The sequence below is a fragment of the Pygocentrus nattereri genome, chromosome 22, assembly GCF_015220715.1.
Source record: "Pygocentrus nattereri isolate fPygNat1 chromosome 22, fPygNat1.pri, whole genome shotgun sequence".
In the NCBI taxonomy this organism is placed as follows: Eukaryota; Metazoa; Chordata; class Actinopteri; order Characiformes; family Serrasalmidae; genus Pygocentrus; species Pygocentrus nattereri.
In genome coordinates, this window is record NC_051232.1 from 26,373,248 (window position 1) to 26,577,938 (window position 204,691).

Here is a 204,691-nt window from a genome sequence, read left to right on the forward strand (position 1 = left end):
ACACCTACCATATAGGGGCCTATTCCAACTAATTGTGATTTAGAAAGCTAGGAGTAATATATGAAATGCGAGGTTCATTAATATTACGTGTGTGTGTGTGTGTGTGTGTGTGTGTGTGTGTGTGTGTGTGTGTATATATATATATATATATATATATATATATACACACACACACACACACACACACATACATACATACATACATACATACATACATACATACATACATGCTATAGCAGGGTTTGAGTGTCATCTGTCATAAAATAGCATTTTCAAATCCTGAAAACTTTGACTTCTGTTTTGCTGCATGTAAGTGAGTATCATCTTACATATTATGAAAAGGTGGACTCAACCACACAGGCTCTAGTGTTCAAAAGAGAATATCAGTCCGTCAGTGTGTCTGGTGGGAGTTTTGTGGCTGCTTTATTTCTTCTCTTTATTTGATTCCAAGCAGTTTTTCTAACACATAACAATCTTTTCTCTTCTTTTAACAGGAGAAACCAATAAAAGCCCTTGACTGTCCTCTGACCATTGTGATTTACTACTCTATTAAATATGATTAAGAAATCAGTGGTAACGATATGTATTATTTTCATGGGATCCTGAAATGCTCATCAGATGTCACGTTCAAGAGAGTGTCTCAAAGCTGTATACTGTAGTAATAACATCTTGTACGGTCTGACACATTAAAGATTCTTCTTATTAAACATTCTTCTTATTTAGGGGTCTTATTCATCCAAGTGTGAGTAGAACATATTCTAAATCCCAGCCCAATCCCACTCCATGTCCTGCAGTCCTCATAATGCACGTGCATGTGAGGACCACAAGCCTGTAGAGCAGGGATGCTTAGCTCGTTAAAATTGGATATAACAATGTAAAAAGTACAAGTGTATAGATACAGCCTCACACGAGTGCCCCAAATGCACGTGCAGCAATCGCCCTCGAGGTGTCTTGCCCTATTAGTTCAACACGCTGCTGACTTTGAAGTGGGCTTAGAGCGCCATTGAGGACACGCGGAACAGCAAGAAATCAGCAGCGCTGGAGAGACTGCCGGGTGGGCGTGAAGGTGGGCGGCGCTCTCTGATAGCCTCCCCAGTGCTTTACGATCCAGATCCTGGAGGCCCAACGAACTGCACGTCTTGGTGCTTTGCGCGCCGCTTTAATGTAATGCTGGGCTGCTGCTGAGCTGCTAGTGGGATCAGGCGCGTTACCGTTGGAACTTTGTGGCCCTGCGCATCTGCTGCGCCGCACTGTGTTTTCCGTCGCGTGTTCCAGTGAAAATGAGCTTGAAAGCGCAGCGGAGAAGTTGCGTCACAAGGCGGCGTCTTTTTGCGCAACGCGCTCAGTTTGGGGGGAAAAGTTGTTGAAACGGTCAAGCAGTTGATGGATGGATGGATGGATAGATAGATAGATAGATAGATAGATAGATAGATAGATAGATAGATAGATAGATAGATAAGCAAAATCAGTCACTACATTAGCAATATACGCGTACAAAAAAAAGAGAAAAAGTAAGGAAAAAGTGCAAAAACTACGCAAAAGCTCGAGCTACTGGAAATGCTGCCACTTCAGGCGCCGGAAGACTCGGATCTTGAATTTTAAGGCAGCAGATTTTTGGACATAGTAACTGAAATATTCTCGTTTACTTTCCTGCAGAGTCTTTCAGATAACAGACCCAGGCGTTTACCCAACGGTCAGACAACTGTCCAGGGCACTGATTTGAATATAATAGTGTTTCTAACAGAATTGTGCCCTTCATGAATTACCGTAATGACTGTAGAACCACGTCCCTAATCTCCCCTTAACTATTCCAAGGCACTAAATTCTCCCTGCAGTGAGTGAAGCTGCAGGTCATTGTAACTGAATATACAGTAAAAGGGAGAAGTCCGCTATCAGAGTGCGTGTGCTTGAACAGAGAGCATGGCGTGGTCTGTGACATCTGATGTCTGCTCTGTTGGGTGGGATCGTCAGTAACCGGGTCTTTTGTGCTGTCAGCGTCTGTATATGCATGCCCTACATCCTTAATGACACCACAGACACATTAAAACTGTTTGTCGGTGCAGTTTCTGCGCCAGTAGCTGTAGAAGGACAGTTAATGGAACCAGTCATTTCCTCTCTTACTGCTGGGGCCGGTTCACCCGGAGTGCCAGGCTAAAAGCAGATTACATGACATGCATTACATGCACGGAGATGGGGTGGTGGTGGTGGTGGTGGTGGTGGGGGGGGGGGGGGCAGTACTGCTCTTTTCCGTGTCTCAGTCTTGAGAACATTAAGGAAAGGGCTTGGCGCATGGAGGAGAGAAGAGCATGCACAGAAAAGCCTGAGATTTGCACAGTATCATGAAAAGGAGGGAACTAATGTGGATGTCTTCTTCGTTTAATGGCTGCTTCTCTAGGATCCACTTCTTTCTCCTGCTTCATCTCGTCGTCGTTAATGGTGAGTGAGTTTTCAACAATGGGTTCCACGCCAACCAGAACCTGCACGCGCTGCCTAAATGTCCCAAGCAATGTCGCTTATGTTTATTGTTTTTATTGTGAAAAGTAGAAAGAAACATCAGAGACATCCATGCGGAGTCATAAGGGAGATCAATGTAGTAAAATACTGCACAGTAATGAAATCTGATCCGTTTACAGTTCAGTGGATTTTCTGTAAGGCTGGTGACCAGGAAAGCAATCAGAGCGGTTATTGATAATGATATTAATGGCTTATGGCTTATTGTTAAAATAAGGCTGGTAGTGCTTATAAAGTACTTTTTCAGTCTCCTTTCACTACATGATTTCACCATGTGGCATATTTTTGTCTGACTCCAATGTAGAAGTCAGATTTTATACCCATGAAATACTTTTTTACCTTCCTCTCTGAACTTTTTTCCATACACTACATCATCAAATTATGTGTAGGATTCAATATTTATACATTTATACGCACCAGATTTTAAATTCTAAAAGTATATATATATTGATAAATAGATGTGTGTATTACAGTGTATTATTATACCTATTATATAGGTATAATAATATATATCACTTGCACAAAGGAACTGCAGTAACAGTAAACAACTACCAGTAAACAAGTAAAGCAAATAATGTACCAGCATCGGACGCTGACAGCCAACAGCTTGAAACATTAATGCATACGGCCATTGTGTTTTCTATGCCAGAATTATGGCTGTGTTTGTGTCCTATAGCAGCGAGTAAGCTTGTTTTTGCTTGTTTTATATGTGCAGTTTAACTATTTCATTAGTAAAATTAACTCTTTGCTTTTGCAAGACGTTAAACGCCCTTAAGACAATGGTGTAGATGCAAAACCCCTTTGACTATGAAACATCAGCCATAACAAAGTGTAATGTCTTCTGTCGGCCACTAACATAGACCACATAGGTTTGGCTGAGGCAGGCCCAGCTCACATAACCTTCTGTGAAGTTGAGAATACAGATGTTTAGGACTGAAAACAGATGTGAACTTTGCTGTACTGTATGTCTGTATGTTGAATGTCACTGAGCCTCTTAACACCCTGCTCACTCGTCCACGCCCCAGCTGAGGATCTCCAGATGTTGTTGACTGAGGCTATAGATGCTGGTCGTGAGGGTGTCATGACTGAGGACTGTAGAGGGTGGCTGAGACGAGGCGGGATGTTTTTTTTCCCCCATGTCTTTGAAGTGTTGTGAGCAGAGAAGAAAGCTGGATGGCCTGTGGTGAACGTGGGGATTTCCACACTTGTTTCTTCCTTGTGCTTTGGACATGAGACTATGAATCATGTTGCTTTCATGACTGACACCAGGCTTGTCTCTTGTTTTATTATCGAGTCATATGTGAAAACTGTAATACACGCGTCTTTTCTTTACTTCCGTCTGTGCAGAACAATCGACAAGCTTTTTTTCACAGTCCAGTTTTTATACAAATATTAATTATTAAATATTAGCACAGTACATGTTTACTCCCTGACGGAGAAGCGGCTTAGAACATGGATGGATGGATGGATGTTTACACAATGATAAAAGATCACTTTTCCATTTGACGGGATTCACTGACGTGTTGTGATGTAGCTTATAGTTTGGATGGTTTAGGTTCGTTTGTGCAGGTAGAACAGTGCTGGCAGAACACTTTTTAGTGTTGATTTTATTGTTTTTTGCAGTTAGTTACACATATTTCTCAATACTGAGTTGAGTTTTTAAAACTCGTCAAATATTTAGCTAGAGCAGTTTGTGTAGGTAAGCTAAACTTTAGATGTTTTTCATTACTTTGACACAAAATAACCTGAAAAAAAAACAAATTCTTTTCACACTAAAACTCAAACAGCAGTAAAACTCTACATCTATAGCAGATTTTACACATTAATACACTCTTTAAGTTTTTAATTTAGCAAAATGCCATCCTCTCCAGACAAGACACGGGCATATTCTGCTATTTTTAGAGCACATTGTCTGTATTTGCAGATTTTACATATTGCACTATAAGTAAAACTTATTTGAAAGTAATATAAATCATAAAACAAAAAAAAATGCACAGTAACTTTTGCACGGACCAAGTTTTTTATTATTTTTTTTTATTTTGAAATTTAATGTGTTAAAAACAGACATGTGCATTAAATGTGTAGAAGTGTGTTCTCTGTAAAGGATGTTTATCACTTACCCTTAACAAAACATGTAACTTGACCAGGGGCACCCAAACTTTCCCATATGACTTTAGCATTACATTTGATGTCTAAAAATAGATATAAAAATATCATTTTATACTGTATTGCATTTCAGTTGTTTTCCATTACATTTTCATCTGTAGATAATGGGACAGAAGCAGTGGAGAGAGAAAAAAGAATATTTAGGAGACAAGAGCGAGAGCTGTAGTCTGAAATGAGGCTAGATATGTGAAATAAGCAAAGTTGAAGGTAGTTAACAAATGTCTAAATAAGGTTGCTTATACAGTAACATACAGGAAAAATTACAACGGAAGTGAGATGACTAAGCTTGAGCTTAAATGGAAAAACCCACCACTGTATTACTTCAGTTATTATGTTTTTGTTATCGCAAGACATGTACTTCAGTGCATTTCTGTTTACTTCTGTGGTTTGTTAGACCTTATATTGATAGTGTTGGCCTCTGGGTGACCCAGCAAAAAGACGTTTGACTATGGCAAAAGTGTCAATATATTACGCATGCAGAAAGGGGCTCATGGGAGGCATGCGCCCTTGTTAAAAGGGACGTTTGAACTTCTTAATGTTGTTATTCATTAGTTAAAGGGTGTGTGTATGTATGTATGTTGTTTGCTGTGTCGGGCTGCTGTTTTTTTTGTGTGTGTGGGGTTATGGTCACAGTGGAGTGGGGCAAGAGGTGGCCTCCTTCACTGTTTTCGGTGTAGGGTATGCCTTTTTTGTTTGGTTGTTTATTAAAGAGCATTTTCTCATAGCAGAAATATGGCTTCACTCTTCAGCACAGCATCACAAGATGTTCTACTCCTTGAACTTGAATTACTGCAGTAGTGAAATATTTTTAGTAAAAAGATATAAACTAGATAAAGATATAAACTTTAGTAAAGTTTACCTGTTTTCCTAATTTTAATATATATATATATATATATATATATATATATATATATATATCGTTGCTGTCAGAAGAAAACCTTGTATCTCCATTTTTGGCATTTTTCAGTTTTTGACATAATTTGAAAGTATCTGTTACTCTTTACATTGTTTGTAAATTTTATGATGAAAGGCCTAAAAGAAATTATCCAAAATGACATGGGAAAAATTCTGGTTCCATTGACTTACATTGAAAGTAAAGTTTTTTATATATATATTCACAATTAGACTATTATCATATTCTCAGTAAATGAGCACTAAGACAGGTGACCAATAAAAGGAAAAATCTGAAGAAATGCATGGAGAAACATAGCATGGAAAAATGGGGCAATCATGGGCTGGAGGTTAGGGAACTGGCCCTTGCCGGTTCAATCCCCAGCGCCAACAGTACAGGGCTGAGGTGTCCCTGAGCAAGACACCTAACCCCAACTGCTCCCCCGGCGCCATGGATAGGGCTGCCCACCACTCCGGGCAAGTGTGCTCACTGCCCCCTAGTGTGTGTGTGTGTGTGTGTGTGCTCACTAATGTGTATGTGGTGTTTCACTTCACGGATGGGTTAAATGCAGAAGTGAAATTTCCCCGTTGTGGGACTAATAAGGGTCTCTTAAACTTAAGAAGTGCAGATGCTTGTGTACTATATAAAATTGAAACAATTAAGAGCCTAGCATTCTCTGTGGCATGTATGAAAATCCCGAGCAGGCCAAATTGACCTTTATTTTACATAAATAAGAGGAAAAAGTGGAAAAGATCTAGTCATTTACACTGGTCGGAAGGAAGGATATGTCAGTCTCTTGATGTACTTCGTCATCTAAACCATGTGGATTGCTAACAGAAGAAAAAAGCACATAAAAGAGGATGACTGCTGTGACACAGCTGATTTTGGTAACAAATGATTGAACTAATAGTATGCTAGTAAGGATAAGGAGTTGCCTTGTAAATTTAAAATTTGTTTAAAATCAAGGGTGAGAGACTTCACTTTCACAGCATAGCAAAAATAGACATTGCAAAGCATTCATTTATGCTGTGAAATCAAGCTTCTACATAGATGACCGTCTACACCTATTAATATTGAGTTTTTAATCATGTTTAAAATTCATCCTAATGATTTTTTCTGCTATTTACCATTAATGGTATGTTGCTGATTTTGAGATTTTGATTACACATGCAATTTCACAATTTTAGGAACTCTTAAAATGAAAAGCAGAAACCTATAGCTATAATTTTTTTAATAGAAACAACTTGAACTGTTAAGATTTGGATATTTTCATAGTTTTGGTTAGATCTTTTTGGAAGGGTGTTTACACACACATTGCTTATTTCGCATGTCTCTGAATGATTGTGTGTTTTCCAGATGTGAGAGCATCTGTAAAGGATGAAGTGGAGACAGTAGAAGTTACAGAGGGAACAACTGTAACTCTGAGGACTCATCTGACTGGAATAAAGAGTGATGATATGATACGGTGGACATTTGGAACTACAGACACTCGTATAGCACAGCTAGTTAACAGTGGCACTTTGACTGATTATGAGGAGAGATTCGGAGACCGACTGCAGCTGGACACACAGACTGGATCTCTGACCATCAGCAACATTAGAAGCACTGATTCTGGAGTTTATAAAGTACAGATTATCAGTAAAGAGATCTCAAGCAAACATTTCAGTGTCACTGTTTATGGTAAGTTCCTAATTTTCTTTCTCAAATTGTTAAAAGTGCTGTTTAAGCCAGATTTGTCCAAATGAAACTAAAGATTTTTATAATCAGTGCAGTGGTCTTGACAACCAAGTGTAACAAATGTAATCATTCTGTCATTCTCAAGCAAGTTGGTCCCTTTAGGTTGAAACAAAATGCTGCTGATGAAGCCTTAAGGATGGAGATATACTCTGTCCTGCAAACACAATGTCTAATCACTTATATTTAAAAGTCTTCAAATGTCTTGTTTGAAAGAGGCATAAAGAGTCGCTCTTCTTTGTTTTCCAGCTACAGTGCCTGTGCCTTCGATTACACCGAGATCTTCAGAAAGCCGAACAGACTTGAAGTCATCAAGTCGAAGATGTTCTGTGGTGTGTTCTGTGAGGAATGCATATAAGGTGACTCTCTCCTGGCACAACGGGAGTGATTTACACTCTATCAGTGATTCTGGTAACAGCACCCTCTCTCTACCTCTGGATTTTGAACATGGTGATAATAACACCTACAGCTGTGTGGCAGCCAATCCTGTCAGCAACCAGACGGTATACCTCAATACAACCTGTACACAGTTCTATTCTTCCAAAGGTACAACACATCACAAGCATTAATGTCTTTTATCTGCACATTTGCTCATTCATTTTGATAAGATACTACTTCCTATATAAACTTCCGAATACTGTAGCAGCCTCTAGACATGAAATGTATCATTTACCTCTCTGTTTGATCGTCAGTTTAATAAAATATGCTGTATTGGAAAAAACTTTTTTTTTTAGGTTGAACAGACAAACTGTATATATAAACTGATTCTGTGTAAAGAATTTTAATATTTATAAAGCAAAATATGAAAAAATGATGCACTGAAATAATTCTGACCAAAATACAATGCGGGTGGCAAAAAGCTGGTGCTGGCTTGAAGCAAAAGATATATGATCTTTCAGAAAAGATATATGACCTTATTTTTCCACTGCTTAGGGCTCCGGTCAGTTTCCATTCAGCATCTGTACCATCAATTCCAGCTTAGTCTTACTAGCCTAATCTTCGTTTATAGGTGTTCTTTAGTACATTTTATACTAAGCAATTTTGTACATATGCTGTAGTACATTTCAAAACCAATGTTTTGTCATGTTTATCAGTTAGCTTGCATTAATCTACCTGTTGGTGAGTGATATTTTTGCAGTTTGGAATACTTTTGGTGTATTCTTTTCATATTTGGCATGTTATTATTACCAGAGTCATTTGTAAACAATACATTATGGAGAATACATTTTGCCAGTATACAGTGTACCTCTGCCCTGCATATTTCAGCATTCTCCCTGCTCTACCATACCTGATCCAAATAATTAATAAGGTCTGCCTAAGTTGAAGGGAGTGGAACAAGATTAGGGGTACTGCATGAAATTCCTAGTTCCTAAAATGAATTCCTAGTTCTAGGTCTCTTTCAAATTTTTATTCACCCTCTAGAATGGCATCAGATATCAGGGTCCTACCCAGAATTAAAAAAAAATAATAATAAAGTGCTAAAGTTAATTAAAGGTAATAAAACTGAACCATTGTTATAATCCTCTCTGCTTGAAAAGTTACTGCCTTTTTGCTTTCGCTGTCATTGAATCATGTGCTTGCACAGGGTCAGTACGACCAACTGGTCAAAACAAGCTCAAAATAAAGTGCGTGCTGTGCCCTGATTGGTGTTCTTGCTTTGCGCTTCATTCGTGTTGACAGGTTATGTTTTTATGCAAATATAAACCAAAAGGAACGACAGATGTCTCAAAATGTAGTGGAGTAAAAAGTAAGATATTTGACTTTGAATTGCAATGGAGTGAAAGTAAAAAGTCGCAAAAAAAATGGAAATACTTCAGTAAAGTACAAATAAACAAAAAAACTACTTAAGTACAGTAACAAATTACATTTACTTAGTTATAGTCCACCATTGCAATGAATTAATATAGATAACTACCGGTTTAATAAATAAAACATGTTTGTATGCTATAAATATATGTTGTAGCCCTTTGCCAGACCATGTGTAGCATATAGCACCATATAACTGGTCTCGCTTTACTTCAGTGACTTTTTGTGAATTTAGTACAGAGTTTTGTGAATACACCGACAAAGTTTATGTTCTTTTCCTGAATATTTTGTGTTTGTTGTGGAGTATTTAAGAAACACCCCAGTGAAGACTAATTGATTTTGTCTTTGTCTATTACAGGAGGTTATCGATTTGTTTTGTGGCTGATACCTGTGCTGATATTACTGCTGCTGGTATTAGTTGCTACGTACCTGCTATGCAGAAAGAAAAAAGTCCCTAAAAACAGACAAGAAGGCATGTATCTTCAAACTTCCACAATCTCTATTTTCAAAGTGATATTCTCTTTAAAGTATGTCTTCCTTGGTGTTCAGGAAATAACACTAAAATAACAAAACCTTCCAACACTATATTTTCAGTCAGCTTTATGAAAAGCAAGCTTTGATATTCAACAAAACGGTTTGTTTTTACACAGCTGTTATTCACTGTCAAACAGTTCAGAGTCCCGAAGAAGAAGTATATTATGCTGAAACAATGTTTAATGCAAAAACAGTGCAAAATATGGTAAGATACTGTATGTTGCAATGTGCACTGCATCTGTGTGTCTGCCTCACTGCAATAATGTTTCCGTTTCAGGAACATTATTAGCTTGCTTATAGCTTGCTTTTGTAATAACTGTTGCCTGTCAGAGTTTACAGATTGCTCATGTAAGTGTGCACTGTATAAGCTTTGAGCAATTTGTGTTAGTTGTTTGATGTCGTGTTGAACAAAGACTTTAAAGGCTTTAAAAGCTTTAAAGGAGTCAAATCCTAAATTTTTCTCGCTATTTTTTACTGCAGTGCCTTTATATGACATGTGCAGTGCTTGAATGTTCCTCTTCAGTGTGCAGCCCATGTGTTTGCATTCTTTTTGTTATTCTTGGTTATTCTACCCTTTTACATTTATGGCATTTAGGACCGTAGCACCTCTCCCTAAGGTGATCAGATTTCTGAAATCTAAACCAGAGACGTTTCCAGTTTAGCAGTCAATGCATCACTAAGACGTCCAATGTCTTAATTTCTATGAAACAAAAAAGGGGACACAGGTCTAGTTTAATGGTGAAGACCGACTGATATAAAAGCGATGAGGCAGAGGTATGTTTATAACAAAAGATTCATAGTAAATATTTTGGCAGTAAAAAGAGACCCATGGCTACAACTCAAAAGGATGACCCTTAACACACCCTGGACAGCTCCGGTTCTGGAGAGACAGAGACTCAGCAGTATTGACACTTTAACATTTAGTAGGAGCGATGATAAGAGCTTACAAAGGAAGAAAGCATCCACAATGTTTTAGTGATGAAAAACATATATACCGCAGTCGGGGGGAAAAACAAAGTAACATTTTTTTAGTAGTTAGTACGATAAAGTAGTAACTTTACAGAAAAATTACAGAAAAAAGTAACTTTACAGAAAAAGGGTCTATAGAAAAAAAAAGTTACTGTAGAAAATTTCTATTCCAGGTAACTAGACTGGTTTTATTGGTTGAGATAATATAAAGAGTAACTGGTATTTTCAAATTATGCCCTAAAAAGGTGAAAAGGTTTAATTCAAGGTTTTGTCGTGACGGTTTTTTAAGTTTTTAGACACTGTTTTTAGACAGTATGTGTATAAGCAAAAATAATATTTGACTTAGTAGTGAGCTGGAACTAACACTTGTTTGCTGTTCCCTCCATCCTGCTAAACAGGTTGTGCCTCCACGTTGTCAAACGTGTGCATGTAGAATGTCATAGAATTTTATAATTTTATAATTCACTCCACCTTGGTGCTAGTTACTTTAAGACAGCCCTCAGTGAGGTAAACCCTGAATGTTAACATGCAGACTAAGACTAAGTGGATAGACAGGAAGGGTGCAGAAAGACAAGGAGATTCAGTTTCTGCTGTTATGAGTGAATGGCTAGAATTCCAGAATTCTGCTTGTCTAATGAGTAAAACGTGTGGCCACCTAGTGCAACAGAGTAAAGTTCAAGTTGAGATCTAAACCACTGAACAACAGTGTACTTCATATAGCATAGCATGCACCACAAATCTGCCTCACGGTTGAAATTTGACCTTGTTTCTGCATGGGTATGCCAACATTTTGGACAAATTTATTTAAATATAATTTCATGCGAAGTACAGTTTCACCCTGAAGAGTTTTGATTGTGAGTAACTGTGTACTCTAATATTTTTTTTCTTAATGCTTTTTACAGAAACCTGAGGGGCCAGAAGACACAGTTTACTCGGCTATCATGTCATTATGATTGTAAATGCATGTGTCAGCTATATTTTCATCAATCTTTGATTACATTGCAGCTGCATTTGTGTATGCTGTGGTTTTACGTTCTTCTTTTAGGTTTAATCTTCATCATTACATTGAATTTTATTTGCGAAGCATCTTTCAGGCACAGCAACAAATAGTGGGATTCAGAGGAAAGAGAGTTGGGAGAAGTCTGTGATAGGAACAGGAATATAGCTGAACACATGCCTTAGCAAGTCCAGGCTTGCGCCAAAAAACGAAAGAAAACTGTCACATACCGATATAAACCCTTTCATTTTCCAAATCAAACAGTAATCCAGTACAGAATCTTAGGCTCTTTCTAGATTGCAGGATATCAAGACATTTTCTGATATCATTTTAAAATTGCCCAGATACCTGGGTTAAAACATCAGCACAGTCCAAAAAGGAAATGAGCAAAAATTTGTGGACATGTTCATAAGTTTGCTCATCCAGTGTTTTATTTTCTAAAATCAAGGGTATTAGTAGGAAGTTTGTCCCTCTTTGCTGCAGTAACAGCCTCTGCTCTTCTGGGAAGGCTTCACTAAATGCTGGAACATTGCTGTGAGGATTTGATTACATTCAGACACAAGAGCATTAGTGAGGTCAGGTACTTTTGTTGGATGTTCAGTTCTGGATCACTCCCAACTCATCCCAGAGATATTGGATGGAGCTCCATCACTCAAGAAAACATCTCCACCGCTCCACAGCTCAGTGATGGGGAGCTTAATACCCCTCTAGCTAATACTTGGCATTAGGCAAGGTGACCTTAGGCTTATGTGTGGCTGCCCCTGAGAGTCCCATTCTATTATCAAAGCTTTCCTATAGAGATGACACAAGCTGTGAGTGTCCAGTTGAATGCCTGTTAGCAGTGGGTGTACCTTAACGTGTGTAAATTCTCAAGAAGGGCTGCGTTTTAGATGGTGTTTTGTTTTGTACATTTTCTTCCGCAGAACAACTTGCTTGCCTTGCACAACCAGAAACGTGTTCAGACATGCTGTTCTGTAACAGTAGGAAGCATCTGGGTCTTGATAAGACAGAACTGGATTTTATGATTTCTGTATTGTTTGTACAGTAGTTGATCATTTTTCTTTAAAGGTATCAGGTACACAGTATATTTAAGAACCAAGAAGCTGGGGAGAACTCAATTCCAGTCACTTTTTGCTGGACCACCAAGCAGACCGCCTAGAAGAGACATTTTCACACACTGACTGATTGACTGAGCAGTTTTATTAAAACGCTCATGTGTGTGGAGTATAGATAGACACATTTCAATGTGAAGTTAATGTACTTAATCGTTCTGGTATCTTCAAACTTCCTAATGTCATTTATCCCTGGTGTCACTTTGACTCCCACAATTGCAACCTCCAGGAAATATCAAAGTTCTGGTGGGAATTATGTTTTCCCCTCTTGCTGTGTCAGCTATCAGCAGTCCTCGCACCACTACAGGTGTGGTTTACGTTTAGGGCCCAAAGCAGAGGAAAGGATGTTTGAAGATAATATTGTGTTGTAGTGGCATCAATATCATCAGAAACAACCAAAACAAAGACAATAGGAGTTGATGATACAGTTTACAGTGTCATTTTTGTTGAATTATCTTTCAGTTACAGGTGATGTAAATGTGGTTTCGTGCAGTGTTTACCAGTGTTTAGGAATATTAAATTTGCAGTTTCATTTATTTGTGATTTCACTTTGTCATTGAAAACCATCACGCCTTATCATTACTATTCTTTTAATACTTTTTATATTCATTGTATTATTTATGTATTATGATAAAAATATTTTTGCATTTGTTTGTCTCTGTATATAATTTTACTTCATGGTTTAGATGGTGTCTGTGTACAACAGCGACTCCTTGTGTTGGCATAAGGGAACTGACTAACAATGACATCATTTTCTTGATTTTTTTGTACTTGTATGTAATTTATTTCTGTTTACATATTGTATGAATATGAGCGCAGTTACGATGGAGGAATTACTGGATTTTAAACCGCTTCTTTTAAGTAAGAAAGTGGGTATCAGTTTGTGAGGAACTGTTTAATTCATGTGGGTTCCTTTTGTGTTCAGTGCTCTGATTCATGTTTATACTGAGAACTTGACAATAAATGTATGTGTCTTGCTGTGTTTATGGAGCAGACCTGTTTACTTCTTTAAGAAACCAAAAACAGTTTTTCTATGGCTTTGCTTTAAACGGCCTAAATCTAAAGGTATTGTAGTAACAGACATAAAAAGGAAGGAAAGGCCCCCAGATCAGAGTCATAAAGTCCAGCAGGTGGCAGCAGACTGGCCTTTTAGACATGGAACTTTTTTCATTCATAAACAAAATTGTCACTGGATTTAAACATAAAACGTTTGTGTGAATATCAGTTCTGCGTTTTGCATTATTATTATAAGGGATGAATTTGAGCTAAGATGAGCACAAGTTGTTCAAATTCCAACAACGCTGGTTTCAAAATCTTTGCAGCAGCCCTGTGAAAACTTCATGTAGCTTCTTGTTGGCAGATCTCTGTAACGGCGAGTTTGGTTGAGTAGTTGCTGACAGGGTTATAGAGGTCCTGATCTTCATCATTCAAGAGAAACGAGCTTCAAACTCATCTCAACTTCAGGTTAAGTTTACATTTTCTAATATACTGTGCTCAAAGGTTTAATGAATAACACTTTTCTGAGCATCCTTTAGTGAATTTAACACGTTTGGTATCACATTTGGGCTGTATTTCCAGTCTACAGGTGTAATGACTCATTACTAATCTTTTGGATGCAATCCCATTGTCACCCATGTGCTATTTCGATGGTCAGAAATGATAGCAACTGCAACATTGTGGGTGAAGTGGTGTAACAGGGGTGTGACATTACAAATCTGCTGATGCAAGGAAAATGTTTATACCCCTTTTGATCGAAAGGGGGCACAATGGGATTTTCCTGACTTCAAACACAGTATAAAGACATGCAATTGCTTACAGCTTGTGGACCAATTCTGTGGACCTATGCTATTTCTATAACCCCCTATTAAATATAACTTCACCCACATTACTAATGAAGTGCACACACACACACAGACACATTTTCTAAGCTGCTTCTCCCTCAGGCTCGCGCAGGGGTGGGTGGGTGCCATACACATACACAATTAATGAAGTGCAACTCATTTCATTATTGTTCCTTAACAAATAAGGAAAAACAACTGACTGTGGTTACTAAACGTGACCCAGAAGGCTGGTATATCATTAAAAACAAGAATATTAGTTTGTTCTTACAATGAACAAACCCAGAATTTTGCCAGACTGTTGGAAGACTGTTCAGGATGCTAATTAAATTGTTAGGTGGTTGTGATATAATTTAATTTAAAATAATTCAAAATTTTTACTCTGTCCATTAATTAATGTACTAAAGTGGTGGCCAGATCTTTCAGGGGACAGTTATGCCTGTTGCTATTTGGCATGAACACAGGTTTTTCTTTAAGCTACATACTGTACAGTATTTGTAAATATCTTCTCGTTAACATCATTTTGGCTCTACAGCGACTGAACAATCAACTGTTGTGGTGAACAGTTAGTTTCCCCTCACAAGTACCTTTGAACATGAAGAAAGACCAGCTTAGTAAAGTCTTCACTCTCAAAATAATTTGATTCGGTCTTCGTAATATAACATGTTACTTAAGGTGCAGCAAATCTACAAAATGTATTGTGCAGCTAGTCATGTTCTACGGATGTAATGGTAAAACAGATGTAGGCATAGCCTAGTATTCCTTACTACAGTTACAATGCACATACTAAGCACTGGGTGACACTAGACCACTAGCTGCCCAGTTAGCCCTACACCAGTGGCACATTCAATCCAAAATCATTGTTTTGCTTCCCCATATGGATTAAAAATATTCCAAATGTATCAAATATATTTTTGCAATGTATAAAAATGGGCAAAAATGTATTTGTTAATAAATAGTAATGTGTAGTATATTTTGAAATAGATGTTCATGTTTGGAAAGCATTTCTGTTTCTATATATATATTTTCCCATATGGGTCAGTTTCTGGGTCGAATGACAAATGCAATCCCCCCAAAATGCAGCCGATGCAGCCTGCTGTTTGTAACAACTGATGGCATTGAAAGGCATTGAAAACGGGTTTAATCCCATTTCATGAGGCTCCAAAAATTCTTCGAAAACAATGGCAAAAATGGACTTCTCAGCTGCCGTAGTTGCGATGCTTCTGTAACACAACAGAGTGTCAAACTTCCCCCACCTGTTCCATTTTAAATACATTTTTATGATGTTTTGCTGGGGCTGACAGCAGCCCAGGTCACATATGATGAAAGCACGCACACATAGTACTTGCACTGCAGCAGAGCCAGTCTCAGTACTTCATTATATAAAAAACATCCAGAGGACGCCAGAGAGTTAGTCCTAAATGAATGGGGGCGAAAGAAGTTAAATGGCTAATATTGAAAAGTAAAATAGTTCTAACCAATTTGACCAGGATTTTTTTTGTAATATTGGAAAGTAGAAATATGTATTTCACTTAAAAATCATTATTATTATTGTTTATAAAGGTATGACAATCATTGTAACTGCTGGAGGAATCAAAGAAAGAGGTTCAGTTTTGGAGGGTGGGACTGCATCAACAATGTCTATCCTGGTCAGACAGTGGGGGTGGACCACACCTTCTATGGTATTCTTCTCTTTTTTTGGACCTCTTATAAAGGTTACATGTGCATTAATATTGATTAGCTACTGTAAATCAGGATTAACATAATAACGTAAATTGCTAGCTTTAATAGACATACACAAGTTATTTCACTTGCTGACCAAAATCCGATTCATACAGCCTGACAGTAGAATGTTAGAGATGCAGACTGTTACATATCAACAGATATTTTCTGATATCTTTTTGTTCTGTTTGTGCCAGATACCCGGGTTAAAATATCACCCCAGCTAAAATATAATACAGATAAAAAAGTTTGTGGACACCTGCTTATCCAACACTTCTTCTGAAATTAAGAGCATAAATAGGACGTTTGTTCCTCTTTGCTGCAGTAATAACCTATACTCCTCTGCGAAGATTTCACTAGATGTTGGAACATTGCTGTGAGGATTTGATTGCAGTCAGCAACAAGAGGTACTGATGTTGGATGATCAGTTCTGGATCAAAATGCCACTACAACTCATCTCAAATATATTGAATGGAGCTCCAAAGAACACAGTTCCAGTGCTCCACAGCCCCGTGCTGAGGGGGCTGTAGCAGACTCTTTGCTTTGGGAATAGTGACCTCTGATGTGTGGCTGCTTTTAGCAATACTTGCTTTTCTGTGGAGATAATACAAGCTCTGTGTGTGAAATTCATCATCAATCAATTGATGATCAAGGTGGCTGAATTTTCAAGAAGGCGTGTGTTTTTTAGTGTTTTTTTTTGTACATTTCTTCCTAACTGTATAACAACCAACTGCCTACCCTGCCTTACCAGAACACGTTCACACATGCTGTTCTGTAACAGCAGGTGGTCTATGGGACTCTGGGTTTACAGTGAAACCCATTCTGTGATTACAGAAATGTAATTATTTTCATTTTTATATTATTTTTATTTTCATTTTACTTTATTTGATTTTCTTTAAAGTGCTGGTATGCAGTATATTTAAAGAGTAAGTTAAGCTAATTAAAACCCAGGCCACCTAAGCCAGACTAACACTCATTTTATTCAAACGCTGTGTATATCTGACTTGTGTGCAATTACTTTTGGCTTAATTCTGTGGACCAACACTATTTATATAACTAGTCTTAAACATCAAGAGTTAACTTTCCGAATTATTAATGAAGTACTGATTTCTTAATTTCCAAATAAGGATAAACAACTGCTAAACATGACTACTAAGCGTGCCGGTCAGCACATCATTACGCACAGAACATTATATGATTAACAGAATCATTAGAATATCCAACAAAACTGAAACTGATTCAGCCATATTTTAAGCCCATATAAAATACTGCCTTTTTTTTCTTTCTGTTCGTCTGTTTCGCAGGAAAATGGTAAGAAATATAGGGGCAGGAAATCTAAGGTTTGATGTGTACAGATGTTTGCATCTGTTTGATCCAAACAAACATTCAGGGGAGATTAAGGAAATCTGCCTGCAATCTTCCCACAACATGCAGTGCATTCCGTAAATGCAGCAAGAATAGCTCACAGACACGTACTCACAAATGTACGTTAGCACAAGGAAGCAGGTTTTATTAATTGTAGTTAGTAAGTGAAATATACACTCAGCAGCCACTTTATTAGGTCCATTGCTTGTTAACACAAATAGCCAATCAGCCAATCGCAAGGCCACAACTCAATACATTTAGGCACGTAGAGGTGGTCAAGACAACTTGCTGAAGTGCAGACTGAGCATCAGAACGGGGAAGAAAGGGGATTTAAAAGACTTTGAACGTGGCGTGGTTGTTGGTGCCAGACGGGCTGGTCTGAGTATTTCAGAAACTACTGATCTACTGGGATTTTCACGCACAACCGTCTCTAGGGTTTACAGAGAACGGTCCAAAAAAGAGGAAACATCCAGTGAGCGGCAGTTGTGTGGACGAAAATGCCTTGTTGATGTGAGAGGTCAGAGGAGAATGGGCAGACTGGTTTGAGATGATAGAAAGGCAACAGGAACTCAAATAACCACTTGTTACAACCAAGGAATGCAGAATACCATCTCTGAACGCACAACATATCGAACCTTGAAGAAGATGGGCTACAGCAGCAGAAGACCACACTGGGTGCCACTCAGATAAAAACAGGACACTGAGACTACAATCCACACGGGCTCACCGAAATTGGACAACAGAAGATTGGAAAAATGTCGCCTGGTCTGACGAGTCTCGATTTCAGCTGCAACATTCAGATGGTCGGGTCAGAATTTGGCTTAAACAACGTGAAAGCATGGATCCATCCTGCGTTCTATCAGCGGTTCAGGCTGGTGGTGGTGGTGGTGTAATGGTGTGGGGGATATTTTCTTGGCACACGTTGGGCCCCTTAGTAGCAATTGAGCATTGTTTAAATGCCGCAGCCTACCTGAGGATTGTTGCTGATGTCCATCTCTTTATGACCTCAGAGTACCCATCTTCTGACCCATCTTCCAACAGGATAATGCACCATGTCACAAAGCTCATATCATCTCAAACTAGTTTCCTGAACATGACGATGAGTTCACTGTACTCCAGTGGCCTCCACAGTCACCAGATCTCAATCCAGTAGAGCACCTTTGGATGTGGTGGAACGGGAGATTCGCATCATAGATGTGCAGCCAACAAATCTGCAGCAACCGCGTGATGCTATCATGTCAATACGGACCAAAATCTCTGAGGAATGTTTCCAACACCTTGTTGAAAGTAAGCCACGAAGAATTAAGGCAGTTCTGAAGGCAAAAGGGGGTCCAACCTTTTACTACCTAATAAAGTGGCCGGTGAGTGTACATATACACCTTTCTGTAGTGCCTTTAAAACAATAGGCCTTTAGCCATGCAGGCCTTTTCTGGATATAATTGGTGACACCAGAATTATGTAATACCCACAAAGCTGCATCCCCAGTCTTCCCATAACGAGTGCAAGGCTCCAGATTGTGAGTGATGCTTTTGTTTATTATAGGTGAAAATATAATAAAACCACCCTATTCAATCCTTCAGTTTACCAAACTGTCTCTGAGTCTCTATGAATTCAGCCATAATTTGTAATATATCACTGCTGTCTAAACAAAGCCTTATATATCCATTTTTGTTGTTTTTCAGTTTTTTACAGAATTTGAAAAGGCCTGTGTGTAATTTTAATGGTGAATGAACCAGTAGAACTAGTCCAAAATGACTTTGGAAAAATTCTGGTTCCATTGATGAAAGCAAGATAAGCTTTTTGCTTCTCTTATAAAGTTATCTTTTTGGAGATACAAGGTTTTGTTCTGACAGCAGCGATATAATGAATAAAATCTGATCTGTTGAATGGGAATAATTTATTGTCACTGGCTGGATTCGTGTGCTGCCAGTGTGCACATACATGCACATTAACACTGTTTGCATACGGTTGCTGTCCAAAGAAACCAACTTTCTGGTACACCATTTGAACATGAGCAGCTTCCTGACAATTTCTTGATGAATGGACCAATAGAAATGCCCCAAATGGCTTGGAATGAAACCTCTTTACATTAACTTACATTACAGGTTATGAATGTTTTTGCCTCCTCCTGTAAAATTTTTTCTTTGGAGAGGAACAGTTTGTTTTTTGTGTGGTCTCTATACTCAGTAATTGTAAATTAGCAGTTAATTTAGCAAGCCTCAAAATCTCTTACTTTTTGGAGCTGGTGCATACGTGTTAAGTGCAAGACTAATACAAGATTATGATATGCCACACATACTTTTGTGCACTGAAATATGAATGAGCAAAAAACGTTAGAAGGATTGTGAAAGACAGGCTAAAACTGTGTCATGACTTATAACGGTTCTAGACAAAGTGCCTTCAGGCAGAGAACTTTTAACTGTAGTTTGTGCGTCTAATGGAAGGTGTACAGGGGTTCATGCCTCACTACTCTTTCCCACTTTCTCTTTCTGGGCGGAGAAATCCCAGAGAAAGTCTCCGGAGAAAGAAAGCGTTAGGAAGAAGACTTGACACACAGAGTGAAAGAAACACATGCAAACAAAGGCCTCAACTTCCCAGAGCATCATGAGCAGAAGGGAGCGATTTTGGATTTATTCTTCGTTAAGTAACTGCTTCTTCATGATTCTCTTCGTTCTTTTGATCCATCTCATCATCGTTAATGGTATGTGATTAAATGCACCCCAGATCTGTTAAATGTGCTGGATGTTTTAGGTGTTAGATTTTGTTAAATGACATAAACTATGAGAGCACTTTCTTTCATCTGTCGCTATATCGCTGCTGCTAGAATAAAACCTTGTATCTCCATTTTTGTCGTTTTCCAATTTTTTACACCATTCGAAAAGACCTTTTGTCCTTTATATTGTGTCAAATTTTCATGATGAATGCGCCAAAAGAAACAGCCCAAAATTGCTTAGAAATATGTCTGGTTCCATTGACTTACATTAAAAGTAAAGTACATTTTTCCTTCTCCTGTAAAGTTACTATTTTCGAGATATGAGGTTTTGTTCCGACAACAGCAATATTTTCCTTTAGGTTTACAGTTATCCAGTAAATGTTTGTGTTGTACTGTGAGTGATGTTACTATGTTAACTCTGTTGTGTGTGTGTGTATGCATAATATACAGCGGGTAAAATAAGTATTGAACACGTCACCAATTTTCTAAGTAAATATATTTCTAAAGGTGCTATTGACATGAAATTCTCACCAGATGTTCATAATAACCCATCCAATCCACACATGCAAAGAAATCAAACCATAGATGTCCATAAATTAACTTATGTGTAATGATGAGAAATGACACAGGGAAAAAGTATCGAACACATGAAGAAAGCGAGGTGCAAAAAGCCATGGAAAGTCATGACACCAGCTGAAATCTATCAGTAATTGGAAAGCATTCCTGACATTTAGTGCAAATTAATATCAGCTGGTTCAACTGATGGCATACAAAAAGGTGTCTCATTACCAAGGTGCCACCTGGAACAAGCAGACCTGGAACCAACAGGTACAATTGTTTCAAAGAAAACAATAAGTAATGCACTCAACCACCATGGCTTATCCGCACAATCACCACACAAGACTCCATTGCTGAAGAAAAAGCATGTTATAGCATGTTTAAAGTTTGCTCAACAACATTTAGACAAGCCTGTGAACATAGTCAGTCAGATGAGACCAAAACTTAACTCTTTGGATGTCATAATACACAACATGTTTGGAGGTCAAAAGGCACTGCATATCACCCAAAAACACCATACCAACAGTAAAGTTTGGAGGTGGGAACATCATGGTGTGGGGCTGCTTTTCAGTATATGGCACTGGCACGCTTCATATTCTTAATAAAAATCTGCTGCCATCTACCAGGATGATGAAGATGAAACAAGGGTGGACGTTTCAGCAAGACAATGATCCCAAACACACAGCCAAGGAAGCTCTCAATTGATTTCAGAGAAAGAAAATAAAGCTGCTAGAATGGCCCAGCCACTCACCGGACCTGAATCCAGTTGAAAATATATGGAAGGAACTAAGGCTCAGAGTTCATAGAAGGAGCCCACAGAACCTTGAGGATTTGAAGACTGTTTGTGTGGAGGAATGGGCCAAAATCACACCTGAGCAAAAGTGATCACCAACAAAGGCTTTTGTACGAAGTATTAAATACATTTCAGTAAGTGTGTTCAATACTTTTTCCCTGTGTCATTTCCCATTATTACACAATCTATGGACATCTATGGTTTGATTTCTTTGCATGTGTGGATTGGATGGGTTGTTACTGACATCTGGTGAGAATTTCATGTCAATAGCACCTTTAGAAATATAGTTACTTAGAAAATTGGTGACATGTTCAGTACACATTTCACCTGCTGCACATACACATGTTTCTGAAACATTACTGGACTTTTAAATTCAAAGTTAGAATTTTAGATGTCTGCAGAAATGGCAACAAATAAATCACATTGAAACATAATGCAGCTTTAATATATGCTACAATACAGCCTGTCAGGCCTCTATTATGGTCTTGCAAGACCATGGACAGCAGTATTGTAAGACCCTCCATAAAAAAAACAACAGTTAATATTCATGTTCCTGTGCATTATCAGCAAACATCAATCTTTCTGTTTTGAGAATATTAATAATAGTAATCATATTACAAAACTAGCTTTGTTAATGGTTGATGTGCAATAATTTATTGGGTGACAGTTTATGCTTTGTGTAAGATTTGCGCACCTAAAGAAAAACGTGAATCTTGAGTCGTAATGCAATCGTCAGAACATCCCATTTAAATGGCAGCAACAAAATCAGTGACACATTATAAAAATGCCTCGTCAGATCAACCTAAAAACATGCTGTAACAAGCATTTGAGCTAGTTTATTTAACTCACATTACATAGAGTGAAAGATTCTTTCACTCAAATATTAATTTACGTTGAATAAAACTAGTTAATTTACTTTTACATGAAGTCATTTTTAGGTTGATCCGACAAGCCATTTTTTACAGTGCGAAGTATTTAAGCCCCATTGAGGGGCGAAGCCCCCCTGAGTCTCCTAGCTCCTAAGCTTAGAAAGAGCTGATTTTGAAGCGTGTATGAAGTGCTTTAGTGGTTTGTCTGTTTTAAGATGCACAATGAATGGCTTTGCTTCAGAAAAATGTAACTCAAAATATTAACTTTGCTCAAACACTGCTGTCAAACACACAACTGTGTTGAATTCATAGACACTGCTTCTTTAACACCTAGTAAAATCAATCAAAAGATGAATTAGTAACAATATCACGAAGGCAAAAAGTATGAAGTATAAAAGTATATCTTTTATAAAAGTATAACAATCCTCCTAATGAACTGCTGGATCAAATAAAGTGAGTTGGTTTAGGAGTGGAGCTTCATCTACATCAACAATATCTGTCCTGGTCAAACAGTGGGGGGTCATCCACACTGTAAATGGCATTCTCCTGAATGTATGATAAGATGGGTGATAAGATGGTCTACCTCCATAAGTTGGCTGGCTGTCTTACAGTTCAGTAACGAGACTAGGCAAGCCTAGTTTTACTGGCTCAGCACCAGCTGCATGCCATTTGTCATGCAAATGCCTATGATAGAGGACATAGGACAGGATACAGGATGGGAAATATTATGATGTTGTTTGCAATTTTTTGCAACACTTTGTAAAATGTTCAGGTTAATAAACATAAGTAAAGGTACTTTATTTCATCAGTACAGTGATAATAGCTGTGGTGTGTGATGCAATCACCATCCAGTCAGAGTCAGGTTTTGTTTGATAATTCATCTCATAAAACTATGCTAGATGTAGCTAGCTCTCCAGCTAAGCCTTAATTACAATAACAGACTACTGTCTAAAGATTTGCCAAAACTGATTCCAAGGCTTAGGGACTTTTGCTTAAATTTATTTGTGTTAGCAACTGAAAAAAGTAAATCAGTGCCAAATGAATCAGGTGGTCACAAAGGATGGAAAAAGTCATGCTCAATGAGACAGGAAATGTCACAGGAAGGTTTTGCCAAAAAAAGAAGGTATTAGGCAGATGGGATGCTAATAAGGAGCGAATATGGAAGTATTTAAAATGGACTGTTTAAGTTTAAATTTCACAAAACCTCAAACTGTGAAACATTCATCTGGGCAATGAAAGCAAGCCTGTCTTCACAACACTTCTTAGCCTATTAGGACTGTTTTTATCATTCCTGACTTTACTGATATTGACATTTTTCCCCAGTTTCCTTCCCAATTTTAGTCCAATTCTACCTATTAATTAGGTCTCCCCCATTCACACAGTATTCCCAGTGCTAGGAGGGTGAAGGCTAGCATGTGCTTTGTCTGAGTCACTGAAGCCAGCCACCACAACTGCTGCTAATGCAATATCATAGGGCAGCTCAGCATGCTTAGTGGAGAATGCTCTCTGGCAAGTCTGTTATATTACCTCACAGATATATATGCCCACACTGGCTAACATCACAATGAGTGAGCTAGGAAGGGCCTGCCCACCAAGATAGGGAGTGAGACCAATTGTACTCTCTTGGACTCCCATCCACAAGGAATGTAGCATCTCTAGAGAATCGAACTCGACTCTATTCACCACCGATGGTATATTGCTGTTTTTGAGCCCAGTTACTCATGCAGTGTCACAATTTTAGAAACCATGAGATTGAAGTGCATTATTTAGAGTAGTAACCTGGAGCCATCAGTATTTAATGTAATAATATGCCAATTTAATCAAACTTCACTTCATTCAATAAGTCATTAGGATTCATATATTTTTCATCGTTTTGGTGAACTCTTTGTGGAGGTTTCAGACGTACACTGCCTATTTCACATCTCCCCGAATGATTGCCTGTTTTCCAGATGTGAGAGCGGCTGGACAGGATAAAGTGGAGACCATAGAAGTGAAAGAGGGAGTGAACGTAACTCTGAGGACTAATCTGACTGGAATAAAGGGTGATGATATTGTACTGTGGTCATTTGAAGGCACTCGTATAGCACAACAAATTAACAAAGACATTGTCAGGTATTTTAAAGAGACATTCAAGACCGGACTGAAGTTGGACAATCAGACTGGCTCTCTCACCATCAGCAACATCAGAACCACTGACTCTGGAGCTTATGTACAACAGCTCATCAGTGAAAAGCCGTCAATCAAGAAATTCAGTGTCACTGTGTACGGTAAGCCAATTTCTTTCTGCTTACTCAGATGATGGTTAAAAAGGCTTTATGTCATGTCAGGTGTTGCAGTATCAGCAGATGGTAAGAATATCTCACAGTGACTTATTCCATTTATTTCACTTTCAGTATCTAATCAGCCATAATTGAACGTATTCAACAGCATCTTGTTTGAAAGACACAGTCTTGTTCTGTTTTCCAGCTCCAGTGCCTGTACCCGCCATTGAATATGGGTTTCGACAAAACCAGTCAGGAACCAAAATACAATCAAATCCAAATTGTTCTATGGTGTGTTCAGTGAGGAATGCGCTTAAGGTGACTCTCTCCTGGTTCAGAGGCAGCCAACTACTGTCCAACATCACCAATTCCTCTAACAGCTCCCTCTCTCTAACTCTGGAAATTAAACATGGTGATAATGACACTTACATCTGTGTGGCAGCCAATCCCATCAGCAACCAGACAGCACTAGTCAAGAGAACCTGTACACAGAACTCTTCTACCATAGGTACAACACATACTTGAGCATTAACGTGCTTAACTGCACTGATGTCTCCTTCATTACCTCGTTCATTCTGAACATTCTAGCAGCCTCTATTAATTTCAGAAATCTTGTATTTACCTCCTCAGTTTGTTCAAATGGTGTGGGTCATTTATTAGTGCTCTTCTATATGTTTATTACTTTGATTTACTTACTACACTGTAAAAACATGTATACCTGTATTGCTTAGTGATGCTCATCTTAATATAACTCATCTGTGTATCTGCCTTTGTAACGTGATGTAGGTCCTATACTTGTTTTGTGTTATATCATAGTAGCATGACACTGTTTAACTTGGAGCCATGTAGAGATGGCCTAGTAGGGGTGGAAATCACAGGTCTCACGACATGATATTATGATACTTCAGCCATAATACGATTCGAGTCATAATTTTTGAAGTTTGTTAAGCTTATTGAAGAAAAATAAAATTGTTAATTGTACACATTAACATTACAAAAAACATGGTTCTTACATTTACATATTTGGAATATGCTATTAATTGTGAAGTAGACAAAGCAACATTCAAGACAGGCTTTTTCTCTTACATATTTAACAAATTCTTTCATCCAGAGCAGTTTACAATGGCAGGGGAACGTGTTAAGGTGTCAGACATCTCATCCAGTGACTGTTCTAGGTATATGACTAATGTTTCTTTTGTGCCCGAACAGGCAAAGCAACACCATCCCCCCATGCAGAGAGTGAGTATTTTTATCCGTTACGCTATCAGACATTAACTCCACCGACAAAAACTTTGATCTCACCAGAAAGAAACAGTGCCATTGTGAGTTCAGACAAAAATGAATTTAGATAATTCATAATATAATAATAAAATATCAATATTTGTGCCTTTAGGTTTTAAACTATTTTATTTATGCCCAAAAAACTTTATGGCCTGGTACAGACAAAACCTGTGATGGGCTGGAAGGGAGGAGAAATGTGCGACAGAAAGTTTGTGAGTTCAGACCAAGCCTTCAGCATGGTGGTCGCAGTTTTACAGAAGACTGAGTAAGGGACAGGAAGAGCTCTGAGAGCTTGGGCTGGAGTTCTGGGCAGCTTCTGTCTGTAGCTAAAAGGCCAGACCTCCTCATAGCTGTAGCAGGATTGATGTAGGACTGAGGAACAGGGAGGAGGGTGGTGGTGGGTATTGCGAGCACTTTGTCGCAGAAATGGAAGGTGAGGATATGAATTTATAGGGTGTTAGACGGGGAAGAAGGAGGTGTTTCAGCCATGCTCCTCCCCCCAAACTTCAGTTATAACATAACTACATTTGTGTTGCATGTTGGCCATCATATCGTTGTACAATAAACAATTCTCCATTTGTGTTGATTTTTATTTTACTATATAATTTGAGCTCAATGGCTGAGCTTTACATAGTGTGGAGATTTCATGATGAATGGACCAGTAGAAATACTCCAAAATTACTTGCAATTAAACATCTTTTACGTTAACTTACATTTAATGTTGCGTGCGTTTTTGCCTTCTCCTGTAAAGTTACTATTTTCAAGATATGTTTTCTCTTTTGGACAGCGACAATATATTGTTTTCATTTTGGCAATATGAAATACTGTATTTATAAATCCTACATTATTAGAAATTTAAATATGACTTTCTCCCATCTTTTTTTTTTTTTATTATTTGCTATTTTTCTGTCTCTTTTGTGCTGCTTTGGGACAGAATTTAGTAAATACAATGACATCATTTTCTTTTCCTTAAAATTTTGATTTGCTGTGCCATTTTATAAGACAGACCCAGGTAACGACTAATTGATTTTGTATTTTGCCATTACAGAACGCCCCCAGCACCTGTGGCTGATACCTGTGCTGCTAGTATTGTTCATAGTATCTGTTGTTATGTACGTGGTACACGAAAAATTCTATAAAGGCAAACAAAAAGGCATGTATCTTTAAACTACCCTTATAATCTTTGCTTTCTAAGTGATATGCTTGTAAACTGTCCACCACTGTGTTCTCAATCAGCATTATAAAAAGCAAACTTTTGCATTGAACAACATTATTTGTTTTCTGTCATTCAGGGCCAAGCAATGCAGAAAGCTGAAGAAGAAGTACATTATGTTGATAAAATATTTTGTGCAAAAGGAGTACAAAATATGGTAAGATGTGTAAATCTATGTGCAATATTATTTCCATTCCAGAAATGATGTTACCTTTCTCAAAATAGTGGGGAAAACTTGTTTTTTATATGGCTTGAATATAGGTATCCCAATGTTTTTGCATCCAGATTCTCAGCAGAGGCTCCAAACACAAGCTGAAAATTATTGGCACTTCTGGAACACTAAATTTATTATACATTATCATTCATAGTACATTACAAATCCATTAGAGTGATGTGCAATTGTTTAAGAAGGATTGTTGAAGTTGCTGAACTTGTTTCATTCAACTTAGCATTTTTAAATCTCCATACTTTCAGTACTGGAAAAAACTCTACTGGCTGTAGTGTCCAGAAGCTCCATATGCAAGTATAAAAGCTAGCCATATTCCCTTTATTATACTTTACTGCCTCAGGTTTTACAAGAAATAACTATGAGATAATGATGAGATAATAACGATGGGCTTGGAGGGTTAATGTCTGCTGTTGCGAGTCAATGGCTAGACTTCTTCTCATCAAGTGAAAGAAGCCTAATATCTTGAAGTTCATGCCTATGGAAAAAAAACGGTTCTTCGATTGTTATTTGGTAAAGAAATGGTTCTATGTACAACCTTGAACACTCAAAGAACCCTTTGTATGTTTGAAGGGTACATCATAAAAGCCTTCTTCAGGTTGATGGAGAACGTGCTGTAGACACTTCTACTTAAAAGCTTTTTGAAATGTATTCTATTTAGCACCAAAAAGGTTCTACTGTTGTTACAAGCTTGACACTATAACAATAGCAGAACCCTTTTTGGTGCTTTGTAGAACGCTTTGTAAAAGGGTTCATCAACCTGAATCCTTTTACGATGCAAAGCATTCTTTAATTATGCAAAGGCTTCTTTGAGTGTTCAAGGTTCTACACGGTTCTTTGTAGCTAATAGTCGTTTGAGAAACAGAGCAGCATTATAATTGTATCAGAAATGCCTCAATTTTTTAAAGATTTTCATCTTATCATTCATGTCTTTACAGTACTATACCACACAAATGCACTATACTGCATATCGCTGTTGCTGGAACAAAACCTTGTATCTCAGTTTTTTGTCATTTTTCAGTTTTTGACCTAATTATAAAGTACGTGTTGTCCTTTATGTTGTATATAAATTTCATGTTGGATGGACTAAAAGAAACAGCCCAAAATGACTTGGAAACATTTCTGGTTCCATTGACTTACATTAATAGTAAAGTAGTTTTTTCCTTCTCCTGTAAATTTACCATTTTGGAGATACAAGTTTTGCTCCGACAGCAGCGGTATAGACAATGTACACCACTGAACCATCGCATAACCACCACACCAATCTGCTTCATTGAAATGTAACCTCGTTTCCATGGCAACTGCATATATACCAAGTTTATTTCGACAAATTAAGTAAATATTTTAAGCTAAGAAGTATGAAGTTCGCCCTGAAGAGTTCACACGGGTTCCGACTGTGAGAGCAGCTTTGACCCTAATGATTTTTTTCTCTATGCTTTTTTACAGAAGCCTGGTGGCCAGAGGACCCAGTGTTCAGCTGTCATTACATGATGGTTGTAAATGCATGTGTCAGATAACTTTCATTAATCTCTCTGTTTACATTTCTGCTGTGTATTCGAGCGTGCTGCGGTTTTTCATCCATATTTTGATTTCCATCTTCACTGTTCCAAACAGTTCATTCAATTTTGCACCAGATGTCTTCCTCTGGGCTGTGATTGGAATAAACAGTGGAATTCAGAGGAAAGATTATGTGGATAAGTCAGTGATAGTAAAAAATCTTAACGCATGCCTCAGCCAGTCCACGCTTGCAAAGAAAAATGAAATGAATCCATCACAGTCTGAAACACGTACTTTCAGTTTTTTAATCAACCTAAAATGTATCATAGAACCTTAAAGCTGTTTCTGCACTAAGGGGATCATGCAGCGTTTGTGAACGTGACCCATTCTCTTTACCAAAAAAGCTTAATGGGGAAAAACTGTTGTGTACATTTTTTAAAACAAGATTAAAACATTGCCATTTAAAAAATATGGTTCCTATCATGTGTCACTCAGGTGATCATTCTCACTTGTTTGCTTATAAAAATGATGTCACTGGGGAAACATTGTAACATACAGAGAAAAAACAAACAAGGTGCTATGTTTCTTTTTTTATATAAAAAAGCCATTTCTTTATTCATTTATATGTATAGTTTCTGGATATATACACTATTTCCTTTTTTGTTTGGGACAAGCTAATGCACAGCTGAACTGCTGAAGGGAGCAGAATGGAGGACGTCCTCCTTCTGCACATCTTTTTTTATTTAATTAAAGTTTTTTATTGTTATTCTTTGAAGTACAAAGATCAAACATCTGCTTGCCATGCCTAATTCTCTATTCTGTAATCGTATGACTTTACTGTATGTACTGTTATACACAGACACAGCTTTTTAAGGACAAAACTTTGACTATTTTCTTATTGTTTTATATGTGTAGCATCTTTTCTGTTTTGTCTGCAAAGTATTGATTATTTTCCTTAAAGATTAATCAGGTATTTAACATACGTAATAACTTCGCAGGTGGTAGGAATACACGTTCGGCCTGTTTTTTATGTCACTGAGAATTGACCTGCCTAACATAGTCTATGAGCCCTCATTACTTAATGCTTGCAATTATTACATCACTTCACTGGCTCTGTACCTGTAATCTGACAAAGTTGCATTTGATCTATTAATCTAATGTAATCTAATGAGTTGTGTTGTGCCTTTGTCTCATTAACTGTATAGTAATGCCTCTTTGTGTGCTAATAAAGGAAATAAATGAACCGTTGACTAACCATGACGCTGTTGATGCTGACGTCATTTGCTTGGTATTTCTGGCATTCTTGTATATGTGCATGTTTTATTAGTAGTTAAATATGTATGAAGTTACAATGCTGTAACTGATGAATGTTGAATGGCTTGTCCTTTATTTCATTAAATAAGGGGCAGATTTATTAAAAGAGGTGTTTTGCACTGGGCAGGTTTGCCAATGGACAAAAGCACAACAACCAATCTACCCAAGGACATGCGCAATGTAAACCTCTGTTTGCCTCACGATCATTTTGTAAGCTTTTATCTTCCAGACACAATACTGAAGAATGTGTTAGTGATTATTTTAAGATGATACATAAGACTTTTAAAAATGATGACATTGTTTTATACGTTAATTATTTTCACCTACTGTTTTGAAACATGTTCATTTTTGGCTTGAGAACTCGTGCAGAGGTCATTTGGAAACCGTGTTTTACTATGTCATTTCTGAACAGTATGAAAGGGTTATGTTCGAACCTGGGAATGATGAGGGCCATGTGCTTTGTATATTGAAATAATTCAATGTTAGTTTTGAGATGTTTTAGATCTTAAGTTTCTTCTTAAGTGTGTTTCTGAGGAAGGTTCTAAGAAAAAGTCTACATCAAATTCCTGCAACATTTATTCTACCACCCTGCCAAACAACCCTAAAGCAAAATAAATCCGCCCCCGTGCTTAACAGATGGCACGATGTTCTTTGGTTTGAATTTTTCTCCTTTTTTTCCTCCAAACATACCTTTGATGATTGCAGTCAGAGTTCAATTTTTCCAAAACAGATCCTGAAATCGCTGATCTAAATGTTGTTTTGCATATTTCATATGTTGACATTTGTGATATGACAGTTATGGTTTCCTTCTGAAGACTCTCCTATGGAGATGACGTTGGTACAAAAACATTGTAGAGTGGGCCGGTGCATCGCTATGCCAGCGCCAGCCAAATCTCCAAGTAAGCCTTTGGCTGTGAGGGGGGTGGTTTGTTTTGCATATCTGACCATTTTATAAGCAATTATTTTGCAGAAACCTTTCTTGGTCTTTCAGGTCATGTGTTGAATTGCAAGAGTTCTCCTTAACTTCTAGTTCTTCATGACTTTTTAGCCAGTAGAGATTATAAGCAAATGTTTAGATATCTTTTAAAGTCCTCTCTTGCTTTTGTAAGAGCCAATTATCTTTAGCTTAAGATCCTCATCCAGCTGCTTGAGGGGCCTGAAAGTGCTCTGTACAGAGATGTACATTTTATTCTATGACAGTTTTGTATATTGTTTAGACTTTACATAACCTTTCCACTTCTCTGTTGTTGCACTGAAAGTTTTGTTGTGCAAAGACAGGAAAAGGAATTGATGTAAATTGAAGCTAACAAGTATTGCTTCCACCCCACTCCCCATGTACTAGTCAGAGGTGGACAATATAATGATGCGTTCAATCCCCATCCAAGCAGCACTTCCATGTAGAAATGAACGTCCTTGGATAAGTCTGTAAAAGCTGTGCTCGTCCACTACTGTAACTTTTTTACACACACACACACACACACACACACACACACACACACACACGCACACACACACATATTTTCTAAGTCACTTATCCTTCTGGGTCATGGGAGGTGCTGGAGCCTATGCCTATAATTAAAGTAAAGCTATTTATATTTTCTAAACACTGCACTGAATTTACTGCGATGGACTGGTGACCTGTCCAGGGTGTATCCTGCCTTCCGCCTAATAACCGCTGCAATAGGCTCCAGCAGCCCCTCCCCTGCAACCCAGAAGGATAAGTGGCTTAGAAAATGTGTGTCATAAACATTTGTTTCAGCATTAAATCAACATTGTATTAACATATAACACATATTGCCGGTTCGATCCCCAGCACCGACAATCCATGATTGAGGTGTACTTGATCCTTGCTCTCCGCTCCAGGCAAGTGTGCTCACTGCCCCCTAGTGTGTGTGTATTCAGTAGTGTGCATGTGGTGTTTCACTTCATGGATGGGTAAAATGCAGAGGTGGGATTAAAAAAGTATTAGTACTTAAAGTACTTAAAAAAGTACTTAACTTAAATCATGTATAGTTAATGGTCAGTTACCATAGACTGTAATAGCAGGGCGCGACCTGGAGGAGGCGCTGCTACTGCTCTGATGAGATTGAATAACGTAACGTTCAGCCAATCAGATTATCCCTCACACGCGGTAAGCCAATCAGCTCAGACCTGGGGGAGGGACTCTGTTAATGCAACCCAAAGTAACCGGTGACCGAGCTGAATACTGGATTTTAGCTTTGACCTCAGTAGAATAAACATTACTCAAAATCTCTACTGCACAGAGTGAAACAGTGTTAAATCGTGAATATGTCCACCTGCCATAAGGATTTGTGGCCAATTATGGTCAGTATAGCTGGATATCTGTTTTTTTTTACTTGCTTAACTTTGGGTTAAAGTGAGGTATAGATCAGAGGTCAGGCTAACACTGATTAGCTGACAAGCTAACGCTAACTAGTTTAACCCACAGACTCTCTGGTTTAACTCCGCAGTGAACGAACAAGAGAGAGCGAAATAACGTTACTGACAGCTCTTTATATTCTTTATTTTTAGATTTCTCTTCAGTCTTTGTAAACAGTGACACCAGTATTCGCTGTTTGTGGTTGTTTACAGTGTGAGTTAATGTCAGTGAAGGACGGGTCTCAGTTTCTCTTCCTGTTCTCCAGATTCTTGTGTTAAATTTCCTTGAATTTTCTGAGGTGCCAGAATGAAACTGCTGCACTTTTAAGGTGGACAATTCAAACAGAAAGCTGACCTCACCTCAGCGAAAAGATCATCATAACAGTTTCATATCCCTCAATTCCTCAACCTGTAGATGGAAATGAAGAGGCTGCAGCTCCTTCAAAGGCCAGTGAGATGAGATTTTTACCAGTTAAAAAGAGAAAAAGAAGGAGCAGATCTGATGGAGGTGAGTGATCTTGAAGAAAGCGAGGGAGAGTTGTTTAAGCTTTTGGTTCAAATTAAAACAGAATTTAATCAGAGTTAACTGAGACAATATAATATTTGATACAATTACCATGAAATTCTGTCACCTGGCTTATTAAACATGTCTCCAAAGCAAAATCACACTCTTGGCACCCACCGAGACTGAACTGACCTATAATCTATGTGTTTGAATACTATATTTAGGACCTTGCAGCTTATCTAAGAGAAAGAAGAGAGCATTGTTTGACTTCAGTACCTTTGTTGATCTGTGCCTGTTGTAAGTGGATGGACAGTGTTTGGTACATCAGCTCTGCACTTAATGCAAACTGAAGAGACAGATCTACTGTGTGTCAATGTGACCAAATAACCTTTTTGATCTACTGAACACGGCTGATGTACTTCGCATTTTCTGTCTGTTGTTATTCTAAAAGTGCATCATGAACGTTTCTGAGCTGTTAAAAGAGTCTCTTTGGGAGCTATGCCCCCCGAACCAGGTAGTACAGACTTAGCCCCCCCATCCATGAACCTCTTAAGATTCCCTTGACCCAACTATTTGTAATCTGCATAGAAGCATGAACTAAGAGAACAGCAGTAAGCAGTGTTTACGCTACTGCAGCAAAACTCTGAGCGTGTCTTGGCCATTTACTTGTAATGGAGCTGATGTTCCCTGCTTAGATCTACATGAAGTCTGTATTTCAGGTTTTATTTTATCATAAATTAATCAGTTAAAACGTGTGCTTGGGATATTTGGTTTCAGGCTTCAGCACTGAAGCATGTCGATCTTGCTGCTGTGCTACTGATACAGATAGGCTGGTGTCTGGTGTGTGTGGTTATTCCACCCATGTCTGTTTCTTCCCACTGACAAAACCTGTGAAATGGCATCATCTTGTGGATTAAGAATGCAGTGCCTTTTGGTCATTTATAAGGCCAACGGTGGGCTAAACACAAATAATAATAATCTATTAGTATTTGTACCAAGACATCATTTCACATAATCATAAGTGGTCAGAGCCCCTATTTGCAGGCTCTGGCCACCAAGAAGTTTCCCCATTTGAGTTACTATTTGGGCTGAAACCCAGGGAGATGTTGAATGTTAAATAAGGAAAGCTGGGAGTCCAACTCTGTGAATTTAAAAACAGGTGAGGGTGTTTATATCGTTATCAACAGGTTACATGGCCAGGTAAACTTTCAGAATCTGTGAAGAATAAGTATCAAAGCTCATGCAGTGGCTCAGCATAGCAGCATTTGTAGGAATAACAATAATAGCTCATAATACTAACCAAGTAAATTTCGCTTTCATGTCAGTGAGAGTTGATGTGTGTTTAACTGAGGGAGAACGACACGACTACAGCCGCCGGCAGATCAACATCTAGGCTTATGTGGGCTGAAGCTCTGGGGCCTCCGACCTCGAAGGGGCCCCAACAGTACAACCTCAATTTCAAACACCGATATGCATGAACAAATTCAGACAGTCAAAAGTAGTGTTCAGTTAAAATATGTCAGTCTCCTCCTCCATAATTCTTTGGCTGTCTAATGCAGTAATTCCTTATGTTTTGGGAAGCGAACAACCTGCCTCTCAGTTCAGGCCTGGACATTTTCACACATGCTGACTATGAAGTGCAGCGTAGAACATACCGAACGTGCATATTGGACATGATCCGGTCGTTATTTAAACGTTAATTTAAATTTTAACATTCTGTCACATGTTGAGGTCTTTGTACAAACAAGGTCAGATTTACTTCAGATTGTCTTGTATTGAGGCTCATGTTCAGATGACACATATTTAAAATTATATTTAAAAAGTTAACCGCCACACACTAACCACCAAGTCAGCTTCCTGTTTACTGAGAACAAGACATGATGAGTAGCAGATGTTTGCTTACACTCAACCACATGCCTACACATCTAGAGAAAGGCCAGCTCACAGAAAGTGGAAAAAAAAAGAATTAAGATTCTAAAAATAGAACAAAAAGAGTGAAGAATCTAAAACAGAGTGCACTCTTACTTTTTTGGGAACAACATAATTCCATATGTGATATGAGATGAAAGCTTGACGTGCATTATTTTGGAATCTTGTGTTTACTTGTTGTCCATTGACTGTCCTCCCTGGGGATTATCTAATCTCCTCAGAAACACAGTATCTCCTGGAAAAAGAAGATCTTGTACTAAACAGGCATTTTAACTGGAAATTAAATAGAGAAAGGATGATCTTTGACTTTTGCCCAGTCTGTGGTTGGAGCACTCTAACCACAGTGGCAGCAGTCAGCGGCCCCCCTAGACTCGCACATTAAAACGGAAGTGGTGGGTTTCACCTTAAAATGAGGCCTCAGTGTATCGCATCGAAATCTTTTATATCAGGTCAGTGAAAGTGGCGAATACACTGAAAGAGATTTTCGTCCCTGATCTCATGAAGTTCAACTAATCGAGGGAAACGTTTTGTTTATTCTGGAGTCTAATTTGTGACAGTGGGGTGGGGGGTTTGACTGAGCGCACGTGCTAGTAACATCCTCCTGGTTGCTCTGGAGTTTTTTGCTCTGGAAGTGTGCACACAGCATGTTAGGCTGAAACATCACGGCATTTCAAACATGTAGACTTTTTTTACTCCTGTTTTTTATTTTTACAAGTTATTTGATTCATTGCATTTCTATGTGTTTCATAAGAAATTTTACTGTTGTTCTCCTACTGCTTTTATTTGTATATGCTATTTTACTACTTTCATCATAAAGTATTGTACATTTTTGTTGAACATTCACATAAGAAGTGTAACCTTTTTGGAAAGTTGATTATTAAAAAAAATCTGCATACGACATTCATATAATATACATACACAGTGTACTGTTCAAAGTCTCACCCAGCCATGAAAATTGTTTAACACTATTTATTGTGGCAATGACTGTATTTTTGCTTGTGAAAATACTATAAATCCCTAGAATAGATAGAAACATAAATAAGTGCAGCAAGCAGTAAGAATGCAGTTATTTATTAAATTCCATCACAAGCCTACCTGATTTAATGTAATGAGGAACTGATTACAGATAATATTCAATATTGGAAAAAATAAAGCATGGACAAGCCACATTTAATGTTCTTTCCCCTCCAATATGTAAAAAAAAAATCAACAGTAATTATGCATGAAAATATGCAAACGTGTTCTCTGTCAAGGATCTCGCAATATCACTTAGAAAATCAATAAAACATTTGTTTGATCATTCTATTTGTTTTGTAAGATGGTGAAACAGCCATTCTAACTTCATCACAGCTGTTTTAACACAACGCTTCATGCAGTGTGTCATGCCCAGCCCAGCACAAGCTCATCAGCTCTGTTCTTTTCTATGAATCTGAGAAGAAACTGACGATGGAGTTGAAGAGTTAGTAGATGAAGCTGGTTGATTAGAAAGGCTGGTTAAGATGTTCTCAGAATACAGGATTCATCCAGCTCTGCGTCTCCTGCTTTACTGTAAGTCTGTTTTCCTCAAACTATTGCAGGAAACGAGGAGCTCTGGACTGACAGAGTGGTCAGTCCGGTCTGATCACTGACAGAGATCGTCTTTACAGTTACTGCTCTGGGTTTAATAGAAAACAGTGTGACTGTGAGTGTTGATGTGTTTATGCAGTAGAGCTGAGCAGAAAGTTGGTGTATCTGTATTAGATGATGATCTATCAGTGTGAAATACAGTCACATTAATGATGGATCTAGTACATAAAGTGTGTGGATGAAGCTTTAAGCAGTAGTGAGGTCACTAAGCTTGTGCAGAGTGATAGAAAGATGAAAGAAGGAATAGCAGGACCAGGTAGACGAGTGCTTAAACGAAGTGCCACAGTACTGAGTCAGCAGTTGAGTGTTTACAGCAGGGCTGATGGCTTTAATTTGAAAATGAAAATGAGCATGTTAGCTATGGTCATTTACATATATGTAAAGTATGAAATATATTTCAAATCGTGAGACATGACATGCAAAAAAGTGATGTGGTATTAGATGCTGTTCACCAGTGAATATAGTGACTTAGTGCACATATGCAATATGTTTTATCATATGACCTCAAAAAAATATATATTTTTTTTTCTTTTAATAATAGTTTAATTACATTAGTTTTTACATTAGGAGTCTCATTTTCGGTACGTCTTTTGCAGGTTTTATTAACGTTTGAATATTGCCTTAAAGGACATGGCTGCTCATTTTAATAAGTAGAGCAGTGGTCTTCCTTCATAGCAGAAACACAGCAAGCAGTCTGCTGAGCTTGTATCTAATGTGGACTAAATTCAGTAAGAGTGTTGTACAACAGGCCTGTTGTAGTCCAAGTTCAGTCACTGTTTAATTCATCTGAGAAAGTGGCTTCAGAGATGAATTCATGTGAAATATCTTCTGGATGTGAGTCTTTAGACTAATATTATCTACTTACACTGTTTCAGGTCTGCTGTGCTCAGCTGGAGAAGAGGTTGTCAGACTGCAGGAGCTGGAGGGAAACACTGTAACCATCCATACTGGATTAACTGGAGTTCAGAGTGATGCTCACATACTGTGGTACTATAGACCTGAGAGTGTAGATATAAAGATAGTGAACAGTCAGATCATTAGAGGAGAGATTATCACAGACTATTACAGTGAGAGATTCAGAGACAGACTGCAGCTGAACAGAACCAGTGGATCTTTAACCATCAGGAACATCAGCAGAGAAGATTCTGGAGTTTATAAATTAAATATCATTACTGGAGTATCCTCAGTCTGGAGTTTCAGTGTTGATGTTTATAGTGAGTATATATTATATTTTTACCTGTAAAATGAGTTAGTGAATGATGAAGAAGAACTGGGCTCAAACTGTAGACAGAACTCTGGCTGCAGTTGGAAAGGCTGCATTACATATTTAAGTTAGATATTTAGCTCCATGTTCCTCACTCAGTAGAGATGAGAGAGAGAGCAGAGATTTGATGCTGTTATAGAGAAGGCAAGGAGAGCATCTACAAAGCATCTACAGTGGACTCTTAAAATAAAGTGTAACAGATTTTTTATTTTCTTTTTTTTTTTTTTAATTAATTTTCATAATTTTATTCCAGATCAAATTGGTATTATTTATTTATTTATTTAATCAGTATTGTCGTGTGACCACTACACTAGATTTACTATGATGAATGAAGTGATAAAGTTTGTACCAATACAGTTTGATTGATTTCAGATTTGGGCTTAATCAAGCTCAGAGAACAGCCTAAAAATGTACAGTTTGAGATGTGGACAATGATCGGTTCACTGTGTGTTTACAACCTTTTTCCAATATTTTGAAAGTCTCTATACTCTTTATACCTTAAACGTGCTGTTTAGAAATGATCCTAATACAGATGTTAAGCTGAAGGATGCGACATCATGCACAAATAGCCTGAGTAGAATTGAATTTGAGGAAACAGTAAGTCGGTGTATAATGAATAGAGATTTAACACACAGCTCAGATGTGAACTACAGTAGATATCAGACATGCTAAAACCTGAGTTTTGCAAAAAAAAAAACTACTGCAGCATGAGATCAGACACAGAATCTTACCACAGCAGGAAAACAGGGCAGACAAATACAACACAGTGATTTGAAATGAACTGATAGTAATAAATATTAATCTTTCATATTGTTGTTGGTGGTGGTGGTGGTTGTAGTGCAGTACATAACTTTCTAAATTATCTCTTATGTTTTATTATTTGATTTTGTATTTCACAGCTTCAGTATTAAAGCCAGTCATAAGAAATCAAGCTGAAAAGCGCTCAGTGAGTCTCAGAGAGTCGTGCTCTCCTCTGTGCTCTGTGGAGAACGGGAAGGATGTGAGTTTGTCCTGGTATGAAGAGAAAGAGAGAATCTCCAGCATCAGCAGCTCAGATTCCAGTGAACGTCTTTATCTTCCTCTGAATAAGACCAACCCAAACAACTCTACTTACACCTGTGTAGCTGCTAATCCAGTCAGCGCTCAGACAGCCCAGCTCAACATTACAAACATCTGCATTAAGTCAGGTAGGTAATAAAATCATTATTACTTTGATTTAATTAGCTGTTTATTGACAGCTGAACAGTGAATTTTCTTGTCAGAGTTGGTTACACAAAGAAGCAACTAAGAAAACTTCATTAGTCCCTCTGATGCTTCACTGATGCAAATAAACCTGCTAATTACTGAGGATTAACACTGATGTTTGTGCCATTTGGTAATGTGAGTTATTTTAATTTGAATTAATTATTTGACCAAGTTACTGCAGCAGATATTTTTTAACAGTCTCAGGTCAGAAGGTTAAGAGAGATCTCTCCAAATCACTGGCTGCTGTTCTGACACCTGCTGGACTGATTGCTGCTCTATCAATATTAAGTGTGTGGTTCTGGAAAAAGAAGTCAAATCAACAAGGCAAGAAATACATAAATTTGAGTCGCTACACCAACTTTGTAACGACTTTCAGTACTCGTGATTTTGTATGTGATAGTTTGCTGCACTTCTGTAATGTATTGTTGTGTTTTTTGTGTCCAGTTTATCAGTATGTTAAGCTGAGTTATGCTGAAGTGAAAGGCACGTCTCAGTATTCAGATGAGGATCATAAGGTAAGTTTAAGTACATTACAGATTTAATAGTTAAACCTTATTGAAGTTACTGTTCTGTGATTATAAGCACTTTATGAGCATTGAAATATTCTTTTATTGCACTGCAAACTGGACATTGGTGTCTTTTGTTGGAATGAAATTTGAGCTAAATAAATGTAGTAAACTGGTTGTTCACGTTGTATTTATATCTATTTATTCCGACTGATATCACAGAGTGAAGCTTTAAAGCATTATTTTGTGTGTACCAGTGTTGGCATGATGTTCTCTTGACTTTTTCTACTGCATTAAGTTGCACTAATACCAAAATGCACTAGTAATTGAGCAGTGCACTGTTGTTCTTTTTCATATGTGGAATTTTTAGACTATTATGTAGCACATTTTGCATTTTTTAAATACATAAAACACTTTTTTTAAAATTCAACAGTTCTGAATGTGTCTGAACTTGTGGGCAGCCATTTAAAATACCAGCCATACGGTTTGCTGTAGCGAAGCGGCCACAAAGGCCTGATGTGGCAACCAGTCTGGCTGGTTTAACAGTCAGTGGAAAATAAACCTCTTTAGATCTTTTTTTCTCCACATTTGAACAACAGAATGCAGTTGCACTATGATGTAGCTTGTTTTTCTTATTATTATTTTTTTATTTTTTTTAGAGTTCTGGTTCTAGACATTTTATAGTAGAGCTCAACAAGTATTCCCTGACTTCAGTACAGATATTTCATTGACAACATCAATAAGAAGAGATATTTAATATTTTACATTATTAACTTTATTGCTCTTATTTATCATTTTTGTAAATATATGCTGATTTCTAAATTCCAAAAAAATGGACTAGGGTCAGTGTAAGTCTAGGAAATGATCATGATTAGATATAAAAGGAGCTTTCATGAACGGCTCAGTCACCACTTTGCAAACAAATTCCACTCCAACAATGTGTCCTCACTTCCCAAGCCATTACTGAACATTGTTAATAGGAAAGATGATGTAAAACAGTAGTAAACATCTCCCACCTTATTTGGTACATGTTGCTGCCATCAAGTTTAAAACAAACATATATATATAAACAAAAAGTAATAAAGAATATGTAATATTTTGTCTTTTATACCGTTTTCAATGGAATACAGGTTAAAAACAGATTTCCAAATCATTGCTGTCTGTTTTTATTTACATTTTTCTTACTACTGTCGCTTTTTTAAAAATTGGGTTTGTATGTATTATATTAGTAACTTTTTTTTTTTTTTTTTTTTTTTTAAAGATTCAGGTTTTACTTAAGACGTTTTGACTGGAGATTCAGGCTCAGATTAGTCACAGTGCATCACCTAATATCATATATTCACATATCTGTCTGTAGTAAACTAGGGCTGACTAGCTTTCAAAATGTTTTAGAACACAAAGTATGCAAGGGATGTAAATAAAATATGCAAGAATTTCAAAATAGCAAAATAAAAAAATCAGTTCTACAAGTAGAAAACCATATCAAAGGTACTTTTTTTAATTGTATTGAGAATTGTAGACATGTAGACATTTTATTACACACTTCTATAACCTAAGAATATCTCAGCTCTATATTTACTGAACAATAAGCCTTAATATGTAATAAGCCTACGATTTTAAGGGGTTAATAAGCGCTGACATTAATAACAAGCTTATGGGACGTAATTAAGACAGCCAAATATATCTAGATTCAGGAACAAGTTTGCTTATTGCCTCAGCAATGCTGAACAGACGACTACAGTACACCACTATGTTTTACAGAAAGTTGGTGTTGGAGTGGCAGAAGACCAGCGCACATTGGTGGTGTATTCAACTAAAAGGATGTAACTCTGTATTTTACCATTAGTTTATCTAATGACTCGTTTCTTTAGATGCTTTGTGTTGATTCCTTTGTTCAGTAACTTTTAACAGTGAACTGTTGCTTAGAACATTTACTCCATTTCTGTACTGCTGTATCCATTTTGTGTTTCTGAATGTAGTGAAGACTTTGTGATGCTGTAAATGAAAGTAAATGTAAGACCTCTGTCCAACATGTGTTTGTGTAAAGATGTGTTCATTCTGCTTTTACTGATGTAGGTACTGTAAGAGGTGAAACTGTAGAAGAACCTGCAAAAAGTCGTGATTGGAGATTTATCTACTTAGACTTATTGGGAACTCTCTTAACTCAAGCACTGACGTCTGCACATCTTTATTATTTCCTTACACCAGCGACGTTAAAGTCAGTTACGACAGACAAAATCATGAAAATAAACAGTGACATTGAGAACCACTCAGACCTTCTGTGCATTCATTCTGTTCCCTTCATTGTTCATGCAGAGCAGCAGAGAGAGCCACTGTGATTTTCACAGCACTGTACAAGCTCATATTATTGTCAAATGCATGCAAACATTCTGTGACTTCACATATCGCAGGTGAAAGGGAAGTGGTGGGGGACTCGTGGGTATCGTGTGAATACATTAAGAGAAAGTGTGAAAGGATACAGACATTTTTTCTTTTTGAGGTCAGAGAAATATTTGTAAGGGCTCTTGTGTTCGTCATGATGCTCCTTTGAACAGAGACGGTCAAAGTAAAGAGCAGAACAGAGGACATGAAGATAAGTGATCTGCTTGAAACTGTTTTTTGAAATAAAGTTTAACACATGCACATGTATGCACACTAAGAGAGCCACATGGGTGTAGGAGGAAGCAGTGGTGGTTTGTTGGAGGAAAGCAAGGAGGCCTATACACCTCAAACCTTTGCTGTAAATAAACTAAACCGCATAATGAAAGTACATATAAACATATTTTAGCAATTCCTAACTAACATATACACACACACACACACACGTTCTAAGCCGCTTATCCTTCTGGGTCACTGGGAATCCCGACTCTCACATGCCAAATTGTTTATTTCCTTTTCAGTAATCACTTTTTAACAGTCGCACATCCTTTCAGACTCAGTTTTCACAATTACCTGTTGTTTTTTTTTGTTTTTTTTAAGAATGAGTGGAACTCCGTTTTCTCTCTCTCAAAGATGAAAGCTTTATGTGCTGTTTATTTGATGGGCACATTTACATTTACATTTATGGCATTTAGCAGACGCTCTTATCCAGAGCGACTTACAAAAGTGCTTGTCATTACTTCAGAATATCTCATGTTAATAAAGGTCGACATAATTTTAAAGAGCTTTGCTCTAAATTGCTACCTGAAGTTATCTATGCATTGAGACCTAAACAAATACAACAAGTAGAAAAATACCTACAACTCAACACAGAGTCTACACAACACTAAACCTGCTGAAAAAAAAAGTTTGTAATACAGTGAACAATAAAAGAGGTGAAGATCTTTAATAGACAGTGTTAGTGATTAGATAAGTGTAGTGTAAAGAGATGGGTCTTCAGACGTTGTTTAAAGACAGCAAGTGATTCTGCTGTTCGGACACTTAGGGGAAGTTCATGGTGGTTCATGGTGGTCATAGCACAGTTTTGGTGGTCTACCAGGTCTTTCTAAAAGACCCATTTTCTCTACTTTTTCTTTTTTGAACAGTTTTGGAAATTCCTATTTTTTTATTCTTCCACTTGCCCCTTCACCCCTTCTTTATATAAGTGGATTATCTGATGTCTAATCTCCTCAGAATTATCTCCTGAAATGTGAATAACATGTACTTAATGGTTGTTTTGACTAGTAGTTAAATACATGAAGGGTGGTCTTTTACTTTTGTACAGTGCTTTATGTCTGTGGTTGGTGCCCTTTAGACACAGTGGCAGCAGTGAGCTGGGTTCAGCTTAAAATGAGGCCCCAGTGTATATAAAACCTCTTAATCCGGTCAATCAAACTGAAGTTCTTCAGAATACATTAGAGATTAGAGATTATCTTCACTTTGATGACTTTAATGGTGAATAATTCATTAAAAAATACAATAATAGTCTGATAAAATACATAATTAGCCAAAGTGAGCACAGTGTGCTGAATTAATTTGTAAATGAATTACTTAATACCGGAGGAAGTCCAGTATTTACAGTTACCATTCAATACCTGCTTCAGTTGATCAATCCTTCACTACATTAAATCAGGTGATGATGATGGAACTGATTAAATCCTTACAAATAAATCCTTTATTTGTATGGATAAAGTGTGGATAAAGAGTTTAAAACAATGTACATATGTACAGGGAATTAAGAGAGTTTGCTGTGCAATTAGAAAAATGGAATGCAATTGTTTTCTGATAAATATGAGAAATTTAAACTCAGTACAAAACTATATTTGATTATTAATTCTCCTCACTGTAATCCAGCTGTATTGTCAGTGGTTTTGGTATAAAAACAGCAGCTGGAACTGAACCTGTATCTAATAATCACTGTTTATTATCAAACAAAAACTAGTCTTACCTTATATTGTTAGAATTCTAGCTGAGTGTAAGACGGATGCCCAGCCCAGCACGAGCGCATCAGAATTAATCTGAGAAGAAACTGACGACGGAGTTGAAGAGTTAGTAGATGAAGCTGGTTGATTAGAGTGGCTGGTTAAGATGTTCTCAGAATACAGGATTCATCCAGCTCTGCTTCTCCTGCTTTACTGTAAGTCTGTTTTCCTCAAACTATTGCAGGAACACAAGGAGCTCTGAATTTACAGTTAGTGGCCTGAACACAAATCAACTTTGTTCATTCAGTTCTGTATTTTATATTAGTATGCTTTATACAGCACAGCAGAACTGAAAGTAGGTGTTTCTGTATTAGATGATGATCTATCAGTGTGAAATACAGTCATAATAATATTTCAGAAAAGGCCGGATTTCCAATTTAAGCGCTGTTTTCAACCACCTGTGATAGTGGATTCAGAAATGAACTGATAGTAAATATCTTGTGTATGTGAGTCTTTAGACTAATATTATCTACTTACACTGTTTCAGGTCTGCTGTGCTCAGCTGGAGAAGAGGTTGTCAGACTGCAGGAGCTGGAGGGAAACACTGTAACCATCCATACTGGATTAACTGGAGTTCAGAGTGATGCTCACATACTGTGGTTTTATGGACCTGAGAATGCAGATATAAAGATAGTGAACAGTCAGATCATTAGAGGAGAGATTATTACAGACTATTACAGTGAGAGATTCAGAGACAGACTGCAGCTGAACAGAACCAGTGGATCTTTAACCATCAGGAACATCAGCAGAGAAGATTCTGGAGTTTATAAACTACACATCATTACTGGAATATCCTCAGTCTGGAGTTTCAGTGTTGATGTCTATGGTGAGTAAATATATTTTTTTATAGTTTTGTAGACCAAGTGATCATCTACAAAGCATCTAGTGTGGACCTAAAATGAACAGGATACCAGCCTTTTTATTAATATGCATGCTTTTATTTATAGTGAGATTTGTATTTTTTAATTGATTCTTCTTAATCAGTTGTGCCATGTGAATAACAGACTGTTTATTATGATAGATAAAGTAGTCTTTTTAAAGTTATACATTTTCCAATATTCTTATGTTTTCTTATTTCATTTTGTATTTTATAGCTCCAGTATCAAAGCCAGTCATAAGAAATCAAGCTGAAAAGCGCTCAGTGAGTCTCAGAGAGTCGTGTTCTCCTCTGTGCTCTGTGGAGAACGGGAAGGATGTGAGTTTGTCCTGGTATGAAGAGAAAGAGAGAATCTCCAGCATCAGCAGCTCAGATTCCAGTGAACGTCTTTATCTTCCTCTGAATAAAACCAACCCAGACTGTTCTACCTACACCTGTGTAGCTGCTAATCCAGTTAGCACCCAGACAGCCCAGCTCAACATTACAAACATCTGCTGTAAATCAGGTAGGTGACAAAATCATTATTACTTTGATTTTCTATCTTGCTTGTTGCTTATTAAAAAGTGAATATTCTAGTCAGAGTTGGTTACACAAAGAAGCAACTAAGGAAAGTTCACTTCTTTCTTTGATGCCGTTAGGATGCAGACACACTTGCTGATTGCAAATATTTAATGCTGAAAACTTTATCTTTGCTATTTTGTAAAGTCATTTAGCAGCTGGCAGTACATTAAAATGTATTGTTTACTTATTGGAATAATTTAGTACAACAAATACTATTTTAACAGTCTCAGGTACGAAAGGTCCTAGAGATCTCTCCAAATCACTTGCTGCTGTTCTGACACCTGTCGGACTGATTGTTGCTCTATCACTGATATTACTGGTGTATAAGCAGCAAGGTAAGACATACATCTTGATTTGCTACATCAGTTGTTGTTCATCATTAGTGATGCACTTTTCACATTGGCTGCATGTCTCTGATAGGATTATTCTGTTTTTTTGTGTCTAGTTTATAAGCATGATAAGCTGAATTATGCTGTGAAAAGTACATCTCCAGATTCAAATGAAGCTCACAAGGTAGGTTTAGTGGCATTACGGATTTATTATATAATCCATGTAAAGTTATTGTGGTGTGAACATGCACACTTTATGAGCTGCAAGCACTTTTGCACTGGAAGCTGAACATTAGTGTCTTGAGATGGAGTGGAATTTGAGTTAAATATATGCTATAAACAGGTTGTTCGTGTTGAAATGATCACACCATATATATCTATTCTGACCACATATCACAGAAAAACGCATTAATGCACAATGTATTCATTTAGAAGCAAACTTTGGCCTTGACTTTTTATATACTGCTGAAAGAAATACCAGCCTTTAAGGTAAAATCTTGGTCTTATAACATATCAAGTGGTGCATGGAGATAAACCAGAATGTATTTCTGACTTGTTTGTACTGTATTCTAATGCTGGGCCCACCAGCCAAGGGTTCTTAGTAGTCCCTAGGACTCAGTAGAAATGAAAGGGTGACTTTGCTTTTATGCTTTGTGCTCCTAAGCTATGGAATAGTTTGCCCTTAGATATTAGACATGCTGGGTCTAAGGAGCTGTTTAAAAAAGGCTTAAGCTACATCTGCATGCATGAGCCTTTGTGGATAGACACATCTACTTTTTGTGTTTTTGTGGGTGATGATGTGTTTATTTGTATTATGTTTTTATTAAACATTTAGTAAACAGTCCTCAATATGTCTGCACTTGTGGGGGAGGGTGTTCATTTCAAATGCAAGCCGAACATTTTGTTTTAATGAAACGATGATGTTGCAATCAGTCTGGGTGGTTTAACAGGCACTGGAACACAAACTGCTTTAGATCTTTTCTCTCCTCACTTGAACAAGAGTGCAGAAGCACTTTGATGTAGTTTGTTCTGCTTCATGAAGTTGAATCAGGCAAAATCACCACCAAAAATGCAGCGCTACAGTTTAATAAAGTAAGGAAAAACTATAAGTACAGTGATTTTTATCACTATATTATACAAACCCCAGTGAAATGTAAACAGAAACAGACAGCAGTGATTTGTAAACTGTTTTTTATTCAGGTATTTCATTGATAACAGCACAAAGAGGAGATTTAAATATTTACATTATCATTCTTGTTGACTTATTTAAATATACACTTGTCCCAAATTGGTAACATGATTGCAAGCAGTTTAGGTATTTCACCATCTACAGTCCATAACATTATTAAAAGATTCAGAGAATCAAGAGAACTCTCTGCGCATAGAGGGTTGGGTTGAAAACCAGTACTGAATGCCTGTGACCTTCAGTCCCTCAGATAGCACTGCATTAAAAACGGGCATGCTTTTGTAATGAATATAACCACATGGGCTCGAAACATCCTTTTCAGTTGCTGTATTTACAAATGCAAGTTAAAACTTGGGCTCTGCATAATGCAGAAGCCATTAATCAATATCCACAAATTCAAAAAGCCTTTTCTGGGCTAAAGCTTATCTAAGATGGACTGGCACAAAGTAGAAACGTGCTGTGGTCTGAATTCGACCTTTCAGATTTTTTTGGAAACAACAGACGTCATGTTCTCCAGGCCAAAAAGAAAAAGGATCTCAATTCTTATCGACAAATAATTGAAAAGCCGGCGTCTGTCATAATATAGAGATGTGATAGTGTATAACTTGTACACTGATAATGTTGAGGGGTACATTACATTACATACTGCCAGTTAAATGACATCTGTTTCAGGGACCTACTTGTCTCAGCAAGACAGCGCTGAGCCATTTTCCATTTGATAGAACAGCGTGACTTCATAGTAAGAGCCTGCAGGTGGTAGACCCATAAAATAATACAGTGGAGACCCTGGACTGTTGAGCAACAATTGGTAATGAAAAATTGAAATACTGCTTCTTTCATTTGTACTTACAAATGTTGCACTACAAAATAATTTGTAGAAGCAATCTGTGTGCAGTGCTGACAGTGGGTACATTTACACACAATAACGGATACCAGAGTAATCCAATGAGCACTGTAATTTAATAGGTGCTGACAGTAATAACAATCTTACAGAATGTAATTACCCACCAGTCTAGATTTTGAGACAAACATGCTTATTGCCTCACCAATAGTGAAAAGACTTAGTGCTTGTGTTTTGAGTCTTTCGTTGATAGCGGTAGTGAAAGTATTGAATTTATATGCTTAAGATTTTTACCCAAAAGCCACATTAAAATTTTTTGCAATTTTAAAGCAAAAGGTATAAAAGCAAAATTAAGTAAATTTTGTCTTATTGATATATTTTTTTTTTATTTTTACTGAAATTAATTTTTTTATGTTTTACAGAAAAGTAACATCGGACTGACAGGAGACCAGTACACCTTAGTGGTGTACTCGGCTATAAGGATGTAACTCTGTATTTTATCCGTTTTCATGTTTTTCAGTTATTTTTGTTGACTGCTTTATTGAGTAACGTGTAACGTGACCTGTTGTTGAGAATGTTTAGTCCATTTCTGTATTTACCCCTAATATATCCATTATGAATTTTTAATAAAAAGACTTTGTGATGTGTAAATGATGTAAATGTAAGACCTGTTTCTGACTCGTGTTTAATGATCTGATCATTCTTCCTTTTCTGCTGTAGATATAATGATAGGTGAAACAGTATTAGTACCAGCAAAAATCCCACAAAAAATGGTTATTTTACTTTAAAAGCTGATGATATGTGATGGTATCTCTCTAAGCTTTGTCCCACTTGCATTTTTCATTATACCAATGACTTTTGAAAACTATCTAAGCCTTAGGCAAAGATGTATCTAGTTAGACTTGTTGGAAATTCTCTTAACTTAAGCCTCAATATCTGCACTTCTTTATAGTTATTTGGACTTGCAACATTGAGGAATAAAGAGTCAATAAAAAGAATAAATGACAGCAACAATATCGAGAACCACTGAACACTTCTCTGGCTCATTTCAATGGAGAAGAAAGATTCAGTAGATAAGATTAATCAAGACAGAGGTTTTTTGGTTGATTTCATTCATTTTAATACACAGAGATCTGCTTGTATTATTTTTGTGGGCTAATGAACCTTCATTTTTTTACATTTATAGTTATACAACACCTCCCTCTGCTGTTCACAATAAGTTTCGATCAATATCATAAATACTCAAAAGATGAAAGGATAAAGTGCACACTCAGTAAGGATGTGTGAGCTCACACTGCCCCTATACAGCCTGTCTTCTAAGAAACCGTCTGAAAAGGGGTATTTAAAAAATAAAGCGTGTAGCTCTGCCCTGGCTTACAATTTGTAAAAATATAATTAGGAACAGGCAGTAGATGGCACTATTGACATTAAAACGGAAGTGGTGGGTCGGGACACAAATGAGGCCTAAAGCATTTACATCAGGACAATGAAAGTGAGGTCAGAAATATAATGTATATTCTTCTAACTGTGTTCTATTTAATTAATTGACCCTTATTAGACCCAGAACGGGGAAATTACACCTTCACATTTAATCCAACCATGAAGTGAAACACCACATACACACTAGTGAGCACACACACACACACACTAGGGGGCAGTAAGCACACTTGCCAGGTGTGGTGGGCATCCGCAGCGCCTGGGGAGCAGTTGGGGGTTAGGTGTCTTGCTCAAGGCCGGTTCCCTAACCTCCAGCCCATGACAGCCTCCACATCAATTAATTAATGTTAATCCAGATGTTAATAACCTTAGAAATAGGTAAAAGTCCAAGGCCCTCTTCATTCAATTATTTCTTTTCTCATTATAACTATAAAAATATGCTCGTATTGTGAAAATAGATACATATGATTACAGGAGATCATTTATAAACCTTCACTATAATGGAGCTGTGCTGTCAGTGCTGTCAGTATAAGGTTACTGTGTTTACTGCCTGTTTATTACCAGTTAAAAGTCACCTTAGCTAATATTGTTATAAATGCTGTTGATTTTAAGACGGCGAACAGGTAGTTAAACTCCCACGCTGGTTGATGTTCTCAGAATAAAGGATTCATCCAGCTCTGCTTCACCTGCTTTACTGTAAGTCTGTTTTCCTCTAATTACTCCAGGACAACGAGGAGCTCTGGACTGACAGAGCGGTCAGTGCCGAATTCCGACTTCCCTCGCGTGCACGCGCCTCACGTGAACATGTGGACGTTACGGACTGCAGTCTGGATTTCTCGGGTTATTTCTGTGTGTAAATAACGCTTTATCTTTAATTTTCTATCAGGATCTAAAACCAAACAAAACTCTCACCGTAGAAACGATTGTTGCTACTTGAGAACTGCTGGGAGTGAATGGCTTTCAGTTATAACGATAAGTATTAGGACACATTAAACACAGCTTTAAACCTGTCTGGAGCAATAAAGCTCACATCTGATGACCTCACCTTGCATTACTAGCTGACTTTCTCTTTTTTATTTAGTTTTATTTTTTAATTATTTAGCAACAAGACTTTCGTTGCTTTCATAGCAGGACAAATTAACACATTAGTTTACATTACTGCATAAAAGAGTCACCTATAACCTTATATACCTTACTGTAGTAAGTACAGTTGTAATGGTAGTCATTTAAGATTAATTTTGATTGAAAAGCCAGTAGTTTTTACATGGTCAGAAGGTGTGAACCTTTCAAAATGATGCCCCCTCTTATCTCTGGGGATGCTGTAAGGGTCCAGCATGCACTGCCTACTGCCAGCAGAGGGCGACGGCGGCAAGGAGCCGTGGACTAATCAGGCTAACCTGGTACACCTGTGAGATCACCTTTTCAAGGCGGCAGCAAAGGCCAGTGTTTGTCACGCCTTCGTAAAGGGGTGATCAGTGTGAGGTGAGGTGAGGTGAGGTGAGGTGACGTGAGGTGACGCGACGCGACGCCCAGCCCCGCCCCGCCCGCCCCGCCCCAAAACTACTAGAAGCTCACAAAAAGTGGTAGTTTTGGCAGTGTAATTTTTAACACCTGCTGAAATTATACTCCCCCTATGATCTCAGCACTGCAAGGTCAGAATGACATCTCCATTATTTTGTCAGCATGCCCTGGGCTGTAGATTGTGTCCTGAAGTGCATTTTATTATAGGTTCTAGTATAGAATAGCATTTCATTATTTATTATTGTTATTATAAATTTACTCAGATAACCATGAAAAATATAATTTAGTAATGTTACAGCCTAATACATATGTATAAGTTTAGTTTGCATACTCTTTCAGTGTTTTCATATTGTTTAGCTTCACACAGGGCTTTGAAACATCATGATCATCATCAATGATGGAATTTTACGAAGTTAAGACGTGTAACATTTAAAAAAAAGTGACATTGAATTAGTCTATTAGTCAATCTATCTGTGTGTCTATATCAAAATTATAGCAGCTCTTTTACGTACTGTCATCTTACATGTGTTTTATGTATTATGTATGTATATATGTATATGTTGGTGTGTGTGTGTATGTAGATTTTCCAGGACAGGTTCCACTCGAAATTGGCCTCATCAGGGTCAACCAAAGAAGTTGAGTCCATGTGTTCAGCGTCATATCTAGAGGTTGGCTTCAAAAATAGAGGCATGAGTGCTGCTAGCGGTATCCGCTTGTCCAGGGTGTATCCCACCTTCTGCCCGATGACAGCTGGGATAGCTGTACAAAGCTTGTACTTACTACAATTTTTTATTATAGGTCTTTTATGCAGTAATGTAAACTAATGTGTTAATTTGTCCAGCTGTGAAAGTAACAAAAGTCTTGTTGCTAAATAATGAGGTGAAAAAGATGTGAACTTTATTGCTCCAGACAGGTTTAAAGCTGTCATAATATGTCCTAATGCTTATCGTTGTAACTGAAAGCCATACAGTCCCAGAAGTTCTCATATACTGCAACAACAACATCGTTTCTAAACCATCACAGTGAGAGTCTGTTTTTGGCTTTAGATTCTGCTGTGTTGTTTGCTGTCGAGGGAAATTTAAGATAAAGTGGTATTTACACACAGAGATGACCTGAGAAATCCAGAGTGCAGTCCGTAACGTCCACATGTTCACGTGATGCGCGTGCACGTAACGGGGTGTCTGAATTTGAGTTCGACTTTTTTGTTTAGTGTTTCTGTAAATACGTATGTGTTTATACAGTAGAGCTGAACTGAAAGTTGGTGTATCTGTATTAGATGATGATCTCTCAGTGTGAAATACAGGCACATTAATGATGGATCTGTATATAAAGTGTGCTGGATGAGGCTTGAACATTGGAGCAGTAGTGAGATCAGTGGGGTTGTTCAGGATGATGGAGGAATGAAAGAACAGCAAGATCAGGCAAATGAGAGCTGAACTGAAGTGTAGTTACCAGCTCTGAGTCAGTTGAGTCTTTATAGCAGGTTTACTGGCTTTGGCTTCAGCTCTGTTACAGTGTCTGTATCTTCTGAGAGGAATTCATAAAAAACACGAGGAACTTCAGGATCATAAAATTCAGACTGTATTTCATGCACATCTGTTATGAAGAGTATACAGTATAATTTAAATAGGGGACAAAATTATTAAGTGCATGTAGTGAATACAAAGAAAACTGAATATGATGAAATGCTAGATTAGAATATGATAACCTACATTTTACACAGTTTAATATTGATCAGTTTTGGCATCAGGGCCTCATTGTGGGCATTTGTTCTTAATGTTTGAGTATTACCAGTAAAGTAAACAGTTGCTAGATTTGATAAGGAAACTGTGGAACAGTCAGTGCTCTTCCTTCATTATTCATTATTTGTAGTTTTGTGTGTGACTTCAATATTCGTCTCTTATCTGTTTTGTTATTTTGTATTTCACAGCTCCAGTATCAAAGCCAGTCATAAGAAATCAAGCTGAAATGCACTCAGTGAGTCTCAGAGTCTTGGTCTCCTCTGTGCTCTTTGGAGAAAGGGAAGGATGTGGCTTGTGGTTTGTAAAACTTGTCTGATTGGTTTTAACGGACTTATTGAGACTTTGTCACTTAAGTACACAGTGGATTGAATTTATGTTCTTCCAGGAACAACAAGGAACAAAGTGCGAACGTGCAGACATAGTGTGCAAAAAAAAAAGACAGACACAATATAATAAATACAATAAATTAGACATTTGACACAGTAAACACAGGACAGTGCAGCACCGACACGGCACACATTTCTAGACATGGGTGGTGAGAACAAGGTGCAGAAATACAACCCCAATTCCAATGAAGTTGGGATGTTGTGTAAATCATAAATAAAAACAGAATATGATCATTTGCAAATCATTTTCAACATATATTCAATTGAATAAACTAGAAAGACAAGATATTTAATGTTCAAACAGATAAACTTTATTGTTTTTTGCAAATATTCACTCATTTTGAATTCTGAACACAGTTGAAGTACCTAGAGTCTAGGGCTTCCTATTCTGTGATCACAGTACCCTCAGACAGTTTACTGCACATTGATGTCACTGATGTTGTTGGCCCTGGTTAAACTTTAAGCTCCTCTTTAAGGCACATCTTTTTATTCTTGTCCACCCGTAAATAGGCCACCATTGACTTTAAAGACATGTTCAACTCTTCGCCTGACCTCTCCAACTGACACTGGGTATGTTTTTTTTTTGGTAAAGATATTAGATTAAACAACATACAGCATTAAAACTTTAAGAGTCATTTTATATACTCCTACACCGTTAATATGAACTATTAATTTACTTGTTTGGTATTTATTTATCAAAAGGCCCAAATCCCCAAATAATTTGGTTTGCAAATACATACCTTCTTTTTCTTATGCCCAAAACTGAATGGAAGGATACTTTCCACCTCTTTAAAAACACAGGTAGGGTCCTTTGGGGCAGAGTTGATGTTTGTGTTGGTAGGGAGTGCATTTGTGTCTGTTGACATTCTAGTGTCAGAATTAAAGTGTACATTTGTGTCAGTTGTGTTTGTACATGTGGGAATGTCCACTGAAATCTAAGCAGTATGGCATGTTTTTGTGCAATCAGTAGAAACAACATTTGTATCTGTGAGTGTATCTGTTCTACTCTCAGAAAAGGGCCATGGATTTGTGTTTGAGGTGTGGTCCTTGTTTGTACTGATGCTTGTTCGTACTTTGCCTTGGACAGGTCAACTTCATGTGTGCTAATGTGGTCCTGAAGACTGGAAACTAAATATAAAAGAGAAACAAAATAAGAAAAATTCAGTTGCTACTCCAAATGTGTTCTAATTTCAGATGTCTCAGACAATTCATGTGTGCAATGATTGTGTGCAATGAACTTTTTTGGTGACAATACCTACCAATCTTTTTACCTTTTCTTTTTCTGGGAGCCATTGTTCTGTTTAAGGAAAAGAAAGCACAGTAAAGATTATTTAAATTAACCTTTTGTATTTTGTATTCATTAAATTTATTGTTTTACAAATTATGCTGCGCTAAATACAATTATATAGGACTAATTAGTTAATACAACTAATAGTTGGCAAGTGTTTTCTTAAACACTGGCACTACACATGATATCCTTAGAAAAACATATTTCAACGTACTGTAAACTAATTTATCATATTTTAACAGTTTCTAAGCCATTAACAGTTGTAATATCTTCCTTATCTAAATGAGAACTTTTACTACTTGTCTGCCTTATAGGCTTCTACTGTTAACGGCCTCAGAGGCAAATATTGCCACATATCTTCTTTAACTAGATGAGTGCATTCACTAATTAACTGTCTGACAGGCATCTAGAATTAGTTAACAGCCTCTGAGGCATTGAACAGTAATATAGCGAAACATCTTTATCTAGGAAATGGCTAGCTATACTCAACAACATATGAGGGAGCATTCAACACCGCTTTTATGTTTTGTAGGAACCCTGTAATAAATTCGAGCCTACTAAATACATTACCTGAGCTCTTATCTAGAATGGTTGACCAGTTGTAATTAGCTCCCAGTCACAACTTTGCCTCCATTTATTCACCATTATTTGCTTATTTCTCAACACACTTGATATTTGATTAGTGTTAAGGTCTAGCTGGCTAGCTAAGCCAGCTAGTAATGCTAATTGAGGTATAACACTGGTGCAGCTCATGACTAACAGAGCAAATCCATGCTCAAGGATATGATTTATAAACCATATCAGTGACATAAAAACGCTATTTTCTGTTCAATGTTTGAAAGGCTGCATTACATAGAGCTGCTCAGGTCGATTGTGGTTGGCTGTGGAGTCCGTCAGCGGGGCGGTAGCTGCGCTGCCTTGCAGGAAGCCTGCCTCTCAGTCTTGGCAGAGGGCCGAAAACACCTGTGGGTCAGAATGCAAGATGGGCATGTCCAGCCATGCCCAGCCAAGCCCAGCGCAGCACAAGTCTGTATTGTTCTTTTCTATGAATCTCAGTAGAAACTGACGATGGAGTTGAAGATGAAGCTGGTTAGATTAGATTAGAATGGCTGGTTAAGATGTTCTCAGAATACAGGATTCATCCAGCTCTGCTTCTCCTGCTTTACTGTAAGTCTGTTTTCCTCAAACTATTTTTCACGGGAGCGCGCGCGCTAAGTCTTTTCTCGAAAGCGGAGATAATTCGCTTTTACTTTACATATCAACAACACAATAAATGGCTGTTTTACAGAACAGAAACACCCCAGATGTTCTTATAAAGTAAATAGTAATACAGAAGTCTAGCCTACATACACCAATGCTTAAAAGTCTGCATTGAGCAGAACAATGGGCGGGCCAGTCCATAGCTTCAATGCTTTCATCTTGCAGGGACTGCTGACACACTCCAGCCACATGAGGTCTAGCATTGTCCTGTATTAGGAGGAACCCAGGGCCAACCGCACCAGCACATCGTCTCACAAGGGGTCTGAGGATCTCATCTCAGTACCTAATGGCAGTCAGGCTACCTCTGGCGAGCACATGGAGGGCTGTGCAGCCCTCCAGAGAAATGCCACCCCACACCATTACTGACCCACTGCCAAACTGGTCATGCTGAAGGACGTTGCAGGCAGCAGATCACTCTCCACAGCGTCTCCAGACTCTGTCACGTCTGTCACATGTGCTCAGTGTGAACCTGCTTTCATCTGTGAAGAGCACAGGGCACCAGTGGTGAATTTGCCAATCCTTTTGTTCTCTGGCAAATGCCAAGCGTCCTGCACGGTGTTGGGCTGTGAGCACAACCCCCACCTGTGGACGTCAGGCCCTCATACCATCCTCATGGAGTCGGTTTCTAACCGTTTGTGCAGACACATGCACATTTGTGGCCTGCTGGAGGTCATTTTGCAGGGCTCTGGCAGTGCTCCTCCTGTTCCTCCTTGCACAAAGGCAGAGGTAGCGGTCCTGCTGCTGGGTTGTTGCCCTCCTCCAAGTCTCCTGGTGTACTGGCCTGTCTCCTGGTAGCTCCTCCAGCCTCTGGACACTACGCTGACAGACGCAGCAAACCTTCTTGCCACAGCTCGCATTGATGTCCCATCCTGGATGAGCTGCACTACCTGAGCCACTTATGTGGGTTGTAGAGTCCGTCTCATGCTACCACGAGTGTGAAAGCACCACCAACATCCAAAACATCAGCCAGAAAGCAGAAAGGTACTGAGAAGTGGTCTGTGGTCCCCACCTGCAGAACCACTCCTTTATTGAGTGTGTCTTGCTAATTGCCAATAATTTCCACCTGTTGTCTGTTCCATTTGCACAACAGCTGTGAAATTGATTGTCAGTCAGTGTTGCTTCCTAAGTGGATGGTTTGATTTCACAGAAGTTTAATTTACTTGGAGTTATATTGTGTTGTTTAAGTGTTCCCTTTATTTTTTTGAGCAGTGTGTATGTATGTATATATATATATATATATATATATATATATATATATGTACACATATATATATACTGCTATATATATATATATATATATATATATATATATATATATATATATATATATATATATATACAACACTGACAAAATGACACTTTAACACAATGAAAAGTAGTCTCTGTGCAGCTAAATTTATTCTTCCCTCAAAATAACTCAATATACAGCCATTAATGTCTAAACCACCGGCAACAAAAGTGAGTACACCCCTAAGAGACTACACCCCTAAGTGTCCAAATTGAGCACTGCTTCTCATTTTCCTTCTAAAATGTCACGTGTCTCGTTAGTGTTACTAGGTCTCAGGTGTGCAGAGGGAGCAGGTGTGTTCAGATTTGTAGTACAGCTCTCACACTCTCTCATACTGGTCACTGAAAGTTCCAACATGGCACATCATGGCAAACAACTCTCTGAGGATCTTAAAAGACGAATTGTTGCGCTACATGAAGATGGTCAAGGCTAGAAGAAGATTGCCAACACCCTGAAACTGAGCTGCAGCACAGTGGCCAAGATCATCTAGCGTTTTAAAAGAGCAGGGTCCACTCAGAACAGACCTCGTGTTGGTTGTCCAAAGAAGCCGAGTGCACGTGCTGTGTAACTATCATTACAACAACTGTTATTACAGTTTTTAATGATAGGCTTTTATGCAGTAATGTAAACTAATGTGTTAATTTTCTTTAGCTATGAAAGCAACGAAAGTCTGGGTTGCTGAAGAATGACAAGAAAAAGGTCAGGTAATGCTGTAAGGTGAAGTCATCAGATGTGAACTTTATTGCTCCAGACAGGTTTAAAGCTGTCATAATATGTCCTAATACTTATCGTTATAACTGAAAGCCATTCAGTCCCAGCAGTTCTCAGGTAACAACAATAGTTTCTAAACCATCACAGTGAGAGTCTGTTTTTGGCTTTAGATTCTGCTGTGTTGTTTGCTGTGGAGGGAAATGTAAGATAAAGCGGTATTTACACACAGAGATGACCTGAGAAATCCGGAGTGCAGTCAAGATATGAAGCGCGTGCACGTGAGGGGAGTCAGATTCTGCCGGGGAATTCGACTTTGTTGTTTCAGCTCCTTTTTTTAAACTAAAAAACAGTGTGACTGTGAGTGTTGATGTGTTTATACAGTAGAGCTGAACTGAAAGTTGGTGTATCTGTATTAGATGACAATCTATCAGTGTGAAATACAGGCACATTAATGATGATCTGTATATAAAGTGTGCTGGATGAGGCTTGAGCATTGGAACAGTAGTAACATCAGTGGGGTTGTTCAGGATGATGGAGGAATGAAAGAACAGCAGGATCAGGTGAGATGAACTGAGATGCTGAACTGAAGTGTAGTTACCAGCTCTGAGCCAGTTGAGTCTTTCTAGCAGTTTTACTGATTTTAAACAGAATTTGTTTAAGCAATATAAAGCAGTGAATGCAAGATGAATTTGTTCACAAAGATGAACATGCTGAAACTCTGGTAACTGCATTTTTACATTACATTTTTATAATACATTATTTTTTAGCCTTAGGGGCACATTATGGGCACTTTTCATTAATGTGCAAGTTTTTCTTGTAAAGTACAAGGCTGATAATTAAATTTAACGTTTCAAATGAATAACATCACAGTATTGCCGGAAAGACATTTGTAAATATAAAATGTGTTTAGACTAATATTAATCTACTTACACTGTTTCTGGTCTGCTGTGCTCAGCTGGAGAAGAGGCTGTCCGACTGCAGGAGCTGGAGGGAAACACTGTAACCATCCATACTGGATTAACTGGAGTTCAGAGTGATGCTCACATACTGTGGTACTATAGATCTGAGAGTGTAGATATAAAGATAGTGAACAGTCAGATCATTAGAGGAAAGATTATTACAGACTATGACAGTGAGAGATTCAGAGACCGACTGCAGCTGAACAGAACCAGTGGATCTTTAACCATCAGGAACATCAGCAGAGAAGATTCTGGAGTTTATAAACTACACATCATTACTGGACATCAGTCAGTCTGGAGTTTCAGTGTTGATGTCTATGGTAAGTAAATATTATGACAAAGTTGGTTAATTTATATGTTGCAACAAATATCTAACGCTACACATTTTTGTTAAAACTTTGTTTTGATGTCCCCTTAGCTATTATTTGTAGACACTGTCTTGTCAGCAAACTGTCTGAAAATGAATTGATTGAAACCATGTATTAGATTTAGTTGAATAAATTATATTCAACTAAAAGTTCATGACTAATATTCAAAATACCTCTGCTAGCAGCCCAGCATTGTTGCACTGTTATGATGTCATGAGGTTGTGCTGGACTCTTCTTATTTTATATCTCTCTTATTTTTGAGAGCGATTAACCAGAGATCGATGTTGTAACAGTTATGGCAACTTATTAGTAGAGGAATTTTGTTTTCATAATAAATAATCCAGTACATTAGACTGAAAGATGTGATCTAATTAATAATCATCATGAACAGGAGTTGATCACAGGCAGATATAAGTGAGTGTATAATGAATACAGATTTAAAACACAGCTCATGTGTGCTGTTTATGAACTACAGTAGATATCAGACGTGCTGAAACCTGTCTGAGTTTGGCAAAGTGAATCTACTCTATAGCAGTCAAACACATTTAAGTGAATGCTAGCAGTCTTTCATATATTTGAACTGTAAATTACTGTTAGTAATCAGTAATTACTTTTACTAGTTAATAGTATGTTTTACATATTTGTGTTGGTGGTTGTGACATATATGTTTTTTCACATTTCACAGCTCCAGTATTAAAGCCAGTCATAAGAAATCAAGCTGAAAAGCGCTCAGTGAGTCTCAGAGAGTCGTGCTCCTCTGTGCTCTGTGGAGAAAGGGAAGGATGTGAGTTTGTCCTGGTATGAAGAGAAAGAGAGAATCTCCAGCATCAGCAGCTCAGATTCCAGTGAACGTCTTTATCTTCCTCTGAATAAAACCAACCCAGACTGTTCTACTTGCACCTGTGTAGCTGCTAATCCAGTTAGCGCTCAGACAACCCAGCTCAACATTACAGAACTCTGCTATAACAGCACAGGTAGATTAAAATTAGTATTAGTGCATTAGTATTAGCATTAGTACTGTGCTTTTGTGTGTTTGTTGCTCAGTGAAAGATGAATACTCTAAACAGAGCTAAATACACAAAAAAGCAACTAAGACAACTTCGCTAGTTTCTCTGATGCTTTTCTGTAAAGTTTCTGTAAATGTATTGTTTACTTATTTGACTAATTTGCTGTAGCAAATACTTTTTTAACACTCTCAGGTACGAAAGGTCCTAGAGATCTCTCCAAATCACTGGCTGCTGTTCTGACACCTGTTGGTCTGATTGTTGCTCTATTAATTTTATTTGTGTGGATCTGGAAAAAGAAGACAAAGCAACAAGGCAAGACATACAGCTGGTTTTACAACATAAATGAGATTTTATTATTTGTTTCATTCACTAGTTTTTCATTTGTTTGTTTGCTTGTTTGTTCTGTGTGATGCACCTTTTACAGATGACACACTTGCACCATATACTGTTCTGTCTTTTTATGTCTGTAGTTTCTAAAGATGCTGAGCTGAATTATGCTGAAGTGAAAATGAATTCACAATTCAAATGAAGCTCATGAGGTAAGATTACCACATATTTAGTACTTGAGTGTTTTTGAAGATATTGTGCTGTGATCATGTACTTTATTATGGTGATCATTTTTCTTCCATCTATTGCACTTCAAACCTGAACATCAGAATCCTGAGCTGGAGTGGAATGAGACCAGTTTATGTCAATGATCAACCTCTCCTTGGATCACCACCTTACCGTGGTGGAGAGGTTGGTGTGCCTACATGATCCTAGGAGCTATGTTGTCAGGGGCGAAAGGCAAGCAGGTCCTAGGTGATGGACCAGACAAATATATGGCAAAAACAGTACATATGTCACTATATTTATCTGTTTTCTGGAGTGTGCGAACAAGATGAAATCTTAACATGAATTTCTTATTGTTCGCCCCCCCTTTTGCTATAATGACAGTATACTGCATGAATTCCACAATTTTGCCTTTTGTCAGTAGATCAAATCCACTTGAGAGTTGTCTGAACATGAGAGACATTTAGGGTATAAACCCTTAAAGTATTCAAATTGTCTTAAATTTATTAATATTTGTTAATTTAACCCCAATTCCAAAAAACGTTGGGACACTGTAAAATGTAAATAAGTGTGAATAAAAACAGAATGCAGTGATTCGCAAAACTCTTCTTTTTTATTAAACTTTTATTTGATTCGGATGCTATCTAGCCCGCGTCACTACCAGCGCTCGCAGTCTCCTGATTACTGATCAGACGCACCTGTACAGGTTGACCTACTTTGGCACTATTTAAGACTGGTCCAAAGTAAGGTCCAAAGCGAGGTATTGCGTCTCCACCATAAGAACGTACTGAGCGATTTCTAGATATCATATGACTGCATGTTATCACCATTTCTCTCGTTCCTACCAACTTCGTCTTTTGGTTTCACCCTTTTGTACTTTAGCTGGCGGTTTTTGGCTTTTTCGTGTTTTGACTTGCTGGTTTTGTGGATTTTGAATTCTGTCTATCCCTGGTATATTGTTAGCTTCATCCGCGTTCATCTCTCCCCTGTCAAACGTTACAAGTTTCCATATGTTTGGATTTGTTTTTAAATAGATGTTTCAGTCTAAAGTTGTTCAGCACTTCACTAATCAGGGTTTTATTATGCATCATCTTGCAGGATTTCTCACTTATCCAGCTAACACAAATGTTCAGTCTATCCTTGGATTTTCTGTCAACAATAGATCATACTAGGGTACATAGATATTAGTGTACATTACTATGGCCACTTATACTGCACATCTAAGTTTCTCCAGGGCCGGTTGAGTTCAGGTTTTCCAGTTTTGGACAAATCAGTCAAACATCTGAGCTGTAGACCATTTAGGGACCGACAGAGGTGGACCTTTCTGTTTTTTTTCCCTTCAAATGACATTATTAATATTGCTTTTTAGCAGAGGAAACTAATCATACTACACAGATACAAAAAAATGTAAAGCAGTCAATACATTAATCAGTGACACGTGTCAACGTGTGTCCAGAGTATTTAGTGCTATGTATCTTCAGTAAAAGTCCAGTCAAAGCTTAAATACATCACTACCTATTTAATGCTGTAGAAATAATCTAATGTCAAATAGGTATTAAAGTTATTTTACACCTAGAAAAACCTTTAGAATAACTAAGGCTGTAGTTACCAGAGCACTCAAACCTTTTCGGACTCTTTTCAGTGAAGAAGGAATTGCACATATAGTTGATATCAGTCACGTTAGACTTCTTATTTGATCTTTTATTATTAGCTTTGATGTTCAGTTTAGCTGACAGATATCTGGAGGTATTTCGCGAAGCAGGATTTCTCAGTTAGCCTAATAATTTAGAAGAAGAGCTAAGGAACATAACATGCCTACTGGAAAATCTTCAAGTTTTGTATCAAATATTGATCTTGCTGTTTAAAATGTTTGTTTTTCACTATGAGCTGTTTTACCACAATAGAGAAAACATTACTTTCTACTCATGTGCTTCTCAGGTGACCAGTACAGCTCTTTCAGTTCTACCTTAAATCATACATTCATACATTTTTCGAAAATTGTCCATCAAAGCAATGCAGGAATAGATCAGCAGTGTTAGCAGAACATTTAATAAGCAGTATTAACACTGCATGCAACACAATGAAACACAAGGTTATTTGTTATCCTGTATTTACCAGCTCTGTGCACTGATCACAGCACCATCAATGTATACAATTATTATTTTATTTTCCCCAAATGTCTGAAATAGCATACAGTGTATAGGGAACTATTTGAAACACTGAACTATGGTAACTGTTCCCTCCTCTCTCACTCGCAGTAAGGATTAGGCATTAAGTAATAAGTAAGCTTTTTATTTTCGTTTTATTTTGCACGTGGATTTATTATTAGTTCATTATTAATTTCATATTTCAATATTATTTCATTATTACTCAAATGGCGTTTTCCACTACACGTGTAACATAAAACACAATATGGACAAAAAATAACATGACTTCATAACACGATTATCAGTTTAAAAAAAACAAAAGCACCCCAAATAAATAAATAAGTCATCTCATTAAAAATCTGACAGAATGAGCTCTAGAATATCTGGAGTTACTGTAACAGCTTCATCTGCTTTTTAAATCTGTTTATTTAACCTGTTTCTGTCTTTCCTCCAACAGAGCACAGCATTAAAGACAACAGACACTAAAATACCCTGATGAACAACTAATAATCCATCAATACTCCCATCAAACAACCTTCACTCCCTAATGAAATAACCTGCACTGAGTCTTCAGCAATAAAGTCAGTTTTACTTTTCCAGCTCAGGCCACTTTTATTGTTATTGTGAAAAAGGAATTGCAGGAAGGAACTTGATTATGTGAAGTAAAAAAAATAATTGGATTTGAAAACTTTCACCAACTGACACTGAGCTCCTGTCAGCTCCTACCAGATCACTAAACAAGGACATCATCAAACCAGATCGATTTTTTTTTTTTCTAACCAATGAAGGATTTGCAGTCATACACAAGCTGTTCATTAGTATTTTTTTCATTCTTTCATCTATTGAGATTATATACAGTACAGCAGACCAGCCCTCTGCTTAAACCAGAACATCATTCTCTCCATCTGTAGAAAGGAGTTTAAGTCAATCAGATTAAAACCACTCTGTATTTATTTGCTCTCTTCTACAGTAAATTCAGGATGAAGGTGTAAGCATCACTAATGGCTGAACAGTTCTGTGCATGTATATCTTTACCTTCATATTACATTCTATAGTTGTTTTTTTAAATAAAGCTTTTAATATAAAGTTAATAAGTTGTGTTTTACCTACCTCTCTTTGATAAGCTTGTGTGTCAAGCTGGTCTGAAGGAAGAAGGATTCTGACACATTTGTTCTAATTTATTTATAAAATGATGTTTAAAATGTTCATGAAGAATGAAAGGCTAGTCAAGAACTGTTCCACTCATTTCGCTGAGAGACTATTTACAGTATGTAAAGTAGACAAGCCTGTTAATTTATGCATTTCAGATTTCTGTAGTAAAGCATACTCTGTAGAGCCAGAAATTGAATTGGAAAATACTACAACTTAACATGTTAACAACTCATAAATTGCATTAACTAATTAGATCCAATTTATATCATATCCTTTCCCATCTCTTTACACCTAACTCAAATGCACTTACAAAGGCTTACAAAGTCAAAGACTTCAGAATTGACAGATTGTTGAAGTAGGAAATTTAACAGACTGAAATAATGTAAACTTAACCATGAAAGATGGTTTTTAGCATAATCATTTTTAGTGGTGCACAAAATGATAAATCATAAAGTAATGCAACACAGGCCCCTGAGTTATTGTTCCTGTAAACCAGCTTTTGCAACCAGCCTTTGTAACTTAGAAGAACATGAAAGGCCTGCGCAGAATTGGCCAAAACATAAATTAGATAACAATTTATAAAAATATGAAAAACACCTATTCATAATTTCTGTGATACAATATATCTCATAAAAATAAAGTGAACACCACGCACTGAATGTCAAAAGCAAAATAGATTATAAAATTCAATAAGAAAAAAAAAATCAGTATTACAGGAATATTGAAAAAGGGAACATAATAAAAAGGATGGATAAAAATCATCTTTGATAGGACTATAGTAATTTATTTCCATGCATGCTGAATTTTTTTTAGTTTACCATAGCTTCTCTCACTGTGCTAGGACTACTATATGATTTTCTTTACAAAGTTATTTAGTTAGTACCCAATTTTAGCAGCCGGTCTGCACCAGTTTATTGTAGTACAATGGTTAGTCAATGTACAAAACTGGAACTGCCCGCCCCCCCTCCCCCACTGTTCATTTCATAGATAAAAACATGGTATTTTAATTATATATTGACCGCCGAATTGAAAATGTCCCTGGTTTTCATTTCATAAATCTACTCACCATATTTTAGGTTAGATTATGTAAGGTTAACTAAATTTGAGAGTAAAAGACAAAGCAAATTGTTGCCAATGATGACACAATAAAGTTTTAAAAACTCATTCCCTTTGTTAAAAACGCATCTATTTCATATAAGTTTTCAAGTTTAGCCACACCCCCTCTAAAACATTCAGATGTCAGATTTTGCAGGTTTAATACAGTCTAAGCTGTAACTCTGACATCCTACTACAGTGTGAGGGAGCTGTCTTTCTTTGGGATTGACTTTTACCTTTAAGGTGTTACTAAGTCCTAATGTATATACAATACAAGTGATTTTACAGATACAGTGCTGTGAAATATAAGTATTTGCTGATCCGATTCTTATGTGTTTGCAAATTTGTCACATGTAAATGTATCAGATCATACAGCTATTTTTAATATACATTAAAGACAACATGAGTAAACACAAAATGCAGCTTTAAAGGATTACTCCATTAATTGAAGATGAGTCTTTTTTGGCTCACTCTTCCTTCCAGAATTATTTTAATTTGGTTACATTGGTGATTCAGCATTTAAATGGGATTCAAGTCAGGACTTTGACTCGGCCGCTCCAAAGCCTTAATTTTGTTTCCTATGAGCCGTTCAAAGATGGACTTGATTGTGTGCTTTAGATCATTGTCCTGCTGTATAATCCCACTTCCCTTGAGCTTTAGTTCACAATCTGATGGGTGAACACTCTCCAGGATTTTCTGATCAGAGCAGAATTCATGGTTCCATCAATTATAATAAGTCATGCAGGTCTTGCAGAAGCAAAGCAGTCCTAGACCATCACAATACAACCACTGTGTTTGACTCTTGGTTTCAAGTCAAGTCAAAGTTTATTTATATAGCATTTTTTACAACAGCCTTGAAACAAAGCAGCTTTACCGAAGCCCCCATGAGTGAGTCAATGGCGACATCTTATGGTGGAATGTGGTGTGATCTTTATTTCAGATGTAATGGAACCCATGTCTTCCAAAAAGCTCCACTTTTGACTACTCAGTCCACAGAATATTATCCCAAAATCATTCTACATTCAATAAGTAAGGTACATTCAGTAAAAGCAACATTTAAATATGCGCAAATAGCGTCTGACCAAAGCTGTTAGCCTCAGCAGCTCTCAAAAGCCATCACCATCCACCACCATGACGAGTAATATATCCTTTTCATTTTACGCAACCATTATGACATGCTTTCAGACTCATAGCACTGAAATGACTTCTCAAGTGGAGCTTGATTTTCTCCTCTCTCTTAAAGATGAAAGTTTTAGGTGCTGTTAATCTGAAACTTTTTTTTTTTCATTGACTTTCCCCTTATTATGCAAGTGGATTATCTTTTATCAAGTCTCCTCAGAAATATTCCTCAATAAATTAGTAACTTTTACTTAATGGTCAATAAATGAAGGGTGGTCTTTGACTTTTGCACAGTGTATTATGTCTGTGGTTGGTGTACTCTAACCTCAGTGGCAGCAGTCAGCAGCCCCCCAGACTCACACATTAAAATGGAAGTGGTGGGTTTCAGCTTAAAATGAGGCCTCACTCTATCACATCAGTCACAGACAGTGGTTTAAGTTGTTGGTCTAAAAAAAAACAATGTACATTCATGCGTCTTATGCTGAAACATTTTAAACATTCACTTAATTTTTTAACATTTTATGTATATTTTGCACTTGCTTGTACTTTATTACTTGCATTTGTTTTTTTATATGTACAGAGATTTATTTTACTGTTTTGCTCCTACTGTTTTTATTTGTGTGCTATTTTATTACTTGCATTGCCCTATAATTCACTGATGGTGAATCTTTGGGTCTACATGGCATTGAATATGACTGGACATGACACCAGCACATGTAAACAAAAAGCAAAGAGGTAAACACAACAGAAAATACACAGAAAATATAAATACATAAATATAGCCATTTGTCTTAAGAGCAAACATTTAGGTGTCCAAAAATACACTAGTATTATAACAAACACAAAATGAACAAGTGATCAAAGTTATCACAATGTGCAAGTTTAACTAAGTCTAAATCTCTCCTGAAGGAAGTCCAGTATTTAGTTACCATCCAAAACCTGCTTCAGCTAATCAATCTTTCATTACAAATCAGGTGATAATGATGGGATTAAACAAATCTGTATAATGACTAGAGTTTAGTGAGAAGTCAGCAACTAAGCCTGTGCTATTCTAAATGTAATTTAATAAATCTATTAATAACATAAGAGAAAAATGAAAAACATAGCACTCTTCATTGAGTTCAAAATCCATCATTATACGTTTACATATGCATTATGCGAACTCTTGGAACACCTTAACAGTATTATTTATTTTCTTACCAGCAGCGCTCTATGTCTGTATTTTTAAACTTTATTAGTATTTATTTTAACATTTTACTGGTTTTTACTGGTAAAACACAACATACTGCCAAGATAAAGTTGTGAAGAACGTTACACAATATAAATACAAGCAGTGCATTCAGAGAGTGCTCATAAAGTGTACAGTACATTTGTTGTCTTATCATAAACATAAATATAGAAACTTATGAGAATAAATTACATGAGATCATTCAAAACTTGTATCTTGTACTTGTAACTGTAATCTAGCTGTCAGTGTTTTCAGTGTAAAAAAAGGCAGCTGAAAGTGAGTCTATGTTTAATAAAAGCCATTTATTATCAGTTAAAATAGTAATCTAAACTAAAATGATTTTAATGCCAACCCATTTTAATACGGCAGCTTTTCCCGCAATGCATGATGGGCATGCCCAGCCTAGCCCAGCCTAGCCCAGCCTCTATCACATCAGCTCCGTGTTTCTTTTGTTTTCTATGAATCTGAGAAGAAACTGACGATGGAGTTGAAGAGTTAGTAGATGAAGCTGGTTGATTAGAATGGCTGGTTAAGATGTTCTCAGAATACAGGATTCATCCAGCTCTGCTTCACCTGCTTTACTGTAAGTCTGTTTTCCTCAATCGATCACTGACAGAGATAGTCTTTACAGTTACTGCTCTGGGTTTAATAGAAAACAGTGTAATGTGAGTGTTGATGTGTTTATACAGTAGAGCTGAGCTGAAAGTTGGTGTATCTGGTTAAAAGGTATCACTTTTTCTGAGGTAGTGGCTTCAGAAATGAACTGATAGTAAATATCTTCTGTATGTGAGTCTTTAGACTAATATTATCTACTTACACTGTTTCAGGTCTGCTGTGCTCAGCTGGAGAAGAGGTTGTCAGACTTCAGGAGCTGGAGGGAAACACTGTGACCATCCATACTGGATTAACTGAAGCTCAGAGTGATGCTCACATACTGTGGTTTTATGGACCTGAGAACGCAGATATAAAGATAGTGAACAGTCTGGTGTTTAAAGGGGAGACTAATACAGACTATCCCAGTGAGAGATTCAGAGACAGACTGCAGCTGAACAGAACCAGTGGATCTTTAACCATCAGGAACATCAGCAGAGAAGATTCTGGACTTTATAAACTACACATCATTACTGGAAGTATCTCAGGCTGGAGTTTCAGTATTGATGTCTATGGTGAGTAAATATTACATTTACCATTTTTATAGTTGCTGTAGAAACAAGCAGAACATGAATAAGCAGAACTGGGCTCAGCCTGAAGACCAACAGCGTGAACTACATCAGTCATAAACCAGTTCACTTCTGGCAACTTGAACTAGAGACCTTGCATCTGTTCTTTGCTGCAAGTTCATTAAGTCTTGGACTCAGTTTCTGGTGGTGGAACTGCAGCTGAAATGCATTTGGGTGATATGGCTGGTGTGGAGCTGCACAGAAGTGTGTAGAATTGAGGTGTAGCTGTTGTCCCATAGACTGTTGTTGGGGTAGGAGAGTTGGAGGACACCACATTGCATGCTGGGGACTGTAATGCAGCACATTGTGAAACGGACTAATATTAATAGAAAATTATTTTGCGGGCCGGATAGGATTGTGTGGCGGGCCGTGTTGACCGTGGACCTTGTGTTTGACACATGGGGTCTAGGGTGATGAGATTTTGTTCAGAGTTAAATCTTGGATGAACATCTAATGATACAGATTTGAATAATTTTTATTCTGGTTGTCCTGTGTGTTTTAATATTTACCTCCTATACTTTATTTTGATTTTCCCCTCTATATCATGTGTAGACGCTCAAATTGTTTGCAAACTGTGTGGTTAAAATGAATTGATTATCAGCAGTGTCAGGGTTAATATTAGGTTTAGGCTTGGTATTAAAGTTCAGGTTAGGATTAGATTTAGTTTTAGGGTTTGATTTACTTGATTCTGTTACATTTACAGTTGCATTTAATAGGCCATATTAATTATTTATTTTATTGTTATTATGAATAAAGTGTTTTGCTTGGTTTATAGAACGTATTTTAGCAGTATTTAATATGTGCATCATATTGAGATTTACCATTCTTAACATGTAAGGTTTCCTAAACCTTGAAGACCAAGTGAGCATCTACGGTGAATGCAAAATAAAGTGTTACCAGTTGTTTTTTTGTTAATTAGCTCCACTTTTATTCACAGTCAGATCTACATGTTTCTATTTTTTGTCAGTCATGCTATGTGACCAAAAGACCAGACGTAAACATGACTGAGGAAGATTTTTACTGGCAAATTCAGAGAACATATAGACCAAATGTAAAAATTCAAACAAAAAAGAAAACGTTTATATATGGTTTATAGATTATTTATAGTTTCCAAATACTATAAAATAATATGCAAGATCTACCAAAACTATATACCTGTTATTTATACATCACCTAATACAATACACAGTATGTTATGCTGAAAGCTGAAAGATGAGATCTCGTACATAAACAGCAGAAGTTGATCAGAGGCAGTTATAAGTCCGTGTATAATGACTAGAGATTTAACACACAGCCCAAATGTGCTGTTTATGAGCCACAGCAGATATCAGACGCGCTGAAACCTGCCTGAGTTTGGCAAACAGAATCACAGCATAAAATCAGACATGGAACCTTCTCTAGCAGCCAAACAGGCCAAACAAATGTCAGTGATTTGACGTATGAACTATAATTAATAGTATTTTTGCATAGTTGTATTGTTGTAGGTGGTTCAAGTGCTGTATGTAACTTTTTCAATGTCTCTTATCTGTTTTATTGTTTTATTTTGTATTTTATAGCTCCAGTATCAAAGCCAGTCATAAGAAATCAGACAGAAAAGCGCTCAGTGAGTCTCAGAGAGTCGTGTTCTCCTCTGTGCTCTGTGGAGAACGGGAAGGATGTGAGTTTGTCCTGGTATGAAGAGAAAGAGAGAATCTCCAGCATCAGCAGCTCAGATTCCAGTGAACGTCTTTATCTTCCTCTGAATAAAACCAACCCAGACTGTTCTACTTACACCTGTGTAGCTGCTAATCCAGTTAGTAATCAGACAACCCAGCTCAACATTACAGAACTCTGCATTAAATCAGGTAGGTGACAAAATCATTATTACTTTGATTTTGTGTGTTAGTTGCTCAGCCAAAGATGAATATTCTAGTCAGAGTTAGTCTAGTCAAAAAGCAAAACTTCGCTAGTTTCTCTGATGTTTTTCTGTAAAGTTTCTGTAAATGTATTGTTTACTTATTTGACTAATTTACTGCAGCAAATGCTTTTTTAACAGTCTCAGGTACGAAAGGTCCTAGAGATCTCTCCAAATCACTGGCTGCTGTTCTGACACCTGTTGGTCTGATTGCTCTATTAATTTTATTTGTGTGGATCTGGAAAAAGAAGACAAAGCAACAAGGCAAGAGATACAGCTGGTTTTACAACATCAATGAGATTTTATTATTTGTTTCATTCACTTGTTTTTCATTTGTTTGCTTGTTTGTTCTGTGTGATGCACCTTTTACAGATGACACACTTGCACCATATACTGTTCTGTCTTTTTATGTCTGTAGTTTCTAAAGATGCTGAGCTGAATTATGCTGAAGTGAAAACTAAACCTCACAATTCAAATCAAGCTCATGAAGTAAGTTTGTAACATATTTAATAAGTTACCATTTTTAAGGTTATTGTGCTGTGATTACACACTTTATTATAACAGCATGGACATTTGTGTTGTTGCTGTTCAAAGAAAAATGTGTTTCTCCAAAATAGTTACTTTGCAAAATACGGCAAACATTTTCTTTGCAGTCAATAAAAAGACACTTTTATATGGGTCCATTTATGATGAATCTCTCACGCAATGTAAAGGACAGCCAGGATGTTCAAATGATTTTGAAACATAAAAATCAACAAAAATGGAGATTTTTTTTGGACAGCAATAATTAGCATGTGTGCGCACAAAGAACTGACTCGTTAACCTCATAAAATCATTATAGTTTTCAAACATGCTTCATTGTAATAATTAACAAGTGTACTGTCTTAGTTGTTTTACATAAGTACTCTGAGGACTTGAGTTCAGCATAAAGACGTTATATTCTTTTATATTCTCTTTACGTCTTCTGGTTAGGTACTTAGTCTGCCCGTATAGGGGAGTCTGCCCGTATAGGGGAGGGTGCCATTTCAACTTTAAGCCAAGTATGCTGTTTTGGTGAAACAAATGGCCACACTGACATGATGACCTTGTAACAACTCATGAAATATAATAAACATTTGACCTTTTCTCATCATAATTACACCCCGACTATGCACTCTCATGTACTTTCATTATTATTAAAGATTGTCCATGCACTGTAATTTAACTCTTATTTCCTCTCATGTTCTGTTTTAGTCATTTTAGAACTATTATTTTAAATAGTGTGAAATGCTGTTTAAGGAGGAGCAGAATGGCAAAGACCATAGAAGACATATTCAGGATTCACAGAACATATTACTATATTTAATTTTTCTTAAATTAGAAATTGTGCAGAATTTCAAATATTTTTTTTTCTTCATTTTGCATTTCTTTGTTGTAATATCTCAAATTCTAAATCTTTCTGTTGTTTATTTCTCAGATGTTCAGTGTGGTGTCATATGTGTGAACCCCACTCTACGTCTGAACAGTTTTATCCTGTAGTCCATGTGTTTTTACTGCAATGTTCTGCTGTGCTTACAGGTAAATGGAGCTGGAGTGACAGAAGTTCAAGACCAGACTGAATCAGTGGTGTACTCAGCTATTAGGACGTAACTCTGTATTTCAGCAGAAATTATAGTTAATTATGTTTTTACATTCTTTGCCGTTTACTCCCTTTAGTCAGTATTCAACCTGCCTGCTGTTTAACACTGTGTTACCTGTGTGTGAGCCTTCATACAATCTGTGATGAGGCAGATGCGTTGCCCATCACCAGAGATTGTGTGTGTGTGCAATACTTACCTGAACACCTACCTGTGATACTCACCTGTTGACAGTTACCTTGCAGAGGCAGCAAAAGGGAGGCTAAGCAGATAGAGCTCACTCATGAATGTGCCGAAGGACCCACGGCTAGCTCATGAGAGGGGTGATGTCTGTAGCCTATGTCACAGAAAGTGGAGTAAGACAGCGTAGCAAATGTGTATATTGCAGCTTGACACTTTTATCGGTAATGGGATCTTGAGACCTTGTAATATCGGTTGTGCTTTTATTTATCCTTGTTTTTAATGCACTCTTGTGGGACAGCAACACCCCTGCTGCGGAGAATGGCAGAGCTCAGGTAATGCAGGGGCGGGGCTAACCCTATAAGAAGTGAGGGAAAGGTTCTGGGAGGAGGCTAGCTCAGATACTCACCTCAGATTGTGAGGAGATTGAGGCGTAGAGCAAAGCTAGACAATTTAGTCTCATAGCCTTGCGGCTTAAGACTACTTATGTGCTGCTATTGAGTCAGGTCAACATTTTAACCATCGTTTATTTTGTGTTTGTACAGTTTTCTTTTGTGTTTTCACTTTTGTAAATAAATCACACCAGTGTTTGCAAAGAATCATTCCGAGTCAGTCCATCTTCAGCATGCATCTCCATTCCTCAAACCCATTCAGCTACAACCTACCCGGTGACTTCGTGTCTCCTCACGGAGTTCGGCGAAGCATCGTCACACAATCCATATCTAGTTTCAGGATTTCAGATCAGCTTTTGGACAAATCAGCATGCACTTCAGTTCAATCAGGGACTGACAGAGGTCATTTATTCATCAATAACGTGAAGAATATTGCTGTCATTGCTCCACTAATAACTAACACAGTAACAGTGTTGCACTTTACTGAGAGAAATACTGCATATTTATGTAGTGCCATTTCTTTTTTCTTCTTTGAGAAGTAATCCACTCGACTCCACATGTTTCACCTGATTGGCTGTTCATTATAAATATTATACAAGCATTAATCTTCATCCAACGGTCTAAAACAACATTTCACTGCCATGATAAAAGGAGTTAAGTGTGATTCCATTTGTTAGGTTTTGTGGAGCTGTAAAGTCAGGATTCCTGTTTAAACTGAAGCTGCTTTTTATGTATTTTAATCAATCACACACAGAACTGTTGATGCAGCTGTTTCAAGCGAAAGTTACCCAACATTGATTGATACATATGCAAAACTGACTGTAGTGAAAAAACAACCAATGAGTTTTGTTTTTCTGTAATGGATAATAAATCTTTGGTTTTTATAGGCTTGTGTTTGTATTAAGTTTATTTGATGAAGAGATTATCCTGCTGCACATTATAAGAGGTGAAACACCACTTACAGGTAGCATCTGTAAGAGCAAACAAATGTTGTCTTTATTTCACTTAGTAATCTCATGGCTTTTTTCTTTTCCTATGTAAATGACTCACTGACTAAGCCTTTGGGTAGTTTACTTCACTGGAAGCTCTGTAGACTCCAGCATCTGCATACCCTTAAATAATTAGACAAGCAATGTTACATTTGACTAGGAAAATAAAGAAAAAAACAAAAGAAGCGAGTGAGGTCATCAAGGAACTAGACCTGCTATCAACAACCACCAATAGAGCAACTTCAGGGTTCAGTCTGCAGCTCAGCTTCTCAAATTTCAAGTCAAGTGTGTCCAGAGTATTTAGTGCTCTGCATCGCCAGTAAAAGTCTAAAGCTTAAACACATGACTGCCTATTTAATGCCTAATTGTCTGTCAATAGGAGAAGAACCCTGCTCTTCCTTGTTATCACCGTTGGTGCTGGCTGCTTTACTGACTCTGGGCACTGATCACAGCACCATAAATGTATGTAAATAATAAATGTACTCTAAATTAGCATGTAGTGCACCCAGAACACTTCCAGATCAGACAACTTATACAACTCTTTCGCAGTCGAAAGTGCTGCAGGCGTTTCCAGCATCTGTACAAACTGAAACACTAGAGATTTAAGGTTAAGGCAGCTAAGCTTTGACTAAGGGGGTCAGGGGGCATGCTTCCCCAGGAGGACATGGTAATGGCCCCAAAATCTGAATCAGAATCAAAATACTTTATTGATCCCAGAGGGAAATTGCAGTTGTTACAGTTGCAACCGTTTATTTAAAAGAATGAACACTTTAATAATTGAATTAATTTAAATGTTGTTATGAAAATGTCTGTTCCTCATAAACTTCGATTTGTAATAGGTGGAAAATATACCAAAAAATAGCTATTTGGTCATGTTGGCTCAAAGTTTCTTCATAGTGCATTAAGCACAGATCTTTTACAGCTTAAATACAATGTCCGTCCACCTACACAGCCTACAGACCTAAAGCAATAATATACCCTTTCTTAGCTCAGCTGTAAGTCCTAAATATGTTATTTAAATACATAGATTGTGGCATGGTCATCGTGACATTTTCGGCATAAATATCATATCAATTATTTTGTAGTTTTATTATTTAGCCTTGCAAATGAGGAAATATTAAAGGACTAACTATTCTACAAAATCAGTGTTAATTTTACCTGAAAGCTTAAATAACAGTTGTTCTTTCTTTATGATCACTATCAGACCTGCTGCTTCAACTTCTTTCTCTCCTTCTCCTTACAAATATATCGTTATCATTATTGTTAAGCTCAGATTTACAAAGGTCAAGGATTAGTCAGTCCATGTTTTTGGTTTAAACTGGCAAAAATCTTACCTGACTGGCCTTCTGTGGAGCTGCCACCTCTTAATGACCATCTGCAGAGAAGAAATTCAGGGATACAAAACTGTGTTACAATCAACACTACACCAGTATTAGCAATAGCAATTACCCATATTATATATTAAAAACTATATACAGCTAATACTAAAAACTGGCGGGATTGTTTTGAAATATTTCATAGTAATATGAAATCAAATATGTAAAATTACTGAAAATTCCTGAAATTGTTGGCTTCTCAGCAAACGCTTGAACTTTATGGCAGATCCTCTTTGCTTTACCTCATGTGAACTGAAGATTTAGCGAACTAGCTAACAAGCAATCAGCTAAAACTCGATATACAGCCTTAGAGACCACAATTTGCACAAATCAATATAATGCCAAAAACCCATTTGCTGTAGAAAAAAATATATACAGATGCTTTTCAGTGAACTATATCCTAAAGTCTAAGAATTAGTGTGCTGTACCAGCTTTGACCACAAGGAGGGGGCAATATAACACAACAGATTGCTACTGCAGAGGGGTGCACAGGAGTAACGCAGTTATTCAGCCACACGTCCAACAGGCAGTTCAGTGGTTGTTTCCTAAAAATGTTGATTGTAACAGGCCTGGAAGAAAAGTAGCTTATTAAATTTACATTTACATTTACAGCATTTAGCAGACGCTCTTATCCAGAGCGACTTACAAGACTTAAATGACAGCAGGAGATCATGTATGATAGATTCATGCTATCCAAGCCCGTACAGGTCATCTTACTTAGTTAAAGTAGACCAGCTTGTTCAGCCAGAATAACTAACTAGAACAAATGGTGTTTCTAAATGTATAAATAAACAGAAATCAAGCTTTGCAAACTAACAGTTCATTTGTAGTCAAACTACTTGTTTATTATTCTGTTGACTCAAGTCAGAAAACTGAACATGAGGTCATTGTAGGTGGATTAAAAGAAGGATTGCATTTGAAGGGCCACTGTTTTACTGTGGAAACAGGATCAACTGTAGTGCATAAACGGACGCTGTTGCACTGTGGGTTATTATATGCATTGTGTGTTTATGGGATTTATATTCAATTAAAACTTTTAGAAGAGCTTTTAACCACAAAAACCAGTTGTCATACACCTAATTTCCTTAATTAAATATCTGCCTATCTACCTACATCAGGGTACTGGGACTGCCCAGTCCTATACCACCACAGAGAGTTCAGATATAACCCCTAAAGGCCTTCCCTAGCTCCTGCCCCTGAAGGAGCTTCCCTAACCCCTGCCCCTGAAGGCCTTCCCTAACTCCTGCCCCTGAAGGAGCTTCCCTAACCCCTGCCCCTGAAGGAGCTTCCCTAACCCCTGCCCCTGAAGGAGCTTCCCTAACCCCTGCCCCTGAAGGCTTTCCCTAACCCCTGCCCCTGAAGGCCTTCCCTAATCCCTGCCCCTGAAGGAGCTTCCCTAACCCCTGCCCCTGATGGAGCTTCCCTAACCCCTGCCCCTGAAGGCTTTCCCTAACTCCTGCCCCTGAAGGAGCTTCCCTAACCCCTGCCCCTGAAGGAGCTTCCCTAACCCCTGCCCCTGAAGGAGCTTCCCTAACCCCTGCCCCTGAAGGCTTTCCCTAACCCCTGCCCCTGAAGGCCTTCCCTAATCCCTGCCCCTGAAGGAGCTTCCCTAACCCCTGCCCCTGATGGAGCTTCCCTAACCCCTGCCCCTGAAGGCTTTCCCTAACCCCTGCCCCTGAAGGCTTTCCCTATCCCCTGCCCCTGAAGGCCTTCCCTAATCCCCGGCACCTGAAGGCCTTCCCTAACCCCTGCCCCTGTAGGAGCTTCCCTAACCCCTGCCCCTGAAGGAGCTTTCCCTAACCCCTGCCCCTGAAGGCTTTCCCTATCCCCTGCCCCTGAAGGCATTCCCTAACCCCTGCCCCTGAAGGCATTCCCTAACCCCTGCAGCTGAAGGCCTTCCCTAACCCCTGCCCCTGAAGGCCTTCCCTAACCCCTGCCCCTGAAGGCTTTCCCTAACCCCTGCCCCTGAAGGCCTTTCCTAATCCCTGCCCCTGAAGGAGCTTCCGTAATCCCTGCCCCTGAAGGAGCTTCCCTAATCCCTGCCCCTGAAGGAGCTTCCATAATCCCTGCCCCTGAAGGAGCTTCCCTAACCCCTGCCCCTGAAGGCTTTCCCTAACCCCTGCACCTGAAGGCTTTCCCTAACCCCTGCCCCTGAAGGAGCTTCCCTAACCCCTGCCCCTGAAGGCTTTCCCTATCCCCTGCACCTGAAGGCCTTCCCTAATCCCTACCCCTGAAGGAGCTTCCCTAATCCCAGCCCCTGAAGGAGCTTCCCTAATCCCTGCCCCTGAAGGAGCTTCCGTAACACCTGCCCCTGAAGACTTTCCCTAACCCCTGCCCCTGAAGGCTTTCCCTAACCCCTGCCCCTGAAGGCCTTTCCTAATCCCTGCCCCTGAAGGAGCTTCCCTAATCCCTGCCCCTGAAGGATCTTCCGTAATCCCTGCCCCTGAAGGAGCTTCCGTAACCCCTGCCCCTGAAGACTTTCCCTAACCCCTGCCCCTGAAGGATCTTCCCTAACCCCTGCCCCTGAAGGAGCTTCCCTAATCCCTGCCCCTGAAGGAGCTTCCCTAATCCCTGCCCCTGAAGGATCTTCCGTAATCCCTGCCCCTGAAGGAGCTTCCGTAACCCCTGCCCCTGAAGACTTTCCCTAACCCCTGCCCCTGAAGGATCTTCCCTAACCCCTGCCCCTGAAGGAGCTTCCCTAATCCCTGCCCCTGAAGGAGCTTCCCTAATCCCTGCCCCTGAAGGCCTTTCCTAATCCCTGCCCCTGAAGGAGCTTCCCTAATCCAAGCCCCTGAAGGAGCTTCCCTAATCCCTGCCCCTGAAGGAGCTTCCCTAATCCCTGCCCCTGAAGGATCTTCCCTAATCCCTGCCCCTGAAGGAGCTGCCGTAACCCCTGCCCCTGAAGACTTTCCCTAACCCCTGCCCCTGAAGGAGCTTCCGTAACCCCTGCCCCTGAAGACTTTCCCTAACCCCTGCCCCTGAAGGATCTTCCCTAACCCCTGCCCCTGAAGGAGCTTCCCTAATCCCTGCCCCTGAAGGAGCTGCCGTAACCCCTGCCCGTGAAGACTTTCCCTAACCCCTGCCCCTGACGGCCTTCCCTAATCTCTGCCCCTGAAGGAGCTTCCCTAACCCCTGCACCTGAAGGCCTTCCCTAATCCCTGCCCCTGAAGGATCTTCCCTAATCCCTGCCCCTGAAGGAGCTTCCCTAATCCCTGCCCCTGAAGGAGCTTCCGTAAACCCTGCCCCTGAAGGCCTTCCCTAATCCCTGCCCCTGAAGGTCCTTCCCTAACCCAAAGTCTTTCCCAAGGACTTTTTTTTTCTCTCTTTTTTTTTATTTCACAGCTCCAGTATCAAAGCCAGTCATAAGACATCAAGCTGACAAGTGCTCAGTGAGTCTCAGAGAGTCGTGTTCCCCTCTGTGCTCTGTGGAGAATGGGAAGGATGTGAGTTTGTCCTGGTATGAAGAGAAAGAGAGAATCTCCAGCATCAGCAGCTCAGATTCCAGTGAACGTCTTTATCTTCCTCTAAATAAAACCAACCCAGACTGTTTTACTTACACCTGTGTAGCTGCTAATCCAGTCAGCACTCAGACAGCCCAGCTCGACATTACAGAACTCTGCTATGAACCATGTAGGTCACCATCACTGATTCTATTTTGTACATTAATTGTTACTTCCAAGATGAATATTATTGTCAGAGCTGTTTACACAAACTTCCTCTGATGCTCTACTGATACAGATCCACTTGATAATTACAGTCTCAGATCTGAAAGCTGAGGAAATCTGCTGTTCTGATACCTGCTGGACTGATTGTTGCTCTATCAGTATTATTTTTGCTTTACTGGACAAAGACGTGCAAGCAACAAGGTAAGAAATATATTTTGTAGGTTTTCTACATTAGTTGCCTTTTATTATTTGAGATTTTGAGATATAATTCTGTCTTTTTGTGTTTAGTTTATCAGTATGTTAAGCTGAATTATACTGAAGTGAAAAGCACATCTCAGTATTCAGAGGAGGCTCATAAGGTAAGTTTATATGCGATGCAGATTTAGTAGCTAAACCATTTTGAAGTCGCTGTGCTGTGATTATACACACCTCATGAGAATGGAAATGTTCATGCTCTTTAACTGCAAACTGAACATTGGTATCTTCAGCTGGGAGTGGGATGAAAGTTGTAAACAGGTTGTTCATGTTGAAATGATTACACCATATTTATCAGTTCTGACTGATATCACTGCCAGAACCTGTTTTTTCTGCACTGCATTATGTTGCACCAATACCAAAATGCACTTACACTATAACATATGTGGAAGTGGGCCTTAGTTACACTGTCTTGTAGCACTTTGAGGATGAATATGCATAATGAGATTTATTTTTTTGTTGACTAAACAGTAATATATGTCTGCACGTTTGGTTCAGTGTTTGCTTCACATACAAGCTAAACATGATGTGGCAACCAGTCCTGGTGGTTTAACTGACACTGGAACACAAACCACTTTAGACCTTTTCTCTCCACATTTAAACAACAGAGCGCAGATACACTTTACTACAGTACATTGTTTTGAGTTGGACTATTGCAGTATTGAAATAACAATCATTTCCATAATGGTATAGTATTTAAGTACTCAAGAGTTTTACCTAGAAGCCACATTTTATGTGTTTATTTGTAGTATTAGTATTAACCCATGAGGTTTTCACCCAAATATCCTGCTGTGTTTTACAGAAAGGCAGTGCTGGAGTGACAGAAGACCAGCGCACACCGGTGGTGTACTCTGCTATAAGGACGTAACTCTGTATTTTACCATCAGCTTATCTGTTTTCACATTTTGAAATGATTTTTGTTGACCGCTTTATTCCATATCCTGTATCAGTGGCCTGATGTTTAGAGCTTGAACATTGACTCATTTTCTGTACTTGTGCTACGTCTATTAAGCTTTAAATATTATTAAACATTTTATTTCTACTGATTGTAGTGGGAAAAGATAAACACAGCATAGACTTTTGTGAGCATGTAAATGATAATAAATATTTGACCTCTTTCTGTCTTTGTTTAATGATCTGATCAGCCTGCTTTTACTGATGTAGATATTGCGAGAGGTAAAACAGTAGTACTACCTATAGGAAATAAGAAAAAGTATGTATGGTATGTGAGGAGCTTTGTCTTCTCTCGTATTTTGGTTATAACAGTGACTTTCACCTTTGGGCAAAGATTTATTTACCTCTAATTGTCTGAAACCTTTTGAACTCCACCACCAGTGTTAAAAAAACAAAAAAACTGAGCTATTCAGAACCACTCAAACCCTCTGTGGCTCATATTAATCGAGAAAGAAGATGTTGTTGGTGAGATTAGTCAAAACAGACTTTTTTTTGTTTATTTCATTCATTTAGTTTAGCACATGGCTTGTTATTATTGTAGTTTTGGCTGATGTGCCAGTCAGCACAACAGCAACATCGCCCCCTTCTGTTTAAAGTATGTTTTACAGTGAGCTGTTTCAGTATTTAAATCCATAGCTTAAATACTAAAAGGCACACATTGCATAAGGGTACAATGCATATTACATTTCTAACCAATTTTCTACTTATTAACCAAAATGGAAGGAGTGTCCAGTCTATTCTGCAAAGTGCCAGTGACGCTGCAGGTCTTCACTCAAACAAGCAGGAGCTCACCTGACTCTACTTGTTCAATCAGCTAGTCTCAGTCTTCAAAAAGTTCTTGTGTGCTCTTGCTTTGTTTAAACCCAGCGGCCCTACTGGCCCTTTGTAAATAAAACTGGACACCCCTGCCGTGCTGCATAGTCCACAGACTAATAAGAAGTGGGATTTTCCTATAGACTGGTCTGTTGGCCTGAAGAGATGTATGTCAGATCTTTCTAGAGAGCCAAGGTGGCCCATCATAGGACTCTAAATACACCAGAAATAAGGTACTGTATTAATATATTCATTATATAATATCAATGTTTGAGTGTGTCCATAAAAATGCTGCAGGAATGTTCATTGTTTATTTGACTTTTATTTTATTTTCCAGGAGCAAGTTTTCTTCTTCAGAAGTGCTAGAATGAGCCAAACAGTCAGTAACAAGAACATAAAGTATGTCAGGTGCACTGTAGGGTTTTAATGCAGCTATTAAATGATCCAAAACGTTCAGCAGGCTCACATGTATCCCCACTTGAACTTCTCTGGTAACTGAAAGTGCGTCAGCAGATGGCACTGTTCCCATTTTGTGCTGATATTTTAGAGCTGACATTCAGGGCTCACTTTAATGTTTAGAATACACGGATGGACATTTTACAATAATGAAAACATTTCCAGTAAGTTGTAAATTGTAATCCACAGTGTTATTAAACTTATTTTGTGGTGTACTCAATATAACTGCTTTGTACTGATTTCTTTCAGCTTTATTTACTACATAATTTTGAACAGAGAAGACAAACTTTCCATTGAGTGAAAATGTCATGATTAACGCTTATATTGACCTACTGGTTGGTTATTGAGGTCATATAGTCCAGCTTATTGTGTGACTGGTCTCAAAGACTCATGTTGTTTCTCATTAGGCAGTATTATGCTGTAGAAGAGTCGTGTGTGTGTGTGTGTGTGTGTGTGTGTGTGTGTGTGTGTACGTACACATAGTTATTAAGGTACATGTTCGTGTGAACAGCTCCTTGGGGGAGCCAGGCCTCCAGGCCTATAATAAACAGGGTGGATCATGAGGGATAAACACAGTGTGGGCAGAAGAGAATCTCTCCCTGGACACTGTTTCATAACAAAGCAGTGTTGAGTTAGCCACTACAACTGAGCTTGAGGCTTATTGTTTACAGAGAAAGAACATTAAACTGAAATTTCTATGGTGCCATTTCGTATCAGAAATTCTGTACAGGTACAGTAAGTACTGAATACTTCAGACCAGCTGCCCACGCCCTAGCTACCGCGACCTGCCTTGGACTAGCTGCCTGGAAAACTATATTGAAGTTTTCATAGACTCCTAGCTATTACTACTACTAATACTACTGCTATTAATTTCAGTAGTATAATCATTTGTAAGTAGTTTAACCAGAGTAGGATGGGTCCCCCCCCTTGGGAGTCTTGGTTCCTCCCAAGGTTTCTTCCTCAGGGAGGGAGTTTTTCCTTGCCACAGTCGCCCCTGGCTTCCTCAACTGGGTTTTTTTTACATTCTTGTTAAAACTTTTGTCTTTTCTGGAATTCTGTGAAGCTGTTTTGTGACATCAGTGGTAAAAAGCGCTACAAATAAATTTGATTTGAATAAAAGGCACGTCACCTTACATTTATTTAATTTCCAGCCAAAAAGAAGAGTTAGTCATTTTTCAGATGTTGCTGAGGAGATTAGACATAAAATAATCCACTTGGATGAGGAAGGAAAACATCAAAGGAAAATAAGTGAAAAAAGGAGATCTCTAGAAAAAAGGCACTTTACAGATCCCACAGAAATGCTGCTGGTGTTCTCAGAACAATTGACTGACCACCCCAGAGTCCAGACCTCAAGATCACTGAATGTTTTTATTATTTGAATTGTGAGGAGCAGAAAAGAGAAGCAGCCAGCTGAAGACTGAACTTTGGAGGTGTGGAAAACTATCCCTGAATTTCAGTCTCCTGAAAAGAAAGGAGGGGAAAAAAGGAGTTTAGAAAAAAATAAACAAGCTGAGAAAATGGGACCCAGTGTGCATTCACTAGTGTGTATGTGGCGTTTCACTGCACGGCTGGGTTAAAATGTACAGGTAAAATTACCCCACTGTGGGATTAATAAGAGTCTTTTAACTTAAAAGTGTGCAGAAGATTTGAAGAAAAAACTCATAATTAAGTGTGATTTCTGTGGAGGGTGTGTTCACTTCTTTTCAATTAGAAAATCAACAAAACATCATTTAATAAGGGTGCCTAAACTTGTACATGTGAGTGAGTGTGTGTGCGTGTGAGTGTGACTGCACGCGTGAGTGTGTGTGTGGGTGTGAGTGACTGTGTGTGTGTGTGGGTGTGAAGGACTGTGTGTGAGTGACTGTGTGTGCGTGTGGGAGAGAGAACATTGGTGAGAACATTCACAGATGTGAAAATGCTGTCATCTTTTATTGAGAACTTGGGTGTTGACCCACACTGACCAACTGCACTGAGAACGAGACATGATGGTCAGGCTAATTTAAATGTGTAACAAGTGTTTACAGAGAGGGGAAGAAGCAGAGCGAAGAATCTAAAAGATATTTTGACTTGTTTAACGCTTTTGGTCACTGCAATTCCATGTGTAATATTATTTTATTTCATTTTCACCTTTTTCATCTTGTGAAAAAGGTTAAAAATAAGGAATATTCTGAGGGAATGTCTTCAAAGACTTTGGAAATAACTAAAGATTTTATTATAATTCCTTGTGGAGCTGAAATGGGGAAGTCATTGCAGTCTACTAACATCCCAGTTAAGTTATTTTGGCTTCTTCTGACATGTTCTTTCAAAATGAAGCAGCACTAACCTTTTGTCTGGATGTCATAACCATTACAGTGCACTGAGCAGATGAACAGATAACAGGGAATTTCTAAAGGTCTCAGAATTCAGTTCCCATACCTCCACACCATACCTATGAAAATAAGGGGAGGAAAATTCCAAACTGACAGCACGGTTCATTTACCATGAAGTAAACTGAGCCTGTTCACGGCTTAGGCCTGTTTCACAGATTCTAGCTTTACTGTTTCAGACCTAAAGTCAGTTTTCTTTGTTGAGCTGATTTAAACGACTACAGTCCAGAATGAACATGTTTCCAGAGAACAAAAGCCAAAGACATTATAAGAGGAAACAGTTCACTGGCTGTAGAATGAATGGAAACACTTAAAACACTTAACATGGCATCTGTTTATGGGAAAGTCCCACCCTTTGATGAAATCAGCTTTCTGGGAAAGCCCCCCTCACAGTGAAGATGTAGCCAGAAGAACCAATGTGAAAATAGTGACTGCTGTGTTCACTGAGACACAAAGAAAAACTACTCAAACCTTTTTCAAAACGACTTTATTTATAAACGTATCATTTCGACCCTTTTACAATAAACATGCAATAGACAGTTGTAGTATGTGGGGGTGGTTTAGTGAATGTGGGGGCTGCTGTAAGGACTTCCCTTACCCATTAAGACCTCCCACCCTCTGAGAACATGACACTGAAGCGGGTCGTGAAGTAAGGAGGGTCAAGTTAGTGGAGAATCCCGCGGAGGGAAAACTTTAATCGTTTAACAAAAACGAAACTTAACTCGCTTCACCACAACAACTGAACTACTACCAACTAGTCCCCCCCCTCGAGTCTCTTAAAGGGCTAGACCCCGTTGAGTGACTTAAAGCCTTGTCCGTTGCGGATTCGCTCCAGTCGCGAGTAGTAGCCCCTACAACACTTCCTGTCTGAGAAGCTGGGAACCTCTATTCTGTTGGTCTCTGTTTAGTTCTGTTTTTCTGAATTCCTGAGTCTGCTGGATCTTTCTGGTGTTTCCCTGAAACTGATGACGAGTCAGAAAACCAAGCCACAAAACAGAGAAGTAAAATGTCTGACAACAGTTTAAAAAAAGGAACTAAACAATAAAACAGCTGGAGAAGCATGACTGACCTGCAAATAAAACAAAGAACAGCGGGTTAAAATCCCCCTGACTGTATGCAGTTAGTTTCAATATAACCTATAATATTCATATATCTCATCTAAGATCTAATCAACCACAAAAACAGCTAAATTAGTAAGAATTTGATCGGCTACAAAGAACATATATGAGTACAGCACTAATTTTCACTCAAGAGAATCCAGCGTAGCTTCATGTAACTGCAGCTCTTGTTTAATTGCTGGTTATTCCTTTCAGTTTTTCCAGCTCACTCACCTGTTCATTTCATACAGCAGACGGCTGAACTCACTCTGTGGAAAGAACAACAGATACTGAATAAGTGATGATGGATGGATAAACAAACCACATTATCCATTATGGTTCTCAGTGCATCAGCTCATTAGATCACAGGAGCATGTGATAATGTATTGATGTGTGGATGATGGTAAATGGAGGGAGGATGCATTAAACCCTCCAACACACCGAGAAAAAACTCCAGTGAAATTCTGCTGCTCTAGTGTTCAGTGTATATTTAGGTTTTACATATATGTATATTTTGCTTCCAGGTCAGTTGCAGGCGTCTCCCTAATCACATGATAGCGCCGTCATAAGTCACTGATAATGATGGTTCATTTGAATGCCCAAATGAAGAGCTGCAGGTATATGTGGACTCTTCTTTATCCAATTGGATTATTTCAAATTTAATATTCTCAGAATTATCTCCTGAAGGGTGGTCTGTGACATTTGTTCAGTACTATATGTCTGTGGTTGGTGCACTCTAACCAGAGTGGCAGCAGTCAGCAGCCCCCCAGACTCGCACATTAAAATGGAAGTGGTGGGTTTCAGCTTAAAATGAGGCCCTAATGTATCTAAAACTTTTACACCAGGACAATGAATGTGACGTTCTTTAGGACACATTTCAGATTTACGTTAGAAATCATCTTCTCTGATTGTTTTAGTTTTAGATTGATTGCTTTGTAAATTCCACTTTAGGCTACATTGGAAAACATTGTTCATGACACTGTGGGAAAAAGTAGTAACAGTTAAATTAATATTCCTCTTTATGCAGAGCTTTTAACATATTCCGGCAATGCCTTCAGCATGAATTATAATGACTGCCTCAGCTTGGCTGAACATGTGTTGAAAAACTCTGAAACTGCAGCCACAGTTATAAGCTATGAATCAGCTGTGCCACTCACAGCCATTCATGCTCTATTTAAAAAGACGGTTCTTTAATACCAGAAACAGGAATTCTATATCATTAACCATTTCATGCTTAAACGGTTCTTTGCGTGATGGAATGGTTTTCCAGATTGATGAGAATGTGAAATGTTTCAAGATTTTTTATTGTAATTGCACAAGGTACAATGACATTGGGTAGCAATCCTAATGGTGTGTAAACCAAAAAAAAAAGATATAAAGCAAACATATAGGCTAATGTAACATATAAAAGATATTAAAAGAAAGAAACACTGTATAATTCATAATTATAAAAAAGGATGCGAGGGAATTGCACCTATGTGAATGGGAGTGTTTCTCTTATTTTCAGTGCAGTTTAATAATAAATAATGGCTCTATAGAGCACCAGTGAGGGTGGTTCTAGTGTTCCAAGCTTGATTATAAGAATAGAAGAACCAATAGTGGTTGGACATAGAAATTTTTTCAAATATATTCTATTGTTTGTTTTTTCTTATTTGTATATGTGGTTTTATAATTTACTTTTTATATGCAAATTTGTACAGTCTTGATGTTTTTTCTCATACCAATTATTTGGTATTTTACTTTTACTTTTATATTAGTGTTGTAAAATGTGCTTGAATCTGTAACAGGCGCTCTATAAATAAAGCTTCCTTTTCTTCCTATAACAATAATAATAATAATTGTTGTTGTTGTTATTGTTGTTGTTGTTGTTGTTCACCATAGCTCACCACACAGAACCCAACAGCGCTGTGGTCTGAAGTCTCAGTATGGGAGTGCATGGGATCAGCTTATGTAAGCAAAATGTAAACAGAGAAACACAACAGAGTAAAATTACACAGAAAATATGGCAGAACTGTGACCTAATAAGGAGGTCTTAGTCTGAGGAAATGATGCGTAGATTTATCTGAATAGTAAACATGTATTTGTTCAGAAATATGAACTGATCACAGTTAAATCATTTCTACATCTCCTCTGGAGGAAGTCCAGTATGTACAGTTTCCATCCAGTACCTGCTTCAGCTGATCAGTCCTTCATCACATTAGGGCAGGTTCTGCTGATGGGACTGGAGAGAAGATATAAAGAACCTTACTGTATTTATACCAATGATATTTATCTAGAACCCTTCACTGTACTCTAGCTGTACTGTCAGTGCTTTTAGTATCAAAACAGGCAGCTAAAAGTTCCTCTATGTGATACTGGCTGTTTATTATCAGTTAAAATAGTAATCTAAACTAAAATGATTTTAATGCCAACCCATTTTAAAACGGCGGCTTTTACCGCAATGCATGATGGGCATGCCCAGCCTAGCCCAGCCTCTATCACATCAGCTCCGTGTTTCTTTTGTTTTCTATGAATCTGAGAAGACACTGACGATGGAGTTGAAGAGTTAGTAGATGAAGCTGGTTGATCAGAATGGCTGGTTAAGATGTTCTCAGAATACAGGATTCATCCAGCTCTGCTTCACCTGCTTTACTGTAAGTCTGTTTTCCTCAAACTATTGCAGGAACACGAGGAGCTCTGGACTGACAGAGCGGTCAGTCCGGACTGATCACTGACAGAGATCGTCTTTACTGTTACTGCTCTGGGTTTAATAGAAAACAGTGTGACTGTGAGTGTTGATGTGTTTATACAGTAGAGCTGAACTGAAAGTTGAATATATTTTGAATATGAAGTGAAAATGAGCACAGAACTGAACAAAAGCTTAAATGCTGGATTTTGTACACAATGGAACACTTGTAATAAAAGATCACAGTGAATAGCCTGGAGTGGCAGCACTAAATGTAGATAAAATTACATTGTCATGTTGCAGAAAAGGCATTTATACAGGCATTAGACGTTATCTGAGATATGATCTGAGGTAGTGGATTCAGAAATGAACTGATAGTAAATATCTTCTATATGTGAGTCTTTAGACTAATATTACCTACTTACACTGTTTCAGGTCTGCTGTGCTCAGCTGGAGAAGAGGTTGTCAGACTGCAGGAGCTGGAGGGAAACACTGTAACCATCCATACTGGATTAACTGGAGTTCAGAGTGATGCTCAGATACTGGGGTTTTATGGACCTGAGAACGCAGATATAAAGATAGTGAATAGTCTGGTGTTTAAAGGGGAGACTAATACAGATTATCCCAGTGAGAGATTCAGAGACAGACTGCAGCTGAACAGAACCAGTGGATCTTTAACCATCAGGAACATCAGCAGAGAAGATTCTGGAGTTTATAAACTACAGATCATTACTGAGAGAACTTCAGTCTGGAGTTTCAGTGTTGATGTCTATGGTGAGTTAATATTACATTTTCCATTTTTATAGTTGCTGTAGAAAAAGGCAGAACATGAATAAGCAGAACTGGGCTCAGCCTGAAGACCAACAGCTTGAACTACATCAATCATAAACCAGTTCACTTCTGCCAACAAAGTTTAGCATGATAAAGAAATATTCTACAGAACATGATCTGGTTGGTCTAGGGCACGGGTGTCAATCAACCAGTACAAGGGCCAAATTAAAAATCTCATCAAATCTGTGGGCCAGAGAAAAAACTGTTATTTTATTTTTAATTAATGTTGTGCTGTAACCCAAACTTATGGCTCTTGTTTATTCAAAAATATACAAAGACTTCAACAGTAAAATACAGCCACTTGTAGTAGAACTTGACTTATTACATGTAAACGTCTCCAGGTGGTCTTTTAACCCTACCTATTGACCTGCTTGAACTAGAGACCTTGCATCTATACTTTGCTGCAAGTTCAGTAAGACTTGGACTCAGTTTCCGGTGGTGGAACTGCAGCTGAAATGCATTTTTGTGATATAACTGTTGTGGAGCTGCACAGAAGTGTGTAGAATTGAGGTGTAACTGCTGTCCCATAGACTGTTATTGGGGTAGGAGAGTTGGAGCACACCACATTGCAGTGCATGCTGGGTAGACTGTAATGTAGCACATTGTAAAACAAACTAATTTTAATAGAAAATTATTTTGCGGGCGGATAGGATTGTGTGGTGGGCCTGTTGTTGACCGTGGACCTTGTGTTTGACACATGGGGTCTAGGCTGATGAGATTTTGTTCAGAGTTAAATCTTGGATGAACATCTAATGATACAGATTTGAATGATTTTTATTCTGGTTGTCCTCTGTGTTTTAATATTTACCTCCTATACTTTATTTTGGTTTCCCCCCTTTATATCATCTGTAGACACTCAAATTGTTTGCAAACTGTGTAGTTAAAATGAATTGATTATCAGCAGTGTCAGGGTTAATATTAGGTTTAGGCTTGGTGTTAAAGTTCAGGTTAGGATTAGATTTAGTTTTAGGGTTTGATTTACTTGATTCTGTTACATTTACCTTTGCATTTAATAGATAATTAGTTTTGTGTTAGAGGGAAGCCTGTCTGTTGGATATGTATGGCTTGAAATAATTTCAGAAAAAGGGTCTGTTTATTATCAACAACATGGTTGATATGCAGAATTACCTCTACTAGTATTGTTGCATTTTGATGATGTCATGAGCTTGTGCTGGTCTGTGGAAATTATAACAGTTAAAAGTTTCTCTCAGGTAATGTCACACTGTAGCTAAAGTCTAAAGGAAATAATATATTTGATTGATGCAGCAGTTATGAAAACATATTTGTAAAGGGATTTATTTTATTGTTATCATGAATAAAGTGTTTTGCTTGGTTTATAGAACATATTTTAGCAGTATTTAACATGTGCATCATATTGAGATTTACCATTCTTAACATTTAAGGTTTCCTAAACCTTGAAGACCAAGTGAGCATCTACGGTGAATGCAAAATCATGTTTCTATTTTTTGTCAGTCATGCTATGTGACCAAAAGACCAGATGTAAACATGATTGAGGAAGATTTTTACTGGCAAATTCAGAGAACATATAGACCAAATGTAAAAATTTAAACAAAAAAGAAAAAACGTTTATGGTTTATAGATTTTTATAGGGTTTATTATACAGGCTCATTTTTGTGTTTTGTTTCCAAATATTATAAAATAATATGGAAGATCTAACAAAACTATATACCTGTTGTTATACATACATCACCGAACACAATATAGAGTGTTATGCTGAAAGATGAGATCTCGTACATTAACAGCAGAAGTTGATCAGAGGCCGTTATAAGTCCGTGTATAATGACTAGAGATTTAACACACAGCCCAAATGTGCTGTTTATGAGCCACAGCAGATATCAGACACGCTGAAACCTGCCTGAGTTTGGCAAACAACAATCACAGCATAAAATCAGACATGGAACCTCCTCTAGCAGCCAAACAGGCCAAACAAATGTCAGTGATTTGACATGTTTGAACTATAATTAATAGTATTTTTGCATAGTTGTATTGTTGTAGGTGGTTCAAGTGCTGTATGTAAGTTTTTCAATGTCTCTTATCTGTTTTATTGTTTTATTTTGTATTTTATAGCTCCAGTATTAAAGCCAGTCATAAGAAATCAAGCTGAAAAGCGCTCAGTGAGTCTCAGAGAGTCGTGTTCTCCTCTATGCTCTGTGGAGAACGGGAAGGATGTGAGTTTGTCCTGGTATGAAGAGAAAGAGAGAATCTCCAGCATCAGCAGCTCAGATTCCAGTGAACATCTTTATCTTCCTCTGAATAAAACCAACCCAGACTGTTCTACTTACACCTGTGTAGCTGCTAATCCAGTTAGCACCCAGACAACCCAGCTTGATATTACAAACATCTGCTGTAAGTCAGGTAGGTGACAAAATTATTACTTTTATTTTGGGTTTTGGTTTTTGTTTTTTTTTTTGGTTTTTTTGCCATTTCAAGGCAATTATTTATGTCAGAGTTGGTTACACAAACTTCACTCGCTGCTCTGATGCTCTACTGATGCAGATCCACCTGATAATTACAGTCTCCGTTAAGAAAGCTGAGGAACTTCCCAAATCACTGGCTGCTCTTCTGACATCTGCTGGACTGATTGCTGCTCTATCAATATTATTTGTGCTGTACTGGACAAAGACGTCAAAGCAGCAAGGCAAGAAATACGTTTTCTAGTTTTTTCTACATCAGTTGCTTTTCATCACTCATGATTTTGTATGTGATACGGTCTGCTGCACTTCTGTAATGTATTCTGTGTTTTGTGTTCAGTTTATCAGTATGTTAAGCTGAATTATGCTGAAGTGAAAAGCACATCTCCGTATTCAGACGACGATCATAAGGTAAGTTTATAAGCATTACAGATTCAATAGCTAAACCATTTTGAAGTCACTGTACTGTGATTATATACACTTTATAAGCATGGCATCAGGTATGTTCTATTGCATTGCAAACTGAACATTAGTATCTTCATGTGGAGTGGAATATGAGTTAAATGAATGTTGTGAATTGGTTGTTTATGTTGTAATTATCACAGCATATTTATCTATTCTTAATGATATCATAGAGAAAATGTGTAAAAGCAATATCTTGTGTCCCAATATTAGCATAATGTGCTCTTGGCTTTTTCTATGCATCATTAAGTTGCAGTAAAACCAAAATGCTCCAATACAATAACTGAGCAGTGCACTGGTGTTCTGTTTCATATGTGGAAATGTGCTGTAGTTACACTATTTTGTAGCACTTTGACGATTGTTTTAATGCATGATGAGATTAATTGTTGTTGATTAAACAGTTCTGAATGCGTCTGCACATGTGTTGGAGGGTGTGGAGGGTGTTCATTTAAATACAAGCCAAACATTTTGTTGTAGTGAAACAACCTTAAACGCATTAAGTGGCAACCAGTCTGGGTGGTTTAACGGACACTGGAGCACAAACCACTTTTCTCACCACATTTGAACAACAGAGTGCAGAAGCACTTTGATGTAGTTTCTACTTATCACAGTTCTGAATCAGGACATTTTGGAGCCCAACAAATGTTCCATGACTTCACTACAGTGAACAAGTGGACAAGTTGAACTGTTGCAGTATTGAAGTGACTCAGTCATTTCCATAAAAGTATTAAACTTAATTACTCAAGCTTTTCAGCTAGAAGCCACATTTTCTGTCTTATTATACATATTAGTAATAACTCATGAGTTTTAAATCAAAATATACTGCTGTGTTTTGCAGAAAGGCAGTGTTGGAGTGACAGAGGACGAGCGCACTTTGGTGGTGTACTCAGCTATAAGGATGTAACCCTGCATAGGATTTTTGTTGACTGCTTTATTCAGTATCTTGTAACAGTGACCTGATGTTTAGATAATTTACTCCGTTTCTGTATCATACTATGTCAAGTAAGCTACAAAATGTTATAAAAAATTACATTTCTATTAATTTTATAATAACCAGTATAGACTTTTGTGTACATGATAGTAAATGTATGATGTGAATGTATGAGATTAAACAGTCGTGCAAGGTATAAGAAAAAGAAATATATGGTTTGTGATGTTAAGCTTGGTCTTCTCTTGTAGTTTTGTTATACTATTGACTTTTACCTTTGGGCAGAGATTGATCTGCTTAAATAGTTTGAAACCTTCTGAAAGTAAGCACCAGTTTTAAATCTAGCCAGGAAAACAGAGACAAAATCATGAGAATAAACAGCGCTATTGAGAACCACTCAGACATTCTGTGGCTCATTTCAGTAGGAAAGGAAGATGTAGTTAATGGAGCAGAACTTTTTGTTCATTTCATTAACTTAGTTTAGCATATAGCTTGGTATTATTGTGGGTTTTGGTTGCTGTGCCAGTCAGCAAATGAACCTGAACAATTTTATTCATTTACAGTTTCACAACAGCAAGCTGTTCAAAATGTTTTATAGTGAGCTGTTTTAGTATTCATGATTAAATCAATATATATCTTAAATACTAAAAAGACCCACACTGCATATGTGCACAGCACTTTGAACTACATTCAGCTTTTTTGTGATAAATGTATTTATTTATTCCTAAATATTTTAATCGTATTACCCAAACCAAGCTTACTTAACAGAAAGTGAAGGAGGAGGTCAGCATCATTTGCAGTAATACAAGGACTTTGTGTTCCAGTACAAGGTCTGATACAGAGCCACTGCTGCTGTTCCTGTTCCACAGCAAATTCTCACAAGATAAATGGTTGAGCTGGAGGAAATGTGCTGTCAGGTCCAGGATGTAATGAACCTTATTTTTAAATAGAGCTGGCCTTCCAGCACCTACAGACTAATCAGGGATCGATTCATCAGCTTACATGTTTGTATGTGACCTTATGAATCGTGGTTTGAAAGTTTCATTAATCTCTCAGTGTGTTGGTGGTAAACACTTGTCTGAATATGATGGGTGCGTGACAGATATTGTGCTTTGATCAGTTAGGACCTCGTTGGGGAGGTCAGCTCCCTTGGCCATGCTCTTGACACAGCTTGTTCACAGAGGCTTGTTCACACAGCCACGCTGGCCCTTTGTGAATAAAACTAGTCACCTCTGGTGTGCTGCATAGTCCACAGACTGTCCCAGACTAACAATAAGTGGAATATCCCTGTTGACTGCTCTGATGGACTGAAGACATCCATGCAGGTCTTTCTAAAGATCCTGGGTGGCCATCATAGGCTCCTTAATACACCCGAAAAAAGGTACTGTATAATCTATTTAACAATATATCCATGATATCACATATGATTGTCTGGTTCCATGTTTTCTCCTTCCAAACTATTAAAATGAGTTAATCAGAAACAGTAACACCAAGTTTATGAGCTGCACTGTAAGTTTTTTTGTTTTTTTTTAGACGGAGGAAAAATAGTTATTAAATTCTCCAATAGGATTTACAGGCTCACATATATGGCCACTACAACTACAATCTGGTAATTGAAAATGTGTCACCAGATGGCACTGTTCCCATTTTGTGCAGATATTTTACAATGGTGGTTTGTGTAGTGTAGTGGGTAACTCCTCTGCCTTGCACACTGTAGACTGGGGTTCAGTCTACAGTGCCTGGGTAAGAACCCTACACTATACCAATAAGAGTCCTTGGGCAAGACTCCTAACAATACCTTCACCTACCTGTGTAAAATTATCCAATTGTAAGTCGCTCTGGATAAGAGTGTCTGCCAAATGTAAATGAGGATTTCACGTTCATATTGACTGGTTGGTTAATTCATACAGTCATACAGTCCAGCTTATTGTTTAACTGGGGTCACAGATTTGTGCCTTGTTTTTCATTAGGCAGTGATATGCTGTAGGAGAGTCGTGTGTGTGTATTTGTTTTTTACATATTTATCTTCACCACTGCTCTGTTTACCTACTGTGTGATGTGTGTGATATCATTACAGTACAGTGATCAAGTTAATCCATCCGTGACTACAGCAGTGTCCATGTGCTCAACAAGGTCAATGACAACAACCAACAGCAGCATGTAGAGCGACGTGTGGACCATAAAATGTGATAGGAAATAAGCAGGTATGACATCATTCTGTATATACAGAGAAAACTAGGAAATGTGTGTGTTTGTGTTTGTGTATGTACATATAGTTCATAAAGTATATCGCTGTTGTCGGAGGAAAACCATACTGTACTGTTAATGTGAGTCAGTGGAACCAGATGTATTTCCATGTCATAAGCTGAAAAATGACAAACACAGATATTTCTTCTGACAGCAGTGATATGTTCGTGAGGAGAGCTCCTTGGGTGAGCTAGGCCTCCAGGTCTATAATAAACAGGGTGGATCATGAGGGATAAACACAGTGTGGGCAGAAGAGAATCTCTCCCCAGACACTTCTTCTGTTTCATAATAAACCAGGGCTGAATGAGCAAATGACAGCTGAAGTCGAGGTGTATTATTCATTAGAAAGAAATTGTTATGAAACTGTTATGAAATGTGGTACAATCCAGTAATCATATCAGTAATTCTGTACAGGTACAGTACAGAGTAAAAGTCAGATCACCCCACATTTACTTAATTTCCAGTCAAAACGAGAAGTTATTTTTCAGATGTTTCTGAGGAGATTAGACATAATAATTTATTGGGAATAATCCACTTGCATGAGGAAGGGGAATATCAAATGAAAATAAGTAGAAAACGGAGACCCTATTGATAGTGTATTTAGTTTTTAAGACTTCTGTGTGAATTTCTGTTAAATATATTTTTTATGCTGAAAATCAACAACAGCAAATTTGGACATTAAATGAATGAATGGTGGTCTCTGTCTGTTGCCTAGTACTCTATGAGCTCATATTATTGTAAAATGCATTCAAAAATATGATGACTTCACATATCACAGGTGAAAGGGAAGTGGTGGGGGCTCTTGGGTAACGTGTGAATAAATTAAAAGAAAGTGTGAAAGAAAACAAACCTTTGATTCAGGTTCATCCTTTTATGATATTTTTCAGCTTGAGGAAGTTTTTGTGATAAGTTGACAAAGAGCCCTAGACACCCCAAACTTTTACTCTAAATAAACTAAACCAGCATGCCTAATTTTATGAATGCTCATATCCATAATTTGTTAGCAAATCCAAACACTCTTATGGGTAATTTTAGAAAAGTAATAATGTTAATGTTTCTTCTCTATGCAGTATGCAAGCACTGAGAAAGTAAAACGGCTGCTCAAATCGGAAACAAGATGACCACCTTTAAACTAATCAGAATCAATATATATGCAAAATAAGCAAATTCAGTTTTGTCCAAAACAGCCACAATAAATACAGTAGAGAGCTTTAATCACTGTAAGATTTATGAGTTTGTGACTGTCTGTGTCTATCTGTCTGTCCTGCAATGGACTGGCGACCTGTCCAGGGTGTATCCTGCCTTCCGCCCGATGACTGCTGGGATAGGCTCCAGCATTCCCCCGAACCCCCCCGCAACCCTGACGGAGAAGCGGCTTGGAAAATGGATGGATGGATGGATGGATGGATGGATGGATGGATGGATGGATGGATGGATGGATGGATGGATGGATGGATGGATTTATGAGTTTGTCTCAACTGGATTCAGCCCCTCAGTGGCTCTGCATTCACAGTCAGTGCAGAGCCTGCATGCAGCTCTGAAACTCATAATGGAGTCTGTGGGTTTCTGTATCTGGGGCAGGACACTGATCTGTACAGTGGTGAGCTTTGTTCAGTAGTACAGCTACGCGAGAGCATGTCTGTGGTTCTTTGTGTGTAAATGTGGTCTTTATAGACAGATTCTCTGCTTCTTTACACTTTCACTAAACTACTAACTGTCCTTAGTATTTCACATCATTGAAGTGAGTATGTATTTATATTTAATGTTTTCACATTTCCTCCTTTCATTTCATTTAATGTCATGTGTCGTTACATCCATGATAAAGTATATATATGTATAAAGCTAACTCACACAGACATTTTAAACTGTAACGGGTAAAGCTGCTGTATATTAGTGAACATTGTCTGTATAAAGCGCTCTTATCCCAGTCAGTTCATCGATATTATTCAGTTACTGTGTTGCTGATTCATAACAGTCTTTCTCCAGGATGGTTTGCTGTTGCTGACACACTGTGTTGCCTGTAACATCACAAGCATCAGATAACTGTTTTGTTAATATAACATCTGGTTATCATTAGTTTTGCTTCTTGTTCTACAGAGCCGAAGGAACAGACATATAAATCAGCTCACAGCTTGTATTTGATTCACTAAAAGAAGGCAGTCACTTGATGAGGGACGTCTGGTGGAGAAACACCTCCAGCTTTTTTGTTTTATTCTGTCTAACTGTTCTTTCAAAGGATAATCATCCACAGTTCGTAAATAGTTTTGGAGTATTAGAGCTGTAACCCTTTTAAACCAAGTGAACCCTGAGTGCTGTAATATAAACAAAACTGTATGTAACACTGTGTGGTAGCTCATCTTGAGTGATGGAGTCTCAACTCTCAAACATGCATCTTTATTTAACATGACTGTTATCAGAGGATAAAGATCACCACTGTGATAACATGATGATCTGATAACATTAAAACCTTAAAGCTGTAACTGATGCAGGTTCAGGGCTCATCACTGTTCACTCATTCACGTGATGGGAGTTCAGTGTGTGATGATGAGAACTGAAAGACATGCTCTTTCACAATTAGTCACATAGGAAGTGGTATTATAATAATGGTTGGAGGGGGGAATCTAATGAACATAAATGAATAAAAACAATGCTGAAAACAAGCTGAGAAAATGGGACCCAAACAACTGTGCAAGAGCTGGTAGACCACAAACCTTCCCGCTTCAGATAAACAGCATTAAAAAGTCTCATCTTTCAGAGAGACCTAAACACCAAAACTCCACACACACAGACACACGCATAGTCATATGCAGTTTTTTGTGGGTACCCCGAATACATTTCTGCACTTTAAAGCACAATTACTGTTTATCCACTGATTTTAATATAGCAGCAAAAAACATGTGGATTGTGAAAAAGTCATGGCACTCTCTATATTTGATCATTTTTTTCAAAATATTTTGTACAGAAATTGTGCAGAAAAATATCATATTTAAGTGTGATCTCTGTGGAGGGTGTGTTAACATCTTTTATTTAGAAAATCAACAAAACATCATTTAACAAGGGTCTAAACCTTTACATGCGACTGCATGCATGTGTGTGTGGGTGTGTGTGTGTGTGTGAGAGAGAAAGAGAGAGAGAGAGAGAGAGAGAGAGAGAGAGAGAGAGAGCGAGCGCATTGGTTTTCACAGATGTGAAATTGCTGTCATCTTTTATTGAGAACTTGGGTGTTGACACACACTGACCAACTGCACTGAGAACAAGACATGATGGTCAGGCTAATTTAAATGTTTGTGGCTAGCATTAGCATTTCCCCAACCACAGCTACATGAGAAACACCAGCTCATACAGGATGTGCACAACATCACACAAAGTGTTTACAGAGAGGGGGAGAAGCAGCGTGAAGAATCTAAAATAGAAGTTATTTTGACTTATTTAACGCTTTTGCTCACTGCAATTCCATGTGTAATATTATTTTATTTCATTTTCACCTTTATCATCTTGTAGATGTTAAAAATAAGGAATATTCTTAAGGAATGTCTTCAAGGAAGCTGGAAATGTTTAAGCTCTTTAACGTTTCAGTCAGGATTCAGTCTGGACTGATTTTAAGAAAGATTTTATTATAATCTCCTGTGGAGCTGGATGAAGTCATTGCAGTCTGCTGTCATAAACAACCCAATTAAGGAGATTTGAAGACAGTATTTTGGCTTATTCTGACTTGTTCTTTCAAAATGAAGCAGCACTAATGTCTTAACCATTACAGTGCACTGAGAAGATGGACAGATAAAGAATTTCTAAAGAAGGTCAGAATTCAGTTCATACACCATACCTGAGAAAATAAGGGCAGGAATATTCCAGACTGACAGCATGGTACATTTACCACAAAGTAAACTGAACCTGTTCACTGCTCTTGTGTGTTTCACTGATTCTGGCTTTACTGTTTCAGACCTAAAGTCAGTTTTCTTTCTTGAGCTGGTTTAAATATCATGCTTCCTCCAGAGAACAAAAAGCCAAACACATTATGAATTTTAAGTGAATGGGAAAGCTTAACGTGATCAACGTGGCATTTGTTTGTGGGAAAGTCCCGCCCTTCAATAAAAATAAACTTGCTGGTAAGCAAGCAGGAAGAGAGCAGGAAGAGTGAGCAGGAAGTTCCCCTCACACACCCACCCCACCCCCAGCCATTATTTGGCTCAAATAATGTACATGTACATTAATACTGTCCATTAAGCAGATTTTGCCATTGAAAAATGTATTTTGAAACAATAACGTGTGTTTCGATTTTGTAGCTCTCTCCCCATTAAAAGAGACAATCTGATCTTGGTTGACTGGAAATAACTCGGTGGCGTTCCCAAGAGTAAAAAAGACTTTCATATAAGGACTCTATAAAATGTTCCATCTATTTAAACACTACTGCAGTGGTGTACAATTGTTTGAAAATAAGACGTAATGTAAACATTGAGTCTGTTTGAGTTTTGATGAACACAGTGCAGTAAGAGACGCTGAGCCAGAAACAGAAATAAACCCTGAATGTCTTTACATGTTCAATGAATAGTTCTAATATTACATCAGTAAACAGTGTAGGGTCCGTGAGTGGCTTATCAGTTTCTTGTTTGATCAAAGCTGTTTTTGTATGTTATTGTTTATACCCCCTTTGTTGTTTATTCTCGGAGGTTCATTATCTCACTGTGAAGTGAATCATGTGGAGGTGAGTAACAGTGTGGACATCTAGAGGACTGCTGATCATGAATGTTTTTCCCCTTTTTCATGAAAGACAGAATGTGAAAATAGTGATTCACTGTTGTGCTCACTGAGACACAAAGAAAATCTACTTAAACCTTTTTCAAAACGCTTTTATTTCATAATATATCATTATTATCATTTTGACCCCTTTACAATAAACATGCAATAGACAGTTGTAGCACACATTGGTGTGTTGTTCAGGACTTCTCTTAAGTCGAACGATCCTCTGACAACATGACACTTTATCTGAGAACCTGAGAACCTCTATTCAGCTGTTTATTTCTGCTTTTTTCACTTGCTGAGTCTGTTGTTATTGTTTGTGGTGCTTCCCTGAAGCTGATGACAACAGCCAGACCACAAAGTGGAGAAGTAGAATATCTGACAGCAGTTAAAAAAAAAAGGAATTAAACAGTTGAACAGCTGAAGAAGCTTTAATATTTTTTTCTGAGTTGTGCTGGAGGACTAAATGCAACTGATTACTGCCCTGCAAATAAAACAATGAACATAAAGGTAACACCACCCTCACTATGTGTAGTCATATTCAAAATGATGTGCAACTAAAATGACTATACATATAAGAACTAATTGCAAAAACAGTATAAATAAGTATTTCAGTGGTGACAAAAGAAATAAATAGAAGTATACAAATGCTGCATTTATTTATCACTTTTAAGAGAATCCAGACTAGTTTTATTTACAGAATGATTTTAAGGGAGTAGGTTCATGTGAATGCAGCTCTTGTTTACAGACTGAATATATTTCTTTTTCTATATTGGTTTTGTAGCTCACTCACCTCCTTCATATGTCAGATGGCTGAACTCACACTGTAGAAAGAACAACAGATGAATAAGTGATGATGGATAAATAATCAAACCAACACGATGTTCATTTTCCATCATGGCTCTCAGAGAATCAGATTATGAGATCACTGAAGCACGTGATGATGTATAATGCATGTGATTGTATAATGCAGGCTTCGGTGAAATTCACCACAGCAGCTCTAGTGTTCAGTGTATACTTAGGTTTTACATATATGTATATTTTGTTTCAGGTCAGTTACAGGCGTCTCCCTAATCACATGATAGTGTTGTCATAAGTCACTGATAATGATGGTAAATTTGAATGCCCAAATGAAGAGCTGCAGGTTCTGAGTGGGTCTTACTTCTTGCAAAGGAATCATCTTATATCCTCAAAATTATTTCCTGAAAAATAATCACTTGTTTTGACTGGAAATTAAATGAATGCTCTTTAACTTTTGGTTAGCAACGTTTGTCTGTGGTTTGTGCACTTTAGTCATGGTGGCAGCAGTCAGTAGCGCCCCCCCCCCCCCCGACTCACACATTCAAACGGAAGTGGTGGGTTTCAGCTTAAAATTAGGCCTCAGTGTATCTAGAACCCTTACACCAGGGCAATGAAAGTGACGTTATAATTTAAAGTATAGTAGGATATATTTCAGATATACATTACAGATGATCTACTTTCATCTCATCTAGGATTGTTTTAGTTGTTATTAGTTGAGGGAACATTTTGTAGATTCCACTTTTTCAGTCTGTATTGGAATATATCTTGTGAGAGTGTGAGAAAAAAAGAAATAACCAGCTAAACAAAGGTTCTCCTTTATACAGAGCCTCCAATGTATTCCAGCAATGCCTTCAGCATGAAATAATATGACTGCCTGAGTTTGACTGAACACGTGCTGAAAACAACCTCAGGGTTACTCTCAGTAACTGCAGCCATAGATACAGGCAGCTGTGCCACTCACAGCCAGTCTTGCGCTATTTAAAAAAGACGGGTCTTTAATAAAGGGAACAGATCTATTTACAACCATAAATTCTATATCAAACCATTTCAGGCTTATATGGTTCTTTTCATGGTGGCATGTTCTCCAGATTGATGGAGAATGTGAAATGGTTCTATATAGCATCAGTGGGTGTGGTTCTAGTGTTCCAAGCTTTATCATAACAATAGAAGAACCCTTTTTGGTGCTATATAGAACTGTTTTCAAAAATATTCTTTATAGAACCATGTACAACACACTTTTAATCAATCTGAAATCTGAAAGAACATTTTACGCATGAACTGATTCCATATAGAGCTCATGGATCTAAATAGAAACATTCCCTTTCTTAAAGAACCTTTGAAGAACCTTCATTTTAGGAGTTTTTTTTTAACCATTTCTAAATCTCCTCTGGAGGAAGTCCAGTATTTACAGTTACCACCCAACACCTGCTTCAGCTGATCAATCCTTCATTACATTAGGTCAGGTGATGATGATGGGATTGAATAAGTCCATACAATGACTGGAGATCAGCAAGAAGTCGGGAACAAAACCTGTGTTCTTGTTTTCTTCTAACTTTATATATAACTTTATTTGTATTTATTATGTTGTTTAGCGTTTTTACATACTGCATGGACAGTTTTACATATCATAAATATAAAAATATCAACTTGTAATATAAAACAGATCAATTTGATTGATTTGATTGAGATCATTTGTAACCCATCACTGTGATCTAGCTGTACTGTCAGTGCTTTTATAAAAGAGAAAGGTAGAAGTAAATCTGTATTTAATACTGACTGTTTATTATCAGTTCAAATCTTCACTAACATCGTTTAAAAACCAGCTGACTATGAGGCACTCCATGTCAGCTTTTACCGCAATGCATGATGGGCATGCCCAGCCTAGCCCAGCCCCTAGAGCACATCAGCTCCGTGTTTCTTTTGTTTTCTATGAATCTGAGAAAAAACTGACGATGGAGTTGAAGAGTTGGTAGATGAAGCTGGTTGATTAGAATGGCTGGTTAAGATGTTCTCAGAATACAGGATTCATCCAGCTCTGCTTCTCCTGCTTTACCGTAAGTCTGTTTTCCTCAAACTATTCCAGGAACACGAGGAGCTCTGGACTGACAGAGCGGTCAGTCCGGTCTGATCACTGACAGAGATCGTCTTTACAGTTACTGCTCTGGGTTTAATAGAAAACAGTGTGATGTGAGTGTTGATGTGTTTATACAGTAGAGCTGAGCTGAAAGTTGGTGTATCTGTATTAGATGATGATCTATCAGTGTAAAATACAGTCACATTAATGATGATCTGTAATAAAGTGTGCTGGATGAAGCTTTAAGCAGTAGTGAGATCAGTGTGTGTGTGTGTAGAATGAAGAAAGGATGAAGAATAGAACAGCAGGATCAGGTAGACGAGAGCTGAACTGAAGTGTAGTTACTCAGTCAGTAGTAGAGTCTGTTGCTGCTTTGCTGGCTTCAGTAAGGAATGAGCTCTGTCACAGTATTTAGTAGTTATTAAGTAATACTTGATGTGACAAAGGCTTTGCAAATGTGTCAGTTTAATGCAGTGAATATATTTTGAATATGAAGTGAAAATGAGCTCAGAACTGAACAAAAGCTTAAATGCTGGATTTTTTACACAATGGAACACTTGTAATAAAAGATCACAGCGAGTAGCCTGGAGTGGCAGCACTAAATGTAGATAAAATTACATTGTCATGTTGCAGAAAAGGCATTTATACATGCATTAGACATTATCTGAGATATGATCTGAGGTAGTGGATTCAGAAATGAACTGATAGTAAATATCTTCTGTATGTGAGTCTTTAGACTAATATTATCTACTTACACTGTTTCAGGTCTGCTGTGCTCAGCTGGAGAAGAGGTTGTCAGACTGCAGGAGCTGGAGGGAAACACTGTGACCATCCATACTGGATTAACTGGAGTTCAGAGTGATGCTCACATACTGTGGTTCTATAGATCTGAGAATGCAGATATAAAGATAGTGATCAGTCTGATCATTAGAGGAGAGATTATTACAGACTATGACAGTGAGAGATTCAGAGACAGACTGCAGCTGAACAGAACCAGTGGATCTTTAACCATCAGGAACATCAGCAGAGAAGATTCTGGAGTTTATAAACTACACATCATTACTGGAAGTATCTCAGTCTGGAGTTTCAGTGTTGATGTCTATGGTGAGTAAATATTACATTTACCATTTTTATAGTTGCTGTAGAAAAAGGCAGAACATGAATAAGCAGAACTGGGCTCAGCCTGAAGACCAACAGCGTGAACTACATCAGTCATAAACCAGTTCACTTCTGCCAACAAAGTTTAGCATGATAAAGAAATATTCTACAGAACGTAATCTGGTTGGTCTAGGGCACGGGTGTCAATCAACCAGTACAAGGGCCAAATTAAAAATCTCATCAAATCTGTGGGTCAGAGAAAAAACTGTTATTTTATTTTTAATTAATGTTGTGCTGTAACCCAAACTTATGGCTCTTGTTTATTCAAAAATATGCAAAGACTTCAACAATAAAATACAGGCACTTGTAGTAGAACTTGACTTATTACATGTAAATGTCCCCAGGTGGTCTTTTAACCCTACCTATTGACCTGCTTGAACTAGAGACCTTGCATCTATACTTTGCTGCAAGTTCATTAAGACTTGGACTCAGTTTCTGGTGGTGGAACTGCAGCTGAAATGCATTCGGGTGATATGGCTGGTGTGGAGCTGCACAGAAGTGTGTAGAAATGAGGTGTAACTGCTGTCCCATAGACTGTTATTGGGGTAGGAGAGTTGGAGCACACCACATTGCAGTGCATGCTGGGTAGACTGTAATGTAGCACATTGTAAAACAAACTAATTTTAATAGAAAATTCGGGCCGGATAGGATTGTGTGGTGGACCTGTTGTTGCCCATGGACCTTGTGTTTGACACATGGGGTCTAGGCTGATGAGATTTTGTTCAGAGTTAAATCTTGGATGAACATCTAATGATACAGATTTGAATGATTTTTATTCTGGTTGTCCTCTGTGTTTTAATATTTACCTCCTATACTTTATTTTGGTTTCCCCCCTTTATATCATCTGTAGACACTCAAATTGTTTGCAAACTGTGTGGTTAAAATGAATTGATTATCAGCAATGTCAGGGTTAATATTAGGTTTAGGCTTGGTGTTAAAGTTCAGGTTAGGATTAGATTTAGTTTTAGGGTTAGATTTTCTTGATTCTGTTACATTTACAGTTGTATTTAATAGATATTTAGTTTTATGTTAGAGGGAAGCCTGTCTGTTGGATATGTATGGCTTGAAATAATTTCAGAAAAAGGGTCTGTTTATTATCAAAAACATGGTTGATATGCAAAATTACCTCTACTAGTATTGTTGCATTGTGATGATGTCATGAGGTTGTGCTGGTCTGTGGAAATTACAACAGTTAAAAGTTTCTCTCAGGTAATGTCACACTGTAGCTAAAGTCTGAAAGAAATGAAAAGTTGAATTAGATATTTAACGCACCTGTCCTCACTCAGAGGGCGAGAGAGAGTAACCATGTGATGCAGCAGTTATGAAAACATATTTGTAAAGGGATTTATTTTATTGTTATTATGAATAAAGTGTTTTGCTTGGTTTATAGAACGTATTTTAGCAGTATTTAATATGTGCATCATATTGAGATTTACAATTCTTAACATTTAAGGTTTCCTAAACCTTGAAGACCAAGTGAGCATCTACGGTGAATGCAAAATAAAGTGTTACCAGTTGTTTTTGTTTTTTTGTTAATTAGCTCCACTTTTATTCACAGTCAGATCTACGTGTTTCTATTTTTTGTCAGTCATGCTATGTGACCAAAAGACCAGATGTAAACATGACTGAGGAAGATTTTTACTGGCAAATTCAGAGAACATATAGACCAAATGTAAAAATTTAAACACAAAAGAAAAAATGTATATATGGTTTATAGATTTTTATAGGGTTTATTATACAGGCTCATTTTTGTGTTTTGTTTCCAAATATTATAAAATAATATGGAAGATCTACCAAAACTATATGCCTGTTGTTATACATACATCACCGAACACAATATAGAGTGTTATGCTGAAAGATGTAATCTCGTACATAAACAACAGGAGTTGATCAGAGGCCGTTATAAGTCCGTGTATAATGACTAGAGATTTAACACACAGCCCAAATGTGCTGTTTATGAGACACAGCAGATATCAGATGTGCTGAAACCTGCCTGAGTTTGGCAAACAACAATTACAGCATAAAATCAGACATGGAACCTCCTCTAGCAGCCAAACAGGCCAAACAAATGTCAGTGATTTGATAATTTATAGTATTTTTGCATATTTATACTGTTGGTGGTGGTTATAGGGTTGTATATAATGTTTCAATGTCTCTTATCTGTTTTATTGTTTTATTCTGTATTTTGTAGCTCCAGTATTAAAGCCAGTCATAAGAAATCAAGCTGAAAAGCGCTCAGTGAGTCTCAGAGAGTCGTGCTCTCCTCTGTGCTCTGTGGAGAATGGGAAGGATGTGAGTTTATCCTGGTATGAAGAGAAAGAGAGAATCTCCAGCATCAGCAGCTCAAATTCCAGTGAACGTCTTTATCTTCCTCTGAATAAAACCAACCCAGACTGTTCTACTTACACCTGTGTAGCTGCTAATCCAGTTAGCACTCAGACAACCCAGCTCGACATTACAAACATCTGCTGTAAGTCAGGTAGGTAATAAAACCACAAAGCTCAGTGAAAGGTAAATATTTTTGTCAAACAAAAAGAAGCAACTAAGAAAACTTCACTAGTTTCTCTGATGCTCTACTGATGCAGATCCACATGCTAATTACTGAGATTTAACACAGAAATGTTTGTCTTTGCCATTTCCTGAAGTAAATGTAAAAGTATTGTTTACTTATTTGACTAATTTACTGCAGCAAATGCTTTTTTAACACTCTCAGGTACGAAAGGTCCTAGAGATCTCTCCAAATCACTGGCTGCTGTTCTGACACCTGTTGGTCTGATTGTTGCTCTATTAATTTTATTTTTGTGGATCTGGAAAAAGAAGACAAAGCAACAAGGCAAGAGATGCAGCTGGTTTTACAACATCAGTTGTCTTTCATTATTTTATTATCATTATTTGTTTTTTGTTTGTTTGCTATTTTGTTTTATACATAGCACAATATACTGTCCTGTCTTTTGTCTGCAGCTTGTGAAGACGCTGAGCTGAATTATGCTGAAGTGAAAACTAAACCTCACAGTTCAAATGAAGCTCATGAGGTGAGTTTACTACAGATTTAATAAATAGAGTAAATTATACACTTTATTATGAAATGTGAATATTTGTGTTTAATCTATTGCACTTCAGTCCTGAACATTAGAGCCATCTGCTGGACTGGAGTGAGACCAGGTCTCTTTAAATGAGCCGTTTCTAAAATATCAACTTTATTTCAAATTTAATTCAAAGAGATTTTCCTCTAACTTCTATTAGTCCATTCACCATGAAACTTTCACACAGCGTAAAGGAGAGCCACCAACATTTCAGAATATCTTAATATTTGCTCCCTCTTTTGTCTTAATGACAGTGTGAACTTGATCTGTATGAACTACACAAGTTTGTGCAAAAGCCTCTGATCAGTAGATCAAATCCACCTGAGAGTCACATGAACACGAGACAAGATTTACAAAAAAGCCTTGAGTCACAGATTTGCTTAAATTTGGGTAGTACCTCTTAAATTAGAAATCTAAAAATGTTTCTCTTTATTTTGCATTGCTTTGTTTTAATGTTTTCAAAATTCTAAAACTTTCTCGTGTTTATTTTCCAGATGTTCAGTGTGTTCTCAGATGCATGTCTGAACAGTTTTATCCTGCAGTCCATGTGTTTTTACTGAAACGTTCTGCTGTGTTTACAGGTAAACAGAGCTGGAGGGACAGAAGTTCAAGACCAGACTGAGCAGGTGGTGTACTGTCCTATCAGGACGTAACTCTGTATTTCAGAGTCAGAATATCCTTTTTAATTATATTTTACATTTTTAGCTCATTACTGCCTTCTTTTACTCAGTATTCAACCTGCTAGCTGTATAAAACTAGTCACAAGCATTAACTGTATTTGTGTATTTGTGCTGTGTTCCTTGTTTAGGGTATGAATTTCATGAAAACATTTCATTCTGAACAACTATAAACTGGCATTTCAGTATTTTGTACTCAGCATTTTGGTTTTGTTATTTACTGTCTTGAACACTGTCTGTCTCACCAAGCTGAATTCCTGCTTATAAAGTTAATATAAGCCTATAAACAGCACAACACACTTTAGTTTTGTTTGACCTTTTTTGTCCTTCAGTAACAGTAGCTGACTTTAGCCGCCTGCGTAACTAGCTTGATTATTTTGATAACGTGGTTACGTGCACGTAGGGTCTGTTGCTAGGTAACAGCCATAAGTCTTCTTAACCTGAGATAAGATGCTGTAAGATAAAATTCCCAAATCAAGTAAGATTTGCTTCTGTAATATAAATATATGAAAAATCTTAACTTGACCTGTCAGATCTTAAATTAAGAAAAAAGATAGGAAGTCTCAGTAATGCGGTCCCTGGATTTCACATCATGAACGGCTTTTGGACAAATCAGCACTGAGCTGGAGATTAATCAGGGGCTTGTGGAGGTGGACAGTTCTGGTCACTTATTTTTTGTGGCATCAGTAATATGATTTTTTTTTAGCAGAGGAAACAAATGATACTACATAATTATAAAGAACAGAAATTATTACTCCACTAATCACCAACATGGTGGCAGTGTCCACTTTAATATCTACGTATTTGTGCTGTGATTTCTTTATTCCTCTTTAAGAAATATTCGTTTTGACTCATTGTGTTTCACATGATTAGCGGTTCATTATAAATGCCACATTTTATGGGTGTGATGTGCACAAGGATTAGTCTAAAACGTGGTTAACAGAGGAAGTGGTTACGAATTAACTGCCACTCTGTTTGTTAGATTTTGTGAAGCTGTAAAGTCAGGAATCCCATCTCAGCTGAACTTGCTTTGTGAGACAGACCCTGATGATGAATTTACTAAAGCCGCTCTGTACTTTTCTGTATTTTAATCGAGGACACACACAGCTGGTGATGTGAAGCTCAGCGCTTATGAAGCACTAAAAGCTATTTGACTGCTAAAAGCGCCCCCTTCTGGAGAATTTTCAGTCTGCTAAACTAGTGATGCATCCATCCAGTACACTGGACTGACCTTTCGCCACCGATACTTTAGCACAAAATAAAATAAGTGTAAATAGATCAGAGTAGGTGTTTCTTTGCAAGCTTTAAAAGTCTACATAAAGGGCTACAGTGTGTCAAAATAAAAGCCCCTCTTAACTTAACAAACGTACTTAAAGTATGATGTCAGAATAAAAGCCCTGTGCAGCAAGACCTTTCTGATTCTTTTGTACCTCACATCAGTTTCATCAGCAAATGACTAATTCAGACCTTTACACTTTACTAATTTAAAATAAGCTTAAGAATTTATGTTGGCAGACTTTAAATTGCTTTTGAAGTAACAAGGTTGTAGTTAGGATGCTTACATTGATCAGTTTGACTTGGTAGCCCTAAAACAAATTAGAATAATATGGTTCATTATGAAGTTCTTGTCCAGTGTGCCTCATTTTCAAAAAATCAAATTTTTTCAGATAAATATGTTTTGGAATGACCTTTTCAATTACAACGGCACATTATCTAAGGTATACAGATTTTAAATTGAGAGAGAAGGAATATCTGATTGGTGCACAGTATTGGCTGATGTCCTGAGTTCTGGTATGAGAGAAAAAGTTGGAGTGAGTGAGTGACTGAATGAGTTGGTTATAAGATACATGAGGGGCTTTCCATAAAATAACAGAGATTTTAAGGCTATTTCAGGTAAAACTACCCAACATTAACTTATACATACATATATGTAAAGAAGGTCTATCATTAAATATTACAGATCAAAGTTAACGTATTATTAATGAACTATTATTAATAATAATAACAATAAGAAGAATAATCAGAAGAAGGATACTCATCATAAAATACTGAAATAATAATAACTAATAATACGGACCAAAACAGACTGAAATGAAAAAACATCCAGTGTAGAGTTTTGTGTTCCCGTTATGGATAATAAATCTTTAATTCTTATAGACTTATGATTATGTTAGGCTTGTTTAATGATGATCCTACCTTTACTGACACACACATGGTGAGAGATGAAACACAGGTCTAGTACCTGTAAAGGAGCAAACTGTAGTGGTTATTTCACTTTATAAGCATATTATGTGATGGTGGTGCTGCTTGCCCCAACCTGCTTTGTTTTGGTTTTTTAACTATGTAAATGACTCATTGGCACTGTGGGTAGTTTTGACTCACTGGAAACTCTCTGGACACTCACTGGACACAAAAAACCTGCACTCCTTTAAATATTTAGACTAGAAACGTTAAAGTTGGCTTGGAAAAGTAAGAATGAAACAGAAAGAAGTAAGATCATCAAGAAACTAGATCTACTGGCAAGCATCGACAATAAACCAACTTCAGGTTTCAGCCTGAAGCTCAGCCTCTCAAATTTCAGGGTGTGTCCAGAGTCTTCAGTTTACAGAGTCAAGCCTAAACACATCTGCCTATTTAATGCTGCAGAAATAATCTAATGTCAAATAATTATAGTCATTCTACAACTAGCAAAATCTTCAGAATAACCTTAATAAAGCTGTACTAGAGCACTCAAACCTTCTCTGACTTCTCTGAAGAAGTAAGAAGCATATATAGTTGATATCCGTCATGTTAGACCTTTATTTGTTTCGTTTAGCTGACAGAGATCTGGGGGTGTTTCATGAAGCAGGACAGCCTTTTAGCTTAGCCCAAAAATAGCCTTTCCAGACTAAGAAGAGCTGATGAACATTTGTAGTGGAAAATCGACAACTTCGGCTTAAATTACTGATCTTACTGGGAAGTCCTGCTTGGTGAAATAACCCCCTGTGTTATTACTGTGGGCGTTGGCTGCTGTGCTATTCATTACATGAACAACATCGCCGCCTGCTGTTTAGAGACATTACCTTCTGCTCCATTCAGCTTTTCAAGTGACCTATATAACTCTTTCAGTTCTGCCTTAAATCACGCGTTTGTCCATTTTAATAATTATCAGGCAAAGCAGTGCAGGAGCAGATCAGCAGCATGAGCAGCATCCAGTAAACACTATTTACACTGCATGCAACACAATTTACACTATAATAATGTGTTAAAGCCTTAAAGTTAGAAACTCTTTGTCCTTTATAGACTTGAAAAATGAACAACTTGCCCCACTAAACTACAGTTCAGTCATTTCTGGAAATGTGTGCCCTGTCCTTGAACAGGCTGCGTCTCTTTATCACAGAAGTTTACCAGCTGGTTGATTTAGCTTCTCCCTCCTCCCTCACTCTCAGCACATTTTATTTATTTAATTTTTCTCTTTATTACTTTTGATTTACACATTGATTTACATATTTATGATCAGTTCATTATCAAGTTTATATTTCATTATTAACTCATATGGCATTTTACACTAGACTTATAACACAAAATACAGTACAGACAGACAGTAACCAGACTTTTCATAACATGATTATCAGTAGAAAAGCACCACAAATAAGTCAATAAATAAATAAATACTCAAGCAACTAAATAAAGGATTGGCTGCTGTTGGACTAAAGGACTTCAGTCACTGTACAGTGGATATTTTTCTAACTTCTAGACATCCTGCCGTTTCTTAATTGCTCTCCAGAATGAGCTCCAGAATATCTGGAGTTACTGTAACAGCTTCATCTACATTTTCAATCAGTTTATTCATCCTGTTTCTGCCTTTCCTCCAACATAGCACAGCATTAAACACAACAGTCACTAAAATACCCTGATAAACAACTAATAATCCATCAATACTCCCATCAAACAACCTTCACTCCCTAATGAAATAACCTGCACTGAGTCTTCAGTAATAAAGTCAGTTTTACTTTTCCAGCTCAGTTTTCCTTCCTAAAGGACACCAACTGGAGTTCCTTCCTGCTTAATTATCATTTGTAATCTGAAATGCCATTTTAAAGTGAATCTGTACTCTGTAGTACAATAATACTGTAAATAAATCAGTATAAATGTATATAATCTCAGTAAAATGATGAGCTGCTCATTCTTTAGTCTCTAATCTTCATTCTTTAATCTGAGTGAATGTGTTGTCCTACCGTCCTTCGTCGACCTCCTCGCAGCTCCGTCACCCTTCAGTTTAGACAACAAGAGCAGCCAGTCAGCCACATCCATCAGACAGTGTCCAGGTCTTTAGTGGAAGAAGGAACTGCAGGCATTTCCAGCAGCAGTTTGTCAGCAATCTTTTCATTCTTTATGAACTGAAAGTATGTTGAGTCCAGCAGATCAGCTCTGAGCTCCGACCGATGACTGTCTGCGCTTCTTCGAAATGGCGATAAACATACAGCGAGTCTCCTCCTACATGGTGACGTAGCATCACAGCGTCACTCACAGTGTAACAAACCTTCGTCTGATGTCTTCCACTCCGAAACCTCTGTTTCTACACTAATCTGAGACCATTTTCACTCATTCTTTCATCTACTTGTATGCAGCACAGCAGACCAGCCCTCTACTTAAAACAATATGTCCATATCTCCATCTGTCAAATAGAGTTTGTGTCTCCTCCTTCATGGTGTTGGAGGATGAACCTGTCAGTCAAATTAAATTCAGCCTTTATTTATTTCCTCTCTTCCACACTGCAGTATCAGGATTAAAGTGTAAGAATCTGTTTCTACAGTGAAACGCCATTAAGTTTAACTCACACTACACCACAGACGTCTGCTTATCTGCATATTGACATAATACACCAAATAACCTGCATGTCATAGATCAAAATCAACTGGACTCACATTAATTATTATCACCAATGACCAAACAGTTCTGTGCATGTATACATTCATCTTCATCATTGTAACTGATTTATTAGTAAAGCTTTCAGTGAAGTTAGTAAGTTCTGTGTCACTTACCTCTCTCTGAGGAGTTTGTATGTCAGACTGGTCAGAAGGAAGAAGGAAGAAGGATTCTGACACATTTGCTTTAACTTTGTTTATCAAATAATGTTTAAAATGTTTGTTCTGGAACGAAGGTTGGACCTGTTTGCATTTCTGAAATCTAGTTGGACAGGAACTGTTTCATTCTTTTTCCTCTGAGACTATGTACAGTATGATGACGATTGACACACCTATTAGACACACATGAATAGATAGTCACCCAGATTCTTACCTTACTAGCCTCTCAAACTGCTTTACACTCGTCAGATTCCTCACGGAAAAACTTGCTAAAACTCAAATCTTCATTTGTATATAAATGATTATTATAATGACGGATTCATTGGTATCATGATTTTCACTGTTCATCAGTGCAGTCAGCATTATTAGTGTGATACGTTTCAGGAGTTACTATTAGATGCTTGAGGCTACAGTGGTGGGGATAAAAATCAGGGGTCATTATGTCTACAATGCAAATATAGCCAATTTATTTGTCATTTAAATGGATCTTCTGAGTTTTTAGATGTAATACTAATAACAGTACAATCATGGTAAATCTGAAAAGATTGGGACTGTTTTGCTCTGCATATACCTCTCCACCAAGGACAAATGTAAAAAATATGATTTATATCCAGATCTTACCTCAACACTATAGTGATACAGTATCAGGCATCATATTCATAACCATTTCATATAATAACTTCCTGCAAGAAAGCTTTTCAGGGCATTAAACTCTTCAGACATCTGGTTCCTATCACCACCACTGTGAACAGTTCTTGGTTAGTTTTGAACTTGCCCTTTAAAGTTAGGCTAAACATTTGACTTTGTATAATAAATAAGCCAGTCAGTCCACTGTTATATAAAAATATATCAAATCTATACTAGTCTATATAAAAAATAAGCTTCTTTTGCAACCTTTCTTTAGTAATGGCTTTTTTATGCTACCCTGGTTAGTTGTGTAGTTCTTCATATAGTGGGCTGGTGCACTTTTGCTCTACAGAGTTTGCACCACTGAGCTCTGTAGCTCCTTCAGAGTCGCTGGTCTGTCAGTGGTTTCCCTCAGACAACATCTTGCTCGGATGATGAATTTTGATGGGTGATGATTGCCTGGGTTTGATGCAGCTTCCACCTCATTACTGGCCTGACAGTGTTCACTCAGAGATCCATTCAGCTTGGTTTCATTTTTATACCATTTTCCTGCATTAACTAACTCCTGTAGAATGTTTTTAGTCCTAAATATTGCTCATCCTGAAAAACAGCAATCAGGCATAACATTCTGACCACCTCCTTGTTTCTACACTCACTGTCCATTTTATCAGCTCCACTTACTGTATAGGAGCACTTTATAGTTCTACAGTTGCAGACTGTTTCTATGATACTTTGTTAGCCCCCCTTTTACTCTGTTCTTCAGTGGTCAGGACCCCCATGGACCCTTCACAGAGCAGGCACTATTTGGGTGGTGGATCATTCTCAGCACTGCAGTAACACTGACGTGGTGGTGGTGTGTTAGTGTGTGTTGTGCTAGTCTGAGTGGATCAGTCACAGCAGTGCTGGTGGAGTTTTTAAACACCTCAGTGTCACTGCTGGACTGAGAATAGTCCACCAACCAAAAATATCCAGCCAACAGCGTCCTGTGACCACTGATGAAGGACTAGAGGATGACCAGCACAAACTGCAGCAGCAGATGAGCTATCGTCTCTGACTTTACATCTACAAGGTGGACTGACAAGGTAGGAGTGTCTAACAGAGTGGACAGTGAGTGGACACAGTGTTTAAAACCTCCAGCAGCACTGCTGAGCCTGATCCACTCTTACCAGCACAACACACACTAACACACCACGTCAGTGTTACTGCAGGGCTGAGAATGATCCACCACACAAATAATACCTACTCTGTGAGGGTCCATGGGGGTCTTGACCACTGAAGAACAGGGTAAAAGGGGGTAACAGAGTATCAGAGAAACAGATGGACTACAGTCTGTAACTGTAGAACTACAAAGTGCAAAGTAAGTGGAGCTGATAAAATGGACAGTGAGTGTCTGAGTGTCTGATTGGTTTATGTACTCTCAGTGGACACTCTGTCAGGTCCAACTACCACTTTATAGCCCATCTGCTTATATTTAGGTGGTGGATCAATCTCAGCACAGCGGTGATTATGACACTGACATTGCAAAGCAGTGTGAGTTCTGATGGCACAAGTATATCAGGAACAGAGGCGTTTCTGGAGTTTTAAAGCATCTTAATTTTAACCCACAGTCATCATCCAGCAGTAAGCAAGCCACGTTTATTTATACAGCATATTTCATAGACAAAGACAATTCAGTGTGCTTTATGTAAAGCAAAAGGACCATGTAATGGAAAAATAGACAAAGTGCTTAAGAGTGAAAAATCTTTAAAAAATAATAATTAAAAAGAAGTACAAAGTGCGTAATGTAGAATAAAAACATATAAGAGAATTAAAACAAAAGATTTGTGTTATTAAAAAGAGCTTGTTAAAGGTAAAGTGCAGTAAGAATAGAGTGCAATCAGCTCAATCAAAAGAGAAATGGTTTTAACCAGGATTAAACATTTCTACATTTGAGGCACATCTAAGTTCTTCTGGGAGTTTGTTCCAGTTGTATGCAGGATAACTGTTAAATGCTGCTTCGTGATGTTTAGTCTGGACTCTGAGCTCTACTAGCTGACCTGTGTCCAGGGATCCAAGAGACCTGCTTGGTTTATATTGTTTAAACATATCAGAGATGCAATCTGGGCCTAAACTGTTCAGTGATTTATAGACTAGTAGCAGCACTTTCAGATCCATTCTGTAAGCCAGTGTAAAGATTTTAGATTAGATTAATGTGCTCTGCTCACTTAGTTCTGGTTAAAGCTCTAGCAGCTGCATTCTGAATGAGCTGTGTCTGTGTAAAGGTTTTTTTGGGAAGCCAAGTTAAGAGACTATTACAGTAGTCCATCTTGCTGGGGATAAAGGCATGGATGAGCTTCTCTTAGTCTTTTTGGGACACCAAACCCTTCATTCTGGTTTTAATTTCAAGATGATCGAAGGTTGTTTTGGTGATTTGCTTTGTTAAGGTCATGTGAAGGTCAGATCTGAGTCTGTTAGAACTGCAAGATTTTGAACTTTGTCTTTGCTTTTTAGAGCCAGAGAATCGAGGTGTCCACTAATACTAACTCTCTTCTCTAATACTAGCTTCTAATAATCTCTTCTTTTTTCTTATTTAATTGAAGGAAGTTTTGGCTCATCCAGTTATTTATACGCTCCAAACAGTGACACGGTCTACTGGGCTGTAGTCATTTGGTGATTTGTATATCAAATGCATAACTATGGAAATCAGCACCATTGTCCTGTCTAATTTGGCCCAAGGGCAGAACAGAAGAGGTCAGAGAACTGAACCATGAGGGACTCCGCATGTCATAGCTGCCCTATCAGATTCATAACTGCCAATGGTAACATAATGACTCCGGCCTTCTAAACAAGACCTGACCAAATGAAGGACTGTTTTGGAAAGTTCTACCCAATTTTCCAACCTGTAAAGCAGTATTTTATGATCGACAGCACTGAGATCTGGTGAAATCAGAACTGATATTTTACCTGAATCAGTATCCAGCTGTATATCATTTAACAATTTCATAAGAGCAGTTTCAGTACTGTGTTGAGGTCGGAAGCCTGATTATTTGCCAAGAGAACTACTCAAGTTCAAAAAATTGCAAGACGATTAAAAACAAATGTTCTGAGCTATAAAAGGCAGATTTAAGACAAGTCTGTAGGCACGTATGGCACAAAACATTTCGTTTAAGGCATGTAATATAGTTGAGCTTGGCTACATTTACAGTGATTTGATTGGATTGTGGTTCACGTTGCAGGACACACTTTAAAGTCTAAATTAGACTTCATTATTTATAGAGTAATTTCAAGGATATATGCATTGTGGCATTTCCACTCTTTAAATTCATTCAGACTATGTGGGTGTTTAGACAGATAAGACCATAGATGGCAACAAAGTTACTCTGAAGATAAGCGTTGGAACAACTTTCACCACAGTGGTCTCAAACCTTCACCAACACAAACCCTCAGTGAGCTGCTGTGGAGAAAAAACTCGTTCTCTCTTGATTTCTCAGATTGTTGGTTACCGCACATCTTTTGTGCGGTGCATGAAAACAGATGTTCTGTTAACTACTGTAAAAGCCTGAGACAAATGCCTTTCAAGCTTTACTAGCACTATAAAGACGTAAATTACATTGGCGTTGCTCTGTGCCGAGTCAGAGTGCTACCAAATGTGGTTTATTCTATATAGGTCAGAATGTATGAGGGTCTGTTACAGAAACTGAATGTGGCTTTCTATGGTGAATGGAAATATGTTTGAATGCATGCACTCCTCTAACTGGCTTTTTGTGGTTCCAGTTCCTGTATACCTCCTGTGTTTATGGGCTCTCATGGGCACATACTAGCCTGATGTTCAGAGAACAGTGAACACTTCAACAAGACATTTACAGAAAACGAGAGGCAGAGGTTACTGGTCAGGCTGAGCAACCCACATGAGCACCCCCCCTTATGTGAAAGCTTCACATACATGCCCCACTCACCCTCCTCATGAGACTGGTGCCTGCACAAGCTTATCTAGAACGATTCATAGAACGAGTCTTAGACATTGACCTGCATCATGCTATTCTGAGATATTCAGACTAATATGTCATCATTAAAGGCTTCTTATAGTAGGCATTGATTTTCATGGCTTCTGATGGCAGTCCTTAACACTTCTGTTTAATGACAGGCTCTTTTCTTTATTCAGTGCCCTCTATTGTACATTCACTGTCAAATCTTTATTCTTTACTCATATTACTCTTGTTGTGTTATGGTTTTGTTATCTGGGTTGAACAGAGGAGGATGGGCTCCCCTTTGGAGTCTTGGTTTCTTTCAAGGTTTCTTCCTCTTAGATAGGTCTTGTCTAAACTAATGTATATGCTTGTTTAAAGAACTAAAAAATAAATGGCTGTATATTTCAGCAAAAATGGGGATAGAATCTTTTTTGGGGGTCTGTGTAGAACTATTGGTTAAGAGTGTTGCACATTTCCAGTACTTTCTCTTAAGCCAAAGTCCTAATATAAGTGACATTTGGTCTTTAACAGTCCAAACTGTAATAGTAAATTCAGAAATAAAAATTATGAATCATTTAATAAAGTGCTGTATCAAGAGTCTTGAATGTAAATATCAGAAATAATTAAACCTACACAGAGGAGACATTAGATGTTCTTTTAATAGACATTAACCATGATTTATGGTATTATGTGAAGCAGGCAGGCTCAGATCATGTTAGGGCTTTTATGGGTATGTGTACATGGGGGGCCCCCACATGCAAGTATGAGAAAAATCTAAACAGCTGTTCAGATTCACAGTGGGAACATTTGTAGTGAAATATTTTTCTTCCAGACAACCACTTCCAAAGCCAAACACAAAATATTAGCCACCCAAGTTAATAAGGCCTGCGCATAAAGTCACCAGAGTTACAAAATAAATGAGGAAAAAAGACCATTTTCTATGCCAACCGCATGCTTCAGTTTAGGATGCTTGACATTTTGGGCTTTGGGTTTGTTGCTTTTTTCCATCTTTACTGCTAGTTTCTTTTCATTTGTCGTCTGCATAAATGCTTTCTTGTCTCATATTCTACAGAGAAATGTTGCATTAGTTGTTGAGTTTATGCTAATCTGTGCTCTCACTAATGGGTAAGTAATCTTGCTAAATGATTGGAAAAAAACGATGCATTTATAGTGGTGTCCAACGCTGCGGTTAGTTACCACTGTGGTGCTGCATAACCCTCATGTAGCCTGCTGAGATACTGTAAATGGATGCCAGACAGGGGCCCACTAAATATTTGTGCCCAAGGGCCAAAAACCTGACGGCCTGGCATGATAGTTGGGTTCTTAAACTCAGAAAACTAAAACATAATGCACTACAATTTATTTTGAGTCAAGCTGGAGTAACACTGATGCCTCCCAAGGAGGGGTTTGAGAAACACTGCTCTAGAGTTTGGACAAGAAGGCTCATACAGTGCGTTCACTGTCCTGCCTTCTTGCTTATTCTGCTGATGAATCATATTGGTTGATTCTACAATCTTTATATAGATCAATCTGTCTGGATGTGGTTTATTATGGTATAGGAAGTTAGCAGAGAAAAGAGAACAGGACTTGCCCCATGTACCATGATTAGCAGCAGTTATGGTGCAACAGCTCTTGTTATCAAAATATTATGGCATGGTTGAAAATAAGGGCTGGGCCACTTTTTCCATCCTGATATATAAGGTGACCTAACTGACCCTGGTCAGACTGTATACATGATGTGAAACCCATTCAATTTCAAACTTCAAATGCACAGTTAATTGGTTTAAGTAATTAGTTGATCAGTTAAATAATTCCTTGGAGTACAGTTGTATTGCTGAAGACCTCTCGAGGACCTTCATCACCTGCCTTTTCCTCAGAATAACAGCATCCACACTTCCTGAGGATGTCTGTCTGCCCTGCTAGATTTTCACCTTCTTAGGATAGACTGTGGAAAAGAACAGTGCATTGCTAAAAGCAGTAGTAGCAGCCATGTTGATGCCTGATTTTTCTCTCTGCTTTTATTCATTCGTATAGATCATCGTTTACGATAGTGCCAGAAACCACATAAATAAGATTACTCAATGACTTCATGTGGTCTGAGGCGAGTGTGTGATGATTTAGACAGACAGTTTGCACAATACTGACTGTAAAAGCGAATGTATTTGCACCACTGCTAAACATTTTATGTTCTAATTGTACTAATTTGGACCACCTTGTATGAATCATTTAAATGCTTTTAAAGCCATATTATTTGAGGAATAGCACTGATGCTGGGCCCACTCTTACTCCAAGCTGTTACTTGTTGTATGTTAAAGCATTAAAAATGTAAAAAAACAACAACAACAAAAAAAAAACAGTCTTGTGAAGGACTTTGCAGTTTAATATGTTGGCTGTGAATAGAAAGTCATGATACTGGACGTGTCTGGAAGCTATGTGGTGGTATGTAGGATTGGTCCGCAGATCAGAGCCGTACCGTCCTGCCGATGGCAGCAGAGTGTATTAATAAGGAATTCTAAAACAAGCCAATTCAGGCTTTTCACTAATATTTAGTAAACTATTTTGCCCGGTCTCATGCATTTTCAGGCAAGTGCATCTTATCCAGTTTAACAACCTTTCAAACTCAGTTCATTTTTAAAACTTACAGTGTGTATTCGATACATCAAAATGGCCAGACTTGGAAAAGGCCCGTGTAGCTCCAAGTACAGCCTTAAGAACAAAATTGTAAACCTGAACAGCTGATAACCTTCACTGCAGAGAGAGAGAGAGAGAGAGAGAGAGAGAGAGAGAGAGAGAGAGAGAGAGAGAGAGAGAGCGAGAGAGAGAGCGAGCTCTATGTAAATACATGTCATTTGTCTGCAGGTGCGAGTCTGGACTGGCTTGGTGAAAAGCTGCCTTGTGAAACTGGCGAGGTTCTCTTTTCTGATTGAACATGAAGATGAATCTACACACAGAACTGCTCAGACATTGAAACTGGCTGTAATGCTGTGAGCAGAGGTTTGAACTGTGAGGGTTATTTAGTGCATCTCAACACAGTCTCGGCTAAACTGAGCAGCTGTCACTGCAAGCTAACTTAACACCAGCCTGACACGTCTGAGAGGCCACCGCAGAGCTGGGTTTGATCGGGTTCGGACAGACAGTTCAACTCTGGGCCGGACAGAGGATTACTATTATTTAAATGACGTCACCAGAGAGGAGGAGGCCCGCTGTATGGTTCCGCCGCCATTTCTATGAGGAGAAAACAGTGCGCAGGTATCGGTCGATTCTCTTATTCTTTTCTACAGCGTTTCATCTTTTCTTCATCCTCTCCGTTTCACAAGACGCTGCCCAGTAACGTCTGCCTGCCGTAAACAAGCCCTAGCGGTGTGTCCTCTGTTTACTCCTCTCTCTCAGCGGGGTCCCTGCTCTCCTCCCCAGAGACCCTCTGGAATACAAACAGCGGCTCGAGCGCAGAGCTGCAGGGAAATCTTATTAAACTGAATTAGCCGCTTTAATTTAATCCCTCGGCTGACTGCGGCCTCGGTGGGATCCACTAGTAACACCCAGGTGGGGTATTTAAGCAGCCCGAGCAATCGAGTTCAGATAAAGCGATATATCAGCTTTAAAAAAGCGCAGGAAACAAAAAATAAAACATTTACACACGTTTAGTTTTTCCGCTGTTGTCGGAACAAAACCTTGTATCTCCAAAATTGTAAATTTACAGGAGAAGGAAAAAACCTACTTTACTTTTAATGTAAGTCAATGGAACCAGAAACGCCCCCCAACCCCCCCGCCCCCCAAGTCATTTCGAGCTTTGGTCCATTTGGTCTTTTGGTCCATTCATCATGAAATTTACATACAATGTAAAAATCAACAGGCATTTTCACATTCATGTCAAAAACCGAAAAACATCAAAAGTGGAGAATAAAGATTTTCTTCCGCCAACTGTGAAATACTTCAACATGTTTGCTCTTTATAGCGTAAAACTCAATAAAAAGACTAGATTCATAAAAAACACACTGTGTGTCTGTTCTGCGCTGCACTGGGCTCTGACCTCACGACTGGAGAACTGGTTTAGGGGTCATTCTCCACTTGACCCTGTCACAAAGGTTGCAGGGCTTAAAAGATGCTTGAAATATTAGGCGCATCTCCAAGAGTCAGTAAGTACACTGTACTGCCAAAAGTATTAGTCACCCATCCAAATCATTGAATTCAGGTGTTCCAATCACTTCCATGGCCACAGGTGTATAAAACCAAGGCCCTAGGCCTGCAGACGGCTTCTACAAACATCAGTGAAAGAATGGGTCGCTCTCAGGAGCTCAGTGAATTCCAGCGTGGCACCATGATCGGACGCCACCTGTGCAACAAGTTTCTTCACTACTAAATATTCCACAGTCAACTGTCAGTGGTATTATAACAAAGTGGAAGAGACTGGGAACGACCAAGAGATTTTGGACAATTTCATGCTCCCAACTTTGTGGGAACAGTTTGGGGACGGCCCCTTCCTGTTTCAACATGACTGCGCACCAGTGCACAAAGCAGGTCCATAAAGACATGGATGAGCGCGTTTGGTGTGGAAGAACTTGACTGGCCTGCATAGAGTCCTGACCTCAACTCAATAGAACACCTTTGGGATGAATTAGAGCGGAGACTGTGAGCCAGGCCTTCTCGTCCAACATCAGTGTCTGACCTCACAAATGCGCTTCTGGAAGAGTGGTCAGAAATTCCCATAAACACTCCTAACTCTTGTGGAAAGCCTTCCCAGAAGAGTTGAAGCTGTTATAGCTGCAAAGGGTGGGCCGACATTGCATTAAACCTTATGGATTAAGAACGGGATGTCACTCAAGTTGATATGCATGTGAAGGCAGACGGGCGAATACTTTTGGCAATCTAGTGTACATACACAATTGACCTAAGATAAAATAACAATTTCCCTTATGATTTTTTTTATTTTTCATTTTTTATCCTGTTTCATAGTCACTAAACATCTGTAACTCCTCACAAAACCAATTTTCAACAGAAGAGAAAATATTTTTAACATCAAACAATATTTTTAAAAGGTTAACTTAGGAACTGCATGTTTACTTACTCATGTTTACTTTTGATATCATTAACGTTACTCTACGTTAAACAAATGTAGTTCATTTTAAAAATCTGTCACAAAGATTTTGGTCACTGGTGTTAGCAGGACTCCTGTACTACATTTTAACATAGTATTTCCAGCTCTATTAAACTGCTTCATTGGCTCAAAGCTCATCAGAGAGGAAGCATCTCAGTGCATGAGAAGGTGAGTCTATATTTGCTCATTATGTTTCATCATATTTTATTAATGATCTTGTTCACCGCAGTCACAGTGTTACACCATATTCATGTAACACCGGTGACTAATGTTAATGTCATGAATGATCAGATCACCTGAAAAACTAGTAAACGCAACAGTTTCATCTTTATCAATATTTCAGTCGGTTAGTTATTTTGTCATTTTGCTGCACTGGCTGGATATGACCAACCAGAGGCAGAGGTCATATAGGGACAGTTTAAAATCAAATTTGTTACAAAACATGTTCTGTGCAGGATACTAAATACATAAAACATCTATTTTTACTGGGAAACAGATCATATTTGGGTTCCAGTATACTGGACATTTGGACTTAAGTGCTACAAATGCAAGAGACCTTGAAAAATTAACGTTTATAACGTTTCACCAAAATAACATAAAGCGCAAAACACAAAGCAAGCATTGAACTTTTTCTTTGTTTACTGTATGTACAGTTGCATATCTGTATCAAGAGAGTCCTACTTGAAATGTTAGAATAATTGATTTCTGCAGTTTTTTATGTCAGTAGTTCAGTTTCAGTGTTTATTGTACAACAGTTTAATAATTTGTTTTATAACAGTATATGGAGGCACAGTAAAATATATAAAAGGCATCTATATGTTTGCATATATATGAAGAAGCTTTAGTAACATGAATTTCTTGAATAAATACAGTCACTTGAACTTTAAATGGATACATTTATGACAAAACCAGTGCCTCGTTACAGGGAAACCAGTGACAAACTGAAGAAAACACTGCGTTTCACATTAAAACATGTTTAGAGTTAAGCTCTCCATTTTGCATATTCAATAATAGGAGATGTTAATGGATGAAAGAAAATGATTTTTGGAAAGTGTACCCACCTGAACTCCACTCAAAATAGACAATAATGATAATCAGAATATTGAACTAACGTTTATCCACTGTTCCACTGGAACACACAGCAGCAGGTGAAGGTGAAAAAGAAAGAAGTCCAGAATGGTAAGAGTACGTCTAGATAATCTTCTCATACAGAATACGAATCAATATGAATATGATAATGTTTTTATGTTTTGGTAAAGTGCTCCACTGTGTTGTTGATGACTGTAAGGCAGATGAGCGTAAGTAAAATGAGTTAAATCAACAATAGTAAATCGAGAAAATGAGTCTGATGAACGGCAGTGAGTTCAGTGTTAAATATTAGTGATGTTACCATTGATACTAATTAGACTTTGAAGCACTGCATCAATGCTTGGCTCATTTTCCAAAAACACACAGGGTCAATGACCCAACCATGCGATTGTTTCAAAAGAAGTGAATCCACATGTGTGGATTTTCATGGTTTCAAGCCAATGACAAACATCTATGTTTTGAATTATATTTCATATATGTTTCATATATTCATATAAGCTCATGCACAAGGTTGTGATTTGCTGTAAATATCAGCTGTAAACAACATAACCTACACTACACTGCCAAAGGTATTCGCTCATCTGCCTTCACACGCATATGAACTTGAGTGACATCCCATTCTTAATCCCTAGGGTTTAATATGATGCGGGCCCACCCTTTGCAACTATAACAGCTTCAACTCTTCTGGGAAGGCTTTCCGCAAGATTTAGGAGTTTGCTTATGGGAATGCTTGACCATTCTTCCAGAAGCGCATTTGTGACGTCAGACACTGATGGTGGACGAGAAGGCCTGGCTCACAGTCTCGGCTCTAATTCATCTCAAAGCTGTTCTATCGGGTTGAGGTCAGGACTCTGTGCAGGCCAGTCAAGTTCTTCCACACCAAACTCGCTCATCCATGTCTTTGTGGACCTGCTTTGTGCACTGGTGCGCAGTCATGTTAGAACAGGAAGGGGCCGTCCCCAAACTGTTCCCACAAAGTTGGAAGCATGAAATTGTCCAAAATCTCTTGATGCTGAAGCATTACATTTACATTTACAGCATTTAGCAGACGCTCTTATCCAGAGCGACTTACAAGAAGTGCTTTGTCAATCTAGAGAAAGTATCTTTGCTAGTTACCAATAGCTTAGAGAAAAGACAGTCCTGAGCTCAGATACTGCTAGAAACAAATATGTCACTGCAAACACCAAGAGAAAAAGAAACAGAGTTAAACGCAGAACTCTGTGCCATTCAATGCAATACAATAACAATAAGATGCAATACAATAAATAAAATAAGTGCAGCTTGTAATTCAGTGCTCATTTAAGTGCTCTGTAAAGAGATGAGTCTTCAGTCTGCGTTTGAAGACAGCAAGAGACTCTGCTGTTCGGACAGCCAGTGGGAGTTCATTCCACCACCTGGGTGCCAGTACAGAGAACATTCTCGACGCTCGTCTTCCGTGCACCTTGAAGGATGGCGGGTCAAGCCGAGCTGTACTCGAAGCTCGAAGGGCTCGTGGTACATTTCGAGATTTTACCATTGCCATCAAGTAGGTAGGGGCTGGTCCATTTTTGGCTTTGTAGGCCAGCGTTAGGGTTTTAAATCTGATGCGCGCAGCTACAGGAAGCCAGTGAAGGGAGCGCAGCAATGGGGTGACGTGGCTGAACTTGGGCAGATTGAAGACGAGTTGTGCTGCCGCATTCTGGATGAGTTGCAGAGGCTTGATGGTCTGCATGGGAAGACCAGCCAAGAGCGAGTTGCAGTAGTCAAGCCTTGAGATGACCAGAGACTGCACTAGCACCTGGGTGGCCTCTCGGGTGAGGAAGGGTCGGATCCTCCGGATGTTGTACAGTAGATACCTGCATGACCGAGTCAGGTTCGCGATGTGAGTCGAGAACGATAACTGGCCATCCAGGGTCACACCAAGATTTCTTGCCTCTGCAGATGGAACAATCCGGGAGTTCTCGGATGAGATAGCAAGATCATGAGGACCTGTAGTCGCAGGGATGAATATCAGCTCAGTCTTGCTGGGATTGAGCTTCAGGTGGTGGGCTGCCATCCATGTAGAGATGTCAGACAGGCATGCCGAGATGCGACTGGAAACCTGTGTGTCAGAGGGAGAGAAAGAAAACATTAGTTGAGTGTCATCAGCATAACAGTGGTAAGAGAAGCCATGAGAAGATATTACATCACCAAGAGAGCTAGTGTAAAGAGAAAAGAGAAGAGGACCCAGGACCGAGCCTTGGGGGACGCCAGTGGAGAGCCTGCATGGAGAGGATGTGAACCCTCTTCATGTTACCTGATAAGAGCGATCCTCCAGGTAGGACTTGAACCATTTCCATGCATAACCAGTGATTCCGAGGTTGGTGAGGGTGTCCAGAAGGATCGTATGATTGACTGTGTCAAAAGCTGCTGAGAGATCAAGAAGGATCAGGACAGAAGACAATTTGGCCGATCTTGCAGATTGGAGGTTCTCAGTCACTGCGACGAGGGCAGTTTCTGTAGAGTGTGCTGGTTTGAAGCCAGACTGGTTGGGGTCTTGGAGCTGGTTCTGTGTGAGAAAGAGAGAAAGTTGATTATATACTGCACGTTCAAGAACTTTTGAAAGGAAAGAAAGAAGTGATACCGGTCTGTAGTTGTTGACATCAGAGCTGTCAAGCGTGGGTTTCTTCAAGATGGGGAGTACACTTGCCATCTTGAAAGTTGCTGGAACTTCACCCGACGTCAAAGACTCGTTGATGAGAAATGTGATGAAGGGCAATAGGTCCTCAGAGATTGACTGAAACAAAGCAGATGGGATTGGATCCAGTGGGCATGTGGTTGGGTTACTGGACTTGATCAGTTGAAGGACAGCATCTGTGGAAAGAGAAGAGAAACAGTCTAAGGGATCGAGAATGAGATGATGCGGTCTAGTGGAAGGTGTAGGGACAGAGGGAAAAGACTGGGGGATTCTATCAACCTTCTCCTCAAAGAAGGTGACAAAATCCTCAGGGGTGAGAGAACAGGGTGCAGGGGGAGGAGGAGGGGTGAGAAGGGAGGAGAAAATGTTGAAGAGCTTGCGTGGATCACATGCTGATGCTTCCAGTTTCCCTTTGTAAAATGATGATTTTGCAGCAGTAACTTCAAGTGAGAACTTGGAAAGGAGAGATTGATAGGAGTGAAGCACTAAGAGTTCCTTTCACTGGAACTAAGGGGCCGAGCCCAGCTCCTGAAAAACAACCCCACACCATAATCCCCCCTCCACCAAACTTTACACTTGCAATTTACAATGCAGTCAGACAAGTACCATTCTGGCAACCACCAAACAAGTGACTGACTCTACAGAAAGTTGGTAATCTCTGTACACTTTGCGCCTCAGCACTTGCTGACTCTGCTCTGTCATTTTACGTGGCCGACCACTTCGTAGTTGAGTTGCTGTCGTTCTCAATCATTTCCACTTTGTTATAATACCACTGACAGTTGACTGTGGAATATTTAGTAGCGAGGAAATTTCATGACTGGACTTGGACTATATACAAACCTTTGTGTTTAGTGTATTTAGAAACGAACATAAAATCAGTAGAATATAAAGGTTTGGACTAAAAGAGTGGTTCCCAGCCCAGTCTGCAGGACCACCCCCACCACGGTCTGCCTTTTTGCTCCAGCCCAATTCACAAAACATAGGCATGATGGGAGATATAGGAGCCTGTGGAGGGCTATGGACCAAGCTGGAAATCACTTTTCTAAAACATCCCCCAGGACTGAATAGATTTTATATATATATATATATATATATATACAGTTTAAGGAAAGACCTCACTATAAAACATAATAACCCTCAAGTTTAGTTAATTCTCATAAAACATGTTGTTGGTGGCAAACAAATTGCCTTATTTTTATAAAGCTGTTTGTGTTGAAATACTTCACTTGATCAAAATCTAGTGAACAAGAAAGACCTCCCCCTTGTGGATACATAATGAATAACATGCTATCTGCATTCACATGGAACATTAAGGTGAATTGTGGGTAACCATACTGTGAATCTGCCTGTTAACGTGCTAAACTGAGTTGGGTCTGTTTAGTTCTGAAACAAATGCTTCATGGTTGAGACATAATGGTAGCTGATGACACATTTCATGTTAGTATATATTATATATGTGTATATACATAGTATATATGTGAGTGTATATATATATATATATATATATATATATATATATATATATATATATATATTACAGAATACCGCAGATCATCAGTCACACATTTAACCAGCCTGCACGTCAATGTTCATTTTCCTTATCACTGATCTTCTGATTAGTTCATGGTTGTACTAATTTTCACTCGGTCGTCTCCACCGAATTGTGAAATCTGAAACAACCTCCCAAGAAGCGGTCAGTTCTGACCTCTGGGGTCACAGATAAGGACAGATCTTACTTGTCCTTGATAAAGATTTGAGTGGAGCATTTCTTTAACATTTGTTTAAGAGCATCTTAAACCAGGAGCACTTAAGTAAAAGATGACAATGCCTGTTGGTCAGAACATCACATGTGGCTGAGATGAGCTTTTTGGTAAGAGTATGTTAGGTTTGTACAGCAGCCGTGGTGGCGTCCTTGAGAAAGTAACGGCCTTGTATCCAAAAGGTCATAGGTTCAAATCCTGCTCAAGGAGAAGCTTTTTGTTCGTAGTTACTCTCAGGCTGGGATTTAAGAGATAAATGTCAAAAAAATACAACAAACAGTTGTGAGATCCTGTGGCTCGCTGGTAGAAGCTATGCGCCGTGGTTGGGGGTTGTCGGTTCTAATCCCGATCAGGAGATCCACGTCACAGTAGTGGTTGTCAGTTGAAGTCACCTTCCGAGGAGGTCCTGGACGGAGCCTCGAGGTGCGCTGGCAGCGGAGGAAGGCCAGAGGTGATACCTGAGAAGGGGGGGGAAATAACCCGGGCTGCCCCCCCGGGCCTCCAGGAGGAAGACGACAGGGGGTTATGGAGTCTGAAAGAAGAAAAACTTAGGTTTTAAATATGGAGGTGTATATTTAAAACCTATCACCCACATTCTGAGCGGCTTCTTGGAGGAAGACCGCTGCTGTTCTTCTCCACTTCTGGATCTCACCTCACTCCCTCTACAACCTTCTCCATCACCCACCACAAGCAAGGCAGAACCCAGACTGGATTTGAACCAGCAACCTCCTGGATGTGAGGCAAGGCTTTTCCCACAAAGCCACTAAGGTTCACACTCATCACTCTTTTTTTTGGGGGTTTATCTTGAAGAGTGAAAGGGTGCCGCATGACCCCACCTAACATACTCTTACCAAAAAGCTCATCTCAGCCACATGTGATGTTCTAAACAGTCATCCTTTACTCAAGTGCTCCTGGTTTAGGATGCTCTCTAAACTAACTGCTTCTGGGAAGTTTGGAACATAAGCCGGTTTAATGTGACTGCCAACCTGTGGATTCAGGTGGTGCACCATCAGCGAGGTAGCATGTGATCAGTTTATTAGTACAGACCAGTCCAGGGCATTAACTATTTGTGCAAACTGGATAACACCCGGCTGTACATGGCGGGATTGGAAGTAGTTTCTCAAATGCCTGAGGCTTTTACTGACATTCCTGTCTCCTGGACACTGTTGGAATACACGAAAGCTTCAATCGTTGTCCACCAAATCAAATGTTTTCAAAAGCAAACAGAAAGGTGGTCTTCCTGCTGCAGGAGTCTGTTCTGTATTTCAATTTTGGTGCACACAAACAGTGCATGATCAGTAACTTCTGTACTTACGTTCTGAGACAGGAAAGAGCAGAAGAGCATTCATACTTTGTGACTGAAAGGTTAGAAACTGTCGTTGTTGTGCATAAAATAAGATGACTGGGGCAACCAAGATCATGTATAAAACTTCACAAAGCAGCATGAGTTTATGCTTCCAATACACCACTGTAATTCTTAATGTAATTTGTGGGTAAAAACATTGATCCGAGTTGATCCAAGCCCCCTACCGATGGCCTTAAGTCTTTAAAATTGCGTATTTCGATTTTTAAATACATTTATGTGAAAAGTAGAAGCAGAAAATTAAAAGGAGGGTGTCCCTAAACTTTTGATTAACAGTGTACAATCAGTCAGCATTAGACTTGCTAACATGAGCGGTGAGTACTTTGTCTACTCCAGTGATTTAAAAATCTGCAGACTGCGCCCCCCCAGTGGGCCATAGGGGCACTGCTAGGGGCCATGACTGCTTTTTTTACTGCTATCTTTTTACAGTATGCAAACATTTAACCAAGTGCCATTTTAAAAACGACTAATTATTAATAACAGGACATCAAATTTAGGTGGACCTCATTTATGTAATGCTAGCTATGTTTGCAGTTTCAGTGCAAATCAAAGTAAAACGTTTCTTTTTTGATCATATGAAATGTGTCCACTATGAATAAATGGTCACAAAAAGGATTTTTTTTAAAAAGTGCAAAACCTGGGAACAGAACTCTAAAGCACTTTAAGCAAGAGCTCGATAAGGCCTTCTAAACTTTCTATAGCTGAGCAGGTACCTGAATGTGTGTTTAATAGCAATACAGCGTTTAATTAAAACACAGCATGGACTTCTCGATACATTATGGTGGGAGGTACATAAGCCCAGGTGTGCATGTGTGAACTATGTCTTTAGCAGCTTTAAGATAAACCGCAGTTAAATCTGAAATACAGTGACATCTAGTGGCAGATGAGTAACTTGCAAGTGGATTTAAACTGCAGGTGCGCTTTAATTGTTTTTAAATATTGGTTTCATTTGTTAAGGATGCTTTTCAAATGAAATTCTATTCAACTCAATATTTAAAGAGAAATAGGTATTTCAGATTCACACAGGCCTTAATGGTGATACAACACCACAGATGTTAAATACTGTCCTTGATGTAAACATCAGTGTCACAGAGAGAAGTTTGTATTAATATAGCGGTCATTAATGTCAGAGGTGTGACCTACCATGCGATATGGCCATCAGAGAGTACCACTGTTGTGTGTGATCATCTGATGAACAATGAAAGTGGCACAAATAGTCATGAATTCCTTGCAGATGCTAACTTAAGAAAAAAAAAATTGTTGGAGGACATTTTTTCTGAGATTGTCCCTCGAGTTTCCGACTGGGCCACCTCTGCTGCTGGCCAGTCCAGGGTGGAGCCTCCTTCCACAGTCTCTTTCGTCTCTCTTCGATCCGCATCACTCGGTCCAGGCTCAGCATCCACCCCCTCACCTGGCACCATCTCATCCTCTTCTGGGTGTATTGCTTCCTTCTTAAATCTGGAAAGGGAGTCAAACTAAGAAATTCCCAAAGATGGATTTCACTGTCCAGATCAAGGATCCCCTCAGTTTCAAGAAATGCGAACAAATCGTGATAGACATCAAATACACTACGCTACAGATCACGCCAAAAAGGCTCAATTCTTTCATTATGCGCCTGCCAGAGCCCATGAAAATGTTCATGAAGTGGGAGATGGTGTTGTTTCCCCCACCATGATCCATCCTCACTCTGGAAGAAACACCATATGTGCCCACAGCACTGATAAAGCTAACAGGGCCAGAACACAACAAATACTTGGGAAGATATTGATGAATGAGGCCTGATTTTTTCCTCAACTTCTCATGATCTGTATAATGTTGTCATATTTTAAAGCTTAATATTAAAAGTATTTTCAGCAATTAGCACAAAATAAATTCTGTAAAATATCATAAATTTGATTAAACCTCAACTGAACCCATAAATTTTTCTCGTATTGAAAAGCCAGTAATGTCACTAAGGAGAAGGTCCGAAAAGCTTTGAACTAGAAAGATTATAGAAATACTGTTTATCTGCATAATGAATACAACACTCAATTATGTATGGACATAGTTGGAGGTGAAGACGGCTAATTTATACCTAATAACCTGTTGATGTGACACTGAGATGGGTCCAGCCACACGATCATTTCCTATGCGTCACCTCTGAGACGTAGCGTGGCAGCTGCTCTTCAACCAACACACACAGTGCTCTAACTCTTTACCTCTGCACTCGCACACCTTCTGTCCTTAGTTGCACCCCGACAGCCTCTGAATCTCTGATTCATTCATCAAGGACAGAGAAAGGCATGCCAATGCGCTCTGCAGACTGGTGCAAACTTAAGTGCCTGTGGGAAAACAACCATCACAAGAGTTAACAGCTAGTGCTGCAAAGCACATGTGCAGCAAGGGGAGACAGGTTCAGAAAGGTTTTGTTCTTTAATGTATTTCCAGGGCACATATCCACTTAAAATACATTAATATGAACCGAACTATGTATTCATAAGCATAAAGATATATTTAAAAAATTAAACAATCAAAAAAGTGTGAACTGCACCTGGTGTTATTATAAAAGATGTTGGTTGTTAAGAATCAGCAAGTAGCAATCTTGGTGAATAAACTTCCTAAAGTTCTCAGGGACCGCATCATTAATCAAACACTAAAGAGCCATCGCAAAGGCCTTGAGCATCCCTGTCAGTTTAACTGGATCGATAATATGCAAGTGGAAAGTTCATGGACCCTCAACTAATCTGGACTAATCTGCCACATCGGATTTCAGAGAGTTCACTGACTAATAATAATGAATGTAAGAAAGAAGCCAGAAGTCGCTCGAACAGTGACGAAAAGAGCATCAGCATAATTTAGATAATTGGAGACATATTAGTGTGATGAATATAGATTATAGATATCAGTGGAAGTACTAATGAGCTGAATGATGAGTTCATATTAGAGCAATCAAATTTGATCAAACGTGCAATGAAAGGTCATTTTATGATTGATAATGTATGAATGGTTAGGGAAGTTATTTCAGACAAGCACGACTACCGGTTAATCAGTCTGCACCAGAAAAAGGCTTTTGATTTTGTTTCAAGGGAGTATTTGTGCCAAATGATGAAGTGTTTGGGTTTGCCTTTAAAATTCATAGATATGGTGAGTATTACCGCTTGAGATTCACAGAGGGGTTAAACTGGAACGCCCTCTGAGTGCTGCACTCTATATCATAGCCATGAGTCCTTTTCTGCACAAAATCAAGCAGCACATTTGTATTTTCAGGGTTTAATAAATCAGGTAAACAGGTCAAAATCGCAGACGATGTAATGGCCATTATTAAAATCCAGTGCCGATTTAATGCGGTAAACGACCATTTAGAAAAGCATGAAGAGGCCGCTGGGGTGAAAGTAAATCCAGATAAGACTGTGTGGATAAGGAATGTGGCTGGGTGGAAATAACGAACCTCATATGAGTATAAACACGAAGGAAGAGATGAAAATTGAAGGACTCTTGATTACAAGCAATAACTGTACTGAGCATAACTGGAACAATAAAGAGGAAGAGACCAAAGGAACAATGGAAAGTATCAAATTATAAAACCAAGATCCAAATTATTAAAATGATTGTTTTGTGAAAATTGTTGTTTTTAATCCTATTTTCCATCCCAGTGAGAAATGCATTATGAGACTGAACAGGATGTGTGCACTTTATTTGGAGCACTTCCATCACTAAAGTCACTAAAAGGGAAATTTTATTTCAATCTAAAAATTTATTGGGTCTCAGCGCAAAAGACATTGGTTAAAACTAAAAATGGCTTATTGTAAAATGACAGCACAGGCAATAAAGAGAGGTGCAGTGCGCCTGGGTGACATTAGAAGTTGGGGGGGAAATATACTTAAAACTAATGTACAGCGACTTTATTTCCAAATATGAAAAGCTGTAGATTGACTGGTGGAATATTTCTAGTAGGAAGATTCAGAACATTTATAACAAACAAATCTATGGAGACCTCTATCAGTATAAACATCTATATATACTGGAAACATCTCTGAGAACATGAGAGGCACGGCGTGGCTAGTAAATGTGGGGAGATCAGCTGTACAACGTTGTTAAGCTGAGTTGCTACGTCACCATAAAAATACGTCCAGCTACTGATTGTGGAAAAGCCTGAAAGCACTTGGTGTAAAGTTCAATATAAACATTAAGACTATAATTTTATGAAAATCTGTCAGGAAAGATTTTTATTGGTTCATTGTTTGTGTTACTAATGATGAAATGTGGAAAACAAGATGTAAAATGATAATCCAACAGACTCAAATTCCGGCGAAAATCCGACTCAAAAAACGGCGAACCATGGAAAGAAGACACATCAAAATATCGCTGCACTCTGGATTTATTGTTCTCTCTTCTAAATCAATAGTATGTTTATTACTGTGTTTCAGACAGACTTGTTGTACTGTGTGTGTGTGTAAGTTGGTTCTTATGTAATTTTGTATTGATTGTTTGATTTTATGATTTGAAATCTTTAATAAAGTCTATTTTAAAAAGTAATTTGGTGACGAAGAAGAACTTATAAAGCAAAGGTTTCTGGAATGAACAGCTTTGTTATCATATATTCACTGTTAAACGACAAAAGTTCAAAAATTCATGAAAGGACCACAATATACAGCGACGGACGAGCAAACGTTCTTCTCATCCAGCGGTCCAAGGTTTCTTGGCAGCAATACTTTACTATAATAGAGCTAAATACTTATGTCAATTATTATTAATAATAACTTACCAAATTTTCTGAGAAATTGTCTATTTTATCAGATTCTATGTTGGCCACCACTTTATAAAAGCAATAAGCTACTTTTTCCATCTGTTGCTGTGATTTCATCACAGGGAAGGGAGTTTCAGTGACTCCGCGTCACGCGTCAAGTCGGTTATTGCTTTATTATACGAGCACAGAGCTGAAGGCGTTTTATGTCCTTATTCCCAAAATAGAGCCAAATCTCAAATGGCTCCCTACTCCCTGCCTAGTGCACTATGAATAAAACACTGCCTACTCACCCAAACAGCGTGGAACATGTCTATATAATAATCATTACTCCTCACCATTTGCTGGGCTTTTGGCCTCGTTGAAGTATTTGGCAGCAACGCTGGTGAATCTATCCGCAGCCTGCGCACTCAGTCTGAAGGCTTCGCTGCACGGTTTCCCTTCTGCATGACGGGTCAGTAAAATATGCAGTGATGTGATTGTCCTAAACAAACCACAGTCCAGAAAGCACAGCTGAAGAACTGAAACATTTCCGTTGAGGTCATTCCACACCATTCAAGGCCTGACAGGTCACGTCTTGGACTTCCATTAAGAAACTCAGGAACAACAACAAAAAAAAACAAAACATTTATTTGAGGCAGCCATGAAAAATGTCATTAAACAGTCAAATAAAATAAAATACATATCATTCTCATTGTTGTATTTATATCAGGTAGATATTTCAGCTCAGGTCAGTCAGTCTGTAAACAGTTAAACTAGATGTTCAGGTGTAATTTAGAACCTGCTGGAGCAACTTTAACAAACCATAAACGCTCTGGTGAACAGCTCTGGGGCAAATCTGCACGGTTCATGAATTAAACTGGGCGGTTTCACTGATCAGATTTCATGGAAACACATGACCTACCAGGTTTCATCTGAGAAGAGCTGGAGAGGAGTGTGACGTCACACCGCTTAACTATTTTCCCCGTTATATCCAATACAGGCCTGCTGACCGCCAGAGGGCGCCCGCGAGCGAGTCCTCAATGAATGGGAGCGTACAAGCAAACAGGGTGGACCCAAATAAGTTGTCTAACAGTCATGAAATGCTAAGCTGACACTCACGGACCACCGGAACTGCCCAAAGGAGGGGGGCTTCTGCTCTGTGTACGATAATCTTACCTACGAAAGAGAACAAATGGTTCTGGACAGAATGTTGTCCCGATAAGAGGAGCAAGTTGTTTGTGCAAAACTGCCAAGGACAGTAGCTATGCTTGCTGCAAAGTCTGCTTAGAGCAGAGTTGGAGCAGAGTTAACCCTTTCAACGGCTAAAGGCGAACAGTTAAAATAGTTTCTAATCACTCGCCCGGAACGTTTCTTTAATGTTAGATAGTAGAAGAATTTATCTGCTGTTTAGTAAAATATAAAATTAGTAAAATATTTCTCCTTTTCTACAGTAAACGGGTTTCGGGCAGCAGGAGGCGGGCTTTACTGCATGATTGATGGGCGAGCAGAGCAGCTCATTGGCTGTTCGCCTACTGACGTCATGGACCTACCCGACAACTCCAATAGCTCGAGTTTAAAAGCTCTTAAAAATATAACAGCGGTGTTAAAATGTTTTATGCTGTTGTTTATGCTGTTCTGTGTTCAGGAAACCAATGTATTGCTTCATATTAAAATGTTGCAGCGTTTATAAACTATGATTTTTCTCAAATGCGCCATCTCAACCCATTCGTTTTTGACTCGCTCGGGAGCGCCCTCTAGCGCCCGAACAACGGGATAGCATTTTGTTATTTATCATGTTTCTAATAGCTGGTAATACAGACTTAAAAAAAAATCTCCGTTCACATTAAATGTTCTTAACTAACGGCTCTCAACACCTACAAACTCTGCAGCACGTTTTCAAACAGAACTCATGTTTTTCTAGGTGTCATACTAAGAGCTACCGCTGTCATGGGGTTTAGGTTAGCCATCCCATATACACGACTACTGAAACGGAAAGTGCCGAAGTACTGCAGGGTATGCCGCACTCTTACGTTATTCCGCCAAGAAATCTAGTTCCTCTAGCGCAGTGCTTCTCAGCGCCGGTTCTGGAGACCCACTGCCCTGAATTTTATAGTGCGCTGCCTTCTCTCAACATCATCCAACAAATCAGCTTATTAACAACCCATTATTGGGTTAAAGTGAGTGTGTTAAAGCAGGAAAACCACTAAAATGTGTAGGGCAGGACCAGGGCTGACAAACGCTGCTTTAGAGCGCGTCATCGTTGCCGAGCAACCATGGACCGTTTGAATGAGGACACGACCGTTCAGTCGCTCCTCAGTGTATAGTGCGGTCATTTTCATGGACTTACTCATAATATCAGGTTAGAACTGTTTAACACAAAAACCTTCATTTTAAAAGTACTTTTTGGTTACCAAAGCACCACCGCGACGACAATGCTAATTTTCATAACCGTCTGAACGCGATTTACACTCATTTTAGCACCAGGCTAACGCCCCTCCTCACACGCTGGGGCTCAATCCCAAACGGCTCTTGCGTTCCTACATAGTGCCCTAGGTAGGAAATTGATTACTGGCTCCTACATCCCAATAGTTCAAAATATGGCTCAAAACGAGGTCATCTGAGACAGACATATCCATACTGTACAAGCTGCGCATTAATCAGCTTCAGAAGCTCAAAATTCAAAACTTTCAAAGCGCACTATCCAGGGAGTGCGGAGCCATTTGGGATCCAGCCTGAATTTGACGCTAGTTAAGGCAGATCTGACTGAAACACTGACATTTGAAGCGTGCAAGCCATTCAAATGACATTCCTTCAACTTTTACATTGCCGTTTCACACCGAATCACGCCGTAGCGTCAGCTAAGCAACGTTAACGTTAATGTAATTCAAGCCTGTGGGATTAATGACGGAGTCGTTTATCATGTTTACTAACCTTTAGCCTGTTAGCTGATCTAGCTGACCAGTCAAGCTCTAGGTAACGTTAAGAGAATAAGCCGTCAGCCATCAGTTTAAACAGAAACGCGTGCTTACCTCGTCAGTACACTCGGACGTCCAGGCGAGCGGCATTAGAGTCAGAGATTAATATTAATCCACTAACAGCACAAGGAGTTTAGTGACGTGGCGCAGTAATACAGACCTCAGTTGCTGTGAAGCGGTCATTGATTTCCCCAGCCAATCAGACTTAAGACCGGTACTATACACTGTCTGGGTTTTGAGGCCGATGCTGTTGTCTTTTTCATTCAACCATGAACTGTTTCGTGTTTCATACTAATTAACATGTCCTAAAATTATGCAGCTTTTAAGCTTAAAAACAGTGACCCGGGTAATTTGAAATATGTAATATTAAGTTAACTTGTAATTCATATTTTAAACTTGTTAACTTAATATCACATGTGATAGAAATGAGCGAGTTCTCAACAGAAAATAAATAGGGAGCATTTTTTAATTCTGGGTTTATACTAACATTCACAGCATTTAGCAGACCGTCTTATCTAGAGTTCCTGTTCACGAGGTCCAATGCTTGAAAGACTCTTAAGGCCCAGTGATTTTATTTGAACATTTATTTTGACAGTTTTATATTACACGTTTAAAAACAGAGAACATTGCCTCCCTCTAGTGGCGACAATTCGAACTGCACACTCAAACTCATGACGTGTGAAAGGACACAGGCCCTAATTGTTTTCTTCATGAATATATTATAGATCATATATATCATACACAAGCAAGATAAGTTATGAGAAGATGAGATAAGATATGAGTGACAAACCAATATGGGGAATTTAGCTTCAAAATACTAACTGAAAAAAACATTTTGTCCCCTAATTTGAGGAAGGGGTGGAGTAGAGTGCAAGGTGGGGTCAACTGGTAGACAAAATATTGCATTTTTATACACTTTTATACATTCTTTTACATTGTTTTCTTCTGTACTGGTGACAGGATATGAGAAACTACATGTGATGAATGGGGAACCAGCCCAGGACCTGGAGCTCTACCTTCCCTGCAGACATTAGCGAATCCCACTTGATCCAATTACTCCGTTCAGACGTCTTTGATCAGCTGAATGAATTGTGTTAGATTTAGGTTGGAGGTGAAACCTTTCAGCATCAAGCTCATGGTAAACTGTGAAGAAAGTCTGGAGAAGATTTCCAGCCAGACTGCACTAAGGTTACTGTAAAGCAGGGCTTCCCAATCCCAGTCCTGGCAACTCAGCATGCATATTTTTGTGCCTTGTCTAATCGAGCACAGCTGATTCAACTCGTCCACTGGTTAACAAGCGCCTCATTCAGTGTGTAGAAAAGGGAAAATGCAGAAGTGCAGATCCCAGGGTCACCAGGACTGGGAAAGGGACGCCCTGCTGGAAAGCACAGAGGTAGAAACTGGATGGTCACGTGAACTCAGAAGTGTAAACCTGCAGACTTCTGTAATCAAATCATGTGAAACACAGCACTCATAAGTAATTTGTGGGCTGAAGAGTTATTAAAGTTATTCCTCAGAACTAAACAGCTCCTTCAGCGTTTGGCAATTTTGTTGATCCAACATAATTTACTTCAATTGGCTAAACTTAATCTGCTCTCATTTCCTCATTAGGGCTCAGGGGACTTGATTTAACAGTGCTGACTTAACTCGTTTTACTCATGCAGGTCCAATTTATTTGACCAAAGTTGTTATAAAATAATAGAGTTCAGTTCCCAGGAATTATTATTGTTTGTGAACAATCAGTAGACAGACACTACAGCCTTGGTAGGATCATAACACAGACAGAGTTGCTGCAAAATATATTTTTTAAATAGACACACACACACACACACACACACACACACACACACACACACACGCACACACACACACACACACAGAGCAATCCACTGCTTTCAGCTGTTAAACTACGTTAATCCTGACTATAAGAATGAAATTCCTCACTCTGAAAGGTGCCACATCTGTGAACCCAGCTATGTCCAGTTCCCTTAAGGTGGAAGGTTTTATTTAAGTGTAAGATACTTATGAGTATTAAAGGAACAATATGTGATATGTTTACTGTTGTAAATCACACAAGGACCATGATGTGTCATCAGACATTAGGGAAACATGCTACATTGTAATAGTGGCTTCTCCGACAGCAGCCCTGCAGCAAGTATGATCTTCTCGGAAATTTCCATTGCAGAGCGGAAATTCTGCTTGTGTTTGTGATCCTGCCCACTGCCCATTTCCCAGCACTATTTTGACGCCCCAGGTTGCCAGATACTAAACAAACTGGCTATCAAACAGCATCCTGCCACCATGGAAGTGAGCAAATGAAACAGAGATAATATCAGGTTCTACACAAGCTAAAAAGCCTTGGGATCTCTCTAAAGAGCTCCATGATCAGAGATGTAGTAAAATGCATGTAATTATGGGTGATGCATTTGAAAGACAGAGATAACTTAGAGCCCAGAAAGATGGATGCCTAGTTGGCTGAATTTCTCCTGAACTGGTAAGCACTGAGCTTCAGCTAAGATTAGCTAACCTTCACTAATTTATCAGGCTGACCAGGGACAGTGAATCTGTAAAAACTTTGCAGACATATTCATAAACCGATAAACTTACAGGGTAGGACTCATCATCACTTGCCATGTCAAAGTTTAAAGTTGAGCTTTTCTCGAGCTTGTTGGTATAGTTTCAGTAGCTTTAACCTGGCAACCCATGTGAGCTTCAAGCCTCGGGAGGAGGTGGTGGGTGAACAGAACTCTCTCCAGTATTTTGAATTTGTACGGAGCCCCACTGGAGACATCCTGTATAAATGAAAATAATGCGTGGCCACAACTTAGTAAGGCATGGGAACGATATAATTAAGTCTTGGCCACGACTTAGTAGAGCGTGGGAACACGATCCTAATGCGTGGCCATGACTTAGTAAGCCGTGATCTCATTCTCATGCCTTACTATGTCATGACCATGACTTAATCATCTCATTCCCATGCTTTATTAAGTTGTGGCCACACATTAGGATCTCATTCCCACACGTTAATAAGCCATGCATTATTTTTATTTATACAGGATTTCATCAGCGGGGCTCTGTAAATTTGAACTGCGGTACCTATTTAAACACTTTCTGTCAGTATTACATGTTGTTCCTTTAGGTAAGAGAGAAGAGGAACATTCTCTGTTTTCAGTTCTATTCAGTACCAAGCATTTTTACATACAGTCTATTTTTTCTGTTCTGATATGAGAAGAACATCAGTGATTTGTTAGTGGTGACGTTTTCTATTTAGTCCTCCATCTGAAACTGATCTGGATGTGAAGTGATAAAGCAGGATGGAGATGGTGGCCAGGACCACCAGAGCGGAGAGCACCAATCGGACCACAAGCTCAACTGAGCCACAGCAGTGGACACTGGACAAGCCTGATGAAGAAAAAAAACAAAGAATCTGTGTGTTTTGAAGGGACAACTCCAAAATGTGTGATCATAGACATCAATATTCAGATTTCTAAGTTTAAAAGCTGCCTAGAACTCGTTCAGGTAGACATATCTTCAACAGAATAATGTGTGATGGTCATTCACAGGTCAAAAACTGGATTATATATTAAAACAAAGGCTCCTCAGAACTGTCAAACAACAAAAGCAGCGCTGCCATATAACACAACACAGTGCGATGGTTAAATATAAATACACACACACACACACACACACACACACACACACACACACACACATATATATATATATAAAAATTGACTGCTGTCTCAAGGTTGAAAGTTTCTAGTACGTTGCTGCTCTGAAGGACTGAAGGGCTTATCATTCCAGCTTCTGCTACTTCCTGGATGGACAATTGCAATGCCTTGTTTTTCTGATTTGGCTTTACTCGTTTTACTTTTGTCAAATTAATTGGCAAAACATGTAAAATTATTAAAAATGTAAAACTAATGAGATATACCTTAGAAGTACTAAGAAAAACCTCAAGTTGTTAGTATTGACATAAACCTTTAAAACTGTGCTAATGTGCTACTTATTTAATTACGGATAATTATTGGCTTTTTCCAGGAATTTGCATGTAATTAAGAAAAAAAAACAGAAAAGTACTATATAAATTATACAGTATTGTTTCTGTACAACATGTAAGAAATAAATGTAATTTGTCAGTATTGGTAGAATCCTTAAAATAACAGTTGGCCAGGTAATTTACAGAGGTCCATAATTTTAGAGTCTTGTATACAATTAAAACAAAAATAGAAAATTAACTTAAAAATTTAAGTGTTATTTCCTGTAAAATTAGGGCCTTTTTTACAATGTGTTGGATCATATTCCTCAATAAATAAATGACCAAGTCAATATTTTTGAGTCATTTATTTAATTTGGGTATCTTCTTTCAGGACTTGTGTGAAAATCTGGTGAATTTTGAGATCAAATTCATACAAATATAGAAAATTCTAAAGGGTTCACAAACTTTCAAGCACCCCTGTAGATTCCTCTATTACAGTTACTGACTTAATAAGCATTATGTTACTTGCATTACTTATATGTCTCTAACAGAGCAATTTTAATCGCTTCTGTAGTTTCTTGGTTTTGAGACCGATTCATAATCTGAACCATCTCTGATTATAAAGCCTTTCATTTAGTAACAAACAAGATGCAAAATCAAAATAATGATTTTAATCTACCTGTGCTGTTATAGCAGAGTTCTGTAATGTTGAGCTGGGTTGTCTGATTACTAACTGGATTAGCAGCTACACAGGTGTAAGCACAACAGTCTGGGTTGGTTTTATTCAGAGGAAGATAAAGATGTTCACTGGAATCTGAGCTGCTGATGCTGGAGATTCTCTCTTTCTCTTCATACCAGGACAAACTCACATCCTTCCCGTTCTCCACAGAGCACAGAGGAGAGCACGACTCTCTGAGACTCACTGAGCGCTTTTCAGCTTGATTTCTTATGACTGGCTTTGATACTGGAGCTATAAAATACAGAATAAAACATTAAAGCAGATAAAAATAGCACTGGAAAAGTTACACACAGAAATATAACCACAAACACTGCCAATAATACTCTTAACTACTAACAGTACAAAAAACAACAACAGCACAAAATGTCAGAAAAATGGAAGACCCCCAAACAGACCACTGAGGTTTAAGGGATGAAAAAAATCAACTTTCCCAAGTTGGAAGATTAATACTGTTTTACAGTCTGAACCCAGTTCTGCTAATTCATCTTCTACCTCAGTCTATAGACAACAATGTAATATTTTCTCACCATAGACATCAACACTGAAACTCCAGACTGAGGATATTCCAGTAATGATGTGCAGTTTATAAACTCCAGAATCTTCTCTGCTGATGTTCCTGATGGTTAAAGATCCACTGGTTCTGTTCAGCTGCAGTCTGTCTCTGAATCTCTCACTGTAATAGTCTGTAATAATCTCTCCTCTAATGATCTGACTGTTCACTATCTTTATATCTGCGTTCTCAGATCTATAAAACCCCAGTATCTGAGCATCACTCTGAACTCCAGTTAATCCAGTATGGATGGTCACAGTGTTTCCCTCCAGCTCCTGCAGTCTGACAACCTCTTCTCCAGCTGAGCACAGCAGACCTGAAACAGTGTAAGTAGACAATATTAGTCTAAACATTCACATACAGAAGATATTTACTATCAGTTCATTTCATATTAACCTCTTAAAGTCCAAAAAGTGCATATGAAGGCCTACACTTCAACTTCTCACTCTTCTTATTACATTACCTGGTAATTTCACAGCAACTACTAAACCTTTTCATGGAAATGACTGAATAATATGCCTTAAGATAAACCCTTAGACGTCTAGAGTTGCTGTCATTTTTGACTGTTTAATGTAATTACACAATAACATGCTTAACTAGTTAGTTAGTGACTCTTTACATTCAGTTTGCATTTGCTGTGACAGGATTGAGTCTGTATTTATGACTTTCCTTAAGTTAAACAATGAGAAATACGTAAAGGAAGTTTGTTTTCTTTCCAAATGATTTTCTGTGCAGATTGTAATAAAATATCTCCTATTTACAAAAACATAGATATGAAGGCAAAGTTTAAAATCTGTGCTTTGACCAATTTATTCTGCTTCTTTAAATGTGCTAATACAAAAAAGCAGACTCACTTTGCTGTGCTTTAAGCTTTAGCTCAGTTATATCTGCTTTTCTCACATCTCCGTAGGAAACTTATTGGGAAAGAAGAAAGATATCTTGTAAAATGTCTCTCAATGTTTGGCGTGTTATGAGGCTGAAGTCAGCTTCTCATTTGCCAGCTTCTACTTAGTTCATATTCAAAACATTTTAGCGACAGTTTCTCGTTGCAGATTAAACGTATCAGGCAACGAGCTGCAGTGTTTATAAATGCAATTCATGTCCAAATTAGCAAGACTCTTTTAAAGTCTTTGTCGTTTTGTTAGCTTCTAGCTAGGTGAGACTGTTGTCTGTGTTGCTATGGTGAGCAGTCTGTGCACCATTCTTTAGGGTTATGGGGTGATCTAGTAGTTATATATTTAAAGATATAACTTATATATTATATAACTTTCATAACTTTAAGTTAATGTAATTATATTTTTCAGTAATTCTGGACAGTTTCTGTTGGTTCATTAATCACGAAACATTCACACAGTTTAAAGAGCAGCTGATATTTATAAAACAGAGCACAAATTTAAAAAGGAGATTTTGATGGGACAGTAATCTGCAATGCTTTTCACCTTTGCTCACACTTTAACTAAACATTATACCTGCACCCCAGTTACTCTGAAGGGTCACTGACCACAGAGCCCACAAAGGAAATGGGCAGCACTGCAGCACAAAGAGACTCTAAACACACTTTGTTCCTACAGTCACACTTTGTGATGTCTAATGTCTAATACAATCCAACAGTGCAGTGTTTATAGAGCCAATAGCTTCTGAATTTTAGATTTGTTTTAGTTTATGGCTTTATTTAGTTTAGTTACTGGCATATATTCCATAATGAGAGTCATTCCTTATATGTTTCAAAATCCATGTCTGGCTCAAATGGAGAATACAAGAGAAATACTCATTTTTGATGACTGGGATTTTTTTAGTTAAATCAATAAAGCTGCTACTGTTCAATACAATATGGGTACATATAGAGCAGTTAAGGACAAATCACTCTCACTGCTTTATAAGCATCAGTTTAAACTCAATTTGTTAGTATTGCCCAATGATAAAGCATTTGCTTCTGAGGAATCTTCTTTCAGTTAGTAATTACCTCTGATCAGTTAGTTCCTCTCACTTTGGAGATTTAGCATTTTATTTTAGGCCAGATGGAACCCAAAAAAGATGCTGGATGAATTAAGGTTCCGCTGTAGTTCTTTATGGAACTTGTTTGGACCTGATATGATTTTACACTGTTTTCAGCTCGGCTACTTCTACTACTACATGAGATATTATTCCATTGACATCAGTACACTTCAGAATGACTCTATGTTGCTCTATCAGTCTCTGGATATTAGAAAAGATGCTCACCTGTGGTGTAGATGATTAAACAGATGAAGGCTCTCCTGCTGGAATCCATTCTTTAAGCATGTTGTGGAGTTTCTGTGGTGTTCAGCTCTCACTGTGATCTCACTCAGCAGAGGCGAATGATACAGACTCTCATCTTCTGTCACTGTTCAGTAAGGAAGTGACTTTACTCTGTGTGTTAAGAGCTCCGCAGCTTCTGAGATGTAAATAAATGTCTCAGGTGGACCTGAAGCTGTTATTAGCTGTAAACAAATGTGTTATTGATGCAAAGCACCCTGGGCACCAGATGATCAGCTGTGGCTGATCCACATGTACCACTGTAACACACACTAACATGCTACTATGTCAATGCTGAGAATGATGCACCACCCAAATAACACCAGCTTTGTGGTGGACCTGTAGGGTCCCTTGAAGAACAGGGTCAGAAGGGGCTAACAAAGTATACAGAGAAACAGTTTGTACAGTTAAAAGGAAATAAATTAACTTTTGATGTTCATTTTTTCTGTCTTCTTTCTCTGTTAGTAATTAGTAAGGGTGTAACAACTTCAATGACTTGACGAAGTGGTAATTGATCAGCAGATGGCGCTATTTCTATTTGTGCAGATATTTAAGAGTTCACATTCACTGGATGCCCACCATAAAAGTTCTCCTTAAAAATGCTGTAGTAAATGCTTTTATAATTAACATATACTATTAATACAGCTTTATTTAACTGGTGATTTGTGCCTCTTCAATTACCTTTTGTTTTACAACAGAACATGTGCTGTCTGAATATTTTGTACATGTCAACCTATTTTTTGGCTCTTAAATATTAATTTATTTAACCTCTTGGCACAGGCCTACATCGCTTACAAAGAGTTTCCAAACATAAATGCCAATAATAATATGACAAAGTCTATAGCCAACCCAAGTGAGCAAAAAGAAAATATGAAAGAAACCAAACTATCATTAGTTCACAATAATCAATAAAAGGTAATGTTAAGCCTATGCTCAGTAGAAATTCATAATAATAACCGAATGAAGTTATCAAATTCAGAGCATTTTTAATGTCTATGAAGGTTTTTGCATGTTTAACATGGTAACCTGTTAATGTCTCCAGGTATCATGTTATTTAAGTCATCTGAGCAATGTTGCTGTGTATATATACAGTATCTGACAAAAGTGAGTACTCACCTTACATTTCTGCAAATATTTTACTATATCTTTATATCTCATGAAACTTGAATATAACAAAGTAGTCAGTGTACAGTTTGTATAGCAGTGCAGATTCACTGTCCTCTGAAAATATACACCACAAAAATGGCCTAGGTTATAAGAAAATTGCTAACACCCTGAGACTGAGCACAGTGACCAAGGTCATACAGAGCTTTTCCAGAACAGGTTCCACTCGGACAGGTTCCACTCGGCCTCCGCAGGGTCGACCAAAAAAGTTGAGTCCACATGTTCAGTATCATACCCAGAGAATGGCCTCAAAAAATAGATGCATGAGTGCTGCCAGCATTGCTGCAGAGGTTGAGTGGGAGGTCAGCCTGTCACTGCTCAGACCATACGCCGCATAATGCATTAACTCCATCTGCATGGCTGTCGTCCCAGAAAGAAGCCTCTTCTGAAGCTGACACACAAAAAAGTCTGGAAACAGTTTGCTGAAGACAAGCAGTCCAAGAACATGGGTTACTGGAACTATGTCCTGTGTCCAAGATAAACTTGTTTGGCTTAGACGGAGTCCAACATGTGTGGTGGCGCCCTGGTGAGGAGTACCAAGACAACTGTTTCTTGCCTACAGTCAAGGATGGTGGTGGTAGTATCATGGTCTGGAACTGAGGACCTTTGGTTCATTGAGGGAAACATGAATTCCAACATTCATCATGGAGGAGTGGAAGAGGATTCCAGTAGCAACCTCTGCAACCTTTTATCAGCTCCACTTACTATATAGGTGCACTTCAGTTCTTCAGTGGTCAGGACCCCCATGGACCCTCACAGAGCTGGCACTATTTGGGTGGTGGATCATTCTCAGCACTGCAGTAACACTGACTTGGTGGTGGTGTGTTAGTGTGTGTTGTGCTGGTATGAGTGGGTCAGACACTGAGGCAGTGCTGCTGGAGTTTTTAAACACTGTGTCCACTCTATTAGACACTCCTACCTTGTCAGTCCACGTTGTAGATGTAAAGTCAGAGACGATAGCTCATTTGCTGCTGCACAGTTTGTGTTGGTCATCTTCTAGTCCTACATCAGTGGTCACAGAACAATGCCCACATACACTGTTGACTGGATATCAAAAGGCAAAACCTGGATGTACAGCAGCGCCATGTAGGCACTGTGGTTCAAATTTACTGTCACCTCAAATAAAAGACCCATTTCGGTGCAATTAAAACACACCAGAACATCACAGAGCTCCTACAGCTTGAAACACACCTTGCTCCCAGTCCTTATTGAAGGCTTACTGAGGTCTATGATGAACATAAGGTCTAGCATCATTCATATACAGGCAGAAACATGATTCATCTGTTTCCAGTCATGAACAGTCCAGTTTTTGTCTCTTCTGCCACTATAACTTGGCAAATTTGTGAGTAGAAGTAAGCAAAAGGCTCTTGCATGCCACTCTGCTCCATATGTTCATGGCATGCAGCTCCCTGCGCAGTGTTCTGTCAGAAATTGGTTGTAACCTGCATCAATTCTTGCCTGGAAGTAATTTTGATTCACAAGCCATGAAACACACCGGCAGTCCCTGTCCATCAGTTTGTCTTTCTGACGCAATTCTGACATGAATTTCCTGTAGATTTGCATTTTTGTGACCCATTTTCCACACATGGAGTGAGACATTCACTGCACCGCACCACCTTTTCTCATTCAATGAATCCTGTCTCACACGTGCAGGTACTTATTGTCTGATCATCCTTGTGCAACACCATCTACAGGAGCCTGAAGTTACTTCCACCTTAAACACCCAAGGTGACAAAGTTGGGGAGCTTATGTATGTATGTCTGTAATGTGTATGCATGTAGGTATGTATATGTGTGTATGTATGTTCATGTAGTTGTGGAACTATTTATAAAATCAATCAATCAATCAATCAACCTTTATTTTGACTCGGAAGTACATTGAGGGCAACCCTCATTTTCAACGTAGCCGAGCATTTACAAAAACAGGGATTGACATGACAAAGAAAATAATAACTACATTTAATCATTTTAAATTAAAAGAAAATTTTAAATAACAGTGAATAAAAGATAAAAGTAAATGTTCATGTTGAAAAGTCCACAGATGTGTTAAATACATGCTTTCGTTGTTTATTGTTGACACTGTAAAATGAATAACTTTCTTGTGCTTAGTACTGTATGAGCTTTCATGAACATTCAATAACTTTAGACATCACAGGCAAAAGGGAAGTGGTGGGGATTTGTGGGTAACGTGTGAACAAATTAAAAGAAAGTGTGAAAGGAAACAAACACACTGTCAGTTCAGGTTCATCCTTTTATGATATATTTGAGCTTGAGGAAGTTTTTGTGTGACTCTTGTTTTCATCATGATGTTCCTTTGAATAGAGATGTTCAAAGTAAAGAATGGAACGGAAGACATGAAGAAGTCATCACATGCACATATACAGACTCACATAGTGGCGGTTGGTTAAAGGAGGGTAAGAGGCGTGAACACCTCAAACTGCTTGCTCTAAAACAAGCTCCACTCTTCCTATCAATACCCAACTCTTAAAAGCCTGATTTAAGTTTGTATGTAATTGTAATATTTATTTTACATGAGAAAAACCTTCAACTATCGTTTGTCAAAGACACTAAAAAGACAAAAAGGAGGGCAATTCTGCAAAAGCAGCTATAATCACTGTAAGATTTATGAGTCTAACTCAACTGCTTTTAGACCCTCAGTGGCTCTGAAACTCATAATGGAGATTGTGGGTTTCTGTATCTGGGGCAGGACATTGATCTGTACAGTGGTGAGCTTTGTTCAGTAGTACAGTCGCACGAGAGCGTGTCTATTTCTGTCTGTGTGTAAATGCACTCTTTGAGGACGGATTCTCTACTACTTTTCGATTTACAAAACTATTAAGTATTCTATGTATTTGACAGCACTGAACAAAATAATATTTGGAACTAAAGATGTAAACATGAACTTTATTACTACGATGCTCATTTTCTAACCTTTCTAAACTAGTTGTCAGCTTTGTTAAGGCCAAGTGTTGTTTTCTACATGATAAGGTCTATTAATGAAACTCTGACTACTGCTTTCAGTGCTCCAAAAAGTATTTCAACCATAAAGAGTAAGTAGATATGAAAGAACAGTGAGGGACTAATTATTTACTTGAGAGAAACTGAGACATTATAACACTCTAACAACTCCAGTCTTTTAGGGCTGGTGTTCAGCACAGTTTGGTGATGTACCTGCTCAAACACACTCATATGTTGGATGCAGGTTTATTGATTGTGTTTGATTAAGGAGACCTCCAAGCTATGCTGGAGACTGGCTCTCTAGAACAGGAGTTGTGCACCCCTGTTCTGTCAGGCCAAGTGTTAAATTGCTGGATTTTATCAGCTAACAATTGTACACACGACTGGCTATCCAGGAACAAAATCAGCTTAGATGATATGATGATAAAGGTCCTCACTGTGAAATTCCATGAGGCTAAATGAAGCTGATGCAGGTTCAGAGCTCTTCACTGTTCACTCACTCACGTGATGACAGTTCAGTGTGTGATGATGAGAACTGAAAGAGATGCTCTCACAGTCAGTCATACAGGAAGTGCTACCCACAAGAGAGATATTAGACACTTGATTTTCATTTAAAAAGGGAAGTGTGAAAAATTACATGAAAAAAAACAGGTGTTTCCAAAACTGAAGTTCAAAACTATAAATAGATACAGAGAAAAATTGGTAACAACCATGTAAGACACGGAAGACCACCAAAACTGTTTGAATGGATGCTGTTAAGAAGCTGTTACTGAGAAAATTGAACAGATAAAAAAGACAACAATTTGTACTATAACACCAAAATTGGACATCTGAGGTGTGGAGTACGCTTTCATAGCCTTATGAGTCTTAATTTGTACTCTTGATAAAAATGATAAACTGGGACACACCACTTAATCGTTGAATTCAGGTGTATATAATCAAGCACCTAGCCATGCAGCCTGCCTTTACAAACATTTGTGAAAGAATGAGTCATTCTGAAGAGCTCACTGAATTCGAGTGTGGTACTGTAATAGGATGCCAAGACAGTTTCCTGTTTACTCAGAAGAAATGTAAGCAAACGCAAATGTTTGTGGCTGGTAATTGCTTACAACCACTTCCAGACAAGAATCTAGAAACTGTGAGGCAAAGTGGGTGCTGAGCTACAGCTGAGCTGAACAGTCTAAAAAAGAACTTGTGTTTGTTTTTTATAAACATTTTGGTTTCTCCACATGTTTTTGTTATTATAGTTTATCTTCACTATTATCACATTTTGAGACAATATGTGAAAAATCTTTAGAGAATGTTCTTGAGGGAGTAGTTCCAGATGAAATAGTAGGAAGGGAGAAGCTTCATGAAGGAATCAATCAAGATTTGAATTTTGGGAGATTGCTGGGGGTCAAGGATGAACTATGTCACAACGTAAGTAAGGGGATTTCAAGACAATATTAAGATATACTGTATCCCCCCCCCCCAACCTCCACAAAATTCTTCCTTCCCTTTTTTCAGCAGCTGAAAAGCTCTATTCTGGTGTTCTCTGATTATTTCTGCTTTTCTTATTTTTGCTGTGCTCTTTTGTGGTGATTCCCTTGAAACTGATGACAACAACCAAACAACAAAACAGAGAACAAATAATTGAAAATAAGGAACTAAACAGTAAAATAATCATTAATATTTAGCTTTGCACAAGAATTAAATGCAAGTCATAACTGAGCTGCAAATGAAACAATAAAGAGCAGATTAATGGCAGCCTGACTGTGTGTAGTTCTATGATAAAGGTTCTAAGGTACAACTAAAATGACTAAACATATCATTAAAGAACCAATCAGTTACAAAAACAGCTAAAATAGTAAGGGTTTCAGTGGCTACAACAAAAAAAAGACAAATTTATTTTCAGATCAAAGATAATACAGATAAAAGAATGATTTTAGTGACTTCCAAACAGATGCTGTTTTTTATTTATAAAACCAGTAGCTTCATGTAACTGCAGCTCTTGTTTAATTGCTGGTTATTCATTTAATTTTCTCTGTTGTTTTTCTAGCTCACTCACCTGTTCATTTCATACAGCAGACGGCTGAACTCACTCTGTAGAAAGAACAACAGATACTGAATAAGTGAGGATGGATGGATAAACAAACCACATTTTCCATTATGATTCTCAGAGCTGCAGCCAATTCGATCACAGAGGCATATCGCTGTTGTTGGATGAAAACCTTGTATCTCCAGAATGGTTACTTTAAAGGAGAAGGAAAAAACACACTTTACTTTAAATGTAAGTCAATGGAACAAGACTTTTTTCCAAGTCATTCTGGTTCAATTATTTTGGGCCACTCCTCATGAACTTTACACACAATGTGAAGGACAATGAGTGCTTTCAAAATGTGTCACAAACTGAAAAATGGCAAAAATGGAGATACAACAACAGCGATATGATAATGTATTGATGTGTGGATGATGGTAAACGGAGGGAGGATGCATTAAACCCTCCAACACACTAAGAATAAAACTCTTAAGTGAAATTCACTAGAGCTGCTCTAGTGTTCAGTACATTTTTGTACTGTAAATAATCCCATGATAGCATAATCATCAAAATTTGAATAGTGGTTTCAAATTAGAATAGTGAATTTAAAGCGGCTTTATACAGAAGCTTTTAGATTTTTCTATTGTAGTCATACAACTGCCTAAAAACATTTGACCGCCAAAGGGTCACAAATCTGCTGGTTGAACAAAACCATAACATGGCAACATGATCCACTTAGTCCAGTGCACCACATACTAACACACCACCACCATGTCAGTGTTACTGCAGTGCTGAGAATGATCCACCACCCAAATAGCACCTGCTCTGTGAGGGTCTGTGGAGGGCCTGACCACTGAAGAACAGGGTAAAAGGGGGCTAACAAAGTATGCAGAGAAACAGTTGGACTACAGTCTGTAACTGTAGAACTACAAAGTGCACCTATATAATCAGTGGAGCTGATAAAATGGACATTGAGTGTAGAAACAAAGAGATGGTCATAATGTTATGCCTGATTGGTGTCTATATATTACAAATATAAGTGAATAAATTGTACTTAATAATCGTTTTGACTGAAAGTTAAGTAAATGAAGGGTGTCTGACTTTTGTACTGTACTATATGTCTGTGGTTGATGAACTCTAGTCACAGTGGCAGCAGTCAGCAGCCCCCCAGACTCACACTTTAAAACGGAAGTGGTGGGTTTCAGCTTAAAATGAGGCCCCAGCGTATCTAAAAGTTTTATACAATACATGAGAGATCAGAGACTGTCTTTTCTGATCGTTTTAATTTTGATTGATCAAGGGAAACGTAGATTCCACTTTTTCAGTGTACACCGGAACATCTAGCTTGTGAGAGTGTGAGAAAAAAGAAATAACAGCTAAACAAATATTCTCCTTTATTCAGAGCCTCCAATGTATTCCGTCAACGCCTTCAGCACGAAATATAATGACTGCCTGAGTTTGACCGAACACGTGCTGAAAACAACCTCGGGGTTGCTCTCAGGAACTGCAGTCACAGATACAAGCAGCTGTGCCACTCACAGCCATTCTTAATAGTGTTTCACGTTTTTGACTTATAAAGAAAACGTGCATAGTGTGTTAGGCTGAAACAAGAAAACATTTCAGTTTGTTTTCTACTGTTTATGTATGTATGTTTATTTGTATATACTGTTTTATTTATTCTTCTTTTTTATGTACAATTATGTTATTTGTCACCTGATGTTTTTATTTGTGTATAATATTTATTACTTCCATTGTAAATGTACTTGGGTTTTTGAAAGATGCTTCATGAATAAAAATGCTTATTTTTCTACTTATTATTATTATTATTATTATTATTATTAGCAGTAGTAGTAGTATTGGAAGTTTGGCCAATAATTCACCGTATAGAAGCCAGCAGCACTGGGGATCTAAGTCTATTAAGTGTAAATTACTGTGGTACATGTAAGCAAAAACAACAAAAAACTGTAATCTTTTCAGGAGATCCTAATCTGAGAAAATGAAAAGTAAAGCCAATTAGTTTAACATCACAATAAACACAATAAGAACAAATAAACACTTAAAGTGCGCTGGCTTAACCATTTCTAAATCTCCTCTGGAGGAAATCCAGTATTTACAGTTACCATCCAACACCTGCTTCAGCTGATCAGTCCTTCATTACATTAGGTCAGGTGATGATGATGGGATTGAATAAGTCAATACAATGACTGGAGATCAGCAAGAAGTCGGGAACCAAACCTGTGTTCTTGTACCTCAGTGGTCACCAGCTCTCTCTGTAGATCTACTTTCCTGCAGTATTTAGTTCCAACCTGTATCTAAAATGCACACTAAAGCATCCGGTCCAGCCAATCATCTCCTTCTGAAGAGATGAAGCAGGTGTTGCAGGTTGTAGTTGGAACTAGAAGCTGCAGTAGATCTACATCACCAGGGTTAGTATCATTAATCTAACTGCCTTCCTTTAACCATGATGCCAGCAACTTTATTTGTGTGTATTCTAATGTAATATGGTGTTTACACCAGCTAAAACACAACTTACTGCCAAGACAGAGAATTACAAACAATGTAAACAATGTAAATATATACACATGCAGTGCATTCAGAGAGTTTGTGTTTACTGGGTTTACAGTGCATGATCACAGCAGATCATTGATAACCCTTCACTATAATCTATCAGTATAAATCAGGCAGTTAAGGGTTAACCTATATTTTATACAAAGTTTTTAACATCATTTAAAAGACTCATCTCACCTGATATTGTTATAATTCCCGTGTGTAAGGTGGTGAAACTGCCTGTTAAACTCCATGTCAGCTTTTCCCGCAATGCATGATGGGCATGCCCAGCCTAGCCCAGCCCCTGTCACATCAGCTCCGTGTTTCTTTTGTTTTCTCCGTGTTTCTATTTTTGTATTTCTCTGTCTGAGAAGAAACTGACGATGGAGTTGAAGAGTTAGTAGATGAAGCTGGTTGATTAGAATGGCTGGTGAAGATGTTCTCAGAATACAGGATTCATCCAGCTCTGCTTCTCCTGCTTTACTGTAAGTCTGTTTTCCTCATACTATTGCAGGAAAACGAGGAGCTCTGGACTGACAGAGCGGTCAGTCCGGTCTGATCACTGACAGAGATCGTCTTTACAGTTACTGCTCTGGGTTTAATAGAAAACAGTGTGACTGTGAGTGTTGATGTGTTTATACAGTAGAGCTGAACTGAAAGTTGGTGTGAAATACAGTCACATTAATGATGGATCTAGTACATAAAGTGTGTGGATGAAGCTTTAAGCAGTAGTGAGATCACTAAGCTTGTGCAGAGTGATAGAAAGATGAAAGAAGGAATAGCAGGATCAGGTAGACGAGTGCTTAAACGAAGTGCCACAGTACTGAGTCAGCAGTTGAGTGTTTACAGCAGGGCTGATGGCTTTAATTTGAAAATGAAAATGAACATGTTAGCTATGGTCATTTACATATATGTAAAGTATGAAATATATTTCAAATCATGTGAGACATGACATGCAAAAAAAGTGATGTGGTATTAGATGCTGTTCACCAGTGAATATAGTGACTTAGTGCACATATGCAATATGTTTTATCATATGACCTGAACATTTTTTTAACAAAATGTTTGTTATTTTTATCAAAAAGCACCTTTTGTAATAGTTTAATTACATTAGTTTTTACATTAGGAGTCTCATTGTTGGTACTTCTTCTGCAGGTTTTATTAATGTTTGAATATTGTCTTAAAGGACAGTATAATGAGCTTAAAGTTTAATAAGTAAAGTAGAGCAGTGCTTTTCCTCCATAGCAGAAACACAGCAAGCAGTCTGCTGAGCTTGTATCTAATGTGAATTCAATTCAGTAAGAGTGTTGTACAACAGGCCTGTTGTAGTCCAAGTTCAGTCACTGTTTAATTCATCTGAGAAAGTGGCTTCAGAGATGAATTCATGTGAAATATCTTCTGGATGTGAGTCTTTAGACTAATATTATCTACTTACTCTCTTTCAGGTCTGCTGTGCTCAGCTGGAGAAGAGGTTGTCAGACTGCAGGAGCTGGAGGGAAACACTGTAACCATCCATACTGGATTAACTGGAGTTCAGAGTGATGCTCACATACTGTGGTTTTATGGACCTGAGAATGCAGATATAAAGATAGTGAATAGTCTGGTGTTTAAAGGGGAGACTAATACAGATTATCCCAGTGAGAGATTCAGAGACAGACTGCAGCTGAACAGAACCAGTGGATCTTTAACCATCAGGAACATCAGCAGAGAAGATTATGGAGTTTATAAACTACAGATCATTACTGAGAGAACTTCAGTCTGGAGTTTCAGTGTTGATATCTATGGTGAGTAAATATATTTTCACCTTTAGAGTTCCTGTAGAAAGAGGTAGAATATGAATTGAACCGACAGAACTGGGTTCAGACTGAAGACAAATCAACTGAAGTAGCTGCAGCACCGGAACAGGATTAAATTTTTTAAAATTATTTTATATTTTTTGTTTGTTTTATTACATTTTGAGATTGTAAATTATTATTATTTTTATTTATTTTACTTTCTTCATGTGATTAGATTGAGGCATTTTCCTGTAATGTATTCTTAACCCAATTCATGTCCAATAACTACATTTAGTATCGTAAGGAAATTATTGTTTAAAGTGATTTTGAACTAACTGTACAGAATTTGTGGCCACACTTTATTTTGTTATCAGGGTTAATGTTAGGTTTGGATGAAAGTTAAGGTTGGATTGAAGTGTAAATTTGGATTGGGCTTAGGTTCAGTGTTAGATTTATCTGAATCAATTACATTTATCTTCAAGTTCAGCTGTGTTTAATAGATGTTTAGTTGAATGTTAGTTAAATGGAAGCCTGACTATTAATATATACATTAAAATAATGAATATGTTCAACATTGTTAAAATATGATGTATAAACCAAATGGAATATTTTTTTGATTATAATAAAACATGACAAATATACAAAATATCTCTGTTAGTAGATTGCTACTGTCTCATCGTGATGATGTCTTATGGTGCACTAGAATCTACAGAAAAAAAATAAATCAAGAAGTGTTTCTCTTGGGTAATGTCTTGGTCTATCTAAACTGGGAAAGACTAAATTCAGGATTTATATTAAATTGGATATTTAGTGCATTGTTCCTCACTCAGTGGGCAAGAGAGGGAGCGCAACCATGTAATGCGGCTACAGAAATGGCAACCTAGTAAGTTTTAGTAGTTATAATAGTCATTTTTAATAGTACGCAAAGTATTTTGCTTGGTTTATGCAACATATTTTAGCAGGATTGAATATGCCTACCAGTTTCAAGCTTATATGTCTGAACTTTCAGGCTTATTTAAAGAGAAGTTCAGCATCTTCAATGCATGTCCAGCAGAACTTTTTACTTTCGTACTTTTATTCACAATCAAATTAGCATTTTCTGTTGCTACAAATCAGTAGAGGCATGTGACAATGATTATATTTAATTATAATTAATTAATTGTTTACTTACTGATATCATTTTGATTGACTTTAAATAGTACTTCATTTAATTTGATCTCAGGCAAGTTCAGAGAACATATGCTCCAAAATTTTCAGGTGTGACACTGAAAGGTCCATTATGTATGTTTTGTTTGCAAATGTTTTAAAGTGAATTTGGGAGACTCACCTACACTTTACATGGAAAACATTCATTTCTGTTTGTATACATTACCTAAGCGGAACAGGAGAGTAAATTCAGCACCCAGAGCTAAACAGGTTTTGCACACAGCTCAGATGTGCTGTTTATAAACTACAGTAGATATCAGACATGCTGCAACCTGTCTAAATTTTGCAGTTGTAGCATAAGATCAGATACTGAAACCTCTCCACAACAGCCAGACAGACAAAACAAACACATTTCAGTTAACATTATTATAGTGTAACTGTTAATAGTTAATAGTCATTTGATATATTTCTGCTCATTTTGTTCAATGATAATGAGTTCAAAGATTCAGTGATTGTCTCTTATCTGTTTTATTGTTTTATTTTGTATTTTGTAGCTCCAGTATTAAAGCCGGTCATAAGAAATCAAGCTGAAAAGCACTCAGTGACTCTCAGAGAGTCGTGCTCTCCTCTGTGCTCTGTGGAGAACGGGAAGGATTTGAGTCTGTCCTGGTATGAAGAGAAAGAGAGAATCTCCAGCATCAGCAGCTCAGATTCCAGTGAACGTCTTTATCTTCCTCTGAATAAAACCAACCCAAACTATTCTACTTACACCTGTGTAGCTGCTAATCCAGTCAGCAGTCAAACAACCAAGCTCAACATTACAGAACTCTGCTATAACAGCACAGGTAAATGTTACCATTATCACCTTGATCTTGTGTTTTATTTGATTCTAATTGAATTGTGAATAGAATATAGTCAGAGTTGTTTACAGAAAGAAGCAGTTAGGCCCTTCACTGGATCCTCTACTGATGAAGATACAGCATGATACTAGAAATGATCTCTGCTGTTAATATTTTGGAACAATTGTATTATTATTATTATTATTATTATTATTATCATTCCTATACAGATCCAAATGAGGGGGATCGTATGAAGTTGCTGGTTCTCATACCTGTTCTGATTGTTGCTCTGTCACTGATGTTACTTGCGTGGGTCTGGAAAAAGAAGTCAAAGCAACAAGGCAAGAAATAGATCTTTTCAATTTGCTACACCCACTAATTTTCATTATTTGTATGTTCTTTTTTACTGCACTTCTATAATATACTGTTCTTCGTTTTTGTGTCTGTAGTTCCTGAAGATGCTGAGCTGAATTATGCTGTAGTTAAAACTAAACCACAGAATTCAAAGGAAGCTCATGAGGTAAGTTTATTACTGTTTTTATCATTGTGCTGTGTTTATGTAGTACATACCTTATTAGCATGGGGACATTTGTGTTCGTCTACTGAACTTCAGATTTGGGCAATAGCATCCACACCTGAAATGGAGCAGGAGTAGAATAGGAATAATTCTCTTTTAATTAATTGTCATGTTGAAATATTTTAATCTTTGATGACTGTTCATGTTAATCTGTTGTGACTTAGATCACAGAACAAACTTTTAAGACAGTATGTGACTCAGAGCATTAGCATGTGTGCATAAATGTTAGCTTAATTTTTTATCTTATTTTACATAGAATATTTACAAAGAAATGTTTAAATGGTGGATCCAGTGAGCTGCTTTGTGATGCAATATTCAGAGCTTCAGTGAGTTCAGTATTTTTTAGTTAACACAGTTGTTTACTGCCCGCATGGGGGTGGGTAGCCATTTCAAATGAAAGCCACGTGTTTTGCTGTAGCGAATGGCCTCAACCACTCTGACTGGTTTAACAGACTTGTTGAGACTTGTGAAATGTAAAAAACTTTAGATCTCGATATTTCGACTCTCATATGCTTTCATTATTACGAAAGAATATCCATACACAGTCAAAGGCACAAAAGCCAAATGGAAGGATTGTATAGTGGGGATCAAAAGTCTGAGAGCACTAGTGGAAATGCTACTATGTTGTTTTCCAATTAAATACAAAATATCTAATTACAAATTATATTATCAGCATAACAACCTGAGTGTAAAGTAGAATATTGGAAATTTTAACACTTCACAATTTAGTATTTGTTAGGCCTCTTTGTACTTGAACTCTAGTGGAGTGGGAGCTCACTGACCGCTGGCGCTAACAGAAAAAAGCTAAGCATGATAGCAGCTGCGAGCTACACATATCAGAACCACACATTCTCGGCACAAACAACACTTGATTTCAGCTTTCACTACAACACGAGTCCCTCGACTTAGTGTTATTCTCTAAATTTCAGCCATTTTATCGTCTGTTAGCTACCAAGCCATATTCTGCAGGGGGCAGAGCGGTTAGCATGCTAACGAAGCTAATGCTAACCAGATCCTCTGTCCTAGGTAGCAGCGCTGCTTGAAAGTTTCTGTTGTGTGTTGTCAGAGGTCTTTTGATGAAGACTTTTGGACCACAATGTAAATTTTAACAGTATTAAAAGAGCTTTTAAGGAAATGTCCTGGTGTGTTTTACAGGCAAACAGAGCTGGAGTAACAGAAGTTCAGGACCAGAGTGAGTCAGTGCTGTACTCGACTATCAGGACGTAACTCATTTCAGTAGCTGTATATATCCTTTTTCAGAACATTTCAACTTCTTTGTTCATCCCTGCCTTGTTTTGATCAGTATTCAGTCTGTTGTTTAGAACTGGTCAGAAATATTAACTGTATGAGAGCATTTACACAAATCCACTGCTGTATGTAAAAATGCACTTCATTCTGAACTGCTATAAAATGGTATTTCAGTCTGTTCTATTGCATATTTTTATATGATTTATTTTTTATTGTATGTTTTATTTTTATGACACCACAGTCACAACTGTCAAGACTTGCAGCAGTTTAATCATGGTTTTATTATTCACCCTCTTGAACACCTGGGATCTGTCTCACCAGGCACTCAATTAGCCAGTTAACTTCAATCTTAGTTCGATCCAATCCTGGATTTTATGCTGTGATCACTTTTTACCAGGATATGTCACCATAGCAATTTATACTGCACACCCAACCTGCTCCAGGGATATCTGATCATCAACAGCTCTGGGAACAATCAGGGGCACTTAGGAACTGACAGTGGTGAATCTCACTTTATGTGTTGTTAGTAGCATCATGTGAAAAATATCACAATAAAATACATTTAGCAGACAAAAAACTAAACATACTACATATATAAGAATATTATAAAGCAATCATTATTCCATTAAGTATTAATGCAGTAGCACAGGCAAAACATTGCTTTTTAACAGTTATATACATGATTTGCTTTCTGCATATTTATGAAGTTGCTCTTCTTTGGCTGTACATCATTAAGATCATGGTTATGTGCACAGGCATGAAGAACTACAGCCCCGGTATCTAAACCTGGAGAAAGGTTGGTAACATTTCACTGAACAGCAGCATTTGTAAGGCTACATGGCACCTCCATAAGCTTTTCATGATAACTGACGTACACATTATGCTTATTCTAGCATCAGCTTTCAAAAGCTGCTTTTGTCAGTTTTGTTGTCATTTCACCTCACTAAGCGTTGTAACTGATGCTTCTTGGTATAAGCTTCTATAAATTTCTTTATAGGTTTATGTCAGTTGTCATTAAAGGCTTGTAGGGGTAGGGGTATCTTACGAGCACTGCTCTTCAGTATTGTTACTTAACACTTTACTGATACAGTTGCTAAGGGTCATAAAAGAAGTAAACCACAGATGCCTTTGTTGATGAAGCTGAAACTCAGTCTGGAGTCCTGTCTGAGTTTAACTTGCTTTGTGAGGCAGACCCCTGATGAAAACCGCTCACACCTATTACTGCAATACTATATCTTATTTCACTTAATAACTTGAGGGTATGGGATAGTGGCACTGCAGGACTTGCAACAACTTTTTTTTAACGTGTCAACGGCTCATTTGCAAACTAACAAAGCCAAAGCCTTTGGGTAGAATCTAACTAGTTAGACTTGTTGTAAACTCTCAACTCAAGCACTGTTTTTAGCAGACTTTTAAATAATTTAGAAATGTGTAAAGCAAGGGATAAAAGTGAGGTCATTAAGGAACTAGAGCAACTGAAAACCACCAACAATAAAGCAGCTTCGGGTTTCATCGTCCCAAATTTCAAGGTGTGTCCAGCGTATTTTGTGCTCTGTATCTTCAGTAAAAGTCTACAGAGTCAAGCTTAAACACATCAGGGTCTATTCAATGCTGTGGAAATAATCTAATGTCAAATAGATAATCACATTTTTATTTTATGACCAGCAAAACCTTTAATATAATATTTAACCTTATTTAACCTTATTTAACCTTTAATTTAATATTTAAACCTCTGACTCATTTCAGTGGGGATGGAAGGTGCACATACATTCAGTAAGACCTTATTTCTTTGTTTTGTTTATGTTCAACTAACAGGGATCTGCACTTCTGTATTTTTATAGTGGGTGTTGGCTGCTGTGCAAGTCAGCACATGAACCTGAATCATTTCACAACAACTACAACAACATCGCCCCCTAATGTTCAAATGTGTTTCTCTCCATACTGAAAAAAACAAAAAAAACACATGAGGACAGAGAATGCACAACACCTTAAAATCCATTCAGCTTTTCAGGTGACCACTTAAACTCTTTCAGTGCTGTCTTAAATTGTACTTTTCTACATTTTTCAAAAATGATCCATCAAAGCAGTGCAACACAATGAAGCAGGTGGATTTACATGCTATTCCATGTTGGCTGACTATGTGCGCTGGCCACAGCTGCATGTGTGTGATTAATCTTATACATCTGAAATAGCATGCAGTGCACATGACAATCATAAGAAAAGTAGAAACTCTTCATCCTTTGTAGACTCACAAACTGGAACTGTTTGAACCACTAAACTACAATTTAGTCTTTCCAAGAAATATTTAGCAGGCTTCCTCAGTTTATTACATTAAATTGACTGCTGACTTATTAGTGAATTTAACTGAAAATTTTGAAAAATAATCTAATACACATCATCTCTCCTTCCTTACTCTCAGCAAATGAAGGTTAGGGGGATAAGCAAACTTTTTACAGACACATATATAGACTCATGCTTTTCATATTGCAATACTATATCAAAATTAACTCATAGCCAATAACATGAACATTCAAAACATGATTAGCATTTTTACATCAATAACTTTATCTACTTTATCTACAGATCAGTTTATTTAACCTATTTTTATCATTTCTCCAACAGATCAGAACATTAAAGACAAATACTCTGATAAACAACTAATACTACATCAAACAACCTTCACTCCCCAATAAAATAACCTACACTGAGTCTTCAGTAATAAAGTTTCCAAAAGTTTTAAAGTTAAATAAAGTTTTTCCAGCTCAGTTTTCCTTCCTACTGGACACCAACTGGAGTTCCTTCCTGCTTAATTATCATTTGAACTGTAATCTGAAATGCCATTTTAAAGTGAATCTGTACTCTGTAGTACAATAATACTGTAAATAAATCAGTATAAATGTATATAATCTCAGTAAAATGATGAGCTGCTCATTCTTTAGTCTCTAATCTTCATTCTTTAATCTGAGTGAATGTGTTGTCCTACCGTCCTTCGTCGACCTCCTCGCAGCTCCGTCACCCCTTCAGTTTCGACAACAAGAGCAGCCAGTCAACCACATCCATCAGACAGTGTCCAGGTCTTTAGTGGAAGAAGGAACTGCAGGCATTTCCAGCAGCAGTTTGTCAGCAATCTTTTCATTCTTTATGAACTGAAAGTATGTTCAGTCCAGCAGATCAGCTCTGAGCTCCGACCGATGACTGTCTGCGCTTCTTCGAAATGGCGATTAAATATACAGCGAGTCTCCTCCTGCATGGTGACGTAGCATCACAGCGTCACTCACAGTATAACAAACCTTCGTCTTCGCTTTTAAACTCAAATTCAGGATGAAACCTCTGTTTCTGCAGTAATCTGAAATGGCACTAAATCATCACTCTGTATAAAATCATTACAAATTCATTTCATATAATCTGAACAAACTATAATCTGCTCATTCTTTGAAATCTCCATTAACTGTGACAAAATATTTCCTGTTCATGATTGTTAAAGTCAGTCCAAATGAAGCATTGAACCATTTAAATATGTAGAAAAAGTATTTAATTAATTCACTAAATTTGGAAACCTTCACTTACCTCCACTTCACTGAGCTCCACTCAGCTCCTACCAGGCCACTCAACAAGGACACCTGTTAGTCAAACCTGTCAAACAATGACCAGACTGATTGTTTTTTTAATGAATGAAGGAATTGCTGGCATTTGTAAGAGCTGTTTGTCAGCATTTCTTCATACTTTCATCTACTGAGATTATGTGCAGTACAGGAGACCTCTGCTTTAACCAGTACGTCCTTCTCTCTGTTTACAGAATGGAGATTGAGCTTTTGTCTCCTCCTCCATGGTGACGGAGGATAATGCCATCAGTCAAATTAAAATCAACCCTTAGTTATTTCCCGTACACAGTAAATTCAGGATGACAGTAGAAGAATCTGTTTTTACAGTTATAGTAAATTGTTAGTTCACAGTACAATAGAGAGGTTTAGTCAGAGTCAGCATACTTACAAATAAACCTCATATCATAGTTCAAAATCATTTATTAATGAAGTTATTAGTATAAAAGTAGAAAATTCTGTGTCACCACTCCCTGCTGAGTTTATATGTCACACTGGTCAGAAGGAAGCAGGATTCTGGCACATTGGCTTTAGTTTTGTTTATCAAATGATGTTCAGAAGGTCTGTTCTGGAATGAAAGCTAAAACTGAAGGCATTTCGAAAGGCCTGTCTGTCAAGATCTCCTTCACTTTCTTCATTATAAGACCATTTACAGTATGTGGTCATACTTGTAAATACAATTAAATCTCTTTCCTTTTTAACTCTGACCAGAACAATGATGACTGACCCACCTATATTTGTATTAAACACACATAAAAAAGGACAGGATTATGACCCAAATCATCATCTTACTAACCTGTCACACCCCCATATACTCAACAAAGTCATTATAGAGGTATAAACAAATATTAGTGCAAAGACTATTATTAGTGTGATTAGTTTCAGTTTCTATGAAAAGCTTGAGGGTAAACAGTACATTGGTATTACAAAAGAAGCACCTCACTAACATACGGTCAGGACCTTATGGTATGCAAATATTTGGATGTGCAAAGTTATTATTATTTTACCTGTCTATTACAGTGTTTTGGAGTTGAAACTGATTAACAGATGTGACCTCAAAGTGCAGATTATCTGCTTTCATTTGAATGTGTTCACATCCGACTTGGATCAAAGGTGTTGGAATTACAACCATTTTTAGTCATAGCCCCCCCCCCTATTTTTAGGGCCTCAGAAGTAATTGGATACATGGATGATCAGCTGTTTTGTGGCCAGATGTGTGTTACACCCTCATTATTTCATGTTGCATTTACATGTGGGACCCAAATCAAAGTCCAAAGAGCTGTCACTGTCAGCATGTTCACAGTTGCTCCCTGCCAACTCCTAAAGTAGTCTCAGAGCTAGCTAGTCTAGGCTGGTAGGACATCATTCTGGTTCTTGTATAAAGTAGGAATGCAGAGATTTGGGAACTGTGAGCAGATGCTGATTTTAAATGTACATATCTGTCCATGGTGATACATAAACATTTATAAAATGTAGAAATTGGGACTAAATTCACCTGAAATATGTTACAGAAAAATATTTGTAGAGGGCTACAAATGCGGAAAAATGTATTAAAATGCAGGTCTTTTAGCATAATAGCTTAGCATTGCCTAGTACAGAGGTAAAATGTGCATTGTCAGGTGGGCCTTGAGGACTAAAACGTCCTGTTATACCATGATACATTAAATATTTCATCACATATTGATTTGAAATATCTGTCAGATCAAAACATTTGGACTATGTTGATATATTTTAAGCAAATATTGGTTCTGGTATTAACCTGCATCTGTAGTGATAAGTTCATATTAGCTTCAGCTTTCTCTAAGAAACGTATTAAAATATTTTTGTGGAGAATTCCTCCATTTAATTTAAAATTTTAGATGTAATCAAAGTCAAACAAATTTAAAGTAAAATGGTTTATAACAGAGAAACTCACTGACTCTGATTTCTCTACAGTAGCGTGATAGGAACCATGGGTCACAATGTCTTTGATGCATCTACACGTTTTCTGAAATTTTTGAGCTAATGCAATGACAGTCAGAAAAAAATATGTTTCTTTGGGTACTAGTTTCCCTTACAACACCCTGCATGTACATCTCCAGCATAAATGACTTTTAAAGATCCGTTTTAGGTTGAAATCTTATCCCAATCTATTATAATCAATGCCCCTGACATCAGGCAGTATATTCATATCCATTTGATGTTATAACCTCTGTAAAGTAGCTTTAGAGGCATCAGACTCTTTGTTTAGATGTCTCATTTCTCTCACCACCACTGTGTACAGTTCTGATATACTTTCTCTGAACATTTCACACCAAACCACTGTGTATAGCTTTGTTTACACCGTAATTGTTGAATAATGCATAAATTGTTAAAAATCAATGGAATTTATTTTTAGAGTTAGACTTTTATAAATAGTCCACTTAGTCTGCCGTATGAGTATAAAAATCATTTATATCTATAAATCTGTATTGTGTCTATATCAGTCTATATGAAAAAATAAGCTTGGTGAGCAACTAAGACTATGCAGAGCTCACTTTATAGGTCAGTGCACCTTGGCTCCACTTATAGCCACTAAGCTTTGGGGCTCTTTCACAGTTATTGTTGGTTTGTCTGTGGTTTCCCTCACAAGTCTACAACTTGCTTGAATGGTTGGGTGGGGTGGGTGGCTTCTTCTGGTGTGCAGGTTTGATGCAGCTTTGACCTCCTAGTTATTGACCCAACAGTGCTCACTTAAAGATCCAAACACTTTTTTTCTAATTTATGCATTAAATAACTTCTAAACATTGGTCTTTAGTCACCAATATATTTGTAAGTTTTTGCTTGAGTAAATTTGTTCTTGAGAAAAGTCCTAAAACAAAGACAATGCTAGATTTGTGATGTGATCTTAAGCTGCAGAATTGTTCACACCTTTGTGCTCTTGAGAGTGTGTAGATTCTTTTCTTACCTAAAAACAAATCCCAAATAAGAAAACACTGGTGAGTGGACCTAAAAACGAGGACTAAAGAACATTGGGCTTCATTCACCAACCGTTCTTAAGAAGATTCTGATAAGAATGGTTGGTGAATGAAGCCCAATGTTCTTTAATCCTCATTCTTAGGTCCTTATACGTTGTCTTCAGATTCACAGGGTACACAATGATCTTTATTTTATTTAAACCGAGAATTATGTCCATGTAGCACTTTGTAGCTCACCTGTTGCCTTTTTTTGGATGGTAGGCCCGTCTTAGAACAGCAGCGACAGGGACCTTGACACAATGGTGGCAAAGCAGTGTGGGTGGTGATGGTATGACAATCATTCATAGCAGTGCTTTTGGAGTAAAAGTCTTAATTTCAATCAAAAAGGTATTTTTCCACAGCTCCAAAGTCTTAGAAGCTGGTTGCAATTTCTCACAATCCAGAATGGAAGCAGCTCAAGATTAAGTTAAGATGATCAGTAGATTTGCCAGTATTTTTTCTCTAGTGCTGGTGGGGAAGGAGATACAGAGATACTGATCATTTACAATACAGGTATGGTGTACAGCATTGTGTGTCGAGCATGTAATAGAACTGATCCTAGCTGCGTTTGCATTGATACCCACTTTGCCGCGTTCTGTGCAGGTGTGTGTGTATCTGTTTGATATGGAAAAATCGATGTAATTTTATTTTATTAAGCAATAAAAGTTTGAGTTACATGAAACTATGTCAAGTGTTCTTTTTTGTAGGGAAAATGTATACGACAAATTAAATGTACCTAATTTCATTTCACACAGACAATGTGGGCACATTGAGAGATAAGATTGTATGTGCGTAGAAAGATGCAAGACAAGTGTGGGAACAACAGAGACAACCTTTACCACAGTGGTCTCAAACCCCAAACACCTTCACCAACAAACCCTCAATGACTTGCTGTGGAGCAGAAACACTTTGATTTCTCAGGTGGTTACCAATGTTGTTGGTTTTTGCCCTTTTTTCAGCAATGCATGGAAAGAGATGCTCTGTTAGCTACAATACAGGCTGAAAAGAAATGCATTTCAGGCCTCACAGGTGCTGTGAAATATATATATATAAATTCCAATAGCATTGCTCTCTGCAGAGTCAGAGCGATACTTAGTGTGGTTTATTCTATATAGGTCAGAATGTATGAGGGTCTGCTGCAGAAACTGAATGTGGCTTTCTATGCTAAATGGAAATGTGCTTGAATGCACGCCCACCTCTAACTGGGTTTTTGAGGTTCCAGTTTCTGTATACCTCTGTGTTTATGGGTTCCATACCAGCCTGATGTTCAGCCCATACTGAACACTTTCTCAGCAAGTCATTTACAGAACACAGGAGTCAGGAGCTCACAGGCTGAGCCACCTACACATCCATTTAACCTCCTGCTATGCCTGAAAGCCTCACCTGTATGATCCACTTACCCTCCTGATAAGATTAGTACCTGCATAACCTCAGCCTAGAGCTTTTCAATCTTAGTCTTTTGTCCATTATCCATACTAATGTGCCATCATGACAGGCTTCTAACATTAGGTAATAAAACTTTACTTGAACTCTGCTTCCAACATTGACATGAAAATGCCATAAACATGTCATGGAAGTTACAGTCATGAGTTATAATGACCGATTTTGTTTAGTAATACAACAGTGCCCTGTTACCATTACCAGGAACTGTCACAGCAGATAACAGTGTTTGATATCATGATGGTTTTTGTCACATGCTTTTTATTTACATGTACTCATTAGCCATCATGGCGTTAAGCATGTTGACTCATTTTCAGTCATTTCTATGAACCAACGGCTCAGTATAAATAACATTACTTACTATACTTGGACTACTGCTCTGCTTTTTTGCTCGGTTAATGCAAATGTAATGCAATTTGAAACTGTATTCATATTAGTATTCATATGTATCATATTATGATTCATTTTAGTGCTCATGTGATTGATGTGTAGTCTGAAAAACCATGTTCACTCTATTGCAGCACTTACATCCTTTAAAATGATTCTTTAAAGCTGAGTAAAGGCAGTGCATGTGCAGACTGGCCATCTGGATGTTCTGGAAAAGTCTAGAATGGCTGTTCATCCAATTACTGTCAGCCTGACAACACTGTGTCTAAAATAACTTATGTTTATTCATTTAGGAGACACTTGTATACAAAGCAATGCACAAATATGGTAGATATAATCAAGCATACTTATCTATTCAATAATGTGTTTATTGTTATTATTTGTTTATTTAGGTTGAGGATAGTTTCAGCCCAAATTATGTCAGCAAGAGTGCTGGGGCATATCAAGGAGATAGCTTAACCTCATATTATTTTAAACACCCCAAGACAGACAGTCACAGTCTTAAATAGTGTGTTCCTCATCTCTCAGGTTTGCAGTTGGATTAGAATAATAGATGTCATTATTTGTAATCTGTCCTTTATATGTCATGGTCATCTCATTGCACTCACTGCACAGCACTGTGAATTGTGAGGGCATGTTAAATACAATTGACTCCAGCCTGGTCATAGGAGGTAGTACTTTTAGTTGATTATCTGAGGTCTACTCAAAAGATTAAAAACACAAGAAAGTCAAAAACAGTACAAACGCTCAGCAGATGGACACAAAGGAACTGGCAATACTTCAGACTGGTGTGCTGTGCTAGAGGAGTATTTGAGGTGAGGCTGATTAACACTGTGATGAGGTGCAGGTGGCATGGAATCAGAGTTAGTCTGGAGAGGGAGACCTCTGGTGGCCAGGTGGGGAATCATAAACAATGAGTTATAATCCACTGTTACAAGTCCTAAAACCTTTTTTGGTACTATATAATATTGTTCTAGCTGAAAAGTGTAGGCAAAGGTAAAAATGTTAGTTACTACATGTCTTGAACATAAATATTAATAAACATAAATATTAACAACAAATAAACCACCTAAATGCTCAGGGGAGTTTTTTCTGTACATGGTTCATTAGGCTCCATTCATGCTGTATCGAAAGGTTTCTCAAATTTAAAGCATGTACTACTAAATGTTTAACCCTTAATGAAGAATGTTGAAACACTGGAGACTCCCAAAATGTATAAGAAAGAGAAACGCTGCTGTAGTGCAGGCCTATGCACTAAAACTGTCCAACTGCCACATAAACATGTTGAATTTACATTTGGAGCACAACCTTCTTCCTCCAGGAGGCTATATATGCTTTATCAGAAGCAAAAATACATGCTTGTTTAGCTATATCATATTTCTTGGAAGACATTTGGGTAACTGAAGACATCTCATGGACCTTCACCACCTCCCACCTCATCAAAAGGCACACTTTCTGTGGAGGCTGAGGAAAGTCTGTACATTTCTGTATTTTTGGTGAATTTTATAGATAAACTTGCTATGTAGTGCCAGAAACCCCATAAGATGGGGTTTGAGACTACTCAATCATCTGATGTGGTTTGAGGCAAGTGTATGTGATTTATACATGCATTTTGCACACAACTAACACAAATGTATTTTATTTTCACACATTTTCTAAACTGCTTCTCCCTCAGGGCCGTGGGGGGTGCTGGAGCCTTTCCCAGTGGTCATCGGTGGAAGGTAGGATACACCCTGGAAAGGTTGCCAGTCCATCGCAGGGCATATTTTATTTTCAATGCTTCTGAAATTACATTCGTTGATGTATATTACTGCAGGTGGATCCCGTTATCCTTCTGGTTCACAGGGGGAGCCGGAGCCTATCCCAGCACTGATTGAGCAGAAGGCAGGAAACACTCTAGACTGGTAGCCAGGCCATCACAGGGCAGACAAACAGGCACATGCAATTACACACTATATTCACATCCAGGGGCAATTTAGCATCTCCAGTTCATCTGGATGCATGTCTTTGGACTGTGGGAGGAAACTGGAGCACCCAGAGGAAACCCACACAGACACGGAGAGAACATGCACAGAAACTCCACACAGAGAGGATCCTGATGGCTTTACCTCAATTACTTGGACTTACTTATTGTATCATAAAGCCACTTGTCTTACGTAGTTATTATTAACTATATTTTTCTGAAGAAGAGCAACAAAAGTTTGTTATACTGCACATACCATGTGCTTAATGACAGCAATAATGAATATAAACTGGCAGATCAAAAATGACCTGACAATGTTGAGAACAAACTCTCAACATCATCAGAAACATCTTTGTAAAGGACTTTGCAGTTTAATTATGTTGCCAGTTTGTGGAAAGAAAATCATAACACTGAATTGGAATGACTGGGTTTTATATGGAAGCTACACACCTGTATGCAGCTTGGTGCAACTCACACAACATAGCAACTGTTTTAATGTTTTTGTTTAGTTTTTCAGAGGAAAGCTTTGGTGAATTTGGCCTCTCACCCTCTATTTATATGTGTCTAATGCAAATATAGGTGGGACAGTCATCACTGTTTTCCTTCCACGTTTAAGAGGCTACAGAACAAATATTATGAACATCATTTGACAAGCAAAACTGAAGCAAATGTTCCTGAACTCCAGATCAAACTTCTGACCAGACTGATATATACACTCAGCAAAGAGACAGGTGACACTGAATTTTCTACTTTACTGATACATCAGCGAGAGGAACGCAAAGATAATGTGGACATGCAGAGAACTGCTCAGCCATTAGTGACTGAGACTGACTATAAAAAAAAGTCCAGTTGATTTTGAACTATAACATGAGGTTTATTTGGTGTGTGTCAGGTGGAGCAGTAGATATTTTGACTATGACTACATTTACAGCATACAGATATTTTGTAGTCATAGTCAAAATATCTGACTAAACCTCTATACTGTATTGTGAGCTCTACCTGATAATGACATTACTGTAGAAATAGATTCACATACTTTGATCCTGAATTTGCTGTAAGAAAGCAGAAATAAACAAAGGTTTATTTTAATTTCCCTGATGGCTTTATACTCTGTCACTTTGGAGGAGACATAAACTCAATCTCCATTCTGTAGTCAGAGAGGATGTAATGTTGCTGTACTGCACATAATCTCAGTAGATGAAAGAATGAAGAAATGCTGACAAATCAGGCTGGTCATCGTTTGACAGGTTTGGCTAACAGGTGTCCTTGCTGAGTGACCTGGTAGGAGCTGAGTGGAGCTCAGTGAAGTCTCAAAAGAATGAGTAGATTATCATTTGTTCAGATTATATATCATATATTTATATAAAATAAATTTGTAATGCTTTTTAGACACAGATGGTTTAAATTGTGTTCTACCTGAAAATGGAGGTGCAGATTACTGTAGAAACAGAAGTTTCGGAGTGGAAGACATCAGACGAAGGTTTGTTATACTGTGAGTGACGCTGTGATGCTACGTCACCATGTAGGAGGAGACTCGCTGTATGTTTATCGCCATTTCGAAGAAGCGCAGACAGTCATCGGTCGGAGCTCAGAGCTGATCTGCTGGACTGAACATACTTTCAGTTCATAAAGAATGAAAAGATTGCTGACAAACTGCTGCTGGAAATGCCTGCAGTTCCTTCTTCCACTAAAGACCTGGACACTGTCTGATGGATGTGGCTGACTGGCTGCTCTTGTTGTCTAAACTGAAGGGGTGACGGAGCTGCGAGGAGGTCGACGAAGGACGGTAGGACAACACATTCACTCAGATTAAAGAATGAAGATTAGAGACTAAAGAATAAGCAGCTCATCATTTTACTGAGATTATATACATTTATACTGATTTATTTACAGTATTATTGTACTACAGAGTACAGATTCACTTTAAAATGGCATTTCAGATTACAGTTCAAATGATAATTAAGCAGGAAGGAACTCCAGTTGGTGTCCTTTAGGAAGGAAAACTGAGCTGAAAAAGTAAAACTGACTTTATTACTGAAGACTCAGTGTAGGTTATTTTATTAGGGAGTGAAGGTTGTTTGATACATTATTTGTTGTTTATCAGAGTATTTTAATAACTGTTGTCTCTTATGCTGTGCTCTGTTGGAGGAAAGACAGAAATAGGTTAAATAAATATAAATTAAAAGATATAAAAAGCAGATGAAACTATTGAAACCCCAGATATTCTAGATCTCAGCTTGGAGAACAAAGAGAAAGCTGCAGACTATGTTCAACTTGGAAAATTATCCAGTGTTTTTAGTTAGTCAGGCAGTTTTTTATGAACAGTTTCTGAGATGATTGGCTATTTATTCATTAATCATTATTTATGCATTTATATAAAAATAACAACTTATTTTTCTATTCATAATCATGTTATGACTAGTCACATTATTGCTTGTTTATCTGTGTGGTCTGTATTGTGTTTTGTAACATATTTCTAGTGTAATTTAAGCTATAATGAAATATCAGATCATGAAAAACCACCAAGCTTTATGTGCTTAAAAAAGTTTGCTTATATTTTTCAGTTAAACAGCCTAAACAAAAGTAATTACAGCTCTAAAACTGGACATTAACAGAAAAGACAACTGTAGTTTTAATGTATAAAACATCTCAAGATTACATGCTGTCTCAGAAAGTCTAATCACAGACATTTATGTTGACGTGATCAGAGCATGGAGGTTATAAAGCCTGAATAACCTGTGAAAGCTTGTGTTTTATTGTGCTGCTTGCAGTCATATTGCTGTTTACTTCCTAAATGCTCTCTAATGCTGTTGATCTTGTTTCTTGGAAAATACAGAAGTTAAGGCAGAGCTGAAAGAGGTTTAGCAGTTACTTGAACTCTGTGTTAACACAGTATGACAATCTGTGTCTTCAACAGCAGAGGGCGATGTTGTTTTGAAGGTCTAAAACTGGTCCGACTGATTAGCTGAGTGGCTCAGCAGATAACACACACAATAAGAACTAAACTAGTAAAACACCACAAACAAAACAAGCTGATCGTACTGACTGTATGTTCAGAGAATGTTTGATTGCTCAGGTTTATTAAGCCTATTTTAATGCTATATTTTTGGTGGTAATAGAAGAACAGCTTTGAAATCCATTTGACATTACACTATTCCTGCAGCATGAAATAGACACTGATGTGTTTTAGCTTTGACTCATAGAGGTTTACTGAAGATACACAGCACTAAATACTCTGAACGCACATTGAAAATTGAGGGTTCGAGCGTCAGATTGAAACCTAAAGCTGCTCTGTTGTTGGTGGTTGTCAGTAGCTCTCGTTCCTTGGTGACCCAGTTTCTTCCCTTTCTAACTTCAACATTGCAAGTCTAAATCATTTAAATGTGTGCAGACCCACAGGCTGAGGCTTAGTCACTTATCAGACAGTGTTTGTGGCATGATAAAAACAAAAACCTAGGAAAAACCTAAATTCACAGTGGTCTCAGCTTATTTAAGTGGAATAACAACAAAATGTTTTTCTTATGTTTGTTTTTCTTTTCTTCTAGGTCCTCTCTCGGTACACATGTGAGCAAAGGTAGGATATTGTTTTCATTAAATAAACCTGATACAAATATAAATCTGTAGTAGTTATAGATTTATTATAGTTGTTAATAGTTATTCTTTTATATTGTTTTTCACTACAATCAGTTTTATGGATATTATTGATGATGATGATGATGATGATTATTAGGTCATTACAAATCCACAAGATAATTTTGTTCTTAAAGGCCTACTTGATGAATATGTATACATGTTAATGTTGGGTAATATTTGCATGAAACATTTAGATTCATATGGTATGAAGCAGTAGTGCTAATTAGAGGAATAACTGCTTTAGTAGTATTATTTGCTTCCTTTGTTAAAACATACCACATATGTCAAAAAAAAAGTGGCTCCACCCCCTCCCGTCCCTGATTGGTGGGAAGCTCAACCTTCAGGTAATCTGATCTGTTATTCTGAATTTAACTGGCACTGGAGCTTGATGAACAGATTAAGTTACCATGGTGAGGCAGCCTAGTAAAAACAATCACTGGTGGGTGGAACATCCGGGAAAGTCCAGGCTGGACTGAATTAAGTACAACGTTAGCGGAAAATACTGCTTGGTGAGACACGCCAGGTGTTCAAGGGGTTAAACAATAAAACCACAATTAAATTATTCACGCAACTTCAGACAGGAGTCACCACAATCAACAGACTGTAAATAAAACCATGTACAAAGACATAAAATATAATTTAATACCAGCACAGACTGAGATGTTTTTATAAAATTCATAAACAATAAACACAGCATAAATACAGAAATGGATTGGGTGAGCGCTCACACAGTAAACGACAAGTTTGGCCAATACTGATCAAAACAAGGCAGCTATCTGCAAATAATGTAAAACATAATTAAAAAAAGGACATACAGCTGCTGAAATACAGTTAATGTCTGATCTCTGAATAATCCACTGAGCCACTGTGGTCTTCTTCTGCCATTCCAGCTCTGTTTATCTGTAAAACACAGCAGGACTTTTTAAGGCTTTTTCATTTCTTAATACTGATAACATGTACAGTGGAGTCTAAAAGTCTGAGAATGTGTTAAACACTTTTGACAAAACCTGTGTTCACACAGCTTGAGTGCACACGGTCAATAAAGCAAAAAGGGGGTGTAATAAACAGGCCTATGAAGAACGGCTAAAACATCACAAGTATTCCTCTCTTCACTCACATTGTTGTGTTAATAATATATTCTGAAATAAGCTGATTTGTATTCATTTGGAAAAGAACACAAAATAGAAGCATTTTCACTAGAGGCCTCAGACGTTTGGACACCGCTATAAGACCCTTTTAGTTTGCTTTTGTGGCTCTGACTTTGATTTAAGCCTGAATGGCTGCAGCTTTAATGTGGCTTCTGGGTAAAAACTTTTAGCAGATCAGTAATAAAATATACAGGGAATCCAACGTGTGTGTAATTTAGTACAAAGAGTGGGTCTTATAGCCAGAAGCACAGGCGCATGAGAAATCAGATTTCGTTTGACTGGTATTTTATCACAGACACAGCATCTTGGAAAGTCCCTAGCACTTCGGTTTCACCATTCAATCAGGATCTTGAGTGCCCATCTGTCTTTCTATAAAGTAAAACTTACTGATAAACACTTTTGTGATTAATAACATCATAATACGCTTTTCTGAGAATGTCATCGTCAGTACTTATAAAACACTGAGCAACGGACAGACAGGTTAGAGAGAGCCAGTAAACAACAACAACCAGTGTACGGTAACTGTGCAATGTCTGTTATTTATTCATTTAACTAAATCTTTGGTCTTCCCTGCTGTTTGTTCTAAAATAGCTATGAAAAAATAAAAAGTCAGGTGCTGCCTGAGCCTTGTACTCAGTTTTTTATAGAGTTTAAATGTAGCACTGCAGCTTTTGTATATTGCAACTTGTTCACAAACTTCAGAAAATAAAACATACTAATACGTACTGTGTATCATGAAAGCATAAGAGAGTGAAGAGTTGGAGTGAAATCAGAAAAATAGGTGTTTATATTTTACGAGTCTCAACAAGTCCGTTAAAACCAGCCAGACTGGTTACATAATCTTCGGTCTAGATCACCGTCGTGCCTTTCTGGCCGTTTGATTGGTTAAACAAAAACGTGCGGCTTGTATTTGAAATGGCTGTCCTCCCCTATACGAACAGACTGAGTACACACCCAGAACTTTGTTTAATTACAGACAAAATAATATCTTTATACTGAACTCAGTGAAGCTCTAAATTTGCTCTGTAGTAGCTTCAGAAAGTGAATCCACCAGAATCAGCATTTCAAAAAATATATAGCTCTAAATAATAGAACTAATACAGCATATTTATCAATTATAAATACAAATAAATATAAATATTTATTTATTTCTTTAATATATTTAGAAATAAGAAGGTCATATCTGAAAAGTCAAAAGTAATTTTATGAGGGGAATGAGCCCAGGTCTGAGGTATTTCACAGTACACAAAAAAATGAGAACAAATTATACGAACACTTGTATCCACAGGCTAACACTGTGTTATATACTGTCTTAAAGCTTTGATCTGTGCTTCCAGTCATAACACATTAACACAACGTGATCATTTCAATGACCAAACAGCTTAAAGAGCACTAATAACATTCTGCTGCTGTACAGGTTTGCAGTGTAACAGATACATTTAGATTTGCAGTGTGATTGATATATTTTGATTTGCAGTGTGATTGATATATTTAAATTTGCAGTGTGATATATTTTGGTTTGCAGTGTGATAGATGCATTAACTATTACATTTATACACATAACTTAATTACCTCAGGAGCTGCCCTTGAATTCCGAGTTAGGGTTTTTACTTCAGTGTAATTCAGATCAGCGTCTTCAGAATCTAGAGGGGTAAAAAGGCAGAAGAGTGTTTTGTATAAATGTGCCAAAAACTGTTACATACAAAAACACTAATATTCATACAGAAAATCGAGAAGATGCATTTCTTGCCTTGTTTCTTTTTCTTCTTTTTGCAGAACCACACAAACAATAATGAAAGAGCCACAAAGAGGCCAAGAGCAGCCAGTGATTTGAAGTGATCTCTCTTAACATTCTGACCTGAGACTGTTAAAAAAAAAACATTGCTGCACTGAATTAGTCCAATAATCATGCAAAAGGCTAATTATTCAGTAGCTACAGGGACTTCAATGCAAACTAATACATCTATTCTTAGGTTCAAGAAGTGTGTAATAAAACAGGTGTTAAACAGTACATTTGTGCTAAACCTCACTAATCAGCGGGTGGATCTGCATCATCAGTCGCATCAGAGAAATAATTTTTATTAGTTGCTTCTTTATGTAACCAACTCTGACAAAATATTCACCTTTCACTGAGCAACTAACACAAAATCAAAGTAAATGTCACCTACCTGATTTACAGCAGATGTTTATAATGTCGAGCTGGGCTGTCTGATTACTAACTGGATTAGCAACTACACAGGTGTAAGTAGAACAGTTTGGGTTGGTTTTATTCAGAAGAAGATGAAGATGTTCACTGGAATCTGAGCTGCTGATGCTGGAGATTCGCTCTTTCTCTTCATACCAGGACAAACTCACATCCTTCCCGTTCTCCACAGAGCACAGGAAAGAAAACGACTCTCTGAGACTCACTGAGCACTTTTCAGTCTGATTTCTTATGAACGGCTTTGATACTGAAGCTGTGAAAGACAAAAGAGAATAACAAAATAGATAAGAGACGATTATTGAAGTCATACACAAAACTACACCTAAAAACACAAATGTCAAATTACTATTAGCAGTAACAATGCAAACAAAACACACGTAATGGATCCATCAGGGTCCACAAACTGAAATTTTACACTTGACATTTATCAAATCAGTCACATAATTCACAAAACTAGAGAAAATCCAGATTCTACTGTGAATTAAAGTGTTGAAATTAATGAGACAATACTTGATACCAAAATTCTCTCACACTTTACTTTAGCATGAACCACTGTTAGTCCTGTTGGTCTGCAGTCTGAGCTCAGTTCTGTTAATGATCTGTCTCCTTCATTCTACAGGAACTCAGGTTCATTATATGGTGCATGATCTGTGTTGTGAAGACTGGTATCACAGTAAGGACTAAGCAACAACATTTTGTGCAGCTCTGCTATGAATTTTTGGGAAACCAGTACAAAACAAGTTATATACAGTAGTAACGAGAGAGAAACTGAAGTGCAGACCTGCATACAGACACTTTGTTGGGTAACATTTACTCACCATAGACATCAACACTGAAACTCCAGACTGACTGATGTCCAGTAATGATCTGTAGTTTATAAACTCCAGAATCTTCTCTGCTGATGTTCCTGATGGTTAAAGATCCACTGGTTCTGTTCAGCTGCAGTCTGTCTCTGAATCTCTCACTGTAATAGTCTGTAATAATCTCTCCTCTAATGATCTGACTGATCACTATCTTTATATCTACACTCTCAGATCTATAGAACCACAGTATGTGAGCATCACTCTGAACTCCAGTTAATCCAGTATGGATGGTTACAGTGTTTCCCTCCAGCTCCTGCAGTCTAACAACCTCTTCTCCACCTGAGCACAGCAGACCTGGAACAGTGTAAGTAGATAATATTATTCTAAAGACTCACATCCAGAAGATATTTACTATCAGTTCATTTCAGAATCCACTACCTCAGATAGTTTAAGAAGTGACTGAAGCTGGACGTCAGGTCTTTTCTGCTACACTGTAATTAAATCTGATCCACATTTAATACAGGAACAGCTGTGTGTCTACTATAAAGGAAGAACACTGACTCTTCCACAGTTTCCTTATCAAACCTAGCAAACATTTACTTTACTAGTAATACTCAAACATTAAGAACAAATGTGCACAATGAGGCCCTGATGCCAAAACTAATCAATATTAAACTGTGTAAAATGTAGGTTTTTATAATATTCAGTTTTCTTTGTATTCACTACATGCACTTAATTTTGTCCCCTATTTAAATTATACTGTATACTCTTCATAACAGATGTGCATGAAAGAGTCTGAAATTCCTCTCAGAAGATACAGACACTGTAACAGAGCTGAAACCAAAGCCAGCAAACCTGCTAGAAAGACTCAACTGACTCAGAGCTGGTAACTACACTTCAATTCAGCTCTCATTTACCTGATTTTTCTGTTCTTTCATTCCTCCATTATCCTGAAAAACCCCACTGATCTCACTACTGCTCCAATGTTCAGGCTTCAACCAGCACACTTTATTACAGATCCATCATTAATGTGCCTGTATTTCACACTGAGAGATCATCTAATACAGATACACCAACTTTCAGTTCAGCTCTACTGTATAAACACATACATATTTACAGAAACACTATTTTCAGTTTTAAAAAAGGAGCTGAAACAATGAAGTCAAACTCAGTCCAGAATGATCTCACTGTGAGTTCAGAGCTCCTTATATTCTTGGAATAGTTTGAGGAAAACAGACTTACAGTAAAGCAGGTGAAGCAGAGCTGGATGAATCCTGTATTCTGAGAACATCTTAACCAGCCATTCTAATAAACCAGCTTCATTTACTAACTCTTCAACTCCATCGTCAGTTTCTTCTCAGATTCATAGAAAACAAAAGAAACACACAGGGCTCTAGGGGCTGGGCTAGGCTGGGCTAGCCCTCATGCACTGCGTGAAAAGCTGTCATGGAGTTTAACTGGCTGTTTCACCATCTTACACACTGTGCCTGGATCAGATGATAGTGTTATGAAAGGAAGAGGCAGCATTTTAGATACAGGTTGGAACTAAATACTGCAGGAAAGTACAACCCCAATTCCAGTGAAGTTGGGACGTTGTGTAAAACATTAATAAAAACAGAATACGATATTTAATGTTCAAATGGATAAACTTTATTGCTTTTTGCAAATATTCACTCATTTTGAATTTGATACCTGCAACACATTCCAAAGAAGTTGGGCTAGGGGCAACAAAAGACTGGGAAAGTCGAGGAATGCTCAAAAAACACCTGTTTGCAACATTCCACAGGAGAACAGGTTAATTGGAAACAGGTGAGTGTCATGATTGGGTATAAAAGGAGCATACATTTCCACATTTCAAATTATTTTTGGAAATCATGGACGTCGTGTCCTCCGGGCCAAAGAGGAAAAGGACTGTCCGGATTGTTACCAGCACAAAGTTCAAAAGCCAGCATCTCTGATGGTATGGGGGTGTGTTAGTGCCCATGGCATGGGTAACTTGTACATCTGTGAAGGCACCATTAATGCTGAAAGGTACATACAGGTTTTGGGGCAACATATGCTGCCATCCAAGCAACGTCTTTTTCAGGGATGTCCTGCTTATTTCAGCAAGACGATGCCAAGCCACATTCTGCACATCTTACAACAGCGTGGCTTCGTAGTAAAAGAGTGCGGGTACTAGACTGGCCTGCCTGCAGTCCAGACCTGTCTCCCATTGAAAGTGTGTGGCACGTTATGAAGCGCAAAATACGACAACAGAGACCCCGGACAGTTGAGCAACTATAATTGTACATCAAGCAAGAATGGGAAAGAATTCCACCTACAAAGCTTCAACAATAAGTGTCCTCAGTTCCCAAACTCTTATTGAGTTGAGTTGAGTTGAATTGAGTATTAAAAGGAAAGGTGATGTAACACAGTGGTAAACATGCCCCGTCCCAACTTCTTTGGAACGTGTTGCACGCATCAAATTCAAAATGACTGAATATTTGCAAAAAAGTATAAAGTTTATCCGTTTGAACATTAAATATCTTGTCTTTGTAGTTTATTCAATTAAATATAGGTTGAAACTGATTTGCAAATCATCGTATTGTTTTTATTTATGTTTTACACAACGTCCCAACTTCACTGGAACTGGGGTTGTAGATCTCCGGGAGGATTTATTAAATTCCATCAGCGGCACATGAGTTAATGTAATGAAGATTTTAATCAATTAGCTTCATCTACTTACTCTTCATCTCCATCAGGAATCTTCTCAGAAAACAAGCTTCAGAAAACAAGAAAACAGCTGATGTGCTCACACTGGGCTGGACAAGGCTGGACATGTCTATCAAACATTGCATTGTGAACAGTTCAATGCCATCCATCCATCCATCCATCCATTTTCTAAGCCGCTTCTCCCTCAGGGTCGCGGGGGGGTGCTGGAGCCTATCCCAGCAGTCTTCGGGCGGAAGGCAGGATACACCCTGGACAGGTCACCAGTTCAATGAATCAATCAAATTTATTTGTGTTTATCTCTTATTTGTAAAGGTAAATTGTCACTTATTTCCTCAATGTACAAGTGTACAGTAATAGGAAAGCACAACCATCTCAATCTCGTAAAGACTTATATCCACATTGTGTATCACACATTTTGTATCTATGGCTGTAGTTTCAAAGTACAATCAGTAGATTGTTTTCAGCAGGAGTTCAGCCAGACAGAGGAAGTCATTATATTTCATGATGAAGGCATTGCCTGAATACGCTGGAAGCTCTGAATAAAGGAGGATCTTTATTTAACTGTTATTCCTTTTTTCTCACACTGTCACAAGATATATTTTCCAATGTACACTGAAAAAGTTGGACCTATAAAATGTTCTTCCTTAATTAATCACAACTAAAACAATCAGAATTCTTAGATGATAATCTTTGGGTGTTTTCTAAAGGATTACACTTTGCTGTAGACTTTGCTGCACAAGGTTTGTCCTGCTGTAAAAGTGTAAGGTACACTGAGGCCTCATTTTAAGCTGAAACCCACCACTTCCGTTTTAAAGTGTGAGTCTGGGGGGATGCTGACTGCTGCCACTGTGACTAGAGTGCACCAACCACAGACATAAAACACTGTACAAAGATCACCTTCATTTGTTTAATTTCCAGTCAAAACAACCACTAAGTACAATTTATTTATTTTTTTAGGAGGAAATTAGATACAATATAATCGACTATCACAATAAGGAGAAAGCTAAATAAAATGGAATGAAAATACAGTAGTTTCCAAAACTGGAGTTAAAAAAAATAAATAAAACAAATAGAAACCACCAATTAAGACCTGATAGACCACCAACACTGATAACATCAGATAAACAGTGCTTTCATCTTGGAGAGAGAGGAGAAAATCAAACTGCTTTAGATCTGAAAAATCCACAGGTTTTTCTGTCCATCCTTCCACTGTGAGACAACAACTCAATGCTATGAGCCTGAAAGGATGCTGTTCCAGAGGAAAGTATAGCAGCATGTTTAAGAAATGTTTTTGCATGTTAGTTTTAGTATTGATTCTTTATAGTTCTTTAGTTCTTTATTGCTATGGACTCTAATTGCAAAGGGCAGGACAAGTAACCATCCCAGGAGTGTGACATATGTGCAGGCGTGTGTAAAACAGAGAGAGAAAGAGAGAGGAAGAAACAAAGGCACATTGTTGAGTTGTGGGTTATTCAAATCTGAAGTCATTATCAGGGACTCGTGACAATTTTATCATGTGACCAAGGATACACCTGTAGCTGAATTAGAACAAGAAAATATATGCAAAGCGCTAAAAATGTCCTCAACACTAGAGCAGCTCTGGTGAACAGGTTTTATTGGTGTGCTGGAGGGTTTAATGCATCCTCCCTCCACTTACCATCATCCACAGATCACACGCTCCTGTGATCTAATGAGAACCATAATGGAACTTCAACATTGTGCAGCTTGTTTATTCATCCATCCTCACTTATTCAGTGTCTGTTGTTCTTTCCACAGTGTGAGTTCAGCCGTCTGCTGTATGAAATGAACAGGTGAGCCAGAAAAACAACAGAGATAAAACAGCCATTAAACAAGAGTTACATGCAGTTAGGAAATCCCTAAAAATCATTTTGGAAATGAAACTAGTCTGGACTCTCCTAAAATTGAAATTATGAACTAAATAAATAAATGGAATAACTTGCATTATTGCGTGTGTGTGTATGTATGTATGTATGTATGTATGTATGTATGTATGTATGTATGTATGTATGTATGTATATATATATATATATATATATATTTATTTATTTATTTTTTGACTGAATACTTGTAAGATGAGGTGTATATTCATTTGGTTGCACTTTAAATAATTCAAATATAACACCTAAGGATATTAACATGGGTTTTTTGTATATTTGCAGGTCAGTAATCAGTTCCATTTAGTTAAACTCAGGGAAAGGACTTTTAATGCTTCTTTATCTATTTTACTGTTTAGTAGCACCCCTACATATATTAAACCACACCCTGCATGTATTAACCAAACCCCAAAATGTAATAAACCACACATACATGCATTAAACCACATCTACATGCATTAAACCACACCCTGCATGTATTAGCCCTGCATGCTACAGCTATCTATTGCATGGTTATTATTAAGTGTCAAACTCTTTGATAAATGTAAGCATTCAAATAATAATTGAATAAAATATATTTTTTTAAAAGATGAAAGATTTTTTCTTTGTGTTCCAAGACCTTCCTTAGAATGTTTGTTCATCTTTTGGATGCTCTGTTATGCTTATGATGGCCAGACTTCACCAAAAGATCTCAGAGTTTATTTATTGCTGCTTCATTTTGAAAAAGTAAGTCAGAATAAACCACATTATACCTTAATGTTGCTTTGAACCCTCCTTCTGTGTCGTGGGAGTAGACAACTTTCTCTCTATTGAAAGTACCACTTCCTGTGTGACTGACTGTGAAACAGCATCTCTTTCAGTTAATCACACACTGACCTCTCATCACCTGAGTGAGTGAACAGTGCAGAAGCTTCATAAGCTACAACAGCTCAATAACTTTCTGAAATTCCTCTAAGATCAGAGCACATGTTCCTGTTGACCTCTACCAATTTCTCACCCCTCTTTCTCTGAACATTCCTCCTATTTCATACATTTTGTTTCATGTCACATGTTGACTCATCAAACAAGACAGAGTATTACATACAGTACAGAGTGTTTACACTATGGAGTCTTCAGTGGGTCTGCAGTTCTGATGTTCCAAAATGTTTCTGAATTTACTGCATAATTATCATTTAAATAAAGAGACAGACAGAAACGAAGCAAAAGCAGGAGGTGTCTACACACCAGGCCTTTTGTTAGTGATATTAGCTGTTTTCTGTACCTTACAATAACATAACGCAAAAGCACAGATAAGCAGGTATTTATATATAAATAAAACAGTTAAACTGAAGCTCAGGATGTTGTACTAACAGTAAACTGAGCTGTGGGAAGTTTGTTATGGTTCCACTACACAGTAACTGAATAACAGAGATTAATTAAAAAGTGATATGAAATACTGAGGACAGTTAGTAGTTCAGTGAAAGTGTAAAGAAGCAGAGAATCTGTCTATAAAGACCACATTTACACACAAAGAAACACAGACATGCACTCATGCGACTGTACTACTGAACAAAGCTCACCACTGTACAGATCAATGTCCTGCCCCAGATACAGAAACCCACAGACTCCATTATGAGTTTCAGAGCTGCATTCAGATTCTGCACTGACTGTGAAAGCAGAGCCACTGAGGGTCTAAATACAGTTGAGAGAAACTCATAAATCACAGTGATTGTAGCTGCTTTTGTCTTTTTACTGCCTGGAAGACCTTTGAACTTAGTGGCTGTTCTGACCAGAAATTTAATAAATTAATAAATACATTTTCACATTAAAGTACACAATAGTTCTTTCTCTGTGAATTATAAGCTGCATCTCCCAGCTGTCATGGGTTACTCAACACTGGTTTGTAATGAGATGAAGTGTCTGGGGTGTGATTATCCTCTGCTCTGTGTAGTGTATCCCTCATTATCCAGCCCCACCCTGTTTATTATAGACCAGGTGGGCTGCCCTGGTCACATGTAGACCACACACCGAAAAATCTCCTGATACCTCGACTCCTGATGACTCATTGGTCTCACTATTGCCAAGGTTGTCATTTTTTAATATTGTTACACACACAGATGCTGCTGTAGTCGTGTCATTCTTCTCATGTTAAACATGCATAAACTCTCATAGATGTTAAAAAGGTCATGTATCTTCATGTCTTCTGTTCAGTTCTTGACTTTGGACCCACCATGAAAACTCAAAATATCATTAAAGGATGAAGCTGAACTGACAGGGTGTTTACTTCCTTTCACACGTTCTCTCAGCGAATTCACATGTTACCCACAGATCCCCACCACTTCCCTTTCACCTGCGATGTGTGAAGTTACTGAATGTTTGGAGGCATTTGACAATAATATGAGCTTATACGGTACTGTGAAGAAGACAGAGCCCAACCTTTAGTTATTTCATTCATCAGTGCATGAGCTTTGTTACTATGAACATTTTTCTGTTTATTTGCTCTTCTTTTTGCTCACTTGCAACCTCAAGTTTTTCATGCTGATTTACTTTAAAAAAAAAGAAAAAAGAAATAATATGAAGATAGTGTGTGTGGGTTAAGATGTTTACTTGTGGCAAGGGGTTGAACGACTAAGTAAATGTACATATGTAAAAACATTCAGACAGCACATGCAGGTCACTGAAGAGACACAAAGTGATAGTGAGTACTAGACAAATTATCATCAGCTAAATATCTGAATAAAGTTATACAATATATAGTAAGAATGTGAGCTCTGAAATATCTACATCAACAGAAATAGTGCCATCTGCTGATACACTCTGTTGCTGCTTTTTCAAGTTGTTATACACTCTTACTGGTTACATAATTTACAGAGAAAGAGGCTTAAGACAGAAAAAAACAACCATTATTTTCAATTTTTGTCATTATTGACGACAGAAATGACAACAGTATTAATAAAAATTGGCCTCCACATATATGAAAATGTATCATATTAAGGCAGCAAATATTTTTAACAAATCACAAATTATTAACTGGAGCATTTACATGAAGAAGCGGGATTACCAGAGCTAATTATCTCAACCGCCTAAACAGTGCTACATCCTGAACACTGTATCAGATTAAAACCTGGCCTTATCCAAGCCTCCTCTCCAACACCCTAAACCTCTGTGCCACATTCAGCACTAACAGCCCTGTACACCACTGAACTCAGCTTAGTTTATTAGAAATTCAGCATATTCCTCAGTCTAACACACTTTCAATGCAATACGTTTAAACACCAATGCAATGATGTTCCTCCTGTTTATTTAGTGTTTTACTTACTATAACTGTTAAAGTGCACTAGCCTTAGACGTATTCTTTACAGCTCCTTCTTGCTCTTTTTGTCTAGTTTTCTCTTGTTGCATTAAAAACTAGGAACTGCCAGGTAGAAAATGAGGTGACGTGTTACAAACGACAAAGCCTTTTCGGTGCTTAATGTTATGAACTTGAGACATGAGCCTGCGGTGACATCTAGTGGCAGATGAGTAACTTGCAAGTGGATTTAAACTGCAGGTGCGCTTTAATTGTTTTTAAATATTGGTTTCATTTGTTAAGGATGCTTTTCAAATGAAATTCTATTCAATTCAATATTTAAAGAGAAATAGGTATTTCAAATTCACACAGGCCTTAATGGTGATACAACACCACATATGTTAAACACTGTCCTTGATGTAAACATCAGTGTCACAGAGAGAAGTTTGTATTAATATAGCGGTCATTAATGTCAGAGGTGTGACCTACCATGCGATACGGCCATCAGAGAGTACCACTGTTGTGTGTGATCATCTGATGAACAATGAAAGTGGCACAAATAGTCATGAATTCCTTGCGGATGCTAACTTAAGAAAAAAAAAAGGACAGTTTTTCTGAGATTGTCCCTCGAGTTTCCGACTGGGCCACCTCTGCTTCTGGCCAGTCCAGGGTGGAGCCTCCTTCCACAGTCTCTTTCGTCTCTCTTCGATACGCATCACTCAGTCCAGGCTCAGCGTCCACACCCTCACCTGGCACCATCTCATCCTCTTCTGGGTGTATTGCTTCCTTCTTAAATCTGGAAAGGGAGTCAAACTAAGAAATTCCCAAAGATGGATTTCACTGTCCAGATCAAGGATCCCCTCAGTTTCAAGAAATGCGAACAAATCGTGATAGACATCAAATACATTACGCTACAGATCACGCCAAAAAGGCTCAATTCTTTCATTATGCGCCTGCCAGAGCCCATGAAAATGTTCATGAAGTGGGAGATGGTGTTGTTTCCCCCACCATGATCCATCCTCACTCTGGAAGAAACACCATATGTGCCCACAGCACTGATAAAGCTAACAGGGCCAGAACACAACAAATACTTGGGAAGATATTGATGAATGAGGCCTGATTTTTTCCTCAACTTCTCACGATCTGTATAATGTTGTCATATTTTAAAGCTTAATATTAAAAGTATTTTCAGCAATTAGCACAAAATAAATTCTGTAAAATATCATAAATTTGATTAAACCTCAACTGAACCCATCAATTGTTCTCGTATTGAAAAGCCAGTAATGTCACTAAGGAGAAGGTCCGAAAAGCTTTGAACTAGAAAGATTATAGAAATACTGTTTATCTGCATAATGAATACAACACTCAAATATGTATGGACATAGTTGGAGGTGAAGGCGGCTAATTTATACCTAATAACCTGTTGATGTGACACTGAAATGGATCCAGCCACACAATCATTTCCTGTGTGTCACCTCAGAGACGTAGCGTGGCAGCTGCTCTTCAACCAACACACACAGTGCTCTAACTCTTTACCTCTGCACTCGCACACCTTCTGTCCTTAGTTGCACCCCGACAGCCTCTGAATCTCTGATTCATTCATCAAGGACAGAGAAAGGCATGCCAATGCGCTCTGAAGACTGGTGCAAACTTAAGTGCCTGTGGGAAAACAACCATCACAAGAGTTAACAGCTAGTGCTGCAAAGCACATGTGCAGCAAGGGGAGACAGGTTCAGAAAGGTTTTGTTCTTTAATGTATTTCCAGATCATATATCCACTTAAAATACATTAATATGAACCGAACTATGTATTCATAAGCATAAAGATATATTTAAAAAATTAAACAATCAAAAAAGTGTGAATTGCACCTGGTGTTATTATAAAAGATGTTGGTTGTTAAGAATCAGCAAGTAGCAATCTTGGTGAATAAACTTCCTAAAGTTCTCAGGGACAGCATCATTAATCAAACACTAAAGAGCCATCGCAAAGACCTTGAGCATCCCTGTCAGTTTAACTGGATCGATAATATGCAAGTGGAAGGTTCATGGACCCTCAACTAATCTGGACTAATCTGCCACATCGGATTTCAGAGAGTTCACTGACTAATAATAATGAATGTAAGAAAGAAGCCAGAAGTCGCTCGAACAGTGACGAAAAGAGCATCAGCATAATTTAGATAATTGGAGACATATTAGTGTGATGAATATAGATTATGGATATCAGTGGAAGTCCTAATGAGCTGAATGATGAGTTCATATTAGAGCAATCGAATTTGATCAAACGTGCAATGAAAGGTCATTTTATGATTGATAATGTATGAATGGTTAGGGAAGTTATTTCAGACAAGCACGACTACCGGTTAATCAGTCTGGACCAGAAAAAGGCTTTTGATTTTGTTTCAAGGGAGTATTTGTGCCAAATGATGAAGTGTTTGGGTTTGCCTTTAAAATTCATAGATATGGTGAGTATTACCGTTTGAGATTCACAGAGGGGTTAAACGGGAACGCCCTCTGAGTGCTGCACTCTATATCATAGCCATGAGTCCTTTTCTGCACAAAATCAAGCAGCACATTTGTATTTTGTATTTTCAGTTTAATAAATCAGGTAAACAGGTCAAAATCGCAGACGATGTAATGGCCATTATTAAAAACCAGTGCCGATTTAATGCGGTAAACGACCATTTAGAAAAGCATAAAGAGGCCGCTGGGGTGAAAGTAAATCCAGATAAGACTGTGTGGATAAGGAATGTGGCTGGGTGGAAATAACGAACCTCATATGAGTGTAAACACGAAGGAAGACATGAAAATTGAAGGACTCTTGATTACAAGCAATAACTGTACTGAGCATAACTGGAACAATAAAGAGGAAGAGACCAAAGGAACAATGGAAAGTATCAAATTATAAAACCAAGATCCAAATTATTAAAATGTTTGTTTTGTGAAAATTGTTGTTTTTAATCCTATTTTCCATCCCAGTGAGAAATGCATTATGAGACTGAACAGGATGTGTGCGATTTATTTGGAGCACTTCCATCACTAAAGTCACTAAAAGGGAAATTTTATTTCAATCTAAAAATTTATTGGGTCTCAGCGCAAAAGACAAAACTAAAAATGGCTTATTGTAAAATGACAGCACAGGCAATAAAGAGAGGTGCAGTGTGGCTGGGTGACATTAGAAGTTGGGGGGGAAATATACTTAAAACTAATGTACAGCGACTTTATTTCCAAATATGAAAAGCTGCAGATTGACTGGTGGAATATTTCTAGTAGAAAGACCCAGAACATTTATAACAAACAAATCTATGGAGACCTTTATCAGTATAGATGGTATATATACTGGAAACATCTCTGAGAACATGAGAGGCACGGCGTGGCTAGTAAATGTGGGGAGATCAGCTGTACGACATTGTTAAGCTGAGTTGCTACGTCACCATAAAAATACGTCCAGCTGCTGATTGTGATGAAGTTTAGACCACTGGACATTTGTTAACTCACTGTGAAAGATCTGTGGACATGAGGAAAAGCCTGAAAGCACTTGGTGTAAAGTTCAATATAAACATTAAGACTATAATTTTACGAAAATTTGTCAGGAAAGATTTTTATTGGTTCATTGTTTGTGTTACTAATGATGAAATGTGGAAAACAAGATGTAAAATGATAATCCAACAGACTCAAATTCCTGTGGAAGTTGTTTTAAACGGCGAACCATGGAAAGAAGACACATATCAAAATATCGCTGCACTCTGGATTTATTGTTCTCTCTTCTAAATCAATAGTATGTTTATTACTGTGTTTCAGACAGACTTGTTGTACTGTGTGTGTGTAAGTTGGTTCTCATGTAATTTTGTATTGATTGATTTTATGATTTGAAATCTTTAATAAAGTCTATTTTAAAAAGTAATTTGGTGACGAAGAAGAACTTATAAAGCAAAGGTTTCTGGAATGAACAGCGCTTTGTTATCATATATTCACAGGGAAGGGAGTTTTAGTGACTCCGCGTCACGCTTCAAGTCGGTTATTGCTTTATTATACGAGCACAGAGCTGAAGGCGTTTTATGTCCTTATTCCCAAAATAGAGCCAAATCTCAAATGGCTCCCTACTCCCTGCCTAGTGCACTATGAATAAAACACTGCCTACTCACCCAAACAGCGTGGAACATGTCTATATAATAATCATTACTCCTCACCATTTGCTGGGCTTTTGGCCTCGTTGAAGTATTTGGCAGCAACGCTGGTGAATCCATCCGCAGCCTGCGCACTCAGTCTGAAGGCTTCGCTGCATGGTTTCCCTTCTGCATGACGGGTCAGTAAAATACGCAGTGATGTGATTGTCCTAAACAAACCACAGTCCTGAAAGCACAGCTGAAGAACTGAAACATTTCCGTTGAGGTCATTCCACACCATCCAAGGCCTGACAGGTCACGTCTTGGACTTCCATTAAGAAACCCATTTATTTGAGGCAGCCATGAAAAATGTCATTAAACAGTCAAATAAAATAAAATACATATCATTCTCATTGTTGTATTTATATCAGGTAAATATTTCAGCTCAGGTCAGTCAGTCTGTAAACAGTTAGACTAGATGTTCAGGTGTAATTTAGAACCTGCTGGAGCAACTTTAACAAACCATAAACGCTCTGGAGAACAGCTCTGGGGCAAATCTGCACGGTTCATGAATTAAACTGGGCGGTTTCACTGATCAGATTTCATGGAAACACATGACCTACCAGGTTTCATCTGGAGAGGAGTGTGACGTCACACTGCTTAACTAATTTCCCAGTTAAATCAAATACAGGCCTGCTTACCGCCAGAGGGCGCCCGCGAGCGAGTCCTCAATAAATGGGAGTGAATGGAGCTCAACGGCTAAAGGCGAACAGTTAAAATAGTTTCTAATCACTCGCCCGGAACGTTTCTTTAATGTTAGAAAGTAGAAGAATTTATCTGCTGTTTAGTAAAATATAAAATTAGTAAAATATTTCTCCATTTCTACAGTAAACGGGTTTCGGGCAGCAGGAGGCGGGCTTTACTGATTGATGGGCGAGCGGAGCAGCTCATTGGCTGTTCGCATACTGACGTCATGGACCTACCCGACAACTCCAATAGCTCGAGTTTAAAAGCTCTTAAAAATATAACAGCGGTGTTAAAATGTTTTACGCTATTGTTTATGCTGTTCTGTGTTCAGGAAACGAATGTATTGATTCATATTAAAATGTTGCAGCGTTTATAAACTATGATTTTTCTCAAATGCTCCATCTCAACCCATTCGTTTTTGACTCGCTCGGGAGCGCCCTCTAGCGCCCGAACAACGGGATAGCATTTTGTTATTTATCATGTTTATAATAGCTGGTAATACAGACTTAAAACAAACCTCCGTTCACATTAAATGTTCTTAACTAACGGCTCTCAACACCTACAAACTCTGCAGCACGTTTTCAAACAGAACTCATATTTTTCTAGGTGTCATACTAAGAGCTACCGCTGTCATGGGGTTTAGGTTAGCCATCCCATATACACGACTACTGAAACGGAAAGTGCCGAAGTACTGCAGGGTATGCCGCACTCTTACGTTATTCCGCCAAGAAATCTAGTTCCTCTAAGCGCAGTGCTTCTCAGCGCCGGTTCTGGAGACCCACTGCCCTGAATTTTATAGTGCGCTGCCTTCTCTCAACATCATCCAACAAATCAGCTTATTAACAGCCCATTATTGGGTTAAAGTGAGTGTGTTAAAGTAGGAAAACCACTAAAATGTGTAGGGCAGGACCAGGGCTGACAAACGCTGCTTTAGAGCGCGTCGACGTTGCCAAGCAACCATGGACCGTTTGAATGAGGACACGACCGTTCAGTCGCTCCTCAGTGTATAGTGCGGTCATTTTCATGGACTTACTCATAATATCAGGTTAGAACTGTTTAACACAAAAACCTTCATTTTAAAAGTACTTTTTGGTTACCAAAGCACCACCGCGACGACAAAGCTAATTTTCATAACCGTCTGAACGCGATTTACAGTCATTTTAGCACCAGGCTAACGCCCCTCCTCACACGCTGGGGCTCAATCCCAAACGGCTCTTGCGTTGCTACATAGTGCCCTAGGTAGGAAATTGATTACTGGCTCCTACATCCCAATAGTTCAAAATATGTCTAAAAATCTGAGACAGACATGGCCATACTGTACAAGCTGCGCATTAATCAGCTTCAGAAGCTCAAAATTCAAAACTTTTATAGCGCACTATCCAGGGAGTGCGGAGCCATTTGGGATCCAGCCTGAATTTGACGCTAGTTAAGGCAGATCTGACAAACACTGACATTTGAAGCGTGCAAGCCATTCAAATGACATTCCTTCAACTTTTACATTGCCGTTTCACACCGAATCACGCCGTAGCGTCAGCTAAGCAACATTAACGTTACTGTAAATCAAGCCTGTGGGATTAATGACGGAGTTGTTTATCATGTTTACTAATTTTTAGCCTGTTAGCTGATCTAGCTGACCAGTCAAGCTCTAGGTAACGTTAAGAGAATAAGCCGTCAGCCATCAGTTTAAACAGAAACGCGTGCTTACCTCGTCAGTACACTCGGACGTCCAGGCGAGCGGCATTAGAGTCAGAGATTAATATTAATCCACTAACAGCACTGGAGTTTAGTAACGTGGCGCAGTAATACAGACTTCAGTTGCTGTGAAGCGGTCATTGATTTCCCCAGCCAATCAGACTTAAGACCGGTACTATACGCTGTCTGGGTTTTGAGGCCGATGCTGTTGTGTCTTTTTCATTCAACCATAAACTGTTTCGTGTTTCATACTAATTAAAATGTCCTAAAATTATGCAGCTTTTAAGCTTAAAAACAGTAACCCGGGTAATTTGAAATATGTAATATTAAGTTAACTTATAATTCATATTTTAAACTTGTTAACTTAATATCACATGTGATAGAAATGAGCCAGTTCTCAACAGAAAATAAATAGGGAGCATTTTTAAATTCTGGGTTTATAATAACATTCACAGCACTTAGCAGACCGTCTTATCTAGAGTTCCTGTTCACGAGGTCCAATGCTTGAAAGACTCTTTAGGCCCAGTGATTTTATTTGAACATTTATTTTGACAGTTTTATATTACACGTTTAAAAACAGAGAAAATTGCCTCCCTCTAGTGGCGACAATTCGAACTGCACACTCAAACTCATGACGTGTGAAAGGCCACATGCCCTAATTGTTTTCTTCATGAATATATTATAGATCATATATATCATACACAAGCAAGATAATTTATGAGAATATAACATAAGATATGAGTGACAAACCAATATGGGGAATTTAGCTTCAAAATACTAACTGAAAAAAACATTTTGTCCCCTAATTTGGGGAAGGGGTGGAGTAGAGTGCAAGGTGGGGTCAACTGGTAGACAAAATATTGCATTTTTATACACTTTTATACATTCCTTGCCTCGAGTTTTCCACCCCATGTGCATTTGTGAGTGTTATGAAGCTGTGATAATGTTTGAAAACCAAATAATGTTGGTTTTTTTATTCTATTTTACTGTCTTATTCATGCCTACATTACCAGGAGCTGTGGTTAAGCTCACAGTATTGTAGTGAGTGTTATTTTCTTCTGTACTGGTGACAGGATATGAGAAACTACATGTGATGAATGGGGAACCAGCCCAGGCCCTGAAGCTCTACCTTCCCTGCAGACATTAGCGAATCCCACTTGATCTAATTACTCCGTTCAGACATCTTTGATCAGCTGAATGAATTGTGTTAGATTTAGGTTGGAGGTGAAACCTTTCAGCATCAAGCTCATGGTAAACTGTGAAGAAAGTCTAGAGAAGATTTCCAGCCAGACTGCACTAAGGTTACTGTAAAGCAGGGCTTCCCAATCCCAGTCCTGGCAACTCAGCATGCATATTTTTGTGCCTTGTCTAATCGAGCACAGCTGATTCAACTCGTCCACTGGTTAACAAGCGCCTCATTCAGTGTGTAGAAAAGGGAAAATGCAGAAGTGCAGATCCCAGGGTCACCAGGACTGGGAAAGGGATGCCCTGCTGGAAAGCACAGAGGTAGAAACTGGATGGTAACATGAACTCAGAAGTGTAAACCTGCAGACTTCTGTAATCAAATCATGTGAAACACAGCACTCATAAGTAATTTGTGGGCTGAAGAGTTATTAAAGTTATTCCTCAGAACTAAACAGCTCCTTCAGCGTTTGGCAATTTTGTTGATCCAACATAATTTACTTCAATTGGCTAAACTTAATCTGCTCTCATTTCCTCATTAGGGCTCAGGGGACTTGATTTACCAGTGCTGACTTAACTCGTTTTATTCATGCAGGTCCAATTTATTTGACCAAAGTTGTTATAAAATAATAGGAGTTCAGTTACCTGGAATTATTATTGTTTGTGAACAATCAGTAGACAGACACTACAGCCTTGGTAGGATCATAACACAGACAGAGTTGCTGCAAAATATATTTTTTAAATAGACTCACACACACACACACACACACACACACACACACACACACACACACACACACACACACACAGCAATCCACTGCTTTCAGCTGTTAAACTACGTTAATCCTGACTATAAGAATGAAATTCCTCACTCTGAAAGGTGGCACATCTATGAACCCAGCTATGTCCAGTTCCCTTAAGGTGGAAGGTTTTATTTAAGTGTAAGATACTTATGAGTATTAAAGGAACAATATGTGATATGTTTACTGTTGTAAATCACACAAGGACCATGATGTGTCATCAGACATTAGGGAAACATGCTACATTGTGATAGTGGATTCTACCGACAGCAGCCCTGCAGCAAGTATGACCTTCTCTGAAATTTCCATTGCAGAGCGGAAATTCTGCTTGTGTTTCGGTTTGTGATCCCGCCCACTGCCCATTTCCCAGCACTATTTTGACGCTCCGGGTTGCCAGATACTAAACAAACTGGCTATCAAACAGCATCCTGCCAACATGGAAGTGAGCAAATGAAACAGAGACAATATCAGGTTCTACACAAGCTAAAAAGCCTTGGGATCTCTCTAAAGAGCTCCATGATCAGAGATGTAGTAAAACGCATGTAATTATGGGTGATACATTTGAAAGACAGAGATAACTTAGAGCCCAGAAAGATGGATGCCTAGTTGGCTGATTTTCTCCTGAACTGGTAAGCACTGAGCTTCAGCTAAGATTAGCTAACCTTCACTAATTTATCAGGCTGACCAGGGACAGTGAATCTGTAAAAACTTTGCAGACATATTCATAAACTGATAAACTTACAGGGTAGGACTCATCATCACTTGCCATGTCAAAGTTTAATGTTGAGCTTGTCTTGAGCTTGTTGGTATAGTTTCAGTACCTTTAACCTGGCAACCCATGTGAGCTTCAAGCCTGGGGAGGAGGTGGTGGGTGAACAGAACTCTCTCCAGTATTTTGAATTTGTATGAAGCCCCACTGGAGACATCCTGTATAAATGAAAATAATGTGTGGCCATGACTTAGGAAGCCGTGATCTCATTCTCATGCCTTACTATGTCATGACCATGACTTAATCATCTTATTCCCATGCTTTATTAAGTTGTGGCCACACATTAGGATCTCATTCCCACACGTTAATAAGCCATGCATTATTTTTATTTATACAGGATGTCATCAGCAGGGCTCTGTAAATTTGAACTGCGGTACCTATTTAAACGCTTTCTGTCAGTATTACATGTTGTTCCTTTAGGTAAGAGAGAAGAGGAACATTCTCTGTTTTCAGTTCTATTCAGTACCAAGCATTTTTACATACAGTCTATTTTTTGTGTTCTGATATGAGAAGAACATCAGTGATTTGTTAGTGGTGATGTTTTCTATTCAGTCCTCCATCTGAAACTGATCTGGATGTGAAGTGATAAAGCAGGATGGAGATGTTGGCCAGGACCACCAGAGCGGAGAGCACCAATCGGACCACAAGCTCAACTGAGCCACAGCAGTGGACACTGGACAAGCCTGATGAAGAATAAAACAAAGAATCTGTGTGTTTTGAAGGGACAACTCCAAAATGTGTGATCATAGACATCAATATTCAGATTTCTAAGTTTAAAAGCTGCCTAGAACTCGTTCAGGTAGACATATCTTCAACAGAATAATGTGTGATGATCATTCACAGGTCAAAAACTGGATTATATATTAAAACAAAGGCTCCTCAGAACTGTCAAACAACAAGAGCAGCGCTGTCATATAACGCAACACAGTGCGATGGTTAAATATAAATACACACACACACACCCACACACACACACACACACACACACACACACACACACACACACACACACACACACATATATATATACATATAAAAATTTGACTGCTGTCTCAAGGTTGAAAGTTTCTAGTACGTTGCTGCTCTAAAGGACTTAGAGCTTATCGTTCCAGCTTCTGCTACTTCCTGGCTGGACAATTGCAATGCCTTGTTTTTCTGATTTGGCTTTACTCGTTTTACTTTTGTCAAATTAATTGGCAAAACATGTAAAATTATTAAAAATGTAAAACTAATGAGATATACCTTAGAAGTACTAAGAAAAACCTCAAATTGTTAGTATTGACATAAACCTTTAAAACTGTGCTAATGTGCTACTTATTTAATTACGAATAATTATTGGCTTTTTCCAGGAATTTGCATGTAATTAAGAAAAAAAAAACAGAAAAGTACTATATAAATTATACAGTAATGTTTCAGTAAAACATGTAAGAAATAAATGTAATTTGTCAGTATTGGTAGAATCCTTAAAATAACAGTTGGCCAGGTAATTTACAGATGTCCATAATTTTAGAGTCTTGTATACAATTAAAACAAAAAATAGAAATTTAACTTAAAAATTTAAGTGTTATTTCCTGTAAAATTAGGACCTTTTTTTTACAATGTGTTGGATCATATTCCTCAATAAATAAATGACCAAGTCAATATTTTTGAGTCATTTATTTAATTTGGGTATCTTCTTTCAGGACTTGTGTGAAAATCTGGTGAAGTTTGAGATCAAATTCATACAAATATAGAAAATTCTAAAGGGTTCACAAACTTTCAAGCACCCCTGTACATTCTTCTATTACAGTTACTGACTTAATAAGCATTATGTTACTTGCATTACTTATATGTCTCTGACAGAGCAATATTAATCGCTTCTGTAGTTTCTTGGTTTTGAGCCCGAGTCATAATCTGAACCACCTCTGATTATAAAGCCTTTCATTTAGTAACAAAATCAAATAAAATCAAAATAATGATTTTAATCTACCTGTGCTGTTATAGCAGAGTTCTGTAATGTTGAGCTGGGTTGTCTGAGTGCTGACTGGATTAGCAGCTACACAGGTGTAAGTAGAACAGTCTGGGTTGGTTTTATTCAGAGGAAGATAAAGACGTTCACTGGAATCTGAGCTGCTGATGCTGGAGATTCTCTCTTTCTCTTCATACCAGGACAAACTCACATCCTTCCCGTTCTCCACAGAGCACAGAGGAGAACACGACTCTCTGAGACTCATGGAGCGCTTTTGATTTCTTATGATTGGCTTTGATACTGGCGCTGTGAAATACAGAATAAAACATTAAAGCAGATAAAAATAGCACTGGAAAAGTTACACACAGAAATATAACCACAAACACTGCCAATAATACTCTTAACTACTAACAGTACAAAAAACAACAACAGCACAAATGTCAGAAAAATGGAAGCGCAGACCCCCAAACAGACCACTGAGGTTTAAGGGATGAAAAAAATCAACTTTCCCAAGTGGGAAGATTAATTCTGTTATACAGTCTGAACCCAGTTCTGCTAATTCATCTTCTACCTCAGTCTATAGACAACAATGTAATATTAACTCACCATAGACATCAACACTGAAACTCCAGACTGAGATACTTCCAGTAATGATGTGCAGTTTATAAACTCCAGAATCTTCTCTGCTGATGTTCCTGATGGTTAAAGATCCACTGGTTCTGTTCAGCTGCAGTCTGTCTCTTAGTCTCTCACTGTAATAGTCTGTAATAATCTCTCCTCTAATGATCTGACTGTTCACTATCTTTATATCTGCATTCTCAGGTCCATAAAACCACAGTATGTGAGCATCACTCTGAACTCCAGTTAATCCAGTATGGATGGTTACAGTGTTTCCCTCCAGCTCCTGCAGTCTGACAACCTCTTCTCCAGCTGAGCACAGCAGACCTGAAACAGTGTAAGTAGATAATATTAGTCTAAAGACTCACATACAGAAGATATTTACTATCAGTTCATTTCATATTAACCTCTTAAAGTCCAAAAAGTGCATATGGAGGCCGACACTTCAACTTCTCACTCTTCTTATTACATTACCTGGTAATTTCATAGCAACTACTAAACCTTTTCATGGAAATGACTGAATAATATGCCTTAAGATAAACCCTTAGACGTCTAGAGTTGCTGTCATTTTTGACTGTTTAATGTAATTACACAATAACATGCTTAACTAGTTAGTTAGTGACTCTTTACATTCAGTTTGCATTTGCTGTGACAGGATTGAGTCTGTATTTATGACTTTCCTTAAGTTAAACAATGAGAAATACGTAAAGGAAGTTTGTTTTCTTTCCAAATGATTTTCTGTGCAGATTGTAATAAAATTTCTCCTATTTACAAAAACATAGATATGAAGGCAAAGTTTAAAATCTGTGCTTTGACCAATTTATTCTGCTTCTTTAAATGTTCTAATACAAAAAAGCAGACTCACTTTGCTGTGCTTTAAGCTTTAGCTCAGTTATATCTGCTTTTCTCGCATCTCCGCAGGAAACTTATTGGGAAAGTAGAATGATATCTTGTAAAATGTCTCTCAATGTTTGGCGTGTTATGAGGCTGAAGTCAGCTTCTCATTTGCCAGCTTCTACTCAGTTCATATTCAAAACATTTTAGCGACAGTTTCTCGTTGCAGATTAAACGTATCAGGCATCAAGCTGCAGTGTTTATAAATGCAATTCACGTCCAAATTAGCAAGGCTCTTTTAAAGTCTTTGCCATTTTGTTAGCTTCTAGCTAGGCGAGACTGTTGTCTGTGCGCCATTCTTTAGGGTTATGGGGTGAACTAGTAGTTATATATTAACTCCAGCTTTTAAGACTATTTATTGTTAAAACTGTGTTAGAACGATGTTGCCGACCGCTGGTATGAAGAGTGTAAAACGCATCAGGCCTGTTACTCTAAAGCAGATCTCCAACCCTCCTTCTGGAGAGCTGCCTCTCTGCAGAGCCTAGTTCCAAACATAATTTGCCACACCTGCTCCAGATAATCAATCTCTTCCCAAGTCCCCACTGGTGATGGATCTGATGTTCCATTGTTGGATCAGATGTATTAGAGTTAAGTAAGGGGTGGAGCAGCTTATTAGATACAGGTTAGAACTAAACTCTGGAGTTGCTCTCCAGGGGGACAGCTGGAAACCATTGATCTACGGCTTGACATTTTTGTCTACTGAGTTTTCTGTTTACACATTGGCTCTTGTGTTAAACCTCACTGCTTCACAGGCCATTGATCTTTTGACACCTTATCAGCAACTCTTAGTTTTGACAAAACTGACTGATTCACAGAGCCAGAATATGTCAGTATTATCATGTATTATCCACTGTATCGTCAACTAAATCTCATATACACTGATCAGGCATAACATTATGACCACATTATGAACATTATGACCACCTCCTTGTTTCTATGCTCATTGTCCATTTTATCAGGTCCACTTACTGTATAGGTGCACTTTGTAGTTCAGCAGTTACAGACTGTAGTCCATCTGTTTCCCTGCATATTTTGTTAGCCCCTCTTTACCCTGTTCTTCAGTCATCAGGACGCTCATAGACCCTCACACAGTAGGTATTATTTGGGTTTTGGATCATTCTCAGCACTGCAGTAACACTGATGTCGTGGTAGTGGTGTGTTAGTGTGTGTTGGGCTGGTATGAGTTGATCAGACACAGCAGTGCTTCTGGAGTTTTTAAACACTGTGTCCACTCACTGTCCACTCTATTAGATACTCCTACCTTGTCAGTTCACCTTGTAGATGTAAAGTCAGTGACAATAGCTCATCTATCAACAGTTTGTGTTGGTCATTCTCTACTCCTTCATCAGTGGTCACAGGACGCTGCCCACAGGACACTGTTAACTGGATATTTTTGGTTGGTGGACTATTCTCAGTCCAGCAGTGACACTGAGGTGTTTAAAAACTCCAGCAGCACTTCTGCGTCTGATCCACTCAGACCAGCACAACACACACTAACACACAAGTGTTAGTGTTACTGCAGTGCTGAGAATGATCCACCACCCAAATAGTACCTGCTCTGGGTTAACAAAGTATCCAGAGAAACAGATGGACTACAGTCTGTAATTGTAGAACTACAAAGTGCACCTATATAGTAAGTGGAGATGATAAAATGGACAATGAGTGTAGAAACAAGGAGGTGGTCATATTGTTATGCCTGATTGGTGTATATGAAATTGTTCTTAACTTTCATAACTTTAAGTTAATGTAATTGTATTTTTCAGTAATTCTGGACAGTTTCTGTTGGTTCATTAATCACGAAACATTCACACAGTTTAAAGAGCAGCTGATATTTATAAAACAGAGCACAAATTTAAAAAGGAGATTTTGATGGGACAGTAATCTGCAATGCTTTTCACCTTTGCTCACACTTTAACTAAACATTATACCTGCACCCCAGTTACTCTGGAGGGTCACTGACCACAGAGCCCACAAAGGAAATGGGCAGCACTGCAGCTCAAAGAGACAATCCAACAGTGCAGTCTTTATAGAGCCAATAGCTTCTGAATTTTATATTTGTTTTAGTTTATGGCTTTATTTAGTTTAGTTACTGGCATATATTCCATAATGAGAGTCATTCCTTATATGTTTCAAAATCCATGTCTGGCTCAAATGGAGAATACAAGAGAAATACTCATTTTTGATGAGTGGGATTTTTTTAGTTAAATCAATAAAGCTGCTACTGTTCAATACAATATGGGTACATATAGAGCAGTTAAGGACAAATCACTCTCACTGCTTTATAAGCAACTCAGTTTAAACTCAATTTGTTAGTATTGCCCAATGATAAAGCATTTGCTTCTGAGGAATCTTCTTTCAGTTAGTAATTACCTCTGATCAGTTAGTTCCTCTCACTTTGGAGATTTAGCATTTTATTTTAGGCCAGATGGAACCCAAAGAAGATGCTGGATGAATTAAGGTTCCGCTGTAATTCTTTATGGAACTTGTTTGGACCTGATATGATTTAACATTGTTTTCAGCTCGGCTTCTTCTACTACTACATGAGATATTGTTCCATTGACATCAGTACACTTCAGAATGACTCTATGTTGCTCTATCAGTCTCTGGATATTAGAAAAGATGCTCACCTGTGGTGTAGATGATTAAACAGATGAAGGCTCTCCTGCTGGAATCCATTCTTTAAGCATGTTGTGGAGTTTCTGTGGTGTTCAGCTCTCACTGTGATCTCACTCAGCAGAGGCGAATGATACAGACTCTCATCTACTGTCACTGTTCAGTAAGGAAGTGACTGAAGTCTGTGTGCCAAGAGCTCAGCAGCTTCTGAGATGTAAATAAATGTCTCAGGTGGAGCTGAAGCTGTTATTAGCTGTAAACAAGGACACAATGTGTTATTGATGCAAAGCACCCTGGGCACCAGATGATCAGCTGTGGCTGATCCACATGTACCACTGTAACACACACTAACGTGCTACTATGTCAATGCTGAGAATGATGCACCACCCAAATAACACCAGCTTTGTGTTGGACCTGTAGGGTCCCTTGAAGAACAGGGTCAGAAGGGGCTAACAAAGTATACAGAGAAACAGTTTGTACAGTTAAAAGGAAATAAATTAACTGTTGATGTTCATTTTTTCTGTCTTCTTTCTCTGTTAGTAATGTAGCTAGTAAGGGTGTAACAACTTCAATGACTTGACGAAGTGGTAATTGATCAGCAGATGGCGCTATTTCTATTTGTGCAGATATTTAAGAGTTCACATTCACTGGATGCCCACCATAAAAGTTCTCCTAAAAATGCTGTAGTAAATGCTTTTATAATTAACATATACTATTAATACAGCTTTATTTAACTGGTGATTTGTGCCTCTTCAATTACCTTTTGTTTTACAACAGAACATGAGCTGTCTGCATATTTTGTACATAGCTCTTAAATATTAATTTATTTAACCTCTTGGCACAGGCCTACATCGCTTACAAAGAGTTTCCAAACATAAATGCCAATAATAATATGACAAATGCTCATAATAATAACCGAATGAAGTTATCAAATTAAGAGCATTTTTAATGGCTATGAAGGTTTTTGCATGTTTAACATGGTAACCTGTTAATGTCTCCAGGTATCATGTTATTTAAGTCATCTCAGCAATGTTGCTGTGTATATATACAGTATCTGACAAAGGTGAGTACTCACCTTACATTTCTTCAAATATTTTACTATATCTTTATATTTCATGAAACTTGGATATAACAAAGTAGTCAGTGTACAGTTTGTATAGCAGTGCAGATTCACTGTCCTCTGAAAATATACACCACAAAAATGGCCTAGGTTATAAGAAAATTGCTAACACCCTGAAACTGAGCACAGTGACCAAGGTCATACAGAGGTTTTCCAGAACAGGTTCCACTCGGACAGGTTCCACTCGGCCTCCGCAGGGTCAATCAAAAAAGTCCACGTGTTCAGTATCATACCCAGAGATTGGCCTCAAAAAATAGATGCATGAGTGCTGCCAGCATTGCTGCAGAGGTTGAAGAAGTGGGAGGTCAGCCTGTCACTGCTCAGACCATACGCCACATAATGCATTAACTCCATCTGCATGGCTGTCGTCCCAGAAAGAAGCCTCTTCTGAAGCTGACACACAAAAATGTCTGGAAACAGTTTGCTGAAGACAAGCAGTCCAAGAACATGGGTTACTGGAACCATGTCCTGTGACCAAGATAAACTTGTTTGGCTTAGACGTTGTCCAGCATGTGTGGTGGCGCCCTGGTGAGGAGTACCAAGACAATTGTTTCTTGCCTACAGTCAAGGATGGTGGTGGTAGTATCATGGTCTGGAACTGAGGACTCGTGGTTCATTGAGGGAAACATGAATTCCAACATTCAACATGGAGGAGTGGAAGAGGATTCCTGTAGCAACCTCTGCGGCTATGGTGAATTCCATGCCCAAGAGGGTTAAGGCAGTGCTAGATAATAATGGTGGTCACACAAAATATTGCCAAGATTTAGATATTAATGGCTGTGTGTTGAGTTATTTTCAAAGGACAGTAAATCTATACTGCTATACAAGCTGTACACGACCACTTTAAGTTATATCCAATTTTAATTTCTATAGTGTTGTCCCATGAAAAGATATAATAATATATTTGCATAAATGTGAGGGGTGTGCTCACTTTTGTGAGATACTGTATATAGATTCAGTGACCAGGCATAACATTATGATGACCTCCTTGTTTCTACATTTATTGTCCATTTGATCAGCTCCACTTACTATATAGGTGCACTTTGTAGTTCTACAGTTACAGACTGTAGTCCACCTTTTTTTCTGCATAATTTGTTAGCCCCTCTTTTACACTGTTCTTCAGTGGTCAGGACCCCATGGACCCTCACAGAGCAGGTACTATTTGGGTGGTGGATCATTCTCAGCACTGCAGTAACACTGACTTGGTGGTGCTGGAGTTTTTAAACACTGTGTCCACTCTATTAGACACTGCTACCTTGTCAGTCCACCTTGTAGATGTAAAGTCAGCGACGATAGCTCATTTACTGCTGCACAGTTTGTGTTGGTCATCTTCTAGTCCTTCAACAGTGGTCACAGAACGCTGCCCACAGGACGCTGTTGACTGGATGTCAAAAGGCAAAACCTGGTTGTACAGCAGGGCCATGTAGGCACTGTGGTTCAAATTTACTGTCACTTCAACTAAAAGACCCATTTCTGTGCAATTAAAACACACCAGAACATCACAGAGCTCCTACAGCTTGAACCACACCTTGCTCCCAGTCCTTATTGAAGGCTTACTGAGGTCTATGATGAACATAAGTTCTAGCATCATTCATATACAGGCAGAAACAAGATTCATCTGTTTCCAGTCATGAACAGTCCAGTTTTTGTGTCTCTTCTGCCACTATAACTTGGCAAATTTGTGAGTAGAAGTAAGCAAAAGGCTTGCATGCCACTCTGCTCCATATGTTCATGACATTCAGCTTCCTACGCAGTGTTCTGTCAGAAATTGGTTGTGACCTGCATCAACTTCTAGAAGCAATTCTTGCCTGGAATTAATTTTGATTCACAAGCCATGAAACACACTGGCAGTCCCTGTCCATCAGTTTGTCTTTCTGACACAATTCTGACATGAATATCCTGTAGATTTGCATTTTTGTGACCCATTTTCCACACATGGAGTGAGACATTCACTGCACCGCACCACCTTTTCTCAATCAATGAATCCTGAGAGAGAGAGGGAGAGAGGGAGAGAGAGAGAGAGGGAGGGAGAGAGAGAGAAAGAGAGGGAGAGAGAGATAGAGGGAGAGAGAGGGAGAGAGAGAGAGAGAGGACATGTTTCAAATTCAGAAATCTCTCGTAGGTGTGCATTACTGGCCAACGTGCACCTGGTGCACCACCCCAACCTAAGCGTCCACAATCTCCACGACCATGTCCATCTTCACAAAGACTGTGTGGGAATCTTCGCCAAAAATCTAAAAGACATGGTCCTGGGACGCAGTCCAGACAGCCCCCTGAGAAGTAGACCACTCTACACACCATCAGCCAGGAAGACCAGCAGACACCCAGCATCCCACCACCTCCACCCCCCGCCTCCACACAGCCGTTCCAGACCCAATGCAGCTCCAGCCCACTGGATCTCCACCCCACGCAGACCTGCCAAACCCAGCCCAGCACTCCACCCCCCAGCGCCTAGGAAACTACACCCTCAGCCAGCTCCCAACCCAATCCACCCACATCCAACACCCCCAACGCCCGGCCCCTATACGCAGCAACAGAAGCAGAGCTACGCTGCAGCAGTGAAAAGCCCAGCATCCACCAGTGCTGCAGATCTAGGAGAGATCAAACAGCTGCTCAGTCTCATTTGCAGCAGACTGATGAGCTAAGTGACAATCACTATACACACAGAAATCACATAAATAAATAAATTAACTATTAAAAACATAAAACAAATAGATAAAACTTATATGATTGTAATTGCACATAGTTTGGTAATAGTTGGTTTATCAATATGTATGCGTATCAACTTCCCTATATGGATTTATCTCCTTTTTTAAAAAAACCATTTGTATTTGTATCCTCACTGTTAACATGAAATCTCTATCTATCTCAATGTGGAACATTCAGGGCATACACTCATCTTTGTTTGGGTTCAAAAGTAAAAACAATGAATTCACGAATAACACAAAAAACATCGACATTATAATCCTACAAGAAACCTGGTGTAAATCTGATTCCATCACTCACTGTCCCGCAAACTATAAAGATATCATCATCCCCTCTGTTAAACACCCTGATATTAAAAGAGGTAGAGATTCTGGTGAAATTATTATTTGGTACAAATCTGAACTTTCTAAATTTATAGTCCCAATAAAATCAGAAAAATCCCAAATTTGGCTGAAAATTAACAAAGAAATTACAAACACTCCAAAAGACGTCTTCCTGTGTACCATATACATCCCTCCCAGTGAATCCCCATACTTTAATGAAGATTGCTTTCCCAATCTACACGATCAGTTCAGCAGTTTCCAGGCCCAGGGAAGTGTGCTGATCTGTGGGGACCTGAATGCCCGCACAGGATCTCTACCTGATCTCAACACTGAAAACGGTAACAATTATATATTCGGACATCAATACCCAAAAAACATAACTAACCTCCCCCGATATAATTCTGATTCACAGGTGAACCGCAATGGAAAAGACCTCCTGCAGCTCTGTCAGCGTCTGGGTCTGTACATCGTCAACGGTAGGTTAAGAGGGGACTCTTTAGGAAGATTTACATTTTGCTCACCTCTTGGCAATAGTACAGTAGATTATGTAATAACAGATTTAGACCCTTTCTCTCTCAGCGCATTCACTGTAAGACCACTAACCCCTCCGTCTGATCACAGCCAAATCACTGTGTTCATTAAAAGGATAGAGACTAACAGCACAGCACACACACAGCCCAGTAAGCTGTACAACATCCGGAGACCATACAGATGGGCCCAAACAGCACAGAAGAGTTCCAGAAAGCAATTGGAAAACAAGAAATTCAAATACTTTTAGACGCCTTTCTGGACACAACATACACTCACAGTAATGAAGGCATTAATCTCGCAGTCAGGAAGGTGAACCACATTTTCATTAGGACTGCCCAAATATGCAAATTAAAACAATTAAAGAACAAACCCAAAAAGCCAAACGATGACAAATGGTTTGACACAGAATGTCAAAAAATCAGAAAAGAATTAAGGAAATTATCAAATCAGAAACACAGAGACCCGAGTACGCAGATTTACGCCTTCAGTACTGCGAAACTCTCAAACTCTATAAACGTACACTCAGAATCAAAAAAGCACAACACACACACAAACAGCTGACACTAATTGAGGAGTCCATAAATACAAACAGATTTTGGGAACATTGGAACTGTCTCAATAAAACTAGCTCAGAAGAATTGACTATTCAAAACAGGGAAATTTGGACCACGCATTTTAAATTACTATATAATAAAATGCCCACAAATACAAAACCTGAACAGAAAAATATCACAGAAAAACTACGTACTTTAGAATTTGTAATAAAAAACTTCCAGAATCTCCTGGACTCCCCCATTACTGAACAAGAATTTCAAAACAAATTATCAACCCTAAAATCTAAAAAATCATGCAGACCTGATGGCATTTTAAATGAAATG

The 204,691-nt window shown here is 38.2% G+C and overlaps 10 protein-coding genes and 6 long non-coding RNA genes across 23 annotated transcripts; 10 read left to right on the forward strand and 6 right to left on the reverse strand.

Moving 5' to 3' along the window:
• Nucleotides 1-2,253: 2,253 nt before the first annotated feature.
• Nucleotides 2,254-42,094, forward strand: LOC108414017. Its single transcript, XM_037532805.1, has 19 exons — nt 2,254-2,436; nt 6,926-7,249; nt 7,553-7,849; nt 9,468-9,581; nt 9,760-9,931; nt 13,002-13,028; nt 17,586-17,592; nt 20,212-20,347; nt 24,529-24,846; nt 25,046-25,348; nt 26,050-26,079; nt 27,170-27,278; nt 27,414-27,491; nt 33,116-33,258; nt 37,686-38,024; nt 38,974-39,261; nt 39,518-39,643; nt 39,764-39,834; nt 41,587-42,094. Exons 1-19 carry the CDS (start codon nt 2,340-2,342, stop codon nt 41,650-41,652), a joined length of 3,045 nt encoding a protein of 1,014 aa, XP_037388702.1. The 5' UTR covers nt 2,254-2,339; the 3' UTR covers nt 41,653-42,094.
• Nucleotides 42,095-44,288: 2,194 nt separating this feature from the next.
• LOC108415624 (pregnancy-specific beta-1-glycoprotein 1-like) lies at nt 44,289-50,868 on the forward strand. Its single transcript, XM_037532806.1, has 6 exons — nt 44,289-44,380; nt 44,713-45,051; nt 45,320-45,607; nt 46,109-46,176; nt 50,182-50,296; nt 50,783-50,868. The coding sequence occupies exons 1-6, from the start codon at nt 44,332-44,334 to the stop codon at nt 50,866-50,868; spliced, it is 945 nt and encodes a 314-aa protein (XP_037388703.1). The 5' UTR covers nt 44,289-44,331.
• Nucleotides 50,869-55,409: 4,541 nt separating this feature from the next.
• Nucleotides 55,410-63,776, forward strand: LOC108415623 (pregnancy-specific beta-1-glycoprotein 9-like). Its single transcript, XM_037533044.1, is given in 7 exon segments — nt 55,410-55,560; nt 58,608-58,931; nt 59,665-59,731; nt 59,733-59,953; nt 60,179-60,298; nt 60,457-60,525; nt 63,143-63,776. Coding segments are annotated over 6 exon segments (840 nt in total). The 5' UTR covers nt 55,410-55,511; the 3' UTR covers nt 60,516-60,525; nt 63,143-63,776.
• A 3,926-nt stretch (nt 63,777-67,702) lies between these two features.
• On the forward strand, nt 67,703-70,351 carry LOC108415698 (CD48 antigen-like). The gene is made up of 3 exons (XM_037532807.1): nt 67,703-67,862; nt 68,107-68,445; nt 70,056-70,351. Exons 1-3 carry the CDS (start codon nt 67,814-67,816, stop codon nt 70,349-70,351), a joined length of 684 nt encoding a protein of 227 aa, XP_037388704.1. The 5' UTR covers nt 67,703-67,813.
• Nucleotides 70,352-70,663: 312 nt separating this feature from the next.
• Nucleotides 70,664-73,465, forward strand: LOC119262077. Its single transcript, XR_005129403.1, has 2 exons — nt 70,664-70,882; nt 71,951-73,465. It is a non-coding gene; the product is annotated as an uncharacterized LOC119262077 (long non-coding RNA).
• Nucleotides 73,466-78,731: 5,266 nt separating this feature from the next.
• Nucleotides 78,732-79,932, forward strand: LOC119262078. The gene is made up of 3 exons (XR_005129404.1): nt 78,732-78,812; nt 78,900-78,970; nt 79,669-79,932. It is a non-coding gene; the product is annotated as an uncharacterized LOC119262078 (long non-coding RNA).
• Nucleotides 79,933-87,029: 7,097 nt separating this feature from the next.
• LOC108416864 (HEPACAM family member 2-like) lies at nt 87,030-92,266 on the forward strand. The gene is made up of 6 exons (XM_037533042.1): nt 87,030-87,185; nt 87,653-87,991; nt 90,137-90,424; nt 90,585-90,707; nt 90,821-90,891; nt 91,781-92,266. The coding sequence occupies exons 1-6, from the start codon at nt 87,137-87,139 to the stop codon at nt 91,844-91,846; spliced, it is 936 nt and encodes a 311-aa protein (XP_037388939.1). The 5' UTR covers nt 87,030-87,136; the 3' UTR covers nt 91,847-92,266.
• A 6,682-nt stretch (nt 92,267-98,948) lies between these two features.
• LOC108414734 lies at nt 98,949-111,113 on the reverse strand. 2 transcript variants are annotated; one of them, XR_005129391.1, is made up of 4 exons: nt 110,865-111,113; nt 102,485-102,617; nt 99,648-99,678; nt 98,949-99,232 (listed from the first exon to the last, which is right to left on the reverse strand). It is a non-coding gene; the product is annotated as an uncharacterized LOC108414734 (long non-coding RNA). The 2 variants fall into 2 exon arrangements; XR_005129390.1 differs by having other exon boundaries at nt 98,949-99,678; nt 110,865-111,112.
• Nucleotides 101,530-119,936, forward strand: LOC108414733 (SLAM family member 9-like). Its single transcript, XM_037533038.1, has 7 exons — nt 101,530-101,709; nt 102,495-102,833; nt 105,079-105,366; nt 105,595-105,720; nt 105,849-105,919; nt 106,552-106,596; nt 119,147-119,936. Exons 1-7 carry the CDS (start codon nt 101,661-101,663, stop codon nt 119,273-119,275), a joined length of 1,047 nt encoding a protein of 348 aa, XP_037388935.1. The 5' UTR covers nt 101,530-101,660; the 3' UTR covers nt 119,276-119,936.
• Nucleotides 119,674-127,715, reverse strand: LOC119262025. The gene is made up of 6 exons (XM_037532808.1): nt 127,540-127,715; nt 127,280-127,419; nt 125,074-125,612; nt 124,747-124,998; nt 124,521-124,551; nt 119,674-119,816 (listed from the first exon to the last, which is right to left on the reverse strand). Exons 1-6 carry the CDS (start codon nt 127,713-127,715, stop codon nt 119,674-119,676), a joined length of 1,281 nt encoding a protein of 426 aa, XP_037388705.1.
• Nucleotides 127,716-129,404: 1,689 nt separating this feature from the next.
• LOC119262075 lies at nt 129,405-136,095 on the reverse strand. 3 transcript variants are annotated; one of them, XR_005129402.1, is made up of 4 exons: nt 135,985-136,095; nt 133,312-133,457; nt 130,325-130,571; nt 129,405-129,708 (listed from the first exon to the last, which is right to left on the reverse strand). It is a non-coding gene; the product is annotated as an uncharacterized LOC119262075 (long non-coding RNA). The 3 variants fall into 3 exon arrangements; XR_005129401.1 differs by having other exon boundaries at nt 133,312-133,555; XR_005129400.1 differs by having other exon boundaries at nt 133,312-133,569.
• A 10,778-nt stretch (nt 136,096-146,873) lies between these two features.
• LOC108415221 lies at nt 146,874-161,399 on the reverse strand. 3 transcript variants are annotated; one of them, XR_005129399.1, is made up of 7 exons: nt 161,310-161,399; nt 160,726-160,986; nt 156,488-156,552; nt 156,190-156,232; nt 153,593-153,725; nt 149,641-149,675; nt 146,874-148,128 (listed from the first exon to the last, which is right to left on the reverse strand). It is a non-coding gene; the product is annotated as an uncharacterized LOC108415221 (long non-coding RNA). The 3 variants fall into 3 exon arrangements; XR_005129398.1 differs by having other exon boundaries at nt 146,874-149,185; XR_005129397.1 differs by having other exon boundaries at nt 146,874-149,675.
• LOC108415218 (CD48 antigen-like) lies at nt 152,443-160,676 on the forward strand. Its single transcript, XM_017688228.2, has 6 exons — nt 152,443-152,642; nt 153,603-153,941; nt 155,633-155,923; nt 156,148-156,258; nt 156,367-156,437; nt 157,650-160,676. Exons 1-6 carry the CDS (start codon nt 152,594-152,596, stop codon nt 157,719-157,721), a joined length of 933 nt encoding a protein of 310 aa, XP_017543717.1. The 5' UTR covers nt 152,443-152,593; the 3' UTR covers nt 157,722-160,676.
• An 8,234-nt stretch (nt 161,400-169,633) lies between the features above and the next one.
• Nucleotides 169,634-180,575, forward strand: LOC108415220. 3 transcript variants are annotated; one of them, XR_005129396.1, is made up of 6 exons: nt 169,634-169,892; nt 171,652-171,680; nt 175,710-175,763; nt 176,125-176,257; nt 176,673-176,779; nt 178,635-179,166. It is a non-coding gene; the product is annotated as an uncharacterized LOC108415220 (long non-coding RNA). The 3 variants fall into 3 exon arrangements; XR_001856978.2 differs by lacking the exons at nt 171,652-171,680; nt 175,710-175,763; XR_005129395.1 differs by lacking the exons at nt 169,634-169,892; nt 171,652-171,680; nt 175,710-175,763 and adding an exon at nt 180,382-180,575 and having other exon boundaries at nt 176,170-176,257; nt 178,635-178,861.
• LOC108415219 (SLAM family member 9-like) lies at nt 172,358-177,428 on the reverse strand. Its single transcript, XM_017688229.2, has 6 exons — nt 177,136-177,428; nt 175,909-176,247; nt 175,056-175,343; nt 174,638-174,751; nt 174,460-174,530; nt 172,358-172,639 (listed from the first exon to the last, which is right to left on the reverse strand). Exons 1-6 carry the CDS (start codon nt 177,182-177,184, stop codon nt 172,571-172,573), a joined length of 930 nt encoding a protein of 309 aa, XP_017543718.1. The 5' UTR covers nt 177,185-177,428; the 3' UTR covers nt 172,358-172,570.
• Nucleotides 180,576-187,943: 7,368 nt separating the features above from the next.
• LOC108416272 (pregnancy-specific beta-1-glycoprotein 1-like) lies at nt 187,944-197,086 on the reverse strand. The gene is made up of 4 exons (XM_037532809.1): nt 197,028-197,086; nt 195,615-195,982; nt 195,030-195,314; nt 187,944-188,059 (listed from the first exon to the last, which is right to left on the reverse strand). Exons 1-4 carry the CDS (start codon nt 197,084-197,086, stop codon nt 187,944-187,946), a joined length of 828 nt encoding a protein of 275 aa, XP_037388706.1.
• Nucleotides 197,087-204,691: the final 7,605 nt, after the last annotated feature.

Excerpts from the sequence above, each read along its gene's own strand:
- LOC108414017 (XM_037532805.1), top strand. The coding sequence starts at position 2,340 with ATGAAAAGGAGGGAACTAATGTGGATGTCTTCTTCGTTTAATGGCTGC. Across the intron at positions 9,932-13,001 it reads CCGTTTCAGGAACATTATTA|CTATCAGCAGTCCTCGCACC; the intron begins GCTTGCTTATAG and ends TTGCTGTGTCAG. Across the intron at positions 39,644-39,763 it reads AAAGAAGTCAAATCAACAAG|TTTATCAGTATGTTAAGCTG; the intron begins GCAAGAAATACA and ends TTTTGTGTCCAG.
- LOC108415624 (XM_037532806.1), top strand. The coding sequence starts at position 44,332 with ATGTTCTCAGAATACAGGATTCATCCAGCTCTGCTTCTCCTGCTTTAC. Across the intron at positions 44,381-44,712 it reads TCTGCTTCTCCTGCTTTACT|GTCTGCTGTGCTCAGCTGGA; the intron begins GTAAGTCTGTTT and ends ACACTGTTTCAG. Across the intron at positions 46,177-50,181 it reads ATTCAAATGAAGCTCACAAG|GACAACGAGGAGCTCTGGAC; the intron begins GTAGGTTTAGTG and ends TAATTACTCCAG.
- LOC108415698 (XM_037532807.1), top strand. The coding sequence starts at position 67,814 with ATGTTCTCAGAATACAGGATTCATCCAGCTCTGCTTCACCTGCTTTAC. Across the intron at positions 67,863-68,106 it reads TCTGCTTCACCTGCTTTACT|GTCTGCTGTGCTCAGCTGGA; the intron begins GTAAGTCTGTTT and ends ACACTGTTTCAG. Across the intron at positions 68,446-70,055 it reads TTTCAGTATTGATGTCTATG|CTCCAGTATCAAAGCCAGTC; the intron begins GTGAGTAAATAT and ends TGTATTTTATAG.
- LOC108416864 (XM_037533042.1), top strand. The coding sequence starts at position 87,137 with ATGTTCTCAGAATACAGGATTCATCCAGCTCTGCTTCACCTGCTTTAC. Across the intron at positions 87,992-90,136 it reads TTTCAGTGTTGATGTCTATG|CTCCAGTATTAAAGCCAGTC; the intron begins GTGAGTTAATAT and ends TGTATTTTATAG. Across the intron at positions 90,892-91,780 it reads ATTCAGACGACGATCATAAG|AAAGGCAGTGTTGGAGTGAC; the intron begins GTAAGTTTATAA and ends TGTGTTTTGCAG.
- LOC108414733 (XM_037533038.1), top strand. The coding sequence starts at position 101,661 with ATGTTCTCAGAATACAGGATTCATCCAGCTCTGCTTCTCCTGCTTTAC. Across the intron at positions 102,834-105,078 it reads TTTCAGTGTTGATGTCTATG|CTCCAGTATTAAAGCCAGTC; the intron begins GTGAGTAAATAT and ends TGTATTTTGTAG. Across the intron at positions 105,920-106,551 it reads GTTCAAATGAAGCTCATGAG|GTAAACAGAGCTGGAGGGAC; the intron begins GTGAGTTTACTA and ends CTGTGTTTACAG.
- LOC119262025 (XM_037532808.1), bottom strand. The coding sequence starts at position 127,715 with ATGCGGCACCCTTTCACTCTTCAAGATAAACCCCCAAAAAAAAGAGTG. Across the intron at positions 127,420-127,539 it reads AAGGTTGTAGAGGGAGTGAG|ACTCCATAACCCCCTGTCGT; the intron begins GTGAGATCCAGA and ends TTCTTCTTTCAG. Across the intron at positions 124,999-125,073 it reads ATGTCAACAACTACAGACCG|AACCAGCTCCAAGACCCCAA; the intron begins GTATCACTTCTT and ends TTTCTCACACAG.
- LOC108415218 (XM_017688228.2), top strand. The coding sequence starts at position 152,594 with ATGTTCTCAGAATACAGGATTCATCCAGCTCTGCTTCTCCTGCTTTAC. Across the intron at positions 155,924-156,147 it reads ACTCTGCTATAACAGCACAG|ATCCAAATGAGGGGGATCGT; the intron begins GTAAATGTTACC and ends ATTCCTATACAG. Across the intron at positions 156,259-156,366 it reads AAAGAAGTCAAAGCAACAAG|TTCCTGAAGATGCTGAGCTG; the intron begins GCAAGAAATAGA and ends TTGTGTCTGTAG.
- LOC108415219 (XM_017688229.2), bottom strand. The coding sequence starts at position 177,184 with ATGTTCTCAGAATACAGGATTCATCCAGCTCTGCTTCACCTGCTTTAC. Across the intron at positions 175,344-175,908 it reads TTTCAGTGTTGATGTCTATG|CTTCAGTATCAAAGCCGTTC; the intron begins GTGAGTAAATGT and ends TGTCTTTCACAG. Across the intron at positions 174,752-175,055 it reads AAACATCTGCTGTAAATCAG|TCTCAGGTCAGAATGTTAAG; the intron begins GTAGGTGACATT and ends TTTTTTTAACAG.
- LOC108416272 (XM_037532809.1), bottom strand. The coding sequence starts at position 197,086 with ATGGAACATCAGATCCATCACCAGTGGGGACTTGGGAAGAGATTGATT. Across the intron at positions 195,983-197,027 it reads AGATTGATTATCTGGAGCAG|ACTAATATTATCTACTTACA; the intron begins GTGTGGCAAATT and ends GTGAGTCTTTAG. Across the intron at positions 188,060-195,029 it reads ACTCTGCTATAACAGCACAG|AAGGGAAACCATGCAGCGAA; the intron begins GTAGATTAAAAT and ends CCCGTCATGCAG.